General features: G+C 40.7%; 1 protein-coding gene and 1 long non-coding RNA gene across 3 annotated transcripts; both read left to right on the plus strand.

Annotated features, from left to right (window-relative positions):
• Positions 1-45,858: 45,858 nt before the first annotated feature.
• On the plus strand, positions 45,859-170,322 carry SEPTIN7 (septin 7). Its single transcript, XM_057304492.1, has 13 exons — positions 45,859-45,978; positions 76,069-76,171; positions 116,147-116,253; positions 135,005-135,105; positions 135,957-136,091; positions 141,424-141,541; positions 144,067-144,159; positions 145,268-145,364; positions 146,761-146,812; positions 151,503-151,628; positions 160,721-160,856; positions 165,411-165,550; positions 167,000-170,322. The coding sequence occupies exons 2-13, from the start codon at positions 76,162-76,164 to the stop codon at positions 167,037-167,039; spliced, it is 1,155 nt and encodes a 384-aa protein (XP_057160475.1). The 5' UTR covers positions 45,859-45,978; positions 76,069-76,161; the 3' UTR covers positions 167,040-170,322.
• A 5,117-nt stretch (positions 170,323-175,439) lies between these two features.
• On the plus strand, positions 175,440-229,279 carry LOC113266471 (uncharacterized). Of its 2 annotated transcripts, XR_007188169.2 has the most exons (8): positions 175,440-176,018; positions 176,193-176,352; positions 210,871-211,524; positions 212,175-212,344; positions 215,129-215,272; positions 215,527-215,745; positions 221,297-221,555; positions 229,152-229,279. It is a non-coding gene; the product is annotated as an uncharacterized LOC113266471 (long non-coding RNA). The 2 variants fall into 2 exon arrangements; XR_008956378.1 differs by lacking the exon at positions 175,440-176,018 and having other exon boundaries at positions 176,036-176,352.
• Positions 229,280-265,746: the final 36,467 nt, after the last annotated feature.

The raw sequence follows: 265,746 nt of genomic DNA on the forward strand, positions 1-265,746 counted from the left end.
AAGTTTTCTCGGTAAATTATATTGTACAAGACTTGCCTTATCTCCAGCCTTTTCCTGTTTGTTGTTGTCCTGTGACAACAAATGAGAAACTGAACTCATTCGTTAGCCGGTGCATCCCCCAGACTGAACAACATTAGCTTCTCAAGAATGAGGTTATTTATTTCTGTTTCTGCAGAGTCTGCTGGAGATCCTGGCACTCAGTAGTTGATGCACAGTAAATACTTGCAGAACGGAAAAATAGGTAAAAAACAAAAGGAAAACATTTAACGTATGAGTCTGGCAACTGTATTTTATGAACCAAAATCAAGACACATCGTCTCTTCCACAGAATATGAATGTCTTGGAGAGAACTTGGCACGGAATGTTAGAACTCCACACTGTCCTGGAAAATTCAGGATATACGATCCGGCATACACCTCAAACAGCTGACTCGGTTGGAAAAGAGCTAGAGCCAGTTCCACTGTGAGCTTGTGTTACACTTTTTGTAACATATTTTGCAGCATAAAACTTGTTGCAAGTCCTTTGTTCACAGTGGAAGGAACAATCTAGAAGATGTAAAGGATTTCTGTTTAACTGTTGACACAAGGACTCAGGATCAGCTTTTCTCTTATCTCACTCACTGTAATTAATTAGCTGCCCTGATGAGACCTCTACTGGCACAAAAAGTACGAGTGAAACAGCCATACATTCTGTTTGTGAGGCACAGCTGAGCCTAGCTCAACAGAGTGTCGATTCAAAAGAGGGAAATAAAATATGCAGCGAAGTTGGGGACAGGGAACAAAGAATCCAGTATGACAATTGAAAGGAGGGCTAAACAAGCATTCAGAGTACCATCAGGAAGGTAAAAAGTCTCAAGAGTCTAGAAAAAAGATAAACTGGAGGGACAAGGCTGAGAGGAGCTAGAAGGATCCATTTAAAATCAATGAAGAAATTTAAGACTTGGTTTTAAAGGAATATTTTTACGAGTCGGGTTTATTGAAGTATAATTTACATACTATAAAATTTACCTTCTTAGTGTAAAGTTCTGCGAGTTTTAAACATCACTTGGGTGTGTAGTTACCATCACAATCAAGAGACGGAATAGCTTCATCATCCCCAAATTCCCACTTGCCCCTTGTGATCAATCCCTCCCTCATCCTGAGCTCTGGCAGCCACTGTTCTGTTCTTCTGTCGCTCTGGTTTTGCCTGCTTTAAAGGAATTTAGTAACAGAACTTAAAATGGGGGAGAAAAGGAACTGAGAGTTTTTTCCCCTACCACCCGCTCACTTCCGATACCCTTCAACAGCATCATTTAGCGAACATAGATTTATTGAGGATCTATTATGCGCTAAAGATTTTAAGTACATCGTCTTCCAGTTTTACAGCTTGTCGGGGAAGGAAGTTTATTCTCCCCATTTCCCCGGTGGTAGATGACACTCAAGAACTGTCAAGCTGGTAAGAGAGCAGAGATTCCACGTCAGAGTTGAGCAGAAATGTCACCATGGTGTATCTCTGGGGTTAGGTTAGAGCTGGTTCATACTTGCTTTCTTATACATTGTTTGCATTAGCAAAGTTTGTAACAATGAGCTGATGCTATTTTTATAACCAGAAAAAAATATTTTTATAAATAAATAAATACACACACACACACACACACACACACACACACACATGTTCTGATTCCAAAGCCTATCCTCTTTGCTGAGCAAAGAGGGGAAGACAGGGAGAATAACTTAGAAGGGAAGAAAGGAGAGGCTCCTCTTGGCCACAGGCACCTGTTCAGAAGTGAGGAAGCAGAATCAGCTGTACCTAAAAGACCAGAGCACAGCTTTACTCTGTCTCTAGATCTCACCACAGTTGAATTTCTTTACCTTCAAAAAGTTCCCTAGCAATAATGTCCCTCCAAAGTGGTGACCGTGAGCCTGGAGGCCAATAAAAACCCACTGAGATCACTCCAGACCCAGCAGACAATCCTGTGCATCTTCCTGGCCCGTCTCCAAAGATTCGGTAGGGACAAGCTTAACCATCATGGGCAAGTAAGGGTAGAACAGCCTTCTCACCACTTTTGAAGAGACAGGAGGTGAATAACAAGGCCAGCGCTAAAGGGAGCACAGGACACCTTTTATTGGAGGGATAGGGGATCATATTTAAATATGACTATGTTGGGGGAATGTTACCCATCATGGTGCTGAAAAGGACATATGATGGCATTCTCTGATCTTTAGGCAGAAATCTGTTTATTGCTTGTCCCCAAAAATATTTGATGGGTCTTACAAAGATGGACATAATACAAAAAAATTGTATGTTAACTCTACTGAAATTAAAATAAATTAAAATAAAATAAAATAAATAACAAGGAAAAAAATAGTTTAGATACTGGAACTGCATACCCAAATAGAAAGACGACGAACTTGACTCCTACCTTACACTATACACAATTCATTCAAGAGGGTTCACAGACATAATATAAAAGTGAAAACAAACTTCTGGAAGAAAAAAGAGGAGAATATCTTCACAAATAGGGATAAGCAAAGATTTCTTAGAGAAGAGGCAAAAAGCAAGAACCATTTAGAAATTAATAAACCCGGTTATACCAAAATTTAAAACTTTTGCTCCTTAACAGATAGTGTTAATTAACTACAGAAGCAATCCAAAGACTGATATAAAATATTTGTAAAAACATATATCTGACAAAGAATTAGTACTGGAATATGTAAAGAACTCCTATACCTAAAAAACAAAACAAACAAACAAAACCAAGAAATCAACTCAATTTGGATTGACTTGAATAGACACTTCACAAGGGAAGATGCATTAATGGTTCAAAGGCAGTTTAAAAGATTCTCAATATCATTATTCATCAGGGACATACAAATTAAAGACACAGTGAGAAACTACTATTCACGTGAGTGACTAAAATAAAAATGACAACACTAAATGTTGGGAGAACATAGAACAACTTGAACTCTCAAACACTGCTGGTGACACAACCACTTTGGGAAAAGGTCTGACAGTTTTTTATGAAACTAAACATGCATCTACCCAATGACCTGGCTACTCCACTCCTAGGTATGCAGCCAAGAGTTATGGAAGCATTTCCACCAAGAGATTTGTGCAAAAACATTCCTAGCAGCTTTAATTGCTAAGCAAACCGAGGTATATTCACACAATGCAATACTAATCGGCAATATAAAGATACAAATTCTAATAGCAAAATAGTGTGGATGAATCTTTAAAACATTGTGCTGAGTGAAAGAAGGTTTATATAAGAATACTTGCTGTTTGATTCCATTTATATGAAGTTGGAAAACAGGGAAAACGGAAAAATTTCAGAACAGTAGTTGCCTCTGAGGTTGTGGGGATGAAAGAAGGGACATAGCTGACCTTGCTGGCCTGATGGGAATATTCTAAATCTTGATAAGGATTTATTATGCAAGTGGGTTCATTTGTCAAAAATAATTGGATGGTATACTTGAGGCGAGTGCATTTTGTTGTATGTAAATTTTAGCTTAATAAATAACGAAGAAAAACCATAACCAAATACTGAGTTTCAGGTAATGATATACATACTAAAATGTTTAGGGGTAAAGTGTATAGATGCAATTTACTTTGAAAAAATTGAAAGAGGGATGGATACATAGATAATATGTGATAAAACAAGGACAATAAAAAGTTAATTATAGAATCCAGATGGTGGGAATACAGATGTTAATTATAAAATTCTGTCATCTTTTTAGATATTTGAAAATTTTTGTAATAAATTTTTGGAAAAAATAGGTAGGATTTAGGAGAAAAGAAAAATGCAGGTCAGACGAAAAGGATGAACCTGAAGTTAGAACATCCTAAAGAACTTACAGATCTGTCTTTGAGCTTCCTAAGAGCCAAAGCAAAAGAAAGAGGGTGAAGGCAGAAGAGAAAGAGGGAAGAGGGAGGAGGAGGGAAGGAAGAGAAAGAGAGAGAGCACAGGCTCAGTTACATGATTAGCAATGCCCATGAGATTTTTTTTTTTTTTTTAAGTAGTCTCCATGCCCAGTGTGGAGCCCAATGCAGGGCTTGAAATCATGACCCTGAGATCAAGACCTGAGCTGAGATCAAGAGTCAGACACTTAACTGACTGAGCCACCCAGGCACCCCTGATTTTCAAAAAATTGTTCTAGTAGAGCACCACTTTTCCTGATACGAGTTTTCATCAAGAGGGCACTATGCAATGTGGTTCTATTAGGTGGTGTAAGGACAAGGCTCAGAGACTTCATTTCTTAGGCGAGCAAGAAATTCATTTCTCTCTCATATATAGTAGTCTATAGGTAGTGTTCTGGGACTAGTATGGTGGCTCTGTTCAAGGGAAAATAGGTGATTGGGGATCCAAAATTTGGTAACTTAGGAAATGGCTGTGATGATTTTATCCAGGGAAAAAAAAATAGCGTCCAAAGATGTAAAAACCCTTGAAAATCTCTAGGAAATATTCTAACACTTGTCTCATTGATCTACTTCAATGTATCTTGCTAAATCCATTTCTCTCTGAACATGTACCATATGCCATGTACCATAGAGAATGATAATAATAACTTTTTTGTGCCATATTTCAACAATTCCAAGATGCATAATTTTTTCCCCAAATTTTGGCACCTCTAAATCAGGATGGATCTTACAATCAATGACATGTTGTACTTGGTGGGATTTTTTTTTTCTTTCTCTCTCTTTTTAAGATTTTATTTATTTATTTGAGAGGGTGAGAGTGAGCATGAGAGATAGAGCATGAGCAGGGGGGCGGGTAGAGGGGGAAGCAGACTCCCCACTGAGCAAGGAGCCCGATGCAGGATTCAGTCCCAGGACCCTGGGATCATGACCTGAGCCGAAGGCAGACACTTAATGGACTGAGCCACCCAGGCGCCTGATTTTTTCCTTTCTTAATGGTACACAAAATAATAGTGTTTCTTCATTCAGCGGTATATGTTACATTTAACAAAAACACATCTACTACTTCATGGTTCAAAATATTTTCATCTTCTTTGAGTCTCATGACATCATATTTTGGTGAGATAGGTTATTTCTATTCCAAATATGGAAATCGAGATTCAGAAAGTTTAAATGACCTTTCTGAGGCCCTCGGCTAGACTATGATGAAGCCATAACTCTAATCTGAACTGTCTAAATTTGAAATACCCTGTTGTCTCCCAATATCACACAAAATATTTAGGGAATGGAAGCTCCATGGAAACAGGGAATCTGTTTTAGTCACTACTACAGCTTCAGAGTACAAAAACGTTGCTTGGCACATAGCAGGTATTTAGTAAGTGTTTATTGAATAAATTAATATTACAGAAGGGAATGAGTGGTCACAAGGGAAAGAGCCTGTGGCTGTAGTAGGCTGGGAAGTTTATATGGAGGGTCACCATCCTGCCATCTTCTCTCCACTTTGATGTATTTCTCATTAATCACTCAAACAGTACCTACTTCATGATGCCTAAATCAAATTAAGCTAAATATATTTGCTCCCTAATAACCTGAGAAGCAATCTAGTATTGGGCAAAGTGTACTGATCTTCACATGAGAAGATCTGGGTTTAAGTCCCTTCTGATTTTTAACCACCTATTAGCATAAAATTTTGGGAGAAATTACTTAACTTCCTGGAGCTTCAGTGTTCTTACCTGCAAAACTGGGAATGATAGAACTTTCCAGACGGTCTCACTGTAAAGCTTCAATGAAACCTCAGATAGTTTCAGAGTTCCTTCATTCACGGGTTGAATCTATAAATATTTATCATGTGCCTGTTATGTGCCAGTCCCTGATCTAGTTGCTGACGATACAACAATGAACAAAACTAACCAAAATCCCTGTCCCCGTGGAGGCAGATGGACAATGCATGAATAAATAATGCTTGGTGTTAAGTGCTATAGAGAAAAATAAAGCAGGGAATGGGAATTAGAAGTTGGGGTGGGGGTCGGGGGGAGTGACTCGTGACATTAATTTGAGTGTTAAAGAAAAGCCTTACTCACGGTGACATTGGAACAGAGACTGGAAGGAAACGAGGGTAAAATCACGCAGACCTCTGGTTTAAATTTGAAGAGCAATATAAATATCAGTAGGAAAAATAAATGAAAAGAAGTAGACAAAACATTCCAGAATGTGGGAACATTTGACCAAAAATCCGATAGAATCAAGTAGAAGCCTTCCTTGGGCAGTACTAAACAGACCAATCTACCTGGAGTATCAGGATCTAGCCATCAGGAAAAGAATTTGTATTTTATGTAGGGGACAATGGTGAGCCACCGAAGGCTGTGGAGCAAGTGGGTGTGAAAGGATCAAAATAGCCCTACAGGAAGCTTACTCAGGTAGAGCAACCCATGCAGGGAGTATTAAAGGGAAGAGATAGGAGTCTCAGCTCAGACATCTTGAGTTTGACTTTATGGTGGGTTTTCAGAGCATGCTCAGTGAACAGTTGGAAATGTAGGCTTAGAGTTAAGAGTGAGGTGAGGGCTTGAGATTTGAGGCACGGAGCTGTCTAAATCCCAACAGCTGATTGTCATCATCTCCCGAGCGTCCCAGACTCCATCTGCGAGCAACAAACAGATCTTGTTAGAATTTTACTTCTGGCCTGAAAACGAGTAGAACATTCCTCTTTGGAATTTTCCAAGCTTAGGCCAAGACTAGATAATCAGAGTCAGCAGTAATGAGAATGATATGCAGGACCTGACGGGGAGACATGCCAGCAAATTAAGTAGGAAAAAAACCCTGAAAGGTGGGGCACAACATGCCTTGGGAAGCTCAGAGTCTCGAGAAATCTGGAAGAACATATATCATGCCAGATGCTTCGGCCTTATGGGAGGGCTTTTGTTTAAAGGCGTGCTATGTGAAGTGATTTAGACACCCTTCAAAAAAGCAACATGCCAATGATTCATCCTGTCTGAAAAAACATACAGCCCCTCACATTGGACTTTTCAATCTAACACTGATTAGAAATAACAAAAGTGATCTCTGTGCCATTTGGAATGATTTCTCATTCACCAACCAACAAGCAGGAAGGGAGTCTGTGGAACCTGAGGAGTGGGGTTGGTAAACCACAGGGAGAAGAGTTGCAGGAAGCAGTTGTAACTTTATATAAGATTCTTGAGTCCTACTGATGTGCTCACGGCTGTGTGACAGTGGAAATCTACCACTGAGAACAAAAAAAAGAAAACATTATCAAAATAAGCTTGGTTCTCACTGAGAAAAGCAAAGGACTGCCATCTTGCCTGGAAGCCTATTGGGGATACCGTGTGCCTCTAATTAGCCACTGGCTTCCGGGAAGAAAAGAGACCAAAGAGATTCAAAAGACAGGGCCTCCTTTCCTTGAAATGTATTATCTTAGCCCAGGAATCTATAAATATATTGCTTACATAACCCCCAAAAGAATTGTTTAAAACTGTGTAACTTCCTGCATATTTTCAGTTGTCATCTAAAATTTTTCATCATAAGATGATGGTAGATTGTAACTGGGAGAAATATTTCACGACACTATTTAACAAAATAGGTTTTAACTCCCCAATGAATGAAACACCCCACATCTTAAAGAAATCATATAAAATTTTATAAACCAGTTTCATCCAATGCTTCTCAAAAAAATCTGCTGTCTTTTAAGGCTATTTTAGTTAACTTTAGGAGAATCAGCATCACTAATGTACACTGTCCAGCTGCTCCAAAGCCAGAGCTTCCCCACAAAGGCCAGTTATTCCATGTCTAATGCCAAACTGCACTCTTAACAGAGATACGTATCAGATAGGCAAAGAAGGGAAGCCCTATGCATATAAGAAAATTTGGTTAATAATGAAGATGTCACCAATATTTCTTTCTTGTTTTTTCACTTCACCAAACCAATATTTCTTTCTTGTTTTTTACCTCTATACACATCTACAAAAAATAAGACCATTTTCCTGCACTGTTACCCCTAACAAAACCGTTTAGTCCATATTAAAATTTCTCACATGCCCCCCAAATACCCTTTATTGCTGATTTATCCAACCCAAGATTCAATCCTGGACCATGTATTCCAGTTGGTTGTTACATCCCTTGTCTCTTCTAATAGAGCATGCATTTTAGTGGGGTGATATTGTCCCCAAGGGAGTGAAAATTAATTCTTGGGGTATGAAAAAAAAATCTTACTTTTTTGTGTGCAAAGTAAAGGTATACATATGTTTATGCACATAAACATATACACAGTATACCCGTGATATTAAATTTTCATGGTGGAGGGGACAATTAGGAAAAAATGTCTAAAAAGTGAGGAAGGGGGAGAGGATATGAGCAATAATAGAAAAAAAAAGGCTGAGAAATGCTGTTCTAGAGCATTCTCCATTTCATGGCAATGACAGATGGATGAGGCCCGCAAACCAATATTTCAGGGTACTCCCTTGTTGGTTCATGGGGGCGGAGGGGGGTGGTTATAGCCCAGGGCAATGCCCCATTGTAAGATTTGGGATGTATGATGTGGCGGATATGGAAATGTCCTGCTTGGATACCCCCTTGAAGAAAGGACTCCCTGTCCAAATGGGAGGAATGTGGCTAGCTGAGACACCTCAGACCCTCCCTCAGCTTTCCAGCGGAGGTCACACCCTTCTCCAGACAAGCCCCAGCCAGGGAGTGAGCAAAGCTGGTGTACAAAGCCTCGGCCATTTTCACCCAATACAAGAACTCTGAAGAGGCAGTCCTGGCTCTGAAGCTCCCCCATTGATCCGACAGAGACATTGTCTCTGTCATCTGCATCACCTGGCAGCTCCAGCAGCCCAACCCTGCTTTCCCCCTTTCTCTTTCACAAATGTCGCTCCCCAATAAAACATTTGCTTGCACTCATAACTCTCAGCATCCTCTTCCTGGAGAACCAAACTGGCTTGCAGGATTCTGTGAGGATTATATTACGATAGAATACACAAAGCCCAAGTGTACGATGCCAGCATTTGGTGTTTAATAAATGACAGCTGTGATTTCAAGGCTGTCTCATAGCTTCCAGTTTAATAACAGCGTGTTGAGATTTTAGAGCCATTGAGTCTTTGGAGGATCACACAAGCCGAATCTGCTCAAGCCACGGTTAGAATTCACAGAACCATCAGTTTAGTTCCCCTGAAACCAGAGTTCTCCATGTCCTTGAGTTGCAGGAGTAGGAGGGAAAAAACGAGATCATCCCCATCGGTTAACTGCCTATTGAAGAATGCCATCAGTAGCTGCAGGCAAAGGCAGGAGTCAATAGGAAACCGGGTTCCATGTTGCTGTTGCAATTCAATATTTCCTGAAGGCAGATGCCTCCTTCATGCCTCAGAGAGTTGGAATCAACCTGGGAATCAGGGAGGCAAGTAAAGTTGTAAAGGATGGAAAAAGGTCACTCTGTCCAGTCATAATTTGATTCTCTCCACCCCCTGCTCTCTTACACCAATATACGAATGAAGGGTCACAAACACACTTCCTGGTCAAAATGTACTTGGTTCTGATTTAGTCAAGACCCTGTGGTTGCAAGAAACTGAAACCCAAGTCAAACTAGCCATAAACAAACAACTAGACACAAATGAAAGAAAAAAGAAGGGAGGGTGGAGGGAAAGAGTGGGCTTATTGTTTATTGATGTGTTATTTATTTGCTTCTTGCAATGGGAAGTCCAGGAGAAGCGGACCTCGGAGGATTACAGGCATTTAGCAATGCAAGCAGCTCGCTCGCTCTCCTTTTCTTTTCATCTCTCCGCGCTGCAGATGGGCCTGCTCTCCCTTGCTGCAGAGAGGAAATGAAGCACGGTTCAGACGGTTCTTGGTTATATCATCTCAGTCTAGTGACACCAGCTTCCCTCTACAAGGCTGGATGTGAAGTCCCAGGGAAGGACTAACTGGCTCAGCCCAAGGCCTAAACACCTTTCTAGCCAATCACTGTGGCCGGGTAGATGAAGACTATGGTTGGCCACTCTGGATCTCAAACCACTGAACTGGTTTGGCAGCCCATTTAAAACTACAAGGAGAGGGTGTGGATCATCTTACCCCAAACCAGATAAGGCACTGTGTCACAAGAAGATGGGGGAGGGGATGCCGACAGGCACAGCTGACACGTGTCCATTACAGATCCTTTATGTCTCAAGGTCTTGCTTTGTTTTCCAACGAACGTCTCAGAAAACGGAGACTTTCATAATTGCAAAGAAAAAGTTTTGTTGACAGAAAGAGGAGAAAATAGGCAGGAGACAGAAGACAGGTAAATAGACTGTCATTAAAATTCTTTGGAAGAGGTTGCGCCTGGATGGCTCAGTTGGCTAAACGTCTGACTCTTGATTTCAGCTCAGGTCATGATCTCAGGGTGGTGAGATCGAGCCTGTGCACGTTCTCTCTCTCTCTCTCTCTCTCAAAACAAGCCAACAAACAAACCCAAAAAACTCATTGGAAGAGTGCATCATTTCTGTGACTTCAGGTATTTGATCTCCAGGAGTATGACTCTCGTATCTACTTCGGTCAGCCCCGAATTCCAGTCTCCAGCCCTCAGGGGATAAAAGTATCATCTACTTTACAGGGCTTCTGTGAGAATTATATGAGTTAATGCAAGCAAAACATGTAGTACAAAGCCCGATGCACAGAAATCTCTCTTATAAATAAAAATACAATTTGTATGTATTCCTGTAGCGCTCCTATTCTTACTAGGTACTGAGGGCTTCTTACTGCAGATACCTGCAACTCTCTGCTTAGGCCCAGGGTGACCCATGCAGAGAGTTAAGGCCCCCAAATCAACTCTCAACCAATCAGAGTCACTGGCCAAGTGCCTAGCTTCCTTATCCCTCAGTAGGGCAGCTCCGAGGTCCCCAGCATGACTGCATTCCAACAGACTTGACTTGGAAACATGCCCTTTTTTGGGCTTCCTTTCCTTTCCTGTCTTACTACTTCTGCTCCCTGTCAGCGTTTCCTAGAATCCCCACCTAAATACACTACTTACACTTGAATCCTTGTCTCAGGACCTGCCTCTAGGGAACCTCAACTAAGACAATAAATCCCCCCCCCCAAAAGGAAAGAAAATGCACTAGAATGTTCACCATCATTATTCTATGACTGGTGGGACTGTAAATGATTTTCTTGTTTATTATCTGTACTTAAAACATTTTCCACAGATATGAATATGGATAGCAATTAATTGTTGTGGAAATAGTCTAAAATCTTAAGCCTGGTTTTTAGTCTCTGCAGGACCTCACCACCTTTGTCTTCTATCTACTTCTCACTCTAACTTTCGCACCCGCTGAGTCCATCCCTAGCTCCGTGCCTTCACTCATACTTTACTCGGCACTTTTTATTAATCCTGCCACTTCCAGGAGGCCTCCCCTATTTCCCTCCAGCCCATGATGCCATTTTTTAAAAAATATTTTTATTTATTTATTTAAGAGAGAGAGCACCAGTGGTGGAGAGGGGCAGATGGAAAAGGAGAAGCAGACTCCCCGCTGAGCAGGGAGCCCAATGTGGGATTGGATCCCAGGACCCTGGGATCATGACCAGAGCCAAAGGCAGAAGCTTAACCGGCCGAGCCACCCAGGCAACCCCCATGATGCCATTTTATGCCCATTTTTTCCATGAAATCATTCCATTGACATTATCTGCATACCTTACATTATTTTAAAGATACACATAAAGTTTTTCTTTGGTATGAGTCTCTCCACTTTCTGGGGTATTTGCATCACAGTGGAGCTATCTCCAACACTAAAACGGTGTTGGACCAAGTCAAGATAGAATACCCCCCCCCCAATTATTTCAGATAATATCTGAGCTGCATCTGCTGTTTCAGTCTTTAACAAAGTGTCTTTTTTACGGGACAGCAGCAATGGGGGAAGAAAAGGAAAGAAACAGAAGCTGGCTCTCATGCACTCATTCCACCACCCATCAATGATCTTTTCATGAGGACACAGCCGATAAGGAGAGAAGGAGAGACAAAAAGCATTCTTGACTTAGGAACGGAATAGCAGCTCCCCCTCTGTGTCTGATTCAGTTACTCAGAATGGCTTTCTTATGGCTGAGCCTCTGGTGAATTATGAGTCTCTCCCTCTTTCTCTTCCCCCCAGGCTTCATATTAAAGATGAGACACAGCTGCCAGGGACTCCAGAGATTTCCCAGCAGTCTGCTATGGTGAAATAAAATACCATGTTATGCTGGAAAGCTCACCAGTCCTCTCTTCACATGGGCTGTGCTATCTCGTGGCCAGGATAAGGGATCCCAGGCCTGGACCCTGACTGCTTTTCCTGAGATTCGTCACATCGTCTTCTAGACAATACTCGAATCTTTTTGTGTTCCCGCTTCCCAGCATGCTATTGATAATTGTCTTCTAAGAAGGGCTGGTCTGTGTTTGTACAATACATGTATACTCCACCTTCCTGAAATACTGTCCCGAAGGAGGGCATTTGGTTACCATTAGAGCAACTATTTTACTTCCCCTAGGAGAGAGAGGTTCTGCGGCCCTGTTGCCACGGATGATTCGGGACGTTGGCAGCCTTGCGATCTTCCCTATTTGCATCTTTTCTGTCATTACTACCGAAAGGCTTGCATTCTATAAATGGGCTGAGGTTTATACATCATGATTGGTTGAACTGCTTGTGATTTTGCAATCTCAGCTTTCTCTGCCCCAGAGGAACGTGGAGCCAGCTGGACTAGGTCTGTAACCCCGCACGGAGATTCAGAGCACACCAGTGCAATGCTGGGAAAGTATCACACTGGAGACTATCTCTAGTTAAACAGTTTAAACCTTATTAGAGACTGGAGCTAAAAGTAAACACAATGCCCTATCCTCCTATCCTGATTTCAATCTTCAAATAATAGGGTAGGCCGGGGTGCCTGGGTGGCTCAGTTGGGTAAGTGTCCCGGGTCCTGGGATCCAGCCCCATGTCGGGCTCCCAGCTCAGCGGGGAGTCTGCTTGTCCCTCCCTCTCTACCTCTTCCCCCTGCTGGTGCTCTGTCTCTCTCGCTCTCTCTCAAATAGTCTTTAAAAATAAAAAAAATTAAAAATTAAAAAATAATAAATAATAGCATAGGCTTCAAATCCCAGTAAAAGCTTGGATGAGCCTATGACAAAAGGAAATATTACTGAGTTCTTGCTGATAACGTAGCTCTCCAGGACTCAACAGACCATCCTCTCTACACACTCCTTTTTCCCCTCTCTCATTTTACTCCAGTTATTGGCTAGCAAATAGGATATGATATTCCTGTCGGATATACCCTGTATTCAGAAGTTTTTACTAGACTAAAATCAGATACTGAGAATTGAATTTATTTCTAACTCCTCTTTGGGGTGTACACGGGACAGGAGGTAAGGATCCAATTCATGATACAAATATTCATATATTCAATCAGACAAACAGGTCCCTTTGGGAGCACACCAATACAATCTGAAAGTAGTTCAGTTTACCAACTGAGGGGCAAAGGTGAAGTCTTCATTGTCTTTCTATCTTTTTTGTATAGGTGATCAATATATGTAGTTGAGTTTAATCATTAAATTGAAAACATCCATGCCCGTTTTGAAGAACATAATCTGAAAGCAAATTACCAAATGTAATGAACCTATGAATTACACTTTGAACCCCTTCTCTGCTTTTCAATTGTGAGATTAAAATGCTTACCAAATCTAACTTGTTGATTTTTACCAGTCCCAACAGTCCCTGGAGAAAAGGAGTCACAATCAGTATCCTTCCATTTTACAGACGTGGAAACTGAAGGATAAGGCATGTCAGTGAGTCAGAGTCAACATGTGGGACTGGAACAGAAGAGACAGGAATGCAGTCCAGAATCTACTTTGGGGCTCCTTTTCTATCTCCTTGCCCCCTCTGCCTATATAACAAGTTAGGAAGCCCTGGCATTGCACTGTGGTACAACAGAAGAAACTTGCCCCTACCAATCAGAAGGGCAGAGCAAGGAGGCAGATCCCTGGAGTCGGTCAGGACAGGGACTCCGTTTAGTCCCCCCACTATGTGTCCCCCTCCACCCCACACACTCCAGAGCCTACCCAACTCAGCGCTCAGCTGGACCCTAGTGAAATCTGGTCGAATGAAAGAATGAATGAAACTTGCCACTCTCATTTTGGTGTTTGAACCATTAATTCAATATTTCTTAAAATGGTATGGTCGGCCCCTTTAGAAGAGGAAAAAAGCACTCCCCTCCCCTGATCACTTATCTGCAATTATTCTTGCAAAAATAGCAGTGAGAGTCTCTCCAGGTTGACAAGGGAGCAAATGCATTTGGCTCTAGCAATGCCCTTTTCTAACTAAACAAATACCTAAGTAAATAAATAAACACAAATACCATATATGAGGAAGGGTCTACATTATGTTATAAAGTGAGAAAGCTCTAAATACAGCCACCGGACTGCCTGCTTTTTTTTTTTTTTTTTTTTTTTTTTAAGATTCTATTCATTTATTTGACAGAGAGAGCGGGAGAGCACAAACAGGGGGAACAGCAGGCAGAGGGAGAGAGAGAAGCAGGCTCCCCACCATGCAGAGATCCCAACGTGGGGCTCGATTCAAGGACCCCGGGATCATGACCTGAGCCAAAGGCAGACACCCAACCAACTGAGCCAGCCAGGCACCGACTACCTGCTTTTAAATGCATTATCTGGTTTATCTTCACAGAAGCTTTTTGAGATAAGTGGTCTTCCCCCCCCTTTTTTTATAGATAAGGAAACTTCTTTTTTAGAGAAGTTAAGTAACTTACCCAGAATCACACAGTTTGCAAATGAGGATTTTAAAACCTATTCAGTTTGGATCCAGAGCCTAATATCTTACTACCTCTCTCTGGTTCGGGCTCCTGCTTTGGCTTCTTCTTTTTTTTTTTTTTTTAATGATTTTTTATTATATTATGTTAGTCACCATACAGTACATCCCCGGTTTCCGATGTAAGGCTCGATGATTCATTAGTTGTGTATAACACCCAGTGCACCATGCAATACGTGCCCTCCTTACTACCCATCACCGGTCTATCCCATTCCCCCACCCCCCTCCCCTCTGAAGTCCTCAGTTTGTTTCTCATAGTCCATAGTCTCTCATCTGCTTTGGCTTCTTGACTCCTCTCCTCCTACTCTGTCTTCTCTGTCTCTTTTTTTTCCCCTCTCTCTCCCTCTCTCTCCCTCTCTCCCCCTCCTTCTCTCTGTGTCTCTCTGTCTCTCTCTCCCTTTTCTACCACGTATGTTTATCTATGCATAGCTTTCCTCACATTCTCCAAGAAGCCCATAATTCAGAGAAGTGTCATTGCCAGAGTGCCTTGCCAGTCCCGGCTTTAAAGGCCAAGCAGGATGTCTGATATTCCATCCACCAGGCCATTGCCTAAGGTCACGGCCCAGCTGCTAAGCACATCCCAGACTCACAGACTCTGCTTGGGCTGGGGTTGTCCATGCATTTTGTACTTGTATTGGAAAATGGTAATTATTAATTTTAGAAGCAGTGTTTAGAAGTGGCTGTCACTTAAATTTTGTCGACTAATTTGTATAAACATGTGCAATCGATATAAATAATTTGCATCAGAGATTTGCTTGGGTTCTTCTGTAGAAACACTCTTCATGCTCCAGAAATTGTGAAGATCAAAAGATTAGCCAAGCAGCGGTTAAAATTCATCCTTGAATGTAACACATATATACGTCCTTCTAATAGCTCACATTTTGAGTAATGGCTCTGTTCAAAAAGAACACATGCTAAGAGGTTTATTTCACCAAGGCTTAGTGGGGTTAAAACAATAGTCCAGTTGTCACTTCGTAGTATATGGCAAAGCCAGCTTGCCAACAGAAGTGAGCCTCAACCCTTCTGCTCCCAGTGACAAGCACTGGGCCATCTAGCAGAAGAAAAAGATGAAAACAGCCCAGCAAGGCACTTGGCATCCAGTAGCAAAGATTTTTAAAGCTTCACAAATATAATAATAAAGAGCAACACACAGTCTACTATCGTCTTCTCAGTCCAACAGGTAAGGAGCAGTAAGGATTTCTGAAAAAGAACAAACCTTTCATTTGCGGGCGATGCTTTTTTAAAGAGCTTGGAGAAAAGAGGAAACCACAGATCATGCTCTGAGACGGGCCGCCTTCCAAGCATCACAATTACTTCTGTGGAAAAGCAGAGCTAAGACTCGGGGGGGTTAAAGTCCAGAAAGCCAGTGGCCGGAGTGGGTTTAAAACTTCTGTGCATCTGGAGATAAAGGAGTCAGAAGGGCCAGGAGAGATGAGAGTTAATGACCCACATGGCAGTCACCCCCTGATACTGGCCCAGTGGCTCGTACTATCAGAACAGCACAGACACTGAGAATTTAGGAATTAGCCGCTAATCCTGGAAGGCCTTTGAAGGCCAAGACTTGTTCTTGTTTATTTTAGTTTGCTATAATCATTTACTTCATACACTGTAGTTCTCAGGGTAGTACACCCTGCATTAATTTGTGACCTTATCAAGTTGAGAGAAAACACAGAGTTTGTATACAAAAAAAAAAAAAAAATTCCCCAAATTGTTTTCTTTAGATGCATGGCTGTGGGGGGGGGAATCAATGCCAAGACTTATTTTTGAAGCATTGTCTAAACTCCAAAAGTTTTACAATGATTCCAAACCCCAGTCACATTGGCAAGGGAGTGGTCTCCCCCACTAAAATTCTACTTTTCATAATGTCTATCCATTTTGACTTTAAAACATATTTAAACGCTTTGGGAGATGGCAGAGGTAAGGAGTTCAGTAATTTGGTGGGAGCATCACAATAATGTGACCCTCTTCAACACATGTTCATCAGGGACTCTGTTTTTTCAATATGAAGGTGTTTATTCTACTAACTCATTTTCTGCCTGCAATCCTATCTCTTAGTTGGGGTGCTGCATGGAGTGGTAAAAAAAAAAAAAAAGCTGTAATCCAACCATTCCTCAGAAAAAAATCAGTTTGTTTCTACCACCTTCGCCCTTTAAGGGTTATCTGATTGCAATTATCTTTCTCCAAAAAAAAAATCTTGCTGGAACTTGCAAAGTTCTAACAGAAATTGGAATGAAGCTGTCAGGCAATGGCAAGTCCAGGAGGGGAAAAAAAAACAGCGAGTCCGGACTTTGAAAAGTATTTTACATACATTCCAGCACATTCCAAACACATAAAGAATAAACTGAACAGGGAAAGGCATTCTGTGCCCCAAATTGAATCTTAGTCAAAGAAACACTTTATGTTACTACTGCATGTAGAGAAGCAGAGCCGAAATTGTAGGCCCAGAGGAAGTGTTTGCGGAAGATTCGTGAGCGAGAAGGACAAACATACACCAAGTAGATGCTTCTCATAAGGACATGCTTTGCAATTCGAGCATTTTTGAGCTTGCAATGGAATTTTAAAGCCATCCAGAAACAACAGATGTTTGAACCCAAATGATCCAACTTCTTGATGCCAAAATTAGGGCTCTGAAGAGCAACTTAGAATTGTAACATATGAAGAACAACGTCAGTAACTCTTCTCCAGGCAACAGTTGAAAGAGATTTATTCCGTGGCTTGCTGACCCTACCCTTTTATCTACGCCCATTTATATTCTCAGCGATAAAAATTTCTGTCAAATGGAAATATTAATAACTGAAATGCAAGCTTCTTTTCTAGGTCTGACTTGGATCTCCTCTCTCCTTTGAGCACTCTGCCTCTAAATTGAATTATGAAACCAGGAGGAGGACCCTTCTGAACATTACTTATCCCTAAACTTTCACATGTGAAAATGAGTAACATGTAATGGTTGAACCTACACAGCACAGAATTATCTAGCTAATGCCATCCTTGTAAGCAGCCAAATCAGATATTTCGAGCAAGCAAAAACCGACCAATACCAACTCCCACAGACAATAAATAAGCAAACTGCACTTTACAAGCTACTCTTTTCCCCCGAGTAAATAGGTAACATATGCCAAATCCCTCTTTACTTGGTTTGAGGGCTATATCAAGGTTGCTCAAATCCAAAACAAGGTTGTTTCTTCATTAGCTTGAAAGATTAACTCCCACCACCACCCCCGTCTTGAGATTAAACAAATGAATGCAATTTAGACATCAAATCACTTTATTCAGCTTTCAAAGAAACTTCTTGTATATCTCATTTACCTAATAAATTTCTCAGCAAGGTAGCCAGGTTTATCAGTTTCCAGAAGGATGTTTCTTCTTTCAGTCCCATAAATACTGTAAAATAGCGCTGATGAGAAGAAAGTGGCAGTATGGTCCTGGTTCTAAAAGGGAGCCAGGAACTCAAATTGTAACTGCATTTTAAAAATAGCACAGCAGCGATGATTATAATTTAGCTCTGCAGCACATAAGCGTGGTATGAACAGGAAATGGGAGCACATCTTCTGAGCCTGATAAGATTCTCTAATGTAAGACATATGCTCTGTTTTTTAGCTGGAGAGCTAGGCCGAGGCAGAAAGAAGAAAAGCATATATGTTTTGGGTTTGTGTATGAACCCAAAGATCAAACTTATCCAGCTTGGAAGATTTTTTAAAGATTCCTATTGAATTAAGCGATGAAGTCAAGAAATGTGCAGCGTGGATTCAAGTGAGGAAAAAAATTACCTTTATTAGAAAAATTAAAATTTGAAGTAACCTGCAGAGGAAAATTAATTGAGTGAGCTGTGTTGTCTCGGGGCAGCCTCTGCCGGGCAGAGCCACTCCCCAGAGAAGTCAGCGCTAATCCAGGGAACATTCCTGATAAAAGAATCTCCATGGGCCGTAAAAGGTCAAAGTTGAATTCACTCAGCACTGTATGTCTTAAGACCATTCTACAATATTAATAATTATTCCTCATTCTACTTATGACAAGTAGAAATGTGACAAAATGCCCTTGAGATTACTTTTATGTTCTAGGAAGGAACTGATGATTTCTGTGCTTCCAGATTAGCGTTTTAGAGCAAGGATCAGATAGTGCAACACGGCTCAGCATTGGATCCATGACAGTACATTAAAGTCCAGACGGACTACTCACACCTCCCAATTTTATAGTCCACATCAGGGGCAATGAAAAGGGGCTGATATCTGTGCCTATCATCAATATACAAATTGGATTTGTTATCCCTTGACACAGTGATTGTAAGGAAAACTTGTAACATCTGGAAAAGAAATCAAAAAAATAGTTTAGTTTCCAGGCTCTCTTCCTTTACAAACAGAAAGCAAGGGAGATTTTTCTTGTTATTCAAAATAAAAAGTTCACTCATTCAACAAGTATTTATTAAGTGCATGAAGCACTGTTGTAATTGCCAGGGATACGGCAGTGGGAAAAATAGACAAGGAACTTACATTCTAATAGGAATGTCAGTCAATAAATACATAAAGAAGAGAACTTTGAGGGTAATTAATGCCATTAAGGGAATGAAACATGATGGGTAGAGAAAAACAGAATAGGTGGGAACCACTTTAAATAAGATGGTCAAGGAAAAGTTTGCTTAAGCTGAGACCTGAATAATGAGAAGAAGCCAATGGATGGATATACAGGAGAATATGCTAAGGGTAGAAGTGAAAGCTGGTGCAAAGGTCCTGCAGTTGGAACAAGCTTGACTTCTTCAAGGAACAGAAAAAAAGCCAGTGAGGTCAGAACATGGTGATTGATGGGGAGAGGGGAAGAGATGAGGTTAGAGAGGTGGTGAGAGCCAGATTACGTAGAACCTGTTGTATCCTGGTAAGAGGTTTGGATTTCTTTGAAAGAACAATGAGAAGTCATTGGAGAATTTTATGTGACTTTGATCTGATTTTTATGTTCTTTTAATTATAAAATACATCAGGCATCCAAGAATGTATAGATAACAATAAAATGAATAGCTCGAGAAATTGCATTCTTGAAATCCCCATGTTACCCTTCTCTATCTATCCTATTCCCTTTCCTCTTTAAAGACAACCCCTATTCTGGGGCGTGTGGGGGGCTCAGTCGGCAGAGCCACTGACTCTTGATTTCGGTTCAGGTCTTGATCTCAGGATCGGGAGATGGAGTCCTCCATTAGGCTCTGTGCTGGGAGGGGAGCCTGCTTGAGATTCTCTCTCTCCTTCTCCCTCTGCCCCTTCCCCTTCCCTCCACCACATACTCGCATGCTCTCTCTCTCTCTCAAAAAATAAAAAAAATAAAAAAAAATAAACCACTATTCTGAATTTTATGTTTATAATTCCCACATGTTTTTTGTGCTTTTAACACACACGCACTCATACATATCCATGAATAATATATGTGACGAAGCCTTACATTTTTTTATTGAGTTTTAATTGACATTGCATATTTTAAAAACTTGACATGAATGGTACCAAACTGTATATATTCTTCTACAATTTGCTTTTTTCCTGCTCTATAAATATTTTTTTGAGATTTATTCAGGCTGATATGGAGAGTTCTTATTCATTAATTTTTAACTACTATTTAGTGTTTTCTTATATTAAAAAAAAACACAATTTATCCATTCTTATGTTAATGGGCATTTCTGTTGTTTTCAATGTTTCTGTTCACCTCTCCCTGGACAGGCATTGGAATATAGAGAGACAAGAGTAGAAATACAAAGACCATTTGGAAGACTCATTGGTAGCACAACAGAAAGCCAGTGGTAGCTAGCTGTAGGATGAGGTGAGGAGAAATGGAGAGATTTGGTATGTTTTGAAGATTTGACTGATTAGACTTGATGATGGCTTTGACAGGGAGGAGGTGAGAAATCGAGGGTGACTCTTGACTTTGGGTCCTGAGCAATTTTCAAGGCATCTAATGGCCCAAATCTTAGAACTTTAAAAGGTACCAAATGATATGAAATTTTAATTTCTTAAGGTTACTAAAAATCTTATTTATAGTGCCTTACAATATACAATATTCAGTATGTCATAAAATTTTGATGAATAAATAAGCAATTGAATGAATAACAGACTTTTACAATTGGTTCTCTAGGGTACACTGGGATTACACTGAGATTTAGTTACATGGCAATCTCGAGTATTTTCAAACGAAATGAAATGATGCTGGGTTTTGTTAAAGTAACTGAAAGGGGAATGTGTGTGTTTGGGGATTATTAATAAAATGAGATTGGCTTTATGTTGAACATTTTCAAAGCTGAGTGATAGGCATAGAGGGGTTGCACTTTTGTGAATGTTTGAAAAATGATAAGAAAAATGTTTTAGCCCTCTTCCCATCACGGTAAGAATTGCCCCAATATGGCTCTTCAAATAAACATCCAAATAATAATCACTCCCAAGTAAACAGGTTGTCAGAGAATTCAGGAAGTCCGGTCAAAGTTCTTAACTCTTCAGGTTTACAAACTTCATGAGCGGCTGATGAAACATGTGGACACTTTTCCCAGGAAAAAAACTACACATATACACAATTTTGAATTTTTGAATTAAAATTTTATGTTTAAAATTTTTTCTATGTTTAATGTTCATGCTGTAAGATTTTATTTTATTTTATTTTATTTTATTTTATTTTATTTTATTTTATTTATTTTATTTTACTTAAGGTTTTTTTTGAGAAGCGGTTAACTCCAGGGCTGAGGCAGGAAATAAAAAGTGAATCTGGAGCATCTTGTGATACCAAAAAAGTAAGGAAGTACTCAAAAAACAATGGAAGCATGTCAAAAGGACATAGGGGCCAACCAGAAAGAGCTCCGGATGGCCAAAGCTGAGACATCTGAGCAAAAAAATAAATAACAATAACATTGGATTATAATCTATAGAATAAAGTAAATATCCATGAATCATACTGATATGAACAAATAATTACATTTAAAAATAGATTGGAAAGAAGAGACAGTCTATCTCACATAAAAATCCCAATTAATAAATATGGAAGAAATGAGAAAAATAGAAAACTGAAAACAGAACACCACAGTAATATTCGTTGCAGGCAAGATCATCAGTGGATGCTAAAATCAGTGGAATAGAAAAACAGAATATTTTCATAATCTCAAAGCGTCTCCCCAAATATTTGTTAATTACAAAGGTAAAAACGTCAACTTTACAGTAGAGAAACCTGACAAATAGCCCCCTAACCAAGTGACGGGAGTGAACATCACTAGTAATAAGATGTCAGCATCATGAACCCCTGGGTTATGATGTCCTGCAAAGGCCATGTCACTTCTGTGTATTCTGGTTAAAAAAAAAAAAATGCGTAAACTTAATTTAATCATGAGAAAACAGCAGACATAGCAAACTTGAAGCACATTCTGCAAAAAGCTAACTAGTACTCTTCAAAAGTACCGAAGTCACAAAAGACAAAGAGACTGGGGAACGGTCCACATTATTGGAGAATAAGGAGACCCGACAGTTAAATGCAATGTGAGACCCTGGATGAAACCATAGAAAAGGATGTTAGGGAAAACAGGGTAATCCAAGTAAGGTCTGTAGATTAGTTAATAATGGCATTATGCCGGTGTTCATTTCTTAGTTTTGAACATTGTACCATGGTCATATAAAACGTTAATGTTGGGGCGCCCGGGCGGCTCAGTCAGTGAAGCTTCTGTCTCTTGATTTTGGCTCAGGTCATGCTGTTGGGGTGATGAGCTTGAGCCCCGCGTGGGGCTCGGTGCTGGGCTTCAGATTCTCCCTCTCCCTCTCCCATCTCCCCAACCCTGCATGATCACGCTCTCTCTCCTCCGTACTACCTTCCCCTTGTACCTAATGCTGCCATCACCTGTATCGTTATTTACTTACTGCTTCTTTAAAATTGACCCCATTTATTTTAAACTTAAAAAACAATAATTAAAGAAAATAGCAAGCTATTCTACAGGGTCCTCAGGACAGGGATTTTTGTTTTATCTACCGATGTACCACAAGTTCATTGAACAGTGCCTGGCACACAGAAAGTACTCAATAAGCATTGGTTGGTTGAAGGAATAAATTGAAACCTTTACATTGCAACTGTAAATGGAAAGCCAGCATCATTTGCCAGGAATAGAAAGTAATCTTCAAAATAAATACAATGTAAATAACACAGAATTATTAAATGCTGTTTCTTCCTGAAGGCTTCGAACCTGAGGCCCAGTATCTCTATATTTTAAAAGCAATGCAAGTGTTAGAAGATATAAAAGAGGATACCAGTTACAAACAGACCTTTTCCTTAATTTAATCAGAAGGATTCAAAGAGAATAATTTTCTGAGTAATCAATTTAAAGGTGTATCAGTATGCCACCTAAAATCATCCCACAAATGACCAAAGTAAGGTGTCATTCTCTGGGGAAGATGGCTCTATTCTAAAAGAATCAACTGAATCAGGGCTCACGTAGGACGAGATAGCTCAGTCTCTCTCAATCTTCTCATTTCTTAAGTGTCATCTTTTCTCTTATAATCTCCTACCTCCTTGCTTACCTATCATTCCCATCTCCAGCTCCCTATAGAATTATCTGTAGTCTCTGTAATGCTCCGTTGCGCATACCTCTTTTAGCACTTAAAACATAAGTTCATGATTATTTTTCTTCAAATCTGTCTCTCTCATTTAAATTATAAACATAGAGGACATAGGGACTGTGTCATAGCATGTTTATATCCCCAGAGCTCTCCCCAGGATGTAACAACATGGTAGACCTATAATAAATGGCTGAATTATGAAATGAAGGAAATTACAGAAGTCAGAAGAAAAGAAAGAACTGTGTGATTTTCTCGGATCCTTGAAGCTGTGATTTTTGTAATCACCTATGCTTGAAAAACTTATTCTTGAGATCATTAATAAGATCTTCCCAAACATATGAGGGTTCCTTGTGGAAATAAAAAAGTAGATAGCAATCCTTTCTTTGAAAATCTTTCAGAATTAATTTACTTCCTAGAGCAATCATAACGTGTCGCTCTTTGTTTGCAGAATGAATGCAAAACCTGGAGGATGCCTCCATTTAGACATTACAGCTACATTTTTGTGGCTTGCTGATAAAGATGGGGGTAGTGCTGAGGTCAGTTTTCTACACCTGGGTGATGATCTCTGCTCTCCAGAAAGGATGATGGGCCAATACAGCTCCTTGCTGACAATAGGTTTAAAAAGTACAGGATGGCAGAGGCATCTGGGTGGCTCAGTCGGTTGGGCATCCGACTCTTGACACTAGGGGTGGAGCCTACATTTAAAAAAAAGAAAAAGTATAGGGTGCAAAGGAAGCACCTAAGAACAACCTTCTTACAAGAGGTCAGAAATGAACCTTCCTTGGACAGCCCTTGAGATGGTTAGCAGCAGCTTCTTAGGGGTACGTCACTATGTCTAAATAGAAACCAACCTGCTGTCCACTATGGCATTTGAGAACAGGAGTCGATATATGCATAGATCTACCATGGAAGTGCATGGCAAGCATCCCTGAGATACTGAGCTGAAATTATCCCTACCTTATTAAATTATTGTACAGAAGTCAATAGCTTTCATATACATGAAAAAAAAAATGCTTAGGAAATACAATGAAAGGGAAGAATCTTTTTTTCATAAGCAATAACATCCATAAAATTCTCCATCTTCAGTCATAATAAATGTTATTAAAACCTTTAAACCACGCTGGTACCAATTTTCTTCTATCAGACAGGTAAAAAAATCCAAAAAGTTTTAGAACACACCATGTTGGCAAAGCTGTCCAGAAACATGTACTCCCATATATACAGTGTAAACTGACACAGTCCTTGTGGAAGGCATTTGCCAATAGTGTCAAAATTACAAATATATTTACTCTTTAACCTGCCAATGACACTTCTAGAGATTTATTCTCACTGCAGCATTGTTTGTAGTGGCCAATGTTTGGGTGAGGGGGGAAGGAATCAAGCATTCATCAAAAGACTTTTTTGTACAAAATGTATTTGTACAAAAATAAATTACATAAATCTCAGTTGAAAGACATTTTGCAAAATACCTAACCAGTGCTCCTCGAAACTGTCAAGGTCAACAAAACCAAGGAAAGTCTAAGAAACTGTCATAGCCAAAAGGAGCCCCAGAAGACATAATGACTAAATGTAATATGATCTCCTGAAACAGAAACAGTAAAACTAAAGAAATCCGAACAAAGTATAGACTTTAGTTAATAATGTATCAGTACTGGTTCAATAATTGTACCAAGTATACCAAGCTAAAGTAGAATGTTTATAATAGACGGGCATAAGGGAATTCTCTGTGCCATCTTCACAATTTTAAAAAAATATATGACTTGTTAAGAAATGAAAGTTATTGATAAAAATAATTTATAGGATAGCCGTACGATGTTTGGCTTTCTATGCAACACAAAGAAACTCTAATAAGGAGAGATCTCCAAGGTCGTTACGCGAGAAAAGTTGTATAAGAACTTGTATTTGTCTAAGAAACCCTGCATGCACAGACAAGTACCTAATAACAGTGGTCATCTGTCAGGAGTGGAGTGGGAAAAGCAGAGGGGATGGAGAATAAAGTGGAAAGAAAAAATACAGACACACACGTGCACACACACACACATTAATGATGTGAATTGGAATACCCAATTTAACTAATTTTGTCAGCTGCTGCCTATAGGACATTCGATGACTAAACAGTGAGATGGACTCCTGAGTAAACTGTGATCATTGTTGAGAAGCCACCTCCCCTCCTGAGTGATGAATCTTTCTACACCCTGTGTTTCTGTGGATTCGTTAAAAAAAAAAAAAAAAAAAAGTACAAAATGGAAACCCAACCGATTTGAGCCTGCCAAACTTCGATGAACCAAAACTCCTGAATGGCTTTGCCTAAAAGATCATGCCACCTTCTTCTGTAGTATCCTGTTCCTTCTTCTGAAAAGTGAGGGTAAATTTAAGTCGAAGTTTCTGTTTTGAAAAACTTGTGTGATTGATTGGAAGAGAGATAATTTATGGATAGGAGAAAATAGAGGGGAGTGCAGAATGGCAAATCCGTAAAAAACTACTTGAAGTGAAGAGCGAGCTATGAAAATTTGTTATTTTCTAAAGAAATTAACAAAGTGAAGTTCTACCTCTAGTGAGAGATTAACAAAGTGAAGTTCTTCGCTGAATATCAAAACAACAGGTATATGAGGGGCAGAATAATTGGAAATTGGAAATTATTCATTTAAAAATAGTGATTTGAAGAGTAAGATTCATTTTGCATTTATTTCAAAGAGCTGTTAGAAACCCAATCCAAATGGAAAGGCATTTAGTTAAATGAGGTTCACAATGACATTATCCTTAAATCAGGTCTGCCTTCTAACATATGAGGGGGTCCAGGGCAAAAGCACATAATAAAGTGACCATGTATATATCTAAATATTTTAAAGTTATAAATCAAGCTAGCAAATTGTTAAATAAATATTTAAATCCTCCTACCTTGGCATCTTCATAACAACCTGAAATTAGGTCTGAATTTAGATTTCTCAGACTGGTGTTCAGAGTTCCATGCCAGAAAATAGCAGGAAGGAAGAGGAGAGCTGGTTTGTAGTCCCAACCCATGGCCTACCCAGTCTTGTGAGGATAGAGATCGGGAAGAAGCCACGGATGTTCTTTGGCCCATGCGAACTTGGAATTCCTCTGTCCAGGCTGCCCCAAGTATGGTCTGGTAGAGGCATATAGGCTCTGAGTAGGCACGTCGCCTTGGCAGCACAGACCCCTCACCACATGGGGAGGGGCATGGCCAGAGGAAGGCAAGAATAGGGCCCTCAGCAGTTTGGGGTCCAGAGTCAGAGACTTTTCTCATCCTGGTCTAAGAGTGAAATGGTTTCAGATATTTCTTAGTGATTAATCCTCAGATGAGGGAATAAACAGTAAAGCTGTCATTCTTCTGGGCCCTTCAAAACATCACCTTGAAGTGGAGATTTTTGTTATGATGATACTGACAAATAGAGAAAAATCAAAAGATGTTAATGATTTGTCTTTGGGCATCATGCAACCCTGGGATTTTCTGAAAGTCAAGGTCATGTATAAAATAAAATGGAGTTGGTTGATTTTGTATGATTTAGTACAGTTTTTACATAGTATGTGATTCAAGAGACCATCTCCAAAGAGGAGGAATGGGGGTTAGGGAGAACGGAGTAGACTCTTACTCTTCAGTTGATACCGTTCTTAACTGTTGGATTTTTAATTTTTATCGAGTAGATATATTGCATTTACATTTGAACAACAACAAAAAAAAATAAAGATCTTGTAATAGTCTCCTAAGCAAATATAGAAGTTTGAACGTTGAATTTAATCATCAGGCCTAAGTCTTTTGGTCCCCAGATGAAGCATTGCCAACACAACATATTAGGTAATGTGATAAATACAGAAACTCTATTTTTTCTTAATGGCAACATTCACAATTTGAAGCAAGCTGTCAGTAGCAAACAGCTTTGCTTGAGTTGCCTGGTTTAGCAGATGTCTTTGTTAGGAATGTGACAATTATCACCATTATTTATTTCACTGAATATCAAGTGGTACAGAGGGAAGCCAAGTCCTCATCAATAGTGCACGTGGTTAATTACATCATGCTATCTCCTCACATGCCTTGTTCTTTTGCTACTTGCTTTTGGAAATATCCTAAAAACACATCTCTGACTGACTTAAAACTGAATGCAGTTCAAAGTTAATATCAGCTATCACATAAAATTGTGGACTACGTGGGATAAAGGAAATTTTTTTCCCCAGCAAATTTATTTGCTGTATAATAATATTAGGTAACATTTACCCGGTGCTTACTGTGACCCAGGAAAAGAGTGAGCACTTCCCATACATTCTTTCTTTTAACTATAATCGGAAACTCCCCTGCTATTTGCATACATTCTTTCATCTGCACTGTGATTCCTATAGCATCTGATTATTTGTTGTATTAGTCAGTGGCTTGCTTTTATATGATGAATATCATGAATTTTTTGTCCATTGACTAATTCCTACTATAGAAGCTCTATATAAATGGGAAAAATTATAATAAACACCAAATCATTGAGGAAAACAAAATCAAAATTTTGCTTTCCCAAATAAGCTGAATTTTATTCTTAATTCTACAGATTAAATCAAGGCAACTCTTGCTATAGAACTCAACAATTCAATAAATGAGAAATCACCTACCATGCGAGTGCTCCTTGGTCATTGGGTTGGATACAAAAATGAATTAGACTGTCCCTCTTACTAAGTGTATGGTCTAACGGAGAGGGTGCCAAGAAAGATCGTGGACATTCTGTGTTACAGATATCAATCGAGTATTTAATAACACAGGGAAGCTCTTGTTCTGACTTTGGTGATGGGGAGACAGCATTTTGGAGAATGATTTGAAGTGGACTTTAAAGAACAGGTAACTTACAAAAGCTGATATGGAAGGAAGGGCACCTGACAGAGGTAATACATAGTTTAAGAAAAAGCAACTGAGCACAGGAGGGCTCGTCACAGACCAGGCTGCAAGAGTTGAGTTGGTGATAAGGCTAGAGTAATGGGTGTGGATGAAATCATGTAGGGCTTTGACTATAGAAGGCAATGTTAGCAAAGGAAAGTCTTTGAGCCCAAAGGGACACTCCCAGATCTAAACCTTTGGAAGATAACTCTAGCAGTGTCCAAAAAGCCAATTTTAAAGATATTGGTGGGGAAAGACCATTAAATGAGCCAAAGAATGGGACAGAGTCTTTCAAAATGCAAAAGTTTTAAGATGTGAAGTAACAAATTTGATTTGCTATTTTTCCACTAGACAGAGGAAAAACAAACTGAAAGCAGGGAGACCATTTAGGAAAATACGCAGTGGTCCAAGCAAGAGTTAATGAGTTCTGAGGAAGGGTAGTGAACAGAAGATTGATTTTGAAAGATAATGGGGGAAGGAGACCATTGGATTGATTAGCCAAGATCAAAGACATAGGAGTGAAAAGCGATGAGTTTAATTTAGATCAGAGTTTAAGGTGTCTGCAACACATCGGTGTGGGATGCTCAGAGTATAGTAAGGGACAGGGTCTGATTAGGGCAAGAGAGATGAGGGTAAAGGTGCAGGACTGGGAGTCATTCTCATAAAAGGGAGAGCCAGATAGACAGAGCTGTAAGGTAGGATGAGATTACCAAGGGATTGTCAGGAATCAAAACAGAGGGCTGGAGACTGAATCTTCAGAAAGCTTATATTTGAAGAGTTAGTTTCAAGAGAAAAGGAAAGGGGTAAACAAACAAACAAACAAACAAACAAACAAACCCTGGAAGGAAACCGAACAGAAGCAGTCCAAGAGAGAGGAAAGCCAGAAGAATGTCCCATGGGCTCTGGTGGAAATGAAAGTTCTAGTAAGGAAAGGCTAGTAATACCAAATGCTGCTGAAAACAGTTTGAGCAGAAGGTCTGTAAAGAGATTTTGGCTTTAGGACTTTGCATAGGCTGATGCTGAGCACCAAGAAGGAGAAACCGAGGTGGATAAAGTCTGTGGATGAAGAAGCGGGAGAGAGACGGAAATACCACAACCAGAAATTAGAGACTTAGAATCAAGGGAGAGTAGGAGGCGGAGAGAAAAGAATGTGTTACATATCAAGGGGGTGAAGAGGTGAAATGAGAAAGGAGGAGACCCAGAAAATGGAAGAGGAAAGATGAAGGGGAGTAAAGTCAAGAAGGACATGGGGAGGGAAGAAAGGAAAGGACAGATGCAAACACTGGCTTTAGAAGGAAATCAGGAAAATTCTTCAGAGACTAGAAAGAAGATAAAGGGAATGGGTAATAATTTCAACAAAATGGAATTTATATAGGATTCATTTATATAGGATTCATGACCTCCAGCTCCTTGTAAGCAGGTAGCAAAAGAGGGCAGAGGTAGGTGTAGAAACCCAACAGACATGCAGAAGTCTGGAACAACAGCTCTGGGTATTTAAGAGTGAATTGATGAGAGGCGAGAAAAAGGATCCCCAGTGTTGCTGAATTCCCCAATTGGAAGAAATACAGTTTAGAGCATCCAGCCAACCTGGTCATAATCCTTTCTCCGGAAGTGCTTTCTACAATCCTACAGACCTGCAGCCCATCTCACCACATCTCCCTCTGGATTGTCATCAGACTAGCTTGGTGGTAGCACATTTGGAGCCATCGAATGCAAGAACAGCAGCAAACTGGGCTCACTGGGCCTTTGTACCCCAGATGGGGACACAGCCACAATTTTCTAAAGTTCTAAAAATAAATAAGTTGTTTTTTTAGAGACAAGTACAGTGACTCTATTATATACACTCACCAGGAGATTGTGCAGAGTTTGGGATGTTGTAATCCTCTAACTCAAAGAGGAATTGTTAGCCAGATGTTGAAAAATATATGTAAATGGGCTCCGGGAGTACATGCTATCTCTACATCTTCCCAAAGAATGTTGACCTAGTCCTAAAGCATTTATTTACACATTCTTTTCAAACAATCTTTAAAGTAAATTCGGAAGCACTATGTTGTATCACATAGGTTAGTCCAATATAGACAAAATGTTAATCGTTGTTTAAGTTCTGTGACAGAAATGAGAATTTATTATACACTTCTCTCTACTTGGTAGAAGTATGTTTGAAATTTTTCATAATAAAAAAGTAAAAGGGAGAATAAGAAAAAAAAAAGGAGAGATAAGTGTCTTTAGTGTGCATATATAGCTGGGAGTAATGAGACACCTTTCTTGCTTTTCTCCTTCCAGCTGACATACACTACAACCTTCAAGAAGTGGCTTACCCTAGTTTCTTTTACTCCAGAACGAATCAGAATGTACTGGCACTGAGATTCAGATGATACACCATCATTATTATTCCACATACTCCTTCACACTTCATAAAACTCTTTCATGTGCTGTCATTTCATTTACTTCCGTGGAATTTCTGTACCCAGATAGCTGCCCTCCCAAAATCCATCCCAAAAGAAAGCAGGCTTTAATCATTCAGGAGCCAATCTTGATCGAACAACTAGCTTGTGCCGTTACTTTAAAGTTATTTTAAAACTCCATGGCTAAATATCTTTGTAAGGAAAAAAGTAACACTTGACAGAAAGCATTCGTTTGCTTAAAAAACATTTATTAAGCACCCACTGTCTGCAGAGTAGATGCCAAGGTCTCAGTAACTCAGTATCTTGCAAACACTTGTTTGCATGTAAGCAAGAATGGCTGAAAATTTGTGACATGGCCTTTGCGGTGAGGGGAGGGGAACTTTTTTAAAATGCAGATCCCCAGGCTCTGCATACTAAGGAGTTCTGGTCTGGGCAGCTCTCAGGAAGGATTGAGAAGCACTGGTCTTCATCACGGGTCTAAGGGGGACCTGAACGGACTCTAGGCTGACTGAAGCTGGCACTGCCATCCATGGAGTGCAGTTGGTGAGTGTAAGGAAGGCAGGATGTGTGTTTGAAGTTGCATCTTGATGCCAGAAAGGATGTGAAAACAGGGTGCAAGCCTAGAGAAAGGATTCGGCAGGATTTGGGAAATTAAGAAGTACTTGGCTCACTGGGCTTAGGTTCAAGCCTGGGCTTTGGTCCTGGTGGAGTTCTCAACAGGGGCCTAGAAAGGACTGACTGCACAGTCGATCCCTGTTGTGTAGCTGGCACTGTGCAAAGCTCTTTACTTATATAATCTCATTTCATCCTCATGACAGCCCTTCGAGACCGGTCGATTTGCCCTAGGTCAGATGACCAGTAAGTGGATGAGTGGTAGTTGAACCTAACTCTATTCTGACTGAAAGCCTATACTCTTTCTGTCCCTCCGCGGTACTTACAGGGACTGGGGCAAAGGCTTGTCAGGCTCACTGAGGGCGAGAGCTCAGAAGACCATGTGAGTATAAGGCTCCGCTCACAGAAGGCATCGGGCTGCTATTACTACACTCCACTCATTAGTGGGTAAAATGAACTTCCAGTGACTGACGTTCTGGTTATTCCCAGAATTACGTCGTCTCAGGAAACAAAGGGAAATTGGCAGGTTTGTCTTTATGCCCCAAGCCCCCCAATTTTACTTGTTTCTTCCCCAATCCCTGAGGAGGGGCCTATTGTCCTCAGACTCTTCACCTGCATTCCCACCAAGTAATGTCTGATAGATGAAAGCATGGTGCTTTGAGGACCTACTGCTTTTAAACAAAGAGCAGGAGTTTAGAGGAATGAAGTTAGTATCAAAGGCAGGAGCTAGGAAGGATTTGGAGACACGCTGAATTCTCCTTAATCACACTTGTAGATAGGCTGTATGTAGCACATTCAAATTGATCCCATTGCTATCCGAAGAGAAATGATAGGAATTTCAGGAGATGAGGTCATCAAGAGCCCCGTCGCTTCAGAGATTCTCTTGAAGTACTTTTCACACCACTGTACCAGCCTATCTGTACAAAGTCCTCATTTTCACAGGGAACAATACGTATGTGTGTGCTTTTCCCAGAGCCGGTAATCAATGGGCATAATCCATCAGACCCTCTTTCTTTTGCTAACTGAAGTTATAGAGCTAGACGCTGCTTTATTAGCATTCCAAACACCAGTACTGCCCTACCCTACAGTAAACAAAATAAACAAGAGTGGCCCTCCTGGTCCACCCCCCTGATCAGTATACAGTGAGAGCTCAAATCATGGAATTTTCCTCTGCTTATCAAAATCACTTGCAAGTTCAAAATTGTTCTGGCAAATACTTGAGATTAGTGGTTACGAAATATGGATGGATGGATGGATGGATAGATGGATGGATAGATAGTTATAGATATATAGATAGATACTGATTTAGCTTAGATTTAGAGGTGGTAATTTATTTGCTAAGTGAAAACAGTGATGACCTGGAAATGTGGTTCTAAGATAACATCAAGCTGGTTTGTAATCTTCTGTATCCTATGTACACAACTGAAGAAAGTAATTTTACAAGGCAGCATGATAAAGTAGACCAAAGACCTGGCTTTGTTACTGATCAACTTTGCAGCTTTTACAAATTACTTGACATCTTTGAGCCTTGATTTCTGTACTGATAAGATCGAATTAGTAACACTTGCCTTGAAAAGGTTTTGTGAGAATTAGGTGTAATGTATGCAAAGTGCCTAACAATGTCTGGGACAGAAATATTTGTTGAACACATAAATAATAGATGCTCAGTAAAGATAGGTAGTTTTTATTATTTATTATTTATTACAATGTTCATCAAACTTTGTAGGCTTTAAACCTGTCTACCCCATATTCCTCAGGAATAATGAAAAAATTAATGATTTCATTTTTAATTACAAGAGCAAACACATCTGCTGCAAAAATTGAAATGACGTAAGTGTATAAATAAAAGGTGAAAGCCCCTACTCCAGAGCCCATACCTTAGAGGTAACCACTGTTAACAGTTCAAAATATATCCTTCCAGACCTTTTTCTGGGCCTGTGCAAATATAAAATTTCTAAACATGAGTTTGCCCTATACACAGTATTCTGTTACTTGAGTTTTTGACATAACGTATGGACATCTTGCCAGATCTAGTATCCTATTTGTATAGTCAGACTTTAATTTATGATACAAATATCCTATCCATGGAAAATTAGGTTATTTACTATTTTTTGTGGTTTCAACTATGCTGCAATGAACATCCTTATGTAAATACCATCTTGGCATATATACTAGTTATTTTTCTAGGATAACCTTGAGGAATAGCCACATTAAAGGGTTCATATATTAACTAAATTCTGCCATGTTGCAGAGAAAGTGTTATGGGTTGAATTGTGTCCCCACAACATTCCTGTGTTGAAGCCCTAACCCCTAGTACATCAGCATGTGACTATATTTGGAGACAGGGCCATTAAAGGGGGTGCTGAAATTTATGAGGCCATTAGGGTGGGCCCTAATCCGATCTGATTGGTGTCCTTATAAGAAGAGGGAGTTTGGACACACAAAAAGACACCGGGGATGTAAATGCACAGAGGAAGGATGATGTGAAGACACAGAGAGAAGGCAGTTATCCACAATCCGAGGAGAGAGATCTTGAGAGAACCCAAGCCGGCTGACACCTGGATCTTGGACTTCTAGCCAGAGAACGGACAGAAAATACATTTCTGTTGTTAAGCTACCCAAGCTGTGGTATTCTGTTATGGCAGCCCTAGCAAGCTGATGCAGCGGCGTTATTCTCAAAGCGTTGGTGGCCCTTCTGCTTGAGCTGAGGTCCTGGTGGTGTAAGCAAGCTGTTCCAGCCACGGCTCCCTACTTTCCTGATCCCATGCTCTCGCTGTCTCTTCCTTCATTGTCCTTACCCTTCTTGCTCATTGCAATTTATTTAATCAGGAGGCACTTAATATGAACCTCGAGGAATCTCAAGGATTTGGGGATGTTTGTGAATAATTTGGTTGTTGATGTGCCTCATTCTCATGGCATTAAGATAACAGGAAGTACTGACTGAAGTATTTCCCCACTGAATTAGCCTCAGTTTTTATTATATGAACTAGGAAACATTGAGAAGAAAATTTTCCCCATATCCTTTCTCTCACATTTCTTCCTCTGATTGATGAGAGTCAATAGCTCACCCTTTGTAGATTACTTCGAATTCATTAGTCAAATCTTTAGAGGAAGATAATGAAATCACTCTACATCAACTTAGTGGCCGGGTAGTTATCGCACTCCTTGAAACACATTCCCTCTCCCTGACCAACCGTCCTCCCTCAACCTTCATTATATGTGGGGTGTGTACTTCTGCAAGGAGGAAGCAGGAAGGCCGCTTGAAGTTACTGGAAGATCTACATTCTGCTCCGTGGCCATCCTCAGTAACCTCCGCATACTTGACATTCCTTTGATTTCCTGAAGAAGAGTGACTCACCCAGAATCACAGAGCCGCAGTAGATGGAATAATTGGTCTCAAGGTCTCCTAATATTTCTTTCTTCCTTCGGCAATTCTCTTTACTTGTAAAGGGAATGATTATCTTGCTGGAGACTGCTGCATGTCGGTGTCAAGAGGAAAGGAAGAGGGAGAGGATCTGCCCGTGATTGAAAAAGAGGACTTTATTTTGTGAACTCTTCCTTCCCTGGTTTCTTTTCAATGTTCGCCTGGGTTGCTTAAGCACCATAGCTCCGGAAAGCTTGTGCTTACGTTTGCCTCAGAGTTTAGTACATCTTGGGAAGCTACGAGTCAGGTCTGCCTCTTTTCTAGCACTGATCAAGAGGGAAAGAGAAGGGCAAGAAGGAGCTGGGCTGGGAGAAGTAAAGGTGGGCCTGCCCTCTGCCCAACCTTGCCAATGGCAGTGTCAACTGTGCCTCTCATTTGACTGACAGGGAAATGCCAAAAAACCCCAACCCAAACCAAACCAACACAAAAGCCTCATGGTGATGCTAAAAACAAAATACACGCACAAAAAACCCCAAACCAACCAACCAAACACAGAAATCTCTGCCATTTGCAATCTGGGGGAAAATTGTATAAAAAAGGGTCCCCCCGGCAATGTGTTTGTATGTGTGTACAGTGGAAATTGGGGATAAATTAAGGAGCAAATATGAAGATAATATAATAATCGCTTCCTAATTGCAACACTCAAGTTCTATTTTATTTTTGTCCCCCCTTTTTTTTTGGTGCTGTTTTTTTCTATTCTATTCCATTTCCTAAGCCACATATGATCCCTACAGGTATGTGCAAGTATTTCCAAAAAATATTTGGGTGCCTACAATGGGCAAGGCATTATGCTAGGTTTGCACAAGTCGAAAAGATGGCTAAGATTTAGTCTATCCTCAGGCTCTGCAGTTTCATAGCAAAAGTAATTCATAATTATGTTTGCTTACAGATTTGCAAAAACAGCTAACTTTTACAAGAGAAACCATTTTAATGGTCTTGCATTTGTCGATAGCATTTAAATGTCATTGACATTTAGCTCAAACCAAAAACATAGTTTGAAATAATAAGCAATTAAATGAACACTTTCTTTTTTTAAGATTTTATTTGTTTATTTGACAGAGAGAGAGACAGCCAGCGAGAGAGGGAACACAAGCGGGGGAGTGGGAGAGGGAGAAGCAGGCTCCCTGCAGGGAGCCCTGACGTGCATGGGGCTTGATCCCAGGACCCTGGGTTCATGACCTGAGCCGAAGGCAGACGCCCAAAGACTGAGCCACCCAGACACCCCTAAATGAACACTTTCATCACAAACAAGGATTTCAGAAGTTTTGGCTTACTAATGTGTTATAAATTGTAAGAGGGAAAGAAAGAGTTACACCCATGCCATATGTGAACTACGGGGCTATAAAGTACTTTGTCATCTGTAATACATCTGCTTCATTTAACTCAAATTCTAACATTTATAATTTCAATAGTTGGTACTATGATCTTATACATGACATGAAAAAAATAATATTTGAACAAGTACTTGAATTTGGTAGGTAGCAGTTTAGAGTTACAATGTCTCTTCCAACTCTTAAGATATTAGATTCTATTAGAACACAAATCTAGCCTTTAGAATAGAACTCCAGAGGGAAATATCCATAGTTCAACACTAGTTTAATGCTGTATTACTATCATTTTGGATGCTCAAGATGGCCATTATTTTGGTTTCATAAAATCTGTTTATCTGTTTATAGTGGTTGACTGGCAAAATGTTATCATTTGCTGCCAAATTTCTGAAAGCAAATCAGGGAAAAAAAGAGTATTAACTAAAAACCATAAATCAATCTCAGTCATGATTCCTCCCATGAAATGGATCCAATCATGGGCAACAATCATAAACAGATGCTATTTTTTTTATCAGATGCTTAAGTGTTTCCCTAATATAGGATCCAAACAATGTCAAATGATTAGAGGTATAATGTAGAAAGAGTCTAAGTTGTCGGGAGTCTCACAAAGGAAGGAAGTAATGACATACTGTTTTTACTATTACTGAGCATTTGTCCACCGCCGGTCAGTCTCCATGGTAATCCAGTGCAATTGCACCACATAAAGTAAGCACATTAGTTTGGCACAGGCATTTGCTTCCTCTCTGAATTTCCTGTTTTCCTAGATATGAGGTCTCTGAGGTGTGCCTTCAGGAAATAGTCACTCACTCAGCGTTCTGCTAGGAAGAGTGGTTTGGAGAGAATAGGTTCCTACTGCTTGCTAAAACGTTAGCTTTGTTCTAACCTACCCTGTTCCATCTAAATAAACTTAAGTTCAATTCAATTCACTTTCACTAACATCTTTTTTTTTTTTTAAGATTTTATTTATTTATTCGACAGAGATAGAGACAGCCAGCAAGAGAGGGAACACAAGCAGGGGGAGTGGGAGAGGAAGAAGCAGACTCCTAGCGGAGGAGCCTGATGTGGGGCTCGATCCCACAATGCCGGGATCACGCCCTGAGCCGAAGGCAGACGCCCAACTGCTGTGCCACCCAGGCGCCCCCTCTTTCACTAACGTCTTATACAGCAGGAGGCATTCAATCATTGCCAAAGTCAGTGTGTTAAGTCTAGTTGTTGAAGGCAGCTGGTTTCTCATAGAACCATGTTTCCCTACTTCCTGTATCAGTCAGGTTATGATTCAGTGATGGGAAATGCCAAAGGGAGCTGGCAACAATGGCCCTTTCCACTCACAATAGATTTTCTTTTATGCACTTTGGATTTTTCCTCCAGTATTGTGCTCAATGGTACTTCTACCACGTAATCAGACCGATTGGCTCTACAAGGTGCTGATTGGCAAGAAAACCTCCAGGTAAATGGTTTCCTCTCTTCCCGCAGACCCAGAGGCAACTGTGCTGCCAGTCTTTTACCAGGGACTTCCCCAGAGGGAAGTGGGGCTCCCATCTGCATTGGAATGAAGCTTTCAGGAGAGCCCTGGAATCTGAAAATTCCTTGAGCCTCTGCTGATAAGTGGAGATAAATTAGGCCTCCCGGGGCAGTCTGGATTCAGGCATCTTATTTCTGTGCTTTCTCCTCCACTCCCTCCTTGGCTGGTGGGAGAAAGAAAAACTCCTCCTTCTAAGGTAAAGATTTTAAGAATGGGAGCTAGTTGCTGTTTAAACAGCTATTTTGCTGGTTGTTTAAATCTCTGGTCTTCAAGTTGCATGGTTCCTTCATTTTATCTTCTTTCATTTTTTTATTACCACTGTGTCTTTTGGCTTCTCTTCCTCTGTGGGGTGAAGTTTGGTCTTCACAAAGGAAGAGGAAGTATGAGGCTTGATGTTTTCTAATTTGTGTTCATTAGTTGTATAACCTTGCAAGTGTCACTTGACTTCCTGTGCAATATGGATTCTTAAGTCTATAAAAGGGCTTGTCGATATCTATTTTCTTTGATTTGCAGAACATTAACATTGTCAATTATTTTAGTTAGGCTGATCTCAACAGAACTTTTCTCTAATATCTATGCTGTTTAATCAAGCATTTAACACTAGAATACACTGGGATATTAGTTTTCATATATTTAAAAGTTAAGTACAAAATTTTAAACCATACTTACCTTGATCCCCTGTGTTTGTATTTCATGATACTTAAATGAGGTTTTGTGGATGGCAGAATATTTCTTTTGAGGACTATCTTGAATTATGAGGTTTCATATTCTAAGTTTGATTTGAACAAAATATATTCCCATAATCATTCATATGAAACTAGTTTCAACTTTTGTGAATAAGTTATATGTCTTTAATTTTCACAAGAAATAAAGTTTCAGTTAGTCAAGGCTCTTTATTTTCCAAATCATTTCTCAGTTCTCCCGTACTGAACTTCGAGAGAGGAATAAAAAGCTCTGACGTGTTTCTGGATATTTGGACATTACTGTTAATGGGGAATATTGCAAATTGCCTAACCCACTTCACAAAACATACAACTGAACTCTCAAGCTCCACCTTACCATCTAAACTGACATGTTTGCTAAGTTTTGGCGGTAATGAGAAGTGCTATCTCATTTTTACTGTCATGTTCTGAGTTGGCCCTCAAGAAAACCCTTCATATATAGACCTAATACCATTGACTTCTCCTTCTTCTTGCATTAAAGGTAGAAGTACCTGAAAATTGTAAGAAAACATCTAACCCTGGGGCACCTGGGTGGCTCAGTCATTAAGCATCTGTCTTCGGCTCAGAGCGTGATCCTGGGGTCCTGGGAGGGAGCCCGCATCAGACTCCCTACTGGGAGCCTACTTCTTCCTCTCCCTCTCCCCCTGCTTGTGTTCCCTCTCTCGCTGGCTGTCTCTCTCTCTGTCAAATAAATAAATAAACTCTGAAAGAAAGAAAGAAAGAAAGAAAGAAAGAAAGAAAGAAAGAAAGAAAGAAAGGAAGGAAGGAAGGAAGGAAGGAAGAAAGAAAGAAAGAAAGAAAGAAAGAAAGAAAGAAAGAAAGAAAGAGAAAAAGAAAACGTCTAACCCTTTCACCAGACCAAACGTCTAGCAAATGATGATAGGGTTCAGGACAACAGAGGAACAAATCTCTTCACCCGAGGTCTCGTGTATTGGAAAAGCATGAGCCTTTGAACCATGTCTCAGGTTCTCACAAATTCTTTCTTTTTAAGATTATTTATTCATTTATTTGAGAGAATGGGAGAGAGAGGGGAGAGGGGCAGAGGCAGAAGCAGGCTGCGGGGAGCAGGGAAGCCTGCTTCTCCCTCTCCCTTTGCCCTTCCCCCCCCCACACGCTTTCTCTGCAGGGAGCCTGATGTAGGACAGAGGGAGGAGCAGAGGGACAAGCAGACTCCATGCTGAGCAGGGAGCCTGATGTGGGGCTGGATCCCAGGACATCGGGATCATGACCTGAGCCAAAGGCAGATGTGCAACCGACTGAGCCACCCAGGCGCCTCAGGCTATCACAAATTCTGATGCCTTGAGTAAATCACCTCAATTCCAACAACATAGGTTTCCTCCTCTAAGAGATGAAGGCAGTATCTATTTCACAAAGCTGTTATATAGATTAAAGTAGACTGATGTGAAATGGCAGGTTATAAATATTCTCATCTTCAAGTCAACCATCAGAATATTAAAAGTAGTCCTTGTTCTACCACCAAAGCTAGGAAGTTGGCCTATATTTATCATAGACAGTTGCCAAAACAATGGTATTTCCCTAGTCTACAAAGCACAATCACCTAAAGAATACTTTCATTTATAGATATTCAGATATTAAGCCTGGTTTGTGTGTATGTGTGTGTGTTGTGTGTGTGTGTGTGTGTGTGTGTGAGTGCCTATTTAGACATTCATTCCGGGCATTTGGGGGAAACTTTGAGTAAGAAACATTAAGCAGCTGTGTGCCAGAATTTTGGCACACTGACATTCATAAATTATTTAACACATCTACATTGAACACATATAATATGTGCTCGTGCAGCAATTCCCAAACTTTAAGGACTCCTAAGAAGGACCTCATTACATTCTCACAAATTCTTGCGGACCCCAGAAAGTTTTTATGTGGAATGTATCTATTGATACTTACTCTACTAGAAATTAAAATTCAGAAAATTTAAAAATATTATTTATGCATTTAAAAATGACAATAAACTCATTACATGTTAACATAAATTAAGATGTTTTTATGAAAAATTACTGTATCCTTCAAAAAATTAATTTGAAGAGTATCATTGTTTTACATTTTTGCAAATCTCTTTTGCAAAATGTCTGGCTTAATATTAGACAGTACTGGATTATTTATGTGTTTTTGCTTTCGATTTGTGACAATTTTCATACTTCACGTAGTCCCTGGAAAACTCCACTATATGCTTGTGAGAGAATGAGAATGAAAAAGATAAAAAATAATCCTAGTACTCTAATTAAAATAATTTTGACCTCATGGATACCCTTGCATCTCAGAGACCTCCCCAAGGGCTTCCCATTCCATACATCAACCACTGTGCTAGAGCCTTGTACTCAGTTTTGACTCAGGAAATATTTGCTGAATGAGGTAATGAATACCATACCCTGTGACAAGTGCTGGGAATACATGGACGAACCAAGACAAGAGTCCCTGCCCTTAAGGACCTTCGACTCCAATAGAAGAGACACGTATTTACAGTACTTTGCTATTAGTACCACCCTAGGGGTAAATACAAGATACTATGGGGGTAGGGGGGCACCTTGTCTAATCTTGGGAGATCAGGAAAGGCTTTTAGAGAAAATGATGGCTATTCTAAGATTTTAAGGAGAAGCCAGGTGAGGAAAGCGAGTGCAAAATGAGAACAAAGTGTCCCCCACAGAGAAAACAGCAAGGCTTGCTAGAGTTTAGAGAGCAAGGGATGGTAGGCTGGCCAGAAATGAGACACTGTATCACTTAAGTTTCCTGAGGGAAAGTCTGAAGATTTAAACAGGGGACTGACATAGGTAACATTTAGAAAGGTTACTTTGGATACAATATGAAGAATGGGCTGGAGTTGAGAGAATTGAGGCAGAGAATTGAGGCAGGAGATGATGTTGGCCTAGCCAGAACAGTAGTAGTGGAGATAGAGAGAAATGGGGAGATTGGAGGCATATGAGAAGGAAAAACGGACAGGACTTTCTGATGGCTGCAGGGGATGAGAGGGAGAGACGGTGGGGCTGAGTATAATACTCACATTTCCGGGTTAGGCAATTGAGTTGATGCAGGTACCCTTTAGAGATAGGGAATATAAAAGTAAGTATAATGAAAATGAGGAGTTTAATTTGGGCTATATTGTTTTGAGATATCTTGGAATATCCATATAAATACAAAATTGCATTTATAAAGAAATTTTAAGGATACATGTTTCAAGGACACATATTTTCCCTTCTCTCAATGGAGACATAAGACAACTGTGTAGACTTACTGAATTTAGAAGGACATTTGTTACATGCCAAGTACAATACATTGTCTATCAGGATATTTTGAAGGCAGTCAAAATGCAGGTTTGTAGTAAGGAGAGAGAATTGGACTAGAATTTATATTTAGGAGTTATTAGCATATATATGGTCACTGAAGCCATGAAAGTGAATGAGATCACCATAGTATAAAAAGTGAGATAGGAATGAACTGACCAGGACACAATGCTGAGGTACATGGACATTTAAGTGACAGAAGATGGAGGTCCTGGAAGGTAAAATAAAGAAGCCAGAGATCCAGAAGGAAAACTAGGTAAGTGGGTTTCAGAAATCGAAGGATGTAAATGTGGCAGGCCATGGTCAGGAGTATCAAATGCTACAGAGATGTCAAGTAAAATAAGAAAAAGGGTCCACTAGAAAAAGGAACCCTCATGCATTGTTGGTGGAAATGTAAACTGGGGCAGCCACCTGCGGTAGACAGTATGGACGTTCCTCAAAATATTAAAAATAGAACTACGATATGATCCAGTAATTCCACTACTGGGTATTTGTTCAAAAAATATGAAAACACTAACTCAAAAAGAGTTATACACCCCTATGTTTATTGCACCACTATTTACAATAACCAAGTATGGAAGCAGCCCAAGTTCCCATCAACAGATGAATGGACAAAGAGATGTGGTATATATACATAATGGAATATTACTCAGCCATAAAAAGAATGAGATCTTGCCATTTGCAACAACATGGATGGATCTACGGAGTATAATGCAAAGTGAAACAAGTTGGAGAAAGACAAGCACCATATGATTTCACTCATGTGGAATTAAAGAAACAAAGCAAATGAAGAAAAAAGAGACAAAACAAAAAATGGACTCTTAACAAACTGATGGTTACCAGAGGTGTGGTGAGTGGGGAAATGGCTGAAATAGGTGAAGGAGGGATGCCTGGATGGCTCAGTCGGTTAAACATCTGTCTTCGGTTCAGGTCGTGATCCCAGGGTCCTGGGATCGAGTCCTACATAGGGCTCCTTGCTCACCAAGGAGCCTGCTTCTGCCTCTGCCTGCTGCTCCCTCTGCTTGTGCTCTGTCTCTCTCTCTGTCTCAAATACAAATAAAATCTTAGAAAAAAATGGGTGAAGGAGCTTAAGAGTACACTTATGATCAGCACTGAATAATGTATAGAATTGCTGGATCACTATATTGTACACATGAAACTAATATAACATTGTATGTTAACTACACTGGAACTAAAGTTTTTAAAAATTGTGTGGGGAAAATAAAAAGAAAATGGGTCCACTAAATTAACAAAGCGATTGTTAGTGACCCTGTTGAGAATTTCAGTGGAGTGGTAGGGACAGAACCCAGAAGCTTATTGGATAAATAATCCATTGAGTAAAGTTCCTGGGAAGGCAGGAGACAGAATCCAGAGACTAGGCACGAAGAGAGGGGATACATGTAGAAATGTGTGCCTCAGATTTGGGGGGACACCTGATTCATTGTGATGTTTGAAAGGATAAATGTGGATGCAGGTAGGCTTATGAATATGGAAGTGGGAAGCTGTTGGAGTTCCTCTTTGGTTTTATTTTTTGCTCATAACGAGGGAGATGGTTTGAAAACAGTGGAGAAAATCTGAAGTGGCTGTTGTGAAAAAGAGAGCTAATTAGGGGAAGAAAGTATTGTTTGGCAAAGTTGAAGGCTCGTTGAAGGTTGGACACTGTAAATATGTAGAGAAAACAATCTGTACTGTCTATCTAGGATTCCAGATCAGTTTTTTAAAAATCTGTTTTTGAATCAAGGTTAAGGTCTAGACTATATTTTATTAGCAAATATAATACTGCAGACGGTGCAGTAGAGATCATAAAATAATACAATAATTCTCTTACTCTTTCCACCCCAACATAAAATTTATAATACATATGTGTACATGTGCATGCATGCACGTGCACACACGCGCGTGCGTGCACACACACACAATTATATAACACTATTAGAACTCTTTATGGAGAAAGTTCTATAGGTTGTCATCATCTCGTTGCCTATAACCTTCCACATAATTTTCAATGGAAAGTAGTGAAGCTATTACTGTGGGGGGGGCAGTTTGTTGGAGGGCATGAACAAACCTGAGGCAAACAAGAATTTTTTATAAAAATAATTTATCCATTTTCAGAGAGCAAAATAACAAAATTCACCTCTTTCATATCCATTGAGAGTTTCCCCTCAAAGAGATATATCAGTAGAGATGGGTGACAAAGATTTTCTTCATTTCAGACTATTAGATTACATTAAACAATAATAGTATTCAGGATAATTTTATATTTTAAAATGTGCTGTATGTAGGTAACATTCATTAAATACTTATTATGGACTGGGCACATTTAACTTTCACAAAAACTCCATTAGGTAAGTAATATTCCCATTTATAACTGAGGGAACTGGATTACAGAAAGTTTGAGTAACTTATCCTTGGATATATCCATCATAAATGGTAGAGCTGGGATTAGAACCCAGGCAGTCTGATTTCAGAGTTCACATTTTTAAATTCCCGCCTATATTGCCTTCTCAAGGCAGAACTATAATGAAATTTCCTAAAATAAAATGTCCTTTCGAAGTTTCAGAAAATTAACACATCAGTTGGCTGGACAGATGAGTTGTTAAAAGACATTATGAGTAATTCAGTACAAGTGGAGACTAAGGAAACAGTAGATACCAAGACACAAAATAAGCTGTTTCCTCAGATAAAATTTCCTTCATTAAAAAAAAAAAATACTTGGAAACATTTCAAGTATACAATAGAGTGTTGAAAATAATTACAATTTAATACCCAACTATCCTCCACCTAACCTTTAAGGTTTGCCACATTTTCAACAGATCACTTTTGGCAGAAAATAAAGTATTATAGATACTTATGAACCCTCCCTATTACGTTCCCTTCTCTTCTTCTCAGGAAGTAACCACTATTCTGAATTTATCTATCATTTCCTTACATGATTTTCCCAATTTGATCTCAGTTCTTTGTTTTTAAACCTTTATGATATAACACATACATCTTTTTGCAGCTTGCTTTTTTTTGTTCAACATGTTAATGAACTTTAGCTAAATCAATACTAGTAGATTTAGTTCGTTAATTTCCCTTGTTTGGTATTCTGTATATGTCAATTTGACCAATAGTGTAACTTCTTCATCCATTCTCCTCTAAGTGGACATTTAAATTGTTTCACTAATATAAGTAATGGTGCTATAAATATTCTTGCACAGACTCATGATAATTATTTATACATTATATATATTATGTAATATTCTATATTAAATATATTTAATTCCTTAACATGCAGTTTAACATGAAAGATAATAACGTGCATCAACTATACACCAAAGACAGGCATTAGTTTTCAAGAAACGTTCAAAAGACTATGGGTTGTTCTGAGCAAAGTGAGGCTACTTTGTCTACTAAGCATTTGGAGGGAGGCTCAAGGACCAAGCGACATTCATTGCTACAGTATGACACCACATAATTTCAGTCCTTAATTACTCTTTCACTGTTGTCCAATAGTTTCACGTGTGTTCATTCATTTTCTCAACTAGAGTATAGCTCCACCAGGAGGGAACCAGGGACCAACAAGGTGAGTTAACACGAGTGTGACCGTGAAGAGTCCGCAGTGGAAGCTGCAGCAGGCGACCTCTTGGCTGTGCCAGGCCACCAGAAAGTGACAGCGCCAGGCGAATGTCGGGGCAACCAGGACCTAATCTCACTTTCCACCCCAGAGTCCTGGAAGCTGAGGACACGAGGATGGATGCAGGCATAGACACCTGCCCGAAGTGTCTCTCCACTAGCACCCACATGCAGCCAGGTCCGTAACTGGGAGTAGAGGCTTGGACGAGGCCCCCGCCCAGAGCGCAGCTTCACATTCTGGCCTAGGCTAACGGCGCCTCTCCGCTTTACGCCAACTCCGTAAGAAGGCGCTAAGGCCAACCCGGCGGCTTCCGCAGCTCCAAAATCCTGACGTGAAATTGCGCGGGGAGGCACTGACAGAGGCCATCTTTAATTCGGGCAAAACCCCACCCTCGGAGCCCACCGGCCACTCCCTCTCGTCGTCTCCAGGCTTTTCACCGACAAATGTAACACGGCTTAACTTTAGAGGCAGTGCTGAAGAAACACGCATAGAGGCCTGACTATCTATGACCCCAGAGGCGCCAAATTCCGCCAATTTAAACATGGCGGCTAAACCTGGGTAGCGAAAGAGCGCTGATGCCAATGAAATCATGTTCGAAATGGAGAGAGGCGGCGGGGCAGGGAGGGAGTAATCTCGCGAGATCGAAGCTGGTGTCGGCTAGGCCCGGAAGCCTTGTCTGAGGGGGCGGGGGCGGAGGAGGGAGCGGGAGTCGGGCGAGAGCCAGTGGAGGAGTCCGCCTGCTGTCGCCTGCGTAAGCAGGGCAGCGACGCCGGGCGGCTACGCCGCGGAACCGGCGTAGGCGGCTTTGGAGAATCGGCGGGCTGCGCTGCGCCCGGGCTGGTCGCGGAGGGGGGAGGGGATGTCGGTCAGTGCGAGATCCGCTGCTGCTGAGGAGAGGAGCGTCAACAGCAGCACCATGGGTGAGTCTCAGCTTTGGGCCGCTGCAGCTCAGGTCGGCGGCTCCGGACTTGAGGGGGGCTCTGCGGCCGCCATACCAAGCTGGGGGAACGCCCTGAGGCGATGCGGGGAGCTGCGGCTGAAGGAGGTGGGGTGGGCCGGCGGCGGGCCCGGGGCGCGGTGGCGGCGGGCCCGGGGGGAGGGGAGAAAGCGGCGGTGACAGTTTGAATTGAATGTGGGGAGAGCCGAGGCGGCGGTATTTCCTGTGCCACGGCGGGCGGGCCGGGGGAGCGGGGAGACGTGAGCCGAGGCCTCACCCGCCCCGCCGAAGCGGCCTGAGCGGGGTCGTCTTCGCCCGGCCCGTCGGCTTCCGAGGCCCTGTTTCCTCCGGTCGGCGGCCGCTGCATCCGCGGTGGAGCTCCCCTCGTGGGCAGTGGGCCTGGCGAAGAGGGTGGGGACGTGTGTGCGCGCCCGGGTGAGGGTGCTGTGTGGGCTGGCCCGGAGGGCGGCGGCGGGGAGGGAGGAAGAAGGATGCACCAGGCTGAAGCTGCGGTGGAGGCGGCGGCGGCTGCAGAGACTCCAGCAGCCGCGTCGCCTCCTCGCTCCGCCTCCCAGCCTCTCGGGGTTTCCTTTCCCCAGGCGCGGCCCCGAAGGCCGGTGGATGGCGGGCGAGGCTTGAGTGCGGAGGCTAAGGAGCTGGTTTGGGCTTAATTTTTAGGAAAAAGGGAAAAGAGAACGCCTGGGAAGGGCGCTCCCACCCCTCTCCGAGGAGTGGAAAGGGTGGGAAGGGTCGCTGGAAAAGGGAGGGAGTTGGAAATACTGGTGATGTTTAAGGAGATTAGTTTTTGAAAATATTTCAGTATTCTCAGTTATTCTCTTCAGAAGCCTTTTCATTTCCTTTCCTCCCCCACGTATTGGAAAAAGAACAAGGCCATTTCATTCACATTTTCCACTCCTGAGTTCCATTTCATTCTGTGTGTATAGTAGGAAATAAGCAACTGAGATTTTTCTAACACATTTCCATTTGCTAAGTTACATTTTGAGAGTGCAGTTTCAAGTCTTTTTTTTTTTTTTTAATGTAGGGAAAGAATTTGTGACGTCCAGGTGTTTGCTTAGTTACTGAAATAACTTGGCGAGTTTATGGTTATAGTTAAACTTTAAGATTTCTTTTGGCTTTGTTATTTTGATGGAAGAATACCTTCTTGAGTGCCCTTGAGATTCTAAATGAACAGATAATCTAGATTGAAAAGCATTTTACTTGTTTTACATACTTACGTGATGAGTATAGTCAGTCAGTCATCGTCGTTTCCCTCTCCCCAAGTATATAAAAGCAAGCTGAGGAGGAAACTTTTTAGGCATTAGGTGTACAGGTACGGATGAAATTTATGGAACCCTGATAGACTGAAGGATGGTGCCTTAGCAGGATAAAAACAATTATCAAGCTAGTTACTGCTCCTGGATCCCTATTCCTCCAAATAGCAAGTCAAGGGGCAGGGGGAGGGCAGGAAACAATCTTTCATCCCACCCAGCTGTTCAGTGGGTGGGGCTAGAGGAGATAGGGTTGAGTGGAACTCTGAAATAAATGTGGAAGCCACATAAGATGGTTTATGTGGTAGCATTGTGTCATTCTGTGATGGGACAACCTGGTGGAGCCAACTCTTCTTAATACAGTTATTAAAAATACCACACACACTGTTAGGCTTACAGAATTGAAGATCATAACTGATAATAGAAATTTATTTTGTGTTTATGTCAAGTAGATTTTAATTTACAAAAAGGATATTTTTGTAATTTAGTTAAGAATTTTTGGTTTCCAGTTTTGATTTGTAGATAAGGTTTTCAGTATATTAACTACATGAAAGGTAGTGTTATCAATAGATTGTTTCAGAAGTTTGTTTTAAAATTGGTTGTTTGTCTTTGTGCATTTTCCCATAGAAATAATCTTAAATAAGTCTATGCTAGAACTTCTGAGCTAGTCTAACACAAGGTAAGACTCCTGACAGACGGTAGAGCAGTTGTAGAGGGTTAATGACAACAATAACACACACACACACACACACACACACACAAGCTTGGGTAGGAGGAAGAGTTAGATTTGTGGTTTCCAAGGTCTCAATAATGGGGGGTGGTCAGATGACCTAGACTAGTCAGAGTGAAGATCATGGTAGAGCAGGTTGGTTTCAAACTTATTCTAATTTGATGATACACATACTCACTATAGATTCTATTCTGGGAATTGCCAGTAGAGTACTGTTCTATGACTAAATCACCAGCTGAGAACCATGTCTTAAATTCTGAGCTAATAAGCTCTCTTCAATTTTTTATTGGAGGTTGAAAGATTTAAAATTTAACATTTATGTATTTTACTGAATTTTGAGGCAAAACTAACTTTTTTTCGTGTGTGTGTGTGTTCCTTGTAACTAATTTTGGACTAGGTTTATTGTGCCATGAAACTGATGTAGAAAAAAATGTGTTTTTGAGGAGTAGAATTTTAAGGTAGCATGATTATGGGTTAGGTTTGCCAGATGAGAGCATAGTGTTAAATGTAGACTGTTGGTCTCTACAGCAGTGTTTTGCAGGCTGCAGGTTGAGGCCTATTAGTGGATCTTGAAATCAATTTTGTGGACTTCTAATAATTTTTAAAAAGTAGGAAAGAAAGAGAACATAGCAGTACATTGCACTTAGCATGAATTTTAGGGGGTTAAATTTGGTTTTATATGTATTGTGTATTGGGTTGGGTTATAATATTTTTATTAAGAATTGTGGTCAAAAATAGGAAAACACGGGGATGTGCAGTATGGATGGGTCAAGTCAGAGGTCTTTAAACATTATGGTATAGTGTGGAGAGTTTGGTCTGAGAAAGGAGGACTTTAAGATTTTATGTATGTATGTATGTATGTATGTATTTGAGAGAGACAGAAGATAGTGACAGAGAGCATGAGTGGGGAGGAGAGGGAGAAGCAGACTCCTCCCTAAACAGGGAGCCTGTCACGGGGGGGGGGGGGGGGGGGGCTTGATCCCAGGACCCTGGGATCATGACCTGAGCTGAAATCAGGCTCTTAACCGACTGAGCCACCCAGGTGTGATAAGGGAGGACTTTAAAAGCTATTAAGTCCATGTGGCTTTTTCTTATCTTGAATTCATTTATTCTGTATGCCATACATGGAGTGTAGTTAGACCTGGGACCTACTCCTTGAGAGAGGAGGTCATCATCTCTAAGAGCCAGAGAAACCAGGCTGTGTCCCAAAAGAAGATAGTATTGTTTAGTGACTCTGCTCTAGGCCTTTATTTTTTATTTTTAATTTTTTTGGTCTTCTCCATTTGTATCGTCAGAAATCAAGAGAGCCAAATTTTGGGCATGTGCCTGGGGGAAGGGGGCCAAGGAGGTAGCTTGGTTTGCTTTCAGTGTTGAAGGCTTTAGGCCAGACATACAGAAAGTCCTTTTGATTTGTGCCTGGTGCAGTCCAGCTCTCCAGAGGTAGGATTACATATAGGGATTTGAGTTCAAAATGATAACAAGCAAATATAGTATAATGATTAAGAATATGGGCTTTGGTGTCAGGCAGAAGGCAGAGATGGGTTTAAATCCCGGCGTTACCACTTACTAGTTGTATCAGTTAGGATACAGTTAGGTTACTGCTTTTCAAATACTGCTTTTCCAACAGATGAAGGACCTTTTCTTTCTTTCCTTTTTCTTTTAAAATTTCCAATCCACTGTTGACTGATACTGTTGCGAAAAGTACTGCAAAATTTTAAGAAATGAAGATGAATTTAAAAAAGGGGAAATATAGTCCCAGGTTTTTATTCAATCCAACAGACATAAACTTATTTTGCTATAAAAATTTCCATTTCTGTGCTCTCAGTTTCTGTACTTCACTGATGTAAACCGATAAACAGTTCAGACTGGCTCACTGGTCCACACACCACACTTTAAATAGCATTGGGTTAGACTATGCTGCAGTAAGAAATAGCCCTAAAAGTGTAAGTGAAGGTAGCTAAAGATGAGGTTTTGCCTGTCATTCTAAAGTTTATGTACTTTATTTAGGCAAGTGTTTCTTAACTTCAAAAGTACTTGTAGGCTGAGGAGAGTAAATAAGTATCCCCTGAGGTTGGGGAGTAAAACCTGAAGTTGCTCCTGTTCACATTATTTTGAATTTAAAAAAAAATCGTAGTTATTCATGTGACATTTGCATTTTATTTATTTGCCTTATATGCGGTGTAAGGCACCCCACCAGTCTGGAAGTAAAAATTGACTCCCCTGAAGAGGTGACACATTAATTCTGTTCTGTTTACCTCTGGGGCCACAACTGAGTACTTTTGGTAGCTTCATTTGAGAGGTGAGGCTCCAGGTGAGAATTTCTCAAACTTAGCACTATTGTAATTTGGAGTTTTATAATTGTTTGGGAGGCTTTCCTTTGCGTTGTACAATGTTTACCAGCATCCCTGGCCTCTACCCACTAGATGCCAATAGCACTTTGCCAGTTGTGAGAAAAAAATGTTTGCAGACCTTGCCAAATGTCATGGGGTTGGGGGGGGAGAGAATCACCCCAGATTGAGAACCACTGTGCCAGGTGATGGAGAATCCTTTGAAGGATCATAGGAGATGGAGAAGAAAGAAGTCTTTCTTAACCATCTAGTCCATAATTCTTCCTCTTAGAGCTCTCACCATACTTCCTAAAATTGGGAATCAGAATCACCTAGGTAACGTGTGTATGTGTGTATGTAAGTTTATCATTTAATTCATGAATTTTTGTAAAACGTGATCAGTAGCTGCTGGATTCATAACATGCCAGGTTAATATTTTCCAAGGTATAATTGATAAACCTTATACATGAGGGTCAACCACAGCCTTTTGTTAAAAATGCACATTAATTAGTTCCCACCACACATGCAGTGATTCACAGTCTCTGAGAGGGGCCCAGGACTCTGCACTTTTAAATGCTTTCCAAATTAAGTAACTTTATTGAGGTATAGCCTTCATACAATAAAATGCACAGGGTTTAAGTGTTCAGTTCAATGAATTTTGACAAATACATATACCTTGTAACTTTTATTCCAATCAAGATAAAGAATATTTTTGGGGCTGCTGCGTGCCTTAGTCCTTTAAGTGTCCGACTCTTGGTTTTAGGTCATGATCACAGGGTTGTGAGATCAAGCCCTGCATAGGGCTTTGTGCTCAGCAGGGAGTCTGCTTGAGATTCTCTGCGTCTGCCCCCACGCCCCACCCCACATGCTCTCTCTCTCTCTCAGATAAATAAATAAATCTTTTCTTTTTTTTAAAAGATAAATAACATTTCCATCACCCTAGAGTTTCTTGTGCCCCTGTGCAGTTATCCCTCTACTGCTGCAGGTAACCACTGGTCTGATTGCTAATGTCCATAGATGAGTTTTTTTAAAAAAATTGTTTTTAGAGAAACAGCTTCATTGAGATATAATACATATGCAGTCAACTCATTTAAAGTGGTTTTTCTGGGTAGCTTTTTAAAGTCTTTTCCCCCTAACTTCTTTATTGTGAAAGATTTGAAATGTGAAGAAAACATGAAATAATAATAAAATGATCATCTTGGTACTTCTAAAAGCATACAGATTGTAGTAGTCTTCCACAGTTTCATAAACAGTAGGCTTGGGATAGGCCCTGATTGTTTTTCAGAATGCTTAAAACCATTTTTTCCAGTTTTACTTTGTAAAATATATTTGAAATATTCCTGCAGTGGCAATTTAAGGTTTTTGTAAATGTAACAAATACTTGACTACCAACAAAGTGTCAGACACTGCAAAATAGTAGCAGTCAAGAAAGCTATGGCCCATGGCCTTATGGATGTTACATAGTGTTTGTGTTTTCATATCTGAAAATGCTTTTTATTCTATGGGGGGGGTTATATTTGTCCAATAGGTAATACAGTCACTTGGTTCAGAATTTAAAAGGTTAAAAAGAGATATGTAGTGAAATCTTAAAGGTTAAAAAGAGAGATGTAGTGAAATCTTTCTACTCCTATCCTCAAGTAACCCAGTTTCCTCCTCAGGCAACCTATTTAACAGTTTCTTTTATGTTTCTTCTGTTGGAAGTGATTTCTACATATACAAGCGAAAAACATATATTCCTCCTGTCCCCACTCATGGTAGCATCAGACACACATTCTTCCTCACCTTTTAATTTTTCCCACTTAGTGAATCTTAGGTTATTCCATATCAGTACATGAAGAGTATTCTTACTCTTTTATATAGCTGTATAATTCCATTATAGGTAGGCTATGACTTAACATGTCCCTTTCTGATAAGACATTCATTTTCAGGATTTTGCTGTTATAAACCATAACATGGTGAGTATCTTGGAACATTGATTATTTCCCATGTCTTAGTATATCAGAGCTCTTGAGCATTAAGACATTATCAGCTGAAGTTGTACTACGATGTTAAGTCATTACTAGCTTAGGACTTGAACACTCAAGTTCATTCATTTAACAAACATGTCTTTTGCCTTGTGCTGTGTGGTGGGCACTGGGGATACTGAGTTAAATGCTGTGACAGTCGAAATAGAAGGTGATTAAGAGCTTAGGTTCTGGAGTTAGACCTGGATTCACATGTCTAAATCTTTTTTTTTTTTTTTTTAAGATTTTATTTATTTAACAGAGAGAGACAGCCAGTGAGAGAGGGAACACAAGCAGGAGGAGTGGGAGAGAAAGAAGCAGGCTCCCAGCGGGAGAGCCTGACGTGGGGCTCAATCCCAGAACTCCAGGATCACGCCCTGAGCCGAAGGCAGACGCTTAACGACTGAGCCACTCAGGCGCCCCCACATGTCTAAATCTTAACTGAATCTTGGGCAAATAACAGAATTTTGTTTCCTTCTCTGTAAAGTGGGAATCATAAAGTTATTGGATAATTAAGTGAGAATTAGATGATAATGTGGCAAGTTTTTAGCCTCACATATCAGCAGATGTTAGCTTTAAAAAAAAAAGTTATCATGGGGTGCCTAGGTGGCCTGTTCAGTTGAGCATCTGACTCTTGGTTTCCGCTCTGGTCATGGTCTCAGGGTCATGGGATTAGGCCCTGTGTTGGGCTCTGTGCTGATCTCCAAGTCTACTTGAGATTTTCTCTCCTTCTCTCTGCCCCTCCCACTTGTGCTCCTTTTCTCTCTCTCTAAAAGAAATGAATAAACCTTAAAAAAAAAAAAGTTATCAGACTATATGGCAATTGACTATTTACTTTTCTTCCTTCATTTTGAAGTTTCTTGAAGTCAAGAACTGTGTGTTGTTCACTTTTCCCTACCTGGCATTTACTTAGTGAATGATTTGTGATATGATTTAAAGGTATGTAGAGTATATAATGGAAATACAGAGCAGGATACCTTTTCTAAATTGGAAAAGGTAAATCTTTAAAGGTAGATAGGAGTGATTAGGCAGAGGAGGAGGAAGGATACTTATTCTAGGCTGAGAACTCATGGTAGTTTATGAGGCTAGACAGCTAAGTAGAGATCTGGTGTCCTGTGCTGAGGATTTTTAAAAAGATTTTTACTGAAGTATTTTAAAAGGAGAAGAATGGTAACCGTGAACATCATGATGATAATTCCAGTAGGGATAGCTAGAACACCAAGGTGGGGCCGGTGAATTGAGGGACGTTAACATAGCAGTCTTAGGACTGAAAGATGAAGGACAAGGGCGCTTGGGTGACTCAGTTAAGCGTCTGCCTTTGTCTTGGGTCATGATCCCAGGGTCCTGGGATCAAGCCCCGTGTTGGGCTCCCTGCTCAGTGGGGGGTCTGCTTCTCCCTCTGCCCTCCCCCCACCCCACTCATGCTCACTCTCTCTTAAATGGACAAATACAATCTTTTAAAAAATTTTTTTAAAAAAGAGGAAGGACAACTAGGGTAGTGGCAAAGGACATGAAGTGTAGGGGATGGTTGTGAGGGGATGTAGGTGGGGGATAATGAATCCAGAGTATCTGAACCTGAGTAAATGGGTGATTAGTAGGTATTGAAATAGGTAATTTAAAACATGAAATTGAGAGGCCCGGAGAACATCTAAGTATGCATGGCTGGTAGTCTTAATACTAGGAGAGACCTTTAGGATGGAAAATAAAAATTTTAAGATTGTGGATTTATTCATTTGTGCTTTGAATTTTTACATTTACTAACTGAATCTGCGATATTGATTAAAAGCTCTATTGTAATTTGGTCAGTAAATTTGTTGGTACTTTTTTTTTTAGAGTTAGGGAGAGGGGCAGAGGGAAAGGGAGAGAGAGAATCTTAAGCAGGCTCCACAGCCAGTGGAGAACTATTGCAGGGCTGGATCTTAAAACCCTGAGATCATGACCTGAGCCGAAATCAAGAGTTGGATTGAGCCACCCAGGCGCTCCTGTTGATACTGTTTTTGTAAGACTTGGTATTTGTGGCTTGGTGAGCAGAGTTGAAGGAAATTGGAATAAAATGATTTGTGTGAAACTTCAGTGTCCTTCAAAGTTAAACAGACTGAGGTCACCAATTTCTTAGGTAATACTAAGATGTTTACTTACTTAAAATTTCTACTGATACATTTCATAGCAGTAGCTCTTTCACACTAAGGGCCACGCTAGTGTTTCTTTACATGAATAACATGTTGTATCCTTAATGTTCAAATTGTTCATACAGATTGTAATTAGAGTTCTTTTCTTCTTGAGGAATATTTTGGTATGTATTGTTAATTTTAGAGAATGCTGTAAATACTTTGCGTGAGATCATTATTTGTGTAAGAGGAGGCAGAATTTTCATAGTAATTTTCTTAGTGCTTTCTGTTTATGCTGTTATTAAGGTAACCAGGGTAATACATATAGCATTGTAAAAATTTGTTACATGTAGCATTCTGGGATGTGAGGTGATCTATACAAGGAAATTTTTTCAGTAATGAATGAACCATTTTTAATTTTAAAAAATTTTAATAGATATGCTTAGTTGCTTTTATGATGAATTTAAACAGATTAACCAGGAGGAAAAAAAGGCATTAAATTATTTCAGTTGCTGAAGGTTAATTTGTGTTCTTTCTTAATTACATATTTTTTCATGGTTGTAATTAGAGGTATATTAGTGGTTAGTGGTTCTTACCCCTGGTCAGACATTGAAAACACTTCCAATGCTTAACACCCTTGGAAGCTTATTAGTTCACTAGGTGTGAGGCGGGGCTCAGAAATTTTCATTTTAGGGGCGCCTGGGTGGCTCAGTCGTTGAGCATCTGCCTTCGTCTCAGGGCGTGGTCCCGGCGTTATGTGATCGAGCCCTGCATCGGGCACCTCCGCTGGGAGCCTGCTTCTTCCTCTCCTACTCCCCCTGCTTGTGTTCCCTCTCTCTCTGGCTGTCTCTCTCTCTGTCAAATAAATAAATAAATAAATCTTTAAAAAAAAAAAAAGAAATTTGCATTGTAAGTATTTTAGATAATTTTGGTGAACAACCAGAGTTGATAACCTCTGGTGTGAATTATATGTTATGAGGTAATATAAGTAAAAGTACTCTGTAAACTCTTAAATTTTATACAAAACCAGGGTATTATTCACTTAATATTTAAAATAGTTTTTGGCGTATTAGTCTATATGCAGATTATTTTAATATGTATATAGGGTTCTAATGTTGATATGCTGATTTGCGTAGCCATTTTATTATTTTGAGACATTGTGTAGTTTCAATATTTTAGAATTTAAGTAGTATTTGAAAGAATATTTTTAAACAAACCTCTTCTGCCTTCCCGTTATTTTCCTAGGGTATTTGTTAATTTAGTACCTTAAACTGGTTTTAATTTACACTTCTTACATTATTGGAGAGAGATATTTGTTATGTGTAAACTGATTAGCTTTCCTACTTCCAGTGGAATATACTGAACTTGTTAAACTCACCATCAGGAACATTTGATTTTATGCTGTGAGTTATGGGGCTATTAAATAACGCAAATGCGAGTAGTTTTTGTTTTTTAACAATGTATAGCTTTTCACATATTTCTGCTCTCATGGATGTACTTACCTTCTTCTTCTTGAAGTCTGTAGCTATCTAGTTTACTGTTACAATTCTCTGTGTTGTAGTTGCTCAGTTTTTATTTCTTGGCTCATTTCTGTATTGAAGTTCTGAATTCTGTTAAGCATTGAGTTAGATTTCCATTTCTGGTTCCCATCTATAGTCTGTAGAATTGATATGCTGAGTGAAAAGGAAAGAAATTTAATGGAAATGATTCCTTTTCCATGGATGTATAAAATAATGTGCAAATAGAAAAGAACTGCAAAAGTTCTTTATATAGGGGCACCTGGGTGGCTTATTAAGCGCGTCTCCCTGCTCCACTGGGAGCCTGCTTCTTCCTCTCCCACTCCCCCTGCTTGTGTTCCCTCTCTCACTGGCTGTCTCTCTGTCTGTCAAATAAATGAATAAAATCTTAAAAAAAAAGTTCTTTATATAGTCACTGTGTGATTTGCAAAGACCTTAGTTCTTGAAGGACAGTTTATAGTCTCTTAGTTTTCTTGTTGCTGAGAAGGGTGAATTGAGTAAACATTTCTTAGTGTAAGTTTGGAGACATGAAAACTTGGCATGAAGGGATGAAATTAGTGATCCTAGATAGAACTGTAGTCAATCCTGTCTTAGGATTTGTGTTAGAATATTAAAGTTGGTCTAATACAGTACAACTAGGAGTTACTTTATGATATGCTTAAATTCAGGTGTGAGCCAGAAAGATAACTGGAATGACTTAGCTGGCAAGCGGACCCATCAAAAATACCTACAGTTGTGTTTGACCATGGTGCTGTGCTGTTAAAATAATAATTACACAAATGTAATTTTTTTTCTTTTTTTGAAATTTTAGAATAATTTTAGACTTGTTGAAAAGTTGCAGCTCCTAACTTCTTGAAAGTTAAATATTTGGTCAACATGGAGGAAATGCAGAAATAATACCACAAACATGCAAATACAACATGTTATATGAGGTAAATGCACCATCAACATTAGTGCTGGCTAGCACAAAGGGAGTTAAGAGGAGATTTATGCTTGATGGGAACATCTTAAATGGAATCTTTCTTGAAAGTTTTTGGGCAGGGCTGGCAGATTCCATTGTTTTTAATTGAAGGATGGGTGTTCTAAGTATAGTCAGTCATTAGTGGATTCCACATAACAAATTATCAGCACGATTCTTATCCCCTACTTCTAGGCTGAGGCCCAGGTATCTCTCTTTTTATCAAGCTCCCCAGATGCTTCAGATTACAGCCAAGTTTGGGAATCACTTATCTGCAATATAAAAGTCCAGAGGCTTTAATAATAGCTGTCATCTATTGCACAACCACTACAATGACCATCATTAATTATACTCATTATATGTGAAGTGCCGAATATTTCACATATACCTTGTAATAATCTCGTAAAGATGTTATCCTGGTCTAAGGCTCTGAAAGGTTATGTAATTTACCCACCTGAGTGTAGTTCTAAGTTACAGCAGATATTGGAATTCAGATTTCTAGCTATATTTATACTGCCTTATTATTCTCTTATGTGTTCTGTCATTGAAAACTTAGGCAATCATTTTAGGGTTTTCCTTGGTTAGACTTTTTTCTTCTACCCAGATTGAGTCATATTCTTTGTATTTTTGCCTCTGCTTATGCCGTTCTTATCCATCTTGAAGTCCCATCCATCCATTAAGGAAGGCCCAGCTCAAAACTACTCATTCAGGGAAATTTTTCCCAATTACCTGAGTCTTTGATGATCCTTCCCTTTCCTTGAACTCCTAGAAGATACGCTTTTAGTAGGTAATAGCACAGTTAATTTTTTATGTATTATCATGTTTAATATTACAGATATTGTTGGTTGGCTAGTATTTGCAGTATTGCGATGTGTGGCGTGCTTTTTTGAGCCCCCTACTGCTCTCTAGCTTTCTTGTGTATATAGCACTGATCTTGAATAGAATTCTTTTTTATAATGAAATGTAAGTTGAAGGTCTTGGTTATGGGTTAAAATTAGAATTTATAGTTTTGAGATACCAATTATTTTGGTTACTTCGGTAGCTCACTAAGGCAGGCTTTTAAAGTCTTTGGCCGTAGAGTAAATTTATAAACATACAGATGTATTTATCATAATTTATGAATAATTTCAACAGTAATATAATTTGGTTTGCAATACAATTTTTTTAAAGATTTATTTATTTGAGAAAGAGGGCGTGGTGGGGGAAGGGCAGAGGGAGAGGGAGAGAGAGAATCTCAAGCAGCCTCCCCACTGAGCATGGAGCCCACAGACTCAGGGCTTGATCCCAAGACCCTGAGATCATGACCTGAGACGAAATCAGGAATCTGATGCTCAACCAGCTGAGCCACCTAGGCACCCCTGCAATACAATTTTTTAGAAGTACTTTTTTAGGACCTATATAATTCTATTAGGGCTGTCTTATCACAGATTGGGTGGCTTAAACAACAGACTTATTTTCTCACAGTTCTGGAGGCTGGAAGTCCAGGGTCAAGGTGTGAGCAGGTTTGGTTTCTTGCGAAGGTTCTTCCTGGTTTGCAGACAGCTGCCTTCTTCTCAGTATGTCCTCACATGGCCTTTCCTTTGTTCGTGAAGAGAGAGAGAGTGAGATGCCTTAGGTATCTCTTCCTCCTTTTATAAGGGGACCAGTTGGATGTGATTGGGGCTCTACTGTAAGGACCTCCTTTAACCTCAGTTACCTCTGTAAATGCCCTATCTTCAAGTATAATCACATTGTAGTTAGAGCTTCAACATATTAATACAATTCAGTCCATAAGAAGAATTGAATTTCTGTTTTCCTATATGGTTTGGAATGTAGATAAGCTATAGAAATTTTTTTTAAAAACATAATATTTTTATTGATTTCTTCTTATTAGGTAAGCAAACCTAGGATGAATATCCATTTAACATTTTATGAGTCATGAGATTTGCTATTCTGACAAGAAATGGCTTTGATGTCTTTTAAGAAGCAGTTTGGGAGATGTATACTGAAATAATATGAATTTTTAGATGAAATTGCTATGTTGTGTTCAGAATGAATTCTAGTAAAATACAGAGTTTGTGTGTGTGTGTGTGTATTTGTATGTCATGAGTGTATAAAGCACAATGGTGACTGATTAAAATGAAATCAAGTTAATGCTTTGAAAATTTTGAGTATGTTCTTGATACTTCTTTTGTTATTCTTTTGATATTTTTACAAGATCTCAGGGTTGGAAGATGTATCAAGTTATTTAATCTAATTATGCAGAAAGTGCTCTAATTTCCTCTGCAGCATACCTGTTAAGTGTCTATGTAACCCTGCCCTGTCCAATACTGTAGCCGTGAACATACATGGCTGTTGAGCACTTGAAATGTGTCTAGTCTGAATTGAGATTTGGTATAAGGGTAAAATACAGAGGATTTTGAAAAGACTTACTTTGAAAAAAAAATATAACATGTCTTATATTGATTATGTGCTGAAATAATGTTTTGAGTATAGTGAGTTAAAGAAAAAATATTACAATTAATTTTACTTATTTCTTTTTCTTTTTTAAAGTGTGGCTATTGGAAAATTTAAAATTGCATGTGTGGCTTGTGTTGTATTTCTGATGGATAGAGCTGGTTTAGCCTGTATTAGAAACTCACTACCTTCTGAGGAAGCACATTTCATCTTTGAAGAGCTGTGACCATTAATTTTATTCTTCCTATTTTTGTATATATCTGAAGTCTTTTTTTATATTTGTATCCAGAAGTTCTCATTTACTACTTGAGACTAAAAAAATAGGGGCGCCTGGGTGGCACAGCGGTTAAGCGTCTGCCTTCGGCTCAGGGCGTGATCCCGGCGATCCGGGATCGAGCCCCACATCAGGCTCCTCTGCTATGAGCCTGCTTCTTCCTCTCCCACTCCCCCTGCTTGTGTTCCCTCTCTCGCTGGCTGTCTCTATCTCTGTCGAATAAATAAATAAATAATCTTTAAAAAAAAAAATAAGTCTAACTTCTCTTTTTAATATTATTATTAAGTAGTCTATTTGAATACAACTTTCTCTGAGTCTTTCGTAGAGACTTTTATTTATTTATTTTTAAAGATTTTTATTTATTTATTTGAAAGAAAGAGAGAGCCACAGAGAGAGAGAGGACGAGTGGCAGGGAAGGGCAGAGGGAGAGGGAGAAGCTGACTCCCCACTGAGCAGGGAGCCTGGTAGGGGGCTGGATCCCAGGACTCTGGGATCATGACCCGAGCCGAAGTCAGAACCACTGAACCACTCAGGCGCCCCTTGCAGAGACTTTGTCCTAGGTGTTTGGAGCAGATAGAGCTGGGAAATTATATATTTTTACTCCATATTTATATGTATCTGTGTATATAAATATTATGTGTATAGTTATATTAAAAACCATGAATTCATCCTGATAAACCAGTTCTTTTGTAGTTCTGAACTAATCTGACACTTTGTCTTCAGATTCCAGAAACCCTGCACTAACACAAGGTTCAGTCTAGCCTTTTTTCCCCCTTATTTGTGACTCCTTTCTCCCAGCAGTGAACAACCTGGCTCTCATCCACAATTTATTACATATTTGTCCAATTCTGTTATTCATTTGAAATACAGTTTGTTTCATTTGTTACTGTTTCAAGTCCATTTTGAGCTCTTCTTACATCTTGGCTGATTTGGGTTATTTTTTATTGGGATATGTGAAGCATTACTATGGTGTTAATAGTCAACTCTATAAAACAGTATGTCCAGAAGTATTCATCCCACCTCTCATCTCTTTTACCCTATTCTCCTTTCCCCTTTCTTTCTTTCTTTTTTTTTTTTTAAAGATTATTTATTTATTTATTTGACAGAGATAGAGACAGCCAGCGAGAGAGGGAACACAAGCAGGGGGAGTGGGAGAGGAAGAACCAGGCTTCCAGCAGAGGAGCCTGATGCGGGGCTCGATCCCAGAACGCTGGGATCACACCCTGAGCCGAAGGCAGACGCTTAAGGACTGCACCACCCAGGCGCCCCTCCTTTCCCCTTTCTATCACTTTTCCACCCATCTATATGGGTAACCAATGTCATTAGTTTCTTCTTTAGTTTCTTCTGTGTTTTTGCACAAATGAGATACATGTAAGAAAGGAAATATACAAGATATAGGTGAAAGGTAGTATATTGTAGGTACTACATACCTGCTTCTTTAACAGCTTTATTGAGATGTAATTCGCATGTGCCATAAAATTCGCCCCTTTAAATTGTACAGTTCTGTTGTTTTGGTATATTCATAGAGTCGTGCAGCCATCGCACTAATTTTAGGACATTTTCATCAGCCCAAAAAGAAACCCCGTACCTATTAGTAATTACTACTCCATTCCCTCCGCTTTGCAGGTTTTGGCAACCACTAATCTATTTTCCATCTCTATAGATTTGCCTGTTGTGGGCATTTCATATAAATGGAATTATACAGTATTTGGTGTTTTGTGATTAGCTTTTTTCACTTAGCATGATGTTTTCAAGGTGCATCCATGTTATAGTATGTATTAGTACTTTGTTCCTTTTTATTGTTGAACAGTATTTCATTATATAGCTAATACTACATTTTGTTTATCCATTCACCCATTAGTGGATATTTGGGTTCTTTCTGCTTTTTGACTGTTGTGAATAATGCAGTTGTACACATTTAAGTACAAGTTTTTGTGTGGACTTATGCTTTTGATTCTCTTGGCTATATACCTAGGAGTGGAATTGCTGTATCAAAGGGTAACTGTGTGTTAACTTTCTGAAGAACTACCGGACTCTTTGCCAAAGTCGCTGTGGTATATTACCTTCCCACCAGCAATATATGAGGGTTTCAGTTTCTCCACATCTGTCTACACTTGACATTGTCTGTCTTTTTTAATTATCTTAGTAGCTGTGAGGTGCTGTCATTGTGGTTTTATATTTCTCTAATGACTAATGATGTTAAGCATCTTCTTATGTGCTTATTGGCAACTTCTATAAATTTTCTTTGGAAGAGTGTCTATTTGAGTGCTTTACCCAATTTTCAGTCAGGTTATTTGCCTTTTTATTTAGTTGTAAGAATTCTTTACATATTCTGGATATAAGTGCAGACTGGATAGATGATTTGCAAATATTTTCTGCCATTCCATGTCTTGATAGTATTCTGTGAAGCACATTTTTAATTTTGATAAAGTCCAGTTTATCTTTCTTTATTGCTGTATTTTTGGTGTCATACTTAAACCATTCCTAATTCAAGGTCATGAAGATTTACAACTGTTTTCTTCTAAGAGTTTTATAGATCTAGATCTTACAAATATTTAGATCTTTGAACAATTTGGAATTAACTTGTGTACATGGTGTGAGGGTGGGTATCCATTTTCTTTCTTTCGTATGTGAATATCCAGTAGTCCTAGCATCTTTTATTGAAAAAAACTTTTCTGTTAAGTTGTCTTGGCAACCTTGTAGAACAGTTAACCATAAAATGTAAGGGTGTATTTCCACCATTGATTTGTACATCCCACCTTATGGTTGTACCACACTGTTTTGATGACTATAACTTCATAAATGAGTTTTGAAACTAGGAAGTGTGACTCCTCTACCTTTGTATGGTTTCAAGATTGTTTGGCTCTTCTGTGTCTCTTGAATTTCTACATAAATTAGTGGGTTAGTTTGTTAGTTTCTGCAGAGAAGCCAACTGGGACTTTGATACACATGGCCTCGTATATCAATTTGGGAAGAATTACCATTTGAACAAAATTGTCTTCTAATCTATAAATGCAGAATAGCTTCCATTTACTTAGATCTTTGGTTTTTTGAACAGTGTTTCATAGTTTTCAATGTGTAATATTTGTTCTTTTATTAAATTTATTCCTAAGTATTTTATTTTTGAAATGAAATTTTTTTTAAGTTTCATTTTAGGTTGTTTTTTGCTAGCATATAGAAATGTAGTAAGTTTTTGTTGATCTTGTTTGCTGCAATTTATTAGTTCGTGGTGTGTGTGTGTGTGTGTGTGTTAGTGGATTTGATAAGGTATTTTATTTATAAGATCATCTCATCTGTGAATAGAGATAGTTTTACTACTTCTTTCCAATTTGGTTGCCTTTTATTTCTTTTTCTTGCCAAGTACCTTGGTTTGAACCTCCAGAACAGTGTTGAGTAGAAGTGGCACTAGACATCATTGTCTTGTTCCTGAAGAGTGAAAGCATTTAGTCTTTCACCACTCAGTATGATGTTAGCTGTGGGTTTTTCTTAGATATGCTTTATGAGGTTGGGGAAGTTCCCTTTTATACCTTGTTTGTTAAGTGTGTTTATCACGAAAGGGTGTTGGGTTTTTTGTCAAGTGCTTTTTCTGTATCTATTGGAGATGATCATGTGTGTTGTTGTTATTGTTACTGCTTTATTTAGTTAATATGGTGTATTACATTGGTTAGTTTTCATATGTAGAACCAATCAGTGGATGAATTCCACTGGTCATAGCGTATACTCTTTTTTATATTGCTGGATTTGGTTTGCCAGTATTTTGTTGATGGCTTTTGCATGTATATAAAGGGTATTTGTCTGTTGTTGTTTAGATGTGTTTGTCTGATTTGGTAACAGGGTAAAACAGGGCAATGTTGTGTCCGCTTCTGTTTCTTGGATTAGTTTTTGAAGGATTGGGCAGTCTTTAAACATTTGGTAGAATTCACTAGTGGAACTGTTTGGACTTGGGCTTTTCTGTGTGGGATGGCTTTTGATTACTAACATAATTTCTTTATTTTTTGTTTTTATTTTTTAAAGGATTTATGTATTTGAGAGAGAGAGAGAGGGTTAAGGGACAGAGGGAGAAGCAGACCCCCTGCTGCACAGGGAGCCAGATGCAGGGCTTGATCCTGGGACTCCGGAATCATGACCTGAGCTAAAGGCAGCCGCTTAACCGATTGAGCCACTGAGGTGCCCGTGTAATTTCTTTATTTTTTGTAGGACTTAAGATTTTTTCTTCTTGAGCCAGTTTAGGGTAGTTTGTATCTTTCTAGGATTTTTTTCATTTCTTGGGGTTATCTGCTTTGTTGACATACGCTTGTTCATAGGGTTCTTTATAATCTCTTTTGTTTCTGTAAAGTTAGTAGTGATTTGCCCCCTTTCATTCTGAATTTTGTTATTGTTTTCTGTTTTTTTCTTGATTAGTCTTTGCTAAGGTTTGTCAGATTTTCATCTTTTCAATGAACCACCTTACAGTTTGGTTCATTTTCTGTGTTATGTTTGTCATATATTTTATTTATTTCTGCTCTAGTCTTCATGTCTGTTTGGTTTGCATCTAGTTTGCTCTTTTTTTAGTTTCTTGAGGTAAGTGTTAGGTAATTGATTTGAGATCTCCTCTCTTTAGCATAGGCGTTTACAGCTATAACTTTTCCTCTAAGCCCTGAATTAGCTGCATTCAATAAGTTTTGGTATGTTGTGCTTTTTAAAAATGAGTATTATTATTAATCTCAAATTTTATAGTTTCCTTTGTGATTTCGTCTTTGACCCATTGGTCAGAGTGTAATGTTTACCTTCCACAGATGTCAATTTTTCAAGTTTCTTTTTGTTATTTATAATTTCATTCTTTTGTGAATGTCCACAATAGCTGATATTAGCCCTTTAAAACTGAGACCAAGACATCTAACATGTGGTCTGTCCTGGAGAACATTTCATATGCACTTGATAAGAATGTATTTTGCTGGTTTCAGATGCAATGTTCTACATATGTTAAGTCTAGTTGCTATGTTCTGGTCTTCTGTTTCATTATTTATCTTCTTTGTAGTTTAACCCATTTTTGAATGTGAGGTATTGAAGTCACGCTATTAGTGTTGAATTCTCTTATTTCTGCCTTTCATTCTGTCAGTCTTTGTGTATTTTGGCACTCTGTTTTTAGGAGCATATATGTTTATAATTGTTATAGCAATTATTATATATTGATGTTTTGGTAAATTGATGTTTCAACCAGTATTAAGTATCCGTGTCTGTGGTAACAATTTTGTCTTAACATCTGTGTTGTAGCCACTCCAGCTCTCTCTTTATTTTTTAAATCCTTTTTATTTCAAGACAGTTGTGTCTGTGATTCTAAAAAGTGTTTCTTGTGGGCACCATTTAATTGGATCATGGTTTTTAATCTACTCAGCCAATATTTGCCTTTTTAGTGAATATTTAATTCTGTGTCATTTAACGTGAGTACTGAAAGGTAAGATTTACATCTGTAATTTTGCTATTTGTTTTCTAAATATCTTATATCTTATCAGCATCTCTGGTTCTGTTGATTTTTTTTTTCTTTTTTCTATTTCTGAATTATTTTTTTCTTGTTAAGTAGATATTTTTAATGTACCATCTTATCCTCCCCCCCCCCCCTTTTATGCTGTATTCTTTTGAGATTGTGTGTATGTCTGGCAGGGACATTGCCGTTGGGATTACAGTTAATGTCTGATTTTGTAGCATTGTAATCTGGGTTTTTGCCTATTTAGTTTCAGTAGAATACAATAATTTTGCTTTTATAAAGTTTCATATTTACCTATCTCCGTGCTATTAGTGTCATACAAATTACATCTTTATAGATTATAAGACCTTCAAGACAGTTTTATAATTATTGCTTCATGAAGTTGTTCTTTAAATCAGGTAGAAGAAGAAAAGTTGCAAACAAATTATAGTATCTTTTATACTTACTTGTTACATTTACCAGTGATGCACATTTCTTAGAGGTACTGTGTAAGATCCTTCTGTTTCAGTTTGAAGGATTCTTTTTACTATTTTTTGTAGGACAGATCTGATTTTGAGTTCTCTCAGTTTTTGTTTATTGGAGAATTTGTTAAGTTCTCCTTTATTTTTAAAAGATACTTTCAGTAATACTCTACTCTTGGTTGACAGTCTTTATGTTTTAACGTCTTAACTGTGTCATCCCTCTACTTTCTGGTCTCTGGTTCCTGATGGGATGTCAGCTATACTTCTAGAGAGTGGTCTGTAATGGTCACCTGGCTCTCTCATGATTCTTTGTCTCTGTTTTTTGACAGTTTGATTATGATGTGTCTAGTTGTAGTTCTCTTTGATTTTATCCTGTTTGTGCTGTTTGCTGAGCTTTTGAGCTTTTGATGTGTAGACAAATGTTTTTCTCCAAATTTGGTAAGTTTTTTCCCATTGTTTCTTCAAACATAATTTTTGCCCCTTCGTTCCTTCCTTTCTTTCTCTTTACTCACCTCCCTTTTTCCATCGGCTTGAGGGACTCCTATTATGTATATGTTGGTATACTTGATTATGTTCCATACTTGATTATGTCTCTGGTTTTGCTCATTTTTTTTTCTTTATTCTTTTTTGTATTTTTTTTCTTAGACTGACTATGACTAATGTTATTTTTGATCTATCTTCAGATTTGCTGATTCTTCTGCTAGCTCAGATATGTTGTTGAGCCTCTCTACTGAAGTTTCATTTTAGTTGAACTTTCCAACTTGAGAATTTTTATTTAGTTCTTTTTAGTACTTTCTCTTTATTGATATTTTCTGTGTGGTGAACATTGTTCTCATACTTCCCTTCAGTTTTTTAGACATGGTTTCTCTTAGTTCTTTGAACATATTTAAGGTAAATATGCCTTTGCTTAAAGTCTGGGTGTTCTTAGGAAATAGTCTCTATTGATTGCCCCCCCCCCTTATATGGGACATTCTTTCTTGTGTTTTTCGCATGTCCCATAATTTTTTGTTGAAAACTGGACCTTTTAAATAATACAACATGGCAACTCTGGTCATATCTCCTTCCAGGGTTTCTTATTGCTGTTTGTTGTTTGTTTGGTGACTTTCTGTAAATTCTGCTTTCTTTGCCATGTGTTGTCACTGAACTCTCTGGTTATCTTTGTGGTTATTTATGAAGTCTTCTAGGGAAACACCAGACAGGCCAAATAATGATAGCTCTCTGGGAATGGGGCTTTAAAAGAGCCTATTCTGCCTCTTCCAGTTGCTGTCAAGATGCTGATTTTTGCCATGATTGTGTGCTGTCAGTTTTCAAGGCTACTGTGGAGCTGGGAGGGGAGAAGAGAATGGGCCAGATACCTAGGTTCAGCCCCCTTATTTTGAATAGGTGCTCTGTGGATTGCTGCAAGTCTTTGTTAATTTCCAGAGTTCTGAAGACGTTGGTTTTGACAGTTTTCTCATTGCTTTTAAAGGAGAGAATTTTCTGAGATCTTTACTCTGTCAGTTTCTTTACTGTCACTCCAGTCTATATCCTTTTGTTTTCCATTGTGCACACAAGAGAATGTTTAAAGGTACATAATACTGTGTCAACTGTCTAATAAACAGTTTTTTCACTTAATATGATGTTATCTCTCATGCTTATTCTTCTAAAACTTATAATAATGGTATTTTTACGTATGGGAATACCATGATATATTGTTTCTTTCACTTGTTTTTGGAACTTGGTTTTTACAGTCTTTCACTATTATTAACTATGTTTTGTTGGATGTTCTTATAGCTAAATCTTAAATATATTCTCAAAATTATAAATATGTGGAAGTGGAATGTGTTGAGTCTGGGACCATGAAAACTTACGCTTTTGGTCTGTGAGGTCGGATTGCTCTTCAGAGAAATGATTTAAATTTATATTCCACCAGTCATGTAGGAGAGTGCTTATTTGTCAGCATCCTCACCCAGTACTGGGTACTACTATTCATTTCATTTTGTGCTCCAGGAGATCTTTTGGCATCATGGAAATGTTTTCTAACCTTGAAATGTTATATATCTTTATCTACTTTGGTAGCCACTAACCACATGGATCCTGAGCACTTGAAATATGACTAGTCCTAAATGAAGTGTGCGTATTTCAAAGATTATTATAAATAAAAAGGATGCAGAGCAATGAATATGTGAAATGAATCAGAATAATTTTTATATTGTATGCATGTTGAAATAGTGTTTGTATATACATTGGTTAAAACACATTATTAAAGTTAAATTCTTTTTTTTTTACTCTCAGTTTTTTAATGTATTTAGTGGAATAGTTATAATTGCATATCTGATTTATTTTATACTTTTATTAGGCAGTGCTGATCTAGACTCTAGACGATTCTTCCTTTTAAAAAAGCCCTGCTTCTTTAAAGCTTATGCTGTTTAACAGCAGCATGTTGTCACCCTTTTTAAATTTGCCAGGTTCTATTTATTCATTAAAGATGGCACCAAACACTTAGTTTTCCTTTCCTCCCCAAGCTCTGTCATCATTCTGGGGCATTTTTAGTGCCCATGTGTACAACTAGTTCAATAATTTAGCCTCACAATTTCTGGGTTGTGCTCGGGCCATCATTTTAATGGTCCCATGTGGTTATCATCTGGAACTTCTGTTCCACCTCTAGAATCTTAATTGTATGGCCCATTCTAACCACAAGTTCACATTCTTTTAGCTGTCTCATTTCCTTGTTTCCTACCTTTCATCCTTGACCCTCTTCATTTTTGTTCACTCAGTCACTTCAGCTCTACTTGTCAGCTCCGGTGATCCCTTGTACTTTTGTGCACATTTTCTGCAAAATAACAGTTTCAAATGACTGGTACAGCCTATTGGCTTGTACTTAAGTTGCAGAATGCTACTGGACAAAAAGATACTATGGCTTCTGGGATACATTCACACAGATTTGTGGTCTACAGCCTTAACCTGCATATAGAGTTGCTTGGCTCTTTCCTATGGACTCCTAGTCTTTCTCGCTATTCTTGTGGTTGTTTATTCAAATATTTTACCTCTTAATATTCCCTGGTCCTCCTCTCCTTAGAATTAGTAAATGATTTTGTCTCTGGCCCTTAGAGAAAACCTCATCCCTCACTCTAGAACATTGTATCCTAACTTACCTTTTTTTCAGCCACTTGTCTACTTGATCTTTTCTATTAGCATTTAAATGGGTGCAACTATCTCTCTCTTTTTTTTTTCTTAAAACACTCCCTTGACTTTGTGTTATTCTCCAGGTTCTACCTTATTCACAGATAAGCGTTCAGAAAGAATTGTTTATACTCATTCGCAGTACTTATTCACTGTTTATTTACTTCAGTGTGCATTTTTCTTTTATCTTTCCCCTGTTCTGACAAAGGTCGCTGATAATGGTAAGTAGATTCTTCTGTATCTTATATTGACCACTCCAGAGCATTTGGTTGACCACTTCTTGAAGAAGGCCACTACAATTGACCTCCTTGAACTGCTTCTAGGAACTACTTTTTTCCTCATCCTTTTTCATCTTTTTTCTAGATTTGTGGAGGTTGTGGGATGTTAGTGTTGGTTGGTTCTGGCCTGCTTCCTACTTTGTGTACTGTGTTTGAATTCATACCCATGGCCTTCATACCATTTAAGTGTTGTTGGCTTAAAATGTTTTGTCTGTTTCACTAGACATTTCTAGAACTTATAGCTTTTGTATATGCAAGCTGCGTACTAGACATTTGTCTCCCTAAAGTCCAGTTAGCAGCTTAAACTCAAGTGATTCCTGCTTTTAATGATTGGTACCACCTTAATCCAGTTCAAACCTAAATTCAGAAATCTCAATCTTAACACCCCCCCCCCCCAGGTTCGTTTTAGAGACCTGAAATTCGTCTCATTAATATCTAACTAGCACTGTCCAGTAGAAATTAATATGTCATATATGTAATTTAAGCTTTTCTAGTAGCCACATTTAAAAAGTAAAAAGAAACAGGTGCAATTAACTTTAGTTCATATTTTATGTCACCCAATATGACTGAAGTTTTATTTCAGCATGCAGTCATTATAAAAATTGAGGTATTTTTCATAATTTTTTTCATACTAAGTTTTCAAAATCTGGGGTGTATTTTGCACTTACAGCACATCTCAATTCAGACTAGCTAAATTTCAAGTTTTTGATAGCCACGTGTAGCTAGCTAGTGGGTACCTTAATAGACAGTAGAATTTTATAGCTTCTGTTTCTCTTCATCCTCACTTCTCACTTGGCCCAAATCCTGATCTTCTCCCTGGGTTACTGCAGCAGCTTTTGGGATTGCTATCATTCTGAGAACTCTTACAGTTCATCTTCAATATTCTTGTTAGTGGTAATTTTCTAAAATAAGAATGCAATTCTGCATGTGAATAAATGTGATTGTGCATACTTATGCTTCAAGTATTTTATGCTCTCCATAAGCTTTCAAGATGACGTCTAATCTAAGTTCCTTAGTGTGGCTAACAAAATCCTTTATGATCTGCCTTTTGCTCAAATTTCCTATGCTGTAGTGCCCAGACCCTGAAACTGAGATGTATTAAATTTGTAGTTCTCATAGAGAATCATGTTCTCCTTTTGCTTTGAGCCTTTGCAGTTACCAGCTAGTTTCCTTGAGACCCATGTTTTCCAGCACCTACCCACATTTCTCATCAGACTAAGGCCTACTAGTCCTTCGGGATCTGAAGGCTCTGACCTCAGAATAGGACCAAGCTCGCCTCCCCCCGTCCCGCCTTTTTCTTCTCATAGCCATCCTTCATGTTGCCTAGATGATGATATTTTATCACTGTGTTATTATAATTGCCTTCTAACTTACCTGACTTAGGTTCTTTGTTTCATAAGCAGGGATCTTGTTTTTATTAATTTTTGTGTACCTGATTGCTAGTTACATACATTGTGAAGGTCCAGTAACTATGTTGATTGAATGAGAGAGTAATTCTATATAAGTAGAGATCTAGATTCCAAGTTCAGAGTAAAGAAAAAGTTTTAAATTTTAAGTTATCTTATTCTTAAATGTATTCATAGAATTAAATATTAAAATATTTTAAGCAGATTAACTAGGAATCTGGAATAGAGAAAATAAAAGTTGTTTTCATCAGTACATAATTGCTCATCTCAGTGAAAAGGGAGGAGCTGGGGGCAGGCAAGCTTAGACATGAACTTTTCAAAAAGGTTAGGATGAGAGGACATTAAAGCCAATATTTAGTACATACCCATGCAATCTTGTAACATTTTAGTGTTCTTGTTATATTAAATCTGGAATCTAGGTATTTTTAATACCAGTTATATTTAAAATACTTAAACCATTTAAATGGTGACATTCTTTAATTTTTCCATTGGATTATGTAAGACTAAGCAAGTGCTGGATAGTTTATGTATATGATGTAAGGCTTTTAAGAATACTAAGGAGTAGACAAGTAAAATTATGTATCAATATCCTTTTGTTTTGTAATGTGTAGTTTTTTGTATTTAGAATTGCTTAAATTTTAGAAGAAACTTAATTATTTTTGTCCATGTGTAAAACAGTGTACAATATATGTATGTTTTAAATTCCAAAGGGCACAAATTGAGCTTGAAGTTAATTAAGACCAGATGTTTATCTTTGAAATTTAAAGTTATGGATAAAAACGTTGGATATTTGTAGCCTAATTTTTTTTTTAATTGCAGTTATTAAGGGGAGGAATAGAGTTCTGGTGATATTAAGGTAGTTTGGGTTTGAATCTCATTTTGTAAAGATGAGGGAAGTCGAAGTTTTGTAGTACATCTTAGCATGGGTATGTTTTAATTTTCCTCAGATTCTGAGTTTTGTCAGGCTTCCTTTCTGTTACAATTCTCCTTGTTCAATTTTGTTGTTGTTATGGAAATGTATATTTGGCATTTTTCAAAATAAATTGCTGCTTTTCTTTTGGAAAATTTGTTAAAACATATTAATATTCAGACTTTTAAAAACAGTAATGGATTTCAGATGCCAAGATTTTCATAACTGTATTCTTTGGAATCGGAACAAATGGCAAGAGAAGGTGAAGCATTCTTAAGGGTTCCAATAATCTATCAGTTGGAACCTATTTGAAGCATCTTGTTCTTCAAATATAATTGATTTCTAGAAATAAGGTTAAAAAAGTTAAAACACTGAGATTACTGAATATTGTATTTAAGTTGATTTTTCCACAGTTAGTGAAATAACAAGCAGTGAATTGTTGTGATTTGATTTTCTTAAATAAGAATTATGACATGGAGATTTGGCATAGTAACTAAAAGATTTTTGTAGATATATGCCTTTAGAAATGATGATTTGATAACTGCTTATTTTTATGTAATTCATGTTTCAAATCAAGTAATACTTTTAAGACCTTAAGGTATTTTGGTGGAAGCCTGCGTGAGAATATACTTTTATCTATATTCACATGCTTATAAGTGTCACAGTTATATCACTCACATCTATAAATAATGTTTCTTATCCAGAGATTATATTTCACACTGGTACTGTGAACATTTTATTTGCCCAGGAAAAGAATCAGTGGGTGGTTGAGTCTTCTGAATTACAAACTGTGGTTGATTTTAGAATTTGGGGTAAGGAATGATTTTTATGAAATGTGAAAAGTCTATATGTTTTAATCAACCCATGATATATTATTAGTATATTCCCAAAGTCGTCTTTCTTTCTTTCTTTCTTTCTTTTTTTTTTTTTTTTGGCTTTGAACACAGTTTTTTCCTCAGAAGGAATTTTCCTAAAAGTATGTATTTTAGCCATTTAGCTTTTTAAAATACCTCTCACGTATCAGCACTTTCTTAAGAATATAGAGATGAGTATGACATGGTTTTCTTCCTCTGGGAAATAATTATAGGGGGCTGGTAAGTAATGTGTTTAATTTTAAAATAATTTAATTTAAAATATAAAATTATTTAAGTGTTATAATAGTTATGTGCAAAGAATTATTTACCCTGAACCTACTCACTCTTCTTCTTCACTATGTTACTGAGACGGCTTTTATCCAAAGTTACCAGTAACCTTATTTTTATGGTTATGTGTTTGGTATTTCATTTGACCTTTTAGTGGCATTTAACCCAGTTGAGTGACTTTGAGCCGTTCCTGGTTTTCCTTCTCGATGACTTATCTTTCTCACTCCCTGCCTGACATCTCGGTATTGGAGTGCTCCAGGACTCTGGCTAGACCCCCTAATCTATAGTTTCTCCTCGAGAATCCAGCCCTCTGCTAGTACTACTTATGTGCTTATGATTCCTAAATCTATGTTTTCAGCACTAACCAACCCTGCAGTTTCTGGACTTACGTATTTATCTGCCTACTGGCCTTCTTGAACATATAATGGACACATCAAACTTAACACATTCAATGCTGTTTTTGATTTTGACGATTTGGGCTCTTACCACCTAATCTTTTATTCCCCTTATTGTTCCTATTTTTCCTTAGAGATATCACTCCATTGAGTTGTTTAAGCCAAAAACCTAGGAGTTATCTTAGTCTATTTTTCCTTCACCAGTCACATCCAGTGCATCAGCAATGTCCTGGTAGTTTTACCTTCAAAATATATTCTGAACCCTTCCTATCCCTTCTTGCTTCCACACCATCTAAATTCAGTACACCCTTTTTTTCTTGGACTATTGCAGTAGGCTCCTTACTAGTTTTCTTATTACCACTTCTCTTAGCCGTGAGAGCTATCTTTAAAACACAATCAGGTCAGGTCACTTGCTTCTGTACAACCCTCTAGTGGCTTCCCATCATGCCTAAAATAACATCCAAATTTCTTACTTTGGCTGGGTCCCACATGATCTGGCCTCTGCCTACCTCCCTGACCTCATTTTCTATCACTTTTCTGCCTGATCCACCGCCTTACTTCATTGTAGTTCATGTACCTTCTTTTTGGTCTAAAAGTACTAAGTTCATCTCCACTTTAGGTCCCAACCCCTTTGCATAGAAATTTTTCCCCCCTTTTCTTAATTCATTCCCAATATTATGCTATATGTCAAAGACTGTTCTAGGACTTGAGGATAAAGCAATGAATAAGACACATGGACATACTCCCTGGCATTTTTCTATGCCTTTGTCTGGAGCGTTCCTTGAATATGCAACCTAAAATACTCTTTCAGAAACTTTTTCAACTCTCCCAGATGGCGGCTTCTTTTTTGATGCCACAGTTTATGTAATTTATTTAATCTCTACCTTGATGGAGCTCACACTGTAGTTGGAGGTGGAGTAGGGTGGAGATTGCAAAAAATATGATGAGTAAAATGTGTGTTAGATGGTAAAAAAAAAAGCGCTAAGGAGAAAAACATAAAGCTGCAGCAAAGTGTGGAGGAGAATGGAGTTGTAATTTTAGATAAGGTGGTCAGGGCAGGCCTCTGTGAAGTTGGCATTTGAATATCATCATCTGTTCCAGGTTGTGATATAACTCATAGATTTGTGTCAATATAAAATATAGATGTACACTTTTCACAGACATTTTGTCCAAAGTTAGTCTACTTTCTTTGTGCTTCGTTAGTTGCTTTTCAGTTTTCACAGATCACATTTTCATCACAGCTTCATCTTCCCATTTGTTGCTTGCTATCTTTAGCTTCCTTCCCTTTCCTGTATCTACAAGTCTGAATTCCATTTCTGAACTTTAATCAATAGAACTTGAAATATAGCATTGTATAAAGATTTTTAACTAAAACATTTCTATTTATCTGATATGGGCTCTTTTAATTAAGGGATTAACAAAGCAAAATTGCATGAAAGTTACATTTTTTTCCATGGGATCTAAACTTGGTCCTTATATAACCTTGATAAAACTTCATACTTGACAACTTTTCTACCATTTCTTTTAAAACTTTAAGGGCAGGGCATAGTAATTGGCTTTTATAAAAAGATAAGAGGTCTTCAGGAGAGCTGCTGAACATTAAAAGTCACTGGGCCTTATATCCCACAAAAAAAGTATTATTTGACATGCGTGGAGTCTGTTCTCACTTCATTTGTAATTTACTTCTAATATATTGAGTTACATGTAAGTAACTTTCATTTTTCCCTCTGTTTTTTGCGATGTTCCAATGGATTTGCCTTTCCTGTTTGGACTGAAATGTGTCATATACAATTCTTGGAATTCCTCATTTACTGTTCCTCTGTGGATCTGTTCTGATGGAATCTGGAACACTGGAATGATGGAAATATGTTCTTTACAAAGTAGCTGTGAGTATATGAGATAATTTATACAGAGATGTTTTCAGTCTAAATTAACTTAAATTTAACTTACAGTTGAATGGAATACGAGCTAAGGAAGCCTTAAATTTAATACAAATTTTTAGCTTTACACATAGTAGGCTTTCAAATATTTGATTTTAAAATACTGTATTCTGATCAGTATCCTAGTTAGTATTTAAAATTAGCTTTTCCATTTAATTAACTTGGTTATCCTGTCAACATTTGGCTTAAAGATTAGTTTATATGAATCAAAAAAAAAGGCTGAAAAGGTGGTGGATGGAATATTTTGTTACATGTGATACTAGTGAGGAATGCAGATTGCTATTTGTTAAATCCAAGTGTGTTGAGTTAATGCTTTGATCTCATGAGTGTTTTTCTTTAGTGAGACATTGAATGTATCAAAAACTTTTAAGAGAAATATGTACCTCTTAGGAATATTTTGCCATTGTATTTTAATGATGACTAAGACCTACCTCTAAGTAAAATTAGCCGGTAAGACTACTCACTCAGATGGTCTGAACTATGGACAGTTTTTCTCACCATTGGGTAAGTTAAAAGTCAGATTTAATTACTACACCAATTTAAAAGTAGGTTTCTTTGAATTACTCATGAAACTATTGTTGAGGTCATCAAAGAATCAAAAACCATGCAGATAACTGAATTCTGATTTTCTCTGAAATTGGGATGAATCTGATGTCCCCGATGAGGGAGGCAACATGGATCATTAGAAATGCTGAAGGGGTATAATTGGACCTGGTATTAATAGCTTGAAAGATATTGTTTACTTATTTACATTGACCATGAGAGCTTTTAAGAATTTATGAGAAAATTGTTTTAAACTCAACATTTGATTTCATTTCATGAATAAGAAGACAAATTTCAAGAAATTCATACCTGTGGTAATTAGTATGAGCAAAGGGATAATTAATAAGAGTTCTTACTATAAGGGGGTTTGAATTTTTTTTGTTGTGAAAAATCCTTTATATTGGGGTTTTGTGGGGGTTTTTTTTGTTTTTTTTTCTTTTAGCTGATTGATCAGAATCTTGTTATTGACTCATTGTGAGTTGAAATCTTTGCTCTGAGGCAGGTTTCTTTGGTTTTTATTTTTCGCCCTTGGGTTTTTATAATTGTTATATTGTCAAATCAACTCATACTTCTAATTCATTTTGTTTATTGCTACAGTTAATACTTTTATTGGTAACACTGTAAAATCAGTTTGATTTACCATGATAATAGTTTGTATAGTTTTCTAAAATAGGTTATTGATGGGAATTTGAAATCTGTGACAGGAGTTTTGTTAATACATGAATAACTTGGCCCTTTTTGCTTTTCTCAGCAACAGAAGAACCTTGAAGGCTATGTGGGATTTGCAAATCTCCCAAATCAAGTGTACAGAAAATCAGTGAAGAGAGGGTTTGAATTCACACTTATGGTTGTGGGTAAGATATGTTTTCTTACTAAAATTGGATTTTGATCTGAGTTTTAAGTTACTAATCAACTCTGAATGAATTTAAGAAGGCAGTAGTCTAAATGCCTGTAGAAATCGTATTATATCTTATGTGAATACATTTTTTTTTGGAAGATTTTATTTATTTGAGAGAGAGAGAGAGAGCGTGAGCGCATGAGCAGGGCTAAGGGCAGAGGGACAAGTAGACTCCTCAATGAGCGGGGAGCCCCACACAGGGATCCATCGTAAGACCCTGAGATTATGACCTGAGCCGAAGTCAGATGTTTAACCGACTGAGCCACTCAGGTGCCCCTTACGTGAATACATGTTAAAGTTTAACTTGGTAGCATGATAGGATTTATATATTTTCTTATCTCTTTTTTTAAGGTGGCACAATTTTAGAAACTAAGTAAAAGTTGAAAAACGGTGGGGGTGGTAGAGGAATAGAACACTATAAAGAAATTCTCTTCAATTGGTAATGCTACAAAAGGAAATAGTGTCTGGTGATTACTTATTACTCCAGGATAATTTTATCCTCTGGTTTATATACTATAGTGGAGTCTTATCACATGAGCATTTAACTTAAACATACATGCTCTGAATTTGAGAAAGAAGAATGGGGTAGAGGTTCATAATCATGTGAGTGATTACCCTGCAAATTCATTCAGTGAGTCTAAGCTCTGTAGTGAGTGAAATGTGGCTTTGTTTTCTAATTCAGTCTCATTTTTCTTACGTATTTTATCCTATGAACACCATACTCTGCCTGAAGTCCATTTTAAGAGATCGTCAAAGGTTATTTTGACTGTATGTTGATACCGTCATTGTTATATTTAAAGAAACAGTATATCATATATAAGATTAGTAATCTTCAGCGTATAATATTTTCACCTCATAGAGGCTGACTTTAGAATGTAAATCCTAAGGATGATGAAACTTTGTATTTCCATATACGTTTTAAGAAGGTGAAAGGCAGGATAATGGATTCACTGTCCTTGACAGAGAAAATTGAGTTGATGTGGGGTCTTTTTTGTAGTGTTCATTAATTTTTGCTAATTACATTCAACTCCTATTGTTTTTATTTGGGTGTGGAATTAGATTAATTGAATTAGCTCTGAAATACTCCTTCATTAAAGGGAAGACTATTTTATCAATTGACCAGATTATTTTTCCCGATGGTCACATTGTGGCTGTTTGGAAATATCTCTGTTGGATAGTTTAGTTAAAACATGGTACAAGGAGGGGCGCCTGGGTAGCGCAGTTGTTAAAGCGTCTGCCTTCGGCTCAGGGCATGATCCTGGCGTTCCGGGATCGAGTCCCGCATCGGGCTCCTCCGCTGGGAGCCTGCTTCTTCCTCTCCCACTCCCCCTGCTTGTGTTCCCTCTCTCGCTGGCTGTCTCTCTGTCACATAAATAAATAAAATCTTAAAAAAAAAAAAAACAAAAAAAAAAACATGGTACAAGGAGCACCTGGGTGGCACAGTCGTTAAGCGTCTGCTTTCGGCTCAGGTGATCCCGGCGTTATGGGATCAAGCCCCACATCAGGTTACTTTGCTGGGAGCCTGCTTCTTCCTTTCCTACTCCCCCTGCTTGTGTTCCCTCTCTCTCTGGCTGTCTCCCTCTGTCAAATAAATAAATAAAATCTTTAAAAAAAATAATAAAAATAAAACATGGTACAAAGTCTGCAAACTTGATGTTTAGTAGAGTTGGTTAACTTGGCTGTCTCTGGTTGAGTAGAAGTATAGCATACCCAGCTTGCAAATTGCTGCTGTGAAGCAGAGGTGGGTCTAGATAGATGGATAAAACATGAGAACATACCTTTCCTTTTGTAGAGTAGTTAACATGATTATTATATGTGAAGAAATACTGAATCTTACCTTTACATATATGACATTTGTGATCTTAAATGACAAACTACACAAATACAAGATCATTTTGTAATTTGTAAGAAAAGTTTCTATGTCTGTTAGGAGAACTATAACAATTAAAAAAAAATTTCAATACTAAAATTTTAGTTTGAAGAATAACTTCTTGAACATATACTTAGTAGAATAATATTTGGGGATCAAGGCCAGATATTTGGTTTAAAATCTCTGGCATTTTTCCAGGTGAAAAAAATTTAAGTCAGCTGAAATGATTTTTAGAGGAAATATGCAGTCTCTGAAAATATCTTATTTATTAGTTTCTGGTCAGTCCTTTTTTGAACTACAGCTTTTGTTTTTTCTTTTCCTTGATACGACTTCGGCTGGAATTAAAGGAGAATGGGTGTTAATATCCTGACCCACTTTGCCTTGAACATTAGTGTTTAATTAAATCTTTTCATCTACATAGTTAGAGTATCTAACATAGTCACCTTTTAAGTAAGTGTCTAATACATGGTTGGTTTTTCTGACTTTAGGCCAAATCTAACAGCATTGTTTGCAAATCACAGAAAGCTAAAGCTAACCTTGCTTTATTATTCTTAACTGCAAGCTCTTCCTTATAAGCTAAGTCCTCATTTTTAATTTAAATTTTACTTAGTTAACATACAATGCAATAATGGTTTCTGAGAAATCAGTGACTCATCGCATACAACACCCAGTGCTCATCACAGGTGCCCTCCTTCATACCCATCACCCATTTAGCCCATCCTCCATCAACCCTCAGTTTGTTCTCTATCATTGAGAGTCTCTTATGGCTTGTTTTCCTCTCTCCTTTTTTTCTTTTCCCCCTTCCCATATGTACATCTGTTTTCTTTCTTAAATTCGACATATGAGTGAGATCATATGGTATTTATCTTTCTCTGACTTATTTTACTTAGCATAATACACTCTAGCTCCATCCACGTCATTGCAAATGGCAATATTTCTTTCTTTTTGGTGGCTGAGTAATCGTCCATACGTATACAATAGTCCGTACATAAACACACACACACACACACACACACAAGCGCGCACGCACACGCACATATATCTCACATCTTTATCCATTCATCAGTGGCTGGGCATTTGGGCTCTCTCCATAGTTTGGCTATTGTTGATAATGCTGCTATAAACATTGGACTGCATGTAGCCCTTTGAATCTATATTTTTGTATCGTTTGGATAAATACCTAGTAGTGCAATCCTGGATCATAGGGTAGTTCTATTTTTAACATTTTGAGGAACCTCCAAACTGTCCTCCAGAGTGGCTGCACCAGTTTGCCTTCCCACCAACAGAGCAAGAGGGTTACCCTTTCTCTGCATCCTTAGCTGCACCTGTTGTTTCTTGTGTTGTTAGTTTTAGCCGTTCTGTAATTCCTCATTTTTGAGATATAAACTCAGAGTAGTTTTAGCTTTTATAATGATTCTTAGTTTAAGACTTATATATTGATACAAACAGAATCTATATTTAACAGTTGATTTCTTTATGAAACTCTATCCTTTGTTGGAAAACCTTTATCCAGTAACCTTGCCTGGAAAGCAAAATTTATTGAGTACTTATTTAAGTGCCTTCTTTGTATCAGGGAGGCATAGTGTATATTCCCATATCTTAAAGGAGTTTATAATTTATATGACAACATAAAGTACACATAAAAAGGTAAGTAACATTTCTAGGAAGTACTTAGGAATCAGTGGAGTCATACAAAAATTAAGGGCCGTAGTAGAAGGGTTTGGAGAGCTTGTCCCTGGTTGGAGATTATTTTTTCCTTATTTGAGGAGGAGAGGTAATAGGACAGATTTTGAAGAATAGAATTGGGATAGACATTGAGTCGATGGTCCATTTGGAAAAATAACAGCCAATACCTGCATAACCTATTATGTGTCAGACAGTGTTCTGAGTATGTACCTAACTCAAACAAACCTTAACAACAGCCTATTAAGTCGGTATTATTGTTATCCCCATTTTAGAGATAAGAGAGAAACTGAGGCATGGAGAGATTAGGTTACTTGCCCATGGTGACATTCCTAAGCAGATGGTAAAACCAAACCCAGTCTACTTCTCATTTAGTGTGGTATGCTCTTAAATACTATGCACAGGCTCATTTGGGGGTATTGAATAGAGTGCAGAGCTCAGTAGAGTGCATCCAGTATGCCTTGAACTTAAACGATTTCATCTGAATGTTCTGTTTTTCCTAAAAAAATGAAAGAGACAAAGAGAAATGAGAGGGGTAGCGGGGCAGGAATGATTGGGAATTAAAGAACTTGAATACTTGTGTGAGCAGTTTTTTTCTGCCATTCCACTGGAATGAGTTATGTGGCCTAGGGCAGGTATGAAGTGGGAGAGGTGAATTTTCTATTTCCCCAGTCATTTTCAGCTTCCACATACTTTCATATTGTGAATATTTTACCTTGCTGAATGTCAATGTAGAGACTATATGGTACATTAAACTAATTACTTTTTATATTTTCAGACACAGTATCTGTTTTGGTGTAGGAAGAAAAATAGGTTGTCAGTTTTGTGTGTAATTGTGGTTTATGGATGATACAAGGGGTTTTCAAGATTAATTTGCACTGAACATTGGCTTTAGGATCTGACCCCTAAGACATCACGTTATAATAGTTGAAAATTAGGCTGGAAAGGTAGGCTAGCCTAGATTTTGAAGACCTTGATTGCCACCAGGATAAATAGATTGGAATTCTTGATTTTGAATCTTTATTTGAAAATTTAGTTCAAAACTCATTGTCAGGCATATCAAATAATAAAGACACTTAGGTCTCTAGTTCAGCAAAGTGTATGCTTTTTCTTGTGTGCTTCTTAATTAGACTTGACTATGCTAAGAAGTAAAATGTTAATTGTAAAATCCTGATTTTATAAGAATTCTCCAAGGAGGTAGAACTCAGACTATAAATTCTTTATCTTCCCAGAAAATATTTTTGAAAACAAGTGATGTAAAATCTATTATTTTGAATTCTTTTTTAAAATTGAATTATAGTTGACCTACAGTATTATTAGTTTCAGGTAGACAAAACAGTGAGTTGACAGTTCTATATATTACCATGATAAATGACCTTACCATGTTACCATACAAAGTTATGACAGTACTATTGACTAATTCCTGTGCTGTACTTTACATTCCTGTGACTTATGACTGGAAGTTTGTACTTTTAATTCTTAGAGGATAAAATCCACAGTTCTATCATTTCTGTGATCTTGAACTTCGCAGGATTTTTATGGTAGAGGTTTTCTATATTTAGTGTTTGTCATGATATATTTGACCTTATACCAAGTGTTTTTAGTAGCAGGATTGGCATTTCTGTTTTTTTCAGTGGGAGGGATCTTATGCTGCCTTGCCATTTTGGGGATTCAAGTTTATCATAATGTATTTTTGTATATGGCTTATAAGCTAAAGTTTAGGAGGAGTTTAGTCAGTAATAGGATATACATTGTCATAGTTGTCATTTTCTCTCACCTTCTTGTTGGTGTTTGAATTGTAATAACATCCAGAGTTATTTGAAGAAATTGAAAGGTAATATTGACTCATTTTGTTTTTAGGTTATTCATCATTCAGTGGTATTATATGTAATTCTGAAGTTAAGATATGTTGGAGACTTGAAATGCTTTGAGTAGTATTTCAAAAATTTCTTCCTTGAGCTCTATTTTTATTTTACTTTTAGTAATAAAATAATGATGATCGCACAGTGTTGTGAATATAGAAGAACCACTGAATTGTGCACTTTCAAATGGTGAAATTTATGGTATGTGAATTTTATCTTACTTAAAAGAAGTAATTTAACTAAAGCAGAGGCAGTTTTGGGAAAAAAGAAATCACATGATTCCATATATCCACTATTTTAATTTTTTAAATTCATTCAAGGTTTTTCATCTGTGTATTTTAAAAGGTGCTTTTGTAATAAAGTTAATGTTTCATTAATAGAAATTAGGAAATGCGGAAAAGCAAAATGAAAATAAATATTATCAGAATCTCTCATTCAGTGATAACTGAATCGTAGAAACATACAGTATTCTTGTTCATGTATCTGTGATTGCCCTCTAAAATTAGCAGTGAATTGTGATCATCTTTTGGTGTTACGTATTTGATAACCTAGCTATGCTTGAGTCGTAGATTTTAATGGCTTGTATAGGTTGAATATACCATAATTTGCCATGTTGTCCAACATTAGGATAATTACAAATAAACACGGTTATATTCTGTCTGTCCTTGCATTTTTAATTAATTCCTTAGGATAAAGTTTGGAAGTTTGAATTACTGTGTTTTATTTTATTTATTTATTATTGTTATTTTAGATTTTATTTATTTATTAGAGAGAGAGAGAGCATAAACAGGGGAGAGGGAGAAGCAGGTGCCCGCTGAGCAGGGAGCCCGACATGGGGCTTGATCCCAGGACCCTGGGATTATGTCCTGAGCCAAAGGCAGATGCTTAACCAACTGAGCCACTTATGTGCTCCTAAGCATTTTAATAGATAACACCAAATTGCCATAAAATAGTTGGTGTACCATCTTGCCCACTCACCTGGTATTGACAATACTCCTTTTTCTGCATACTGCCAACAATGGGTATTATAGTCTTTTTTTTTTTCCCCAATCTAATGCCTAAAAATTGGTATCTTGTTTTCATTTATATTTTATTGTTGCTGGTTAACTTATTTTTTTTTTTTAGGATTTATTTATCTTTGCTATTGATTCTTTTATAAATAGCATATTCTAGTTTAATCTAAAAAGCTGTGCTCATTTTTTTCTTTAATAAGATACAGGTACTCTAGGGTATTTATTATTATTAATATTCATATTATTATTATTAGTAGTAGTAGTATTTTGTTATTAGGTATTGGCATTTTTTGACAGAATTTTTTCTGTGTTGTGTTTTAACATGATTTTATATTGTCCATGCTGTCTTTTTTCTTATGGCATTTGATCCTGATGTCTTCTTGCTTGATCCAAGGTTACTGGGGATTCCACTGTATTTTATTTAAGTATATAGGCTAAAGGATTAACTTTTTATTCTACAGTCTTAAATCCATGTGGATTTTTTTTTTTTTGATGTGAGATGTGAGACAGGAATTTGATGTTTATTTTTTAAATGGTTAAGTAGTTCTCCCCAAACCATTTATTACAAGCTTGATTTTTGAAAATATATGTGCATGGTTGATTCTCTTTCCAGCCTTTGGTTTAGTTCATTCTGTAGTTCTTCCTATATAAATACCACATTATTAGAGTTATAAATAACAGTAATTATGTTGTGACTTGTGTAGGAAGATTACTAGAGTTTATGTTAGTTTAGGGAGATAGGCAAACAATATGTAAAATAATTACAGATTGTGTTATTTTTTAGGAAGAAAATAAACATGGTGGGATCTGTTTAGAGTTATCAGGGAAGATCTGCCTCTCTGAAAAGGAGACTTTTCCATAATAATACCTGAAACACATGAAAATTAGGAAATACTAAAAAGAAATAAAAGTAGAATGACAAGACATAATTATCATTAACATTTTGCTGTATTTATCCTCAATATTTACTTTTTTTTTTTTTTAAAGATTTTATTTATTTATTCGACAGAGATAGAGACAGCCAGCGAGAGAGGGAACACAAGCGGGGGAGTGGGAGAGGAAGAAGCAGGCTCATAGCAGAGGAGCCCGATGTGGGGCTCGATCCCATAACGCCAGGATCACGCCCTGAGCCGAAGGCAGATGCTTAACCGCTGTGCCACCCAGGCGCCCCTTCAATATTTACTTTTGACAGTTGCATAATATTTCCAACTGTGGCTATGTCAAATTTAGCTATTGCTTTTTTCATTTGATATTTGAATGATTTGCTCTCTTTGATCTCATAATAATGTGACAATAAAAATTTATGGGATGGAAAATTTGGTCAACATTTTAACTATCATGTTTAACGGCTGCATAATATTCTAATCTATGACTGAATATACCATAATTTTTGTAATTTATTTCTCCACTAATGGACATTTTGTTTTTACCCCTACGCTGTTACAAATAACATGGCAGTGAAGATCCTTAAACACACAGGGTTTGTGTATGTGTTTTGGGAAGCAGAGGGCAGGATCTTTATTGATTTGTTGATAATCCCTGAAGTAGGATTACCGTAGCAAAATGTTTCAATGTTTTGTGGCTCTTGACACATATTGGCAAATTGTTTCCTTAAAAGTTTGTTCTACTAAATATATACTTTTAAAAAAGAGAAAATATTTTCTGCCTGAGTTTGAGATGTATAGTATAATTGAAGGTGGGGCTATTCATTCCATGGATGCTGATGGGAAGAATGTAAATGTAGATGAAGCACTGTAAAGGAATAGTGGAGGAGGACAAAAGTATACAAGTTAACTACATCATTAAATAATAACTGGCATAAGAAATACACAAACCACATGCTGTAGGAGTTGGAGAAATAAGACTATAGCTAAAAAGCACACCACTGCCTTAAATCATACACTACTAATTCCTGGGAAAATGGTACATAATAATTTTAGTAGTTAATATATCCATGTTTTTTATACTTAATTCTTTATCTGATTTACTTTCAGTATCTTAATTGTGGAACAGTATAATTTGGAAAAACACAAAACAGTTTTACAGACTGGGAGTTTTTCAATCTTGTAACGGGGGTAATGCCTGAATTGACATATATAAGAAATGTAGTCTGGATAATATCCCCGTTTCATTTAGTAGGCTTAAAAAGAAAGTCATTCAATGTGATTTTTAAAATATATATATAGGTTAATCCTTGAATTATAATTCTTAATCTATTTTGACTTCTCATACTTGTTCTGTCCTAATATAGTCTTTGAAAATAGATCATAGTCTTTTGAAAATGGGGAGGTGGGTGGGGGGATGGGGATAAAAGAGTACACTTATGAATAAAAAAAATGATAAGAAAAATAAAAAAATAGATCACTTAAGAGACTTAATGTTGGAAAACATAGTCACTCTTTTAACAGCCTTTCTGAGAGCCCTAAAACTTTATAGTAAATGGGCTGAATTAGAGAAGAGAGGTGAGAATGCTGATGTTTTCCACCCATAAGGAAATTGTTTTCTTGATATTGAATATGCTGAAGGTTCATTGGATAGATGGACTGAAATTAAAGTTATGAAACATTTGTTGATTTTAATTAGCTAGACTTTGGGACAGAAAGGAGAAGGTTACATAGTCTATCAATATTAAAAAATTTTAAAGATTTATTTATTTGAGGGGGGAGGGGTAGTGGGAGAGGGAAAGAAACAGACTCCTGCTGAATTTGGAGCCCCATGCGGGGCTGGATGCCACAAGCCTGAGATCACGTTGAGCCAAAATCAGCAGTCAGATGCCCAACTCACTGAGCCACCCAGGAGCCCCTATCAATATTAAATTTTAAAAAGACTGGGCATTATATGTAAAGAAAGGTGCTTAAGACTTTGAAGACAAGGTAATGAAGGAAGACCTTGTCAGTGCAACTTCTTTATGGAATTTTCACACAGGAAAGATTCTTTTAGTGTGTGGTTTTTCTCTTGGCATGGCAGACTGCTGTTTCTTGATCCTTAAGGGGCAATTTTGAAATCATCTATAATCTAGGGCATGAAGATCAGGAACTATTTGTTGATCAGATGGGTCCATCCTTTTCCTAGGTAATTGTGTCACATGTCTCTGAAATCTGTTTTAAATATGAAATAGTATTAATGTCTCTTCTTTCTACCTATAAATATAGACAGCTCAGCACCACAGGAGGTCAGAATTTCCCCTTCATACTCTTAGTACATTTTTCTCTACAGAGCATTTATAGATTGAGTGGTTTTTGTGTTAGGAACCAGGTTTATTCTGTCCCAAAGCAGGAAGTTCTCTATCGTTTTATGCTTTGGTACACAACAGGTAGATTTTATTGGAAAGGTAGTTTTATGCCAGTAAACCATACTTTTTCCATCACTGAGCCTCAGAACCTCAGAATTATTTTAAAGGTTGGAAAGGTATAACCTGTCTGCCATGAAAGACCTTACAAAGGTGGTAAAGTTGGGAAAGCCAACCTTGTTAATTTTATTTAAGTTTTCTTTTTGAATAAACAGAAACACATTTAAGTATATAATTTTCATGCATTTACATTTCAGTCTTTTTTTATATATTTTACTATGTAGGAGTGATAATTTAAGGCAGTAGCTAAGTTACTGAAGATTCCAGATCAGATTTTTTGGGGAAAACGGGGGCACAAAATGAGTTCACTGACTAAACTTCCTGAAATATAACTGAGATTTTTATCATGTATTTTTTTCTGGGGATAGTTTGTGATATATAGATTCTCCAAAGAGGTTGTTTATCTAAAAAAATGGGAACTATAAGTACAAAGTATTTTATGTAATTAGAAGCATGTGACATTGATTTATAGTGATTCTTGTGCTGAAATGATGATTAATTTTGAAACAGTTTTTTTTTTTTTTTTTTTAAGATTTTATTTATTTTGATATAGAGAGACAGCCAGCGAGAGAGGGAACACAAGCAGGGGGAGTGGGAGACGAAAAAGCAGGCTCCTAGCGGAGGAGCCTGATGTGGGGCTCGATCCCAGAACGCTGGGATCACGCCCTGAGCCGAAGGCAGACGCTTAATGACTGCGCCACCGAGGCGCCCCTAATTTTGAAACAGTTCTAAGCACAAAAGTTACAAGTACTGTATATAACCTTCTTCTCCCTCCCCCCAAACATTTGAGATGCATGTTTCCCTACCGTGGCATATTCTCTTACATAACCATCAAAATCACTATCAAAATCAGAAGATAACAAATATATGTTTCTATACATTCATATATGCTTGCATATAGACACATTTACATTTATGTTAATCTGTATCTATCTCACTCTACAAAGTTCACACTGATATTTCCAGTTTTGTTACCACAGGGATCCTTCTACTTCTCATCTTTTCTTTAGTTGTGCTTCTAAGGTAAGAAACCATTATCCTAATATGTTTACCTACTTGATCAGTCCCCCCTGTAGATAACTAATCGGCTGTATTCCCCAGGCTCCTCCCCTCTCCTCTCTGATGCAGTGGCCGTGCTCACCCTTCTCAAGTGCTACAACACCCCATGCCACGCTAGTCTTCTCACACAGATGCCCTCCTTATCCTGTTTGGGTTAAGGCCTTCTCCCAGGACACCTTTGGAAGCCATCTTCATTTTGCAGTCTCAAACACACTGCTCTTGGGCCACTGTAGCTCTCCCTCCAACATGGTCACCTTCCTTTCTCAGACCCAGGTAATGATTTTTGGACTGAATTTTCAGGGAGGAAAGTGGAAGAGAAATAGCTGAAATAATTTTGAAGGGCTTAAAAACTAATATTTAGTTATAGAATTAACTGGCATATGAGTAGAAGAAGTAATTTGACTTTTTTTGATGCTTAAAAAAAGGTAGTAAAATTATAATTTGGGACTGCCATAAAAATGACTAATGGGGATAAGACCCTGGAAAAATTTAGCTTGGAAGTGAAAATTTTTTGCAGGTATGTGTAGTATTGTAGAGGTACCATTGGCTCCATTTACATACATTTTGGCAAACTGAGTTTGGTCAACTTTTGGTTGACCTCCAAATTTATTAACAATTGAGACAAATAGGTTAATATTTAGAAGGAAGAAAACTTCAGATTTTGGGGCTTCTTTTCTTGTACCTAGACCCCTCAAGTAAACAGATGATAGGTAGTGCATGTCAAGGAATCAATGTGAAGCATGATTTGTGGTTTATTCTTAAGTTTTTATGATAGGAGACTATGAATTGTTTATTATGTTAGAAGTGGTGATAATTACAGTAAAACATAATGGTGAGATTTTCATATACCTCGTCACGGTCTTGAGAATAGATTTTAATTGAATGATCAGTGATTCACTTGATACAACTGATCAGCGATAAAGTATTAGGAATTATGGATTAAGCTGATGATATAAAATGAAAATGACCACCTCAGCCCTCAAAGAAATTTCCAGGGAAATGCATGCTACTAATTACAATTTAATTTAATAGATGCTTTAGTGGTATACATTTAAAGTTCCATGTAAAGAGTCAGGGGAGTTATTATTTGGGCTTAATGGGGATAATATATTATTTGCCTGATGGGATAGAGTTCTGAAACCAGTAACTTTCTGTTGTGCTTAAATATCAAATGTATAATTTATTTTGGCAATTTTGTAAAAGGGTTAGTTATACTTACGCTTTTTATTTATGTTTTTAGCATATGATAAAAAATCAGGTTTCTACATTTAACATAAATCTACCTTATAATAGTACAACAGCTACTACACTAAAAAAGAACATGTATTTAGCCTAGTTTTAAACTCTAATTTCTGCCACAAATGAGCTTTCTGACCTTGGATAGATCACTTTGAATCTCAATTTCTCATCACAAGAAACATTTACCTAGTTTTTCTAAGTCAGGTATAGGGCTAAGATTAAAAAAGAGAGAGACATACCCCTTAAGAATCTGAGGATTTAGGATGGTGGTAGAGTGGAGACAGTTGGACAGTAATGCTGTCTGCTATGTGTAATTACTGCTATCTGACAGAGGGCTTGAGATAATTGTGTATATGAATGTACTTTGTATATATAATGTATATATAATGTATCTACTAAATCTGTAAATAAGTAAAATATTAAAATCAAATTTTTACTTAAAATAGTAATTTTAAGCATATATTTATTAGTGCATTTTTATGTCTTAATTTAGTTTTAAGATCCAAATATTTGTGTTGAAGAGAAAAGAAAGGTCAGGGATAGTTGAGAATGATATGGCAGCTAAGAGGTTAAATACTTGATTAATTCTTACTTTGAACTTTTGCTTTGGTTGAACTCCTTTGATTATAAGCATTCAGGGCACACATGTCCTTTTACTTAGTAACTCAGTATAGCAGCAAAGCTCTTTTCTGGTGAGAGTCAGACTTAGCTAATTTGAAAGATGGTTGAGAGTTTGCTCTTATTTCCCATTTTAAACAAGGTAGCTTGCATTCTTGTTAACAAAATATGATTTTTGTACATGCCTGTTCTGTGCATTTCAATAAAAATAGGAAGTTTCGTGTTTTGTTCAAGTTACTTATGTGATATTACTGATTAGTCTTAAGGGTACCCTTGCTTTATAGTTGCTCCAGAATTAATGCTATCCTTTGTAAACCTTTTGAGTATCTTATTTTCCCTTGAGTGGGTCAGGTATGTAATGTTAGTGATATAAAGAATCTTAGGGATTGTTTTTAGGATGACATTAAGATTTTTAATTTTGAGGAGCACCTGGGTGGCTCAATCGATTAAGCATCTGACTCTTGATTTCTGCTCAGGTCATGATCTCAAGGTGCTAAGATCAAGCCCCATATTGGGCTCCGGCACTGGGTGTGGAGTCTTCTTAAGATTCTTTCTTTGCCCCTCCCCACTCCCTCTTTCTCTCAAAAAAGATTTTAATTTTGAGTCTCAAAATTAAATTTTCTCATATAGATTGATCTTTGCTTTCGTTGTTGTTGAATCATGTTTTAATTAGATTTAGTGTCATTCGGCAGTTAACAGTATTTCTGCTTCAAGCCATCATTATAGATAATTTTGATTAAGGAAGAAACATAAAATTTTAGTCATCTAAAAGGCCAAATAAATGAAGAAATTAAATGAACCACATTTTGATTGTTCTCAGTCTGTTTCCCTGGCTCCTTTAATCAAAATCATCTGGGCTTCCCGGGGCTCCTAGGTGGCTCAGTCAGTTGAGCATCTGATTCTTGATTTTGGTTGGGGTCCTGATCTCAGAGTGGTGGGATTGAGCCCCATCTAGGGCTCCGTGCTCTTCAGGGAGTCTGCTTAAGATCCTCTCCCTCTCTTTCTGGCCTTCCTCCTGTTCACGTGTGTGCACGCACGCTCGCTTTCTCAAATGAATAAATAAAATCTTAAAAAAAAAAATCATCTGGGCTTCTTATTCAAGATGCTCATTCCTGGGAATCTGGGAGTCTGCATTTTGACAGGAACTGTCCCTTACTCCCCATTCTAAAGTTTAAAGAGCACTGTTCAAAGTCAAGTTTAATGTCCAGAGAAAGGAATTAAATTATACATTTCTTTGAAATGTGGTTGTTTTTTTTGATAGCTAATGTTTTTTGATATAACAAAAATATTAAGGTATGTAGTTTTAAAGTATTCTTCCTATAAAAACTATTATTTGTTACAAAATAGTTTTCCATTAGAAATGTAATACAGAGGGGTAGATGGGATGTTTTAAAAAGAGAGAGGAAATCACTAATTTTGGTTTTTCTGTGTTTCTTAACGCATGGCTGTAGTGCCATATTCCTTTTCATATACTTTCTTCACCTGATGCTAAGGCAAGCATTTTTCCATGTCAAACAGGTTTTTAAAAACTAATTCTCATCACAGGTGCCCTTGATACTTAAAGCAGTTGTGATAAGCACTGTGTGTTATATGTAAGTGATAAATCAGTAAATTCTACTCCTGAAACTAATATTACACTATATGTTAACTAATTAGAATTTAAAGAAAACTTGAAACATAAAAAAATATTTTGATAAGATTAAAAAATAAAAAATTCTCAGTGGCAGATTAATTTTATTTTTATGAGTGTATCATGGTATACTTAGCCTGTGTCCATTGTGGTACCTGAAAGATCCTACTCTTCCCTCAACTATTATTTGCAGTGTTTTTCCCTTGTGCATTTGATTTCTGGAAGTAGATGACATGGTAAAGGATGTGAACTGAATATGTTATACCAACTTACACAGTTACCACAGATGTGCCAATGCTTGTTTCAGCTCATCCTTGCCAAAATTGAGTGGAAATATTTTTAAAATGCCAAATAAAGCAAAATGATGTTGCTAAATTAGTATTAGACAAAGGTTCTGTATTTTAACTTGTAGGCCCTTGATTATTGATGTGAAAGTTTTAGTCTAGCTTTTTTTTTGGTTTTTGGTTTTGGTTTTTGGTTTTTGGTTTTTTTGGTCTGGCTTTCTATTAAACATATTCACACCACTAACGACAATTTCTTTGTATGCGTACTCATGTTTTTTTTGTTTTGTTTGTTTTCTTATTGGTGAGACAGATTAACACAATCACCAGTATAATTCATACAACCCACCACTGGTCCTTAGTGTATAAATTTTGGTATTTGAGATTTATAAAACTTGAAAGAATAAGTCAGGCATGTATTTCAGATGATTAAAGCCTTCCCACTTCAGCTTTGAAAGCCACTTCTTTAGAACCACTTTATAGAATGTGCTCTCAGCTCAAGAATAAATCAACTCCTTGCTTCATCTCTTCTGTCCACTAGATCTCCAAGTAAAATTCTTTCCATGGTATGTTCCGATTTCCTTTCTTGATATCTTTCCCTTTACTTATACTCTAGTGTGGCCATTGGCTTTAAGCTACCCTCAGTTTCATAGAGCAGTCCACTCTGATATTGCCACAAAATCTTTACTTTTCTCTGATTAACAAATTTCAAAACTATCCCATTTCCTTCCAAATTAAAGCACTTATTTCCTAAGTAAATACTGGCCACAACTAGAAATTAGAGGAAAAGCTTGATTTTTTTTCTCCTTCCAAGATATGAAGGACTAATAGTATTCACAAGAGTACTTAATTTTTAAGAAGGAATGTTTATTGAATGATCATTAGAATTTTAGGCAATAATGTGAAGAATTTGGAGGAACATGAGGGGAAAGCTTGTAAACAGTATCTGTTAATATCAGCCCTTTTTCAGTTTAGCCAAAGAACTCACAGAAGTTTGATGTACAATCTAGGAAAGGTCGCAGACCCTAGACTAAGTAAAGGGAGTGCATTTTAACCAAAAAGTTGTGGTAATCCATTTTTGAAATAATCTTGAAAAGAATTTCCAAGTAGACATTTAGATTTTTTTTGTAACACGAGGATAAAGAAAAAGGTAGTTAATTGCTTAAGCTGAGCTATATAAAGAGTACTTTTATCTCTGATATAGCAAGAAATATCCTACCATCCTCCTTAAACATCATCTAAAACCTCGCAGCTTTAGACTCATAGCAAGTGAAAGTTTTTTGACTCAGTGGTTGAGGTAATTATTGAGTGGCTGGTTGGAATGTTTGCTACTGGCTAGATAGCAGAATTATTCCTTAGCTCTTAGTGCTGGCGGTCAGTTACTGTAATTAAAATAAGTAAACTTTGTTTAGATAATTACAGAGCCAGGTCATAGGGAAATATTCAGCTTTCATTTTAGTATTAGCATGTGCATCAGTCCTAATACATTTTGAGGAGATAAAATAGTCTTATAGCAAATCCCTAGTCACATGTTAATGGAATACCTTGGAAGAAATCATCAGTATCTAGTGTAGTCTAAGACTGTTCTTGATAGATTAAATCTTTAGAGATTAGTATGCTAAAAAGCAAAACAAAGAATAGCACCTTCTCTTTATTTTTCAGCCAGATATAAAGAAAGAATAAATCTGCACTTTTTAATTTCCCATCCATTGTTTAACTCCTCACCATTTGGTTTCTTAATACAAAACTGCTTTTTTTAAAGGTCAATAAGAGGACTTCTCATTGTCCCTGGGCCACTTTTTTTTAACCTCTGATTTGATATTGACTACTTTTTCCTTGCAATTCTTTCTCATTTTTTGTGATACTGCCTATTGGTTTATCTGGTTGTTTAGCATCCCTTTCATTGGCCATCTTTAAATGTTGGTGAATCTGGCTTTTTGCCCTGTCATTATTTACTTACTAGAGTTTTTTAATTTAGATCATTTTGGGAAGCATCTCCAAAACATATATGGAAATACTTGCCTGGATAATCTGGGCTTTAGTTCTGGGGTAGAGTATAGTCATCTGTTTTGAAATAGCTCCTTAACATACAGTTTGGGGTGCCTGGGTGGCTCAGTTGGTTAAGTGACTGCCTTCGGCTCAGGTCATGATGCTGGAGTCCCGGGATTGAGTCCTGCATCGGGCTCCCTACTCAGCGGGGAGTCTGCTTCTCCCTCTGACCCTCCCTCCTCTCATGTTCTCTCTCTCTCTCATTTTCTCTCTCTCAAAATCTTAAAAAAAAAAAAAAAAAGAACTGCATACAGTTTGACACTGTCTCATCTCTACCTCAGCTGAAATTAACACCTGTTTCTTAATAATACATAACATTTGAGATGATGTTTTAATGTCAGGTACTGTGCTAATAAATTTTATTAAAATAACTTAATTAGCTTATTTTATTATTTTGATCAAGGTCACTACTGTATTGTGGTCGACTTAGGATTTGAATTTGTATAAAACTGATTTCAAACCTCAGGATAAACAAGAGTAGGCAAGCAGTAGACAAGACAGAAAAGCTCTACAAGGTGGTCTACAGCATCTCTCAAGCACTACGCTTTCCTTTTGTTTAAATTCCAACATGGTTAGACCTCCTGAAAGGATTTAAAGATCCTGTTTTTAAAAAATCCTTTGCTTTCTTTCCCACACTGTTGCTGCAAGATGGTTAAAGGTAGCCTCTTATACCTATAGATAGATATTCCAGATAGTTGAAATGCTCCTTCACCCTTCAAAACCTCATTGAAATATGACCTCTTTTCTGGGCTGCTGAGATCCTCAGTTCTCTGAAATCCTATTACTCTTGGATATTTCATTCATGGTCTTGGTCAAATTCTACCTTGTAGGACATCTTCTCTTTGCATTCCACATTCATTTATTCAGTAAAATTTAATGACCACCTACAAAGTGCCACGTGCTATTCTAGTCCCTGAAAATCTGGAGATGGATAAAACATGGTCCATGTCATTAAGTTCCTAGTGACAGAGATGGAATTAGGATCCAGGCTTTTTTGTGTTTATTACAGTATAGTGCAGAATAATAAATCACTCTTATCCCACAGCAAATCTCCTGTTCAGTTAATGAAACCTGTCAGAGCAGGGAATCAAAAATAATACCATAACCATTTTTTTTTAAAGATTTTATTTATTTATTTATTTATTTATTTATTTATTTATTTATTTATTTATTTGACAGAGATAGAGACAGCCAGCGAGAGAGGGAACACAAGCAGGGGGAGTGGGAGAGGAAGAAGCAGGCTCATAGCAGAGGAGCCCGATGTGGGACTCGATCCCGGAACGCCGGGATCACGCCCTGAGCCGAAGGCAGACGTTTAACCGCTGTGCCACCCAGGCGCCCCATAACCATTTTATTTTAACAAAACATTAGCCAGTCCTTTAACGTAAAGCCTGCTCTTTGATTATGTGTTTGCTCAGTGGCATTTCATGTCCTCACTCTTTAATAAAGCTATACCTATAATATTTATTGCCTATGACTTCCAGTTTCAGTTTTTTAAGAAAAGCAAAAAGCCTTGATACTTTGTGATAGTTTGTGTAGGCTCTTTGCTTTTTTTAGTTTTGTCTCCAGTTAAAACTGTATTCAGTTGCCTGTTTGCTCTTAGTAGATGCCTTTTATTTCTTTAAAAATAATTTTATCCTCCTTACTCCTAAACTTATTTGTCCCCCTATGCTTTCTTTTCTCTTCATCCAAATGCTAAACCAGAGGTTGGAGATTCCACCTTTCTAAAAAGCCACTCCACATCTAAGCATTATTTAGATATTCACTGGTTTGCTTGGTTAGTTGCTATGCATGTCTGAGTGAAATGCTACTTGCTCTGTGAAGTCTTCCTTGATTCTGCAAGCTACACTGAAGTGTTCTTTATGTATACCCACTGTACTTTTTGTTTAACTATAGCTTATTTCTCAACAAAATTAAACTTTTGAGGGCAAAATGTCCCCAGTTCTAACATTTAGCAGCTGTTAATAAATAATCATAAAATGAAATTATTTATATCTGTATTTTCTGTTGATTGTACTAGTCCATCATAGGATAGCTATTGGGATGGAGAAACTATAGGATGTTGGGAGTGAGATTATTTATCCTAATGAAACTTTGAATCCTCTTTGGCAGGTTTTTTTCAAACTGGATCATTACGTCAATTTAGTGAGTCATTTTACAAAATGAAAAATAGAAATGATTTGAAAATAGAGTGTATTTTGCTTAACATGAGTATTGTTTCATTGAACTTTTAAATTTATATGCACATATATTTAGACAATACAGATAAATATACTTGTGTGTATGTGTATACTGGGTTTTGATGCAAAATGTGTGTGTAGAGGAGGCTTCTCTCTTTCCCGTAAATTGGGGTAATGCAAGTTTGAAAACAGCTACCCAATGGGTGAGTCCCATGGAGAATTTCAGAGACTTCATTTAGAAGCAGATGTACATGAAGAGCAGAACCCCAGGGCTTGGGGCTTGGAACAGGGATGTTCTGGTTCTTGCTCTGCCACTTACCTTGCTGTGCTCTTGGCATAGTTAACTTCTCTTTGGCTTCATTTTCTAATGTTTATGTGATTCGATTTGTATCTCTAAGGAGTATTCTAGTTCTAATGTTCTGAGACTCTATGTAATTAGCAAATTGATGTTGATAATGAAACCACATTATGTGTGTTCATTACACAGTTTGTGTAATGAAGTGGATTTTTCCAAGTCACTAGTGGATAAAACTGAGGAGCATCTGTGCTTAAGTGTTTATGTGCTATATATAAATGAAAAATCCTCAAGGTTTCAGCTGTCTATGTATACTTAACTATAACTAAGACAATACTAATATTTATATTAAGTGCTATAACTATGTACAATTAAGGAAAAATAATTTATAAGAACTATACAGTATAATATCTCAAAGTATGTTTCATATGTTAGATGTTACTAGATATTTTAGGTGGTTGGGGGAACAATCTAAGGCTGAAAAGTTGAGGAGCTGCTGGGTAAAACAAAGATAAGCTGTCTCTTTAATTGTAGGATTTCTGAGAGCCTTTATAATCCCAAGGACCTAAAGGAACCTGACCCGGACTATTATAAATAATTATTGATGTGACTTTCTTCAAAACCTTGTGAACAAACATTTCATGAATGTTTTATTCTTAGACTTGAAATGTGATCATCTTGAACGATGATGGGATATGCACCGCTTTCATGGGCTAGGCTTCAAAGAGAACACGGGTTATTTTAACTTGTATCTAATGTTAAAGTATGGGTACAATATTACAAACTCAGTTACTCTTATTTTAGAATTGTCTTAAAATATTTAACATCTTTAATTGTAAGTATTACAATATTTTGTTTTAATAGGGACAGAAAAGTACTAAACCAATTATTTCCTTTTAAAATCCAGTACAATGAGGGAAAGAGAATGACTTTGTTCCTGAACATATATAGTGCATTTCAGAGTCAAAAAATACAAAATAGGTGTTAATTTGGATCACTTAACAGATCTTAAAATATTAGTTATATAGAAATAGAAAATATTATACATTTTATTCATATAAAGAAATAAAATATTAGTTACAAAGAAATATAAAATGTTGCAGATAGGCATTCTGTTTATATTTTATTGAATAATATTGTTTTCTTAAGCTAGGATGTAGAATTCTGAATTGTGCTATTCTTAAACATTTCATAAATAATACAGTGATAAACTTGATTGAAGTTGTTTCCACAAATTCCGTGTTAGAGTTTGCTTTGATGGAACTAATTTTAGCTATTATTTTGTGTTAGTGACACTACTCCTTTCCCTTTAGTAAAGCACAATGACCAAAAATTGATTGTAGTTTTTTTTTTAAGATTTTATTTTTAAATAATCTCTACACGTAACGTGGGGCTCGAATGCACAACCCTGAGATTAAAAGTCACATGCTCCACTGATTGAGCTAGCTAGGTGCCCCAGGAATTGATTGTAGTATTAGGTCACCTTGAGAGTATTAGGACAAGGCTGCTATATTTTGACTTATGATTATAGAATATCTGACATCTAGGTATGGAAGTAAATATTACTCTACTAAATATAAGTAGGAATTAATAATTTAATGTCCAAACTCATACACCACTTCACTACATTCAGCATTCCTTTTTATTTATTTTGAGGCCAGGACCCTTTAGAGTCATTGTGATGCCAACCTTACCCTTCTACTCCACTCTCCTATGTCTCACATGTTTATTCCTCCTCAAAAAAGAAAAGTTTATAAAAATATATTATTTTTCTAAAATATAAATTCTAAAGACATTTAGGAAAAAAGTGAAGTTCCTTTTTCTTTCTCCTTCAGTACCATTCCCTTTTCTAGTAGCATCATTAAGTTGTTACAAGTCTTCTGGCATTTTTCTATAATTTTATGTATGTTGGTCATTCCCATGTAGATTTCTTTTTTATATAAATAGTACCATACTATAAATACTGTTCTGTGAATGTTTTTTTTTCTCCTATCAATATATTGTACATAAATCCATATCAATACATAAGGAGCTACCTCATTCTTTGGAATTAAGTGGTATTCTATAGTATGTATTTGTCAGAAAAACTGTACCAGTTTAGTTTCACAAAGAGTCACTCTGAAGGTTAATCTACTTTCTTTAGGCTTAAACGCAGGTTTTTCTCTGAACACTGCTTTAATCCTAGCGCTTAGGTTTTCATATGTAGTTGTTTGCATTTGAGTAGTTTTTCAGATAAGAGGAGTTGAGGGGAGATACTGTTTTATGTCTATATGGGCAAGCGGATTGTGTTAGTCTTTTGTTGTTAATTTCTAAAATTTCACTGCGTTGTAGTCAGAAAATATGACATGTAGATTTCTCTATTTTTTCAGTATTGATTGATTTTCTTTATAGCCAGATATATGATCAGATTATATCAGTAATCCATATGTAATTGGAAAATATGTTCATTCTCTGGGTAGGGATTTTGCGTTTATTTTTGACAATCAAGCATTTTAATTATTCAGAGCATTTCCATTTTGAACCACTCGGTTTATCGGTATCTGAGAGGCCTATTAGTCTTTCACTGTGGATGTTCTGTTAATTCATCATTGTTTCTAAGTTTATGCCTTGTGCATTTTTAAGTTTTGTTGCTATTTTTATTCTTCTATCATATAAAACTTTCAAATAACGAAAAGTTTGTAAATGAGAGAATTAGTAGAATCTAAGGAAACACAGCAAAAACTTAACACTGAATTTCTGGTTCTCTCCTTGGATTAATTAATATATGATAATATGTATTTTGATGACATGTTGTTTATTGCATTGATATTCTTAAAAAATGTATTTTTTTAATCTTCTATAGTTTGTGTTTTTAATTTTTTGTCTTACTGAAATGAGACTTTTAGGTTTTTGTTGTTACATTTGCTTGTCTTGCTTGTTAATATTATTTGGATTAAATTTGACTATAAATAATGGAACCCTAAAATAGCAGTGTATGACAAGATAGAAATTTATTCTTCCTCTATTTCAAAATTCAGAGTTGAAATGTTCTGGATTGAAGTGATAGCTCTGCTTTAAGTTTTCATTGTCCCAGGTACTTCCTTGTTTATTGCTTCACTGGGCATGTTCTCTCTTCCCAAGATACTTTGTAGTCTAAGATGGCTAACTCAGCTCTGAGCATCCTGGTTACATTTCAGCCAGCAGGAACAAGGAAAGAACAAGAGTAGTGCACTACCCTTACAGAGCTGTTCAAGAAGCTACCACATGGGGGTGCCTGAGTGGCTCAGTTGTTAAGCGTCTGCCTTTGGCTCAGGGCGTGATCCCGGGGTCCTGGGATCGAGCCCCACGTAGGGCTCCCTGCTCCGCTGGGAAGCCTGCTTCTTCCTCTCCCACTCCCCCTGCTTGTGTTCCCTCTCTCGCTGGCTGGCTCTCTCTGTCAAATAAATAAATAAAATCTTTAGGAAAAGAAAAAAAAAAGCTACCACATGACTCAGACTCTGGAGTCAGGTTCAAAACTGTCTTAAATTCAAATCCTCCTCGCTTTAGGAAAAATACTACTGTGGTGGCTTTGAGCAACTAGGTTAGCATGAGAAGGAGTTACAACAGGTCTAGATACCAACCTTGCCTATTTGGATATTCTGCTCAGGGCCCTTGTGGCAGCAACCATTCACAACAGACAGTTGGTCTAAGAACTGTACCTATGTTAGGATAGGTGAAGCAAGGTGCCATATTTAAGAAAGTTGAGGTTGTCTAGGTTTTTAGGTCAAATTTAGTTCCATGTTGGGAATATTGGGAGTACTGCCTAAATCCTACTCACCCTTCGAAATTCAGCTTTTATTTCAGTGGGAAGCTTTTCATTGATCCATAACAGTCTTGTGTTTCTTGCCTCTCCTATGTGCTGTAGTGCTTTGTGCATATCTTCCGTTATACCATCTTTGAATAAAATGGTAAATTGTAGCTTTCTCCCACCCAGATAGAGGGTGTATGTATGGGTATGTGTATAGATTTGTATGGGGGGGGGTGTGTGTGTATGGTGGGGGAAGGGTAAGAATGAATGACTTGTTTTTAAATCTTCATAACCTAAGCCTCTACTACAGTGCATTGTACATAGGGACAAATTGTGTACACTTGCATGTAAATTTGCATCTATTTTTGTTAATTCATCCGTGCCTGTTCTAAGATTTATACCCATCTTTTAAAAGTTGGCTTTTAAAACTGATATAGATTGAAGTTGTTAAGTGACTTTTAATTCTTCTAATTCGGTATTGATATAAAATCTTTGACTTTTAATTTGAAAGGGGTGTTAAATTTAAAATGTCCTTATCTTAATTCATCCTGTTTGTTCTCACCTTTTCCTGTATTCTTAATCTTGTTAAATGATATTACAGAAAAAGTACTTTTTATTGAGTATTTACTATGTACCAGGCACTGTACTTATGTTTCACATGTATTATTTAGTTTATTTCTCACAGTTCATGTATTATGTTTAATTTGATATGCAAAGAAGCATAAAAATTCAAGTATCTTGCTTGCTGTAATCATGCTATAAAGGTAAGATTCTCATCCAGCAAGCCAAAAGTTAAATGCTGCACTAATAACCACTATAATATTGCTTCTACTAGTTGTCCAAAACAAAATCCTGTAAGTCATCTTAAGAGTTTTCTGTCTCGATAATGCTAAGTGAAATAAGTCAAGCAGAGAAAGACAACTATCTTATGATTTCTCTCATCTATGGAACATAAGAACTAGAATGATCAGTAGGGGAAGAAAGGGATAAAGAAAGGGGGGTAATCAGAAGGGGGAATGAAACATGAGAGACTATGGACTATGAGAAACAAACTGAGGGCTACAGAGGGGAGGGGGGTGGGGGAATGGGATAGGCCGGTGATGGGTAGTAAGGAGGGCACGTATTGCATGGTGCACTGGGTGTTATACACAACTAATGAATCATCGAGCCTTACATCGAAAACCGGGGATGTACTGTATGGTGACTAACATAATATAATAAAAAATCATTATAAAAAAAAAAAAGAGTTTTCTGTCTCACTTTTCCTTTCCCCCCAATTAAGCCCTAAATATGTTTTAAATTCTTTTTTTTTTTTTTTTTTTAAGCCTTCCTCTCTTAGTATGCAGGCCAGTGGTTCTCTACCATTGGCTGTAGAGCAGAATCACTTATGGTTCCCAAGCCTTGGCCCTGGAGACTGATTTAGTAGCTGTGAGGCTGAAAACCAGACATGGTATTTTATCCAAATAAATTGCATTGATCCAGACTTCTGTTTTCTATGAGTTCTTCCTTTTCTGTACCTTTCTTTATTTTGCTAGTTTTTACTTATCCTTCAAGGTCTAGCTTTGTTGTCACTTCTTTATGGAAACCTTCTTTAACTCCCATCTGTTTTAGAAGTTACTCTTTGTTTTCTTCCATCTTAAATATAGCTAAATATAAAGCTTATAGCATCTGCTTACTTGTCTGTCTCCCCTACTAGTCTGTAAGTTCACTGAAACTTGGAGTTCTGTCTTATTTTTGCCCCTTTAATCCCTTGTGCCTGATATATAGTTTATGATTAATAAGTATTCACAGAATTATATTTCATACAAAGCAGTATGTAATATTTCGCATTGCTTTCTGAGGATATTTTGTAGTCAGAATTTGACACCATTGGGGCACCTGTGTGGCTCAGTCGGTTAAGTGTCTGCCTTTGACTTGGGTCATGATCTCGGGGTTCTGGGATTGAGCCTGGCAACAGGCCCCAGGGCCCCAGCTCACTGCTCAGCGGGCAGTCTCCTTCTCCCTCTCCCTCTGCTGTACTCTCTCGCGTGCGCGCACTCTCCCTGTCTCTCTCTCAAGTAAATAAGTAAAATCTTAAAAAAAAAAAAGAGTTCGACATTGGTTTCAGTTTTCAGTATGATCTTGAAGTCTTTATCAGGGCAAGTAAAAGAAAAAGAAGAAATCATTATTAGTCAAATGGTTATGGATTTCTTGTCTACATGGGACCCTACTTGTGAATTATTGATTGTGATCTTATGCATGATGAGAATGTTTAAATATCTGAGAGCAAAATGGTAACTTACCTTGTTTTTCGATGACTAAAAATTAACTTGTTAGAATTTTATTTCTCTGTAATTTTACCTATTTTGCAGTATGCTTTTTGGTTTCATAATGAGGAAAATACATGTTTGTTTTAGAAAGATTTAAGATAGAAAATATTGGTATAAGGGAAAGAAAGTCTGAGTCCAAAACACAGCTCTGAGGTTCCCTTCTAGGTCACCAATGAGAGTATCCCCTCCTTTCTTTAAGAAGTTGTTGGGATTAAAGCCTCCATACCATTTAGTCTTCCTTTGTCACAGTGTTGGGTTCTCTCCTATATTCCCCTGTAGGTTCTCATCCCTTTCTCAGGTACCCCACCAACCTTTCTACTCATTTATCTAGATCTCCCATTGTATGTTCAACACATTAGCTCATACTAAATTCTTAACTGCTTCTTAGTACATTCCTTCTACCTCCTTTCCCTGAAAGAAACTGGAATCTTGAAGGACTTTTCTCCTACAGTTTGTAACTTTTTCTGGGGGAACTTTATTCCTTCACCTCCTGAGTTAGGGTTGGAGGGAGATGGTCTTTTAGTTACCTTCTTTATCCTGTTCCATTGCGGTCCTGAAAATTAGAAAGAAATAGAAATCATTTTAGTACAGAGTAACTCATTCTAAATATTAAATATCAAATTCTAAACTTTAGGGAGAAGTAATTAAGGTCTCCTTCCTTTGATTTGGCTCTTCTAATTAAGTTTGAGTTTGAGGGAAGAAATATTCTGATCTTCTTATTTCCTTGATTCCAAGATATAGTTTATGAAACTACAATCAGATTTGATTTGGGGGAGGTAAGAAATAATACAGTAAAACCCCCAAAACTAGAACTGATAAATGAATTCAGTTATGTCACAGGATACAAAATCTATATACAGAAATCTTTTGCATTGCTATACACTAATAAGCAGCAGAAAGTGAAATTAAGAAAACAGTCCCATTTATAGTAGCAGCAAAAATAATAAAATATTTAGGAAAAAACTTAACCAAAGAGGTGAAAGACCTGTACTCTAGAAACTAGGAAACACTGATGAAAGAAATTCAAGACAACTCAAAGAAATGGAAAGACATTCCATGCTTGTGGGTTGGCAAAACAAATATGGTTAAAATGTCTGTACTGCCCAAAGCAATCTACAGATTGAATGCAATCTCTATCAAAATACCAACAGCATTTTTCATAGAACTAGAACAAAAAATCCTGAAATTTGTGTGGAAGTGCAAAAGACCTCAAATAGTGAAAACAGTCTTGAAAAAGAAAAACAAAACTGGAGGTATCCTAAGTCCATATTTCAAGTTATATTACAAAGTGGTAGTAATTAAAACTGTATGGTACTGGCATAAAAATAGACACATAGATCAATAGAATAGAACAGAAAGCCCAGAAATAAACCTACAATTATATGTCAATTAATCTTCAACAAAGGAGGAATGAATATACAATGGAAAAAAGTCTCTTCAACAAATGGTGTTGGGAAAACTGGACAACAACATGCAAAAGAATGAAACTGGATCATTTTCTTTCTCCATGCACAAAAGTAAACTCAAAATGGATTAAAGACCTAAGTGTGAGACCTGAAGCCATAAAAATCCTAGAAGAGAGCACAGGCAAGAATCTCTGACATTGGTTGTAGCAACATTTTCCTAGGTATGTCTCCTGAGGCAAGGGAAGCAAAAGCAAGAATGAACTATTGGGACTACATTAAAATAAAATGTTTCTGAACAGCAAAGGAAACAGTCAGTAAAACTAAAAGGCAAACCTGAATGGGAGAAGATATTTGCAAATGACATATTTGTTAAAGGGTTAGTATCTAAAATATTTAAAGAACTGATAGAACTCAGTACCAAAAAACAAATAATCTAATTAAAATGGGCAGAAGACATGAACAGACATTTCTCTGAAGAAGGCACCCAAATGGCCAACAGGCACATGAAAAGATGCTTATCACTCATCATCAGGGAAATATAAGTCAAAACCACAATGAGATGCCATCACTTCATACCTGTCAGAATGGCTAAAATCAAAAACACAAGAAACAACAACTATTGAAGATGTGGAGAAAAAGGAATCCTCATGCACTGTTGTAGGAATGTAGACTGGTGCCGCCACTGTGAAAACAGTATGGAGGTTCCTCAAAAAGTTAAAAACAGAACTACTCTATGAGTAATCGCACATTGGGTGTTTGCTCAAAAAATACAAAACCGTTAATTCAAAGGGATACATGCGCCCTTATGTTCATAGCAGCATTATTAGCTATGAAAGCAGCCCAAGTATCCATTAATAGATGAATGGATAGAGAAGAATGGATAAAGTGTGTGTATATATATACTCATATATATATAAAAGTGTATATACACATATTCATATGTGTGTATATATAAAAGTGTATATATGTGTATATATTCTTTATATACTAATATTCCATTTCTTTATATTCTTTATATTCTATTATGTAGAATATATATATTCTTTATATTCCAATATTCCATTATAATTATTATACAATTATATTTTTATATAATGGGATATTATTCAGCCATAAAAAAGAAAGAAACCCTGCTGTTTGCAACAACATGGCTAGAGCTAGAAAGTATAATGCTAAGTGAAGTAAGTCAGAGAAAGATACATACCATATGATCTCACTCACATGTGGGATTTAAGAAACAAGTGAGCAGAGGGAAAAAAGACAAATCAAGAAATAGACTGTTAACTATAGAGAACAAACTGATGGTACCAGAGGGGCGGTGGGTTGGGGGTTAGGGGAAATAGGGGATGGGGACTAAAGAATACACTTAACATGAAAAAAATAAAATGATTAAAAAATAAAAAGATACTGAAAAAATTTTGACTGTGAGAGATGTTCATTTTTAGAAACGATGGGGGAAATGTGTATTTCTGAATTAAAGAAATTGAGCAGTTCATGAAGAAAAATTTTACTTTGCCTAAACGTTTAGAAATAAGTCTAAATAACTTAGAAATGACTACAAGCATAATTGTGGAGATGAGAGCTAGAGAAAAAGCAGTTACATGTAAGCATTGTTAAACTGGATTCTGAAATTCTTTTCCTTGGCCAAATGATACTCTATATTTATAATTTCTTGTGTTTACTTTGACAGAGATCACCCAGTTACTATAGTTATGGTTTACATTGTAAATAAGTCTAAAAGAATATAAAATACACAGAATAAGTTGTCAAGTAGGAAATTTATTTCCTTTTAAATTGGAGGTTAGCTACTTCTGTCCATATACTCACTAATAATTTACTCTGACGTTTTTTAAGCCTCTGTAACTTTTGGTAAGGTGTCCTGAAATGTTCATCTTGATGAAGCCCAGAAATAAGCTATCTCTTGTTGTTGTAACCAACCTTCGGGAACATCACATATGAATTGAATCTGAAAGCTTTAATCTCAATGTGAGTTATCTAGGAATGGATGGAAGTTAATTTATTTAGATACCTCTTGCCTGGCATGTCAAAAACTGACCAAAGCTAAGTTTTCATTCAGAGTATGTAAGCTACTACTTCATGTAATGAATGATGGGAGTTTCAATGAAGATAGAGAAAAAAATTCACTGTGGGGAAAACATTGTTAAGTGAAAGTATAGTTAGGTGTTTTCTGATTTTTTAGTGAGTATAAAAAAGCAGACAGCACTTTGAAGTTTTATAATAGTATAAGATTCCCAAATACGAAATTTACGGCCACCTCCTTTTAAACTTAGATGAGGAAATTGATCAAATTCCTTTCCAAGGTAATTATGATAATAAGATCAAAGTGGGAAGTAAGGAGCCTAAAATAGAAATGCTAACAATTATGGAAGTTTGACAGTTGGTTTTAGTTGGCATTTATAAAACAGTTTTAAATTTGATTTTTTGGGTGTGTGATCATGTTTTAAAGATAGCCATTTTTGAGGCAATTAGTTTTATTGACAAATCATGTTTGTGAGGAAGAGGGGTAAAACCTTGATTTGGACTAATTGGACAGGAAGTTTTCTGAATTTAAAACCTGAGTATTACTATATGGAAAAAAATGTATACTAGGTGCTAATTTTTATTTCTTTTAGTGCTCACTACTCAATAAGTAGTGTTCTCTTCATTTGGCTGGTAAGCATACTGAGCCAAGAGATTGCATACAATGGTAAAGGTAGCACATCCATTAAGTGGAAAAGTTAGGATTTTTTAACCTGTAAATTTCTAAAGTTTTTTGAGGTTTATCCTAATTTAAACTCTAGGGAACTTTCTGAACCCTAATCGGTAGGTAAAAATGTTTGGAATTTAATACTACTTTTCTGTGAATATGTTTGTAAATTTCTTTCCCGCCAGCTTTATTCTTTGAACTTGGAAGAAAGAAGGTTGGGTGGACTTTAGTCTAAGTTATAATACTAAAATGCTACATTACCTAGGCAGATCACTTAACATCCCTGGGATCCTTTTCCCTAATGGTAAATAACTACCTCAAAAGATTGTTTGGCAGGTACAATGACAAAGTCTGTCCTAAGGAAAGGTAATGTAAACTGAGTAGAGGGAAATTGGGATATTAACTCATTTAGCTACACATTCAGATAAAACAGACCCCTTTTTTTCTCTGAGGGTCAGAGGACTCATTATTCTTATGCTTTCTTAGGCTTTCATATCCTTGGAGCCTTGCTATTCTTTTTTTATGTATATCCTACATTCTTTCTCTTTTTCCAAAACGTGTCCCACATCTCCACTCATTTCTTCAAAAAAATTTTTTTATTCAATCCTCTGTAATTTTCTCCCTCTGTGTTCATAATTTAAAGTCAGTTCACCCAAAGGATCTCATATTCAGTATCATGCAATTCTTCATGAATCTCATAGATGAGTTTCTCATATATACATTTTTCTTCAGAGTTAATTGCTATAACTTTCTGGAGAAAGTGTCTGTTTATCAAAATTGAAAGTATACATATTCTTTGGATCCAGAGTCTAATTTCTGAGAGTTCATGTGGCAAATGGAAATAACTGTATACAAAGATATAATATGCAAATTAACAGTACATAAAGATATATACATTCTTGGTTTTTTAAATAGCATTATTTGTAGGAGCAAAAAATAGAAAACAGGTGCATTAAAAGGAAGGGATGAGTAAATTATGTCTATAGTGTAAAGTATTAGATACCTACCTATTAAGAATAAGGTAGCTCTGTGTTTTCATTGAAAAGGATGGCCGTGATATGTTACCTTTTCAAAAAAAGGAAATTCCAGTATAAAATGCATGTGAGTCAATTTTTATTTCTGTGTGTATATATAATCCCTTCATATATATATTTGTATTTTTATATGTGAAAGAGAAAGCATGGAAGTATACATTTTGAACTGATAACAGATTATTTTGAGAATTAAAGGAATTATTTGGAAGGTATTTAAGGAAAAATTACCTTTACTTTTTATTATTGAATTATACAAACATCAGGGCTTATAAAATTAAATAGTTGAACTATAAAATAGATGAAAAAGAATATATATACAAATACACATATGTATTTTGATATTAAAAACTTTAAACATGGAAGTAGAGCTTCAGCAATTATTAACTCATACCATTTACCCCATTCTTGTTACTCTTAATGGCATTAAGTTCTTTCACATTGTTGTGCAGCTGTCACCACTATTGATCTCTAGAGTTTTTTCATCAGCCCAAACTGAAACTCCACACCCATTAAGTAATAACTCTCCATTCTCCCTAGTCCCTGGTAACTGGTATTCTTCTTTCTGTCTCTATGAATTTGACTTTTCTAGGTACCTCATATAAATGGAGTCATATGATAGTTATCCTTTTGTGTCTCATTCATTTCACTTACTGTAATGTGTTCAGGGTTCATCCATGTTGTAGTATATATCAGAATTTCTTTTTCAAAGGTGAATAATATTTCAGTGTATGTATATACTGTACTTTGTTTATCTACTTGTCTGTTGATGAGCATGTGGGTTGTTTACACCTTTTGTTTTGTCCCTTGCATCTGTTGATGAGCATTTGGGTTGTTTCCACCTTTTGATTATTGTGAATAATCCTACTGTGCACATTGGTATGCAAATATCTGTTCAGTTCTCTGCTTTCAGTTCTTCTGCATATATACCAGAAATCGAATTGTTGGATCATATGGTAATCCTCTGTTTAAATATTTGAGGGATTGTCATACCATTTTCCACATTGGCTGTACCATTTAACATTCCCATCAGAATGCCGTTGGGCTTCAATTTGTACATCCTCACCAGTATTTTTTGTTTTGTTTTGTTTTTTGCTAATAGCCATTCTAATGGATTTGAAGTGATATCATTGTGGTTTTGATTTGCATTTTCCTGATGACTAGTGATGTTGAGCATCTTTTTTTTTTAAGATTTTATTTATTTGAGAGAGAGAGAATGAGCAAGGGGGAGGGGCAGAAGGGAGGGCGAAGGAGACTCCCCACTGAGCAGGGAGCCCAAAGCGGGGCTTGATCCCAGGACCCTGAGATCATGACCTGAGCCAAAGGCAGACGCTTAACTATCTGAGCCACCCAGTTGCCCATCTTGAGCATCTATTAATGTGTTTATTGGCTATTTGTGTATTGTCTCTGGAGAAATGTCTAGTCAAGACCTTTGCCCATATTTAAATTGGGTTGTTTGGTTTTTTTGTTTTTGAATTGTAGGAGTCTTTTACATGCTGTGGATATTAATCTCTTATTATGTTTATGATACACAGATACCTCCTGTGGTTTGTCTGATAGTGCCCTTCAATGCACAGAGATTTTAATTTTGATGGTCAGTTTGTTTAATTTCTTTTGTTGCCATCATGATTCAAGGAAAGGTTCAAGAAATCATTGCCAAATCCAGTGTCCTAAAACTTTCCCCTTGTGTTTTCAGAGTTTTATAGTTTTACCTTTGATCCAGTTTGAGTTAAATTTTGTTATGATATGAGGGATGGATCCTACTTGATTCTTCTGCATGTGGATATTCACTTTAACCAGCATCACTTGTTGCAAAGACTGTCCTCTGCCCATTGAATGGTTTTGGCACCCTTGTCAAAAATCATTTTAGCATTTATATGAAGGTTTATTTCTGGACTATTCTATTTCACTGTTTTATATGTCTGTCTTTATACTACCACCGCACTGTTTTGACTACTGTATCTTTTTAGTAAGTTTTGAAATCAGCAAGTGAGTCCTCCAACTTTCTTTTTCAAGACTGTTTTGGCTGTTTGGGTCCCTTAAGGTTCTGTATGATCTTTAGGATTTTTTTTCTATTACTGCAAAAAAAAAAAAAAGTTGTTGGGATTTTGGTAGGGAGTGAGTTCAAACTGTAGATTGCTTTAGGTAGTATTGACATTATAGCAGTATTAAGCCTTCCACCCCATGAAAACTGATGTCTTTCCATTTATTTAGGTCTTTTAAAATTTCTTTCAGTGATGCTTTGTAGTTTCAGTGTACAAGTCATTAGCCTCCTTGGTTAAGTTTATTAATAACTACTTTATTCTTATTCATACTACTGTAAGTAGTATTGTTTTCTTAATTTCCTTTTGGGATTGTTCATTGTTAATGTAGGAAATGCAAATGATTTTTTTGTATTGATCTTTTTTTATCCTGCAATTTTGCTGAATTCATTTATTAGCTCTAACAGTATTTTTGTGGAATCTTTAGGGTTTTCTACCTATAAGATTGTATCATCTGTGAACAGAGATAATTTTACTTCTTCCTTTCCCATTTGGGTGTTTTGTATTTCTTTGCCTTGCCAAATTGCTCTGACTACTGTGTTGAACGGAAGAGGTGAAGATGGATGTCTTTGTCTTATTCCTGATGTCGGAGGAAAAGCCTTCAATCTTTTACTATTGACTATGATGTTAGTAGTGGGCTCTTTATATATGGTCTTTATTATAGTGAGGTAGTTTCCTTCTTACTATAGTTTATAGAATTTTTTTTATGATAGGGTGTTGAATTTTGTCAGAGGCATTTGTGCATCACTGGAGATGATCATGTGTTTTTTCCCTCTTCATTAGGTATTGATTTTTGAATGTTGAACCATCCTTGCATTCCAGGAGTAAGTCCCACTTTGTCATGGTGTATAATTCTTCTAATGTTTGCTGTTGAATCATGGTTTTTTTTTTTTTAAGATTTTATTTATACTATATCAAAAACTAATGATGTACTGTATGGTGACTAACATAACATAATAAATAAATAATAAATAAAAATAAAGTTTTTATTTATTTATTTGACACAGAGGGGGAGAGAGAGCGAGCACAAGCAGGGGGAGCAGCAGGCAAAGGGAGAGGGAGAAGCAGGCTCCCTGCTGAGCAGGGCGCCCGACATGGGGCTTGATTCCAGGACCCTGGGATCATGACCTGAGCTGAAGGCAGAAGCTTAACCAACTGAGCCACCCAGGTGTCCGAATTATGTTTGTTAATACCTTTTGAGGATATTTGCATCAGTATTCGTCAGGGATATTAGATTATAATTTTCTTGTGGTTTTGTCTGGCTTTAGTATCAGGGTAATGCTGACCTAATAGAATGAGTTCGTAAATGTTCTCTTTTCAGTTTCTTGGAAGAGTTTAAGGAGGATTGGTGTTCATTCTGATATAAATGTATGGTATGGTTCACTGATCATGCCATCTAGGTCTAGGGCTTTTCTTTTTTGAGGTGGTTTTTCACTACTGTTTCAGTCTCTACTAGTTTTAGGTCTGTTCAGATTTTCTATTTCTTAATGGTTCAGTCTTAGTAGGTTGTATATATCTAGGAATTTGTCCAGTTCCTCTAGGTTATCCAATTTACTGGCATACCATTATTTATAGTACTCAAATGATGCTTTTTATTTTTGTAAAATTGGGAGTAATAGCCACACTTCCTTTTCTGATTTTAGTAATTTGAGTCTTCTTTCTTTTATTTTTAATCAGTCTAGCTAAAGCTTTGTTAGTTTTGTTAATCTCTAAGAAATAACTTGTAGGTTTGAGATTTTTCTGTTCTTTATTTGATTTGATTTATTTGGTTGTTGATTTCAGATCTTCATATTTATGTAAGTATTTACAGTTATAAATTTCTCTCATAGCACTGATTTTTCTATATCCCATAAGTTTAGGAATGTTGTTTTTTTGTTGTTTCATAGTATTTTCTAATTTTCCTCATGATTTCTATTTTGATGTATTAGTTATTTAAGAGTTGTTTAATTTTCACCCAAATTGTTAATTTTCCATTTTCCTTCTGTTTTTGATTTCAAGTTTCATTCTATTATGATGGGCAAAGATACTTTTTATGATTGCAGTCTTTTTTTTTTTTTTAAAGATTTTATTTATATATTTGACAGAGAGAGAGACAGCCAGCGAGAGAGGGAACACAAGCAGGGGGAGTGGGAGAGGAAGAAGCAGGCTCATAGTGGAGGAGCCTGATGTGGGGCTCGATCCCACAACACCAGGATCACGCCCTGAGCCGAAGGCGGACGCTTAACCACTGTGCCACCCAGGCACCCCTGATTGCAGTCTTTTTAAACTTATTATGACTTGTTTGTTTTATGGTCAGTTTTGGAACATGCTTCATGTGCACTTAAGAAAAATGCGTTCCAATGTTGGATGTAGTGTTTTGTCTGTTTTTCAAGTCCATCTGTTTTAAGTGTTGTTCAAGTCCTCTTGTTTACCTTCTGTCTGGTTCTTCTATCCATTATTGAAAGTGGAGTATTGAAGTCTCCAACTATTATTGTAAACTGTCTATTTTCCCTCTCAGTTCTGTCAGTTTGCTTCATATATTTTGGAGCTTTGGTGTTCGGTGTACATATGTTTATAATTCTAATGTCCACTTCATAAATTTACCCTTTTATCAATATATAATATCCTTCTTTTTTTCTTGTAGCAGGTTTTGACTTAAGTCTGTTTTGTCTGATAATAGTATAGCCACCTCACCTTTTTTTGGTTATTACTTGCATGGAATATATTTTCTATCCTTTTACTTTCAACCTGTGTGTGTCTTCCAGGTAGCATACAGTTTGATCATGTCTTTTTAGTAGTTCTGGCAGTCTGCCTTTGGGGAGTTTAATCTACCTACATGTAAAGTAATTACTGATAATGAAGAGCTTACTAATGTCATTTTATTATTTTCTATATGTCTTAAGCTTTTGTATACTCATTTACTCCTTTACTACCTTCTTTTGTGTTCAGTTGATTTTTTTGTAGTGTCACATTTTGATTCCCTTTCTCCTTTCCTTTTTTTGTATATTCTTTAGATATTTTCTTTGTGGTTACAGAGATTGCATATAACATCCTAAGTTATAGTAATCTAATTTGAATTTATACCAACCTAACTTTAATTGCATACATAAACTACTCATAGTCTCTCCCCCACTTTTTATTATTGATGTCACAAACTGTCTTTAAACATTTTGTACTCATTAACATAGATTTATAATTATTTGTTATTCATTTGTCTTTTAAATCTCACAGAAAATGTAAGGTGGAGTTAACAAACCAAAATTAACAATAATACTGGTTTGTATTACAATAATACTGGTGTGTTCATTATTTATCTTTACTGGAGATCTTTATATCTTCACATGGCTTTGAGTTACTGTCTAGGGTCCTTTCCTTTCTACCTGAAGTAATCCCTTCAGCATTCCTTATAGAGCATGTATAGCGATAATGAATCTCCTTAGTTTTTATCTGGGAAAATTTTAATTTCTATTTGAGTTTCCAAGCACAGTTTTGCCAGTTACAGAATTTTCATTTGACAGTTGTATCATCACACTGCTCTCAGGCCTCCCAAGTTTTCTACTGAGAAATTAGCTGAAATCTTATCGAGGATTCCTTCTATGTGTTATGTTGCTTCTCTCTTGCTGCTTTCAAAATTCTCTCTTTTCTTTGTCTTTCATCACTTTGTGTCTTGGTGTGGAGTCACTGTGGGTTTATCCTGCTAGGAGTTGAGATTCTTGGATTTTAGTTTTATGTCTTTCATCAAATTTGGGAAAAAAAATTTCTTTTTCCCTACAGTAATCTCTTTGATCCTTTATCATTCTTCTTTTTCTGAAACTCCCATAATGTATATACTGGTCCAGTTGCTGGTGTCCCACAAATCTCTTAGGCTGTGTTTACTTTACTTCATTCTTTTTTCTTTCTGATCCTTAGACTCAGTAATTTTAAATGTCCTGTCCTCAAGTTTATGGATTCTTTCTTCAGCCTGCTTAGTTCTGCTGTTGAACCTCTTTAGCAAATTTCTCAGTTCAGTTGTATTTTTCATCTCTGGAATTTTGTGTGGTTCCTTTTTACAATTTCTTGATATTCTTGTTGTAGTACATCGTATCCCTGATTTCCAGTACTTCTTTGTCCTTTTTTTCCTTTAGCTCTTCGAATATATTTAAGATAGGTATTTTAGGGGCGCCTGGGTAGCGCAGTCGTTGGTCGTCTGCCTTCGGCTCAGGGCGTGATCCCGGCGTTATGGGATCGAGCCCCACATCAGGCTCCTCCACTGGAAGCCTGCTTCTTCCTCTCCCACTCCCCCTGCTTGTGTTCCCTCTCTTGCTGGCTGTCTCTGTCAAATAAATAAATAAAATCTTAAAAAAAAAAAAAAGGTATTTTATAAGTCCTCATCCAAATCCAGTATTTGTGCAGCTTCAGGGGTGGTTTCTGAGAATTTGTTTGTTCCTTTCTATGGGCTTTGTTTTTCTGTTTCTTTGCATGTCTTGTGATTTTATTGTTAAAAAATGTGCATTTGGAAAAACAGTCACCTTCCTCATCTTTGCAGATTGCCAAGTGTCAGGGCAGTCATCTGATGATTAGCTGGGTATGTTCTGAGTCTAGAGATCAGCCTGCAGTGAAAGTTTGGCCTGGTACTGTATGTGAATTTCTCAGTTCCCCTTGTGTACATGGCTGCTTTTGAATGTCTTGATTCTCCAAAGGGTCTCACTCTAACTTCTCGTTAGGGCCTTAAGTATCTACTATATCTATCCACCCAAAATTTTCTGCTCCAGGCATTCATGGGTTTATAGTCCCCCTTCAGCCTTCACCATTGGTGTCCAGTGCTTCTTCCACCTAAAATCCCAGTTAGACAAGACAGACCAGTCCTTCTGGCAGACCCTAGAGAAGTTAGAATGTTTTAAGTAAAGTCAGCCCTATTCTGTCTGGTTTGAGGGAGGAATGTAGAACTGGGCTGCTATTTCCTTGAGTCCCAGACATACTATATAGAGAATAGGGCAAGAACAAATGAAAATGACCTGATCTTTGTTGTTCATGGCATTTTCTTGACTGGGCATTTGTTTGGTTGCTGTAAATCTTTGACTTTTTCCAGAGCTTCTAAAAGGTTAATTCAGCCAGTTTCTAGTTGTTTTTGATGTTTCTGTGAGGGCCTGGAACTTCTTAGTCTGTCATTTTGCTGATGTCACTCAAGAATGCTTTTTAAATTATAAAAATAAAGTTAGCGAATGAAATTTAGAGCATACAGAAATGTAGGAAGCTAAGAAAAAAAAATCTTACAATTCTACTCTGTAGTAACCACTATTAACGTTTTGATGTGTTGTCTTTCAGGCTTTTTTTCCCTTTCATCATGCCTTATATTTTGTCCTGCTTTCTCTTGTTCTTCTACCTACCACCAAAAAAAATAAATAAATAAAATAAAAAATTTAAGTTAAATGAATAAAATAAGGTCTCTAAACATACTTTTAGTTAATACAGTGTTAATTTTTGAATTTAGTGTACTTTTGCATTTGGCATCCCAGAATATTTTTACAAGTACTCAAATTTTTCATTTATGCTTCTAAGTGAAAACAAAGACACCTTTTTCTTTTCTTTATTTCTCCCTTTTTTCTCCTTCTTCTTCTTCTTCTTCTTCTTCTTCTTCTTTTTTTAATAGAACACAGGTCAAATTTATTAGATTTGTCCACAGTCAGCAGTGGTGATCTCACTGGTCTTCCCATTCCTGGACCCAAATCACTCCATGGCTTCCATGGTATTCATGCCCTCTTTCACTTGGCCAAAGACCAAATGCTTGCCATTCAACCACTCTGCGTTAACAGTGTGGATGAAAAACTGGAAAGCGTTTGTGTTGGGTCCAGCATTTGCCATGGACAAGACACCAGACCCTGTGCTTCAGGATGAAATTCTTACCATCAAATTTCTCCCCATAGGCGCCTGGGTGGCAGAGCAGTTGGGCGTCTGCCTTCAGCTCAGGGCGTGATCCCGGCATTGTGGGATCGAGCCCCACATCGGGCTCCTCCGCTGTGAGCCTGCTTCTTCCTCTCCCACTCCCCCTGCTTGTGTTCCCTCTCTCGCTGTCTGTCTCTATCTCTGTCGAATAAATAAATAAAAAATCTTTAAAAAAAAAAAATTTCTCCCCGTAGATGGACTTAATGCCAGTGCCATATGGTGTATGAAGTTACCACCCTGGCACATAAATCCTGAAATAATCCTGTGAAAGCAGGAACCTTGAGAACCAAATCCTTTCTCCCTAGTGCTCAGGCCATGAAAGTTCTCTACTGTCTTTGGCACTTTGTCTGTGAACAGCCTGGAGGAGATGCAGCCCACAGCAATGTTGAAGAACATGGTGGGGTTGACCGTGGCTAGACAGCGGGGGGGCTCTAGGGCAGCGACATTTGCAAGGCCTAGATATTTCTGATTATCCCCACAGTCTTGGGTTTTATTCTAGTCTTTACTTCTTTATTCAGTAGATAAGGGTTAAGAAAGAAGTAGGTATGAAGAACCTATAATTTATTTTCCTTTGTCTTAGAAATTTCTGGAATTTTTACATCTAGAAAAAGGTGGCATGCCCTCATTCAGAGGGGTAAGCCCTGATAACCTAGTGTGGATCTTAACTTTCTTGAGAGCCAATATAAAAAGAAAGAACTCAGCCTACACAGAAACAGTAATGTTAATATTGTGACATCAGTTATCGAGGCTAAAGGTGCCTATTAAACCAACTGAACTATTAACAATAACTAGATTCTTTAATCTTGTGCTATATTAATTGATAATTGTAGTATGATTTTTAAATTATTTAGCCTTGTATTATGTATATCTTGAAGCTATTTATATTTTGGTAAAAATTATATATTTGGTATGTTGTACTAAATTTGACATAGAGGGTTTAAAGAAGAGTATGTGAATCTTAGTGGTAATTGTGTCCTACGTTCTTCCATTCCTACCTCTTACCTCAGTCAGAAGCACTATAAAAAGTAATTACCTATGATTTTGGGGGGGGTGGTTTATGGAAAAGTACCCTTAATACTTAAGCTGATTGATACATGGGTGAGTAAATTGCAAATACTTTTTTTGTGGTTCACTTTTATACTAAGACGCATTGTGATTAATTTTTCTTTTGTTATCAGCAGATTTCTCCTTTTTATAGTTGCATGATTTCTTTTTTTGGTCATTCATTAATTATTGACTATAATAAATGTTTATACCTAACTTCTTTTATTTTTTATTTCACGGAAGTAGCAATATATAATCTAAACTTGGGTGTTTCTTTCATAACTAACTTTGGTCTCTAGGAATACATTACTGTTAAAAATGGAGACTATTGTATTAGATACATTACTTTTAAAAAGCACAGATTGTAGAATTACAAAGCTAAAAAGATTCCTTGGAAGCATGAGTCTAATTTTATAAGAAAGTGAGGACAAAGAACTTACTCTAATAGGGAGTCTTTATAGTATGTTTTCTAATGTCACTTCTTTGTTCCATCAAGAATTACTTGTATAAAGCAAGTTTGATTATAGTATTGGTTGAATATTTAAGGTTGGTAAAGTGGCCAACTTTAACACATATTTCCTCCCCCATTTCTTTTAGGTGAATCTGGACTCGGGAAGTCAACATTAATCAACTCATTATTCCTCACAGATTTGTATTCTCCAGAGTATCCAGGTCCATCCCATAGAATAAAAAAGACTGTACAGGTATGTACATTAGTATTGTTAATTGATGATAAGCTGGAGTAATGTTAATACACACAAAACACATGCTATAACTTTTATTATGCTTCCCTAGAGATAGGTTTTATATTTGGCCTCATCCAATGTAAAATGGTAAACATGATTGATGATTAAAAAGAGGAAGGGTGAGCACAGGTAATCAGAGGCATTATCTTGACTAGAACCTTCTAAATTTGTCCCTAGGACCCTCTTTGAGATTATACCGTGATGTAGTAAATAATACCCCTAGAGTTACGCTGTGCAACATGGTAACTACTTGCCATATTTAGCTATTAAGTTTGAATAAGTTAAAAGCAAATAAAATGTAAAATTTAGTTTCTCAGTTACACCAGTCACATTTCAAGTGCTCAATAGACATATGTGGCAAGTGGCTACCATTTTGGGTAGTATAGATGTATTTCCACTGTTGAAGAATGTGCTAATGAACAGTGTAGAGAAAACATGATTTGCAGAAAAACCATTATTATTTAAATACAGTGTTCTATATTACTCAGTGGCATAGTCCCATATGATGAATGGCAATTGCAATTCGTTAAGGCTCTCAAGCTATGTGTAGTATAATTTAGTACTTCTCAGTCTTTAATGTGTGTTCAGATCAGCTTGTTAAATTTAGTTAACTGTTTTAGTTAGTTTAGTCTGAGATGGGCTGAGATTCTGCATTTCTGAAAAATTTTAGGTGACGCTGATGCTGCTGACCCATAGACCACACTTGACAGAATGCTCTAGACTCCAGATCTGCACCGTTTAGTACAATAGTCAGTAGCCACATGTGCCTGTTGAGCTCTTAGAATGTGGATAGTCCAAATGGAGATGTTATGCGAATATAAAATACATCTTAGATTTTGACAATTTAGTATGTAAAAAAGAATATAAAGAATCTTATTACTAATTTTTTATATTGATACACTTTGCAGTGATAATATTTTGGTTACATTGCATTAAATCAAATACATAAATTTCACCTGTTATTACTTTTTAAAGTGGCAACTGAAAAGTTTTAAATTACTTATGTGGCTCACATTACATTTTTGTTAGACAGCACTCCTCTAAACTATTAATTGAAAAAGTTGTTAGTGGATTGATGCAGTAGTAATACATAGCACATAAGCAGAGAGGAAGGGAGTGAATAGTTCTCGCTGGAGCAGGCTTTATTCAGGCTGGACGTGGTTTTGAAGGATTGGTAGTGATTATGCCAGTGCACAAGGTAGGACGGTCTGGAAATTCTGGGCAGAAACTCATACATATCAAACTCTAAGGTGCAGTTTAGTAATTAGATTCTTAAGTAATTCTGTCAAGTGAATATTTTGTTTCTTTTTTTAAAAAAGTTTTTTTTTGTTCTAGGAATTTTTTTGTATCCTTCATAGAGCTTGAAATTTCAAATTACTTGCAAAAATGTACAGTACATTGCTTATTTATTTGGTGGTCAGTTTTGGATATTCTAACCCTAAGCAAGAAGAGGAACTTTCAATTTTTTAATTTGGGTATTTAAATTCAAGATAAGTAAACTATGTACGTAGAAATGATAAAGAAACCCCACAGTATAGATTCCTAAGTTCAAGAATATTTAGTCTAGGGGCACCTGGGTGACTCAGTTCGTTAAGCATCTACGTTCAGCTCAGGTCACGATCCTGGAGTCCCAGGATCGAGCCCCGCCTCAGACTCCCTGTTCAGCGGGGAGTCTGCTTCTCCCTCTGCCCCTCACCCCACTCGTGCTCTCTTTCTCTCTCTCAAATAAATAAAATATTTTTTTAAAAAAGAATAGTCTAAAATATGTTAGATCTTAATGGTCATGTACCTGCCGGTAGTGCTCTTGGTAATTACTGCTGGTGAGAAAATTTTCTGAGCCCTCTTTGTAGTTCTAGCATATAGCGTAAGGCCAGGCTTGCATTAGTAAGTCACTAGCATCTTCCAGGTACTATTCCAAGCAGTTTACATGCATTAACTTATTTAATTCTTACAACAACTTTATGAGGTAAGTGGTATTATTACTGCCATTTTACATATGTGGAAATAGAGGTACGGACATGGTCATATCCCTGAGATCACGTAGTTAGAGTGACAGAACTGGATACAAATCAGCAGTCTGGTTTAGTGTGTATTCTATCAAATTATGCTGTCTCTATACTGTTGATAATACATGTTAGTTTCATAGGTTAACCGGTTCTTAATAGGTGGATTAGCTTTCTTTTACTACATCTCCCTTTTTAATAATGTTTCATCCAGTAGCTTTTTGGTTTTGTTTTGTTTTTTTTTTTTCACCTTTTCTTTTAAAAATCTTACATAGGGAGATACTTTCCCAACTAGGCAATTTAGACAAAATGAGGGCAAAATGATTTGATCAGTGAAGTCATCTCTTCATCATAATTATTAATATGTGAAAGTAGTTTAAATAACATAAAAAATGCCTCTATAAGCAATAAGGGGCTGATTCATCTTTTGTTAGCTAGTAAGGGATACTTATAGGAAGGGATTTTTTTTGTTTTACTTTTTAAATCTCAGTACATACATGGTGTTTACTGTTGCTTGTTAGGTTTGAATTTGCAATCTGGACTCAAGGGTAAGGACTTCCCTTTAAATATTAAGCTTGAAATTCCAATAAACTGCTGAGTGGGTGATGAAAGCCAATTAACTCATGAAAATTTTGTACCTTACCATGTTTTATTTTACTTTGCTTAATAAAGACAAAAGAACAATATTCTAGCTTTGTTGATTCATCCATGCAGTGATTTTTGCCAGTGTCTATAAACACATGAAAGTATCAGCACTTGCAATTTCAGGAATTCAACATATAGAAATCTAACTTGTCATACTCTATATCTATAGCAAAGGATTTGCTCAAATAATGAGAGATTGCTTGTAATGTAGTTATAATTGTGTGTATTCTGTCATGGTCCACAGATTGTAAAAAGGATATTAAATAGGATTCATTATCATATTGTTGTCAGTGATTCTCCATATTGTGAGACTGAATATTTTTCCTTTTTCTTTTCAATTTTATACAGTGACCATGCTTTTATAATTTTTTAAAAAAATGCCTTTCAGAAAAGAAAATATAAACACCAAAAGATAAAAAGTATTTATGAGGAATAAGAGTCATATTAAGAATTGATTCTAGGTCAATTCAACAAAAATCTGCCCCCGAAAAGTCCTTATACCAAAAATAAATTTGCCAAACAAATCAACAAATTTATTAAAAATACTGATAGACTGTACGGTACTGTCTACCCTAAACCAGTTGCTCAGACCAAAAAACTTGGAGCCATTCTTAACTCCTTTTTTCTCTCTAAATCCACATGCAGTCCATCAACAAATCCTGTTACTTCTACTTTCACAATATATCCAGAATCCTACTTTCTTGTACCGGTCATATCCAGGGCTCTATCATCTCTCTGCCTAGATTATTACAATAACCTCCTAATTTGCCTCTCTGACATGATCCTTGGCCACCATCCCAATCTTTTTAACAAAGCAGTGAGAGTCGTCTTTTACAGTCTCAGAACAAGGCCAAAGTCCTTATAATATCTAGGAGACCCTATAAGATTTGCCCTCACCCCTCTGTGTAACCTATCTCCTACACTTTTCCGCTTTTGGCTTATTCTGCTCTGGCTAAACCAACATCCTTGCTGTTCTTTGAACAGGTCAGTCCTACCTCAGGGCCCTTACACTTCTTGTTTTTCTACCTCCAGTGTTCTTCCCTGAGATTTCCTCATGGCTTCCTCCCTAATTTTCACCAATTCTCTGCTTAAAAGTTAATTTCTCGGTGAGGCCTTGCCTGGCCACCTTATAAACTTCTTCCTGGCTCTAATTTGTAAGCTCTGTGAAGGTAGGAACTTCATTTTATTCACTGATTAAACTCAGTTCTTAGAAGTGCATCTGTTACATATTAGCATCCAGTATTTGTTGAATGATTGAACGAACGGTTTTAAAAATATATAAGACTTTGTGTTTAGTTGGAATATTTTAAAATTTGATGATCTTTGAAGTTTTGTTAATCTTTTTTTCTTCGTCTGTGAAGTTTTGTAAATCACTATTTAGAATAAGTGAAATTTTAAATTTGAGAATTTTTGAAGCTTTGACTTTTGACAGCTTTTTTAAAAGTCTTACTATTTTTTATTTTTTTCTTGAGCAAAATTTTTTTAATATAATTTTTTAAATATGTAGCTTTATACTAAAAGGGCACAAGTTTTAGCATGAAGTTTGATGAACTTTTGTATATATCTCCAAGTAATTACCACCCAGATTAAGATACTGTAGTACATTTCTAGCACCCTGGAAAGTTTCCTTGTGCCTCCTCTCAGTCAGTATTACACCCAACTCCAAATATAAATAGCTTTCTGACTTCTGTCTCCATAGATTAATTTTGCCTTTCTTGAACTTCATTTGGATATATACTCTTTTGTATCTGATTTCTTTCACTGAAGATTATGTCTGTGGTATTTGTGTTGTGTAGCTATAGTTCTTTTTCATTGTTGTATAATACTCCATTTTATGATTGTTTCATAAATTCTATTGTGGATAAGCATTTGGGTTTTCATTTTTTTACCAATATGAATATTTTTATACATTCTTTTAGTGGACCTGGACACTCATGTTTGTTGTATGTCTGTCACATTAAGTATAAAGGTATTTTATTGTTTCAGTTAATTTTCTTTGATTTCTTATGAGTTTGAACATGTCTTTTATACTCACTAACTATTCAGATTTCATTGAAGTACTTTGATCATCTTAATAGTCCCTCTTTTTCTCCTTGATTTGGAGGAGTTCCTTATCTAGATAATTGTCCCTTACATTTCAGACACCAAAGGTAATTTCTCTCATGTTAAAGATGATGGGAGAGGCTCTCAGGTTTTTTTTTTTTGTTTTTTTTTTTTAAGATTTTATTTATTTATGTGACAGAGAGACAGCCAGGGAGAGAGGGAACACAGCAGGGGAGTGGGAGAGGAAGAAGCAGCCTCCCAGCAGAGGAGCCCAATGTGGGACATGACCTCATAACGCCGGGATCACGCCCTGAGCGGAAGGCAGACGCTCAACAACTGCACTACCCAGGCGCCCCATGAGGCTCTCAGTTTTTTAGAATTGTTTTTACATTTGCTTGTGTCCTAAATAATCCTGTCTAAATTCACTCGACCTTCTTTTAAGGTAGCATTTCAGTAGTGTTCTCTTCTATTGTGACTATCTTCCCAACTCTCCCTTTTTTTTAAAATAAAGGAGTAACTAGGGCTTGAGAGTATCTCTAGTATGATTTTTAGGACAAAGGCCTGTGAATCATTATTTTTTTTTAATTAATGATTTTTTATTATATTATGTTAGTCACCATACAGTACATCCCCGGTTTCCGATGTGAAGCTCGATGATTCATTAGTTGCGTATAACACCCAGTGCACCATGCAATACGTGCCCTCCTTACTACCCATCACCAGCCTATCCCATTCCCCCACCTCCCTCCCCTCTGAAGCCCTCAGTTTGTTTCTCAGAGTCCATAGTCTCTCATGCTTCATTCCCCCTTCTGATCACCCCCCTTTCTTTATCCCTTTCTTCCCCTACCGATCTTCCTAGTTCTTATATTCCATAGATGAGAGAAATCATATGATAGTTGTCTTTCTCTGCTTGACTTATTTCACTTAGCATTATCTCCTCCAGTGCCGTCCATGTTGCAGCAAATGTTGAGAATTCGTTCTTTCTGATAGCTGAGTAATACTCCATTATATATATATATGGACCACAACTTCTTAATCCAGTCATCTGTTGAAGGGCATCTCGGCTCCTTCCACGATTTAGCTATTGTGGACATTGCTGCTATGAATATTGGGGTGCATATGGCCCTTCTCTTCACTACGTCTGTATCTTTGGGGTAAACACCCAGTAGTGCAATGGCTGGGTCATAGGGTAGCTCAATTTTTAACTTTTTAAGGGACTTCCACACTGTTTTCCAGAGTGGCTGTACCAACTTGCATTCCCACCAACAATGTAGGAGGGATCCCCTTTCTCCACATTCTCTCCAACAATTGTTGTTTCTTGTCTTGTCTATTTTTGCCATTCTAACTGGCGTAAGGTGGTATCTCAGTGTGGTTTTGATTTGAATTTCCCTGATGGCTAATGATTTTGAACATTTTTTCATGTGTCTGCTAGCCATTTGTATGTCTTCATTGGAATTGTCTGTTCATATCTTCTGCCCGTTTTTTGATTTATTTGTTTCTCGTGTATTGAGTTTGAGAAGTTCTTTGTAGATCTTGGATACCAGTCCTTTATCTGTAGTGTCATTCGCAAATATATTCTCCCATTCCGTGGGCTTCCTCTTTGTTTTTTTGACTGTTTCCTTGGCTGTGCAGAAGCTTTTTATCTTGATGAAGTCCCATAAGTTCATTTTATCTTCTGTTTCTCTTGCCTTTGGGGATGTGTCATGAAAAAGGTTGCTTTGGCCGATGTCATAGAGGTTGCTGCCTATGTTCTCCTCTAGAATTTTGATGGATTCCTGTCTCACATCGAGGTCTTTCATCCATTTGGAGTTTATTTTTGTGTATGGTGTGAGGGAGTGGTCAAGTTTCATTCTTTTGCATGTAGCTGTCCAATTTTCCCAGCACCATTTATTGAAGAAACTTTTTCCCACCGGATGTTTTTTCCTGCTTTATCAAATATTAGTTGCCCAAAGAGCCGAGGGTCCATTTCTGGGTTCTCTATTCTGTTCCATTGGTCTGTGTGTCTGTTTTTGTGCCAGTACCATGCTGTCTTTGTGATCACAGCTTTGTAGTACAGCTCGAAATCCGGCATTGTGATGCCCTCAGCTTTGTTTTTCCTTTTCAACAGTTCCTTGGAGATTCGGGGCCTTTTTTGTTTCCATACAAATTTAAGGACTATTTGTTCCAGTTCTTTGAAAAATGTCCTCGGTACTTTGATCGGGATAGCATTGAAAGTGTAGATTGCTCTGGGTAGCATGGACATTTTAACTATGTTAATTCTTCTGATCCATGAGCATGGAATATTTTTCCATCTTTTTGTGTCTTCCTCAATGTCTTTCAAAAGTGATTTATAATTTCTAGAATAAAGGTCCTTTACGTCTGTGGTTAAGTTAATTCCAAGGTAACGTATGGTTTTTGGTGCTATTGTAAATGGGATGGATTCCCTAATTTCTCTTTCATCAGTCTCGTTATTCGTGTATAGAAATGCAACTGATTTCTGAGTATTGATTTTGTATCCCGCCACATTACTGAATTGCTCTATAACTTCTCATAGTTTGGGGGTGGATTCTTTTGGGTTTTCCATATAGAGTATCATGTCATCTGCGAAGAGAGACATTTTGACTTCTTCTCTGCCGATTTGGATACCTTTGATCCCTTTTTGTCGTCTGATTGCTGTTGCAAGGACTTCTAGTACTATGTTGAATAATAGTGGCGAGAGTGGGCATCCTTGTCGTGTTCCTGATCTTAAGGGAAAGCCTTCCAGCTTTTCCCCATTGAGAATAATATTTGCTGTAGGCTTTTCATAGATGGCTTTTATGAGATTGAGAAGTGTACCCTCTGTTCCTACACTCTGAAGGGTTTTAATCAGGAAAGGATGCTGTATTTTGTCAAATGCTTTTTCTGCATCAATTGAGAGGATCATATGGTTCCTCAGTCTTTTCTTGTTGATATGATGTATCACGCTGATCAATTTGCGAATGTTGAACCATGCTTCCATCCTAGGTATGAATCCCACTTGGTCATGATGGATAATCCTTTTAATGTACTGTTGGATTCTATTAGCAAGGATCTTGTTGAGGATTTTGGCATCCATATTCATTAGGGAAATTGGTCTGTAATTCTCCTTTTTGATGGGGTCTTTGCCTGGTTTGGGGATCAAGGTAATATTGGCCTCATAGAATGAGTTTGGTAGCTTTCCTTCTGTTTCTATTTTTTGAAATAGCTTTAGGAGAATATGTCTTATTTCTTCTTTGAATGTTTGGTAGGATTCCCCAGGAAAACCATCCGGTCCTGGAGTTTTGTTATTTGGAAGGTTGTTTATCACTGACTCAATCTCTTCATAATTAATTGGCCTCTTTAAGAAATCAGTTTCTTCCTGTTTCAGTCTTGGTAGTTTATAGGTTTCCAGGAAGGCCTCCATCTCTTCCAGATTGCTTAGTTTTTTGGCATATAGCTGTTGATAATAGTTTCTAATAATCCTTCCAATTTCATTGGTGTTGGTCATGACCTCTCCTTTTTCATTCATAATTTTAATAATTTGGGTCCTTTCTCTTTTCTCTTGGATAAGTCTTGCCAGTGGTCTGTCAATTTTATTGATTCTCTCAAAGAACCAGCTTCTAGTCCTGTTGATTTGCTCTACTGTGCTTCTGGTTTTAATTCATTGATTTCTGCTCTCATCTTGGTCAACTGCTTCCTTGTGAGTGGATTAGGCCTGTCCCTCTGTTGCCGTTCCAGCTTCTTGAGGTGAGAATATAAAAACTGCATTTTAGATTTTTCTATTCTTTTGAGTGAGGCTTGGATGGCTATGTATTTCCTCCTTAGGACTGCCTTTGCAGTATCCCATAGGTTTTGGACCGTTGTGTTTTCATTCTCGTTGGTCTGCATAAATTGTTTAAGTTGATTTTTGATTTCCTGGTTTATCGAGTCATTCCTGAGCAGGATGGTTCTTAGTCTCCAAGTGTTTGAGTTTCTTCCAAATTTTTCCTTGTGGTTGAGTTCTAATTTCAGAGCGTTGTGGTCTGAGAATATGCAGGGGATAATTTCAATCTTTTGGTATCTGTTGAGACCTGTTTTGTGTCCCAGAACATGGTCTATTCTTGAGAATGTTCCATGGGCATTAGAATAGAATGAGTATTCTTTGGTTCTGGGGTGTAGTGTTCTATATATATCTATGAGGTCCAACTCGTCGAATATGGCATTCAAAGCCTTTGATTCTTTGCTTAGTCTTTGCCAGGGTGTTCTGTCTATTTCTGATAGTGGGGTGTTGAGGTCCCCTACTATTAATGTATTTTTATCTATATGTCTCTTTATTCTGGTTAAGAGTTGGTTTGTGTATCTTGCTGCTCCCTTGTTGGAGGCATATATATTTATAATTGTCATATCTACTTGTTGAATACTTCCCTTAAGAATAATATAGTGCCCTTCTGCATCTCTAACTATATTCTCTAATTTAAAATCCAATCTATCTGATATGAGAATTGCTACCCCAGCTTTCTTTTGAGGTCCATTTGCGTGAAAGATGGTACTCCATCCCCTTACTCTCAGTCTGAATGCATCTTTGGGTTCGAAATGAGTCTCTTGTAGACAGCAAATGGATGGGTCATTTCTTTTTATCCAATCTGCAACCCTGTGGCGTTTATGGGAGCGTTTAAACCATTTACATTGACACTCAGAACTGAGAGATAGAATTTTAATGATGCCATGGCATGATGCCATGTTGCCAGTAAAGTCTTTGTTTGTATCGGTTGTGACTTTCTGTTCTGTAGCACTCTTGGGGCCTTTTTACCTTTATAGAACCCCCCTTAATATCTCCTGTAGGGCTGGTTTCGTGGTTACGAAATTGGTTAATGACTGGCGATTCTGGAAGGTCTTTATTTCTCCATCAATTCTGAATGACAGCCTTGCTGGATAAAGGATCCTTGACTGCATGTTTTTCTCTGAAAGAGCTTTAAGAATGCCCCCCCAACCCTTTCTCTCATTCCAGGTCTGTGTAGACAGGTCTGACTTAATTCTGATGCCTTTGCCTTGGTACGTGAGAAATTTCTTTGCCCTGGCCGCTTTCAATACTGTATCCTTGGATCTAATATTTGCGAAATGCGGTATGACGTGACGTGGCGTAGGTTTGTCGTGGTTGAGCTTGGGAGGGGTCCTCTCTGCCTCTTGGACACAAATGTTTGTTTCCCTTGTTAGATTAGGGAAGTTTTCAGCTACAATTTGTTCAAATATCTCTTCTAGACCTCCGTTTTTCTCCACCCCCTCGGGGATGCCGATGATTCTGACATTGGATCGTTTCATTGAGTCAGTAATCTCCCGTAACCTACATTCATGGGCCTGGATTTTTTTAAGACCAGCTTCTGTTTTCGTTTTTTCCTCTATTAACCCATCCTCCAATTTACTAACCCGTTCCTCTGCTTCGGTGACCCTGGCCGTCAGAGCCTCTAGTTTTGCCTGCATTTGGCTCATAGAATTTTTAATTTCTGTCAGATTTGCTCTCATTTCTGTCCTTAGGGATTCTATATTCTCAGTAACCTTTTCGTTAATAGTTTTTTCAATTCTACTCATCATTTTGACCATCGTTACTCTGAATTCCATTTCTGATAATTTGGTTACATCCATATCCATAATTTCTGTGGCAGAGGCCACAGACTCACTGTCTTTTCTTTGCTGGGGGGGCTTCTCCTTCTTGTTGTTCTGATGAGGAGAGGTTGCGGGGTTGTCCAGAGCCCAAATTATTGACCAGGACCCAGGCTGTACGCCCCTGTTTTATAGGGATCTTAGGGATGTGGGCTTCTTCTTTAAAGATTTTATTTATTTATTTATGTGGCAGCCAACCAGTGAGAGAGGGAACACAAGCAGGGGAGTGGGAGAGGAAGAAGCAGACTCCCAGTGGAGGAGCCCGATGAGGGACTCCTTTCCGGAACGCCGGGATCACGCCCTAAGCCGAAGACAGGCGCTCAATGACTGCACCACGCAGGCGCCCCAGTTGTGGGCTTCTTGATTTTTCAGCCTGCCTTCTGTGTTCTGGGGGAGGGGCCTGCCGCGCCGATACTCAGGCAACCCTGTTTGGGTAGAGTCTGTGTCCCCTGCGAGGGGGGATGGGGATGGGCACTCTCTGAGCCGGTATTTCCAGGCTTTTGTTCTCTGGCGGCTTTCCCTGGCGGTTTGCTGTGCCTCTTCTGAGAGTCAGAGCAGCAGCGGCCGAATTTCAGCCTCTGTCACAGAACAGAGGGATTGCGGCCCGTTCTCTACTAATGTTCTGGTCACTTTAACTCTGCTACTGTTGGTGCTGCTCAACCCTGCAGCGTCCCAGGATGTGCGCCCCACACCCGGTGTCCTAGCCCTCACTTCCAGGGCCGGCGCGTCTCTGTCCTTTGTGTTTCTAACGCCGCCAGCCGCCAGCCACCCCGCGTGCTCCCAGAGCTCCCGGTCTCAGTCTATTTCTGGTGAGCACACCGGGATTCCAGAGCTCCGTGAGAAGCCTGGTGGCGCGCGCTCCCGGTTCACGGTCTCAGTCTGCTGTTTTGCGGGTGCCGTCCGCGAGTCCGCCCGCTCCCCCGTGCAGGTGGCTACCTCTTCCCGGCGCCCAAACGCGGCGTCTCCCTCCCCCTTCCGTTTATCTTCCGATATCTGTGTGCGGTTTCACGGCTCCCCGCTTCGTACCTCAATACTCAGCACTGGAGATGTTCATTTATAGAGATCCAGATGTATCTTCCTGCGTCTCAGGCTGGTTCCGTGGTTGTTTAGGCTGGTCTGGTACCTATCCAGCTCGACTTGGAGGACCGGCTGAAAAAGGTGTCTCCTACTCCTCCACCATCTAAACTCCTCCTCAAGGTATAGCATATTCCAAAGTTAGCAGGCAATCCGAGGGTGATGGCTTCGCTCCTGTAGCAAAGTATTGGCAACATCCAAAACGTATTTCATATCCATGTTTTGTCCTTCCCTGCTCCTTCTTACGACGATGCGAAAGAATCAAATGCCCGGCGTACGTGAATCCTGTGAATCATTCTTAAATCTCTTCTTTTTACCAAAAATTAAGACCTATAACATCTGAGAACTGGATTGATTCTTACTAGAATCCCAGAGAAGTACTCTTTCCTGACTGTATGGAGGTATTCCTTGATATACTAGAAACAAGTTGAAGATCCTGTGTACTCTCTTCCTCACTTTTCCAGGAGAGAACATAACATGTTCTGAGTCATTCCATTTGTTTAGAGAATAGAAGGTAGTTTTCTTTCACAGTTGACTGGCTCTTCACCAAGTTCAGTAATCTAGCGGGTAATCTCCTCTTGGAAGCTCATAAATTCTTTCAGTGGAGGATGTTTAGAAGTATAACATCTCAGCCTAGACATATCAGACCAGGAGAAACATAAAATCCTGAGTTTCAAAAGTCTGCAATTTCCCTGACCTGAAGGCTTTCTGGAACACTTCCAACTGTCCAAAAAAAAAAAAAAAATAGAAGAAGACAACAAAAAGAAAAATCCTGTGATGTAGTGGGGTAGGGAGTGAGATTTTAATGAAGACTGTGGTCTCATAATCTCCTCCCTGAGCATTATTTATTTGTAAGAGTCTGGTATCATAAATTCCTTCACATTTGCAGTCTTGGAAGGAAAGAGGCATCTACACTGAACAGAGAGATGGTTCTGAGTTTCCTGTATATGAGTGGTTCTGATTTGAATGGAATTTTCAGTATTAAATAGAAGTCTTTTGCGATTAATTCCCGTGTCCTGCCTTGAGCCTCCGTAGGACTCTGAGTGCTGCAGCTCCAAATGTGAGCCAACACTCCAGTCCCAGAGTTTTTTATACTTGTGGTTCTCAAACTCGTGAACATCACAGTCACTTGGAAGGCTGGTTAAAACATTGCTGAGTCCCCCTCCCCTCAGAGTTTGCTATTTAATAGGTTTGAGGCAGGGCCCAAAGAATTCATGTTTCTCAAAAGTTCCCAGATATGTATCTGCTCCTCAGGATACTACACTTTGAGAGCCACTGCTCTGCATTGTTTCCAGCATGATACAGACTGGTTTTATCCTGTCTCTCAGGGAAGAAGTTAGAGAGTACTGTTTATCCTTCATTCTTTGAGAATACTTCACATTGAATGAAATAGTACCTGTAACTTCTGTTTTTATTCATGAATTTTTTTTAATAGACTGATTAAAATGAAGTGATAGAATTGAACACTTGTTCCACTTTGTGTTCCATTCTCAAAAATAGATCCTCAGATTAACAAAGTTTTAAGAAAAATATTACATACAGTGTTGTATGTATAGTAGCAAATTTTATAATTTTGTTACACTTGAAAATTTTTGAATCCTATTTTAAGTCCGTGAAGGGTTGCCAACTATCTCCAAAGGAAAGACTGTCCTTTATTCTGAGACTAATTAAATTGTTTCAATTTCTTTTGTGAAATGAGAGTGTTAGGTCTTTTTTTAAAGATTTATTTATTCATTTGAGAGAGAGTGTGGGGGGTGGAGGGACAAAGGGAGAAGGGAGAGAAAGAATCTCCAGCAGACTCCCTGCTGAGTGCGGAGCCCAAGGCAGGGCTTGATCTCATGACCCAGAGATTATGAGCCGAAATCAAGAGTCAGACACTCAACCAACTGAGCCACCCAGGCACCCAAGAGTATTAGGGGTTTTTTTGTTTGTTTGTTTGCTTGTTTTCATTTGTTTGTTTTTTGAGTTCTTAGTTGGCAACCTTATATTGGTCCCCTTTAAAACTTTTTTTCTTGGCTTATGAAGTCCTACAAATCACTCTTGCAGATTAAATGGCTATAGAAATTTTGGAAGTGAGAAAAGGTGAAAATAATGAATCCTGTCCCTAAGATAATGTTTTATAGACTCCTTGAGACCTTTTTTATAAAGCCCAGTTAGGAAATTCTCTTGTTGATATTGGTCCAATATTGATAGTTTTTTGAACCATTCATAAAACAGACATTTGAATGCTTATCTTACTCGAGGTTTTGGGGCTACAGTGATGATAGACACGATCAAAGTTCTTAAGCCAGTCACATGAAGGATATAGCAAGCAAATATGATTTAGTGAGAATATGCTGCTGTAAGGTGCTATAGATTACCTTGGCAGGGTAGATTTTAGTGAAGTAGTAGGAATAGAGGGCAAGATGGCACTGGTTTGAGAAGTGAGTAGTAAATGAGGCACTGATGATGGGATGGCTATGAAGGAAGGGATGAAAGTGAATACCTAGAGTTGAGTGTAGGGTACTGAGAGAGTCATTTGGTTTTTATTTCCAAGAAAGACCTGAGAATGTTTATATCCTATGGGGAATTAATCTCTAAGAGATGAGAGGTTGAAAATAAAGGGGAAATAGTCTAAGCAGTTGTCAATATGACTCTAATATGGAGTAGTCAGATTCCTGGTATAGATTGAGAAATTAACCTTAGGAAGAAAGGGATCTATTTCACTGAACAGAAGGAAAGACTGTTGCTTCAAACAAATTGGGGATGCTGTTGTCTTCATGTAGAGATGAGGTACTTTGCTGAGCATGGTGACAGAGAAGAGCCATACTGGGAAATGAGAGAGGAATGAGACTAGTGAGCACATAGAAGGATTATTGGATAGCAGGGAAATTCCTGTCAAATGGAAGTTCGTGAATTTTGTGGAACAGAAAGATACCTGGGCTGGAAAGGAAAAAGAAATAAAGGGTTTAGGAGGGGGGTTGCTAATAGAAAATGAAAGGGACAGGCAACTTAAGATCTCGGTGTAAGGAGTCAGGGGAAATGAGGTGTAGTGATTTAGTGTGCGTGTGTGTGTGCGCACGCGTGTGCATGTGCGCACGTGTGTGCATGCGCGCACGTGCTTAAAAATTTATTAATTTGAGAGAGAGCAAGAGTGAGGGGCTGGGGAAGAGGCAGAGAGGGAGAGAGATCTCAGTCAGGCTCCACACTGAGCGCAGACCCTGATGTGGGGCTTGATCTCAAGACCCTAAGATCGTGACCTAAGCTGAAACCAAGAGTCAGATGCTTAACCATCTGAGCCACCCAGGTGCCCCTAGAATTTGAATCTTTGGATCAACTGCCTGCTTTCTTTTCTTTTTTCTTTTCTTTTCTTTTCTTTTCTTTTCTTTTCTTTCTTTTCTTTTCTTTTCTTTTCTTTTCTTTCTTTTCTTCTCTCTTTCTCTCTTTCTTTTCTTGAATCTTTGGATCAACTGCCTTTCTCCTTCCTTCCTTCCTTCCTTCCTTCCTTCCTTCCTTCCTTCCTTTCCTCCCTCCCTCCCTCCCTCCCTCCCTCCCTCCCTCCCTCCTGCTTGCTGATTTTATTTATTTATTTGTCAGAGAGCATGGGGGGGGGTGCAGAGGGAGAAGCAGGCTCCCTGCTGAGAAGGAGCCCAATGCGGGACTCAGTCCCAAGACCCTGGGATCATGACCTGAGCCCTGAGCCGAAGGCAGACGCTTAACCAACTGAGCCACCCAGGCGTCCCTGGATCAACTCTCTTAATAAACTAGATAAGGGTCTTGATGAGAAGGAAATAATCTTTAGGCATAATGATTCTACTATTGGTCACTCGCCTCTTAGTTTCTTGTGGAACATAATGAAGTACCTAAGATGATATTTATCTTTTCAGGCATTAAATAATCCAAATAGATAGTTTTTGTTTTTGAGCTAAGTGGAATATCTCAGGCTGTTTAAGTCTCTGTTGTCCCAAGTCCCTGCAGAGCTTTGGCTGTAATACCACCTCCTTGTGGGTAGAGAGGTAAGCTCCTGACAGAAAATTTTAACCCTCTTCTTGAAATTTAACATAATTAATTAAGTAATACTTTCTACTTAGTTTAACAAATAACTCTTAAACATTAGGTTATAAAACTTTTTTTTTTTAAGATTTTATTTATTTATTCGACAGAGATAGAGACAGCCCGCGAGAGAGGGAACACAAGCAGGGGGAGTGGGAGAGGAAGAAGCAGGCTCATAGCGGAAGAGCCTGATGTGGGGCTTGATCCCATAACACCGGGATCACGCCCTGAGCCAAAGGCAGACGCTTAACCGCTGTGCTACCCAGGCGCCCCAGGTTATAAAACTTTTAACCATCTTTTGAAAATGAAAGAAATGAAGCTATAGAAACACTGAAGGTTTAATTTTTTTTTCTCAGATTGAAAAATGGAACAATATTAGAAAAAAGGGTGCTTTGGATTTCTGTGAACTAAGAGTCCAAAAGAGTCCTCAGTAAATTAATTGTACATAAACAATATAATGGGCTTTAGTTTTATTTTTCAGAGAGAAACACATAATTGAAAATACTCTTGATTCATTCTTTCAGTATTAAATTATGCATTTAATCTTAGAGAACTTTGAGTGATGCCATAAAATATGCTGATGTGACCTGCTTAAGTAAAGTGCATGGGAAAGTGACCATTTGGAATAGATTTCTTAAGAAAAGTTTGAAATTCCTGGACTTGAACTAATTTGTTTTCCATGGATCCCATGGGGATACTTGCAAAACCAGATGATAGGATACAGTCGGATCCTGTGAATGGCACTAGTTTACAGTTAAGTTTTCTGGATCTCTTCCATATGTTGCCTTCTATCTATTTGACCATGTATGGATACATAGAATTTCATAGGCCAGAAAAGACCTTTTATAAACAGACTCTTCAAAGTATTTAAAATATAGATCTTAATTTTTTTTTTATGTCAGTAAACAAGTTGTTAAACTGGTTATAAAAACAAGGAAACAAGGATCTTAAAATTTAAGCTGGTATGGTGTGTGATTAGTATACAACCTATTTTTGAAGGTAGAAATGGGCTTTGCTTAGTAATAAGGGAACCAGAAATGCTTTGGAGTAAAATTGGGGGATGATTCATGGAGAATGTATTTTGCATCAGTTTCTAATATATAGTGCTGTGTCATTTAAAGGAATTATTAGGTAAAGGGATGGTATGATTACTTTGGATATTTCTGCTTCAGTGACAGTTACCATAAATGAATAACCTGTTTTTATGAAGGAGATGGAAGCAAATTCAAGATATATTGAGATGTTGGAGATTGTCCACTTTTTTAAATTGATATATAATGACAAATAATTCGAGTGTCCTTTGACTAGAGGACAAGCATATATATAAAATATGAACTTTGTAAGTCACATGACATAATATCACTTTTTTTTTTAAGTTTTGAAAATCTAACACTGGTAAGTCTGATTATTTCCTCATTTTCCTTTCTCATATTATGAGAGTAACCTGGTATCAGACTAGCTGTATTATCTTAGCTATGTGGTGTGAAACAGTGGACTTCTAAGCAATGCACATCCATTGTTGATAGTGAAAATGGCCAGAAGATATTAAGAACCCTATTTATTGATGTTTCCTTTTTTAATCTACAGAGAATTAATACTGTGTTAATATTTATTAACAGATTTCCAATTGTATATATTTGGTAGATATAAATAAATATATTTGGGATGTTCAAAATTTCCACTGGTAGTTCACACTAGGATTAAAGCAGTATAAAGGCCATTGGTCTAAAAGATAAGACCTTTGCCTCTTACTTGTCTAAAAGATTAGAAGCCCCTCCATGGACATACATGTCCAAATCTGTCAGGCAGTGTTTTCAGTTTTAACAAGATTTTTTTTATACTATTTCTTTTAACAAAATAACTTTAGGTTCCCGTAGACCTGTACTGTCCATTCAGTGTCACCAAGCCACATGTGTCTATTTAAATTTAAGTTGATTCAAATTAAATAGTTAAGTCAGCTCCTCAGTTGCTCTAGTCACATTTCAAGGGCTAAGTAGCCACATAGCAAGCATCTGCCATATTGGACAGTGAAGATACAGAACATTTGCATCATCATCTCAGAAAGTTCTATTGGATAGTGCTGCTACAGACTTTCTTGCTCAGCAGTCTTAGTTCCTCACTCTCTTCATGCATCAGCTAGCCTCTGTAAAAATTGCCAAAGGAAAATAGAAGGACATCATATCTGTAATCCCAAAAGGTACACCCAATTTTTTCTACCTAGAAATTAGTCACTTTTCCTTTCCAAACATAAATAGTTGAAGTTGCTTTTCACATGTTGATGATTAGATTTTTCCCTTAAGCCTTATAGTACTTAATTCATACCATCTTATGGCAATTAACACTCAAAATTTGAGTCTAATTCTACCCTCTTAAATTAGCTTGTCAGTATACCTCGAGTCTCTAGTCTTAGTTAGCCCTTGATATAAATTGTACATTGAATGAAACCTTGTGTTTTTTCGGGCAGTTAGTCCCCTTTTTTGTTTGAATCAGTGTTTACTTTATCTAGCAGCAGCATATTCCCAAGATGAACGAGTTATATGTTCTGATACACAGCTTGTGGTTACAGAAAATCTTAGATTGTAGGAGGAACTGTTGGCATTGTTTAAGTCCAATACCCTTTCTCAAGTAGAATATTTTTACAAATTGTAATGAGAACCAAAGATTTTAATCAGAGTTAGTAGGATTTTTTTTTTTCTTCAGTGCCTGCATCTTTGCCGACTGCTTTGGTCTAAATGTGCAGTATACTATTTGAGAAGAGAATTGGATCTTAGCCATATCATAAACACAAGTGTAAATAATTACAGCCATGCTGAGAAAGATTTGGGAATGGTAATAAGTTAACTTGAGTAATTGTTTTGGACCAAACTAGATGGAGATAGTCCAGGAAAACATTTACTGTAAATGATACATTAGATGTACTTGTCTGGTCAATTGCCTTTGATTTCTATGAATTACCAAATCATTCAAGCACATTGTTTGTTTATATTATTTGTTACACGTTTAGATTATGTGAGTGTTATATGGCTTTAGTGACTATTACTATTTTCTCAGTTCCTGTTTTCCTTCTTTATGTCAATTATAAGCCCTAAACACACTATTTATATATGTGCCTTTCTTTCAAGTAACCAGGACTTCTAAATATCCACAAGAATTGATTCTAAAGAAAATGTGGGGTTAGGTATTTTGTTTGTAAAATTTTCCCAGTTGGTTTTGATTAATGCTCATCTCCTGCCTCTTACCTCGTAGGAAACCACAGGTGTAATGTGTGGTAGTAATATCTGTACCAATGACTCTTACAGGTGGAACAATCCAAAGTTTTAATCAAAGAAGGTGGTGTTCAGTTGCTGCTCACAATAGTTGATACCCCAGGATTTGGAGATGCGGTGGATAATAGTAATTGGTAAGAAGGGTTGTCATCACTGCTTTATATTGCATTTGGGGTATGGGTGGTTAGACTTTTTCTGCTTAAGATTTCAAACTTCTCATTTTAGCAAAAGTCACTAAATTTTTAAGTGATATGACTTGAGTTCTTATACCAACTTTGCCACTTACTTGAAAATGTTGCTTAACTTCTCTGAACTGATTTCTATAAAATGGAGATAATACCTATCATAGAATTATTCTGAAGACAAATTCCAAAACAACATAGATACAAGAATTCTCATTATTATGAGGAAGTTAAAACTTTTTATTTTTCTACCATAATTTTATCCACTTATTATATGTGTTATTTTCTATCACATCCTAATTTAAACCTGATTTTAAATGTTCAATTTTTCCAAGTCATAAGTTAAGAAAACATTTATGGCATTTTATTTGGAAATAATACCTTAGTATCTTATAAACAATATTTAAATTTTTCTTTGAGTACCACATTGTTTTTTAAGTAAATTTCTGTGTCAGCTTTTAAAACACCTAAATAAATTCATCATGAGGTTTTTGTATTATTTAATCTTTTCATTTGAAATATAGAACTCTGTACTTATCAATGCAAATAAAGTGATAATTTGGCTGTGCTTTAACTATATAATTAATTTTCTTTGATTTGGAAAGGTTAGAAATAATCAAGATTTATTCAGTGTAATTAATATTTGTTTTTGAATCAGTGTATGTAGAATAATTTGAGATCTCTTCCACTGGTTTGATTGGTTTTGCCATTTAAAAATATTGATTACTCCACTTTAGCAGTCATCAGTTGTACATTCATATGTAAATTACAACTTAATTATTTTATTTATATGCTTTCTATAGCTGGCAGCCTGTTATTGACTACATTGATAGTAAATTTGAGGACTACCTAAATGCAGAATCTCGAGTGAACAGACGTCAGATGCCTGATAACAGGGTGCAGTGTTGTTTATACTTCATTGCTCCTTCAGGACATGGGTCAGTACCTTAATACTTCTGATAACTTGCTATTGCTTATTATTACTGAACTTTGGGTGCATATTTTAGTAATCCAGATCTCTGTGGAATATGTTTAACTACACCAGTTGTGAAATCCGAAATTCTATATAAAAATGGCTTATAAAAAACATTTTTTAAGTCCTAGATAAGCTAACAGTAATTTTACTTCTTAGTTCATACATAAGGCTTTTTTACCTGCTTCACTATAAGAAACAGTGTTTCCATCAAGGTTTAATGTCTCAGTGTGGCTAGTTTAGCTTCCTTTTGACCTCTTGCCACAAATTGAACTACTAAATAATGAGAAACGGCTATAACAATTAACTGAGACATATTCTGAGAAACTCCAAAGATGTTTTTACTATGGATCTGATGGAAAAGGTTACCAAAAAAGTTAAGTACCTAAGTTCTTATGTGCCATTTATTTCTTCACTAAGTTTCTTTGGCTCTGTTTCACCTTAGCTGTCACAATCATGTTTTAAGTTTCATATCATCTGTGCTAACCGTCTACTTATTAGGAGTTTAAATGTAAGTATTAAGACATTCATATGATCCGATTATTATTCTTGTTAGTATGGCCAGCCTCTATTCCTTTTTTTATTGTTTGTACTTCATCTGTCATTTGAGTAGATATATGTGTCACTGTCAACTGCAGATGTTTGTATTTACGTTTCTTCAGTCTTTTTGTTTGGGTAGATGACCCCACATAGCTCAGCCACCTGATGATTAGGGCTGCTATCTCTCTACCAGAAGGAACCGGAATAGTATACAGCATCAGACTAAATAGCAGTACACCACCTCAGATTACAGTAGTATAAACCAGTTCCTTCATAACAGTACCTTTCTCTTCTATTTTCTGCTGCTTTCACCACCATTTTCCTAGATAAGCTAATGCCCATTATCATTATCATGGTTGAGCAAAAAGTCTTAAATTATGTAGTTTACGATTTTTGTACTCTCGGATTATAGTGGTGCAAATGTTTCTTTGTTTCTAAAATTCTTCTACAGTGTTCTTAGAAGTTTACATATTTATTTATTTATTTTTTTTTTTTTAAAGATTTTATTTATTTATTTGACAGAGATAGAGACAGCCAGCGAGAGAGGGAACACAAGCAGGGGGAGTGGGAGAGGAAGAAGCAGGCTCATAGCAGAAGAGCCTGATGTGGGGCTCGATCCCAGATCGCCAGGATCACGCCCTGAGCCGAAGGCAGACGCTTAACCGCTATGCCACCCAGGCGCCCCGAAGTTTACATATTTAATATGCAAAATTGACTCATCTACTTAAAAGCCCCCCCCAAAATCTCAAAAGCATAACACACTGTATGTAGCCTTTTATGAGTACCTGCTAGATTCTTCCTGATTTTTTATTTATTTTTATTTATTTATTTTTAATCATTCTGGGTTAACTTGTTAGGGCTTTTTCTTGGAAGCCAACAGAGTAAAATCTTAACTGCATTTTAGTCAATAGAAATTTGTCAGTTTTTATCCAGTTTTATTATTTTAGATCTTTTGGACTCTCTCCAGGATTTAGTAATTCTCATGAAATCACATTCCTTCCATCCCTGGGGGAAAGTATATTTCTTAAAATTGCATGGGAAATAAGATTAAATTTTTTTTTAGTAATTCAAATGATGTGTAGTAGCTTTGGGCCATTTCTTATTTGTCACGAGAGATAGGAGTTCAAAATTTTTATTCTCTAGGTATAAAAATTGTGCTTTTGAATAGTTTCTCATTTTCACTACTTTTAGGCATGGAACAAAGTTTTGCTCATTGGTATGTGTTACTGTGGATTAAGTGAAAGAATAATACACTGACTTTATGTAGAGAGTTCCTGATCTTCTGTTCACTACAGACTGAAATTCTAGGCAGTCTAATAGATGAATCAGGGCCTTTCTATCTTATCTAGGTAGTCCCTAGATTCCCTTTTTTGAGGGGTCTTGTTTTGGAGTAATTATAAATTGATCCAGCATTGTATTTATAATGTCCCCCACCTCCGCCCACCTAGTGTCATCACTAAACACAGGACTGATTTATGATTTCAGGAATCGTTGCTTCATTTTCTGTTCAGTGATTGGTAATAGCTATTAAAATTAAAAACTGTCTTGGAACTTGAATTCTAAAGTGGTATTTTTACCCTTTTGAATATTGATAGCCATTTAAAAAAAAAATCAGTGTCGTTCAGTGGGTTTTATATCGATTTTTTCCCTTAGAAATACATGTATGTGTATTTATCATTTGCCCTGTAGTCATTTTATTTTGCTGTAGGCTTTGAGGTTAAATAGTCTTTTTCCTCTAATGTGGGTTTATCTTCTAGAAATTCTATAAAGGACTTTCCATTGTTTAAAACTAAATTTCTTGGAAAAGATGACCTGAAATAAAACTAAGTGGACAGAGGAAAAATTTCAACCAGAATGTAATCTACATGTGAACTAAATGTTTTCTGCTGTTGACATTTTGTAAGCTTCTGAAATTTGTATTCTAATTTAAAAGGGCAGAAGGGTTTTATCGGGGCTTTTATAAAGGTTTTACCTTTTTTTTCCCTAAAGTTTAATTTTTAAACAGATTTAAATGTTCTTCAGCCTTGTTTTATATTTAAAAAGTTGACGTTACCCGTTTCCTTGTCATGGTTGTTTTTCAGTGTCTTTCTCTTTAAAAGTTGAGATAATAAATACTCAGCAAGTGCTGTTTTACTTTTAAGTGTAGAACCTTGGTAACTTACATTTTGATTTTAATATTTTATATTAAATGATCTTATAATGTATTAAAATTTTAGATTAACTGAATTCTTTTCTGTTACTGGTTTAATGAGGTCGTATTGGTGGTAACTTAAATTTGTCATGAGTATAATCTGGAAAGTGAACTATAAAAGTTTACAAATCTGAGATTGATTGACTGGGCCATGGCTTTTATATTTAGTGTTACATATAATGACTGATGAAAAAAAGCAAAACTTAAATTTTTTTTCAAAGTTGGGTATGTTCTTTCACTTAGCACTTATGAAGTAAGGGTGCTGTTTATAGATCATACAGTGTTATTCCAGCGACAATCTCTTTTCTGTAGTGTTCCCTATTCTCTGAATGCCAATATCACATTTCAAAGGATTCAGGATAAGGAGAATTAGAATAGGAGGTAGGTGTCTTCTCCATACCTGCCTTCCTATTCCATATCCCTATCTTTCTGCCAGTCAGCATCACTACAACTAAGAGGTATAGTATTATTTATTATTTGTTAGTAAAAAGGAATACCTCTTTAGTCTCTGGGTCCCCGACCTCCCAACTACTTACATATATGTGTGTGTGATATATTATATATATCTATCTATGTATATAGATTCTCTTTTAAGAATATATATTATATATAATATACACACAATATGTTTATTTAACTATAATACTTTAAAAGAACTCAACAGGGCTTTTTTTAAATTTTACATTAGTAAAATTCATAATGAAACTAGATCTTTATTCCAGTTGTTTTTAAGGTTTGTAAGTTAAGGAATACCAATTTAGAATGGTATTTCTATGCAAAATATTCCCATCATCTTCATTTATTTTTGTGGGATAGTAATTTTTAGCCTATAATATATTCTTGATGTGAAGAATTTCTTTGGTTTTCATTTAGAGTTATTCAAGAACATAAGGAAAATCACAGCAGCTTACTTTTTTGGTCAGCAAATATTTGGGCACCCCAGGTGTCGACACTGTGCTAGGTATTGGAGATATAGATGAATGAGACAAAGACCTTGCTCTTAAGGATCTCTAGTGAGAAGATGGGGAAAACAGATACACAATATATGGCAAATTAAGTGTTGTGACTTCTTAGAAGATGCCTAGTGTTAAGTCAGAGAAAAATACGCAGAGGAAATGAGAATTGTAAGCCAAGTCCTAAAGGACCAATAGAAATTAGACAAGCCAAGTAGAAGGGGGATGGGAATGGAGCATGTTTTAGGTAGAGGCAGTAGCCCCTGAACAGTGGTCAAAGTATGGTGCTTTCAAGAAATCATGAGAAGTTCAAAACGGCTGGCATATTAGAAGTAGGAGATGGCAAAAGATGGTAAGGGATGCTAAGAGATGAGGACAGCTAGAAAGGCTATGTCTTCACAGGCCTTGTAGGCCATACTAGCCAAAGAATCTGGCCTTTGGTAAGGTTTTCAGTCGGGGAAATGACTCATTTGGATTTTAGAAAGACCTTTCTGACTGTAGTGTATATGGTTTGGAGGGAAACTGAGTGCAGTCTAATAATTGTCCATACCAAAGGTCTTAGTGGCCTGAACCAAAGTAATACACTTATTTGTTCAGCAGGTTTTGGGAAATCTTTGGGAGTGAGAATCAGAGGAGGGAGGAACCCTGGGTTTCAGCCTTGAGTAATTGGGTGGATTGTAGTAACATTCTCAAAAATAGCACAGAAGAGGAGGGAAAATTTGGGTGTTCAGATGAACTTTTGATTTTGAGGAGTTAAAATTGGATGTCCAAGTAGTATTTCCACTGGGTGAACACAAGTCTGCAACATAAGAATGAGATCTGGGCAGGGTGTGAAGATTTGAGACTCAACGGAGGATGGTAGAAGTCACTGTGGTCAATGATAAGCATACAGAATGTAGAGTAAAGAGAAAAGAGGGCCTAGGGTAGAGTAGTCTGAGGAGGGTAACTCTTAAGGGACTAACTTACAGAGAAGATCCTTAGAAGTACCCTGAGGGAACGGCTTATGTGAGAGTAATGTCAAATGCTGCATAATGGGTAAATATAAGAAGTAATGGTAAACAACACAATATTTATGAGTTACTAATGCAAATTATATTAGCAGCATGGCAGTGTTTGGTGACCTTCTTGAAAGTATAATAGCAAAGTGAAGGCAGAAGCCAGATTGTAATGGGTAAAAGGGATGTTGAAGAAGATTCTCTTTTGAGCCTTTTATCTGAGATATAAAGTTGGCAGCAAGAATGGAATGTGCGGTTCAAAGAGGACTGTCATTTTTTTAAAAAAAACGAAACAGATTTCCCAAATTTTGAGTAGTGAGTATAGAGGCTATTCTAGGAAAGCCTATTAGGAGCTTTTCTGGTTTTTCTAATTCCTCTTTAGGGCCCAAAACCCTATGACCAGGGTGTTCAGGGTCTGGAGTCAAAGCCTTCTTAGCCACTCCAATGCTTATTGAGGTCCTGTTCTACCTAACTGTTGCTGGCCCAGTACACCTTCAGAGAGTGGTTCTGATAAGTAAGTAAAGTAGTTCCAGTGTAATTTAATTTAGCGCTGGGGATGTAAATGATCTATTCCCCCAAATTGATCAATTCAGTCATATTAAATATTGTGTATTTCAGACTTAAACCCTTGGATATTGAGTTTATGAAGCGTTTGCATGAAAAAGTGAATATCATTCCACTTATTGCCAAAGCAGACACACTCACTCCAGAGGAGTGCCAACAGTTTAAAAAACAGGTGAGAAAAGGAGCTTGAATTCTTGGGTTTCTTATACCACTCATGTAATTTGCAGTTTTTATATTTTCAGTTTAATGTGTTACAATGTATTTCTCTTGCTACTTTACTATATGGTCGTTTATACTGTATTAAAAGTAACTCTTGAAAATTTTATCTGCCTTAGTTTTCTCCTCAGAGTTGTTACCCATTATCAATAGTGCCCTTATCCTTTGTCAATTTATATAAGACTCTTTTAGATGTTACCGTTACAGCCTCCTCCACCACCCCTCTCCACACCCTTAGAATTATATTTTTAAACTATTTTATTTGAGAGAGAGAGAGAGAGCATGTGTGCACGTGCGCGCGCGCGCACACACACACACACACACACACACACACACACACTTGAGCTGGGGTGGGGGGAGGGGCAGAGGGCCAAGCGGACTCCACGCTGAGCAGGGAGCATGACAAGGGGCTTGATCCCAGGACCCTGGGATCATGACCTGAGCCGAAGGCAGACGCTTAACCAACTGAGTCATCCACGCACCACTAGAATTATTTTTTTAGACTGAATTCACAGGAAGAGGATTACTTTTTGAAAGGGTATGATTATTTTATAGTTCTTTTTTTTTTTTCATGTTGTCATGGTGCTTTCCCAATAAAACAGATTTTTTAATAATGAGTATATTTTTTCTATGCCTTGCCAACATTGTCATTTTATTTTTTAAACTTTTTTTGGAATTGAGTGGCACTTAATTATGTCTTTGACTTTTTAATTTAATTTTCCAGAAAGGCTGAATACTTTTTTAAAGCAGGGGTTTACTTTTTCCTCATTGTGTGTTTGGTTTGTTATATATAACATTTTTTGAAATGTAGTGTGAATTTCTGGAACTACACTTCTATACCAGTAGCCTATTTTTTATTTTATGCCAGTGTTACATTTTTTAAACTGCGGCTACTTTGTTTAAGTAGACTCCACTCCCAGCATGGAGCCCCATGTGCGGGGCTTGAACTCAGGATCCTGAGATCAAAGCCTGAGCTGAGATCAAGAATTCAGTGCTTAATTAATTGAGCCACCCAGGCGCCCCACACTGTAACTACTTTGTATAATACTTAAAAATAGATCTTAGAGTTAGTTATCTCTTAGTGTCTTTATAGTCCCCTTTGTAACAAGGTACTTTGTTTTTCCACGTTTTTCTATATGAATTTTAGAATACCTTGAAACCTGCTACAAAAACCAAAATCTAGGGGCACCTGGGTGGTTCATTTGGTTAAGCAGTCGACTCTTGATTTCGGCTCAGGTCATGGTCCTAGGGTCCTGGGATCAAGCCCCACATCAGACTCTATGCTTGGCAGGGAGTCTCATTGAGGATTCTCTTTGCCCCTTCCCCTGCTTGCTCTCTCTTTCTCTCTCTCAAATAAATAAATCTTAAAAAAAAACAACAACCCAAAATCTGTTAAGATTTGCTTTGAGATTATGCTAAATATGTATATTTTGGTAATGTTTTAGTTCATCATTTTTACTGTATGTATTTCTACTAGGAGTATATATTTATTTATTTTACATTTACTCATGCCCATTTTTATTTTGTAATGTGCTTTTTTTAAGTTCAAATACTAATTGTTCCCCAAATCCAATTCAGATAATGAGAAGGGAGAAGATTTGTTCCTAAGTACTGCTGTGCATAATCTTTAAGAGCCAGACAAATATATGTTTTCATTTGTCTTTTTATAAAAACAACCAAAACCTGTGCCAATATAACTCCCCTTCTGTCTTGGTTTGTATGTATCTTGATATGGAATTACACTAAGAACTTAGGGATAAAAAAGATGAGTAGGATCGCCTGGGTGGCGTAGTCGTTAAGCGTCTGCCTTCTGCTCAGGGTGTGATCCCGGTGTTCTGGGATCGAGCCCCACATCAGGCTCCTCCGCTATGAGCCTGCTTCTTCCTCTCCCACTCCCCCTGCTGTGTTCCCTCTCTCACTGGCTCTCTGTCAAATAAATAAATAAAATCTTAAAAAAAAAAAAAAGATGAGTAAACAATAATGTCTGCTTCCAAATTGGTCATATTGTAGTGGTTGTCCTTAAAAGTGGTTCTTAACTACAGGGTGCCTATCAAAATCACCTGGAGAACTTTTTTAGAATCAGTTATTGGGGGGCGCCTGGGTGGCTCAGCTGGTTGAGTGCCAAACTCTTGATTTCGACTCAGGCCATGATCTCAGGGTCTTGAGATGGAGTCCTGTGTCAGGCTCTGCTCTGGGCGTGGAGCCTGCTTAGGATTTCCATCCGCCACCCCCACCCCCCGCGCAGCACCCCCTGCTTGTGTGCGCTGTCGCTCTCTGTCAAATAAACAAATAAAATCTTTAAAAAATATATTAAAAGAGAAAAAGATCAGCATAGTTCTTTGCTTTTAGTTTTGCATCACTGAAAAATAGTAAAGAAATGGGAGCTGAGGAATCAGGAATTTAAGAGGAGTATTAATACAAATAAAGCTAATCTACTAATTATGTGTGGTGCTCTTTTGCTAACTTCCTCTTTCATTTTAGATAATGAAAGAAATCCAAGAACATAAAATTAAAATATATGAATTTCCAGAGACAGATGATGAAGAAGAAAATAAGCTTGTTAAAAAGATAAAGGTAGGTTTATTCCCATATGTACACTAAAATGTTTTAGGGCCTTAAAACCACTGAAATATCTGCTGAAAAGATAAAAAATATCAGTTTTAAGTAGTTGGCTTACAAAATGAATAGGAAGATTATTCACTGTTGAATTCAACTTTGCAATTAACTTTGTTGATTGGCTGTTATATGTAATAAGACATGGAATAGAGAGATAAATAGCATAATCTCTGTTTTATAATCTCTGTCTTCAATTTTCAGTTAACTGGTTTTATATTACGTAATTTTCCTCCTTAAAAAAACAAGTAATGAGAAAGGAGGATTTGTTCCTAAGTACTGCTATGCCTAGTCTTTGTTTAAGAGCCAGACAAAAATGTTTTCTTTTGTCTTTTTTTAAAAAAAAAACCAAAACCTATACCAACATAATTTTCTGTTTTTTAATTTATAATCATTCCTAAGTACCCTGAACCTAAAAATGATGTATTAATTAATGGCATTATCTAAGCAAATCTTGAAATAATGAAATACATATACCTGATCAATGAAGAATTTCTATAGTTTTATAAAATAGTCATATATTTTATATATTATTAAATATTTCTGGAAGCTACAAGAATTTTGAAAGATTGTACTCTGAATTAGTCTAGATGAATACAAATCCAATCCCCCAGAGCTGGAGTTCCACAGGTAGAGTTTAGCACATATAATATTCCCTGCTTCCAGGGCTATTAGGGTTGATTTGTGATTAGATAGACAGACTTGTCACAAGCCTCATTTTTTCCCTCTAACTGCTAGTATGTTTTTTACCCTTTTAATTTTTTCAAAATGGGACGGTTTCTTTTGGAGATGATTTTTTTTAACAGATACTTTGATGAGTGGAGTATATATGCTTTCATATTCTTAAATTTTCAGAGAAAATATAGTTTTATTCATTGTTTACATTGATGAGAATACCGTGTAATGACAATTTTAATAATAAATAGTAATTGTGAATGGCCTATAAAAGTAAATACAGAAACTGTCAGGGTAGTTTTTTTGGTAATGTGTTGAGTAATGTAAAGTTCTTTATTCTTGAATTTGTGAGGACTACAGAGATATATTTGAACAAGAATACTTTGTTTTATAGGACCGTTTACCTCTCGCTGTGGTAGGTAGTAATACTATCATTGAAGTTAATGGCAAAAGGGTCAGAGGAAGGCAGTATCCTTGGGGTGTTGCTGAAGGTAAGATTTTCTTCATTTGGTAAAAAATTTGTATTTCACATTGATATATTCTAGATTTTCAGATAGTTCTGTATTCAGTTTCATTTAGCCTCATATGGTCATAAGTACATTCCGGTTTCTCAGACCTTGTGTTCTATCAAGTCAGGCAAGTATGTGTTAAATCCTAATTGTAGTACTTTCCGAGTCACTTGTCAGTATCCTCCAACCCATCATTAAATCTACTCCTGTTTTCTTGTTTGAAAACATACTTACAGTGCAAGAATTCTTTACCTGGGGCCCAAAGGTTGCTAAGAAGGGATCTAATAAATCTTCTGAAATTGAAAATAATTTCAGAGAAAAGGACTCTCACTTTTATCTGAGTCTCAGACGGGTCTGGGACCCTCAAGAATTATTGAGAACAACTTTCATTTTACGCCAAATTAAAACATTATTTCATAATATCCTTTCCTTGGGATAAAAGTCATCTTTTCTTGGCATCACATCTTTAGAGTAAAAAAAAAAAAATTCACTGTTAAGAGATTACTAATTTTTTAAGGAGTTTTAAATACCGGTAAAATCTTAGTTTATAGCATCAAACCTCGGAAGTCATCTTGGCAATAGACACGTTTCCCCAAATTTGTGTTTATTGTATCGGTTTGACCTAATATTTAATCTTCTGTGTTATAGTAACTTGGAACCAAGATTGAGTCATGATGTTTTATCTACTTGTTGTTATTAGTTTGAAAAATTCTGTAATTTTTAGCAGGTTGTTCCAAGTTACTGTCCTTATCAGCAGTTTTCCTTATCAGTGAGAGACTGTACTCGTTCCCATCTGTCATCCCCTGGTAACCTTCAGTTGCTGAGCTGAGGCTTTAGAACTTTAAAATCCCTTGGAAATATGTGCTGATGAAATTGCTTTGTTTCTCCAGTTTTAGTTACCCCCCCCCCACCAGAATGTTGTTATTAGTGATTCATTTTTTAAAAATAAAGAACCTGAAGGTTCTTGACTCACGTTTTTATTTTGGCCACCTTAAGGAGGCTTTTCTAAAGTGATTCCCCCTCACTCCAACACTAAGGTTTTAAAATACATTTTATTATGGAATAAATATAGTCTTTTACAAATGAATACACCATCTCCCCTTTCAAAATTTCAAAATTGTTTGTTAATGGAGAGCTCATTTATTATTGAGGATTATACTACAATAAGTAATATTATAGTACACTTATTTGGCGTGCCCTTAAATTAAGTACTACGTTACAGTGTTTAAACTGCAATGAAAAGTTTTGATCTAATGAAAAGTTAATGAAATTTTGCATATTCTCTCATTGTTAACCCCCCCAATATTCTGTGATATTTCCTTTGAAAAGACTTGGTTTAGTAGAAATAATGTGTGTGTTGTTTTTTTTTTTTTAATAGTTGAAAATGGTGAACATTGTGATTTTACAATTCTAAGAAATATGTTGATAAGGTAAGTTTGAGCAGTGATGAAAATAACAAGTGTTTTTCTTTCTCAAAATAAAGTTGGATTTATTTTTTGACTTCTATAAATATAGCTGATTTAAATTGGTATCTTCATTCTAGCACTCAGGTAAGCACTGCTTGGAGACAACTTGGATTATTTTGCCAAGGTTTTAAAGTTGTTAGCAAAAATACAAAGTAAGCTGTGTTACTAGAGATGTATAGGAAAATGAGTCTCTCTATTGTTAATAGTAAAAGAGGAAAGGAAAAGAAGAGGCTTTTGCTCTTTCATGTGAAAAACTTGGGAAAACTATGGAAGGGAAGGCTAGGTTTTGAGTCAAAGGCTAGATTTTGAATGTTAAGTGGGGCATTTTTGGTATTGGAATACAGTGAACAAAACTGATCTTCCTCCTAGGCAAGAAAACATTACTTCTAAATTGTACCTTGTGCAGCTGATGAAAGAGAAGGAAAGTCTGTGAGAGTAGGACAATGAGCTAATCCTGATTAGAGGATTTGGGACTTGAGTTAAAAAGGCAGCAGCAAAGAGGAAGCCAGAGACATTAGTGGGCAAGAAACAGAAAGGGTATCAAATGAACTTTAGTGTTTTCATGTTGAGATAAATTCCTTCCTCTTGCCACCTCATAACCCTTTCCCCACTTCTCTCCAGCCCCATCTTGCTTGCTTCTCCAGGCTGTCACCACATATTCCCTTCAACCTCAATACACAAGAGTTTCCCAATACACAACAGTATCTTTATCTATGTTGATGTATTAACATGCATATTGATGATAATTGGAAGTTACAGAACAGTGAGGTTACTCTTATGAGTGAGGGGGGAATTTAAGTGAGTCAGACTGCTACCTCAAGAAGTACACTAAATATCAGTAAAATTTGAAATCAAAGATATTACCATGTAATTAGTCTTTGTTAAAGAAGCTTATAACCAGGTGTTTTTGGTAGGAAGTAGATGATAGGGTTGATTCAGCGGTTGGGGTTGCCAGTCCTCACACAGTGAAAAAACAGACGCATACGAGAGGGAGGGGGGTCATTTGTCTCAGCTTTGAGAATATAGCATTTCAGTTTCCATTATGAACTGTTCCCCTTCTCTTCCATTCTTAAGATGTAACTTCAAAAGAACTAATAATTGCTTACAACAGTATATATGTAGGGAATGTTTTATAAATATTAATTGTCAGTGCATTCTCTCTGATATTATTCTCTTCCTCAATTTTAAATCCCCTATGCAGCTTGCCCAGTGCTTGACACAGTGGTATTCTATAACTTCGTCTTGTATATTTTTAAAATATGCAATCAATAATTGCCTGCATAGCTAAAGTACTATAGAAGGGAAGGTTAGTTACTGAGCCAGAAGCTATACTTTGAACATTTGAAGGTGCATAGCCTGGCAGCTGGTGTGTCGTACTCACTAATATAAAAGGATTACAGAGCAAATGGACCATTCCTGCCCGAGGTTTAAGCATAGGAGAGCTGTAAGACAGTCTTACATGTATGAAAATACAAAAAATTCTGAAGTTACATAATATAAAGCAGATATGTGCCATGAAATGAATACTTAGATATGTTAAAGGAATTCAGAGTAAGTGGTATATTTCATGGAGTGGGTCAGATAAGAAAGGGTTCATAGAAATAGATGTCTTAACATAGATTAGAATAAATGCAGTCATTCAGTGATGATTGTTTGTGAGATTGGGAGTGGTCCTGTTTAATATTTTTATCTCTGAGTAGGATGAAGACCTTGCTTTCAGCTCCTTAAGGTAGATGGTTAGGTGATCTTACTTAATGAGAAATTTATTTGTTCAATTTGCTGCAGCACATTTGTTTTTCTTTCCTAAAGCATAAATGTTCACTTTGCTTGATGGTTTTACTTTGCTTCTTCTCACAAGTTTTCATTTACAGTTTTTACATTTAAGTGTGTAAAACATCCTTGAAGAGTATTATAATCTGAAAATGAAAAGCTTGGGGCACCTAGGTGGCTCAGTCAGTTGGGCGTCTGCCTTTGGCTTATGTCATGATCTCAGGGTCCTGAGATTTAGCCCCACATCGGGGGCTCCCTGCTCAGTGGGGAGTCTGCTTCTCCCTCTACCTCTCCCCGTCCCCCTTTCTCTCTTTCTCTCAGCTAAATAAATAAAATCTTTAAAAAAAAATGAAAAGCTTAAGAATATTCTATTACTTTTCTTTTTAAGTTTGGAGTAGAGGTAAGAAAGATACATATTTAATGTAGCTCATGTCTTTAAAGGTACCTAGTAGATATTTAATAAATACTGAAAGGAAGGAAATAGTAACACCAGTATTCCAGATGTCTATAAATTCCAAGTAATTGATATCTTGATTAAATCAGATTAAAGTTAGGAGTGGTTGCTTGTGTGAAAGACCCAAGTTCAAGGAAGTGTCATTTTGCTCATTAGGAGAACTGGCTATTGCAAACAAACCAAGGAAGACAATGGAAAGGGAGAAAACTTGATACAGATATTTTCAAGGTGTGGTGATGGACAGTGCAGAAATCAAATAGAGAAAGAAAACAAAAGGAGAGAAGAGAGGGCTGTGATATCAGCAGGGGGATGTGGACAAGATGAAGAAGTTCCTAAAACTGGAGAAAACTATTGCTAATTATTGATTTTAAGAGTGGAGGACTGAGTCAAATCTTAAAAAAATAAAGTGAAGCATATTTAAATAAGTGGAAATAAAGCCTTTAATAACCTGAAAAAAAATCAGAAGTAGGTAATTATAAAGAAGATTTTATTTTAGTGAAAGGAAAAAATCTTTCATTGTCTGAAATGTTAGATAGCATTAACAAAAGTAGCTTAAACAATAAGTCCTCCTTATTTTCATTTCATGCATCTTGTATTTCAGCTATTAAGTGTTCCACCTCAGGTCCTTTAGTGATTTTTCAGTGATTCACTGTTGAGGTAATCTATATGTAAAATTACAAAACACTTATTTTATATTGGCACAGTTACTTGTTTTTATTCTCTACTTAGAGTGGTAACAGTAATTTATTCCAGAAAATCAAGTGTTTACCTTACCTCAGCTTTAATATTTAGTTACGGATTAAGGGCCTTTTTTTTTTTTTTTTTAATTTATTTTTTTGACAGAGAGGGCCCAAGTAGGCAGAGGGAGAGGGGAGAAGCAGGCTCCCCACTGAGCAGAGAGCCCAAGGCAGGGCTCGATCCCAGGACCCTGCAATCATGACTTGAGCTGAAGGCAGAAGCTTAACCGACTGAGCCACCCAGGCCCCTCTTAAGGTCCTGTTATGTGCTGTCTGTATCAAGAGTACAAGAAGTGATGGCAAAAATGTTTGTTATAAAGGGGAGCTTACAGTAAAATTGAAGAAGTTGTATGGTGTTACCCATAACATATACAGGTACCAAAAAATGCGTGACAACCAAGGAGAAGATTGTCACGAGTTAGAGTGACTTGATTTCAAGGCTGAAAAGAGAGCTTTCAAACAGTAGGACTTAAATTTGAAGAGTCAGCGACAGATTAGCGTGAGCTATTCACTCTCAGCCAGTGGATATGCTAGGAATAAGGAGCTGCCTGACTTGACTGAAGTGTAAAGGGATAGTGGCCATGGAGAAGATAAATTCATCAAGGAACAGAGCATAAAGGAACATGAGACTTGTGGAAAACCCAGACTTAAAGTACTCCTTAGGATGAGTAAACTGTCAGAGAACTGCATGGAAATGTCTGTTAATAGGAGATAAATTAGAGTAATTGAAGATCACTTTCTGTTCACAATGGAAAGTAATAGTGAATGTTTTCTGGATATCAGGAAGAGTAAAAACAGTACACCTCAGGGCGCCTGAGTGGCTCAGTCGGGTAAGTGTCCAACTCCATCTCAGCTTTGGTCTTGATCTCAGGGTCGTGAGCTCAAGCCTTGTGATGGGCTCCACACTGGACGTGGAGCCTACTTTAAAAACAAAAAACAGTACACCTTTTTGTTTGCTTCCTGGAAGGGAGGTGGAGGCTGACAGAGGCAGGCACGGATGATATGAGAAAAGAGAGAATCAGACGATACAGAGTACTGCCCCTCCAGGTGTGTCCTTTCCCTGATTTGGTAAAGGATATCATAGAGCAGCTCAGTGTCTTTAGCTTTTAGAATCATTAAGGAATGAGGAAATTGTCTCATGTATTGTATAGTTTATTTCATATATGTATTGATTTTATATATAATAGAAATACTGTGAGCAAAATTCATTTAAACAAAATACCACATTCATTGAACAGTTTGAAGAAGCAGAATTTTACTCTAAATTATTTTCCTCAGTTTGAATCCAACTTGATAAGTGATCTAAAGTGTTCACATGTATTACCTTAGTAAAAACTCAATAATAAAGACAACCAGTTTCTTTTAGGTTTAATGAGTTTCGGCAAGAGCTAATCTCCTTTCTCTAGTAAAATAAAATATATACTATAAATACTCTTCTGAGAAAATGGGATCCTTTAGTAACTGCTTTGAGAAGATTTATAACTCTTAAACTCTCGTTTGGAACCTAAATATCTATTGGTTTCAAGTTTAGCACGTATCTTGCTCTGCCTTGAGCGTAAATGAAGACAGAGGAATGCTCTTCCTTAAGAATAGTCTTTTGCTTGTTTTAAGTCTAGAAATTTTTGTTTTGGTAAAATTTTGAATTTAATCAAAGCTTTCTTCATAGAAGCAAACTGTTATTTATTTATGACAGAACACACATGCAGGACTTGAAAGATGTCACTAATAATGTACACTATGAGAACTACCGAAGCAGAAAACTGGCAGCTGTGACTTATAATGGAGTTGATAATAACAAGAATAAAGGGCAGCTTACCAAGTAAGTATACATTGTTTCCTCCAGAAAATGTATCATTTATGTAGTAAATAATCATATTGTTTCATCTTCATCAAATTCTTCTTGGCTACTCAATAGAAAATTGGGATAATATTCTTTATGCACAATAGCAGAAATTTATTGTTAAGCATTGTTTTGGCAGTTTTATGTTTTACTGTTTGTCACAGGAAGTGTTTTATTACCTTGTTCCTTAAGTGAAAGAGCCATGCATTCTCTTCTGGTCATTTGCCATCGTATTTGTAGTCCATATACCACACATTTAATAGATCCGCAATTAGAAATCAAATGGCACCTTTTGCAAATACGTTTTTTGAAGTTTTTGTTTTAATTCCAGTTCGTTAACATACAGTTTTATATTCATGTCAGACGTACAATATAGTGATTCAGCAATTCCATACATCACCCATTGCTTACCATGACAAGTGCACTCCTTAATCCCCATCACCTATTTCACCCATCCCCCCACTCACCTCCCCTCTGGTAAACCATCAGTTTGTTCTCTGTAGTTAAGAGTTTGTTTCTTGGTTTGTCTCGCTCAATCTCTCTTTCTTTTTTTCCCTTTGCTCATTTGTTTCTTAAATTCCACATAGGAGTGACATCATGTGGTATTTGTCTTTTTCTGACTGACTTATTTTGCTTAGCATTATACTCTTTAGCTCCATCTCTATCGTTGCTAGTGGCAAAATTTCATTCTTTTTTATGACTGAATAATAAACCCCTGTATTTTTTTTTTATCCATTCCTCTGTGGGTGGACACTTGGGCTGCTTCCGTATCTTGGCCATTGTAAATAATGCTGGTATAAATGTAGGGGGTGCATGTAACTGTAAATACTTTTTTTTTTAAGGGAAGAGAACAGTTACAAGATCTCTTAACCCATTTTACTTTTAAGATAGACATCCTGTATTCTCTTTAAGGAGACTAAATACAGAGCTTCTACCTTTTATCATGTCTGTTTTGAATAAACCCTTTAGTAGTAGAGTTTTCACTAATACTGCATAGAAACAAGGGACAGGACCAAACAAAAGGAATATTTAGGTGAGTGTAGTCTTGGTTACCTTCTCCATCCCTATTCTGTATTTCCAGGGAGTAAATTAGCTTGAGTTTGGATTTCTTCTCTTGGTTGTTGAACTAGTACGAGTGACTGACAGGTGCGTAGCTTTGCCTTACTAAGCTAGTATATATCTCAAGCTGTGGTGGTTTATGATGGGGTAGGAAAATGAGATGTGTGAGGAGGCCTGTGAATTAGCTGTTACAATTCTTGGTAACAGTACCTGTGCCCCATTTTCCCTTTATTTGGGACTGTTGAAGATCATAAATATTAATGCAAACCATTTTAACAATTGTGTACATTTGTAGCCAGATGTTATCTACTGTTAGAGGATAATCCTGAAGGATCATCTGTACAAATAATGGAAAAGGCAAGTTTTGAAAAATAGCAGTGTAGTACTGTGTTTTATAGTGGTCAGCATTCCTTATATTGGAAAAGAAGAGTGTTCTTTTTTTCTTTTTTAGTTACATCTCCACAGTGGCCCTAAATTCCAGAAGAAAGCAAACAAAGCATTAACAGTCACTGGCAGGCACAGGCAGTTCTCTTTTAAAACTGATCGTAGATCTAATTCTATGTTTATTTCCTTCTATATTTTTCTAATGATGTTGGGGTCATAGACCCTTTGAATTAGATTTCTTCTTATATTGTTACTTAATTTTGAATTTCTCCTTATGCTATTAATATGCTTATATTTGAGGAACTTTACTGATCAATTCCTAGGTTTTCTGGTTTCAACAATCTGCTGAGAGTGATTGTTAAAAAGGTAAATTTCTAGGTTTAATCATTGGCAGAAATTCTGATTCAGTAGATGTGGGTTGGACCTAAGTACCCTGTATGGTCTTGATACAGGTGATTAGTCAATGTATACTTTGCAAATCACTGACTTTTAGGAATTTAGGAATGCTGCTTTAAAAATTGATTTCGTTAGTATTTCAACATGTGTTTATATTTAAAATACAAGATTCTATTTGAGGTAAGGTTCAGTGCATTAGAAAAAGACTTTTATCTATTTCTTTGTAGCAAAATTTGTATCAGGCTACTTTATTTAGCACAAAAACATAAGGATCCATCATAGTACATATTGTTCATAATTTCCTAATCCATTTTAAATGCATTTCACTAGCTTATGGACTTTTTAACTGTTTAAAAGAAAAATGTGAGTAATTAAAGCCACCGATAATTTTATATGTGAAAAGGAAATGTACTGTCAGTACCTATTTTTCACTAAATGTCTGCAGTTAGTGTTTGATTTTTTTCTTCTACACATTTTTTCATGTCCTAGAAATAAAGAATTGTTTACATATTTCAAATATAAGGCTTTTAAAATAGTGCTATTGCGATATTTCTGCTGTTGGATTCAAGTAATGCAATTCAGAGAAAAATAGTAAACCTTACAGTGTTGTTAAAAATTCTTTTACATAAATAGAATTCCAGTGTGGATTACTTGAGTTAAACTATATAACCCAGGCAAAAACATAAAAAGTAGAATACTGTTGGATATGTGTTTTTTAATGAAATTAATCACATCCAGACTTTGTGAAAATGATAAAAATGTTTGTACTGCTAAAAAGCAAATTGCCCCAGGTGTTAGTATAATATTTTGTGTTAATAGTCAGTAGGAAAGTATGTTTAAAGATTGGACCAAATGGAGAATGGCGTGATTAGAATAGATATTGATATGATTTATTACATTAGGTTTTTACTACTTTATTGAATAATATACTGAATCTGAAAGAAGTCACTTGGAAGTTTGATCCATTGGTTGTATCTTACATTATCTCGAAAATGTTAGCAATTTCAGAAAGCATTTCAGCTGAATATTTGTTGTTTAAATCAGTATCAACAACTTACGGTGCTTTAGCTGATGTTGAAGTGCTATAAACTAAGGATTCCTCCCTGCATAACTGAAAAGAATGGCTATTATTTAAATATGTGATACAAGCAAATATGAGTTTAGGCTTCTTAGTGATGTTCTAGTTGTATTGCTCTCAAGGGACTCTTCCCTCCATAGCAGTGTATCCTTTGATAATAGTCACAGGAAGAGGTTGAGGTTGTGGGGGGGTTTGGAATGGAAGAGGCAGAGTCATTAAACAAAAATTGCCACTTCTCCAACCACCTCCCTCTACTATGAATCTGAACTCAGAGCACCCCCGCATGGACCCAAATACTGCATTTCTAACACCTAACATCACAGTTCGCCCTTAATAGAAGCATTTTTAATACTGGAAGATACACTCTGTGGGATTATGTTATAGTACTTTGATTAATCACTGAGGGAGATTGCTCTCCTGTCACCTGGAGGTTTTTACACCTCCAGATACACCTGGCACAGTGTACCTCAGGTAAGGGCTGGTTAAGAGGGAGTAGGTCTGTCTTCTTGAAAGTGAGAAATGGGCTATCTGTAATTTGGAAGTTTTCAGGCAGATCACTTTAGGCAAGACCTTGTATAGAAATTGATTCTCTTACAATTTGCACAGGCTCAAGTAATTCTTGGAAGACTTCATATAAATATAGAGAACCCAGTTTGAAGACCACTGAACTGGACAATCTCTTTGGTCCTTAAAAAAAGAAAGGTGGTCATTTTATCACTTCATCACGTTGCATGGTCTCTAAATAGCATCTGCAGGCAATTTGAAGAAGAAATAAAATTGATAATAAGAACATTTACTTATCTACTGATTGCTAATGGACCTATGTTTTTTTCATTGTCCTCACACAATATTTATACATATACAAATCTATTAAAAATTTACAGTCATATTAACCTTTGTATGGCAGTATATACTCCACAATGTGCTAATCACAATTTAGTTTTAGAGTATAAGCTATTTTTTTAAGTATTAGGTAGTGAACTAGGTTAATGAATCCTTTTTTTTTTTTAAGATTTTATTTATTTATTTGAGAGAGAGAGATTGAGAGAAGGAGTGGGAGGAGGGGAAGGGGAAACGCAGACTCCCTGCAGAGCAGGGAGCCTCATGCGGACCCGATCCCAGGACCCTGGGATCATGACCTGAGCTAAAGGCAGACACTTAACTAACTGAGCCACCCAGGCACCCCCTTAATGAATCTTATATTTAATTTTCTGCGGCAGTTTTGGGTGCACTGTAGAATATACTGAAAAATGGTTAAAAATATTTGGTTTGTGTATCTGAAAACGTGCCTTTCTGTTAGGTTAGTGGTCCTAGAATGATTATATTTGGAAGGTCCCTAAAATAAGATTTAGGCATCACATTGTACATCTTAAATTTATACAGTATTATATGTCAGTTATATCTCAGTAAAGCTGGGAAGAAACCAAGATTTAGATTATGTGGTTAAAATCTGAAAAGTAGCTGAGCTTATCTCATCAAATACTAATTTGCCTCAAGGCCAAAGTCTGGAAGAGTGGGCACTATTCCTAGCAGCTATTCAGGTATTGCTTGTATTTGGCAAAGAAAATATCAAGTCATCAATTGAAATACTTCTTAAATCCTCAGGGAGCGTGTGTCTTGTTCACCCCGATTGGAGAGTTTGGAGGGTGGTAGGCAATTGGAAGTAACAGGGAGGTCAAGTTCCAGATAAAGAAGATTCAACAAGGGGTTGTAAAGGAAAAGGAAGAAGAATTAGCAATATCCAGATGGTAAATCTCTTAAAGGGAGGTGATCTCCAATAAGGGGAAGGTTAACTTCTTATCTATTTATTTATTACTATTTTTTATAAACCTTCAAGTTCTTCCTTCCTTGGTCTTGTTTTGTATGTTTTACTTTAAATCAAATTTGATTGGTGACTCTTTTATGAACTGTTGTCTATCATTGGCACCAGTTATGACAGTTGGTATCTTGTTCCAAGTTGGGCATACCCTGTTACCTCTTCCCCATATGTTATTTTTCTGTTTGTATAGCTTTCTCCATCTGTAAGCTTGAGAAAACTTTATGGATAATCAAATTCCTAGAAATGATTAAAAATACAGGTTTCCAAATGCTGATTCTCAGAAGTCTTTTGGTACATGATAGTTTTCATTAAAAGAGAAATAAAGACAATTTTCTGAAATTTTCCAGAGTTTTTTCAAAAAATTACATTTATTCAGCTGTATCTTTTACTCTTTGTTAAAATGTCCTTTCATGAAAATAAAATGATAATGAATATTGCTTTATGTTTGGCTATAATGTTCTCATGTGGTAAAATGAAGTGTTGGTATAGTTTCCCAAAATTTTGGAAATTTTTTTGTTCTTTGACATCTAAATGAAATTCCTTTGAAAATTTTTGTATGAAAGTTACTACATGTCTGTGTACATAGTGGCCTGCTAACCATTGGAGCAAAAAGTATGTGAATGTATTTGTTTAATGTGTTCTTCAGGAAAGACCACACATAATTTCAGTGAAATGTGGTTGTCTTCTGTACTCAAAATGTGGGTTGTGTAACACAGCCACAGTGAACCTTACTAGATCAGCCTTGTGTGGTCCTTGCTGTGATTTTGCTGTTTGTCACATGAAAGGGTAAGTCATCTGGTGGCTTTCAGGAGCTATAACGCATTAAAGAGATCCCTAGAAGGAGTTATGTTAAATCTTCATGGATTTAGCGAGATATGCAGGTTATGTTATACGTTTTTGTTTTTCTTTTCTTTTCTTTTTTTTTTTTTTAAAGGATTTTATCTATTTATTTGACAGAGAGAGAGACAGCCAGCGAGAGAGGGAACACAAGCAGGGGGAGTGGGAGAGGAAGAAGCAGGCTTCCAGCAGGGTGCCCGATGTGGGGCTCAATCCCAGGACCCTGGGATCACGCCCTGAGCCCTGAGCCAAAGGCTCAATGACTGAGCCACCCAGGCGCCCCTACCTTTTTGTTTCTTTTAATTCTTTTACCAGGCCTTTTCATTTCTTTGGCTGAGTTGCTTTAAATTTTTCCGAGAAGCTTAAGTGTATAAGCGTTAGCCTATCTGTGTGTGTAAAGAGGAGTTTCCATTAAAAGGCAGCTAGGCTATAATATAATTTAAATGCTTTTTCCAGCCATCTAGTAAAAAGGTTTTATTTGGAAAAAAATGTTTAATGTGATGAAAAAAATGACCCTTCTTCCTGCATTTTCTACATTGTAAGCATAATTTTGTATTACAGTTTTTTAAATATCACTTTTAATAAAGATGACTAGAAATGAGGTGCTAATTTAAAAATTAAAGAGATTCAGAAGATCATTTTTACTGGTGAGAGGCTTCAAAAAATCCATTTTAGATATATATATATGACCTTTTTTTTTTTTAATAACACTGGAAAATCATTTCATTTGGTCAGGAGTCAAGCCTCTGACAAGGCTGAAAAACTTAAAATATCTCAATATGAAATATTGAATAACTGTTTTTGAAAGTACACATATTTAAATAGGTCTAGAAATTTGAGCAGCCTGTCAGAAGATAATTACACAGCATGTTTAATTTCATAATGATTTGGTATAGTAATTACTAACAGTATTTTGGGAAAGAAATTAACTAGCTTTAACAAATTCTGCCATAAACTTATGTTTTAGGGCACATACTTTAATTACTTAATTTGTGAAATCTCTGAATTTGCCTTTAATTGTTGCTTTTAGTGCAGTTTGCTGTTAGTGTTCTAAGTCTCTTTTTTTGTTCTGTTATATATGACACAGTTGAAGGCATAAGTGGCTATTTGTTTTTCCAAAGACTTAAGCAGTTTTAGGATGTAGAGACATTTAATATTTAAATTTTGAATTTAAAAACAAATTTCAAAACATAGCCTGTTGGTCTGTAGTCTTCTATTTTCCCTCTCGAGCTATTTAAATAAAAATCTAGATGACAATGTTAACTTTTGGTTAGTTGGTAGCCTTTTCATGTGCAAATTATACAATAAATTCTTTAAATGAATTACCTTCTTCCTCCCAAGGATAAAATTAAATGAACATGGTATTGATAGATTATTATAAGTAAGAATATATATTAAATTTTAAAATCACTCTGAGTTTCTAATATGTTTACAGTGTCGAGCTGTTGTTTTCAAATTGCAACAGTATTATTGAATAATCTCTCTTGCTCAAACATACATATTCAGTTAACATCGTCAACTAAAAATATAGCTACTAGATTATTTCTTTTCTAGAGTCTAAAACGTTTTTGTGAGGGTGGGAGAAGTGAGGTTTATAGACTCTTTCAAAATCTAACAAAAGCTTTGGACCCTCTCACCAGAAAAATGCTTGCATGGACACACAAATTTTGTACGTCATTTTAGGGGATTCATTGGCACTCTGCCCAAGAGATTGGAAGCCCCTATATTAAAAACACCTGCCATAAAGATGAGAACTATGTTATCAGGAAAGACCCTAACTTTTAATGAAATAATGTTATTTATATTTAAAAATTGATTTTGGTTGACCTCACTTTTTGAATGCAAGTTTTTGTTCTAAGTTAATGTTTGGTTTAGTTTAATTTTCAGAACTTCTGATTAATTGCTTAATTGTTAAAATATGCCTCAGGTTTTTAAGTTTACTTTTAGTGAAGAAATATCCTTTAGTTAACATTTTATTCGAATTTACAGTAACGGCAAAAAACAGACTTGATCACAGTAGTACTTCATGTCTTCGTCCTCCCTTTTTGCTAAAAAAAAAAAAAAAAAATCAGTAGTCAATGTTCTGTCCTGTTGCTTTTATTTAATATATTCCATCTGGCTATCTTGTCCTCCTCCTTGATAGGGAAGAAGAGTGCTGTAAAAATACTCAGCCTCATAAGGAGAGAAGTCTACCATAATCAAAGTGTGTCACATTAACCCTTGAAGTTATAGGTGAAATCCAAGGCCTGATTTTGGTTTTATTTGTAAGCCATAATTTAATTTCTTAAAGTGCTTTACCAAGATAAAATTCACCAATTTAAAATGTGCAATTCAGTGATCAAAGCCTGTTGATGTGGAGGCAAAATAAACATGTTTCATCAACAAAGTCAAAGAGGGCATGTCTCTTTTAAGTTTTCCTGTGTGTTGAATAGTTTTCAAAGATCCTCAGTCATAGAGCACAGGTTTCTTTCCTCCCTGGGACTGTAGTGAGTTACTGATGCTTTGGCATTCACGTGTGTCTTTTTAAGTACACTTGCATTATGATAAAGCTCGTTTGCAATATTTTTCAACATGAAAATTTTGATCAAAATTGTGCAGAGATTTGAGCCTGTGGACTTTAATGTCAGTAGAGTGAAATACTTACATTTAACTATGCTTGTGTCTGTTTTCTGATATTTCAGAAGTAATTATCGGGGGTATTTATTTGCTTCTGATTCTCTCTCTTACGTATCATCTGTGTATGTGTTTTATCACCAGACTTCTTTTTAAAATAAGACAAGAAATTAAGACAATGAAATATTTGAATTAGGTGGAATGAATTTCATGAGCAGTGAAATTATTATAAGTGGCGTAGAAATATTCTGCATACCTAAATGAAAAACTTTCTAGGGATTGACTGGTAATCATTTCTAACATGGTAATTCAGTTACTGAGTTAAAAATATTCTACATATATTAACTTCATTAGCTCAGTTCCTTTTTTCACATTAAAATTTTGTTTAAAGTACAATATTAAATAATTTTCTTCTCATTTTCCATTCTGTGAGTATCATTTGGGAATGTTTACTTTCCATTCTACAGTTTATTTTATTTCTTCTTTTTTTTCCTTCTACAGTTTGTCATCTTTAGTTTTGATATGCACTAGGTTAAGAGAAACATCCTGCTAACAGTTTGTTTTTTATATCTGTTTTCATAGTAATTATTCGTTAGAGATTCAAGTTTAAATATAAAACCTTATGGAAGGAAATTCTAGAGTATAAATATTTATAAATTGTACAGCTTCTAAAGAATTTTTAATGCATTTATACAGAAAACTTCAAATCTGTGTTCTTTGTCATTTAAGGTGGTGTCAGAATAATTGAAAAATTATTTTCAAACTTATTTTCAAAGAACAATTTAATAATGGGATTCAGCATATCATTTGTTTTCATCACTTTTGGGAGTTTTGTATTGAATTCATATTTAGACTTTTGATGTTTATCCTTCATGTTCACAACAGGAGCCCTCTTGCACAAATGGAAGAAGAAAGAAGGGAGCATGTCGCGAAGATGAAGAAGATGGAGATGGAGATGGAGCAGGTGTTTGAGATGAAGGTCAAAGAAAAAGTTCAAAAACTGAAGGATTCAGAAGCTGAGGTAATCAACCTAACATTTTCACATCTTATAGACACATTATTTCTTTTTAAAATAATAATAGCGTCAATAGTATAGATAATAAAACCTTTCTGCACATATTTTTTCAAATTTAATATAATGCCCTAATGTAATAAAATGGAGAAGCACTTTGTTTATAATAATATATACTTCAGTATGTAACTGTTTGGCCATACATGTACTTGGTAGGAAGATATAATAGAATACTTATAATGAATTATCAATTTTAATGAACAAACTACGAGAAATGAAATTATAAGCTATTTCATATATTCAAGGTAAAAAGAGTAAAGATCAGGAATTTTGGGTGTATGTAAGAATAAAAACTAGTATTAGAAAATAATAATAATAGGGGCGCCTGGGTGGCACAGCGGTTAAGCATCTGCCTTCGGCTCAGGGCGTGATCCCGGCATTATGGGATCGAGCCCCACATCAGGCTCTTCCGCTGTGAGCCTGCTTCTTCTTCTCCCACTCCCCCTGCTTGTGTTCCCTCTCTCGCTGGCTGTCTCTATCTCTGTCAATAAATAAATAAAATCTTAAAAAAATAATAATAATAATAATAAACCAGAGTTATTTGCATATGAATGAGAGAACAAAAGAAAGAACTTTAACTGAACTAAGGGCTTTCCAGGATAAATTACAGAGGGCCAAAGGGGAGAAAACAGAAGGAATGTGATATTGTCGTAAATGAGTTGGGCATGTTTATAATATAGTGTCAGAGTAATTGCCAGTGTTAGCAATTTGGTAGAATAGTGACAAAGCATCCCAGCAAGCTTATCTACTACCTTGGATGTTGAGGCATACATTTAGTTTCTGTAAATCAGAAAGACCTTGAAGACATTTCCTTACACTTCCTTCAAGAAGTGAAAGATGGAGGGAAAAAAACACTAATATGAGAATTGAGTAATAGTTGGTTTGATAGATATTAATATGAAGTATTTTTAAAATGACCTTTAATGTTAAAATTCAGTGAGACCCCTGTGTTTATATGTGGTTCCACTAATAATATTTGTATCTAAATGTATTAAAGGGGGTTTCAGGGGTGCCTGGGTGGCACAGCGGTTAAGCATCTGCCTTCGCTCAGGGCGTGATCCCGGTGTTATGGGATCGAGCCCCCACATCAGGCTCCTCCGCTATGAGCCTGCTTCTTCCTCTCCCACTCTCCCTGCTTGTGTTCCCTCTCTCGCTGGCTGTCTCTATCTCTGTCGAATAAATAAATAAAATCTTTTAAAATAAATAAATAAATAAATAAATAAATAAATAAATAAATAAAAGGGGTTTCAGATCTATTTTTGTTACATCCTTATGGTTGATCTCGTTGCTTTTGTAATTACTGCATAAAATACTGATACTCTCTTTGACTAAATAACCAAAAGTATTTTAATCCACTAAATAGAATGCATGGAGTGAGTAAAATAATGAGTAATTTTGAGGAAATGTTTATATTCCACATTAGATTACTCTTAAATTACTAGGCTTTAAATGTGCTCTCTTACTTTAAAAAAAACAAAAACAAAAACAAAAACGGGGGGTCTCGGTGGCTCAGCTGTTAAGTGTCTGCCTTCGGCTCAGGGCGTGATCCGAGGATCCTGGGATGGAGTCCTACATCGGGCTCCCGCTCCACTGGGAGCCTGCTTCTTCCTCTTCACACTCCCCCTGCTTGTGTTCCCTCTCTCACTGGCTGTCTATCTTTGTCAAATAAATAAGTAAAATCTTTAAAAACAACAACAACAACAACTTTGTTGTTACATTTGTCATAAACTTAATGCAGCAAAGATATGGAATAGTTCCTTCTGGTTTGAGACTGCAAAGCACTGCAGGAATAGTATCCCTAGTATCTGTTATTAATAAGATGACATTTTAGAGATTAAGTTTAGTCTTTTTATTTATCAGCCTTTTATTAACTCTGTCCATTTGAGTTTCTATCCTTTAACTAGTGAGTAATCTGGAAAATCTAACAGGGGGAATAAAAGCAGGAATAATCAAGAGTCTGTATTACCTCTACACTTAGATTTCATTGAAAATCTAAAAGTAGTCGAATTTACATTTGCTATAGACATATTTTAGAAACTGCTCCTAAGAGTAAATGTTATAAACAAATAATTATGAAACTGTAGCTGAAAAACCCTTCAGGAGTTTTTATGATTTCTATGAGTGGTGAAAACAGAGTTTTGAGAAACTTAACTCTTTGAAGGATGAAATCTTAGCATTGGAAGAACCTGTAAAGAGATCTGCCAAGTTTCTCCTAATACTGTAAGCCATCTAAGTATGTTAATATATAGGTGAAGAGACCTATTTAACCTTGTTTTAATATAGTTTTTTCTCAAGTTAATTAGTGGTAGAAATGTTTGTTTAGGGCACAGCTGCTAATATCCAGCAGCACAGTGCATCAGGCAGAGTACTAAGCATCCTTAATGTATTGTGTCGTTAAATCCACACCATGACCCTATGAGGTAGATACTATTGTCCGTCTCCCTTTTTTTTTTTTTTTTTTTTTTTAAAGATTTTATTTATTTGACAGAGAGAGACACAGCCAGCGAGAGAGGGAACACAGGCAGGGGGAGCGGGAGAGGAAGAAGCAGGCTCATAGCGGAAGAGCCTGACGTGGGGCTCGATCCCATAACGCGGGGATCACGCCCTGAGCCGAAGGCAGACGCTTAACGACTGAGCCACCCAGGCGCCCCTGTCCGTCTCCCTTTTTATACATGAGAGGAAGGATAAATTAACTTGGTCAGTGCTGCATATTGTTGTAAGTTGAACCCATTAATTCTTTAAGTTTGTTCTTAATCACTAGACAAGTCCACAGTCTTGTATCCACAGTTTCAAATCCTAAATCCTAACAAGCTCTGGAAACTGCAAAACCAGACATAGAACTAATAGTTTTATTCCACTTGGTGTGACTATTTATAAAATTTACTGCAAAAAATAGTAATATGTTTGATGCTAAGGTAGCTGCTACCCTGGACAGTCCAGAAGGTGTTTTATAAATGTAGTATATACACCTTTCTAAGGAATACTGCCTTTCTAAAATCTGAACAAGTCAGAATTTTGGAAGACCACTAACCCCAGCATCTCTTGAGAGGGCTTGTAACCTGTACTTTTTACCTACATGCAATTAACACAAAAGATACTTATATGTAACATCAATGTACGGATAAAGGATGAACACACCTGCAAACTTACTACCCAGCTTAAAAAATAAGACCTCATTAGTTCATTTAAGGCCCTGTGTGCCTCTCCCCTGTGGTAGTTCTTTCTCCTTCTCTGAGGTAACTACTGTGAATTGTGTGTTTATGATTCCCTTGCGTTTTTTTTTTTTTAATATCTAGAGGCATTTTCCTGTGTTCCTGTTTTCTGATATTTTCTTAGTAACTTGTTTGCTATAATCAGGAAGATGATATCTCAAATTTGACTCATTTTTGCTTAAATTTATCTTAAATGGTTTTGTTTTGTAGGAATCGCATGAAATATTTGCAGTAGGAATAAATATGAAGTCACTTTTTGTGGTTTACAAAATAATCGAGAAAACAAATTATATGCAAAATTTTACTATAATCCAAATTCAAGATGTTAACTCACTGATGTAATATGATCATTAATAGAACATGATTCCTGGACATCTGAAAGCTTTGAATGGTTTTTAGATATTAAGTGTATTTAGATTCAACCTGATTTTTTTTTTATTGGTGTGACTATTTTCTTCAGAAATAGATTGACTAGCGCCTAAATGAAAGTATTTAGTGAACCATTACATAAGCCATTTGTTTCTGCAGTTACTTTGCAAGAGTGTTTCTACTTCTCAGCCAGCATTCTTCACAGCATTAATTCTCAATGTAGGGAAAATATCTGCTTTGCAATCACTAGGGCTTGTTGAAAATGCAGATTTCTAGTCTTAACACTAAGAGATTCTAATTCAGTATGTCTGGGTAAGGTCCAGTATACTATATTTTGAACAAGCACCCTTGGTGATTTGTATGAAGACTAACATTTGAGAAACTGCTGCTTTTATAGGAATCGGGGAAGCTTACTGTGATCTTAGAGCTCCTTAAGTCCTTATCTACCTGCTTTCTTTCCACTTGTCTCAGCTTTCTGAATTTGGAATTAGTAGACGGATTCATTCCTGGTTCTTCCGATTTTCTGGTTAATGATCTTGGGCAAGTGACTTAAACTCTGCAACTGTTCGCTCATCTGTAAAATGAGGACAGTGATGTCTTCCTTGCCTTGTTTCTGCATGCTTATGAGTAATGAAAAGTGAGATTATAAATAAGATAGGATATGTCCACTGTAAAGCGCAACAGAACTCTAAACTCATCGCACTTTTTTCCCCGATTTCCCAAAATCATTTTCTTGGATGACTGGCCTTTTGGGTGGCAAGTCCTACAGAAGGAGAAATTCTAAGACAGTGCTTTCCAGGTCGTATTCTGAATTTATAGCACAAGAACTCAGTGCTTATTAAACATTAGGATGCCTGGGTGAAACATACTTTGCTCCTGATTTCTTAAACAGTTTTATCTTATATATCGTGCTGTGATTTAGCTCCAAAGGCGCCATGAGCAAATGAAAAAGAATTTGGAAGCACAGCACAAAGAATTAGAGGAAAAGCGTCGTCAGTTTGAAGATGAGAAAGCAAACTGGGAAGCCCAACAACGTATTTTAGAACAACAGAACTCGTCCAGGTAATTAATATCAGATTCCTAAGAAATGTGTGTATTGATGTTTTAAGGAATTATTGTCTTGTTTATTTTAAAAGACCTTACCCAGGGCGCCTGGGTGGCTTAGTCGGTTAAGCGTCTGCTTTCAATTCAGGTCATGATCCCAGGGTCCTGGGATCGAGTCCCACATCGGACTCCCTGCTCGGTGAGGAGTCTGCTTCTCCCGCTCCCGCCCTTCCCCTGGTTCCTGTGCACTCGCTCTCTCTCAAATAAATAAAAAAATAAAATCTTTTAAAAAAAATAAATAAAAGACTTTACCCATTATCACCCAAGCACAGTTAATTTCATGGATGAATATTTTTATATAGATGGATGCAATCTGTCTACTCTAACAGTATTTCTTTTCATTACAAACATTTTCCATGACTTAACAGTCTTCAGATTATGATTTCATAACTTCATAGCATTCTGCCTAGTTGACTCACCATAATCAATTCCTTATCTCCTCCCTTCAGTTGGACAAGATAGTTGTATTTGATCATTGGCAAGCATAGAAAACACTGCTACAAAGATCTTTTATACATTTAGGGGTGTGTTTTAGTTTTTGTTGAATTATTTCTTTAGAATAAAAATTATTTCTTAAGATAAAATTTTGGATATCTAATTCCAAATAACAACTGATGAGTTACTTGTTCTTAGTTTACACAAAACTCGGTATTATTTGTGCCTTGACTTTGTTCTTATTTTTGTTAGTCCCATTAAAAACTGAGAAGTTGTATCCCTCTAAGAATTCTACAGTTTACCCTCACTGCTAAATATTTTCAAGGTTAGATATTTGCTCTATAATACTGTCCTTCTATTAACTTTTCCCTAGCAAAGAGGAAAATCTACTGGTAAAAGCAAATGTAATTCAGAATTCAAATGGCAGTAAAAGAAAAGGATACTGAATTTGATGTCAGTTGGTATTTTTCAGTTCACACTATTTCATCTGGAAAGAATTGTTCGCATACATTAAAAATGGGTTTTGTCCTATTTTTACTATTTATCCTGAAATTTTGTCAACTATTCAGTTGTTACAGTTTTCCATTGTCCTCATTATTCACTTTTAAAACCTTATATATGTATATATGTATATTTTTTTTAATTTTATTTATTTACTTTTGAGGAAGAAAGAGAGCAGGGGGGAGGGCAGAGGGAGAGGGAGAGAGAATCTTAAGCACGCTCCACAGCCAGTGTGGAACCCAAAACGGGGCTCGATCTCACAACCCTGAGATCATGACCTGAGCCAACGTCAAGAGTCCAATACTTAACTGACCGAGTCACCCAGGCACCCCTTTTAATTTTTTAAATAAAAAAGTAGTGTTGGAAAATCTAACACAGTTGTAGCTGTATTAGCCATTGCTACTATCATATATTGTCTGTAATGTGTATCACGTGGGTACTCATTTTGATTATTTTCCTTTAACCATTTAGAACCTTGGAAAAGAACAAGAAGAAAGGGAAGATCTTTTAAACCCTCTATTGACCACCAGTTACGTATTAGTTGCCAATATGCCAGCTTGGACATCAGTGTTTGTTGGATCCGTTTGACCAATTTGCACCAATTTTATCCTTAATGATGGATTTAACAGCATGACAAAAATTATTATTTTTTTGTTCTTGATGGAGATTAAGATGCCTTGAATTGTCTAGGGTGTTGTGTACTTAGAAACTAACAGCTCTAAGTACCTTTCCTACATTTTCTTTTTTTTTTCTTTTCTTTTTTTTTTTTTTTAATTAAACAGATGTCTTCAATTTAATGCAAGAAAACATTTTACTGTTGTACAATCATGTTCTGGTGGTTTGATTGTTTACAGGATATTCCAAAATAAAAGGACTCTGGAAGGTTTTCATTGAGGATAAATTGCCATAATATGATGCAAACTATGCTTCTCTATGATAGTTATAATACAAAGGTTCCATTCAGTGCAGCATATACAATAATGTAATTTAGTCTAACACAGTTGACCCTATTTTTTGACACTTCCATTGTTTAAAAATACACATGGAAAAAAAATCCTATATGCTTACAATGCACCTAGAGCTTTTTTATAACAACCTTTTTTTTGTTTATTTGTTTGTTTTGGATTCTTTAAATATATGTTATTCTCATTTAGTGCCCTCTTTAGCCAGAATCTCATTACTGCTTCATTTTTGTAATAACATTTTATTTAGGTATTTTCCATATATTGGCCCTGCTAAAATAGAATATAGCATCTTTCATATGGTAGGAACCAACAAGGAAACTTTCCTTTAATTCCCTTTTTACACTTTATGGTAAGTAGCAGGGGGGAAAATGCATTTATAGATCATTTCTAGGCAAAATTGTGAAGCTAACGACCAACCTATTTCTACCTATGTGCCGTCTCTTTATTTTACTAGAAATGGGAATCATGGCCTCTTGAAAAGAAAAAAGTCACCGTTCTGCATTTAGCTGTATTCATATATTGCATTTCTGTATTTTTTTTTTGTTTGTATTGTAAAAAATTCACATAATAAACGATGTTGTGATGTAATAGAGTGTGGGCTCTTAAATATTCTACAGCTGATACACAGGACTAGAATATGTTTGGGAAGAAACTTTTCAACTTGAATTTGCCTCCTCCACAATTGTAACTCATCTTTTCTCTTGCATGTTTATTTCATTTGGAATGGTTATGTATTCGTTTTCTAATTTAGGAGATATATACACTATCTCTACTCATTACTATCTCATTAATATGTTATTCCTCTGAGAAAAATCCCAACTCATTCACATTAGGTAAACTCTCATGTCCCTGGAGACTGAAACTTTTTAACTGGAAGGAAAGTGGTATAATTTCACTAGGTCAAATGATATAGATATTAACAGATAATGCTTTATGGCATTTTAAGTATAATTAATGCAATCCAAAGTTCATTACCTTAAAAAGTTTCACTATGTTTGTTACTTTTTAAAATTAATGATCCAAGCAGAAGGAAGTAACTGCTAATTCTTATTTTTGTTGGCTTCACAGGCTGAAGAATTTAAATAAGTCAGTATGCTTGAAAGATCCTTACTGCTTTTCAAAGATACATAGATCCAAAATGTAAAACATGGATTATTCATGTTATAGTATCTTGACTTTACATGTAAGTTCACTCCAGGGTTGCTATATTTAAAGTAGATCTCATGAGGCATTAAAAACATGATTTAGGAATACCACAATAAACATTTATTCTTTTTTGATGGCTATCACTAGTTAAAAATTGTCTTGGAAAAGTTTTGTTAATCCTAAAATGCCTTCTGCTATTGGAGAACATAACATGGTATGAGTGGCTTTTTAAAAATAAGTTGCCTGTTAGTCCAAGACTAGAATCAGGTGTTCAGAATAACTGTAGGGTAAAATACGCAGGGGTTTTTTATTTGTTTTGGTTCCTATGTTAAGAGAGATTGGATTAACACCTGTAACCAGAAAGGTTTGGTTTTATGGAGTTAACCTATTGAATTTGGAGAATGCAAAATGAAAAACTTTGTATAGACCACCTGCCTAACTAGTGAAGTATTACTCCTAGAAACAGGTCTTCATAGTTACCATTTAAAAATTCTGTATATTGTGGTAAGTTTGTAAGTCACCTTTATTCTACTACCCTAGTAAAAACTTGCACAAATCCTTATCCATGTCATACCTAAGCTGTTGCCTGAATCTGGTATGGGACCTGCACAATCTTACTGGGTCTTTTGATTGTTGACTTTTCAAGCATATTGAAGGCTATTTTTGCTATATGGCCTATGGATTTCTGAGAACTGCTATATGATCACTCATAATACATGTAACATTCAGGAATGCATAAGGAAAGGCCACTCATAATACATGTAACATTCAGGAATGCATAAGGAAAGGCCAGCTTGTAAACAGCAAAACAAGCACTGCCTAGTCTCCATTGTCTAGAGTAGCATTACATAATTGAAGTAACTTGGTAACCACTATCTTTCTAAGTATGCAGGATCGACCAAGTCAACACCAGTCCCAGTGACTGGTTTGGACACCGCGATGATAGAGCTTTACTGCCACCTAGTGGGATGAGATCTACTTGTCGCGTTATCAAGTTCACAAGTAACCAGGGAAGTTGATAAATGAATTGATTGGACATATGGCTTATTTCTATGTAATTTAGGTCATACTCTTGAAAGCTGAAGAGATACATACAGGCTCCTGCCTCTCAGACTCATTAGTTTGGTGTCACTGTACCACCTGCACATTCTGAGGATCCCCTTCCCCTCCCCACACCTTTTGTGCCTTTTATCCTCTTGGAGAAACTGACCTAGTAATGTGGAGGTTGGTGTATAGTAAGTGAAGGAAAAGCAAGAGGAAAGCGTATAAGATGGCCTGATAATGTGGCAAGAGCAGAATGTTGACTTAGCAAGTCATCTAGATCACTATCTCCAAACTATCCTGTTTCCTTATTAAATATGTTTCAGCATGTATCCATAATTACAATTGTACAATATAAATTGTGTGCATGTACTACTATGTTACTGTGAACATTATGAAACAGAGTTTTAAAGTGGGGGGGAAAAGTTGAGCACTCTTAAGTCCCAGTGAATTATTTAGCTCATTCCACTTTGGAAGCCATTGATCTAGGTAGTATGTAGATCATTAATAATTTTGTTGACTCCCCAAGGATGTCCTAGTGAAGATTGCTGTGGTATACTGTTTGATGTGAAAGGAAAAATTATTGTCTGCAACTCCAGTAAATTGAAGTCTTTTCTAATAAAAAAAACTTGCAAATGTAAACAGAAGTCCCTGTGTTTCATTCAGGATATTTTCCCTACCCTTTTGTAATAATAACAATTATCCATGTATTGGACACTTACTATGTTCCAGATGGTAAGTTAACTAGTTTTTGTGCATTATCTTCATTTAACCCTTAATAGATAGCAGTATCATCCTTTTACAGACTGGAAACAGGTTTGGAGATGTTTAGTGACTTACCTACAAGACAAGTGGTAACTGGCAGAGCTGGAGTTTGAACCAGTCTTGGTGATGACATCAGGGCCTATGTGCTTCAGTCTTATGCCATGTGACCACCTGGTATGTGCTAGAAAACCCCGAACACATTAATCATCTGTGTTCAAATCCCATCTCTGTGTGAATTGGGCATGTTACTTTCCTTTCTGAACATTTGTTTCTTTGCTATAAATTAGGGCCCATATCTCCCATGCTGGTTCAGAGTGAAGATTACATTCTGACTGCTCGTGAGGATATCTGGACCTTGAGAGATTATCCTTGGATGTTGATGGAAGCAGTGCTGCTGGGCCCATGACAAAGAGTATTGTTTTTCCCCAGCTTTAAGTGATGGTGTATTTTTAGTAAGTTTGCATGGTGCTTTGATAAGTCTCTAGACCTGCTTCTTTGTAGACGCAGAAAGCCTTTTGGAGTTACTAAGTGAAGTATGTTTTGACAATGGGGCACACACCATGGAGATAAGATAATTTTGATGAAAAGGGTTTTTTTTTTGCAGTGCCAGTAATGTGAGTTATAAAATATGTCATTCTTTGCAAGTAATACTGAGATGGTTTATCAGAGTATCTCATCTCTGACATGGCTGAAAAAAATTGCTTCTTTCAAGCAAATTGCTTCCCATGATTTGGGATTAATCCATAGAATGTTCAAAGTTTAGTGTCAGCCGTTTTCAACAGAAAATAAGGGTTGACAATTTCCTGTGTTCTTTAGAAGACTTTCAAAGCTTCACTGGAAGAATGAAGACTATTCTTGGCCTGAACATTTGCCCCATGGCGTGCTGGGCCCAGCCAAACAGCCTCGTATTAGCAAAGGAGGGTCAAGTGAAAGGGGACCTTGTTCTCTGCCAGGCTCTCAAAGGGTAAGCTGAAACACCCTTGGCCACACAGAACCACTGTTTAAGGTGTAGTACTTGGACCTGCTGAAATCTAAAGCTATTCAGGCTTTCTGAAATCCTTTGGGATGGGGAAAGGCAGTAGTTGACACTTCAGAATAGGTCTGTGAAGACGTGGCATAAGATGGCGAATTAATGTGGGATAGTAAGATGTTGCCAACAAATGTCTATTTTTTTGTTCTCTCTCCAAAGTGGGTCTGCTTGGCTTCCTAGCTTTCAGGTGTGTTGCAAGGCACAACAGTTCACCCTGTATATTAACAAGGAAACAGATCCCAGAATCCCCTGCGCGGCGGAGGGCGGGGGTGAGGGGCTGGTGCTCATCAGTGTGGAGTACTGAACTGACTTGGTCTAGCAAGGGCTTACAACTTTTCTTTTCCTTGTTTAATTCCAGTGTCTCTGAATTTCACTGTTTCTTTCATATTTAAATATATGCCCTACTAGACTTGCAGGCACAGAAAAGTTGCCTGTATTTTGGATAAGCCAGTAATTTAAGCAACTTGGCAAGTGATGGGTGCCCTGGCACAGTCCTTGGTGTTAATGTGAACTTTCCCCCCCGGCTTTTCAGAAGTCAAGGAATATATATTTTGTCTAGTATGAGTGGAGGCAGCTGTCAATTTTTATTTCTAGGGATAAATTTCATGTGATTATATAAATCTATGGCTTACTATGGTTACTTAAAAAAAAAAGTTCTTTCACCCAGGCGCCAAAATAAAATCTTCCTGAGACCTTAGGGTTGCTGGGTAGAGGTGCCAGGAGCTCAGGTTGGCATTTTCTTTCCCTAAGTTCCACTTCATTCGTGCCTAATTAGACCCCATCCCTCAGAGTTAGTGCTTGGAAGATAGAGTAGAGGTCACTGAGGCAAGCTCACCTTCTGTGACCTCTGCATTCAGATTGGGTTGGCCCATATATATATATACCTCGTGTCCTGAAGAGGAGATGGGCTTTTTCCTCCAACTGGTACTGTGAGAACAGAAGGACTCGTCCTACCAAATGAGAATATTGTGACAATATTCAAACTAGGAAGAATACCTGTTTATCAAATGAGGGGAACTTCAGCTGGGTATCTGAGGAAAGGAAACAAAACCAGAGAAGAGTGCAGCAACAAGCATATTGAGAGCCTGTTATGTGCCAAATACACAGAGTTCACACAGATTCTCCATTAAAGTTTTGATGTGCCTGTTTAACCCCTTTTTAAAAACAAGCAGAGTAGGGGTGCCTGGCTGGCTCAGTTGGTAGAGAATGCAACAGTGGATCTCAGTGTTGTGAGTTTGAGCTCCACGTTGGGTGTGGAGATTACTTATAAAAGATAAAATGTTTAAAAAATATGGGGTGCCTGAGTGGGATCAAGCTCTGTGCTCAGTGGGGCTTCTGCTTGAGATTCTCTCTCTCCCTCTGCCCCTCCCACCCCCACTTGCTCACGGTCACTCTCTCAAATATTTAATAAATAAAAAATAAAAATAGATGAAAATTTCACTGTATGATTATATAACGTTTGTATTGGCTATTGCTACATACAAAGCAACAAATGCCCCCTAATAAATGCCTTAGTAACAACTATAGTTAAACTGTAATAACATTTGTTATCTTAGTTTTTGTAGGTCAGAAATGAGCAGGGTGGTTCTGGCTGGAGAGTTGCATTAAAGATTTTGGCTTAGGGCTTTAATCATCTCAGGGCTTGATGGGCTGGAGGGCCTACTTCCAAGATGGCTTACTCAGACCAAGCTGATGTCAGGAGGCCTCAGTCCCTTGCTACATGGACGTTTCCAGGGGGCTGCTTGAGTGTCCTTGTGACATGGTGGCTGGCTTACTCCCAGAAAAAGTGATCCAAGAGAGCAAGGTATAAGCCTCAATGCCTTTTATCACCTAGCCTTGGAAGTCACACAATGTCATTTCCACAGTATATTTTTGCAGCTCAGCCCTGTTCAATGCGGGAGGCAGCTGTACGAGAGCTGGAGGATGAGGAGGCTGCTACCATGTTTTTTTCCATTTTCTGGTTAGCAGATGATTTTTTATTTTTACAAATAATGCTGCAGTGAACATTTCTGTATACGTCTTCTTGCCTAAATATGCAGGAGTTTCTAGAGGCTTGTGTATCAACATGAATAAAGCTAGCAAATCTGTGGCTTTGAGCTTCCTAAGCCTCTGTCAAGGTTTCTGGAAGGCATCACGTAGAATGGTTTATCCCCTGCCCCTTCCTCACTCAGACCAGATGTCCCCACAGGCCCAACCCACAGCCTTCGGTAAGTCCAGGCTTACATCTTTACAGTCTCTTCTTGACCAAAGAAGAGAGCAGGATCTCGCCCCCTGCCTTAGAGTTTTCCAAACCTCAGAGAACTGCAACAGGCCCAGGATGGTGACTGGCACAGATGTGGTCACTGAGAGGACCGCCATGAGCCAGAGGGTACCTTTGCTCCCTTGAAACCTTGTCTCCTCCTAGGGATTATGGGTAAATGAGGTGCCAATTCTGCAGACAACCTAGGCCTTTGAATCAGTTCAATTCACCGCCACCCCACACTCCAGCTCTGGGTCATCTGGGGCTTTGCCTACCCTACAACCTTTTTTCCCACACCCAGGCAGCCCCTAAACCTTGTTCGTGAGACTGCACCTCTCTCATCGCCCTGGCAGCCTGTCCTGGATGTAGGTTTATACTAGCCTCTACTCCATGGGTTATGGATGCACCCAAAGCCCACATCCCAGCACCAACTCCATCCCTCCCCACCAGGGCTAGATTCCTACTGGTACCCCCAACAGACTGTCAAATAGCCCCTCCCTACTTATCGATTTTTTTCATGAACTTTTTTCTTCTAATTTATAATTTTTGCAAAAGGTACTTTTTTTCTAAACTATTTCCGAGTTATTCGCAGCTCCATGCCCCTTGTATTAAATATTTAGGTGTGTATTTTTTGAAACAAGGAAATTCCCTTATAGTACAGTGTAATAATAAAAATCTGATGAAATTTAATGAGCTTTTAATAAAATGAAAAACATTTCAATATCCTTTTTGCTACCTCATCTTCCAATATATATTTATGTATTCATATTTACATACACTGCATTTTGCATTATGGCCCAAAGCCCCCAATTCTGGCTGTTGTGCTTGCATTTTCCTTAAAATAAATTTAAAGGGGATCACTTCAGCATCCCTGGGCCTGGACCCCTTGGGCACCAATAAACCCTGTGGGTTGATTGTGTGAAATCAGTGGCAGTGTTGACACCAGAGTCCAGGGGCCAGGCTTCCAGTTCATTTCTCTCTACACCATGTGGGAGCAGATTCATTCCCATTCATTCATTCATTCATTCATTCATTCATTCCACCCAACCTTCTCTGAGCACCAAGTCCTATGCGTGGAACAGCTGGGGGACATGGGGTGCGTGTGCCCGCTCTGCGCAGGACAGAGGTGTCTGATGCTCCTGTCCTCCAGGAACCCGTGGCCTCTGAGAAAAACAGGTACGAAGCATGATGAGGGGGCACTCTTAGCGTAGGGCCGCAGTGACAGACAATTAGGTGTGGTCAACATTTGTTCCTGTCTCAGGGTCCGGTAATGGCCGAGACCCTCAGGCTCCCTGCCCCACGCCCTAGGCGGCGCTGGGCCCGAGAGTTCCCCAGCCCCGCGCTGAGACCTCTGCTTGCGGCCAGGGGACCCCGAATCCCGCCGCCACCTTTGGCGGGGCGGGAGGTGGGAGGTCCGTCGGAGGATTAGAGGAGCGGCAGGTGGTGGCCCCTGGCGTGCCGCCCGCTTGCCGAAGGCGGGCTCCCCTGCGCCCCCTGGCGGTCGTGGACGCCTGCGCGGGGCCGGGCTCCTTAAGCGGGTTGCCCCGAGCCTCCGCCCTCCGCAGGCGTCCAGTTCCGGTCCCTCCCGGCCTCTGTCTCTTGGGGTGAAGCGGGGGCTGGGATCTGTGGGGACACCCTCTGCTTTGCTCCCACGGGCCGCCATTCCAGCGGCAGCGGCGGGCGGTGGCCATTGGGACAGAAGGTGGCAGCATCTCCACGCAGGCTGGGACTGCGCCGGAAGGTGACTTTCCTCCCTGAGGGCCTCCCCAGATTCCATACTGCTCCACAGTCGGAGTTTATTTTGTTTCAGAAATACTTCAGGACCTTCTGTTACTTTTATTTATTTAGGGAAGAGTTTTAAGAAGGTCGCCAAAGTAACTTAGACTCTTGAAACAGAACATTACAACCAAAGAAAGAAAACGTTAATGGTGTAAGCCATTCTCAAAAAGTTAAACCTAGAATTACTATAGCACCAAGCCTAAAAGACTTCCACTCCTGGGCATATTCTCAAAAGACGTGAAAGCAAGTCTCAAGCAGATACTTGCACACCTGTGTTCACAGCAGCGTTATTCGCAGACATACGTGTGGAGAAACAAAATGTGGTCTCTACCTACGGTCGAATATGGTCCAGCCTTAGAGAGGAAATTCTGACACACGCGTCAACACGCCTGAATGAACCTTGAGGGGCATTATGGCGAGTGAGAAAAGCCAGAGAGCAGGCACCAAAGGACAAATGCTACCTGGTTCCACTGAGATGAACTATCTACAACAGGCAAAGGCAGAAGGACAGAGAGTAGACTGGAGGTACTGGGTTCCGCGTGGAGGCACTGGGGGGTTATTGCTTAATGGGTGCAGAGTTTCTGTTTGGGGTGTTGACAGTTCTAAAAACAGCGGTGATGGCTGCACAACGTTGGGAGTGTCATCAGTGTCACTGACTAGTACAACTTTGAGTTTACCTCTCTTCCTCCCCACGGCCAGGACAAGCGCAGTGACTGAACTAGAGCCTGGAGTCATGTGAAGTGGAAGGGCCAGGCGTGAGCAAAGCACACAAGATCCGGTGTGGGCAGCCTTGCTCCAAGCGGCCGCAGCTGTGGAGAAGCGCTCTCCTAGCCTCCCATCTCCCTGGGAGTGCCACTTGGTGAGTCATCATTGTTTTGCTTTCCTGTGGGGAGCTGACCTTGGCCTGGGCCTGCTCTGGGCTTTAGCTTGCTGGCCCCAAGCTTCCCCGAGACAGAGTGACAGTGACTGGTGTTGCACCCAGCGTGGCTGGCTGCAAGCCCAGGTTAGCACAATGGGGAGGAGGCTCTGGTAGCTTTGCAGAGGCCCCTCTCCCCTACCTCATCTCCATGGGCCTTCACCACCCCTGCAGCCCCTGCCATGCACTGCCCCTCTGAGAGCTCAAGCTCCCTCTCCCCCGCACGTGCCTGTCTCCACCCAGGCCTGTTCTTTCCTCAGAGGCTCCGGGACCCCCGGGACCCACACCCTGCCTCACCTCCCTGCCTCCCCAGCCCGGTGTACGTTGCCTAACAGCTACATCAAACTTCTGCTTATGTCTCCAAAAACTGGGGAGGGGAAGAGTTTGAAATTTGAAATGAAAGAAAAGGGCCTCAAATGACTTATTATGGGAAACCAGGATTTGTTGGAGTCCTGGATTTTGTTGTACCTGTTTGCAGTGTTAAGTTGCCTTTATTTCGAAAGGCATGGGTGGGTGGTAGGAGGCGCTAGTCTTTAAGGGTTTGTATCCTGCCGGCATCTTGAACTGGCCCTGCCTAGCCTGTCTGGTGGTGGCTGTTTTCCTTCCAGCTTCTCGCTTGCTGTCATGGGGGCCTGCCCATCACATCGCAGGGGAGACCAGGCCAAGGAAGAGCGGGGAGAGCAGGAGGTGGAAAGAGCCTCCAGCCTGCCCTGGGGGAGTTTAGATGAGACGGGGTGAGGGAGAAGCTGGGGTTGAGGCCAGCATACAGAGGAGGAAAGCACTCTCATGGTGCCCATTGGGGGCTCTGACCAAGGACAAGAGGATATCTGCCGTCTCATGGCTGGGGAGGGGCAGACACCAACCCGGGTCTCCTGAGAGTATCAGCTTGGCCAGGGGGGAAGCAGGGCACTGAGATTAGGAATCCCCAGTGACCTCACCATGTCCTTCGTGGATGAGGGGACCTCTCTGGGAAAAGGGTTTGATGGACACTCACGTGCTTCTTCTGGAGTCGAGACAGCATACAGTGGGCCTATCACGGGTTATTTTGTGTTGGACGCTTGAAAAGCCCATTGGTATTGCCTAGCAGGTGGCCTGGTTATGGGAATGGGTGCATAGGTGGAGGCCCCTACCTGTGCCCTGCCCACTTCTCTGAAGAAGAAAAAAAGAAGAGGGGGCAAGTCTGTGCCAGGATCCCCCCCTTGGGAGAATTGGGAGCCCAGCTCCCAGGGCACCAGGGAGGCACTGCCCCAGCATCAACTCCCTCTGCAGACTAACCTCTGGCCCCAGCAGCCTCAGGAGCACTAAGTTCCTGGGACTGTATTGACATTTTTGGATTTTAAGAAGTAAAAGGGCCTCAGTTTCTTCCTCTATCAGACTGGAGCAGTTGCTTTCTGACCTCCCGCTTGGGGAACTCTTGTGCTAAAAGGGGCAATGGATGTGAAATGCTTGCCCTGTGCCCGAGGCTGCAGGCCCACAGTCATTAGCATTCCCATGGTGAAGAAATGTGCCCACGTTGCCTCTCAACAAGTGGATTTGTAAGTCTGTCCTATGGAATTAATCTCCCATAGATGGAAACATACGGCAGATGAGTGATGCTTCCTGCTTTTGCAAGTTAACACAACCAAGGCACGAGGGATGGCAGAGCAGCCAGCTAGTTTGGCCTCAAAAGAAGTGAGAACCCAGAGTCAGAGTCAAATGTGGAAGACCTCAGGGCATCTGGGAGTTTCTCTTGGGTGTGTGTGTGTGTGTGTGTACACTCATGCGTGTGTAAAGGGGCAGTTTGTGATACCCACTGTTGGGCTTTCCCTTCACTAGAGGTTCTATCACTAAAGAGAAAGGACCCCCTGAAAGTGAGAGGAGGAAGAAGTAGGAGACTGATTTTCTCGTGGCTGAACTTCTGTCAGCCTTTTGGGAAAGAGCGCAGCCCTGTTCATCCCCAGGAAGGCAGGAAGGCCAGCGCAGCGCAAGACACGACAGGGTGAATTTCGGGAGCTTTGGCAGAGCCAGGTTTGGAACACATCCCTTGGGAGGGGCAGGCAGAAGGTTCTAGAAGAGTCCAGCAAGGCCTACTTGCATACTGAGTCGTCTTTAGCTTTAACAAGAGGAAGGCTCTGCAGATGGGACGCAGTTTTCTAAAAGGCATCGGGTTATGAAAGTGCATTCAGCCCAGAGTGTTTACGCCGATCGGAACCGTGTTCATCCAGCGGATGCCTGTTCTGGCCCCACTGCCCGACCCTGAGCAAGTTCCCTTCTTCTGCAGTCCTGCATGCTTCCTGTGGAGAATGGAGACGCTTGTCCATGCCTCACAGCATCCTTGTGAAGATGAAATGCGATTGCTTCAATCAGGTGCCTGGCAAAGCATCTAGGACATAGGAAGTGCTCAATAAATATCATTGTAGCGGGATGCTAGCTGAAAGATGGAGAAGTTTTGGTTGTTTAGTTTTGTGGGTGTTTTATTTAAGTAATTCTGTTCATCCTAGAGGGGTGGGGGCAGAGTGGGCTCATAGCTGGTGAGGAGACAATGAAAGGTATTTTCCTCCTTCCAGGAAGAGAGCCAGACCTTACTATTCTTAAGATCTTGACCTCTTTTACATCTGGAAAAACTCTGTAGTTTTAAGGCTGATGCCCTGTCGTGGCACAAAGAAGCAGAATGAACGTGTTGCATTTTGGGGCTTGGAAAGGGCACAGGGGCTGAGCCTGCCATTTGGCCCCCAGGACCTGGGAAGAAGAAGTTATGAGCTCACCTGTGGGAGGGGAGAGGGCTGCAGGGATCCTGCGTGGAGAGCCCTGGGCAGGCCCAGTGGGGAGGGTGATGGCATCCTCCTTGGCTGGGCCCTGCCAGGCACAGGGAGGAGGCCGGTGAATGTGTGCTGTGGGGTGAGACCGCAGCATCCTCGTGACCTGGACACCTGGAGGACCTTTTCAGGATGGTGGGACATGCACCCCCACCCAGAGATGTTGTGGGATCCAAAGGAGAGGCCCTAAAATGTCTGATGTTCAAGAGCCCCCAGTCTTAGTGGGTGGTTCCTGATAGATCAGAGAGGAATCATCTAACATTACGTGCATCTTGAGGAGAATAATTCCTTGTGAATGAAACACAAAGATAACACAGGTAACATATGCTTAGAATCTCAGCAAGCCAGAGCCAGACAAAACTGTGCAGGTGTCTTTCTCACCTGGTGGTTTGGGTTCTCGTGACATCAAACGGACAGAGGCCTGAGGATCAGCAAACTCTACCCACAGCGACCACACAGGGCTGAGGGGTGGCAAGGAAGAAGAACCCAGTACCAGTCATATTAGTGAAAATGCATGTGAACACACGATACGTATTTATAAGGACACCCATTCAAGGATACGGTCTCACACCAGTGAGGAGATGGGTGTGGGGACAGAGGGAATCCATAGGTAAAGAGAGAGTCAGGAGAGGGCCTCCTGGCCCGGCAGTGATGCCTGGGTCCTAAGGCTGGAAGGATGACGAGAGCAGCTCTCTGCAGAGGCCACTCAAAGAGTCAAGAGGCAGGAAAAATGCTGGGCGTTAACCATGAAGGCTGTGTCACAGATGCCGTGAAACCTTCAGGCCACGCATGAGGCTCCCCCGCTGGGAATTTGCTGGATGCACAGAGAGCCTTCCAGGCTGAGTCTGCCCTTCTGTTCATTTGAAGTGTCCAATGTTGACTCATTCAGACCCTGGTACCTGGGTGGATTCATATGGGCTCACCTGGCAATTTCTCAGGTTCCGATAAACACAAACGGCATGTGTCTGATGGGGATTTCCTCTTCGATTTCCTTCAGGAACGGCATTGAAAGTAAATTGTTCTACTTAAACTGTTGGATCTGAACACATCCCACTGGAAAACCTCTCTTTTTTCAGTGCTGCCAGAATTCTCCTTCACTATCAGGCTTTGTGGATTTTCCAGAAGAACCAGAGCTGAAGGCCAGGCTGCACCCTGGGGCCATGTCCCGGCTGCTGACCCTTCAGTCATGGGAATTGCTGTGGATTGTCCTTGTTGGGGAGATGGGGTGTGACTATCGTGCTGGTCACTGATGCTGGTGACACATACCTTTATCCAAAGAGATACCTTGGAAACTTAGGGCTCTGTCCTCCAAAGACAGCCCAATCTTTTTGGAGGAAATGGTTAAGTCAATTATGATATAGGCAGACAATGTAATATTTTGCACCCATGAGAAATCCTACGTTTGAAGCAGTCTAATGGACATGGGGAAAGTTTCACGTGACATCCATTCCGATAATCCTTGCCAGTGCCTCTGCCCCACAACAGCAGCTGATGAGAGAGGAACAGAAGCACAAACAGGCCACACCCGAATCTACTGGAAATTACTCTTTGGCTGGTTTCCATCCTATAGCTAATTGGTCTGCTTAGCAGACCTCGTGAGCCAGAAGAGATGGCCCCAGGATCACAGACTTCGCAATTCCCAGAGCTCAGCAGCTCCCGACACAGCAGGAAAGGCTTGGCTCCACAAGCCTTGGCTCATTCCTACTGGGGGGTGGGGTGGGGAGTCCAGGGTCGCCGTCAGGGCTCAGGGTCGGGGTTCAGGGGCTGGGGACCCGGCGGTTCCCGGACATGCTGTGCCTGAGGGCCGTGACTTCCCGCCTCTCACACCAGGTCCTCAAATCATACCCAAAGAACAGCCTCTGGACCCTGGCCTATGGCTTGAAGAGTTCCAGGAAAACTAGACATTTAGGGATATTTGGACATTTGAAAAAGCCCAAGAAAACCAGGCAGCCCCCGAGACCCCCATTTCTGCCCTGGGAAGAAGGGCATCAGGAAGCACGGGCCCCAGGACCCTGCAGGCTTCCTTAGGCGGAGGGGTCTTCTGCACTTGTCTCCACTGAAGTTCTGAGCTGGGTTTGATCTCAGCAACCGGAACTCCAAGTCGCAGGCATTGCCACATGGGACCCAAAAGAGGTGTTGCTGGTGACATTACTGACCAAGTGTAAGAAAGCAGCTTTCTAAACTCCGTGAGATTCAGCCCGGGGGATTCTCCTACACGGCTAACAGCAATTGTCCTGCAGACATAATAAAGGAAGGTGGTAACAAAAGAAGGGGACAGAGAGAGAGGAGTGGGTGTGTGTGCGGGGGCAGAGTGGTATGGGCATGAGGATGGCCAGATAGATCAGTGAGGTAGAACTGAGAATCCAGAAATAAACCCTCACATTTACAGTCAGTTGAATTTCAAGAGTGATAAAACAATTCACAGGGGAAGGAATAGTCTTCTCGAACAATGGTGCTGAAACACTGGATATCCACAGGCAAAAGGAAGAACTTGAACCTCTAACCCAAAATGGATCAAGAACCTAAATGGAAGCGCTGAAACTAGAAAACGCTTAGAAGAAAACATAGGGATAAATCTTCATGACCTTGTCTTTGGCAATGATTTCTTAGATATGAAGCCAAAGCATGAGCAACAATAACAAAAAATAAATAAATTAGACTGTCAACATTTAAAACTTTTCTGCTTCAAAGGACACTATCCAGAAAGAAAAAAGACAACCCATAGAATGGGAGGAAGTATTTGCAAATCACATATCTGGTAAGGGACTTGTACCTAGAGTATATAAAGAACTCTTACAACTTAATAATAAAAAGACAACCCAATTTTAAAAATGGGCAAAGTATCTTAACAGAGCCTTGTCCAAAGAAGATATACAAAGTCACAGGAAAAGATGTTCAACATCACAAGCCATGAGGGAAATGGCAATCAACACCACAACCAGATACCAATTTACACTGAGTGGGATGGCCATTATTAACAATCAGATAACAACAAGTGCTGGTGAAGAGATGGAAAAGGTAAACGCCTTATACACCGCTGTGGGAATGGAAAATGGTGCATTCACTTGGAAAATAGTCTGGCAGTCCCTCCAAAGGTTCAAAATAGAATTACCGTTTGACCCAGCAAACCCACTCCCAGGTATATCCCCGAGAGAACTGAAAACCTATGTCCACAGGAAAACTTGACCATGAATGTGCACAGCAGCGTTATTCACGGTGGCCAAGGTGGCGAGAACTCAAACGTCCACCAACTGGTGGATATAACAAAATGTGCCGTATCCATACAATGAACTATTACTTGTTATAAAGAAGGAATGGAGTACTGGTAAGGTGCTATGTCATGGATGAACCTTGAAAACATTATGCTGAATGAAGCCAGTCACAGAAGACCACATATTGTATGATTCTATTCATGTGAGGTGCCCAGGAGAGGCAGATCTATGGAGACAGAAAGGAGCTCTGTGGGGGCTTGCCTAGGACTGGGGAGGTGAACGGGGAAGGGGGTGACAGGTAGGGGTGGGGATGATAACTAAAGTGTACAGATTTCTTTTTGAAGTGATGAAAATGTTCTAAAAATAATTGCAGTGTCGGTAGCCCAACTCTGAAGGTAATAGGAAGGTATTGTACATTTTAAATGGGTGAATGGTAAGATACATGAATTATATCTCAGTAAAGTTGTTACCAAAAAATCTTAGGGACTCATTAAGGAGTCTTTAAAAAAATAGTCCACCACAGAATTTCTAATGGTGCATTTTAAAATATGGTTCAATTCCCACATATTTAAGGCATGAATTGCTCTAAGAAGCAAGGGCTACACATGTAGATTGAAGTCACTCATCTGTATTCATAGCACGTGTGAAAGGGGGTCAATTCTTGAATTTAGTCAACTCCCATGTATGAAAACAAGGCAAAAAGGCGTAGTCATATATTCTGTCATGCCTTCTCCAAGAAGAATGCCACGCCTTCTAGGAAGAGGATTTCAGGGGTTAGTACATATGTAAAGAAACCTATTTCTAGTGACCTCTTCAGTGTGGCTCCTCCAGGGGGATCCATACCCTTGAGGCATACTTCCTCTCTGCTGACCGTGAGTGGCCACAGGGGCCTAACTGAGCCCAGGGCCACGGAGAGTGTACTGGGACCCCAGGCCTGGGGACAGGTGACATCAGACGAAGGACCTGGCCCGAGGGTTTCCTGAACATTCGTTCCACTCCCAGGCCACCTGATGCTTCCCCTGAGACATTGACTGGAAGTTGCCAAGTCTAAGTAAACAATGACCCAAATATATTTGTACAGAAATGTAGGGAAGAGGTGAAGCACAGGGCTGGGCCTGCCTTGTGTGACCAACACAACAAATTCATGGCCTGAGAGTGTTTTGTAAGGAAGAAGTAGATCAAGTATTTTGTTTGATGGTCCCGAGCGGCAGGGTGGGGCGACAAGCCATTCAAACCTGCAAGTAATCCCTGTTCCCTGGCTTATCGGCATATCCGCACTGGAACACAGGGCTCCTCCTCGATGTAGTTGTAATTACAAATAATAGGGGTCAAAGGGCTTACCTTTACTATGGGGAGGCTTGTGGGGACCCCCATGGGACCTGAGTGGGTTTTGCTTATTTGTTTCTATTTTAGGAAGAGGAACACAATTGTTCATATCTCCTTAAATTTAACTTTAAATCTCTTTTTAATCCTGACTCGTTGGCTGATGCTTTATCACCAGACTGTTTTATATATTCACACATAGCACATATAACTGCTCTTCCATCCACAGGGTGACTTTTCCATCAGTGCCTCTCCTGGGTACTGATGAATGCAGACGTGTACTCTAGAGAATAAATGAACTTGTGAATTCCAGATGGATCTGAATCGAGATTAAGGTTCCCGTGGTCAGCCCGAGGGGTCATTGACTCCCTGGCCGTGGTGCCACCTGAGCTCCCTCTCGCATTGGTTTAATCAGTGACCCCACCTCTTGCGGAGGGCTGGAGCTGCTCTGGGCATCAGGCCCTCACCTGTGGTCTAATGCCTTGACTATGTATGTATTTATTTTATTTATTTATTTATTTATTTATTTATTTATTTATTTATTTATTTTTAAGTATCTTCAGCCTCCCTTTCTTCATTTTTTAATTTTTAAACTATTTTAGAGAGAGAGAGAGAGAGAGAGAGAGAGCACAAGCAGGGGGAGGGGCAGAGAGAGAGGGAGAAGCAGACTCCCTGCTGAGCAGGGACCAAACCCCCCCCCCCCCCCCCCCCCCCCCGCCCTCGGGCGCCCTCGGGCTTGATCCCAGGACATTGGGATCAGGACCAGAGCCAAAGGCAGACACTTAACTGACTGAGCCACCCAGGCACCCCTATGTATTTATTTTTAAAACACGGCTTTTAAAAAAAAGGTTATGTTTATTTATTTGAGAGAGAGAGAGAGGAGAGCACAAGTGGGCAGAGGGGCAGAGGGAGAGGGAGAAGGCAGACACTTAACAGACTGAGCCACCCAGGCACCTCTAAAACTGTTTTTTTAAATCAATGATTATTATTGTGAAATATTCCTCAAATTACAAAGAAGAAAATAAAAACAGTAATTCCATTCTGTAGACCTAATTACAGTCCTTTTGCATCTGTATAGGTTTTTTCTATTATTATTAAGACCACATTTTTAGAGCAGTTTGAGGTTCATAGCAAAACTGAGGGGAAGGTCCAGATTTCCCCTTTACCCCCTGCCCCCCCACATGCACAGCCTCCCGAGAGGGAGACATTTGTTACAACGGACATATCATTATCACCCAAAGTCCCTAGCTCACGTTACAGCTCCCTGTTGGTGTTATTCCTTCTGTGAGTTTGGACAAATGTATAGTGACATGTAGCCATCATTATGAGATCCTTTAGAGCATTTTCACTGCCCTAAATTTCCTCCGGGCTCTGCCTATTCCTTCCTCCCCCAACCCCCCAACCCCTGGCAATCACTGCTCTTTTTACTGTTTTCATAGTTTCGCCTTTCCCAGAAGGTCATAGAGTTGGAATCACGTAGTATGTAGTCTTTTCAGAGTGGCTTCCTTTACGTAGTAATATGCATTTAAATTCTTCTATATCTTTTCATGACTTGATAGCTCACGACTTTCTGGCACTGAATATAGTCCATTATCTTAATGTTTCAGTTTATTTATCCATTCATCCTCCTGAATCTTGGTTGCTTCCAAGTTTGAGCAACTATGAATAAAGCTGCTATAAACATATAGTTGTTTTTTTTTTTTAATTTTAAAGATGTTTATTTGTCAGAGAGAGAGAGCACAAGCAGGGGGAGCTGCAGGCAGAAGGAGAAGCAGGCTCCCTGCTGAGCAAGGAGCCCTATGTGGGACTCGATCCCAGGACCCTGGGATCATGACCTGAGCCAAAGGTAGACGCTTAACCAACTGAGCCACCCAGGTGCCCCAAACATATAGTTTTTAAACAGATTTTGTAATATACTTCTTTTATTCAACAATAGATCATGAACATTTTCTCAAGTCATAAATATTCCTATGCAATTTTAAGGGTGATACTGTAATCCATCACATGGATTAAACGAGTTAATACAAATAAAGCCCTTAAAATGATGAGTGACACATGGTAAGAACTCAATATACCTTAGCAATCATTACAATATGAATGTGTGTCTAAACTGTATGTAATTTAATCAACCCTCTATTAGTAGATATGAGGGTGGTCTTCACTTTTTCACTAATATAAATAATTCCCCAGTGCGCATCCTTGTGGACAAGTAACCAATATTTACAACAGTTTCATTCTTCTTTTTTTAAGCTTCTACATGTGTCTTTAGAGTCTCACTTTCTAACCCCAAACAGAGACAGCTTTTCTGTGGGGAAGCACAGCACTGAAGGGAGCTGAACTGTTTGGGTTCCAAAACCTTTACTACCTTGCCCTACATGTATGACTCTGGACAAGTCACTTCACTTCTCTGTGCCTCAATTTCCTGTTCTGTAAAAAACCAAAAAGTCCTCATAGAGCATAAAGCATAGACTGAGTGAGTCACTATGTTGTACACCTGAAACTAATGTAACATTGTGTCAACTATATTCCAATTAAAGAACAACAGGGGGGGAAAAAGTCCTCAGGATTGTAAAGATCAAATGACTTAATACTATACTTGCCATCAGTGAATGACTGGATAAGCAAAGATGGTACATCCCTACACGGGAATATTATTCAGCCATAAAAAAGGAATGTAAGCATGGTACCCATAGTTAATAATACTGACTACATATTTACATATATATATATATAAATAATATATACATTGTATGTTTGAAAGTTGCTAAGAAAGTAGATCTTAAAAATTCTAATCACAAGAAAAAGACTTGGTAACTATGTGTGATAATGGATGTTCCTTAGACATCATGGGGATCATTTTGCAATATACACATATATTGAATGAGGATGTCTGACCTCTGAAACTATTATAATGTTATGTATCAATTTTATCTAAAAAAAAATAGGATGCAGCCTGATACCTGCTAAATTTGAATAACCTCAAAAACATTACACTAAGTGAAAGAAGCCAGACCCAAAAGGCCACATATTGTATGATACCTTTGGTAAGATATATCCAGAATAGACAAATCCATAGAGACAAGAAAGATTAATGGGGGACAAAGAGAGAGGGCAGTGGGCCGTTACGGCTTATGGTATGGGCTGTTCTTCTGGGGTGATGAAAACGTTTTGAAACTAGAGAAAGGTAGTGGTCACACAACATTGTGAATGCACTAAATGCCACTGAACTGTACATTTTTAAATGGTTGTGATGTGAATTTCACCTTTAAAAAAAATAAAGCATTTTATAGTTCCTAGCATATAATAAACAATTAAAATATTATTAGTACTTGTCACTCCCTCCAGCCAGCAGAGACTGTTAACCTCAACTGTTTTCAAAACAAGGAAAGAAGGCATTAAATAGCAGACAGGATGATGGGTCCCAGGCCCCATGGAGAGGATTTTCCTGAGGCCTGCCCAGTATACAACTGCTAAGATAATAACATTTTCATCTTGATGCAAGGACAACATGGAAAACTGGGTCATGGAATGGAATTGGTAGCTCTTAGAGAGTCTCTAGTTTCATTAATGTGGCTCTGGGAATCGAAAGTTGGAAAACGATTCCACTGTTTAAATATCTGTGGCAGCTACACCCTTCTTCCCATCCGCATCATTGCTCTCTTAGTGTGGGCTCTCTCACTGTCTCTTTTCTTCCTGAGATATAATCCACATGCCATAGATTGACCCCTTTCAAGTGTCCAATTCAGGTGTTTCATATATTCACAAAGTTGTTGTCTTTTGCTTGGACGGTTGCAGTAGTCTCATAGCTAACCTTTCTGGTGCACTTATGTACTTCCTGGTGTACTCTTCAGGGTTGTGCTTCCAACTTCAGCTGCTCTGATCTTTCTGAAACCCACATCTAATCGTGTTCCCTTCCTCCTTTCCCTACTTCATTTAAAATACCTCACAAGCTCCCTACCCCACAATATAATGTCTGAATTCCCAACATGCCCAGTATCTGCCTCCTTTCCAGCCTATCCTCTCCCACTGCCCCACTTTCACTATTACAAACCACTTCAATAAAAAATCCTTGCACACACATCTCAATAAACTTGTCTGAAAATTTTTGTTGTGTATATTCCTAGAAGCAAGGCTTCTAGATACAAGAATGGGCATGTTTTAGGGTATTGCCAAGCACAACAAGTACTGCCAACAACATTAGGTATTTATCATTCTAAACATCTTTACAATTCTTATAGATGAAAATAATGTCTTTGTTTTAATTGGAACTTCTTAGCAAAGTTGTACGTATTTTCATAATGTAGACTCTATTTCCTGTTCCATGAAATGCTTGTTTATGTCCTTTTCACTTTTTTTTTTAAAGATTTTATTTATTTATTTCACAGAGATAGAGACAGTCAGCGAGAGAGGGAACACAAGCAGGGGGAGTGGGAGAGGAGGAAGCAGGCCCATCGAAGAGGAGCCTGATGTGGGGCTCGATCCCATAACACCGGGATCACGCCCTGAGCCGAAGGCAGACGCCCAACCGCTGTGCCACCCAGGCGCCCCTATGTCCTTTTCACTCTTAGGTTGTTCATTTTCTTTCTCATTGATTTGCAAGAACTTTTTATTTATGTAGGATCTTAGGACTTGTAATGTATGATGCAAGTTTTCTCAGGTTGTAGTTAATTCCTTGCCTTTGTTTTTGGTGTTCTATTGTTGACAAAGAATTTCAAACTTTTGTGTAGCCAAATTTATCAGTCTTTTCCTTTAGGTTTCTAGCTTTCACATCATACTTGCAAGGTCTTTCCCACTCAAAGATTACAAAAATGTTCACCCATGTTTTCCCCTGCAATGTAAATGGTTTAACTTTCCACATTAAAACTTTCTCTCCTTTGGGTGTTTACGTTGTGAGGAGGGAGATAAGATTCCAGCCATATTCTGTAACAGTGGCCAAGAGCCTTGCTTTAGAAACCTAAGGACAATGGATTATGGATCCAAACCGATGACTTTGGCAAGTCACATTCTTGGTGTCCCCGTTCCCTGTTCTGTGAAATGGGAAAAACCACAGAACGCGTTTTTAAGTGTGCGGTGAGAAGTCAGCGAGGTGATGTGGTGACGTGTATACAGCAAGAGCACAGTGGCGGGGGCAGTGTAAGCCCTCAGTCTGGGTTAGCTGTTTTTCCTTCTTCAGAGCTAGTCTTCATTCTAGCAGCTCTGCTGGCGGAAGCCTCCTTCTTCCCACAGCTGTGAAATGCCACCTGTTAAAGGTAGCTACACGCTAGTTCCCCAGGCGCACTGTGTTTGCTTCTGTTCTCACTCTCCTGTCAGTCTTTTCGGGGCCCTGTTCATCAGGGCCCCTAAAGTTTGCTCTCTTCTGGCCAGTGAGGTCTTCCCACCCCTTGGGTGCCCAAGCCGTCTGCCCTCAGTAACTCCCTCCTCTTGTCTTACACCCCCTCAGGGCCAGCAGCCCCCTCCACCCTCTGTCCCAAGTCTACTCGTAAGTTTTCTTTGAATTTACCAAGCAAGACAGGACCTTTTATTATACCTACTTTGCAGATTCAAGAAATAGAGAGCTGGAGAGTTGCAGTTAGAACTTTTTTTAAAAAATATTTATTTATTTGAGAGAGAAAGAGAGCACAAGCCGGGGGGAATAGCAGACGGAGAGGGAGAAGCAGACGTCCCGCTGAGCAGGGAGCCTGATGTGGGACTCGTCCCCGGACCCTGAGATCATGACCTGAGCCGAAGGCAGACGCTTAACCGACTGAGCCACCCAGGCGCGCTGCAGTTAGAACTTTAAAGTAAGACTGCGTTCTCCTCTCAGCTCTGCCACATACCGGGCAGTTTGCCCTCTCTAAGTCCCACTTCCCATCTGTGCAACAGGGACAAGCATCCCTACCTTTGGGGGTCGTTACGAGAACCCAGTGGGGATGTGCACACCTTGGCATAGTGCCTAACACACGGGAACGCCTCAGCCTCCCCATGACGAGGCCTGCCTATCAGAACATCCAGTTCTAAATCCGCACAGGCTTGCTCTGCCATGCTGCCTCCCCCGAATCGGGACTGTTCAAGACCCAACAATGCCTCGGGGAGGCCTTCAGCCCTCACCATGGTCTCATCCAGGCCCTTCTCTGGGGACCTCGTCTTCTTCAGGGTGCTCATGCCAGCCAGGAATGTGCCCCCACTGAATGCACCTGCAGCCTTTCTAATTGCTGTTGCTAAACATATAGGACGCCCTGTACTATGCAAGCAGCACGCCTTCGTCACCATGGTGATCAGGCAGCTTCAGTCCCCAAACACATTCCTTTGCAGCATGTGTCTACCAGGGACAGAAGGGAGCCAGTGAGGCTGAGAGTCTGGCAAAGGAGGCTGGCCCCGTCCCCCAGTCTCTGAGAACTGAGTGACCGGGCCACTGCCTTTTGACTGCATGAAGGCCATCCTTTGGAAACTTTCCTTGTCAGCCCCAAAAAGCACACCTTTCCCTCACCTGAAACTGATTCAGGCACTCAAGCTCACACGAGAAGGAGACTCCACAGGTGACAGCTGTGAATCTGGGCAAATCAGAGGGTGCGGCGTTCACCGGGGCTTCCGGAAGGCTCAGGCTTGGTGGTAACAGAGCAAATCCCAGAAGCACCCACAAGAATCCTCTTTTGGAAAGTTCTATGAAGGCTGGAGCAAGAAACAAAATGTAGGTGCCTCCAGAGAACCTCTTGCTTCTACGGAAATTGTGAGACAAGCTGTTCCTCCTTAAGGCTCTTGCGCTCCTAGGGGCCAATTGAATCAGAATCTTGCGGGTGGCAGCGGGCTTTGATGGGAATTTTTCCCAGGTGACGGCCCATAGCCCTGATGGAAACTCCAGGTGAGGCTCTCAGGATTATCACGCGCTTGAGGGAAGCTACCAGAATTGGGAGTTTTCTTGAAGGGCCGGCAAGGAGGCTCTGACCTCGAGCAGGGCAGGGTCGTTTGTGAATGTGCTCCTGATTTTGAGAAGGCCTGTAAGGCCACAGTCCCTGTGAATGAGAGGGGGGGTTAAGATTTGGGGGTAGGGGTGAAGCTGTGGTTGAACAGAGATGAGTCTCCGGCTGTCGCGGCCCTTGTCCGGGCCCTGGCCCCAGGCGTCCTCCCGGGGCTGAGAGGACCTACTTGCCCAGAGCCTGCGCACTCCTTTTGAAACCATGCCCTGGGTACCTGGGATTCTGGAATACCCACCCAGGCGCCCCGAGCCTGCTTCCAGCCACGTGAGACCTGCGCCCTGGGTCCATCTTCCCCAGGGAACGCGGTGCAGCAAGGCATGCCCCCCAGGGGCTGCCAGAGGGTGGCTGGCTGCGAGCTGCTGTGGGGAGACTGGGCTGAGCTGTCTGTACACCCGCAACTCATGAGGCCATTTGTGGTAAGAGATGGGCGTTGGTGGGTGGTTGAGATGGGCCAGGGGCCGGGGACCTGCGTCTGTGTTCACGCTCCACAGCTTCCGAGCCAGGGCTGGTGTGTGCCCCTGATCTTGGAGAACCAAGAGCTCCGCTTTTCTCTCGAAGGCGTTAACTGCGTTCTCCAAATCACCCCTCTGTATATCCCCCGGTCTCTGCCGTGGTGCTCCCCCTGTATCTGCCTCCTGCTCTCCTGCCCAGCCTTCCAGGCTTAGCCCAGGGGTGGGCTCCTCAGCAAAATGTCCTTGGCCTCCCCAGGTGGAGCCCCCCTGTCCCCACCCCCAGTGCTCCCAGCACTGTTGCTTGTCTGCTGCCCCTATTCTGGGCACAGTCACCCTCACCTGCACATAGGGGCAGATAGCTTTGTCTCTCCTGTACACTGCGCCTGATTTTCCATTGGGTCCCAGCCCCTGGCCGCCACACCTGGCATGGAAACACCATTTAAGGATTGGCTCATGAACTAGATGCAGTCATTTCGGTAATTACGGGAGGAAGGCTTTGGAGGCTCCTCTGATCTTTATCTCAAACTCTGGTTTCTTTTGGAAAATACAGTGCTTGTTCTGAAGGGTCAGTTTCTTCTGTTGAAGTAAAGACTGGGTGTGGTACTGATCTGCTCTAGAATTTCCAACCTCTGAGCTGCCTCCTGTGTGTGGAGACTCCCCCACCCTGCTACCCCCCACCAGCTACGTGCAGAAGGCTGGGCAAGCAGGTGCGTCCCTGTTGCCAAAAATCCGGGGAGCTCAGCTGCCTGGGGAGGAGGTGACCACGTGTCCTGGTTTGCCCGGGACAAGCTGTGTGTGTATCTGCTGCTCTGGAACTATTATTAATAGGGCTCCTTTCCCTCTCAAAAGTGCCCCATCACTTGATAAGATAAATTTGGGGGCCTCTTAGTGGCAGAATCTGTGTCACACCGCCAAGCTCATCAGCCTGAACATTTGCACTGTTTTACTTGAGTTCTGGGAATTCTTAGATTTACTGTATTCTCAGAACGGTTGGCAGAAAGCAAGGGGAGTTTTCATGGCCTCATTAGGAGTCCTAACTGGTTCTCTTTAAAATCCAAGAAAATGGTTATAAATATTCTGTCCAATCCACTGGCTCTCAGGCTGTGTTTCCAGAGGACACCGATGAAGGAGTCCTGAGTCTGTCAAAAAATGATGGCTGTGTCCCATGTCACAAGGAAATTATGAGTCAGTGGATAGAATGGACTCAAATTCAGTTTCTTCTCCAGGGTTTTGTATGCCTTTGGGAGCCGCTCCTGCTTGCTAGCTGGTGGATAAATACACAAATGCTAAGTGAATATGAATTTTTAAAAATTCAAGGAAGTGTTTAATAACTCACATATTTTTAATGAGGTGAGAATTATGGCCTACTGGAATAGGGTCCTATTTTCATTCGGTAAAATTCGTTGTAGTTTATGCAATGGAGTTTAACATATCAACACATCGTAGTGCTTCAATATGCAATTAGCATCTAACATCTGAGTCCTGATAAGTGGCGGGCAAGTGCTGAATGAGGCCGGTACAAAATCTCGTGCATCCTCAACCCCGCGAGGTAGGCACTATGGCCACCCCATTCCATGGAAGAGAGGACTGGGGCTTGGGGAAGGAAGAAAGCTTATTTCAGGTCTTACAACTTCCGGGTGCTGGGCCACCTAAACTCCTTTGACATCCTCCTTGAAACATCCTAAATAGTCAATACGCTAAACAAAACAAAAGACTCTGTCATTTGACCTTTGCCCTTAGGCTATGTTCCGTAGCAATTAGAGAAGGCTCCTGACTTTGGGGATACCTTCTGAATTTTCCTTTTGACTCCGAAACAACCTCTTGTTTTGCTAGTTGTTTTTTTTTTTTTTCTAAGGGCTGAGGTTAATGAATCTGGAAACACGGAGGCCACCTCCTGTTAACTAAGCTGCTCACCAGCCTGGGGACCTCTCCAAGCAGAGAGCTCCGCACACTTTGTCCTGGCCTGCTCCTCAGGGCTCTGTTTCTTCCAGACCCCCCACTGCAGTCCGCTTCCTCCTTTCCTTAGCTTGCCTGAGAGGGCGCTTTGGGAGGCTTGTAATCGGGCACACACAAGGTGCTCAATAAACACTGGCTCTAAGAATGAATGGGTTACATGAAGGAAGCCATGACTCCACATCACTTTCAACAAGGCCGAACATTGCATTTTGCCCAATCCACTTGCTGCAAGTTTCTGGGTGACCGCCAGGACATTGAATCTCTGTGTTCTCCGGCTGATGACAGGTAGGAGACTCATGGGTGGTGTAAAGCTTCCCCTGGTCCTATGACCTCATCAAGACCATTGGAAGGTGGAGGAGGGAACCTTACCTGTCTGTACTTGGCCCACCGAATTTGCCTTTCACAGCGGGTGCTTTTCACTCCCCGCCGAGCCTTTCCCTGCTTCCTACCTCTGCTGCTGTGGCACCGCGGGCTAACTGTCATTATGGGACCTGCCCTGTCCTCATGCCCAGTAGGCACAGTGCCATCTGGCCCCACCCACCTCCCACCTTCCCATTTGCCTCACACTGAGCATGCTCTGCCTTCTTGTTTCCGTGATTGGCAGCCAGCCCCCTGCGCCTGAAGACTTGTCCTGCCTCCTGGCTGTCTGCAGGGAGGACACAGAGAGGTGGCTAACCCAGCTGAGATGCTTTCCTCGCTCACACAGGGAGCGCACTTACTGCCAGAAGTTCTGAAGGCCTTTGTGTCCCCCTGTGGTGTCAGAGCCAGAACACACTTTGCATTCCAATGCTGCAGTTTTCCTGGAAAGCTCTGGGCTTTCTCTCCCGTGCTGGTCTCATTTCCTTTTAGCTCCAGGCAGGATTACAATGGGTGGTATCTTCTGGCCTCAAGGCTTTCTCCCATCCAAGACCAGAGCCTAGGTCACTTCCCTCCTCCCAACCCAACCCCTTATGATTTTTAAGTAAGCTTTATGCCCAGTGTGGGTCTTGAACTCATGACCCTGAGATCATGAATCGCATGCTCTACTGACTAAGCCAGTCAGGCACCCCTCCCGTATGATTTTTAAAACAATGTTTACTCTGTAAAACAATTAGTACCAAATTTATGTAGGGCACCTGGGTGGCTCAGTCAGTCAAGCATCTGCCTTCATCTCAGGTCACGATCCAGGAGTCCTGGGATGGGGGCCTGTGTTGGGTTGGGCTCCCTGCTCTGTGGGGAGTCTGCTTCTCCCTCTGCCCCCCACCCCCGCTTATGCTCGTTCTCTCTCTCTCTGTCTCTCAAATAAATAAAATCTTAACAAAATTTATACACACACACACACACACACACACACACACACACGTATATACCTATATATTCATGGAAGGAAATCTAGAAATCCTGGAAACAAAAAATCTACCACTACCTTATACTAATATCCATTGGCATTTTTCTCTAGATGTGTCTAGTCTATTTTTTTCAGTCTGACTGCTTTATTGATTATTAGGAAAAAATACTCCTGATAGCCTTATAACAACTTTACTATTAACAATTGATTCATTTTTGATGCATTCCCACCATTAAAAAGTTTTTAATTTTGGTAGTAATTTTAGATTTATAGAAAAGTTGCAAAAATATTACAGAGTTCCCTCATACTTTTTACCCAACTGTCTTCCATAACTATGGTACATTTGTCAAAACTAAGACATTCGTACTAGTGCCATACTATTAGCTAAACCACAGATCTTATTTGCATTTTACCAGTTTGCCCCTTAGCATTCTTTTTTTAAATTTTTTAAAAGATTTTATCTATTTATCTTAGTGCACCAGTGGTGGGGAGGGAGAGGGACTAGCGGACACAGCCTAGAGCTCTGGAGCTCAGAGCTCAACTCGGGGCTCAATCTCAAGACCCCGAGATCACGACCTGAGCTGAAATCAAGAGTCAGAGGCTCAACCAGCTGAGCCACCCGGGTGCCCCCCACCCTCATGAATGTTCCTTTTCTGCTCCAGGATCACATCAGAACACCATGTTTATGTTTCTGTAACCTTCTTAAATCTGTGAAAATGTCTCAGTCTTTCCTTGTTTTTCATGACCCTGGCCCTTTTGATAAGTACTGATCAGGTATTGTGTAGGATGTCCCTCAATTTGGGTTTGTCTCACGATTTTCTCATGATTAGATTCGGGCTCTGGATTTGGGAGAATAGACAGGAGTGAAGTCGACTCCCTTCTTACTGCATGACATCAAAGGGTCTTTACGCCTTCGTTAATATTTATATGCATATAATTTTGATAAAAATAGAACATCTTTCCATATTATTATGGGTTCTACTATAGGGATGGGAAGTAACCCATCAATTATGACCATGCTCCAACCGAGGTGAGACCTCAGAATCCTCCCAGCACAGCCCTCTGGGCAGCCAACATCAGAAGCCTATATGTTGACACATTTTGCCAGTTCTGTTCTACATCAGTTTTTAAAGGCTGCAAAAGAGTTTATAGAATGGTTGTACCCTAATGTGTTTGTTTAGTCCCATATTGGGTCGCTACTGTTTTTTTTCTCTCTCCTTTCTCCAATTTTTAAAGGAAAGAATCCTAGTACTATTTATTATTGGATCAAAATGAATAGATACTTTTTGAGACTTCTGATGTATATTTTCAAATTGGCTCCAGAATATTTTCATGGATTTATAGCCCCAGTAGTAATGAAAATGTTTTCCTAAAACTTTGTCAAAATTTGCTATTATTAGGAAAAACAACAAATAGAAAACTATCATTTGACAGTTAATCCCTTTTTATTGTTTTTATGTGTACTTCTTCAATTACTGTAGAAATTGAGCTTTCCTTTATAGGTTTATTGGCTATTTGTATTTAATGTTTTTTTAGACTACGTATGTGTGTCCTTTGTCCATTGGGAGTTGTTAGCCTTTCCTTGTTGATTGTTAAGGAGCCCATTATAAATCAAAAGTATCCATCATATATCATATTTGTTGCAAAATTTTCCCAATCTGAAAGTTGTCTTTTATTCTGACATGTTTTTAATGTACAGAAGTTTTAAAGTTTTATTTAGTGAAGACCTAAGTTCAATTCCCCCCCGAAATGAACCGCTCATCCCAGCCTGATTTATTTACAACAAACAAACTTTTCGTTCTTCACTAATTTAAATGCCATGTTTGTCAAATATTCTCCTATAACTCGAGTTTTCTTTCACTGGTATCTATTTCATTCCGTGGAGCTACACACCAAATTCTGCACCTCTACTTCCTAACGTCTTTTTCATAGCTTTATAATACTGTTTAATGTTACATAGAACAAGAGCCTCTTGTTGTCCTAGTTGTTTTTTTTTTTTAAATTCTAGCTATTTCAATGATGCTTTTTTTTTTCTGATAAATTTTAGGGTTATGTAGACACTTTTTTGAACTTCCACAGGAATATTTACTGTAATTATATTAGGTGCATGCTGTGGATTAATTTGGGGGAAATTGCTAGCCTTTACATAGTCAACCTTTTTATTCAGTTCGTCGGTCTTTCACTTTGTTCACATCTTTTATATCCTTTTGAGAAGAATTTTGCTTTTTTCTGAGTTTTCTATGTCTTGGATTCATTAGTCAAGTTTTAACTGCTCAGTTGAAACAATAATAAGAAATAAATTTCCCAGCAGAATGTTTTTTTAACTATGTCAGTGTGGGCTGGAGATAAGGAGGAAAATGACCAAAAGTCCTTGTCAAAGGAGAGGTAATTTGGAATAATTTGCAATTTGACAGAGTGTGGTTGATGGAGCCAGACAGGCGTGGGGTCAGCTCCCAGATTCACATTCACCAGGCCAGGATTTACTCTTACGGGCCTTGCATCACTTCTCTGTGAGATGGGGGTAGTGGCCCTGCAGGAATGTTAAGACTGGAGCTTGTGTGGGCAAAGTACCCAATATAATACCTGGCACATTGAAGTGCTCAATAAACGGTTTATTTAAAAAAGTCATACCTGCTTCCCCGTCTTCCCCACCGTCAGCTCTAGGCAACCACAATCTCTTCTCTGTCCCTGAATTTGCCTGCTCTGGACGTTTCATTTAAATGGAACCATACAATTTATGGTGCTTTGTGCCTGGCCTCCTTAGCTCAACATTCTATTTCCAAGGCTCCTCTATGTGGTACCGTGTATCTGTACTTCATTCGTTTCTGCCAACAAAATTTTCTATATAGATACACAACATTTTATTTATCAGTTGATGAACTTCTATGTTGTTTCTAATTTTTGGTTATTATGAATAATGCTGCCATGAATATTTGTAGACAAGTTTTTCTGGGGCTGTAGGTTTCAGTTGGTTCAAATGGTAACTTTATGTTTAACTTCCTGCCAGACTGTTTTCCAAAGCGGTTGCGACATTTTATACTCCTACCATCGGTGTATGAGGCCCCATTTCTCCACGTCCTTGCCAACAATTGTTGTCTTTTTATTTTAGCCCCTCTAGTGGGTGTGAAGTGGTATCTCCTTGTAGTTTTGGTGTTCGTTTCCTTGATGCCTAATGATGCGGTTGTTCGCTATTTGTATATTTTCTTTGGAGAAATGTCTATTCAGATCCTTTTTCATTTTTTAAATTAGTTTTCTTAAATTATTGAATTGTAAGTGTTCTTTGTATATTCTAGATATAAGGACCTTATCAGATATATAATTTGTAAATATCAGATGTATAATTTGCAAATATTTTCTCCTATTCTGTGGATTGTATTTTTACCTTCTTAGGGTGTAAACTGACGTCAGCCAAAGTTGACTTTTATTGGAAAGCAATTTCAGAGAGCCCTGGGTGTACAGATTTCCTTATCGGTCCCTCTTTCATTTCTCCATTCTTTCCTTCTCTCTCTCCAGACAGATTTCACTGCTCTGTCGGAGCTGACCAGCCCAGGCTGAGACCAATGCTTTAGTCCTATCCTAAGCTCCAAAAAGAGAGAATCTGATCCATTTTCATTTAGATGAACTGTAGCCAGGGAAGTCACTGTCATGTAATGGGAAGACAGCTCTAGGGGATTGTAGAAGGCTGAAAATATACCCCTAAATTTCTCTATTATCAAATTGAGCTTGTCCCTCCAAATTTGTGTGCCTTTTTACAACAACTCTCTTTGTTTTGGCATCGCTGTGTCTGCGACAAGGGGATGGCTCAGGCGAGAAATGCATTAAATCATTTCTTCCCTGCCCCCCACCACCTGTGTTCAGGCAGTCATTCCAACCACCACTTGAAATCCCTAGTATGTGTCAGATATTGTACTCGGTGCTAAAGATATGGGTGTAACCCCAGTACATTTTGGGGCTCTGTATGGCTCAGTTTATGTACTGAGACATATTTTAAAACACACAGTTTATAATTAAACTTAATTAAAACCAAATTGTAATTTTTTACCTGCAAAAAGAATTAAGGAATATTAATGGGGAACAAATCCCCAACTCCTCAAACCCTTTCAAAATCTCTTTTCCTTCTTTTTCTAGCGAATAGTAGATGTTGTCAAATTCTGTTTGAACTTTTCCCAATGCCCGGTTTCTTCCTAGAGCTCAGGGCCTCTTTCTTTCTACCCATGTTTACAGTGTTATCACAAACATTTTATAACTTGGCCGGTAAAGACTAAACTCTTTTTAGGGGGTAGGGAAAAGGGAAAATATGAGTAGGCAAAGAGAAATTCTCTTCGGCTAGTTAGGGATGGGAAGAGAGAAAGAACATATTTCTATCACACAGAGGTGAATGGGACCAGATACTTACCCGGTTTGGTAAAGTAGCCTGACCAGGAACACAGATTAAAAGCCAGCAAACCTCTTCTTGGGACAGGGCAATATATCAGGGAAAGCCACACAGAGGTTTGAGGGGTATGTCAAAAAGAGTAGCAGTCTCAAGAGGGGTAGAATTCGTCACATGGCCAAAGCATGACTTGGAGAGGAAATTTTATTGCTTCTGATTTACAAATGGGAAAAATTAGGTCACTTACACATCCAGTAAGACCCGATGAATAAATGGCAGAAGTAGAACTAGAATCCTCCTGTGGCTTTAACGACCACATTTTTAACCAATGAACCACACTACTGCTCTTAACGGAAACATCACTTTCTCCAAATGTTCCTGGCTACATGCAGATCCTGGGGCTCAGCCCACAGAATACATTGGACCTCACAATGATTGTGGTGAAGAAGGACTGGACCCTAATTTCAACACATCGTTATTTCCCATCTTACATCTGGAACGGACAAAATAGCACAGAAGTTTGGCTTTCTTTTGCAAGGAACTTAACTGGAATTTGAAAGAGATTTGTGGTGGCTTGACAAGGAAGCCTGGCTCTTTCAGCACGGGCCACCATCTGCCGTCCTGCACAGGAGCAGCTCTTCCTGGCGACTGTTTGCAGCCTGCCCACCCTCCGTCACTGCCTGGGGAGAGCCCTTCTTGCACTTGAGCTGCTGAGCATTTCGGATTGCTCCTGGGAAAAGTGTGCTCTGATGAGCGGAGAAAGAGGAGCATAAACCACATTTGAAGGGTAGCTGTCAAAAGGCCATCCATCCGCCTATATGTTTATTCATGATCTTTTTGGATTTTCCAATCAACCGAACTTGGAAGCTTGCCTGTCAATGCAGCCGGTGGAGACTCTCCTCAGTCTCTGACCCAGGAATCAAAGCAGAGCTCCCTTCCCTGCCAATGCACTGTCTGGGACGCCGGCCGGGTGCCCGGGGCTGGGAATGTTATTAGATGCTTGATAAATATGTGTTGAATCTTGCATAAATTCACTTCCTGAAACCTGTTCAGGGATGGTGAAAGGGCAGAGGGAAATGAGAAAAAGTGCCCTTGTCTTCTCCTAGGAGATTGATTTAGTTATTTTATTACAAATAGACATGCAAATTAGCATGTGCTCAGCGCTGGATGGAAATCCATCCATTAACTCAGATAAAATTCGAGATATTCCATTGGGTTACGTTTTTAGGAATTTAAAAGTGACATATCTATAAAACTGAAAGCTAGAAAAACTCCAATGTGATCAAAGATCTATCTGAACAAGGAGAAGATATGGTCTTGACCCCCAAGGGGTGCATGTGACAAATGCTGAATCATCCCCCCTAGATATACTATCGTGAAGAACACCAGTCCTATGGGAGTTGGCAGGAATTAGTAAGTTGGGAGGGGGGCACCTGGGTGGCTCAGTCAGTTAAGCTTTGGCTCAGGTGGTAACCCTGGGGTCCTGAGATGGAGTCCCGCCTCGGGCTCCCTGCTCAGTGGGGAGTCTGCTTCTCCCTCTCCCCCCCAGCTTGTGCTGTCTTGCTCACTCTCAAATAAATAAAATCTTTAAAAAAAGAAGGAGAAGAAGAAGAAGTCGGGAGGAATGAGATCATTTGGGCCGGAGGTGGCCAGGGATTTTATTTATGCAGGGGGACCCAACTGAGCTAGCTAGCCTGTAGGGGGGGCTTTCTGGAGGAAGCGTCTCTGGAACTAAATCTTGAAGAATGAGACAAAGACAATGAAGGATAATTCCAAGCAGAAGGAACAGCATGAAAGGGCTTTGGGAAGAGAAAGAGGTTCGGTTTTGCTGTAGTGAGAGATCTCAGAGACGAGGCCATAACCACGTGAAGGGCAGATCACAAACAGTTTTGTAGACTTTGCTGCAGGAGCTGCCAAGCAGAGGCTGGAGGCAGGGAGTCCCATGAAGTTACCTGATGCGAGTAAATAGCAAAGAAGGGCTCTTTGGCTTTGATAGTGGAAAGAAATGAGACAGATGGGGAGACCTGTGGGTACTTCGGGTGTCAGTGAGAGTCCGAGGTAAAATGTTCTTATGGGCGCAGTCAGCCTGGTAGTGACTAACGCCATACACCACGGGCTGTGACGGGGCTGAGATCTTCCCCTAATTGCAGGGTCATGAAATAGCCTGCTGCCAGGTAGATGCTGACGGAAGACCAAAGACTCCTGAGTCAGGGACCAGAGACTTTATGACTCATGGCAACAGCAGGGTCCAGAGTGTCAGCTGTCATACCTGCTCCCCGAGCCCCATGGCCCACAGGGGCTGCGCAGCTGGGTCCCGCTGGACCTCCCCACACGCAGTGGGTCACCCACAGGAAAGGAATGATGGGTCTGCGGTGCCCACCGCCTTAGAGCAGGGCGATCTTTGTCCAGGAGGAAGACGTGACCTCATCCCTCAGGGGTGCTTGCTGCAAACACAATGTGGGGAAACAGCCTGGGACCGGCTAAAGAAAGATCAATGCCCCTAGTAAGATGTGTAGGAATGCCAGCTGAGAGGACCGAGGATCGGAGTTCAGTTCCCAGCTCTGGCTCTGGTGAACGTGGGTAGCAGACTTAACCTCTCTGAGCCTTGGTTTCCTCATAGACAAACTGGATACTTTAGAGTTTGGGGGGGGGTTGTTAAATGAGGTCGTATGTATACAATATGGCACAAGAGCTGGTATACAGCAAGAGCTCAGTAAACATTAGCTGCTAGAGTTATTCTCTCTCACTCTCTCACACACGCCAATGTTTCAGGGACTCTGTTTTGTAATTCTGAAACCTTCTGTATTCAGTTTCCATGTGGTTGTCCCCACCAGGTTCTGCCTTTGCCCAGCTTCCTCAGGCTGAACCCTCTAAGTGGACAGTGCAAAGGGCCAGAGCAGCTATCCTCCAGAAGCTGTGGGGGATCATCCTTAGCCCAGCAGGAACCCCCTCAGCCAGGGGCACCCACCACCTCTTCAAAACCCAGCTAACCACTGATGGACACTGAGGACAAAAGTCTGGCCTCCTTGTCTCATTGTGGTGTCAACTCCATATGTGGAGTCCATCTTGCTCCAGAGCTCCCCATGGGAAGGCTGAAGCTAGACACCAGCTGAGACCACATCCCTGCCTTCCCCTTCCTCTCTCACTCCCCGTGTCTTGAGAGCACCCCCTCACTAAATCAAGTGCCCTGAATCCCTGCCTCAGGCTCTTGGCAGCTCCTTGGGAACATGGCTCAGGACTGACCATCTGCTTAGTTCTTGATGCAGACTTCACCTCAGACACCGTCTTTCAGGACTTGGCTCGATGTTGTGGAGCCCACCAGGGCAACTCTTGCTCTCAACCCTAGCTCCCCAGTCTCTGGCACAGGGAGAAGAACCAAATTCCTGCTTGAATAAGATAGGAGTTTAGAGAATACTAAAGTCATGAAGCATCCAACCCCTCCTTGACTTCTCCAGGCCATATTTGTTCCCATTCTGCCTGCGAAGTTGTTGCTCCATGTTTGACTTTCCTGCCTTCTCATTTGGCCACGAGCACCTAGGGGGCAGGACTTACAACCGAGTGGTGGCCGCATCCTCAGCATTCAACAAGGGCCTGCACGCAGTGGGTGTTCAGCAAACGTTTGAGGAACTGCATTTACCCAGAGTGAAAATCAGTGACAGCCAGGACCACCAAAGAAAGCAGACGGCAGATGGCCAAAGTGAAGGGTCCTGGAGGGACCCACCAAGAGACGGGCCCTCCTGGGAAGACGGAAGATCCCAAAGAGAAGCAGCTGCCAATGACTGGACGTAACGTGCACCAGACATGCTGCCGTGGGTGCCCTGTAGATGCTCATTTAGTTCTTAAGATCATCCGCGGTACGTTCTCTTATCCCCTTTTTACTAATGAGCTCAGAAGTAACTTGACGAGTATAAAGAGTGAGAAAGTGGCAGAGTCCGATTTCAAGCTCTTGTCTGGCTGTTCTCTTTCCATTCTGACAGCATCTTAAATAACATCCTGGAGAGTCTGGAATTGCTCTTCCAGGAGTCTGAATCCCTACGGATGCTGGAGCTAGGCAAGGCTGGCTGGCAGCGGAGTGGCAGGCCGGCCATGTGGCCGCTGGATGGAGGTGGATGGGGAGTTGGGGAATAGATCTCCTCTTTTATGGGACCTGACAGGAACATCACAGTGGCCGTGAGGAGCCAGCAACAGAGGCCGAGCTGATGCAGTGGATTGTCCAGCGTGACACAGAGCAGCCAGGCTGGGCGCCCGATCTGCTCAGACCTTCTGGCTCTGGGTGGCGGGAGCCCTGGGCGCTGAGCTGTGTGACTCTCGCTGGGCTCCATTTCTCATCAGCTGAGGGAACGGGCTGGCTGTGAAGCTTTCTTCCAGCTCCGAGTCCCGGGTTCTCAATCAGTGAAAGGTCTGATGCTTCCCATCCCTCTTTGCTCCTCTCTGTGTAAATCCTGGGCTGACGACCAGCGATCCAAGTCCCTCAGCCCAGCCAAGGCGACAGAAAGCCTGACTTTCTCAGCCTTGAAAAGAGCTGACAGGCTGTTCTCTGGGCTCCCCTCTGCAGGCAGCATTGACAAGGGCTGGAAGAGGGGGACTTTGGCACGGGAGCCTTCTCAAGTTGTTCCACAGAGGACCTCTTCTCTTTCCCAGGCATGGTGACAAATACTGCTGCTCCCTCTGGCTGGAAGGGCCAAGGGGGTGCGGACAAGGTTCCCATGCCTGGGCTCTTAGGAAAATTGCAAACGAAGGAAAAAATGCTCATGGGCTTTTGGCTCTGCTTCTTGACCTGATGCCAGATGGCCACTAGGTTCAAAATGACATCACTATTGACTATCTGAGTAATTTCTCTGTTTGACCGTCTTGAAAGAATAGCTACCTTGGCAACGGATTGTTATCAGTTCCTTAATGATTTGGGCTGAGGAACAAGTTTCCTTTATGTTGAAAACCAGTGGCCGGAGCACTGGACCTGGCTGTACCCCCCACCCCATTGCTGAGCGGATGCTACAATGTTAGGAAACAGAGCTGGGTTTGACAGCCGCGCTTGTCTGTTGAGCAGCAAGGGCCAGGTCGGCAGAGCGGGGATTCCCGGTGTCACCTGCCCTCCCAGCAGTGGGCTGCTCACTGAAGGCTGCTCAGCTCTGCAGGAGGATCTGACGTGACACATCCAGCACTGCCCCGAGTGCAGTCACCCTCGGGTCCTGCCAAGGCCACTGGGAGTCTGGTTCCTGATGCTTCTGCTCTCTCTGGCTTCTTGCTGCATCCATCACTCGATCACTGGATGCCATGCATTGTCCTCTGGGCTTCAGATGAATTTAAAAAGCAGGATGGATTATCCAGGAAGTATCTTAAAAAACAAACAAACTAGGAGATTCACAGCAAACAGTTGGCAGAGAAAGGTGCAGCGTGGTTTTTAAGGGCCATGTGGAATTGTAGAAGGTGGGGGGAGCGTCGAAGGCGAGCAGACGATGCTCAGAAAGTTGAGAGGCTTTGCCCAAAGCAACACGGCTGCCAAGTGGCGAGGCTGGGATTTGAAGTGTGCCTCACTGCCCTGTAGGGGGTGAAATACTGGGCTACGTCAGTGAGAGCTAGCAGAGCCCTGAATGTGCTTTTAAAAAAACAACTCTGCATAATAGCAAGCATCTCTGCACCTTGACCATGCAGGGGGTCACCAGCGGTGCTGAAGGAATGAGCGGTTGGCCAGTACGTGGCTCTGAGGTTCTCTCGCTGCACATAAGCACAGAGGGACAGAGCCACCCCGCCCGCTCCTGACGTTTGATCTTGGGCTTCAGTGCGAGAAAAGCTTCCAAGCTCCGGCAGACCTCCCTAAAGCCTCCCAAAGGCTTCCTGCAGGTAGCAGAAAGGCTGCCCAGGCCAGCTTGTCCAGCTTTGGCCGACAAAAAGAGGTCACATTCAATCCTCTAAATCCAGGGAAGAAAAGGCAAGGGGACCAGAATTATTAAAGGCCAACTGTTTTGGGGCCTATGCTTTACATATGTCATTTCATTTCTAATTTACCATGAGCCTACGGGTAGTTATTATTGTGCCCAGTTTACGGATCAGAACACTGAGGTCCAGAAAGGACAAAGAATTTGGGTTAATAGAATGAAGCTTTTATTGTGTATAGCAGATACTGAAATCCAGCCATGGTCTTTATCTTATAAATACCTTGGGTTGGAAGTAAGGACACTCAGCAGGGGAAGCAGGGGCCACATCTGCAGAGACTGAGCACTGACGGAAGATGGAGAAGGAAAACTCTGCTGCTTTCGATAAGTAACTGAAATCTGAAAAAGGAGTTTCCTCTACACTGTCTTTACGAGAAGGCCAGTACCTTGGACGCCCCCTCCACAGTCACTGCAGGGCTGTGGCCAAAGGCACGGGCTGGGGCCAGACCCCTGGGGTGAGAACTCTAACCCTGAAAGTGCCTAGCTGAGCAACCTTGAGGCAAGTCACTTATTGTCTCCAAACCTCAGTTTCCGTATCTGGAAAGTGGGGATAGTAACAGTCCCACCTCATGGGGTTATATGAAGCAATTCATGTGAATATTGAAATCAATAAATACTAGCTATTATTATAATTTTTCCTTTGACGGATAAATGGAAAGCTTCTTTCGCAACAAACCTGTTGTCCTGTATTTTGTTATAAATGGGTCAATGAGGGGCCCCTGTGTGGCTTCCAACTCTTGGTTTCGGCTCAGGTCGTGATCTCAGGGTCATGAAATGGAGCCCCATGTCGGGTTCTGTGTTCAGAGCGATGTCTGCTTGAGACGCTCCCTCTTCCTCTCCCTCTGTCCCTCCCCCCTCAAATAAAATACATAAATCTTTTAAAAAATGGCTCAACATTGAGCTCAATTCCTATGTCAAAAGCATTTTCCACATTATGTGGAATCTCTAAATCCTTGAAACAGTTTGAGTGTTGGAAGTGACCTTCGTTTTTGTTGTGGTAGAAAATTTTTGTTTGCCTTTAATTGGTTTGAAAGGAAAAGTTGCTGGAGGGTGGGCGTGGAAAGCTAGGAGTGGGCAAGAGGAGGAGGTCCTGGATGACTGGTTGACTATCAGTGTCCCCACCAGTGCTGGGAACTCAGAAATGACAGACTACTTCCTGTGTGGCCCCAGTCCCACCACTGACAAGTAGCGCTTTACAACTTTGGATGGAAAAGAGAACAATAAACAGTCTGGAAGGACTTCTGACACAAGAGCTAATTTCTCAGCAGAATCTAGACCGTCAAAGATGAACGAACGCAAAACAGGAAGCAATGAGAAAAATGACCTCTGTGTTCAAATGAGAGAATATTCTGGCATCCCTGGATTTCATGTTAAGAAATTAGGCCTTTACCCCAGACTGCAGGGCAACTTGAACAAAATGCAGTCTGATGAAGAGTGTGGTACGCAGAAACAGGTCACAGTTACAAGCTCCTGGTCAGCAGTTGGACATAGTGGCCCAAACGTGAATTTCTCAGCCTCTTTGTGGATGAACTTTTTCTCCCTCAGTTTTTATATGAAATCGATCAAATCTCAGGGCTATGAAAAACCTTTCCCTTGTCAAATCTCCCAGCCCCAATTATATCGTGAGATGGAGAGATTTTATTCCTCAGGCTTTGTCTTGGAGAGAACACCAGATAGTTGGGGGAGAAATTGCTTGATATGTCTCTTGGGAAGGAGAAGTAGTCCCCAAAGACATAGTCAAGCACTGAAGTAAAAGGGACAAAAGAGATTTGTGTTGCTCCTGAGAGGGAAGGGGAGGTGAGGGAAGGAGTATGTGTAGTTGGTTCCTACCCCACCACTTTTTTTTTCCCGGTATAATTAACACACAGTGTTGTATTAGCTTCAAGTGTAAAATATAGTGATTCAACAATTCTCTACATTCCTCAGTGCTCATCAGAACAAGTGTTCTCTTGATCCCCTTCACCTATTTCACCCATCCCCCACCCACCTCCCCTCTGATAACTATCAGTTCTCTATGTTAACAGTCTGTTTTTCGGTCTCTTTTTTTCTTTGTTCATTTGTTTTGTTTCTTAAATTCCACATGTGAGTGAAATCATATGGTATTTGTCTTTCTCTGACTTTTTTTCACTTAGCATTATACCCTTTTTAAAAAAGATCTTATTTATTTAGAGAGAGCATAAGTGGGGGGAGGAGCAGAGGGAGAGAGAGAATCCTCAAGCAGACTCCCTGATGAGTGTGGAACCCAATGCAGGGCTTGATCTCACAACCCTGAGATCATGACCTGAGCCAAAATCAAAAGTTGGACATTTAACCGACTGAGCCACCCAGGTGCCCCAGCATTATACTCTTTAGATCCATCCGTGTTGTTGCAAATGGCAAGATTGCGTTCTTTTTTTTATAGCTGAGGAATATTCCATTGTATGCATCTATCCACTTATCTATTGGTGGACACTTGGGTTGCTTCCATAATTTCCCACGACGCTTTTATATTCACTGCAGTGGCTGACTTCAGGCCGTGCTCGGTGTGGGTGAATTTTAATTGTGTAGGGTAGAAGCTGGCAAAGGGGCTGAGCTTTGCACTGAAGTGATGTGTGTGAAATGGAGAGGGCAGGCTGTGAGCTAGAGGGGCAGCTTGGGGTCTGGATTACAGATAGTTACCCACCGGCCACGTCTGCCATCCCAGTAGCACCTCTGAACACCGAGTGAGGCCCCGCTCGAGAGTCTGAGCTGCGGGTGGACGTGTAGACGGGCCTGGCTGCCTGGAGCCTGCTGCGGAGGCTGCAAGATTCTCATTCACTACCACCAAGCGGGGCATTGTATTTTCCCAAGTCTGTTGGATGGTCAGAGCCCCATGCCACTCAAGCCAACGCTCCCTCTCTCAGATGCACTTAAGGCAAACTTCCAGTTCACCCCAGAGCCATATTGCACGTGCTGTTGGGTTTGAACTGGGGCTGCAATGACCAATTCAGTGAGGTATGCACACCAACTTTCTTTTGAAGGCATTGAAGACCCTACCAACCTTTCATTGGCCGTGCATTCCTCCAGCACCAACTCAAGATTCACCCCAGAATTGCATTTCCAGGTAACCACAACTTAGTTGCAGTTACTGATGTCAGTCAGTAAGAACTGAGAATCCCAGCCTGGCCACTTTCTGGTTGTGTAGCCTTTGACAAGTGACTTGACCATTTTAGACCTATATTAATTTTCTTAACTGAAAATGAGCATGTGTGAGAAGTGTTCAGCAAATGTTTGGCACATAAAGTGTCCTTAAGGAATGATAAGTTTTGGGAAAGTTTGTAGACTCTCAAACCATGAATAACTCATAATTAAACAAGCTGGCATCCACCTACTATTCATAAAACAAATAGATGAAGTATGAATTTATTGATAAATGACTTAAAATTTTATTTAAATAAAAGGTATCTGCTGCACAAAAGGATTCCTCTTTAACTTTCCAAAATTGTTCATCTCTAATGGCATTCAAATCTTCCTAAAGCATCACTTCTGTTGTGTTATTCTCCTATGCAGACATTTTCATCTTTCTCTGTGCTGGCTGAACCCTGGGGCCCCCTCTATAGCCTAGCACCCTGGGTCCATGGCAGAGACAACCCAGTGCCCTTATGAAGCCCTCCTCATCACACCCCTGCTGCAGGCATGTTGGTCAACCTGCTCGTCTAAAAAGCATGCTCTGTCATCCAGAGAGAACGGCCATCCTGTTCCTTAAGCCACTGGACTTGGAAGAAGTTAGTCATAAGCAGGGCAGTGAGAGGAGGATGGGCCGAGTGGAGACGGACCCCTGGGTGAAGGGGGACGGGAATGGGGGGGTAAAGAGGGGGTGGGTCGTCACTAGCTGGGGGAACAGCCAGAAATGACTGTTGGTAATGAAGAAATGAATGCAAAAATGAGGAAATACAGCTACAAGAACAAGAATTTTGGTGGAGCGGCCAGAATCCTACATGTTGTCGTGGCCCATAATCTCCAGCAGCACTGGGTGGAATCTGCCAGTCCAGCTCGTATGCTCTCCCCTTCTGCACCATAATCTTCTTAGGCCACTCTAACGCTCAGTAAAGATAATAAACACACTGTCTTGTGCCAATTGTGTTTGAGAGAATAAAGGAAGGGACCAAGAGGGGTGAAGCTGACCTTGAAGGGCAGTCCATCACAGAAAAGTCTGGATCATCAACAGAAAGCCTAAATAGTATGGGAGAAACTAGAGCAGTGGTCCAGGGAGAGCACTGACAAGCAAACCTCAACCCCAGACATTCCCATTTTCCCTTTTGGCTTTCCCGCCCTCTCCCCATCCCTCACACCTTCCCCGTCTACCTTTAACTTGTAGTCTGTTTTGTTCTTTCCTGTGAGAATGAAGGTGCTGGACGTTAGACCTGAAAGCCATTTTGACAATATCTAGAAGCAAACTCAGGGCTCCCATTTGTCCCTCTCCAGTCGTCCACTGTGCAACCTGGTCTTGGTGTCGCCTTCCCACTGAAACAGTCCAGGAGTACTGACTGATTTTGCAAGAAGAAATAGCTGTGGTTCAAATCTCTTGCTCAATTTTTCAGATCTGGAGATTTTGCCACACAACCATTCCAACGCCAAGAATTTGTACCCCTGAGGCTTTCCTCTCGTCATTTAAGATTTTCAAGAAGATAATTTAGCCTCAGTACTGGTTGCCAGATTGACAGCCTTAAAAACAAGAGGTGAAATCCAATCTGGATGGAGCCTGTGCCCGTTGTCTATTTTTAGGGGAAAGATTATTCACCCATATGGCTAGCTGGGAAGAGAGTGGGGGTGGGGCTGGGGGTAGGGTAGAGAATTAAAATGGCCTTGACCCTAAATCTCCTGCTCTCAGTGAGGGGGTGGGGGTGGAGGGAGGGGAGGAGTGGAGGGTGGAAGGGACAGGAATTGTTCTGGGTTTGGGAGGCGTGTAACCCAGAGTTTCCCAAAAACAATTGGATACTTTGCAGAGTGATAAAAATAATCCTTCCTTCTAAAAATAGCCCCCCCTGGAACCAGAGGCCTGGATTTAATTACAGTCACTATGTATTGAGAATGTACCGAGGTACCCAGGCCCGAGCTGGTTCTTTGCAGATATCATCTGGTGCAACCCTGCCCTGACCCCACGAGGCAGGTACTTCTAGCCCCGCTGACAAATGGGCACATTGAGGGTCTGAGCAAAAAATCAAAGTCAGCTCGTCACTTAACCTCAAATGGTTTCTGTTTTCCTCAAATGTCCTCAGCCAGAAGTTCCCACACCTCAATGCACAGTAGAATAAATGGAGGAGCTTTAAGATAAATATATATATATTATAAATATTATAGATATATAAATATGTATTTATATATATATGTGTGTGTGTGTGTGTGTGTATAAATAAACTCCTGGGATCTACCCCAGTTCTGCTAAACCACAGAGTTGGGTAGGGGCAGAAATGTTTTTTTTAAGTTCCCGATATGATTTGGATGGACGGGCTGGTTTGTGACAGCCGTCTGAGATGCAGATGGGAACAGGGTGATTTCAGGAGTGCTCAAGGACTGCCATCGCCCTGTTCTTCAGCCTTGGGCCCTCAGTGTCCTCCCATTACTCTCTCAGTCCCTCCGCTGAGTCAGACTCCCTCTGATCTCGGAGCTGTCCCCTCCATCCTCACGTCTCTGCTCGGATGTCCCCTGCTCATGGCAGTCAACCCTGTCTGACTGACAACCCTGTCTCACACCTGAATAGTGTGACAGGTCTCGGCCCTATTCTCTCAGAACACATCACAATCTGTAATTGTACGTCACAGGAGTCTAACAAATTGATGGTGGTCTCATCTGTTAGTAAGCGCCATAAAGGTGGGGACGAAGTCCCTTCTACCTAAAATTGTACCTCCTGGGCCTTCGATGCCTGAAGAGGGGGACTGAGGGACAACCTGGGAGGGTTCAGAAGCTGGGGGAGGGGAGCGCAGTTCCAGGCCTGGGTTTGAGCTAATGTCCTGCAGGACCGTTTGGCAAGCCCTCCTCCTCTCTGAGATGCTGTCTCCTCACACGATGAAAGAGGTTTTTTGACCTTTTAGGCTTTACTCTTCGGAAGCCATGGAGACATAGGGTCCAAGAAGATTCGTGGAAAGTAAGTGGCCTTTTTTGGTTGCCCTTTTTCGGCAGATGCCGCGGTTCTCGTGCTGTTTGCGCGCAGACGCCCAGTAGATGTGTTTCTGAGTGAGCTGTTCGTGTTCCTGTGAGACTTCGTGACCTTCCGAGTGAACGACCTGGCAGGGCCCACACTGATACTGAAGAAAGGAACTGCTGGAGAATTCTCATACGGGGTTCAGCGAGAGTACGGCAGCGTGACCACATGCGTGAGTCCACGCGGCAGAGACTCAGACAACAAAGAAACTTCTCGGACTCAAGTCCTAAAATCATTTCTTCTTCTTCATAGTTGTTTCTGGCGTTCTGCTAGCAAGCACTTACAGAATGACTCGATCTAGTTCAATCTTGTCTTCTCAGTGTGACTACCGTTGTGTGTATTTGTGTATTGTTAACCTTAATCCTCTGCGGAGTATTTCCAAATGACCGTGAAGATGGAGTTACTCTTCTAAACAGCTTGCTCTCATTGTAAGCACCGGGGGTTTGTGCTGGGAATCCTGGCGGCGCCGAAACTTCACCAGAAGAGCTAGAAGAGGTTCCGTTTGTCCTCTTGTCAATCTGAGGCCACGTACTGTGAGCATTAAGAGGAAAGCAGAAAGAGGAAGTACGCTGAACCTATCGAGGTCCTTCGGTTTTGTGGATCTGTTGAAACTCACTGCAATGGCCGGTTGGGTTGGTGCTGTTTACTTTATTTTCCTGGGTTTTGAGCTAATGTCCTGCAGGACAGTCTGGCTCTGCACTTCTTACCAAAGCAGCATGTCTGTCCGTGTGTACTAATGGCCAGAGTTCCCGTGGGGGGGGCCAGCCCCGTGGCTGCTGACGGGCCCACGCCCCAGCCTCCCACAGGTGTGCTCACCACCGCACGCAGAGCACGGGAGGGGACAGCTATCTTGATTCTGCTTTGCAAGTGCTATCTTTGTACTTCCTCATTTTTCTTGATAATGTTCTCATGCCACCAACATTGGGACCCAGCGATTGTGCAAGGCAGACGATTTGCCTTTATTTGCAAAACACAGAACTGCAGTGGATGATGGGAGTGCATCATTCATATGCAAGGGTCTTTCAGGAGGGCAGGGTAGCTAGCAACTGTAACTCACCGTGGCATGGCAAAGACGCTGTCTTTGGTCTCTGGGTCCATAAATGTTCTAGAAAAAAATAATGCTTCAGAGACTCATCTGCATCGCGGTAGCAGAATTCGGTATAATAGCATGCTGCACAGTAGTAACAGAATTCAGTTCTTTAATCTAAAATAAGAATCTAGTAACAGGCTTGTTTTCCTCGTTTTCACAACGCAGAACTTTGCCTTGTTCGTTTCACCACAGTTCCAGCAAGTTCCTGCCCATAGCCCATCTGAAGGATCAACTTGCCTCACATACCTCAGGGAATTCAGCGGATGAAATCAGTAGAACTAACCAAGAAGTCGAAGGCTAACGTTCTTAAGTTCTGCTTCCCTCTCTTTGTTGCATGAAAAGATGTCCATGACGTCAATAAAGTAAATAATGGTATTTTCACGGCGGCACGCTACGGTAAGCTGTCTGTAAGAGGTATAGCCTATGCGTTTGAGGTTTAAGGAGTACTAAAAACTAACATCATAGAAAAACAGTTTAATTTAAGCATGTTCATGCAAATCTGAGGAGGCTTAAAAAGACATTAATCCTTGAGACAAAGTGTCTGGTTCGCTCATGCTCCCTATGCCGTACTACCCTCGCAGAAGCTTTCACAGCACTGGATGGCTGGTGTCCGGAATCTGTGACAGCCCACGATGGGTCCTATATATTACACGGTTGAGGGTATTATATTGCTGCAAATCTGGTTTGGTAAAGCTTTGCTTGATTTAGAGGTTAAGCAGAAATGTTCTCTTTTCAACGAAGTAATTTCTGTGGTGAAATGGTTTAAATTGAAGTGACATAAAACAATTATTTTCATCTAAAAATCTATTATATCACAGCTGTAATTCAAGGAGAGAATGCTGCGCTCTCGTCTGATTAGCAATTTGTTTAGATTTTCCCTGGGAACGTTGTTCTGCTAAGAAGGTCACACATCTCGTACGACGTACACAAACACATGCCTTCGGCCTCATACAACTTTACTTCCTGTCACTTATCCTTTGAGGCTGATTTCCAGGCCTTTCTACTAGAGTAGAATGTACCACCTCTTCCCCGAACGGCAGCCCCTTCCACCACCCCCACCAAGCCCCTGTCTTCAGAGAACGAATCTGAAGGTTCCACTGTGCAAATCCTCCCCATCGCCAGTCTCACAGGACCGTTCTTCACCTCCAGGGAGGCCAAGCGAAGAGACTCAGGTTAATTTGTCTGAAAGCACCAAGTCAATACAAGTAAACCCCCGCCCCCCAAATGACGAGGAGCAGTTACGTGGTAGAGGTGCAGAATATTCTTTCCCAGGTCGGCAGCAGTGTTGAGCAAGCCCTGGATCTGTTGGCCCAGGGAGCCCAGCTACAGAAGTTAGCCCTCCAGGTGACCCTCCGGGGCTGGGCTAACCTGTCTGGCTACTCCATGTCTTGTGTATTTGAGGCCTGTGGCCTGGACACATCTGAAACACCTAATTAATGCAGAGGATCCCAAAGGGGCATTGCCACAGAAGCTAGTTCCCCGGGGCCGCACTCTCTGAGGGTCGTTTTCCAAGATCTCTAGTGTTGGGCTGTCCTCGTGGCAGAAATTCCACAATGACAGATTCGACCTTCCTTCCCTGGTATAGTTATGCTCCCTGAGAGAAAAATGATACGTTGGGTCATTCCTTTAATCCAGCACCTCACCGCGGTGCTGAGGAATGGTAGTCATTGTTTCATACACCTTTGTGTCTTGCCATCTATCAAGCTGTCCCCGAACTGTATCTCTAAATTCCCTGATTCTTTCGAGTAATTCGGGTCCCAAGATTTGGAAGATAGCTAAGAGAAAAATTCTCAACCATAAAAAAATTGAAAAAAAAAAAAAAAGGGAAACCCAAAGCAATTAAAGCTTTAATTTTTTATGATCCATGTTCCTATAAATGTAAATGACTAATAGACATCATGAAATATTAACCAAGTCAGTGATCCAGGATTATGTGTGGTGCCAAATTGCTCCCTATTGTCAATGAAAAAGCTATCAGGCAGCAGTTTCTGAAAACAAACACAAGCTTCCAGATGTCCCGGCAGGGGAGTGAGAGCCCACTCCAGGCCTCATTTTTCATAAGGGCCAGTCCTGAATGGATCGGAAGGCTACTCTGGACTCCAGACAGGGCAGTAAAGGGGGGGGAGGCAGGAAGATGGGGCCCAGACCTACAGGAAATCTATGGGGGGCTGTAATCCGATGTAGCAGGTGCCTTCGTAGACGGGGCGCCTCTAACCAGGATTAAATTCTGGAGCCAAATGTGTTCATGTACCAGTGGATTGTATTAGAGGGGAGGTCCTGCTAGAGGTTCAACTTGTTTTATTATTGTCTTTATTTCAGCAAAATAGGTTATGGGCCCTATCACACTGTAGTGAGTGCTGAGAATAGTCTTGGAGGCATGAGTGTGGCCTCTGGAAAGGGTGTTTGGGGCCCTGGAAGTCACAGCAGATGGCCTCCTGTAGCGGACAGGCTGTCCTGGGAGAGAGGAGAGTTCATTTAGAGGAAGGCGGTGTGTGGCCCTGCATTCCAACTACTTGGAACCAGCTTAAGCCCTGGGAAGAGGTCAAGCATGCAGAGCTGACATTCAGGGAGCAGAGGCTAGAGCACCCCAGTCGGCTTAGGGCCGAGGGTGTGTGATTGTCTTCCCTAAGAGAACCGGTGCGCTCTGGACAGGCTTCCCAGCTGGCAAAGGGGTTTCTCAGCAGGGGAGGGCAGAACTGGGGAATAGTCTTCAACAGTGACACCACGTGTCAGGGAGAAAGACCACCAGAACTAAACAGATTGGCTCTAGTTCTCTCTTCTGCTGGAATTGGAAGCTGGGACAACCTGCTTTGAGGACAATTAGGGTGGAGCAGGACAAGAAGTCTCAATGGGAAATACATTCTGATCATAGGGTATATGGTACGAGTAATTATTTTGTGGCAGAAACTGTTGTCTGCTGACCCAATAATCGTCTGGAAGAGCCTTTTCTGGAAGAACTCCACCCCCCATGACAGAGACTTAAAATGCCAAGTGCTCACTCTCCCAGATAGTCTTGGTATGTGGTCCAGTTTTGGTCAATGAGACCATGAGATAATTTACTAGGAGCTTGAGGGGAAATTTTTTTCTCCTGATAAAAAGAGAGGAATAGGCAAAGAAAACTTGCCTCTTTCTTTCTTGTCTTACAGTTTGAGTGTGGACATGAAATTGGAGCTGTGGCAGCAATACTGTGACCATGAGGAAAAGGCCAGGAGAATCACATGTTAGTCAGCCCAGAACACTGACACTGCACAGCCACCAAACCAACTACCTACTTCAGGACGTCCTGTTAGGTGAGAAAATGCCTTCTCCCTTTATAAGTATTTTTTTTTAAGTTGGATATTCTACTAGTTTTAGTTGAAAACATTCCCATTGATTAGTAATGGCTTCGGTTGTAAATGACAGAAAACCAAGCTAACCGTGGCTTAAGTCATAGGGGCATATACTGTTTACTTAACAAGAAGCCTAAAGGTAGATGGTCCTAAAGTTGGTTCATTGGCTGAGCCATATCATCAAGAACTAGATTCTTTCCATATGTTTTCAATAGACGTTGACCTCTGGTTGCTGTCTCATGGTTGCAAAATGGCTGCTGCAGCTTCAAACATTCCATCCCAGCATAGGATGGCATGGGAAGAGAAGAACGGAAAGGGATCCTTCTCCCCATCTACCTGTTACCAGCGAAGAATATCTTTCCCAGGATCATCTGGCATCCGTAGACCAATCACTGGCAGAAAGGAATGACACAGCCATTACTGGTTTAAATCAGGTACTGTTTGGCATCTGCTCTTCTTCCTCTGCTCTTCTCCTTTATCGGCATGTTCACTGCCTTTGCTTGCAGTCTTCAAAGTGGTCTCTTGGTAATATTCTATTTTTTGGGTTTCTGTTGAAGATCAGAGAATGGCTGCTACCCTGTGAGCTTCACTCTATCAGTTGGGCCCATCACAGAGTGTACATTCCCCAGTTCTAACTATTTGCTGATGTTTTAAGGACAAACAGCAACAAAACCAAAACCACAACTTCAGGGGGCTGCTTCCACTGGCTTTTCCCCAGCCAGAGCCTAGAGCAGTGGTCCGTAACAAACTCTAGTTGGCACATACACCCCGGTGGGCATTTGGTCATGTCTGGAGACATTTTTAGGTTTCACACCTGGGAAGGTGGTGGTATTACTGGCATCTACTGGTAGAAGCCAGGGATGCTGTTCAACCCCAGGACACCCCCTCCAACAAGGAATTACCCAAACAAAAATGTCAGCAGCGGGTGCCTGGGTGGCTCAGTTGGTTGCGACTGCCTTTGGCTCAGGTCATGATCCAGGGGTCCTGGGATCAAGTCCCACATCGGGCTCCCCCTGCTCAGGGGGGAGCCTTCTGCTCCCTCTGCCTGCCACTCCCCCTGCTTGTGCTCTCTCTCTCTCTCTGACAGATAAATAAACTCTTAAAACAAAAAAAATATCAGCAGGGCCAAAGTTGAGAAGCTTGGCCCCAGAGGGTGGACCAGGCCAGAAAGCCATCTTTCCTTCTTAGTGCCTCCTTGCTTGTGACTTAGAAAGGCCCTTAGAAAGAAGAAGAGTGTCCCTACTCTATGCCTCAGGACACCAACGTGCCCCTGGGCAGTCGCAGTGACCAACTACACACCATGAACAGAGTAATTGTGTCAATTCACTAATTAAATAAACTCCTCTCTTCTGAGTCTATTTTCACTTTTGGACAAATTGCAGCAATCACTGAATGACTTTTGTACAAAATTACAAAGTGTTGCAGCATTGGCAACAGGGTCTCCAACTGCCATTGCCTCAGAGACAGACTCTGTGGGAGGAATGCGGCAGATTCGTTCCGCTTCTGTTGGTGAGCTTTAGAAGTGAGCGAAAGAGCAGCATAGAAGCGTTCTAGAATTGGGATTTGTGAACCATTATTTTCTGGGGCAGGGTCTACCCACTCCTGCCCACTTTCATTTTATTTCCACCAGCTCGAGCAAGCACTGAAAGTTACCTTCTCTTTGGAGTTGTCGTTCCTTCATTTTCTCTTTTGTAATATACCTTCCTATTCTTATCCCATTTTCATGCAGAGAGAGAGAGAGAGAGAGACCCAGTGAGGGAAGGGAGAGAAATCCTGCACCTAAACAGGAGTTGGCTGTTTCAGGAGACATTTCCGAGTCTGCTCCTAAAGTAATCCCTTCGCTGGGAGACCAGAGAACGTAAGGCAGAGTTTTGGCCGCTGTTGTGAAGAGGTCCCCATGCCAATACAATGTCGTAAATCAGTTAGACATTTCTCTCTTGTGTAACCCAGGAGGCGGTCTCAGGCCGGCAGGGTGGCTCCGGGGAGTCCGGGCCCGGGCCCCGTCGCTCTGCGTGCTGCTTCCACCTCGTTGTCAAGGCTGACTGCGCCGTTCCTCACCGTCACCCCACATTCTAGCCAGCAGGAGTGGAGCCTTGCCCTCACCTTCAAGGGGCGTTACCTGCTATGTGCACTCAGCATTTCTGCTCGAGTCCAGTTGGCCTGGGCTTAGTTACTTAGCTACATCAAGCGACACAGACAGGGTGGGGAGTGGAAGATGCAGCCTTGATTTTGGGGGGCCCAGTTGGCTAGCTGCAATGTGAGAGTTCTATTACTGAAGTGCTTGCTAAGTGTCGTGTTTTATGAAGATTACTTAATTTAATCCTCACCATAAAAATAGGTACTCTTCTAGTCTCCATTTTATAAACGAGGAAGCTGAGACACAGAAAGGCCCCGCCCCAGCAGCAGATCCTTATCTGTTAGGGAGTGCTGGTGGGGGAGATGGGAAAGGGGAAGGGGACAGGATGGGGAAGAGGGAGGAAGCTGGCAAGGGCTCAGTTTCAGGCAAAGTCCCAGCCCCAACCTGATCCTGCTCCTGCAGAAAGTTCTAGAACGTGTGTTGAGTCTTGGAATTTTCCCTTGTGGCAAGGGAGCCGAGCATTCACACCCACACTAGTCAGGTGCTGGCGGTCACTCTGGGGGGGTTACCCAGGTGCTCCCAGCACTCTGAACCTGCTGCGCAACCAACTCCAGGGACCCCAGGGATGAGACCGGAGAGCAAAGTTGAGGAGTGAAGTGGGCACACAGAACCGGTAGGAGGGCCTGAGGGGATCTTGGCAGGGCACCGCAGAGTCTACTCTGCGGAGAGTATCTGCAGAGACACTATCTGCACAATGGCATCTCCCAGCACGCCCTCCCGGCACCTGCTTAAAGAAGTCCCAGGAGCAAGGCCACTCCCAGACTTTTGCAAATGAGCAGCCAGTCCTGCCTCCCCAACCCCCACACATACCATTTTAATGGTCACACTTCGATGCTGTTTGCTCTGAAAAATGCTTCATTAAGTCACTCAACAAATATTTATTGAGCATCTTCTGTATGCTGGGCTCTGATTAGGGGCTGGGCAGATAAAGACCAATAAGACAGAGCGATCCATTCCCCCAGGAGTTCACAGGCTACAGGACCACAGAGGCAGAAAAATGAAGTGATTTTTAGATTCAGAGTAATCAACGTCACAGAGACCTGCTGTGTTCAGGGCATTCAGAGGTGAGAGAGAGAAGCAGAAAACGTCTGACAGAAAGGGCGACATTTGATTCTGGGTTAGAGAATGAACAAGAGCCCGTTGGAGCAGCACGTGCAACACCATGGAAGTAGAAGCAACTGCTTCCATGTTGTGGGCCACAGAGAAGTTGCCGAATGAATGAGGGTGTGAAGGAATTAATGAATGAATTGTCCCAATGCTCGCTGATTCTCAGGGAGAGGAAAGATCATCCCAAAGTTATTGTCGTAAGTAGATTTCCGCCCAAATGACACAACCTTCCACCTCTCATCCTCTGAGCCCCCAGGAGATTCTAGCACACCCTCATAGGGCCGGAGACTCTATGTGTGAACACCTGTTAGCATCAGGTGTGAGGGGCAGAAGAAGTGGAGAACGGGCACCATTGGCCTGTAAGAATGTTCTTTTTCCTTCCATCATTGTCCAAACGTGACTGACCTTGGCTGCAGCATTACCTCGTGAAGATAGATAAGTATCAGGAAGCTTCACCTCCCCCATTTGTTTTTTGTTTTTGTTTTGAAGATTTTATTTATTTATTTGACAGAGAGACAGCCAACGAGAGAGGGAACACAAGTAGGGGGAGTGGGAGAGGAAGACAGCAGAGCAGGGAGCCTGATGCAGGGCTCGATCCCAGGACCCTGGGATCAGGCCCCGAGCCGAAGGCAGACGCTTAACGACTGAGCCACCCAGGCACCCCCACCTCCCCCATTTGAAACCAGGGAAATAAGAATAGTTTGTCCTGGTCCCGAAATTACTTCAAGACTTATAGGCAGCAGGTATGCTTCAGGATAAAACGTAAATTAATCTCCCCTCTCCCAGACCAAGAGTCCTCAAGGTCAGGTTCACAATCCCATATAAGGTGTGAAGCACAGTGGGTCGTCAGGCAGGGGCAGGAGCCTGAAGTGGGGGTGGGGGGCTCTAATCACCTGCACCTCCTGCCAGCCCTTGCACAATTAAAGACCCCCAATATTTTTTATTGATTAGCTTGATGAGGCCACTGGTTTAATGACAATAATATAAATCAAGGAAAAGACCCTACATTTTCAAATAAAATGAAAGAAACTGAGCAAAACAAAACATATGTTCTAGATCTTTTGCTCCCTCCAGCATCACTTCCTAGACCCTCTTTCTCTGTCAGGAGAGAGGCTTCTGTGAAATCTCCCCCAGCAAATCCAGGGGGTCTTTTAATTTCACACTCCCTGTCCAGCGTCCTCTAGAAATTCCTTTGTCCAGGGTCTCCTGGGGACTTAAACGTGGTCAAAAGACGTTGAAAACAGATACCTCCTTTAATAGTGGAACAGCTGCAAGTCTTCGGGTGGCCTCCGCTGCCCTTGGTCTCTATCCCCAGATGTGCTGGGGGGGAGCCCCCGAGGCTGCAGAGCCCTTCAAGTCCTAGGGTAATTCAGTGGGAGGCAGTTGGCAAATGGAAAGCCTGATTAGGACGCTGTCAGACTAATCTCTTGGTTCCAAGTGTCAAATATCTGTGGCTAAGAATTGGAAAGAATATGATTTTCTTTCTGAGAATTTGCAGTTCGGCCAGCTTTGGGGGAGGAATTTCACTAAGGAGGTGGGGGGGTGTCTGTTTACGGTTACTGCGGTTTCCTCACGCGTGCTCCTTTAACACTCCCACCCACACCGTCCTGCATCGTAAGTGCAATTGTTCCCATTTAATAGATGTTTTACAAATGGTATTGCTTAGATGCAATAGAGTTATGAACTTTTAACCTTCAGTTTGCACCCAGGTCTCCCTGACTTGAAAAATTCTACTTTTCTTCCTTAATGCAACCTTAAATTCAAATTAAACCTTTTTTTCAAGAATTAAACATCTCCACACACACCCCCTCCATTGCAAGTGGGAGACTGGGTTTTCTGTCTGTCCCTCATGCATCTAATCCTTCTTAGGCAGAGGACAGGCTTGGAGAAAATAGAAGAGAACCCCAATCTCTAACCTGCAATCCTTGGGATAGATATATTTCAAAATCAGAAATTAAAATTCAGAATTTCCAGATTTTATTAAGGAATTGTAGTGATGTCCTGTATTACATAACACCGGGTAGCATCTGGGCAAGGCACCTGAAATGAATCATGCTAATATTTCTGCAGTGAAATATCACTCCGAGGGGGATAGATATAGATTATAAAGAATTGTATAAGAATTTAAGTCGGGTTTTTGCTACCAAATTAAAATTGCCAAACTTTGGGTTTTCTGAGCCTTTGGGATTTGGGAATCACTGTTAGGGATGGTGGACTTGTAGATTATATTTACGGGCTCTTCTGCTCGTATAAATCCTCTCCAGATGAACCTGGCAGGGAAGGGCAGGAGCGGCACCTTGCTCTGGAGTCCTTCCGGCTGTGGCAGAGGAGGAACCCCCACTCCCTGGGCATTTCCAAGACACGAGGAATGAGGAGCCAGCTCTGCTGGGCTCTCTTGCTGACTGCCAGGGGGAGGTGTGTTCCTTAGAGAAAGTACTGCACCTCCCTGGTCTACTAAGTGGGGACGGGGCAGAGGGGAAGCGTCAGATACTGCCGGTGGTCCCGTGCAGCTCTGAGACCCACTTCGAGCCTGTACAAACCTTCGGATGAGGGCTGAGCCTCCATGACTTCTGTGCCCTGGGCAGGCGTTTCCCACCACAGCCCCCCCACCCCCACACACCGACTCATCACTGTGTGAGGGTGTGGGGTGTGGGGCTTGACTGCCTAGGGCAGAGTTTGGCCCTCTAGGCACTAGAGCAGTTGGGACCTGATGACTTATCAGAGTGTCTGTTTCTTTCCAGATAATGAACATCATCATAGCAACAGCACCCACCTTATAGAGTGAGTGAGAGGCTCAGGGGAGCTAGTGCCTGTTCAGCTCAGTGCCTGGAACACACAGGATGCACATAACATAACAAATGGCTTATATGACCCTTACTACGGAGATCAGGCCTGTGTCAGTGTCCCGGGGCTGCCGTCACAAGTTCCGCAACCTGTATGGCTTAAAACAACAGAAACTGATTCTCTCGAAGTGCTGGAGGCTGCAAGTCTGAAATCAAGGTGAGCAGAGTTGATTCCTCTTGGAGGCTCTGAGGGAGAACCTTCTGAGGAGAACCTCTGAGGAAAACCTTTACCTTCTGGTAGCTGCTGGCAATGCTTGGCATTCCCTGGCTTGTAGTCATCTCTGACCCCACCTTCATGTGGCCTGCTGCTTGCGTCTCTCTGTGTCACATCTCCCCTTCCCTTCTCTTATAAGGACACCCGTCATTGGATTGAGGGCTCACTCTAAATCCAGAATGATCTCATTTCAAGATCCTTAACTTAATTATCCCTGCCAAGACCCTATTGCCAAACACGGTCACATTCACAGGTACCAGGGGTTGGCATTGGACGTATCAGTTGGACCCCCTCCAGGGCTAGGCACAAAGTTTGCAGGGTTGGACAAGTGGTCGACCACAGCCCCCACCCACACGTGATGGTGAATTGTTAGCCAACCCCTGTGGGGTCCCTTGACGGGGCACCCTTGTGTACAGGAGCCGTTGTGATGTAGAGTAAAGGGTAGGGGTTTTGGAGTCTGGCAGATCTGGCTGGAAGCCCTCGGACACTGGGCCAGTTTACTTCATTAGAGTAAGGCTCAGTTTCGTTATCTCTGAAATGGACACATAAGCCCTATTTCAAGCTGTTCCTGTGAAGCATACAGACCACAGATTGACAACATCTAGCCCGTAAAGCACTCTGTAAATGGGATCCCCTCTCTCTTCCTCCACGTCTGATGACATGAAAGCTGTCGATGCCTGGAATATTCTTTGAAATCTGGAACGGCAGTAAGGCCCACATATCCTTAGAGCACTTCAGTGCCAGCCATGATGTCATTGGAGGGGTCCTCTCTAATGCCAAGTGGCCCTCAAGGCCCAGATCTGTGTTTCCAGCAATAAGTGTCTGATGACTGGGATCCCACTTGTCAATTACCAAGTGCCGGGATTCTCCCTTCAGAAACACTGTTAACAGCCCAGCCCGCACCCCCTAGATTTCCAGCGCCCAGAGAGGGCTTCAAACCCTAGAGAACATATGAAGATCGGTGTAAAACCATGCAAAACAAAACAGTGTCTGGGCCGGTTCCTTAAAACCCTGTGCTGTCACAGACGCAGCTCACACGGTAAAAGTTATTCCCACCTGGCAAGGCTTACAGCCAGAACCCTTTGTCTTGCCCTTCTGAGAAGAGTCCCAGAGTGCGGCAAAGCCCCCAGTATGGGTGGGTTGGGAAGCCTGAGCATGTCTCGCGCGTGACGGATCTCCTCCATCACTAACAATGCTCACGGCGCCTGCTTCCTCTCCTTGGAACATACTGAGCCTTTCCTTTCCCAGCTGACTGTTCTGACACTGGGTGAGGTTTCAATTTCTGCAGAAGGCGGTGGAATATATATTCTGCGCACCAGGTACCACGTTTTAACTCTTGAGCTAATGATTTAATTCTTCACTAATAGTGGGTGCCAAGCAGTAAGTTTTTGTATATCACAGCTTGTTTTCATTTTTGTCGTTGAGACCTTAAAGAATACAGAGGGATGCTACTTTTTCCCATCTGAGGTGAGGCACAGAGAGACCAGATGGAGGTCCTTGGCCCCCCAGCACGTGGGGAACCCTGTTTCCACTCTACTGTGGACGGGAGTTTAGCTGAAGGGCATTTTCCTTAGCTCTTGCACCCCACCTCCCTTGTTCTAGAGCCTGCTTTTTTGGGTATCCTCCCCAAATTAAACAGTTTTTTTCCCCCAAAGGCAAAGGGCACCCTGACCCGGAAAGGCCCAGATGTCATTTCTCTCCACCCACTCGCCCTGGCTCCGTGTTCCTGAACCAGGCTCTTCATGAAGGCAGGCAGGTTCCCGCCGCCCTTCCTATCCTTGCCTGTGGCCGACATTGAGCCCGCTCAGTAGGAATAACCACACCACGAGAATTCCAGGCTTGGCTGTGTAATGTTCTGAGGCACGGAGCAAAACGCCTTCAACATATGCTTCCAGTTAAAATTCACCCCTTTTACAGATAAGGAGCATGAGCCACAGAGAGGTCAAGAATAGGTTCTCTGGGCTCCAAGGTGGGAGACGTCTAATGGGGTCATTAAGAGGGAAAGGGGCCCTGGAGACTGAAGACCGATGTTGCTCATAGCCTTGGATGATTGAGAAGAGGTGTGCCAGGAAGAAGGGAAAGGATGGGACAGACAAGTTGGCCACGTGGCCAGGGGTCAGGGCCTCAGTGGTCAAGGGTGGGCAGGGGGTTCAGGAATATGGATGAATCGGGCCAGGGCACAGCCCCCCCCCCCCAAGTCATGGTTCACCAGGCACACACCCTCCTCCCCTGGTCTCCACAAGTCTTGCCCACAGGGTGTCACCTGACTGTCTTGATTAGAGATGCTCATCTTTTCAGTGTTGTGGTAGGACTGGGGCTTACCGGGAAACCTGGTCATCCATTATTCTGCAAAATCACCACATCTGTCTCCTAATTTCTAGTGATTTCCTTCTCTTCCACTGGCTCCCCGTCCATATAATAGGAGTGTGTGGATGGGTGAGGGGGTCATGCCACCCCACCCCAGAGCGCTCTCTCCACTTGCTCCACTGTCTGTTTTCCTAGATGCAGGACACCAGCCTGAGTGTCCATTCATGGAACTGACCGCTTGGCCAGTGGGATTCCAAGATAAAAAGCACAGTCCCTACACTCAAGGGAGGAAAGACACACGAAAGGGCGCTAAGGGGAAAGAGCCAGATCCCTCCAGTTTCCTAGGGAATTGGGGGCAAGTTAATGACAACAGAAATTTTTAGGGAGGGAACACCAATAAGTGTTAGTAATTATTATTAATATTAATTATGATTGAGTCTGGGATATCAGAATGACTTGGCGGTATTTCCCCTATGGCAATAGAAATGCCTTTAATGGAAATACATTTTAGTTCACACTCAAATCCTCAGGGTTTAAATCCTAACTCAGAAAAAGAAATGCAGAGCGGTGTCCGTCTGGGCACACTGATGGGCAAAAACACCAACAGCACCGCGGCCAAGAACGAAAGCCCAGACCCGAGGTCGCCTGGGGGTTAAGATTGAGTTCTTAATAGTGTAGAAGTTGCCAATGATTGTGGAAACTCAGAGAAAATATGCCCATCATTGACATAAATTCATATCAAGACTTCTTGGTTAGACTAGACTCCCAGAACAGAAAATCCTCAATTCTGTGGTAGATGTTACTTTGGGATACCTTTTTTTTTTTTCTTTTTTGCCAAAATGAGAACAGGAGCAGGGGCCATGGGGTTTTCTTTATCCGGTGCTGAGTGATGTCCAGCCATCTACAGGGAGTGGATGGCCTGTCACTGTACGGGCCCCCGCATGCACTTCCCTCCTGCCAGCCAGCATCACCTGCTTGGTTCACACCTGCCACTGGGGTGACTGAGGCAGCGGGGAGAGGCTGGGCCCAGGACAGGCCAGCAGGAGAGCAGAGATACCTGCGGACGTGAGGCCAGCGCTCAGATGGAGGAGTCGGAATTGCAGAACTTGTGCGACGCTGTGGGCACTCTTGTGGCTCCAGGTCCGGAGGGAGGGAGCCGTCCACAGAGCGCTGAGTTGGCCGCAGATGGAGGGACATCACCATGCTAGATCTGCTGGAGACAGCAGCACAGGCCACTCCTAAGGAACCTACAGTCAAGATACAGAAAGAAAGCCCATGTCGGGGAGAAGGCCACTTTAGCCACCGGGTCCCCTCCCCCCTCACGAGAGCCCCATGACAGACCTGGACCTGGCCTTGCTAACAGCCCACCCACTGTCCCCATCCCATTCCTGCTTCTAGTAGAGACCAGAGAGACCGACCTACACTGGCACTTTTCAGACTTCCAGGTGCATGTGCCTGTCCTGGGGATCAAGTTCAAGTGCAGTTGTCCTGAGATTCTGCATGTCTACCAAGTTCCCAGGTGAGGCCAAGCCTGCTGGTCCGTACAAAAGCAAGGACTGAAAGCCCAGCGAAGAGTTAAAAGCGTGCGCTCTAGAGTCCCGGCACTGTGACCTTCGGAAAGTCCCTCGGTCGCGGCGTGCCATTTCTGTCTGTGTAAAGTGTGACCGTGGTGGCGATTACGTGGCTCCGAAGACAAAAGATGCCCAGGCCAGTGCCTGCTCGTGGCATGCGCTCCAGTCCATGCGCGTCGTGCCCAGCTTTCCGCTGTCCCAAGCCTGCAGGACACTCACCGCCTGCGCAATAAGATCACCACCGTGCCCTGCCCTCCTCCACGCCTTTGCTTTTCCCTGGGTCGTGAATGCCCTTTTCTCCCCATCCACCAGGCCACATCTTCATTCTTCCAGGCTGAGAGACCCCAGAGCCCACCTCCCGGGCGGCTGTTTAAATGTGTAAGTAGCACCTCCCCCGTGAGCTCCAGGAGGGCAGGAAGAGTTCACCCTTTGGCAGCCCACCGAAGTACATCACCTGACGCATGCTGGGTTTCAACAGATGAGGAGGGAATGAGTGACGTGACGATTCTTCAGGTCCTTTCTAGAACTGCTATGCCTGGAAGTGCTGGGCCCCACTCTAGATCTATTGAAGCAGCGTTTCAGTGGGTGACTCTCCGACATGGGGGAGATAGATAGATAGATAGATATTAGCAAGGGCCTTCTCTTATTTATTTAGCTAATTATATGGACTGGTGGCTTCTTTTTTATTCGATGGCTTATAAGGCATCACAGTCACTATTCATTGCAATGCTCAACTTGTCCCAGATTAAACATTCGATCTGGCGTCTGTGTCCTTTTGAGATGTTCTCACCACTCTTTGAGTAATTCCTTGCTTTCTTGTGCAACAAGCTGTTCCAGAGTCATTTCGTGGTGTATTTCTTGCCAAGCATGACAGGTGATTCTGATGCACACCTGGGTTTGGAAGCCATCGTGCCTATCAGTAGCCTCAAATCACCGTCGGGGTTAGCTCTGTCCCAGAGCACACGGCAGGGGACGATTCTTAGGCAGGAGCCAGTGAAGGGAGCTCAGTGGCCCTAAGACTCCCAGGAAGCGTCCCTGAGGGCAGAGGGCTCACCACACAGGCACAGATGACTCAGGAGAGCTACCTGGCAATGGTTCCCAGGTACCACCCGCCCAGCCAGTTACAGTGGCAAATGCCCAGAAGCATGTAAGGCAACGATTGAAGGAAACAGGAAGGAGTTGACACAGAGAAGGATTTTCAGAGTGGAATGTGTTTCCCAACAGGTAGAGAGAAGTCATCTTAACTTTACCGTCTGCATGGCCAGTAATGGTCACGAGGTCTGGGCCCTGTCCTCTGAGGAGTCAGCCCCAGGAAGCCCCTAGGGGTGGACAAAGCTGGCAGCTCCCATCAAGGAACGTGGTGTGGTTTCCTCTGAAGGCAGCCAGGGGGTCACAGACGCCCTGCACTAAACAGCGTTTTCTTTTCCAAGGAACACGAAGCACTCTCACAGATGGCTCATTTGTTTTCAACTATTTTTCAACGCAAAAACATTTGTACAGCCTAAACTGAGATGAAGAAATGTTTTTGAAAGACTTACTAGGCTGTACTACCTTGACAACTTTTCTGTAAATCTAAAATTATTACAAAAATAAGTTCTTTGTTAAGACTCACCATTGACAACATCGTGGTAGAGAGAATAAAGCCCTCAGCCCCCACGGTTGTTCGCATCTTAATTGCCCGAGCCTGGGGATTTGGTACCTTACATGGTGACAGAGACTTTGTAGATGCGAGTGAGGTGGGGAGATTATTGCGGATTATCTGGGTGGGCCTATTGTAATTGTAGGAGTCATTGTGAGGGTCAGGCAGAGGTGGAGTGATGGAAGCAGGGTGTGTGTGTGTGTACAGAGAGAGAGAGATTGATTGAGGCTTGAAGATAGCACCCTGCTGGCTTTGAAGATGGCGGAAAGGGCCACAAGCCCATCTCTAGAAACTGGAGAAGATAAGGAAGCAAATTCTCCCCTTGAGCCTCTAGAAGGAACGCAGCCCTGCTGGCCCCTGGATTTTAAGCACCATCTCAGATGTCTGACTTCCAAAACTAAGATAAATTGGTGTTGGTTTAAGCTATTGCACATGTGGTAATTCATTATAGCAGCAAAAGGAAACGAATACAAACATCAATTTAAAAATTCTTTTGCAAAATTCTCCACATTGTTCTTCTATCAGCCAGTTTGCTTTTCAGTCCTATCCTATTCAAGTGTCCACGTCACATTTCATTAACCGTTCACACGAAAATGTGGCTCTAACCAAAAATGCCCTATTTCTTAGCCCACCGTTGGAGCCCTCACTGCCGCCTTTCTGTGGTTGCTCCCGCTGTCCTTCTGCACTGACGAGGCTCATTGGCTTGAGGTTCCCTACTCAGCACGAGCCTCACGCTCTGAGGCCGCTAACGTTTGATTGAGCATCTATTACTGTCCTTTCCTTGAATCCAAATACAAATGGGCATTCACTTGTGCAGGTGCCGTAAACATTCCCAAATGCGGACTGTCAGCGGTCTGCAGGACGTTCCTCTACAGATGGGGCACAGATCCCCTCCCCCGCAGCAAGCCACCCTCCCCTGCTCTAGGCAGATGGTCCTGGAAATGAAATGACTGGCGTCCCAAAGTTGACCTGGAAAATAAGTCACCTGCAGTTCAAAATCCACTTCTCCCTTCCGCTCATAGCCATGCAGAAGCCGCGGTGATAGTGCTTTGTCTGGAATGCCTGGCAGCATACTGGCTCTAGAACGATACCCAGGTGAAGCCAACAGGTAGACACTCAATGCTCATGTCATCTGCCCTCTCATGTCACCCGCAGATGACCCAATGTCCCAGTTACCCACCACAGGACCAGAGACTTCCCTGCCCGTGGGAGGAATGGCTTTCAAATTAGGCAAATCTGTATATAGGATAACCCTGATTAAGTTACACTCCTGTGGCCGATCACATGCTACAGAATAAACTATTGAATCATTAACTTCAGTGGGAAGGCACCAAGGACAAATAAATATAGAGTGTGTCTCCCATATTCACTTCCAAGGCCATCCCACTAATGGCTGGTGAAGCTGTAGCCAGATGGAGCTGTGGCGGATGTTTCAGCCCCTTCCGATTGACAGTGTCTTCTCTCATTCTCTATCGATCTTCTGTACCCACACACTTCCTTGTCGCCCTCCAGTCTGCCCTGGATGGCTCTCCCCTTCCGTAAGGGCTTCAACTAGAATAGGAAAGGGGTCTCTTTCTCTCTGGCTACAACTGCTCAAAGTTCATGTTTCTAGGCCCTGTGACCAGGAGCCCAGCTCTCCTGGGTGCTACATGCTACTGCACGGGTCTGTGCAGATGTAGATGCCGAGATGTGGGCTGCCCAGAACGCTGTGATGCTAACCTAACCTGATCGCCCTATCTGTCTGAGTCGTGCTACATCTCTGGGAGGAATTTTCTTGTCTTTAGACTTGTGCTGGTAAAAACTTCTCGCCTGAGAATAACTTGGAAAAGGCCCTTTGGAGAGGAAATAATTGATTTTGTGGTCCTTCTTGTATTTTGACCTCACGCTTGCCCTGGTTGCAGCAATATGCTATTTCACTACTGAATTATTCCATTCCTAGACCGAAATGGACCACACGAAGAGACTTTGTAAAGTCTCAATTAAATGAACCACACTGATCTGCTTCTTTTTGCCCTTGTATAGGAAATCTAACTTAGGTTGAAGATTGACCCGAAAGCTCTTTGTTATCAAGAGGAATCTTTTAATATAGGCAGTACCAAAGGAGGGGGAAACAAGGCTTTCCAAAGTAGAAGAAATCCGAGGCATTTTCAAGCAGGTAAGTTCTACTTGGCTGAGCCTTTCTTCTCATTTTGATTTATTCTAAAGGAATTAGTATGTCTTAGGGTGGAGAGGAAGGGGAAGGATTGGAGAGAATGTGGCTTGTCTGGCTTGAGGTTGTTAGCCTCCAGCTAGATCAGGGGTTTGGGGTCACCATCATGGGCTGCTGGCCATGAGCTCTCTCAGAGCAAGCTCCCAGGGGAGGAACTCCTGCGTTTACACGGAAGGCTAATGTCTGCGGCCAGCTTTTCAGGGAACAGAGAACTCCTGGGCCTTGTTCTATCCAGCCAGTGCCCCTACTTGATGTCAGACACAATTAACAGTCCTGAGGGGGACGGGATTCTTGGGTTCATGAAGGTGAATAGAAATTTCTGGATGCACAACTCTAGCCATTCTCCTTCCTCCATGAGAAGGGAGCCTTGTCTGGTCTGGCTGAGTGGACCTGGCCCAACCCTGCCCTGCCACCCCTCAGCCAGCTTCCCTGGGGTGGTGCTGAGGTGGTGAGAAGGACCGCAGAGGCCTCGAAGCAGGTGTGGTATGATGGGGTTGGACTTCCGTGTTTGAAAATAGGTGGGGGTGGGGCACACAGAGTAGGCTGTAGGTTTCTGTCACGGTTCTAGCTTTGGTTTTGAGTGATGGTTTTTCAGTCCCTATTACATTAAAAAGTAAAACAAAAAGCCCAAGGAAGCAACAGGAGGTCAGACGTGGACCAATGACGACAGTGTGTCATGAACAAAGGGTGGTGATTTTTCCATAATCTGATTCTGCGTACCTGAGGGTCAGGAAACAGAACGCAGGACTAAATGACAGGAGGGCTATGTCTCATGTGGCTGGAACAGGGCCTTTGCTGAGTTGGGGAAGGTGTGGGGGCCCCAGCTGGAACATTCCCCCACCTCCTCCAGAGGGGAGTAGACAGGGGTTTGAGCAAGGGGGTGCTGGCAGAGGCTAGTGGGATGCTGCCAGGTCACCTGCATTAGTCTCAAGTTTCCTTTCCTGACATCCCCAGAAAAGGATGGGTCAGTCTCTGGCTGGAAGAAGCTGACCTTTTGCCCAAGTCTGTGGGGCCCGTCAGTGGGGGAGGGGTGCCTGTGAGACACGTTCCAGTGTCCCCGCCCTGCCCCGGTCACAAGGCTTCCTTCCATTCCTGGAGCCCTCCAGAGCGAGCTTGACATGCTCTCATATTCTCACCACACCAACCAGGAGCCAGGTTCATGGTGCCCAACTTGTATACAATTTGGGGAGCGGTTTTAAAATGAACACAGATTTGCCAACACAAAAATAAGGTACAAAAGCAGGTATTTATTTAGAAGTGATTATCACCTACCTGTTTCACTTCAGTGGCTTCACAGTGAATTTGGCTTGGGGTATAGTGATTATCACTCCAGTTTTAAAGGTCACGAAATGGAGAGTCAGGTTGGTGAAGTGACTTGCCCAAGGCCAAACACTGGGCCATGAGTGAACTGGCATTCTAACCCAGATCAGTTCAGTGTGGCCCAAATTGGTAGTAACATCCCATGACCTGTAATGGTGGTGGTGACAGGAGTGCCACTGTTCTAGAAAGACTGGTTTTCTAATTTACATCACAAAATGATGTATGCCATCAGCCAACTAGGTCGTGTTTATCCGGGCACGTTTGGTGCCAGGAGCGGTGCAGGGCACCGAGAATACGGCGGTAATGGAGATGAACATGGGCCATGCGCTCCTGGAGAGGGATAGACTACTGATGCCACCACCCTCAAACACTGGCAGAGGGGAGATTGCAGAGCAAAACAGATGGAGTGTGTTCTACCAGCTGGTCCCAGAGGCCTTTGAGAAAGAGCCACAGGTCTTTAGGAGAATAACTCAGTGAGCCTTTAGATGTGGAAAGTGAGAGCCCTGGGTCTGAATTGGGAGGAGGCCACAGAGAGGTGGCGGGAGCCCAACAGGGTAAGAGCAGTGTGCTAGTGGGGCCAGATGGAATGGGGGGGGGGGGAGAGGAGGATGGGCAGAAATATCTGAAGGACAAAAACCCCCAGCAAACCAAGCTGTCTACAGCTTGTTTTGTACTACTGTGTTTTTGTGATGTAAATTTCCTCTATATCCCCAAGGCATCAGGACCTTTGGACCACATGGCCTTGAGGGATGGTGAGAGAGAGAGAGTGAGTGAGTGAGTTAGGGAGAGGGAGGGAAGGCATCTGGAGCTGAGTTCCACATCTGGGTTAGATTTAAAAACTGAGGAGAGTATAATGGAGTGGAAGCAAGAAACTTGATGCCCAGGACTTTGCTGGAAGCCCCCCATTGGTAGTAGGCAGGTTGGGGATTTGGGATCTTCTCTCCTAGAGAGGCTCTCCTAGATCTTGGAGGTAGATAGGTCCCATGGGACATCTGCGCTGTAAAAAGAAAGCACCTCTATCAAGGTTCCCTGGGCCCCAAGTCCCCCATGGCTGTGCCATACATACGATCTCATTTAATCTCTGCCTTCTCCTCCACCCCCCAAGTCATAAGAGAGGGATGCTTTTTTCCCTCCTCCGCAAGTAAAGAACTCAAGGCTCAGACAAGTGGAACAACTTGCCAAGAGCAGTAACTACTAATAACAGATTGATCTGAAGTCACCACCCTTCCTAATGCCACATCTCAATCAGCCTGGCTCTGATACTCCTTTGGCTTTGGTTCATTTCTAGACCCACGCGCCTGAAGTTTCCTAGGGAGAACTAACAGCATAGAGACTGTAGATGAGTCCAAAGCAATGGGGGCCCTGCGGTGCAGTTGCCTGGCTCTGTTCCCTTCCACACACCCCTCTTCCTTCTCTCCTGCCACAGTCCCTGTTGGGTTTCCCAGGAAGGCAGCGGAATATTACTGACCCAGTCACTGGCTCCCACCTCTGCAGTGGGGACATTATTCCTCCCCATTGCTCTCACTGTCCCTGAACTGTTGCCAAATGTGTGGAAGCTGCTTTTAAGTGTGACCTCACACGTTATAGTAAAATGCTAGAAGAAAATACATATTATCTTTTTTCCCTGCCTCTTCACAGAAATTGAGAGAAAAACATTTTAATGGAATTGTTTAAAGGAGATGAGGTCTCTAAAACTTGACTGTAGGTAAAGTACTGGGTCGTGCCAACTAATTTTGATGTGTTGGCCATCTGACTGCCACCAAGACACAGCTGCTTGTTTTTTTCTGGGTAAGGTGTTAAATAGCTGTCAAGTCAGATCTTAGGTGATAACAAGCATCCAATTATCACTAAAAATGGAGTCTGGTCCCTGAGACCTGCCAGTCCTTGGAGATTCAAGGGGAACTCTATGTGCCGGTTCAGCTGAGCCCACACATGTGGGAGAAACAAATAAAAATGGTTATTTTCTGAGCACCTCTTTTACCCAGCTACTGGGTAAAGCGTACTGCATGCGTAATCTTGACCTAGTGGCACAACAAAGTGGGCACCGTAGTTATCCCCATTTTACAGAAGAGGGAATCGATGCCTGTGGTCACCCGTGGCAAGTTTCCCAGCCTCAGCAGCACCCTATCAGGGCAGAGTGTGCCTCAGCCTACTCCTGAGGTGGCCAGAGGGCCCAATCCAGAAGGAAGAATGCAGCTAGTAGAGGCCACGTGGAGGCAATCCTGGCAATTAGTTTTGGGCATGGTGGCTGCTATTTAAGCAAGGCTTCTTCATTTTATGTAGAATTGGATTAAAAAATATATTTGGGGGGGTGGGGTGCCTGGGTGGCTCAGTCGATGGAGCGTCCAAATCCTGATTTTGGCTCAGGTCATGATCTCAGGGTTGTGAGATCCAGCCCCACGTCGGGCTCCATGCGCAGCAAGGAGTCTGCTTGAGATTCTCTCTCCCCCTCTCCCTCTGCCCCTCCCTACCATGCATGTGCACATGCTCTCTCTCTAAAATAAATAAATCTTTGAAAAAATATATATATATATTGGGGTTCTTGTTCTAAGCAAGATGGAATAAGCATCCTCCACCATGCCTCTCCCACTGAATGCAACAATAAGTCCTGGACAGACAGTGTGGAGCAGCTATCTGAGGACAAATAAAAGGGAGCAGGAGCAGGTGGATTGGGGAAGGAGATCAGAATTTGAAATGCCACCAAACGCATGTTGAGTCTCCCAGTTTCTCTTCTGTGGACCATCTGACCTCTCAACTCCTAGGCAGCCTGAGAATTGAAAATGCATACCAGATGCAAACAGAATGCGCTATTAAAGGAACCCTCGCTTTCTGGCTCAAGGAGTGGGAAAGGGGACTCTTGGGGGTCAGAGAAAGTGGGGAAAGCCCCTGGTTGGTTCCTTCCATTCTCCCACCTGGACCCCCAGCTAATCCCATAGCAGCAGTAGGAGCAGTGACAACAGACAAGAAGGTGCCTACAGCTCTGAGAGAGGAAAATCTTCCTTCTGACCACAGAAGCTATGTTCCCAGAGGGGTAGGACAAAATCCCCTTGCTCTTTTTCTCTCCCTGCCTTCCACTGCTGACCCCATACTCAGACACACTCTGGGGAGTGCCCAGAATAGCAGGGAAACTAATGCCCCAGCTCTCTGGCCAGAGGGCCACAGGGAGTGAGAGTGTCAGGATGACCTCAGAAAGGACAGCACTTAAGAGAGAAGCCCCATATGAATTCCTGGGCTTATGTCTAAGCTCTGTGTGCTTTGAGAACTGAACTGTGGATGAAAGCATCACCCAGGCCCCCAAATGGCCACTGGGTGACAAACAGAGAACAGATCCACACAGCTCTACAAAGTCTTTGAAAACTGAACCGACATTGGAACCACAGTCCGCAGAAGGCAGGTCAGGACTTGAGGCTGCAGCTTAGCCAGATCTAACCGCTGCTAAAACAAAACAAAACAAAATCCAGCATTCTCTTTAGGATTTAAACAAGCATAGATTCTCATAACGTAATATTCAAAATGACCGGGATATAATCTGAAGCTACTCAGCATATGAGGAACAAGAGAAATATTAACTGATGAGGGAAAGGACAATCAAGAGATACCCACTATAAGAGGACACGCATGTGGAAATGATTAAAGTTGCTAAAGCAGCCACTGTAACTATGCTCCAAGAAGTAAGGGCTATTCTCTTGAAATGAACGGAAAGATTTAAAAAATATAAGCAAAGAAATAGAAGATAGAAGAACTAAATGGAATTCTTTTGTTTGGAACTGAACGATGCAATAACTGAAATAAAAAATTCAGTGAATGGGATCAATAGCAAAATAGAGAGGAGTCAACGACCTTGACAGATCAGTAGAAATTATCCAGTGTGGAAACAAAGAGAAAAAAATAGAAAAACAATGAGCAGAGGCCTGAGGATATATGGAGTAATACCCAGAAATCTAACATCTTGTCAGAGTCCCAGAGAGGGAATGGAGTACAGTGCAAAAAAGAAGTATTTGAAGAAATAATGGGTAAGAACTTCTCAGATTTGGTGAAAGACATAAACTTACAGATTCAAACAGCTCAGGGAATGTCAAATAAGATAAACCCAAAGGAATCCATGCCCCGAAGCAGCATAATCAAACTGCCAAAATATAAGACAAAGAAAACCTTAAAAGCAGCCAGAGACAAATGGCACTTTGTACAGAGGGAGACATTAATCTGTATTATTGTGGATTTCACATATAAAACAATGGAGGCCAGAAGGAAATGGAACAATAGTTTTAAACTGCTGAAAGAGAAGTACTGTCCACCCAGAATTCTCTATCTGGAGAAAACACCCTTCAGGAATAAAGGTGAAATAAAGACCCTCAATGAAGGACAACAGAATGTAGCACCAACAGATCTCAAAAATAAATACTAAGGGGATGCCCGGGTGGCTCAGTTGGCTAAGCATCTGCCTTCAGGACAGGTCATGATCCCAGCGTCCTGGGATTGAGTCCTGCATAGGGCTCCCGGCTCAGCGTGGAGTCTGCTTCTCCCTCTCCCTCTGCCTGCTGCTTGCCCTGCTGTGCGTGCTCATGTGCTCTCGCTCTCTCCCTGTCAAATAAATAAATAACATTTTAAAAGTAAATACTAAGGGAATGCTCCCCCCCTGAGATTTGGAACAAGGAAAGGATGTTCTGGAAAAGGAAAAAAATACAGCAGTGGGGAATGAATCCGTGGTTGCCAGGGAGCAGGGGTGGCGAATGCGTGACGGCAGAGGGGGAGCACAGGGAGTTTTGGGCGTGGTGAACTGTTCTGTGGTGATTGCGTGATACTGTATATATAGGAAAACTTAGAACTGATAGATTCAAAAAGAAAAATTTTTTCGAAGAAAGAAAAGCTAATATTAGTGTGCGTGGCGTGTGTGTGTGTGTGGATGTATGTTTGTGTTCTGTGCCTTGAAACAATATAAATGTATCGTGTTACAGTCCTGTAGTTACAGTTCCAACACAGGTCTCTCTGGGCTGCAGTCGAGGTGCTGGCAGGGCTGCATTCCTTTTCGGAGGTGCCAGGGGAGCATCCGCTTCCTCGTCTTCCCCACTTGCTCGGGGAGGCCCCTCCCGTCCCTCGGCTGGCAGCACCTTCCTCCACCTCGCAAGCCAGCAAGAGTGTCCAGTCCCTCCCCTGCTGCTTTACTCCAACATTCTCTCTCTCTCCCACTTCTTCTTTTTTAACAAAGTGAAATTCGCATAACGTAAAATTAACCTTTTCCCCGTTCATTTTAACGTGAACGAGGTAGTGGCATTTCGTACTTCCATAACGCTGGGCAACCCCCACCTCTGCCTAGTTTCAAAACATTTTCACTGCCCCCCAGAGCCATCACTCCCCATTTCTCCCAACCCCAGTCCCTGGCAACCACCAATCTGCTTTCGTCTCTACGGCTCCACCTGTGCTTGGTGTTTTGTGTAGCTGGAATCACCCCATTTGCAGTCTTTTGTGACGGGCTCCTCTCACCGGGCATGTTTGGGAGGTTTCTCCACAGGGTAGCATGTACAAGGAATCCATTCCTTTTTATGAGTAATATTCCACTGTAGCACATCTTTTTGTATCCACTCATGCTGTGTATTGGTTTTAAAAATAAAATTTCAAGCTATCTACATAAAATGGAGTTTCACCCAAGACCAATCAAATCAGAGCCTCGGAAGGGCTGGGACCCTGGGACATGGCACTTTTGGATTTCCACGTGGTGAAGCGCAGCCAAGATTGAGGAGCTTTGCTTTCAGAAAATGTTTTGATGATCAGCTGACGCATAATAAGCTACCCGGAAAATTAGTGTCATGAAACAGCCACTCTTTCATCTTGATTCTGCAGTCAGGGCCGGGGTCTGTCATGTGGCTCGTCTGCTGGCTGGCCAGGGCTCACTCGGGGGACACACGGAACCAGTGGGTGTGTCGACACAAGACAGGTGGGCTTTTCTCTCTCTCCGTGTCCCAGGGACTCTCCCTCCATACATGGCTAACCGGACTTCGTAGATGGCGGCCCAGGGCTCCCAAAGCCCAAAAGCAGAAGCTGCTGGGACTCTTGACAGCCTAGTCCCAGAACTGGCACAGCACCGCTGCTGTAGTTTGAGTCAGTCACACATCTAGTCCACGCTCAAGAGAGAGGACCACACGGGCATGGATGCTGGGGGAGGACAGGCAGGGGGCATGGCTCACTGCTGCCAGCAAGGGAACCGACCACCACCAGAGATCTTCTGTACAGTGCGAATGTATTTTCAGTAAAACCAGGGGATTCTTCGTGCACAAAAGCGAACAGATTTCATATAACAATGACCGAGACAGAGTCGATACATAAAGGCACCAACCGATTTTTCTCCTCAGCATGATAGTAAGTGAAACATTAACATTTTGAAAATGTGAATTACAATTCATTGCCAGTGACCCTGAATGAGTTCTGAGCTCTTCCCTCAATCTGGTGGACAGCCACATTCTGGAACTTTTTGAACACTGAATGGTGAAGAGTGTTTAAAATTGGTTTTATTTGCACACCTTGCTGTCTATTACCAGCTAATCATAGCCCTCAGTGACAGTCCTGGAAATGGAACATTTTTACTTTCACTTTATTATTATTTTTTATTATTTTTAAAAGATTTTATTTATGTGTTAGAGAGAGAGAGAAATAAAGTGGGGCCGGGGAGAGGAGCAGAGGGAGAGGGAGAAGCAGACTCCTCGCTGAGCAGGGAGCCCAATGCGGAATTCGATTCCAGGATCCCGGGATCATGACCTGAGCTGAAGGAAGACGCTTAACCGACTGAGCCACCCAGGTGCCCCCATTTTTACTTTCGCTTTAAAAATAAACGAATGAGCTCTAGGCCTTTCTGTGTCTCAGCGTGGGCCCCTTCCCTGTTGCTTTCACAGCACAGGCCACACGTGGGAAGAAGAGCAGGGACAGATTCACAGATTTTCTCTAGAAAGGAAAGTGGTGTATGGCTCACTGGGGGTTATGCCCTGGTGATGGCTGGGGCGAGGGTTGTCTGCATCCTGACCAGCACTGCAGGAACCTGGAAAAAGAACTGGGGTGGGACCAGGGGCAGACAAAAGGAGGGGAAGAGGAACTTCCCCTCATCTCCACAAACTCATCTAGAACTCTCCACCAAGTTCTGGAAACACGTCACCTCCCGTGAAAACCCTGCCTCAGTGATCTGCCAGGTTCCTATGAATTAGGCTCCACCTTTTCCTGTTAGAAGAAATGAACCCAGGGGCGCCTGGGTGGCACAGCAGTTAAGCGTCTGCCTTCGGCTCAGGGCGTGATCCCAGCGTTATGGGATCGAGCCCCACATCAGGCTCCTCCGCTGTGAGCCTGCTTCTTCCTCTCCCACTCCCCCTGCTTGTGTTCCCTCTCTCGCTGGCTGTCTCTATCTCTGTCGAATAAATAAATAAAATCTTTAAAAAAAAAAATAGAAGAAATGAACCCAGAACCTAAGAGGAAGCAATGTAATGCTTCTCGTTCATTTATTCAAAACCTGCTGCTGGAGCACCTGCAGTGTCTCAGCTTGGTTTACAGATGTGAACAAGAGGGCTTAGTTCCTGGGACGCCTGGGGGGCTCAGTCAGTTAAGCCTCTGCCTTCAGCTCAGGTCATGACCCCAGGGTCCTGGGATCCAGCCCCGCATTGGGCTCCCTGCTCAGCGGGAAGTCTGCTTCTCCCTCGCCTTCTGCCCCTCCCCCCCAACTTGTGCTCATGCACTCTCTCTCAAATAAATAAATAATCTAAAAAAAAAAAAAAAAAAAAAAAAAGGGTATTTCCCTACCCTTATGACACTAAAGTCTAACAGGATAGGAAGAAGAACACAGAAAATAAACACATAAATCAGATGGTGATGGGGCTGAACAGGGACTCAAATGGAGTAATGGGATGGGATTCTGGAACCCATCCACTCCTGCACTTACAGGGCAGCTACTGTGGGGCAAGGCCTTAACCGCTCCATGTCTTAGCTACCTTATCTGCCAAGAGGGGGTAACAATAGGACCTACCTCCCGAGGTGGTGAGAATTTTGCAAAATCACATCCATTTCATGGGATTACTGTAGTGCTCAAACATCGCATGCGTAAGTGTTAGGTACCCTAATTATTGGTAGTTTCTGAAGAACTGTATTTGGAATTGCTTCAAGCTTCAGAGGAGTCCTCTGAGCAGGGATGAATTCCTCACCCACCTCCCCCTACTGGTTTCATGCTGTTTTCCCATGTGTCAAGGAATCGGAGAGGTCCTGAATCAGACTCATTCACCTCAGCAGGCCCTCCTGATAGGCGGTCTCTGCATTAAAGAAGTAGAATTCTTTAAAAGCAAACAAACACTGCTCTCTTAGCAGGAGTATAGAAAACTCTTGGGGTTAGAAAAACCTGAGTTTGAAGGCCGGCTTTGCCAGTATTTGCTGTGTGATCACGGGCAAGTGGCTTAACCTCTCTAAGCCTCATTTCTTCCAATCCATAAAATGTGACTAGTTACACCTGATGCTATTCAGAGTTGATTTGAGGTCAGGAAAGTACCTTTTATCGGAGTAGCTATTTTTGTTACTATTAGGTCATGTAATGCGGGATCTAAGCAAAGGTTTATTCTGGAAACTGTATTAAGCAAGCAACTTCACAAGCAGGATGCACAGCCTGAAGTGGAAATCATTGATGGGAAGACAACCCCCTCTCCATCCTGTTATCGTACAGGACAGTTGGATCAGTCGGATCCCCAACCATGGGGTTACCGAGGGGTCAGAGCAGAAAGGACCCTTACAGATCAGTGGCCTGATGCTTCATTTTCAGACAGGAAGGTGGACAGCAGTGACCTCCCCCAGGCCACAGGGCCCCTGAAAGCTCAGTCAGGCCCCCTGAGTTTGGGAGTGTCACTGGGCTTCTGTAAACACATATGAATCCCCCCAAACAGTTGCTGTGACTAAGGAAGGGGCCAGCAGCCCCTGCAATGGTGGGTGGGCAGGATGCCTGCTATGGGGATGGTCCCTTCCCAGCAACAGGCTTCTTGTCCTGTTTCTCATTTGATCATCACTTGATGGACCTGGCCGTAGATTCTGGATATGAGTCCTTCGCCAGGTCGCCTGTGTGTGTTCATGTGTATACACATGCATATGCATACAGGCATAGATGCATAGATGCATATAATTTATATACAAATATAAAATATTTTCCTCTAGCCTAAGGGTTGTTTCTCATTTTCCTAAGAGTGCTCCTTGATAAGAAGTCTTTAATTTTGAGGAAAGACAATTTACTGATTATTTCTTTTCTAATCAGTGCTTTTCTGTCCCGTCTTAAGAAACTTTATTCTGCTATGTTTTCTTCCAGAAGCTTTCTAGTTTGGGCTCTTATGTCGAGATCCACCCCACATCTTGAAGTGCTTGTGTGTGTGTGGTATGAAGTAGGGGTCAAGGTTCTTTGTTTCTATGGGTATGTCCAGTTGCTCCAGTACAACCTGTTGAAAAGATGCTCCTCTCCCTCCACGGGTGCATTCACTGCACCTGGGGGTCCACCTCCACACGCCTTGTCCTCTTCCGCTCGTGCGCCCGGCTACCTATGCCAGGACCACACTGTCCTGGGATTGTAGCTTTACACTCAGCCTGGGACTCAGGCGGCATTAAGTCCTACAGCTTCAATTTTCTTTACCAGTGTCCTGGCAAATCTAGGTTCCTTGAATTTCCACTAAATTTTAGAATTAGCACATTAATTTCTGTAAAACGTCTGCTGGGATTTTTCTTTAATACCAGATTTATTTTTTAGAAAAGTTTTAGGTTTACATAGAAGTTGAACAGAAGATACGTACTGCGTTCCCATGTACCTCTTCCTTCCCCCTCCCCCCCCACAGACTACCCCCCGCCCCCGCTTCCCCTATTGTGAACATGGTGCATGAGGGAGGTATACCTGTTAACACTGATGAACCCAAACGGATACACTATAATTAACCAAAGTCCATGGTTTACATAGGGTTCACTCTGTGTTCTTATTCTCCCGTAGATCTTGACAAATGCATAAGGTCGTGTAGCCACCATTAGAGCCATCACACAGAATGGTTTATACGGCCCTGAAACTCCTCTGTGCCCTATCTAGTCATCCCTCCCCACCCCTTACCCCTGACAACTGCTGATCTTCTAACTGTCTCTATAGATTTGCCTTTTCCAGAACGCCATGTAACTGGAATCACTATGTAGCCTTTCAGACTTGTTTCTTTCACTAAGCAGTATGCATTGGAGGTGTCCCCAGGTTTTTGGTGGCTGACAGTTCATTTCTTTTTATTGATGAATAAGATTGCATTTGTCTGGATATAGTACAGTTTGTTTATTCACCTACTGAAGGACATCTTGGTTGCTTCCAGATAGTGGCAATTAAGAATAAAGCTGCGGTAAACGTTAGTGTGCGGGTTTTTCTGTGGATGTGTTTTGACCTCATTTGGCTGTCTCTACAGTATGCCACTCCTTGCTTCCCGTAATCCTTCTGTGATAAGGAAAAAAATTGTTTTAAGAAAAGCAAGAAAGGGGGCACCTGGGTGGCTCAGTTGGGTAAGCGTCTGCCTTAGGTCTTGATCTTGGGGCCCTGGGATAGAGCCCCACTAGGTGGGCTCCCTGCTCAGCGGGGAGTCTGCTTTTCCCTCTGTCCCCCCCCCCCCCCCGCTTGTTCTCTCTCTAAAATAAACAAAATCTTAAAAAAAAGAAAGAAAGAAAAAGAAAAGCAAGAAATTCTCTTGTAGAGGAGGGAAAAGTCTTTTTTGAGCAGAATGCCTTGATGAGCCTTTGTGGCTATGGATGGACAGCCTGGGGACGTGACCAACAAGATTAGAACTAGAGAGACCACATATTTCATTGAACAAACCAGGACACTTTAGAGGGTAAGGGGGCACCATTAACTTCACTGGCACAACAGACATAACCTGGTTCTGTTCTCTGCAAACCTAAACATATGCTCCCCTTGGTAGGAATGAAGCCAAGAGGTAGCAATACCCCTGTGCCTTGAAACAAACAAAACCACAACACTACTAAATTGAAAATGACTGGCCGTCCCTAAATGCTGGAGAGGATGTGAAGCAATTGAAACTCTGATACATGGCTGGGAGGAGTGTAGGGCAGTATAACCACTTTGGAAATGAGTTTGGCAGTTTCCTAAAGAGTTACACATTCATACCATACAACTCAGTCATTCCACTCTTAGGTATTTACCACGAGAAATGAGAGTGTGAAACCCAAAGACTTCTGTGTGAATGTTCCTGGGACCTTATTTGTTATAGCCACAAACCAGCTTAGCATACTTCAATTATGCCTCAATGGAGTTGGAAAACTTTGTAAAACAATTTAAAATAAAAAGGGATTCTCTTAGAGAGGTTTTATTGTTTTTGTTTTAAGTTGGTGGGGGTGGTTGGAGTAGGTGAGCCAGGGTGAGGAGGAGGGAGGTGAAGGGGAGCAAAGGGACCCAGGAAGAAGTTAGTCTGGAGCGAACAGAGAGAAGAGCAGTGGACATGCCCAGTTAGGGATGGGGCCCCAGGAGAGATGATACCAGAAGCTTTAAGACTAATGATGTCTGACAGTCTGTTTGATCTGCTGTGCTCCTCTCTGATGTAACCTCATACTTACACTCTGAATCTCTAATAAGAAATGTAACAGCCTTGAATGAGTGCTGTTCAGGAGAAATCGGGTAGGGGAGCTGAGCCTCTCTGGGTGGATATGGGATAGCGAGAAGGGGGCAGCTGAAATATGCAAGATGAGAGAAAGATCCAGGAATCACTGGAACAAAAATCCCAGTCGGAGGGACCTGGTGACACGTCTGCCTTTCATGAATCCCCACTGACACTGGGGTCCTACTACCCAGGGAATGGAAGTTTGAGCCAGTGTCATGTGACCGTCCAAGGACAGGAAGCGAGGGCCTGGCTGCCATCTGTGTTACAGGAGTCTGGCAGAGGGCAAGGGGCCCATCATTTCTGCTGAGCACCAGAGCCTGTGGCCACTGCTCCTTACAACAGAGATCTCACCTGGGGCCATGGTCAGAGGGACGGAGTGATGGAGGTCGCTGTCCTGCTTCTAAGTCGGTGGTTTCAAAGGTGAAAGGTGATTCAGGGGAAGAGAGAGATGGTGGAAGGGAAGAAGGGAAAGCAGTTTTCGGTGTTCAATTCCAGCATCCATGGCTCTGGAGATACGGTGATGAGCGTCATGGTCTTTGCCAATGGCCTTGAGAGGCCATCATCCCCCCTATCTGGCCTCCTCCTCAGCAGACATGATCAAGAGGCCTGCGGTGTGTGGGACTGACTGCCAACAACGCTAACTTACTACATAAAAAAAGAAAAAAGAAATGAAAAAGAGAGAGAAATGAGAAAAACAAAAAGAATATTAAAAAATGAGATAAGCAAAAAGTGAAAAGGATTAAAAGAATAAAGAAAAAAATTGAAAATGAGAAAAAACAAAAGGTGATAATAAAGGAATAAAGCAAAAAAGGAACACTGGGAAAAGACTAAAAGTAAAGAAAGAAAAATGTTAAAACTAAAATGAGAAAAATGAGGAAAAGAAATTTAAAAAGAAAAAAGAGACAAAAATGAAAAAAAGGAGAAAAAGTAAAGGAAGACGAAGAAAAAATGACAAGCAACCTACAGTGTGATGTTGTGATATATGAAGAAATAAGTATTTCCTCTTCATCCCCGTCCCTGGTGCAGAGCTTCTAAAACCCTAGCTATTTCCGGAGTGGTAAGGGTGAAAGGAACGTCTTTTGTTATTCATAATACGTTTATGTTAATGAGAGGAGTGGTGGCTTGGAGCCCCTTGGTAGCTTTAGAATGGGGGCAGGTTGCCAGAGAAACCAACCACGTGATTGGTTGGAACTTCTTTCAGCCACTCTTGTTTGCACCCCTCTCATCCCACAACTTCCAAGGAGAGGAAAAGGAGCTAGGGATTCATCACCAATGACTAAGGATTTGATCAAACATACCTATGATGGAACCTCCATAAAAAACCCTAAGTGAAGGGCTTGGAGCTTCTGAGTTGGGGATTGCGCCCAGGTGCCAGGAGGGTGGCATGCCCTGAAACTCCTGAGCTCAGGGAGCCTCCCCCCCCCCCCCCCCCCGCCCTTGTCATGTGTCGCTCTTCATCTGTCTGTCAATTTGGATCCTTTCTAATTAACCAGTAATACCTAGTAAAGCGTTTCCCAGAGTTCTGTGAGCCGTTATAGCAAATGGTCAGCCCCAAGGAGGGGACTGTGCAAACCACCACTTTGTAGCCATGTCAGACAGAAATGAGGGTAAACTGGAGACTTACTATTTGCGGTTGGCATTTGAAGGAGAGTCAGTCTTATGGGACGGAGCCCTTTATTCTGTGGGGTCTGCGCTGATTCTGGGTAGTGTCAGAATTGAATTAAATTACAAGACATTCAGTCGGTGTCCGCAGAAAATTGGGGAATTGCTTGGTGTGAAAAACCCACACATTTGGTGTCAAAAGGGCTGTGAGTAGAGAGTTTCCTTTTATAGACAAAAATTGAAGAAGGAGAAAAAGTTAACTTTGGTGAGAGTCCCTCAGGTGAGCAAAGCCAGCTTCCTGGACTTGAAGGACAAAAACCTAGGCCCAGCCAGGGACTTTTATGGATGCTTGGAATTAAGTCACAAAGGCTCTTTATGAGTCATAGCAAGAAATGCACCTTTCACCACCAGGGATACTCTACAGTGATTTTCTCACTTTTGGGGATCCAGAAACCTCTAATCTTAAAACAAAGTGGGTAGAACCCAAATAGCATTTTCGTTCGTGTAGGTCATAGCGCTCAGTATTTACCTTATTGGAAATGAAAACCTGTGGGATATGTCACTGGCCTTTTTATTTCTGGTTTGAACAGCGATAATAATTTTTGACTTTTAAAGAGCTCAGGGTGGGCCACATGCGTGGCTCAGTGGGCTAAGAATCTGAATCTTGATTTCGGCTCAGGTCATTATCTCAGGGTCCTGAGATCAAGCCCCACATTGGGCTCCATGCTGGGCGTGGAGCCTGCTTAAGATTCTCTCTCACTCTCCCTCAGCCCCTCTCCGCCTACTCATGCAAGCCCTCGCTCTCTCTAAAATCAGTCAGTCAGTCATAGTATTTACATCTGAACTATTTAATTCCCTTTTCTCTAAATTCCGAACGGTCAGTCTTAAAAGATGCCACAATTTAAATTTAACTGGGGTCATGGCCATATATGAAACTCTTCCAACACAGAAGACACAATAAGGTGCATTCTTAACATCTATAGCACTAGGGGAACATGGTTTTCACTGTACTGTTCTTTCTTATTTACAGTTTCTTTTGAGCAGGTTCCTGCCTCTGGGGTCTAGGTAGTAGTTGCGTCTGTGGTTTGAGAGAGTAAGAATTCTACTCTGTTTCTTTGAGTATTTGATAGACGTTTTTGAGAGCAGTTTTAGGCCCACAGCAAAATTGAGTGGAAGGATCAGAGATTCCCTGCATACAACCTGACCCCACACGTGCACAGGCTCCCCCGCTAGCATCATCCCACACCAAAGTGGCACGTTTGTTACAATCGATGAACCAACATTGGCACATCTTCATCCCCTAAAGTGCCTGGTTCGCATTACTGGTCACGCTTGTACATTCTGTGGGATTTTGACAAACGTAATGATACATATTCACCACGACGGTATCATATACAGTAGTGTCATTGCCCTCAAAGTCCTCTGTGCGCCACCTGTTCACCTCCCCCTCCCCCAGCCCTTGACAACCACTGATCTTCTTACTGTGTCCACGGTTTGCTTTTCCCAGAGTGTCATGTAGCTTGTAGCCTTTGCACGGTGGCGTCTTTCACTCAGAAATACACATTCAAGGGTCGCCTGTGCCTTTTCATGGCTTGATAGCTCGTTTCTCTCTAGTGCTGAATGATATTCCATTGTCCAAATGTACCCATGCCCATCGATCCATTCACCTACTGAAGGACATCTCGGTTCCTTTCAAGTTTTGACAATCATGAATAAAGCTGCCATACTCATCCGTATGCAGATTTTTGTGCAGACACAAGTTTTCAACTCCTTTGGGTAAATACCAAGGAGCATGATTGCTGGATCATATGGTAAGAGTGTTTCTAAGTAAACAGTTTTGTAAGAAACTGCAAAGTGTCTTCTACAGGGTCTGTGCCATTTTGCATCCCCACTGGTATTTGATGGTGTTCTGCATCCTCGCCAGCATTTGGTGTTTTGGATTTTAGCCATTTTAATAGGTGTGTCGTGGTATCCCATGCTCACTTTAACTTGAATATTATGTTCATCTTTTTTTATGCTTATTTCCACGTGTATAATATATTTTCTTTGATGTCTTCTTTTTGCCCGTTTTTTAATTGGGTTGTTTGCCTTTGTATTGTTGGATTTTAGGAGTTCTTGGTATATCTTGGGTAATAGTGTTTTATCAGATATGTCTTTTGCAAATAGTTTCTCCGTCTGTGGCTTGGCTTAATGTCATCAGTGTCTTTCACGGAGCAGAAGATTTCATTCTGCTGGGATCTGGACTGGGACTGGATGGGACCCATAAGTCAATTTGTGTTGACAATGGATCTCAAGGGGGAAGCATCTAGGCGTCAGTGAAGGCCACACTGAGGGACAGCCTGCCATCAGAAGGCAGTGGGGAAGGCTGGCATCTTGCTAGCCCAGGAGAGAGGGCCAATCTTCACATTTGTGGGTGCCGTCTCCTCTTCCAGCCACCCTTGGGCCTGAGTCATAGCGTCGTGGTCATACCTTTCCCTGCGCACCTTGGTACAGCTGCAAACACACCTGTCTGCACAGACATACTCCCACGCTGGGGCATACTGCTCCAGACACCCAGCGAGGCTGCCTGGGACACCACCTTTTATGGCCTAAACACTGCCAGCCCAAGGAAAACCCAGTCAGGGCTCCTGCCCACATCAACCAGACTAATTAGTCCTTTCTGCTCTGAAGGCAGAGACCTCATTTTATGGCTACAAACGCAGGGAGGACAAAAATAAGGTACACATTCCAGAGACTTGTGTCACCCTCCCCAGAGCTGGGTAAATACAGCTGCTGGGCGGTGGCCTAAAATACTGTCACTCAAACACACGGGGGCCTTTTGTGGGTTTGCCCACATGAAACCCTCCCCTTTTTACCTCGCATGCTCTCCAGGGGCCTGGAGTTCCTGGCTTCCACCAGTGTCCTTCTCCCAAGCGAGGCTTCTGTACATTTCCTTCTAAATCCACATTTCTCCGGGATAAAATTAGATCAGAGATCTGGGGCTGCTGGGAGGCTGCCTCGGGTGTGGGCGGCCGTGGACCGTTGCCGGTAAGGGTAAGTTAAACCAGGGCTAATAATGATGATGATGATGTGGGAAGCAGAAGCCCTCCCACCAGCTGTCTGGAGAACCGGTTATGTCTTTGTCTGCCCCCCCTTCCCCCGCTGATTGTCTTTCTGTTCTTCCAGTTGATTCTGGCCTCACAGTGACGTGTACATTTAAACCAAGGTCTCAGTTTTCCCACCTGGATAAGTCCTGCCCTCCCGCCGCTGCCCCTGATAAGCGATTCCTTGTCCTTGGCTGCCAGCCTGACCCCTGGAGGCCCTCAGGCACGATTCGCCCACCACACCCTCGCACACTCGCTCTGCCCTGCACGGCCTCCTCTGTGGCCATCAGATTGCGACTGGTCGCGGGGTCTCCTGCCCCAGTAGAGATAGCTGCACGCAATAGATATCCCCCGAATCAGAGCTGTGAGCTGGTGCTTTACACAAAAGCTAAGGCCAATACACATGTGCGGTCCCCTAAAAATCCTGCTGCTGGCAAGGAAATTCAGTGAGCGCTTCCCTCAGGTGGGCCTGATGCTCTGTGTGTGTGTGTGTGTTTTCATGCGGGAGGGGGCTGTGAGACCTCCTGCAATGAAGCCGTAACCACTAAGCAAGACGCAAGGTCCCACCCCTCTCTTGGCTCCCAAGAAAGCCTAACCAAGAGCCAAGCTCTGAGGTGGCATTTGGCCTAGATGACAGTTTTCCTTGGGGTCATCAGCCTCAGCCCAGGGGAACAGATGTCAGGTGGTCACCCACTCCCTACCCCCATTCCTGGGAGAATTTGACCTGAAACCTAATTAATGGCCTCGCTTTGTGGAAGCTGGGCCCTCCCTGTGATTTCTCTGGGGTTTTCTCCTTTGTCCCCTTCCCACATGACCCACCTCCAGTTCTGGCCATCCTTTACCATTTTCCATTAGGAAATCTCCACACACTCAAGTACTTCATGAGTTGAAGAGACATTGAAGTTTTTGGGGTCTCAGGAGGGGTCACATGGCAGCCCAAGTGTGGCCTTCTGTCTACTCGGGAAAGTTCCAAGGGAAAATTCTTCCTTTGAGTTAAAAGTGACAGCATAGGAGGGGTAAAGCAAGGTTTTGGAAGTAGGAAAGTTTTACATTCTCCTGCCACCACGAACAATTTGGGGAAGTTATTGTGAGCCTCAGTTTTCTCATCTATAAAATGGGGCCAAGGATATCATTCTTCCTAGGTCATTCAAGATTCATGGCACTCAACAGTCTTTGTTCCTTTCCCCCTTTTCTGGTTAGTAGAAATACCACTGTGTGAGCAAAAAAACCTGGGGTTTAGTCCCTGTGCTGTCATTAACAGCTGTGTCACCTTGGCGAAACCACTTTATGCACCTGAGTGTTGGGGTTCTCTCCTGTAAGCGAGAGGTACAGATGGACTGGTCTCTGGACTGGACTTTATTTTACTATTAAATTTTTGAAAAGAGCTGTTTCCTTCCTGGGCATTTCAGGTTTAGGATTGAAAGGGAGTCTGGAGAGGGAGAAGGGCATCAGCTTCTCAGGGATGGATCTGGGGCCGGGGGTGAGGCTGTCTCTGTTGCTGTCCTGCTGGGATCTGCTAGGGTCACTCAGCATTTTAGAAGGAGTTAATCCTTTCACTGTGTGACAGCAAGGAGGTGAGGCTGGAGCAGTGCTGGGGGTTCTGATGCTGGAGGTGGGGGGATTAGACCAAGAAGGAGAGTGTTGGAAAGAAATCAGGAGAGAAAGTTAGGCAGATGTTCTCCAATGCCCAGTTACTCTTAGAAGCTCTGAATAGTGCAGCTACACGTGATCACTGGAGACCTGGTCTAATGCTCCCTTGTCACAGATGTGGAAATGGCAGTTCCAAGGGTCTCAAGGGTTCACCCAGCCCTCCCTCCCGGGGGGTCGGTGATTCCCCCTCACCGTGTCCTCCCCATGGGAGCCGCTTCTCTTTCAGTTGGCTGTGACTCCAAGAAGGGAACCTTTAGTGTATGTTTCGGCCCCAACAAATGGCAGGACTAGTTTTCTTTAAGAAAGTTTCTTGAGGGGCGCGGTTAGTCTCATGCAGTTTTAATAGAGGACTGTGTTTCTATTTCTCAGCGCTGTCAGTTGCCATGAGTACAAACTTTCATTTTTAATGTAGCATGATTCACAGCAGTGCTTGGTTTAAAAATGGGAGAACGTCTCTTCTGGCAAAAATCATAAGACGGAACTAAATGGGGGCAGGAAACAATCATTTCTTAAAAAGAAATAAAAAGAAATATTGATTAGGCTTTCATTTGCTTAAAAAGCGTAGCCCATCAGACCAACCGCCGTTGCGATTCAATTTCTTCACATTGTTCTGAATATTTTAGACATTTCTCCCTCTTCTGTTCTCTAAATAACCACGAGCTCTTCCAAAGCAGTTAACTGTGTGTATGGGGAAGGAGCTGGAAAATTTGTGAGAAAAGCCCAAAAGGCAGCTGTCAGTACAAGCCATGGAGTCTCCTTCGGCCCTTTCTTTTTTGGCAGACACTTTAATAAGAGAGACCCATCCCCTTTGCACCCCACCCTTCTCCCGTCCCACTCCCCTGCCCCACCCCTTGCCCCCTGGGCTTTTCCACTCTCAGGTGTGGGAATCCTCCTCCCCAAGTATCGAGCACAGACACAAGCACCATACGGGGCCCCTGCTATGGCCAATGACAGAGGCTGAGGGGTAGCGGCTTTCCAGGGACCCCCCCGCACCCCATAGACCCCTGCGAAGGCCTCTTGCTCTCTGCTTGGGATAACTGTGAGAGCCAACGTCACTGGAGCAGTAAACACGCAACAAGCACTGTGATAAATGCACAGCAGCCCTGAGAGGATGGGACTATTGTTACTACTCCCACGTAACAAGTGAGAAAGTTGAGGCACAGGGTGGTTAGGGAAGTTGGCCAAGGTCACACAGCTAGTAAAAGGGCAGAGCTAGGATAAGAAGCTGAGCTGGGTGGCTCCAGAGTCCACACTCTTCACTATCACCCGGACTGCCTCAAAATGATACACCAGCCGAAGTGCCTGGTGCAAATACACCACGTATGGGGAAGGATGCTGAGGAAGCAGGGCACCCATCCATCACAGGTGGGGGTGGGAACCAGTTCATCCATGTTGGCAAACTATTTGGCCGTTTCTTACAAAGTTAACCGTACATATGTTATGGGACCCAGAAATTCCACTGCAGTCATGTACCCAAGAGAAAGGCATGCATACAGCTGCCAATAGACACATATGGAAAGTCCCCATGGTCGTAGCACCAGTCACAACAGCCACGCCCTGGAAGCCACCCAAATGTCCACCGACCGATAGTGGTAAATAAATTATGGTAGAGTCATCCAGTGAAGTACTATACAGAGACAAGAACGGACAAATTACACACAACAGTTAGGGCGAATGTCACCACCAGTGTCGAGAGCGAGAGCAGCCCTGAACCAAGAAGTTTATATTGCATGTTCACGTCCATAAACTTCAAAATACTCCGAGCCAATCCCTGCTAACGGAGGTCAGAGTAGTGGTCACCTTTGGGGAGAGTGCCTAGAAGGGGCCACAAGGGAGACTTTCGGGGGTGCTGCTAATTTACTGCTTCTTGATCACGTGCTGATTACATGGGTCTGTTGTCTCTGAAACTTCATCAAACTTACTATCTGCATACTTCTCTGCATGTATGCGTTACTTGTCTACGAAGTTAACTTTAAAAATAAAGTGTCTAGAACAGTGCCTGCCAACACAGAGAGTTGGGCAACGTGAGCCTCTGCCTTCTCTCCCTTTTCTTTGCCTGCCTGTGGGTGTCTGGATGCCCCTGGCCAGTTCCTCCCCTGGGCACTGGCCTTCCGAAGACCACAGGGTCTGGGGGCAGGGGGTTGGTGGGAGGGGATGCCCAGAGTCTGAGACCTGAGAGGTCTATGTAGGAGACCTCCTGTCTGGGTCAAGGGCAAGAGAACATCCATTCCTGCCAGGGGGCTGCTCAGTAGGTCTCCAGGGGGTCACGACCTCCCTGCCTCCGCAGGTGTCAGAGCTGGCTGTGGTGTGGTGGAAAGAGTCCATAAGCCAGAAGAGCAGGGTTCAAATTTAGACTCTGCTGCAAACTTGCTCTGCCACTCGGTAGTGCACTTGACACAACTGAGGCCCCCTTGCTCGTCACAACCTTCTTAATGACCTAATACAGGTAGAGGTACAGTGTTTGCTCCCAGTGTGATGTAAACAAGGGGCCTTGTGAATGAAAATGTGGGGTTAAAGTGAAGAGAAGGAAGCCCAGCATGGCTAGAGTAGGCCGCAGCCATGCAAAGAATCCAGCATCATCCATGTTCTCCTGTCTAGGAGTTTCATGCTCCCTCCACTCACCTAATTACTGAAGGTTCCTGCAGTGTCCCAATGGACAAGGCTGCAGCCTGAGGAAGCTTCGGGATTTGGGCTTACTGCAAGCCCCTTTGTGAATACCACTTCCTAGATTCACTGAGTCTAAAAGCAGTGCCAGCTGGTTGGTTTTATCAACAGTAATGGCCCTTGCTTTTGTGAGTAGTCAGAGCTTTCCTGTGGGAGGGATCTCAGAGAATGTGGATGTCGAATCCCCTCCAGAACACCTCGACAAGGTCTTGTCCTGCCTCTGTTTGAAAATCTCCAGTGCCCGTGAACTTGCTGATTTTCACATACCTCCTTCCACAGAGAGATCCTGAAAAGAGATCTTGGCCTAACCGTTGGAATAAGATTCATGAGTACGAGGCTGTGCTGTGATGTTCAGAGAAGAGGCACTGGGAGGGAAGGATCTGATAAGAACAGAATATAGAGTTCACCCCTGATACAAGAGGGCCTCACTTTGGGCAGCAAGCACTACAGGTTAATATCATTACTGCATGGATACATCCCACTGCTGTTTCACTTTTGCAAATAGGATTAGAAAAGTACAGGTCGTGGTAACGGGACAAACCTTGCTATAGAGAGATCAACTCCCTGGCTTGAGGACAAACGCCCCCCATCACTGAGAGACCTTGGCCAGTCTTTTTAACCTCCCAGCTTCATTTTACCTGTTCTGTAAAATGAGGTTAATAATAATACCAGCCTTGTAAGTTAGCTGGGAGAAGTAACCAAGATAAGGCACTTGGCTCAGTGTCTGGTACATAGTCAGCCCTCGATAAATGCTATCTGTTATTACTTTGAACCAAAGGTTTTTGATAGCAGTCTGAGTCACACCTCCAGAGCTCAACCTTCTAGAAACACAAGGGTGCTTGTTGTTGACACAAAACTAACTGCCTAAATGAGCCAAATTGTGGGATTCTAGATCACAAGCAATTATATTTCTAGTATTTTCTTTAGGTGCCTGTGTAAGCAGAGGCAAAGTGCACGGCTGGTCAGTGTTCGCAGACCCCTCTGGGGGTGTGGCTGCTCCTTGGACGTTGACTGCACCTGCGGGCACGTTGGGTTCTGTCCGGGCTGAGTCACACCCCCAGCAGCTGCATCTTGCCTGGAGCAGGAGCGTGATGATGGGCTCTGGCCACACTTAAGAGGGTGGGAGGCTCCGGAGCCTGCCTCCCTGTGCCCAGCACACACAGTCCTTCTAGCCCTGGATAGAAATGGCTTCTGGAACTAAGACTGAGGAAATGAACAGCAGAGTCCTGAAATCCCATTTTTGGCCATGCTTCGTATCGCTCCCACTGTTTCTCCCTCCTTCCTGATAGTTCCTGTGTATGTTATCTTTCCCCCTGAGAATCACTGATAGATGATCCAAAAATCAAAAGACACTTCTCCCAGCTCTGGGAATTCTTTGACCCTCTCTCCTAGGACTGGCCACTATCGGCTTTGTGGTCAAGTCATTGTTATTCAACAATGCCACAAGCATTTATTGAACTCCACCTGTTTGCCAAACATGGTGACTAGATACAGGGGTGAAAGGGCGGTCCACATCTAGGCCCAGCCCATGGAGCTGGGTCTTGGGGACACAGAGACAGCTGCTCAAACAAATGACCAGAGTGCGGGGAGGCGGGGCAGGGAGGGGGCACCTGGTAAGGCTGCAGAAGGAGGGGGTGGAGCAGGCGGTTAGGCCTGCCCCCTCCACGTTGGCAAGGACCATGTCCCATCCCATGTCCCCGCTGCTTGTCCTTGCCTCCTCCTCTTCAATCCCTGCTGCGTGGCTGGCTCCTCTGGTCATCGGGTTTCATTTCAGATGTCACCTCTGCAGAGAGGTGCTTCTGTCCGTGCGACCTGCAGTAGTGCCCTCGTCCCCACGCTCGGGCACACCGGCACGTGTTACTTCTCTTACGGCGCGTATCATTACTTCAACATCTCGTTTATTTGTCCGCGTGGACTTGCCCTGCCATCCACCCGGTGAGCGGTTGTCGAGTGATCACCAGAGCCTCTGCACGAATGAATGAACCACCTGCTCATAGATGTTAAATTAAATCATTAGCTGAAATCACACAGATGATTTGGAAAGGTTAAAAATAGTTAATGTGGCAGATGTCTTTACTGTCTTCAGCATATCAGAACTTTTTCACGAAAATCTTGGTCAGGCGTCTTCTATGATTACAAAATAAAGTGGACTAAAAGGAACCTGAAAGGATTTTGTAACAAGGCCTTACAATGAGAAGCATACATCTTAGTAAAGACTTAAGTTCTAGCGACTTTAGGAAAAAGTGACTGTTAGTTTTGATGGTTTATCCCTTCACCTGCGTAAATGCAGAAGGTGCAACCAAATGGGGGAGGCGATTACAGGGTAGCCTGACAGCCGTGTGCCGGAGAAGATCTCCATAGAGATACATGTGTGTGTAACGTATTGATATGTAAGTGTACACACACACATATACACACACACACAGAGGAATGGTAAAACTATGGGGAGACTTTAGCCAGTACAGTTTGAGCTATACAGATACACTGAGAGGTCATTTATTGCCTCTGCCCTTGTTTTTAGGTATACCTGCAATGATATATTCTGGAACATTCTTGAAACTATTGAATAGTGAGTTCAATTAGCTGGCAAAAGTGTCATGGACATTTGCACCCTTATGGCTATTTTGGGCCATGTTTTCACATTTCTGGAGATTTATTCATGCAGGAAACATATACCCAGAGCCCCTATTCAGTGCGAGACCCAGCGTGAGGACCAGGCATGTGGAGAACTTGCACTAATTGCAGAGACAGGTAAATAAGGGCCGTGATGCAGGGCGGTGCTGCGTAAGTACACTCGGGGAGCTAAGGGGGCAGTGGAAGGGTTGTAGCTATGACTGGGGGTCTTAGAAGGCTCTCTGCATGTGGTTCCATCAGCTAGAACTTGAAGGCTAACTCGGGGCTTGCTGGACGTAACGTAGGAGGGGCAGGGTTCAGGGTGGGAGGATGGCATGGCAGGCAGAAGGAACAGCATGTGCAAAGGCAGGAGAGAAAAGACAGCCTACGGAGTTGAAGATGCACAGAGGTGGACAGGGCTTAGAGGTTTGTCTGCAGAGGCGGGCTGGGCCCCACTGGCAGGAAACCTGTGTTTGAAGCAGGGAGTTTGAACAGTGTCCTGAAAGTTAAGGGGTGTCACTGAGAGATTGCTGCAGATTTGCCTCTTAGAAAGAAGCTTTTGGCAGCTGGGAAGACCCCCAGCAGGGAAGACATCCTCTGGGGAGTGGAGACCAAGCAGAGGAGCTACGAGAGAGGGTTGAGAGGGGGATGCCTCAGCACATAGAAGGCAGATGGGATGTGAGCCAGAGGCTGAGAGGAAAGGAGGGGTGACGGAGGATGGATGCTGTTGTGTACCAGGCCCGGTTCTGGGCTCCCAGGCTCCGCAGGGACAGAGCAGATGGGTAGCTCTGCCTTGTGGCTCTGGCATCTAGTGGGAGGAGCCAGATAGAAACAAGCAAGTCCGTAGGTAGTATAACCAGAGCTAAGTCCTCACGAGAAAATTTCAGATAGCAGTGCTGGCAAAGTGGCAGGAAATTTGAAATTTTAGACAGGGCATCCTGTGAAAATCTGCAGGGTGTGGGGAAGCCAGCCCAGTGCTCTCTGGAGGGAGAGCATTCCGGGAGGAGCAAACAGCAGTGCAAAGGCCCTGGGGCAGAGTTACTGTCTGTTCCAGGAACTTCAAGGGGCTGTGTGCCTCGAAGGGCCAGGGAGACAAATAGCAGGTGAGATGAGAGAGCTGGGGCTGAAGTAGGGACCACAAGGATTGTGAGGGACCTTATAGGCCATTGTAAGAACTGTGGCTTTTTCTCTGAGGGAGATGGGAGCAAGTAGAGTGTTGTGAGCTGAGGAAGACATGATCTGACTTCCATTTTTATGCCAGTTCTGGCTTACGGTTGAGGAGGGACAGAAAAGGGCCAGGGCAGAAGCAGGGAGACCTGTCATAGCAGTGGAAGTGGGGGCGGGGTGGTGAAAGTGGTCAGATCCTGGATTTATGTTAAAGGTCAAGGCACCAGGCATTGTTGATAGAGTAGGTGAATCTAAGGGAAGTTTAGGTTGACTTTAAGAGTTTTGTCCTGAGCAGGTGGAAGATTGGAATCGCCATCTTCCAAAGTCAAAAGGCCAGAAGTGGAGTTGGCTTCTGGGTGGAGATTAGGGTCATTATGAGTTTAGCTTGGGAGAAGTGACATTTGAGATGCCAGGTGGAGATGTCTAATTAGCAACGAATTATAAAGGTCTGGTCTCATCTGGACTTCAAATGGAGCTATGGGCCAGGACAGGTAGAATAGCTGGGCCTTCTACCTGTAATGGCCCATACCTCACCTGAGGCAGAACCCTCAAGGTGTCATGATAGGACCATCCTTCCATCTCTTAGGGTGTCTGAGATTCTGTCTTTAATGTCATGGTTCCAAACGGCACTGCCCGTCATAATCATCGAGGCTTTTTAAAGATACAGATTCCTGGGTCTCCCTTCAAACAGGAATCTCTGAGGTGGAACCCAAACCTAAAATATTTCTCAAAGCCCTCCTCAGGTGATTGTGATGGGCACTAAGGGACAAGATACTATAATGGCGGGTGCATGTTATTATACCTTTGTCCAAACCCATGCAATACCAACAGTGAACCCCAATGTAAACTATAGGCTTTGCTTGACGAAATGAAAACAAAACTAAAGGGGTGGATGTTTATGGGGGAGGACAGAAAAAAGAACACAGCAGTTTACCTCACTTTAAAGTGTTAATGACTTCTTGATGTCATTTGCTGGAGGTGTGCCTTGCCGTAGTCACTCAGCAGGTGCTAGAATGGGTGAGTGAACAGAATGGGGCAATCATTGCCCTCTTGGAGCTTCCATTCTAGAAAGCCTGTCTGAAAAGCATGGAGAAGCGAGGTAAAAGGGGGAATGCCTGAGACTTGTGCCTCAACTGATCTGTCTCTGCCCGAAGAGAGGCTCCTGGGGTGGAGGCTGGGAGGGTAGCAAACCCAACGCTAGGTGCCAGGATACAACCCCGAAGAAGGGCCTCTCTTCTCCTTGCTTTCTTGGATCTCAGTTGACTACGTACCACTTTTGCGCTAGGTAGCCCCGTTTCTTCCCGCACCACTGCCAGGGGTCTCAACACCCCCAGAACTGAAAACAGGGTCTCTGAGATACCCGTATACCTATGTTCGTAGCAGTGTTACTCAAATAGCCGAAAAGTTGGAAGCATCCCAAGGTCCATCAGTGGATGAATGGATAAGCGACATGTGATATATACATACAATGGAATATTATTCAGCCTTGAAAAGGAAGTTCTGACACATGGTGCAACATGGATTAAACTTGAGGATATCATATGAAATGTAATAAGCCCTTAAAGGACAAATACTGTATGATGTTCTTAGAGCAGTCAAAAGTATAGAGGTGGAAAACAGCATGGTTTTGCCCAGCGTTGGGGGAAGGGGAGAATGCGGAGTTATTGTTTCCTGGGCACAGAGTTGCAGTTGTGCAAGATGAAGAGAGTTCTGGAGGTGCGTGGTGCTGATGGTGGCACAGCAGTGTGAATGTGCTTAATGTCACTGAACTTCATTTAAAATAGTTAAAATGGTAAATTGTATGTTACGTGTACTTGACCATGACTGAAAAAAAAGGACTTAGGCACTTTCACTAAGCAAGCGCAGAACACCTATTTCAGGTAGGGTGGGTGTGGGCTCCAAGGAAGGGGGGCTCTCAGAAATGGCAGTGCAGGAGCTGTGATGGAGCCGGGCCCCCCAGCCACCAGCGCAGGGCGGCTGTGGATGGGAGGCCGTTGCCCCACGACCAGCCTCTTCTCCTGCCTCTGCTGCGCTCTCTTCCCTGCCGCTTACCTCCTCACCCCCCTGCTCTGCCCGTGACCCCTCAGGGCGATCCGACATCATGCCATCCCTCAGATCACTGCCTCTTTCTTCTCTGCAGCCCGCAGGTCCAGTTTGAGGGAATCCGATGGTTCAGCCCATTGGGGAGGAGCAAGCATGTTGTCGGTGTCTGACAGGCTTGTGGGCTGGTCCCCCTGACCCAGTCAGCTTTGCCAAGTTAGCGGGCAGCCCGGTCAGCAGGGCTCTGCCCTCCCCCCCCACCAAAGGCTGTGGGTAGCAGGGATGGCAGGTCCCGATGCTGGGACCTCGTCAGAACAACAGTAACCTGATGGGAAACCTCGAGCCTGACAGGTTATATATTCATCCCGAAGTCAGCCACGCTCTCCCTCCCCTCCCTGTCCCCACAATCTTTCCATTATTTGTTTTTCTGCTGCTCATTCACTCCAGAAATAGTAAATTACATGCAAGGTGAGGGCTACCTTATTCATTTTTATACTCCTGCCTCACCACATGGTAGCACGCAAACGTTTATTAATAAACTAAGTAATGGAGAAATGAAAACATAGAAAGAGTACCAGATTTGGAATCTGAAGACCATATTTGAGTCATCCAAGGTCACTTTCTCTCTGTGTCACCTTTGAAAAAGCAACCAATTTCTCTGGGCCTCAGCCTCAGATTCTGTAAAGTGAATGGGCTCGAACACATCAGTAGTCCAAAAGGTGTTCTGCTGCCTCCCCCAAAAGGAGTTGAACGGATGTCTTTCCAGCAGGATTTCTCTGTCTTTAATATGCTAATGGGCCTTATGAACTTTCTAGAGAGATTAAAGTATAGAACCCTTTCCAAATTCTGCTTGTCCATGTGGTCCTGTAAGCATGGAACATTCCACAGGGTTTGGGCTGGGAAAGACGAGGGGCCTAATTTGGGAGGCACCTGACCTCCAAGGGCTTATTTAGCCTCAGAGAATCTCAGACTTCATTGAAGTCTGTTTGCAGCAATTTGTTTACTCTCCCAGAATAAATTGCTTTGGATTTTAGATTTTAAATGCTCTTAGCTACCTTTGGTCATTTCCTGTCTGTGTCATACTCCTAGTTGTCTGGGATTCATTTCCCTCTGTGTGTTTCTTTGTGACCTGCGGGTAACCAAGGCCATTGAGTCAGATTCTGTAAGTTTCTCCCCCTTATCTTGGGACCGTGGGGTACCTCCTGTTACCAAGAAAGATAAGGCACTGACACAGCCTGCCCCTGCGGCTGACGCACCAGGCACAAGCATCTGGGTGGGCAGCTGCTATCTAGGACGGTCCCTGAGCTGTCATTTCACTGCCAGATCGTTATCTCCGCCATGTGATAAGTGGGAGGAACCGTCTAACTTGTGGGTTTGTCATAGGGAAGTTAAATGTCTTTCATGCCTCTGATTACTGGCCAGGTAGTATAACTGACTGGGGAGCAAGGAGCACTGTCAACTCAAAATATGGGGTGCTCAGGGCTGCCAGAGGACCTGGCGAGTACTCTCCTGGGGGTGCTGTAACCAAGTACAGTTGGTGCTCGAACATCGCCAGGGTTGGGGGCACCAGCCACGCAGTTGAAAATCCCATGTAACTTTTGACTCCCCCAAGACGCAGCTACCGATAGCCTACTGTAGACCAAAAGGCCTTACTGATAATATAAACAGTCGATGAACCCGTATTTTGTATGCTACCTGCATTATATACTGTATTCTAACAGTAGGGAAGCTAGAGGGGAAAATGTTACAAGAAAACCATAAGGAAGGGAAAATACGTTACAGTACTGTACTGTATTTATTGAAAAAATCCACTTATCAGTGGACCCTTGCAGTTCAAACCTGCGTTGTGCCAGGGTCAAAGGTATCATAAACTGGGCGGCATGAAACAGTAGAAACAATAGAAATGTATTCTCTCGCCAGCCTGGAGGCTAGAAGTCTGAAATCAAGGTGTCCCAGGGCTGTGTTCCTACAAAGCCCCTAGGGGAGGATGCTTCCTTGGCTCTTCTGGCTTCTTCCAGCTTTCTTGGCTTGTGGCAGTGTAACTCAGATCTCTGCCTCCGGCCTCACATGGAGGCTGTGCCCAGCCTCCCCTCTTCCTTCTGTGCCCGGGTGTTCCTCTCCTCACAAGACATCAGGACAATGGGATTAGGGGTCTACCCTGATGACTTCATCTGAACTTGATTACATTACCAATGACCCTGTTTCCAAAGAAGATGACAGTCAACGGTACCAGGGGTTAGGACCTCAACATATCTTTTGGGGGGCATGATTTGAATCATAACACCCCTGATGTCAAGGAGAAGCATATCAGGGGCCAGCTACGTGCAATATGTTGCACTTGGCCCTCTGAGCCCTGTCTGTGAACAATGACTAGCTAATCCCTTCTTTGGGGACCTCTTCTTGGTTTTCAGAGAAGGGAGTCCAGAGTTCAGGCCTGTTCAGCACAGAAGACAGAGCTGAGGCCAGGGATGTCAAAGGCATTTGACGCTGTCTTTAAAGATAAGAATACATTCTCAAGTCACCAGGATGCAGGGCTTAGGAGCAACTGGATTCCTGTGTATCCTGTCTCCACTACGTGGTCGCTGTGTGACTTTGCACAGAGCTCTTGACCACTCTGAGCCATGGCTTCCTCACAGGTAGATGGGAAGGACACTCATTCCCATTCCATACCAGTGGTTCTCACCTGGGAGAGATTTTGTCCCCCAGAAGATGTATGATAATGTCTGCAGCTATTTTTGATTATCGCAACTGAGGGGGTGCTCCTGGATCTAGAGGGGAGAGCCCAGGGATGCTGCCGAGTGTCCTACAAGGCACAAGACAGCCCATACAACCAAGAATTATCTGGCCCCAAATGTTAACAGCACCAAGGTTGAGAAACTCTGCCCGTCCTATGGGGTTGATAATTAGCTTTGGAAATGAAGCAAGCAGGGAGCCCAGCACATCCCTTGCATTGAGTCAGCCCAATAAATGGCAGCTGTACACATTGAAAAGTAGGGAGTTTGTGACAATTCCATAAAAACATTTGAACTCACTAGAATTTTCGGAGTATGAAAAGGAAGAAGATTCTCAAGCTCGATGTAGTCCCTGAATTATGAATGCTTGAGAAACATAAAAAAGGTAAAATATAATTGGCTCACATAGATAGTGAGGCACATAGGAGGGATAAAATATTAATGGAGTGCTTGTAATGTCACATGCTGGCCATTTTTACACACGTCACCTCATTTAATCCTTTTAGCAACATTACGGAGTAAGAACCCCCCCCCACTCCCCCACCCCAGTTTATAGGGGAAGCAACTGAAGCTCAGGAGAGTTTAGTACCTTGTCCCCGGGTCTCTCTGTAAGTGGTAGAGCTGGTATCTGAGCCCGCCTCTCTCTGTCACCAAGCCTGTGGCTCTCCGTTGCCCTTACTGACTCACATGGAGTCACTGCAACTGACCGAGATTAGTCATGAGCCCAATGGTCGGATGCCGAGGAGCACAGCCAGGGAGGCCCGGAGGAGAATCAGGAATGTGGCAAAGGTGCCTTAGGGATTCCACAGGATTTCTACCGTTCTGAGATCTCCTCTCCTCTTTCCTACATTTGAGGCCAGCCCTCTCTTGAGGTTCTCTCTGGTGATCCTAACAGCTGGACCTGGGCCTGCCGTCCAGGAACTGGGCAAAGTGCTAAAAAGCAAACCCATTTACTTTTCCTCCTCTAGTTTCCCACGACAAGTCTTACTCCCTCAAAGTAGCAGAGTCCTGGGATACTACAAAGAGGAGAGCCTGTAATTTAACCGGAGATGTGACAACAGCAGGACCGAAGCTAGGAGCAGAAAAATCAAAGCGCGCTTTGGTAAGGTTCTTGAATATACACAAAATGACATAAGATCACACAAATGTAGTCATAAGGATGTGTACTATAAGCCCTAAACAACCACTAAAATAACACTACAGAGTCTTATAGCAAGTAAGCCATAAAAGAAAGAAAATGAAATCATCAACAGTAATCAGTTCACCAAAGAAGACGTACAAATGGCCAGTGGGCACATGAAAAGACACTCACCATCATTAGTCATCAGGGAAATGCAATCAAAAGCACAGTGAGATAAGAACTTCACACCCACCAGGATGGCTATAGGCAAAAAGGCAAATACTAACATTCTCGGAGAGAATGTGGCGAATTAAAAACCCTGATGCACCACCAGCAGAAATGCAGACTGGGGCAGCCCCTGTGGGACAGTCTGGCAGGACTTGGGGTGTTAAACACAGAGTCACCATATGACCCAGCAATGCCATGCCTCGGTTTATGCTCAGGAGAAATGAAACGTATGTGTACACCAAAACATGAATGTTCACAGCAGTAGTATACATAATAACCAGAAGGTAGAAACAACCCAAATATCCATCAATGGATGAATGGAGAGACAAAAATTGTGGTATGTCCATACAGTGGAACTCGTGCGTGGAAAGGCATGAAGTACTGACATGTGCTACAACACGAATGAATCTTGAAAACACCATGCTAGGTGAAAGAAGCCAGTTACAAAAGGCCACACCATCTGACTCCTTTTATATGAAATATCCGGAAGAGGCACACCTATAGAGACAGAAAGTAGCTTAGTGACTATCTAGGGCTGGGGAAGGGGTAGGAGTGGGAGGATTTGGGGGGTGACAGCTAAAAGGTGGGAGGCTTTTTGGGGTGATCAAAGTGTTCTATAACTGTTACACACTTGTGTATACACAAGAGATCATTGAATTGTACACTTTAAGTGAAGTGTATGGTATACGAGTTATATCTCAAAAAAGCTATTACAAAAAAGTGATCAGCTCCAAAGTACGCAGAAAAAGAGGAAAAGGGAAAAAAGGAATAAACAGAACAAACAGAAAACAAGCAATAAGATGGTCAATTTAAACCTAATCATATTAGGACACCTGGCTGGTTCAGTCCATAGAGCACACAAATCGTGATCTCGGGGTCGTGGATTCCAGCCCCACTTTGGGTGTAGAGCTTACTCAAAAAAAAAAAAACCAAACTGATAATATCATTAACCACATTGAATTTCAGTGGTCTAAATGTTTTAATTTGAAGGCAGAGATTGAGAGATTGGGTAAAAAAAAAAAAAAAGCAAGAAGCAACTATAGGCTGTCTACAAGAAACCCACTTTAAATAGAAAGACACAAATAGGTTAAAAGTAGAATGATGGAAAAGGATGTACTACGGTAACACCGATTTACAAAAAACCCGGGGCAGATCTATTACTATCAGACAAAGTAGGTTTCAGGGCAGAGAGTATTACCAAGGACAAAGGAGGTTATTTCATAATGATAAAATGGTTAATTCGTCAGGAGGATATAACAATCTTAAATATTTATGGACCTGATAACAGAGCTTCAACCTACATGAAGCAAAAACTGATAGAACTCCAAGGAGAAATAGAAAAATCTTCAACTATATCAGATATTTTAATTTAGCCACTTGTCATACAATAACTGAGAAGGACGTTTGGAGATTGTCTAATCCAGTCCACTCACCTTACTGATAAGGAAAAGGGGACCCAGAGAAGTCAGTTGAGTTATCCAAGGTCACAGAGCACCAGAGTCTGGCCATTAACGCAGGTGCCAGCCAGGGCTGCTCAGTCCTGTGAGAGTCCCTGCAGCATACAGACTGCCAAATTCAGCCTGACTTGGCGGTGAGAGACCTACAACCATGAATAGGAGGAATCCCACTAGGTAACTAGTCAAGGCTACTGGTGTTTTAAGAGACTCTCCTATTTCCTTTTCACAAATATTGATTAAGGCCTAGCCACTGTTGCAGGTGCTTGGGATACGGCAGTGGAGTCAAACTCCCTTTCTTCAAGGAGATTATATTTTAGTGAGGAAGAGACAGTAAATATCTAAGCGATAAGTGCTTCTAAGATAAAGAAGCCAGGGTAAGAGGGATGGAGAGCAGGCCAGAGCTTTAGGAAATTGTGCCCCCCTGTATAGAGCTAGTTCTGTGAGATGTTCCACATAAAAGGGCAAGTAAGTGCTGCCTGTACTGTTTCCTTCTGGAGATTCCCTATGCATGTTAGTAAATTGAAGGCCCTGAGAAGTCCTGCAGTGATGAAACTCATTTCAATTTCTTTAATCTAGCACTTTCCAACTATGGAACATACTTTGAAGAATGTCCATGGTACCTCTTGGACTCTGTATAATGTCTCCCATATGTACTTTCTGGGAGCCGAATTTCCAACTTTCTGTGTCTCTAACTTATTCTTCAAAAAAGTTTGTAGTTTCTTTGAGATCAGTCTACAAATGAGGCACTTATAGCCACCAGAAATGCCGCGTGATGTTGGGAAAGGAGCCCTGCCCTGGGCTCCTAGAGGGCAATTCCCAGCAAGCTTCTTGGCCTTTCAAGGGCTCAAAGATAAAATGAAGATCTAGACTCTGTGCCCTCAGATTCCCTCCAGCTCTGAAATTCCACAGTTTTTTGGACTGAGATGTTAGGACTGTGGTTGACCCTGGTTATTCATGTTTCAGACACTGATCGTGCTGCTTTGGTATGGAGAAAAGGTTCAGTTGCATTTATGCTCAGACTTAAGATCAGTTGGAAGCACAGTCTCTAAGCTGAGCACTGAAGTCATCGGGAGGCTTAATGATACCCTTACTTAGATCCCATGCCCAGAGTTTCTGATGGAATTGGTCTGGGAAAAGGCCTGGGCATTGGGATTTTGACACATGCCCTGGGATTCCTAGGTGTTGTGAGGTTAGGAATCACTGCTTTAAAACACAGCCTTCACTGGGCAGCCTTTCTTGTATACCTCCGTGGTCTATTACCATCTCTGAGCACCATCTGGGCATGAGAATGTATGACTATATGAACAGTTGTATCTTTTGCTATAAATATAAGATAGCCACAAAACAAAACCCCCCAAAATGGAAAGCAATATAATTAAATTCTAGCTAGATCTTGGTGCTTGCCAAAATTCTGAGCCTGAGGTCAGCATTTTCTTTATGGAATGAGATGAACAAATGTGAGAACATATTCTGGTCATGGCGGCCCCAGACTGAGATTTTCTCCCCAACACAACCACAGTGATGGTCAGAGAAAAGAAAAGGGAGAGAGTCCCCTTTGAGGGGTTCAGTATATTTAATAATGTGTCTGGCACCTCCTCAATTCCTCTTCCTCACCACCACTGGGTCACGTTTTGAGGGATGATCTTTGAGGCCTTCGAGGTTATTTCTTAAGGAAGTTATTACTGGAAGTAGGGTTGTGAGGTCAGGGACCAACTTACCAGGACTTACTTTTCCAATATTTAGGAGAAATGTGCCCTCCCCCACCCCCTACCCCCCGCTTTAAAAAAAAAAAAAAAAAAAAGAGCATCAGAAAGAGAAGACAAGGTGAGAACCAGAAAAGTGCATGGTGAGGTTGAACATGGCAGGGGGTTGACAGTGGGGACCAGCTGTAGCCAGGTGAGGCTGAAGGGGAGGAGGGGCAGGTGAGATCTCCCTGCTGTGTGTGTATGACAGCCTTTTCCCCTAGCCCCAGCCAGAAGTGCTCCCTCCTCCTGGCCCATGGCCTGGCAGACGGAGCCTCCTCACCCCACCCCCAGAAGTATAGAGTCCAAGGGCATTGCCATGATTTATCCTAAGATAGGAATAGTTGCCTCATTCCCTGTTCTTATTTTGGAGTATTCTGTGCTAAGGAGAAGCCTCCTAATTAGGCATTCAGAAACCCAAGTAATAGGCTCTACCAAGAAGAATGTTTTTATAAACCCTCAAATTTAATAAACAAGAAAGAATAAACTGTTCTGTGAAAAAGGGAAGTCTGAAACTAACTGGAAATGTTGCTTGTAAGAGGAAACGAATGAAGCAAACGGGAGCAAGAGTTCCCAAATGTGATGATAATAATCACATCACCTTTAAAGATTAATGAATATTGTTTTCTGTAATAGCAATAATTCTGGATGGGGAAAAGGGGAGGACAACACAGTGCTTCTGATGGTAAATGCCCTCCATCGTGGTACTGTTAGTGAAGCCACCTCGTTCTGTTGGGACTTTGCTACAATAACCTCCAGCCAAATGCTCCATAAGAAATAAAATGCCAGTTGGAGAGGCATTTACCATGTCCGGGAAATGACAAAGGCATTCACTTGTCAGCCATGAAATGAAACAATGTATCAGCCGGTAGACTATGCGCTTTAAAGGAGAACTTTGATGCAAAGAAATACAAACGGGTGCTGCCAAAGTTTCATTCCTTCCTTTTCAAGCCACTTCCCTGGGAGAAGGCCAAGTCCAGTGAAGGAAGGAGAAACAATACTTCTGAATTCCCTGGAAGTTGTGAATGGAGGTGTCTGTTTTTAACTGGTATTGAGCTCTATTGTGGGGGCTGATGCTAAGACATTTAGTAAAACCAAAGCGGATGCAGGTCTGCATGTGAAATTGATTGGAAACTGTCTTCTCCAGTATCCATGTATCTAACCCGAGGAAAAAAGCTCCTCTATTTCTGTTGGCAGTGAGTGACCTGGTGGCAAAGAGACTTAGCACATCTGCAAACAGCCAAATAGAACCTCAACGGGGAAACTTTTTTTTTTTTTTTTAAGATTTTATTTATTTATTTGACAGAGATAGAGACAGCCAGCGAGAGAGGGAACACAAGCAGGGGGAGTGGGAGAGGAA

Source organism: Ursus arctos, unplaced genomic scaffold (assembly GCF_023065955.2).
Source record: "Ursus arctos isolate Adak ecotype North America unplaced genomic scaffold, UrsArc2.0 scaffold_3, whole genome shotgun sequence".
Taxonomy (NCBI): Eukaryota; Metazoa; Chordata; class Mammalia; order Carnivora; family Ursidae; genus Ursus; species Ursus arctos.

What these genes read in the sequence shown, in the direction of transcription:
- SEPTIN7 (XM_057304492.1), top strand. An exon ending in GCGGTGGATAATAGTAATTG is followed by an intron (nt 135,106 to 135,956) that starts GTAAGAAGGGTT and finishes TGCTTTCTATAG; the next exon opens with CTGGCAGCCTGTTATTGACT. An exon ending in GCCAACAGTTTAAAAAACAG is followed by an intron (nt 141,542 to 144,066) that starts GTGAGAAAAGGA and finishes CTTTCATTTTAG; the next exon opens with ATAATGAAAGAAATCCAAGA.